This window comes from Tiliqua scincoides, chromosome 5 (assembly GCF_035046505.1).
Source record: "Tiliqua scincoides isolate rTilSci1 chromosome 5, rTilSci1.hap2, whole genome shotgun sequence".
Taxonomy (NCBI): Eukaryota; Metazoa; Chordata; class Lepidosauria; order Squamata; family Scincidae; genus Tiliqua; species Tiliqua scincoides.
In genome coordinates this window covers 52,363,099-52,651,456 of record NC_089825.1, presented here as the reverse complement: position 1 = coordinate 52,651,456, position 288,358 = coordinate 52,363,099, and the positions used below count along the sequence as shown (strand labels likewise).

The 288,358-nt window shown below is 43.2% G+C and overlaps 1 protein-coding gene across 1 annotated transcript; it reads left to right on the top strand.

Annotated features, from left to right (window-relative positions):
• Window positions 1-61,440: 61,440 nt before the first annotated feature.
• MYRIP (myosin VIIA and Rab interacting protein) lies at window positions 61,441-274,401 on the top strand. Its single transcript, XM_066628618.1, is given in 16 exon segments — window positions 61,441-61,550; window positions 141,054-141,275; window positions 205,498-205,655; window positions 210,145-210,228; window positions 213,984-214,081; window positions 215,226-215,306; window positions 216,263-216,412; window positions 236,070-236,247; window positions 237,489-238,147; window positions 245,005-245,238; window positions 265,094-265,288; window positions 268,520-268,681; window positions 270,668-270,772; window positions 271,930-271,990; window positions 273,094-273,212; window positions 274,053-274,401. Coding segments are annotated over 16 exon segments (2,649 nt in total). The 3' UTR covers window positions 274,086-274,401.
• Window positions 274,402-288,358: the final 13,957 nt, after the last annotated feature.

Sequence of the window (288,358 nt, the reverse complement as noted above, 5' to 3'; positions counted from 1 at the left end):
GCAGGTGTGTACAAAAGTCTTCTGTGAGGATGTAATCCATCATCCTTGTCAATAAGGGCTCAAAGAGAGATGGCAGGGCAGCCACGTGTATCTTATTCTCATTGTCTTCTCTGTTCACATATCACGATGAGGGTGAGTGGGATCCATTTTGGACAGGGAATGAGCTGAAGGAGGGGACTTAAACCCACACTTCAGCCAGCTGTCCTTGGTTGCCTCCAGTAGTTTTCACCAGAGTCTGCCTCACTTCCAGTATTGGAGCTGGAATTTGTAAACTGTCACATGGGAGACGTCTCCTACCCACCCGTCTCCCCTTCTCTCTGCAGTTTGCTGAATACATTCACTTGGTGGAACTGGCAGGCCGCAGAGAAAAGGGGAAATGTTCCACCAAGGCTGCAATTCTGTCCACACTTACATGGCAGTAAGCCCCATTAACTATAATGGGACTTACTTCTGAGTAGACATGCCTAGGCTCCAAGTGAATTTATTTAGCAGGCAGGTTACAGAGAGCAAGAGAGATGAGGAAAGCAACCCTGTTCCACTAAATGAATAAGAGGGTCATAAGAGGGGGTTGGACTTGGGGGGCGGCATGTTTGGGAAGGGAAGGGGTCATCTGCTCCTGGTGCTGCAGGTGCATCTCTCCCCCCCCCCACGTATTGTCAGGTGTAAAGAGGGTGCCAGGTCTGGAGCATCAGTAGACAGCATGCAGGGTAAGGGCAGAAGGTGGCTGTGCTCCAGGGGTGGAAATGAACAGAGGTGCCTCTAGCACTGCATTGTGGCATCCACCAAGCCACTTGCCACTTGGGAGACAGGTGTTTGAGTTCTGTACTGAACAAGAATCAGCCTGCCAAGGCCAAGGTCCAAGCTGTGGTGCTTTTCCCAGCTCCCACGCACCCGCTCAGGCCTGCTGGGGAAGAGAGACTGAAAGAGTCAGAAAGGGACCCGAGCTGAGAGAAAGGGGGGGAGATGAACCTGAGGGAATGCAGAGTAGTTCTGGGGGGGGGGGCAAAGAAAACAATTATCTTTATGAGGTGGGGGTGCTGGTCCTGTGTGCACTTAACCTGGGAGGGCTCCTGATGGGGCTGAATGGCATTACTCACAGGTGCAGTGTGGTGCCTGGAGGCTGCAGTGCCTTGGCTCTGTGGCACGCCATGTGGAACACAAACACATGCATGCCTTTGAATGCGCTGGCACCCCAACCTTCCCCTGTGGCTTCTTCCTTGTCTCCCTTCTCATCTCCCTGGTGCTAATATTCCCCTGTCAATGTGCCTTTTCTCCCCTTTGCAGTTTTGGCATCTCTGTGTTTGGCACCTCTCTTTAAACAGTGCCCAAGGAAAACCGGCACAGAATTTCAAACCAGATGGGACACCAGGACAACATTGTTAAACTGGGACAATCCTGGTCAAACCAGGATGTATGGTAACCCTACCTATGTCAGTAATTGGTAAGAATACTTAGGCCTGGTCTACACAGGCAGCAGAATCAGGCGGTCGAATGCTGAAAGGATTCTTTCAGGGTAAGAATGGAAAATACCACTTTAGACTGCAGGTGGAAGTTCACATTGTTTCGAATGCTTCCTTATATTAAAAAAAAATCTCCCTGCAAACAGAAACTGCCTGGACTACTACCATTACCCTTTATGTGCCAATTTTCTATTGGAGCAGAATTGTTTATTTTGGGGAGCATTAGTGGTATCCGCCCCACTTGCAGTCTGTAGAACAGTTGGTTCTACCACCTCACTTTGTTGTATGCAGAGACCTAACCTGGATTTTTCCTTGCATACTGGCTACTGTTTCCCTGAGTGCCTGGTATTGGCAGTGGTTGTTATTGTTACTCACATTTCTATCCCACCCTTCTTCCAAGGTGCTTTTGTTAGCAGTGCTCTTGCCTGTTTCTTTTTGGCCCTCCTCCATTCTTCACTTGATACCTCCAGCTTGCGGATAATGCATTTTCACTTGAGCCACAATCTTGCAAAACCTCTCAAGAGGCTGGCTCTTGACATCCAGTTGCTTCGCCACTGAAAAGATAAAAGACAGAAGGTACGATGTTTGCATCTCTCACCTCCACTTTGGCAGCTGATTGGAACAAGTTTGTCTTTGCTGCAAATTCTACTAACGCACACGCTTGTAGGAGAGAAGTGTGACATGGCTCCCTCACTCAAGGCTAGGCAACCTAAGTGTGACAGCTTGTTCGACAGGGGATGAATATTGATCATAAGGCAGTGTATCCTAGAAGCAAAACAACAGCATGTGCAAATTCATCACTGGGAAGCTTGCCAGAATGTCATTAGAAATGTTGGTTTAAGAAATTAGAGATGATATGCTGAGATGACGGTTGCAAAAACGAGCCAAAGTGTGGAAAACAAGCACTGTGTTATAAGACTTGAAGAGCCCCCAGCCTAGGTATCTGATTAACATTACACAGGAGAGTTATTGATTATTAAATGTGAAGGATTAATGGCCCAATCCTGTGCTATCCCTGTGCTGGGGAAACATGCGCTCCACCAGCACACTGTTGCAAAACCACTGAAAAGTGCCTTGCAATGGCGTTTCTAGTAGGCTCACCAGCAGGATGCTGGAGTCTTTCTGCTACACTGGCACTCCCAAGCATGCCCACCAGAGTAGGTAAGTTTGGTGCAGGAGAGGGCCAGGGCCTAGGAGAGGGGGGTGAAGGGGGTAATTTGTACTTGGGCCCAGGGTCAAAAGGGGGGCCCAGGAGCCAAAGGGGGGGCCCCAGAAATTTCCTGAGATTTTACATTTTCTTATCTACTCAGACTTGTTGCTCGCATGGATGTTGGGGACACTACCATGACTGGGGATGCTGGGGAGACTACTGATGTCATATGGGTTAGTAGACTGAGGCTCCAAAGACATTTCCAGCTGCCTCTAGCCTTCCCCCACCCTGTTTCACCCCTCCCTGCCCCTATTCTGCTCCCCCATCACCACCCTCCCCCCTCTATTTCACCCTTCCTCCTTTGCAAAGGGGCCCAAAAGAAACTTTGTACCACCTGATAAAATTTCTCTCAGAGGCCCTGGAGAGGGTGGAAGGAGGGTGGGGAGGCAGTGTAATGGGCAGGGGGGGGAAATGATAGGGTGGGGTGGATAGATCAGGCCCAGAGCGGGATTGGTGGCTCAGGTGGTGCAGCAGTATCCTATACCTCTCCCCGGGCCTGATCCATCGACATGGATTAACTTGAGCTGGCATGGGTTAACCCACTGCAGCTGCTTGGGACAAGGGAGTAGGAGAAGCAGAGGTGGCATAGCACCAGGTAAGGGGGCAGCATTTGGCATGCCATCTCAGGTACCAAGAGGTTGGTTCTCCATGGTGATGTATGGATGGCAAAGACCTGGCAGCTGAAAGTATAGCTAAGCAAACTCCTTGAAAAGAGACAAATGAAGAGCTGACTTTCCACATGGTTTGCAGTCGCAAAATGTGAGTGCTTGCTGGCTCTGTGTTTTCAGCACTGATTCAAAACTCTGATATTAGCCTTCAAGGTCCTGGGCCAATATAACTGAGAGAATGTCTCTTTTCATATACCCTTGGATCTGCTAGAAAGACTATTCCATGTTCTCCCTTTTGCCCAAATGAAATTTTCTAGGTCACTTTGAGAAAAAAAAAATTCCATCATAGGTCATTCTGGCTCCTTGTTTAATGAATTTTCATAGGTGTGTTTTTATGTGTCTACTTCAGGCATTCCTGGTGGGTTGATAACATTTTAATTGCAGCTGGCTAAGTGTTTAGAAAGCACTCTTAGATTTGCTTCTGCTTTTGTTTTGCTGCTGGATTTTATCTTGGATGTTTTATAATTGTGGCTGTTATTATCATAGTTTTTTATTTAATTTTTAGGTGTATATGCTGCTTGCTAATTAGGCAACAAAATACCATTTAAGTGGTTGTTCTCTTATAGTTACAAGGGGGAGACAACTGTCCCTATTTACCCAGCACAGCATCTTTTCCAGTGGTTTGTGTCTGCCTTGTGACATTAAGGTTGTGAGACCTTGTGGGGTAGGAATCACTTTTTTCAGTACTTTTGCTATGTAAACTGCATTCTGAATCTTTTTGCTGAAAAATCGTCGATAAATATTCGTAATGATAACAGAGCTTGTAGCCTACAAAGGTGAAAACAACAGTATATAAGTAACTATCATCCCTCAGAGGGCTACTCCTATCTCACCACAAATTCCCTTTTGGGAGGGCAAATTCCCTTGGGGACCTCAACTTATACCAGAGGGAAAATGGTCTGCTGCTGTCACATACATTTACTCTGCAAGGCATTCTTGGCTGGGCAGGGGTGCCTTTCCCCAAGTTCTTTTGCCTGTCTGCTCTGCCCCCCAATTATTTCACGAGGGCTGAATGGTAGACAAAGTTCAGATGGATCCTTGGTGGTCACAGTCCTTTGCTTCAGGTGCTGAACCCAGGACACAATCTGGGGGCCTGCTGTCTCTGGTGTGGGATTCTGAGGTACTGTCAGCTGGGGTGAACACCTCTTCCCAAGGGGTATTGAACCCCAGGGCAGCTCTGCTTGCTTCCAGGAAACGGTTCCCCTTTTTCCTCCTATCTTCCCCTTTCTCCTTTTTCAGCTTTTCCAGGGGTCTTTCTCCCTTCTCTTCTGCCCTCAGCCAAGGATCCTCCTCTTCTCCTCACCTCACTCCATTTACCCTCCTTATCCCCTTTCCTTGTTTTCCTCCTGCCCTATTCCCTGCTTCATCACTGCTTCCTCCTGACACCCCCCCCACCTTTGCTCCTTCCCTGTTTGGTTGCCTTTGCCTTGTTTAAATCACTCCCACACTTCCGTAGGCCCAATCCCCATTAATTTTCTGCCAGCTGTGGGGCTGACAGTGTCTCATGCTTTCCCAGAGCTCAGTACCATCACCGTTCAGCTCAGGAAAAGAGCACTGCTTGCTCCGGTCAGGCCAAGCCACTCCTTTCTCGCTGCGGTGGAATGCAGCAGGTCACAAGCGGCCAGCTTGAAAACCCTCAAGCAGTGTATGAAGGCAATAGCCATTCCTCATTATTTGTCCCAAGCATTTGTCGATCAGGGGTATCACAACATCTGAGCACAGCAGTGCCATTTAGTTACCAGGGCTAATAGCCATGAATAGATCAACCTCTCAGCTGTAGCCTTTTAAATAAGTCTGCATTTTAATGGAGATCTTTAATACCACAGGGCCCAGTCCTATCCCACTTTCCAGCATCGGTGCAGCCACACTGCAGTCCCGTGATAAAGGAATAAACATTCCCTTACATTGAGGAGGCCTCTGTGTCTGCCTCCCCACCACAGGATGCAGTGCACGCCCATTGGCACAGCTGCACCAGTAATGGAAAATTGGATAGGATTGGGCCCCCAGCCCCCAGTGGCATATCCAGGTGGTTCAGATGATGCTCCAATGAACAGGATTCTTGTTTCCATAGGGCAGTGATTTTCAACCTTTTCTCATCTCACCACACACTGACAACACACTGAAATTGTCAAGGCACCCCATCAGTTTTTTGACAATTGAGAAGGCACTGCACTGCTGGCAGGGGGCTCACAGCCCCCAATGGCCCTACTAAGAAATGACCCTCCCCCAAACTCCCATGGCACACCTGTGGACCATTTGTGGCACACCAATGTGTTGTGTGTCCCACAGTAGCTGAAAATCACTGCCATAGGGTTGCATGTATATAAAGAACTATTGTGAACACCATGGGAGACTTGAAACGTTGAATTATTGATTGTTCAAGTTTACTTTTGAATGAAAAAAGAGTGTTGTGAATTTCAAATTTAACTGAAACATTGGACTTGCTTGGGGAACCACAGAAGTGATCATATTTTCATTTCTGTCACATGGGGCTTTCTCATTTTTATTCTGTCACATGGGGCTCATAAAGACATCAAAGGTGGTGCATAATTGTTCACTCAGCAGTTGCAATATAATTGTTACATTTTCCTTGGCGACCTTTTCCTTTGTAAAATGAATGCTTCCCAAATATGTTGAAGGCAGTTTTTTCCTTTCAACTTGCATTCAATTCTTAAAAATGACCAGTAGCAGATATTTATACAAAAATTATCCAATATTTGTCGCTTGATGTTTCTATTACAACTGAATAGAACTGTTACAACTGTTTCTCCTGTTTAAAAAGCCCTATAATTCTGCATACTAAAAGCATTACAAAAGCCTGTGATTAGAACCACTTAAAACAAGGTTGTATGATTGTATATAATTTATTAATCTCCCAAGCGACTGTCCCGCCACAGAGTACCAGAGATGGCGGAGAATGGACTTCTCACAGCTGCAGCTGACACTTCGCTGATGGCTACAGACAGTCTGTTCTCCACCCTCTCTGCTGGTCTGTGTGTGTGTGTGTGGGGGGGGGGGTGTCATTCGCTTAGCGAGATGCCTGAAATGATCAAAGGTGATCTTTTTTTTCTGTGATCTTGCCAACCATTTCGCAGGGTCTCACAGACCACCTGTGGTCTCCAGAATCAGGTTCCCAGGTTGGGAACCAGCAGCCTACTTGGACCTACACTTGTTAATTCACTGGAGCAAGTCTGAGTGAAGCCATGTTGACAGATCTTACCTGGTGTTGGTGCTGCCAACACTGCCCCCCCTCCTGGGCCTGGTCTGCCCACCCTGCCCTATCTCTGCCCTTCCCCTGCCCATCCACTGCCTGATGAGGTCCGTACCTGTTCCCATGCGTATTGAGGCTTCTACTGACGCCAGTGGAACAGCACAGGCCTTTATCCTGGTGCCCCTATCTTCTGCACTGTCACAATGTGCTTTACAGCACATTTGCACCAGCGCAGCAATCGCTGCACCGGTGCAAGAAAAGAATAATAATAATACAGGTATTTATATACCGCCTTTCTTGGTCTTTTTTCAAGACTTTATTCAAGGCGGTTTACATAGGCTGTAAACCTACAGGGTTTACATCCCTGTAGGGATTTTTACAATTGAAAGAAGGTTCTATCTTTCTTAGTCAAGACTATCAGAGGGTGACAGATATTGTGAAGGTGGCTCCTCAGGTGATTTCTCAATTCAGTTGGTTGTTTTGGTTTCGTGTTACAGTTTTGGATGGTTTTATCGTTTTGCTAATTGTGATATTTTTGATGATTTTATTATTGCATAATTGTATTTTTAACTGATGTCATCCACCTTAGGAGTTTCTTCAGGGGCAGAAAATTTCTTCCCACCCTAGTTTTGACTGGGACTCTGCAAAGGGGAGGGGCTTGCAGCATCCTCACTATGTGATTTCTTGGGCTTCTGGTGGGACACCATTATTATAAGCCACTCTTCTCTGCTGTCATGGTGAATGGTGGGCAGTGGCAGGGCAGCATATCAACATGGACATCACAGTGATGTGCTGATGCCACAGAAATGACATGCCACTGATACGTCAACATCATACCAACAACATGCCACTGTCAGGATGGTGCTGATCCATGGATAATGGGCTGAGTTGGGCTCCACGGATAATGGGCTGAGCTGGATAATGGACATGGATTGTTACTGGGAAGGGCTGCACCAGCATTGCTTCGCCAGGCAGGCTTGGCCTTTGGTCCTTGTTGAGCAGTGTCTCCATTACTGTGGCACCTAAATAGGATTGGGCTGTGTAGTGGAATATTCCTTGATAAACTGAGATGTGTACTCTAAAATGAAAACTTCCTTGCCATCAACAACCTATTTTATTTTTAAATAAATGCAAAACCTTTGGCTCACCAGTTCTGATTTTGGCTGTCCTTGTCTTAATTTGCTGCCTGTAGTTATTTTTCAGTGCAGTTGAATAACTGCCCCCCACTACATTTTTGGAGTCTGCTTTTATCCTCCCCCAGTTTTTAACAATTTTTTTACATTAATATGAGCTTGTTTAGTCATCCTTAAAACCATTCCTGATTCCTTCTAGGATATATTTTTCAAGGTGATATTATTACATATGGAGTGAAATGGTGCTCTCAGTGCATCTCAATTAAAAGAGACAGAATCACTTTTTTCCATGAACCTTCATAATGAGAGACTCAGTGGATAAAAATACATGGAATAATCCATCATGAAATTTTCCTGCACAAGCCATATTGAAATGAATGAGAGCTAATTAAAATCACAGTGGTATTTCAGTGGGGTTTGCTCTAAGGAACTACTGTTGGTTTGTCATCCTAGATTAGGATCTGGAAAAGTCATTATATAGCCTTGGCCAACTCACATGTTTTCAGTTTCAACCACTGTTGTGTAAATGGGGAAAACATTTGGCCCACAATATGTGGTGGTTGTGAGAGAACAGCAATAGAAACTGTAAACATATTTGCAGATTTGAATTGTCGTATAATGATAAATGGAAGAAATGTTGCTTTCACTTAAGATCCAGTTAGCTCATTACTTCAGCCTGGAAGAAGCTGGCTCTTCGAGACTAGGGATGATTCACTTTGTTTCATGATTTTGTTCTTTCCTGTTCTATATCAAATTGTTATATCTCTTGGCTCTGCCTTTCTAATAGTTGTTTTTAATAACAGTGGGTTCTGTTCTTGTTTTTAAACATATGCTACTATAGTGCAAAGGTAGAATCTATCAAAGGCAAAACTGTCCTCGGTTCTGCCTCAGTATTTTGATGGAAAGGGTATCTTAAGACGTCTGGGGACCTTATTTCTGTGTTTATCCAAGTTTTCTGGGATGATTGTGGGTAGAGTTAAAACCAGGAGATTTCTGTTCCAAAACCAGCCTCTGCATGAGCACACAGTTGTGAGCCTTGCCGCAGCCATTCACGGGGTCCCTTCTACAGAAACAGTATGTTACCCATCCCCTAAAGTGTATAATGCTGACAGAAAGAAATCAGTTCATTCTAGTTCTGGTGTCAGGCATAGCTCACATGGTGATCGCTGCATGAGTAAAAGCCAAAATACCATTTTCTTTTTCTTTAACCAAACTACGTAGTTCATGATGTTCAAAAGTTGTGTCATTTGCTACAGGCTCATGAGAAAGCCTGTAAACTCTTTGAAACTCAAAGAAAGTTTGAGATTTGGAGTTATTTTTTTACTGTTATAGTACTGCAGTTCTTTTGATGTCCAGATTTTGGGTGCATACAGAAATATGTGTTTAAAATAATTTTTTCTGTACCAAGGAGTGCTAAATTCTGTGACCATAATTGTGGAAACGTATAAATTTAGCTCATCCTAATTTCAGTGCTTGAACTACAAGGCCAGAGTCCTAAGCTTTTCTACTGCCCCTTTAGCTGCTGTTTTTATAAGGGTTAAAATGGAAGGGGGAATCAGTAGGTGTGGCTTGTGTATTTCATTTATGAGCCCACTGCCTCCCCTCCCCCCCCATAATTCCAGCACTGCTGAACTACAATACTTGCTTCAGAAATTGGAAAGTTTTGCAGTGGCTGATACAGGAGAGGAAAAAGCAAGCTGTGGGTGGTTATCTAGGGCGGAAATGTAGCTGTGCAGGGTGACCAATTCACTTGACACTAAGGCCTCCTTCATATTGTGAATGGTAGGTATTTTCAATATAAGGCAAGACTGTTTTGAAACTATAGTGCAACAGTCGTCGTCCCCTTATCAGCAAATCCTGTATTCATGGTTTCAGTTATCTTCGGATCTAAAATATCCAGGAAAAAATCCAGAAAGTTCTTCTTTCTTCCCCCCAGCCCACCAGTGCTGCCCTTTGAAACCCACCACATGTGACTGCACTTTACTAGCCAGCAGCTTCTCCATAAAGGCCATGCTGAGGTGGAGCACAGGAAGCCTGCCACACTTCCCCTTCTGCTTCTCACATCATCTCACCTGATGGTTCTCTCCAGTTTGGAGAAGCTTTGGTTCATCATTCATGCAGCAGGCAGCCACTGGGTCTGGAGTCTTCAAATACTGTACTGTATATAGCGTTCGCTGCAATCCGTGGTTTCAGCATCTGTGGTAGGTCTTGGAAAGTATCCCCTGCAGGTATGGAAGGGGGGCCTACTACTGTTAGAGCCAAATTCTGTGTGGCTGCTTTTGCTTAACTGTTATTTTGTAGAGGTTTTTACACTTTTATTTTGTAGAGGTTTTTAATACAGCTGTTCTGTCTTATTTTCAGCAGCCACTCTTTATACAATAAGTTTCTTTATTCCTAGGAGATTGCAAACAAACAATTAAGCCTGGATTTCTGATTAGGTCTCTTCCCATCATGTGACTGACCGAGGTAAAGCCTTGTACAATGGCTGTATATTGAGATGAGCATGATTAAAGTAACATATCAACTTTGCCATTTTCTTATGAATTACTGTAGCATGTGATTCAGAAATCCCTTTAAAGAATGTGTTCTTGGCACCCTTGGGTAAACATTGCTTTGTTATGCATATGAGTGACAATTTTTAACAGAAAAGGTTTTGTATTTTTCTGGGGAGAAGTTATTTTTTATTCTATTAAGAGGCCAGTAGAGGGAGGAAGAAGTTCCCAGATATATAACTTCATGTAGCCTTAATGGCAAGGTTTTCCCAGGGTCTGACAATGGAGAATGCTAATACTTTTCATTAACTTTTCTTTCATAATGATAAAGATTCATAGCTTTTCCTTATTAAATACATTTGATATTACATGTAAGAAAACTGTTTGGATTCCATTTCTGTTTTCAAATCCCTATGCAAACATCAAATTCTGCTCCCTGCCCCCCATTAGCTTTCACTTGAGGAGGTGTTTGTAATTTTAATTGATTAGTTTTAAGTACTTAATTGAACTAATACCAATAAGCAGAGCAGAATAAGTCTGTGATGGTCCAATGCAACCTTGCAGCAAAATGGGTGGGTGGGGATAACTTCCAACATCAAAACATCAGTAGAACACTGCCACCAGGAGGGACAAGTTGCACTCTGAAGAGACCAGACCTAACATGCCACTGCGGCACTGGAACTCATTTTCCAATGGCATAGTGGCCTTTCCACCATTGCAAAATGTGACACACTGTTGTATGCAACAAGGTCACTGCTGGAAATGGTGAGTGGCAGCAATCATGCAATAGCAACCTGCCAAGATGCCCCGGCACTAGTAAGTTGGCGTTGCAGCAAGGGGTGGGGAGGGGGCAGGATGAGGCAGGGACCATGGTGGGGATGGGGGTGTGTCAGACAGGAATGGGGTGGTTATTGGTGGCAGTGGCTCTGCTGATATCCAACCCTTTGCCCAACCTTGATTCATCTTCTCAGGCCTGCTCAGAGTTGCACCAGCCAAAGAACTCACACAGGCCTGAGTGGACCTACTGGAAGGCTTACTCTGAGCTAAGGGAACTAATGTGTCATTACCTTCAAGAGGTACTAATGAACTAATGTGTCAATACCTCTGAAGGCCGCCCCCCCCCCCGATATAGCACATGTAACCATGTCAGAACCAAGCCCAGAATAGCTCAGTGTTCTGCCTTAAGTAATGTTTGATATGGGTCTCATCTGGTTTTCTGATTGGAGAGGCCAACACAACCTGAGCCTCCCAACCTGAGCTCTGATCTGGTCAGGTGGACTTGAGAGCCCAATGGACCAGCACATGACAGTCTCAGTAGGTAGGCTGGCTACGGCCTATTAATTTTTAGCACCCAGGCAGACACTGAACAATATAAAATAGCTAGCTAGACCACATGGCCACTTTGAATGGTAGAGAGTTCAACATTTGAGCTGAGCTCCGTTCATGTTGAGCCTACCTATGGGTTTTCTTAAGGGAAACAAGAAAAAGGGAACAAAAAGGACGTTCATCACAATACTATGTATAAATTATAATATATGAAACTGATAGAACAATAACATGGATAATTTATGGACTCATGAACATAGGTACACGTTTTTTAAAATTACAAAATCCAATTGTGCTTACAGAAGATTCTCCAGCCACAAATTGGTTTATAATGTTAATTTGTTCTCTTTTCTGAAATGACACTTGGGAGCAGGTTTGTCATGGTATGTCCCCAAGGATGGTTGCCTGTCTCATTCCGGTAATGACCACATTTAGCTTGTGCAGTCTATACCCAATACATTGGCCTAGCCTGATTTGTGCTATAATTGTAAACTTTTTAATGCTACAGTTGGTGTCCCATAAAATAGGCATTAACTTTTAACATGTTGCTGTAAACATTAACAATGGTCATTTGGGCAAATTTTCCACAACTACTCTTATCCTGGCCATTGTCCTTGCCCATCTTTATCACCAGTGGTACTAGGACTGTGTGTTTTGTAATCATGCGAAATCAGATGTTCATGCAAAATTGGTCTCTCCATCATGAACCTGTCTTCCCACTTGTCAATTTTGCAGTATCACATACCTGCCCATCTTGCATAAGAACATAAGAAGAGCCCTGCTGGATCAGGCTAAAGGCCCATCTAGTCCAGCTTCCTGTATCTCACTGTGGCCCACCAAATGCCCCAGGGAGCACACAAGGCAACAGACACAATCTGCGTCCTAGTGCCCTCATCTGCATCTGGCAATCAGAGGCAGCCTGCCTCTAAAACCAAGAGCTTGCACATACCTATCCTATGAAGACTTTTACAATCCTATGACTTTTACCATCGTTTGCAATCCCATGACTAAGACTTTTACAATCCTATGTAATCCAATTGACTTTTAAAATCCTATGAAGACTTTTACAAGGACACCTCCGCTAGATATTTTGCCACCCCTCAAACCAATCAAAATACTGCTGTAGTCTTGGTGTAGCCAGGTTTGTGAGTGATGGAGTGTGAGCCAAGAAGTATCTCCTTCAAACATTATATCAGATATACTTGGGGGGGGGGCCTCTTTTAGCCCTTGCCCAAACAAAAAGTGTACTTTACTAAACTGATGCAGGAGTTCAAGTATCTCATAGTAAGTCCTTAGAACAACAACCTGACTGGGTAAGGGTTGCCTTTAATTTTCCTGCACACCACCTGAAATTAAGAAAAAAAAATCCTTTTATTAAGTATTTCTTTTTACCTGTACAGAGACAAAGCAACAGCAGAAGCGGGTCAATAGCAGTACATTGTTACAAGTACAAATATGAAACTAAATATAAAATGCACTGGTCAGTTTTTCAATTTAGCGCAATCAAGTTATAATAATATAACACCATCAGGGTGCCAGAGTTGGGGGAGGGGGACCATGAAATGCTACAAGGCATTTGCCCTCTTTAAGTTGGGAATAAGCAAGATGGAGCTGTAGTTTTATCATGTTTCCCCTCACTTATTTTGAGCCAATTTGACCCTATTGCAGACTAGGTAACCTTTCAAACTACATGTTTCAGGAAGTGTGTGGTTAGCACTTCCTTGTTTGCTTTTTTCTTTGGATCCCCCATGGTGGGAGGTTGTGGAGGGAGACCTTAATTCTGCACCCTGTTATAGTCTCATTCTAGATTCCCCCCCCCCCCTCCAATGGCTTCTATTTTGTCAAGGGAAAATTGCTTCAACTGCTGCCAATAAAAGATTTTTTATAAACATAATTTAATATGTGGCTCGAGTCTTTAGGCCGCAGATTAGAACACAGTAGCATCTAGTTCCAATGGCAGCCATGGATGGGGTGCAGTAGGATTCAGGTTGGGATTGTGAAGGGGCATTGGGTGAAAGCCTGTCCGTCACAGTTCCTAGCCATAGGTCCTCTTAATGTGGCTATTTACTGTAAGAAAGCAAGTATGGAACCGCTAAGAACATTGTCGTTTGAGTAAGGAAAGGGGAAGAACTCATTCCTTCATAGGCCAGGCAAGTGCTCTACTGAGCAACTAAGGGCCCAATCCTAACCAATTTTCCAGTGCTGGTGCAGCTGTGCTAATGTGGCATGTGGCAGTCACAGAGGCTTCCTCAAGGTGTTGAAGCATTTGTTCCCTTACCACGGGACTCCGTTGTGATTGCCCTGGTGCTAGAAAATTGAATAGGATTGGGCTTGTGCAGCACAATCCTATCTTCTGCTGGAACAGGTAGGCCAGGAGGCTCGTGCTGTATCCAGACCGAGATAAGGCACCAAAGAGGCTCAGCCAGAGGTTAGGGGAAACTCTTCCCCTTACCCCTGGATAAGCCACTGCAGCATCTGTCGGTCTCCTCAGGCTTGCGCCACCTCCAGAGGAGAGTGGAGCGGCTTGTAGCCACTCAGCAATGCTCAGGAACGGGGTTTGGGATTCAGCATATGAGCCAGATCCCAGCCCTGCCTCCTTCTCCCTGCATGCATGCCTGCCCTAGAACACCACCCTCCTGCCTCCTCCCCGCCTTTCCCAGACCCCTGCATTGGCCAAGCTTGGCTGATGCAACTTACCCAGGGGAAGCTGCCACAGAGGCTGGATGCAGCCTCCATGCTCCAGTGCACCTCCATGCACTGGTGCAGCTTCCTTCTGAGGAGGCACAAACGTGCTTTATGGCACATCTGCGACCCTCCTAGGCTGGTGAAAGGGACTGGCGCCAGCCTAATGTGAGGATTGTGACCTAAATCACCAGTGTTTATATACCATTAATATAGAAAGATCCTAATGCAAGTATTAACACACAAGACAATTCTGCAAATCTAGGACAATCCTTGGAGAATATGGGTCCCATGGCAAGATTATTCTTGCATCTGTTGACAAATGCAATTCTTCACTAATATAATGCTATTATAGGTAGGTTTCTATTTATTAGAACAAAGTGGGTTGAAGTGATTATACAAATGTGAAATGGGAATTAGAGCGGTTTGTGGCATAAGCTCTCTCAGGGACAGGCAAAATGTCTTTGCAAGTGTTTGCATAGTGCCAAACACAATGGAGCATTGACTCTAATTAAAGCCTCTGGGACTTGCTGCAGTAGACATTTCAAACAATATTGCCAGCAAACCTAAAGGCATCACATTGTTGTTGTTTTTTAAATGGTATGGCTTGTCATCTGAGCATTGCTAAAAGATAAGCAAGGGAGAGGATTCTTGCTATGGAAGAATTCTGCTGTACATGGTTTCTGTTGAAACCACAGCTGCTGCATATGAATGTTTTTTGCTTACCACAGAAGACAGAAAAAGATTTACTATTTGAGTTGTCTTCTGATGAAGTCTAATACTATTGAAAAATAATCCATCAGCCCAATCCTATGCTTGGGCTGTGCTGGCAAAACACATGTTTCACCAGCACATGCTGTCACAAAAGCACTGTAAAGTGCTTTGTTAACAGCATTCATGGCTGGCACACTGATTGGAAGGCCAGAGCCTTCCTGCATGCACCTGTGGACTGAAGAATGCCCACTGGTACAGGTAAGTCCAGCACAGGGGTGGATGGAGGGTGGTGGGATCAGTGGTGTCAGCACATGCCGTATCCTAACCCCCTTCCTGGGCCTGATACGCCTGCATAGATCAACTTGGACTAGCACCACTGATACAAAGGGCACAGGTCTGAATTGAGCCGTGGCTGCTGCTGGGGGTTACTCAGGGGCAAGGGGACAAATGTAAGGAGTAAGTAAGGAGCCCAATTTGGATTGGGGCTGCAGAACGGGGAAAGGGAGCATAACCCTTTGCTCTTGCTCAGCTTAAGTAGGCTCCCCCAAGCTGTTGTTAGCAACAGAGAGGAAAACTTATGGGCACAATTTAGATCAGGGTCATGGGTCAGGGGAAAGGATTAGAATCCTCCTTGCCCCATAGATAATCCAACTCGCATCCCTATGGTAACTTTTTGAGAAACACGTACGGTGTTATTGTTATACTCCCACATCACACCATGTTTGTCCCTGATACCGTGTTCTACTGTGTTAATACCAGTTTCTCCCATGAATAGACAATTAGTGTGTGGGAACTATAATAAGCCAAACCAATTCTTCCTGCTTTTAGTGGACTTTAAAGACATTTCCCTCCCCCCCCCCTATTTCTTATTTTCTTTGTCATGGCATTTAGTTACAATATAATATGTTTCTAAGCAAAGAAGTCTGTGTTTCCGTTCCCTCCCCCTCTTGCAGCTGATGTAAATGTCTCTATTGAAAAAGGATTGCATTTGAAGTATTGCATATGGTAGCTCTCTGTGGTATTGGATCTGTGAGAGTTCCTTCACACATTCAAGTTGCTTGTTGGCATAATGTTGCAATCATTAAGGGTTGAATATATTTGTGTGAACTAGCTCTGTGTCACATTTGCTTTTGAGTTTGCAAGTATCCACTTAATGGAATCTAATGTCTTTATTTTGTTGCACTCACTCTTTCCTTTTCTTAGGGCAACTCTTACTTGGAGTCCATCCCATTCATGATTTTCTTCTCTCATCATGGCTTCCACCATCTCATTCTCCAGCCGTTCTTCTGTACTTATAAATCTAAAATAGCCAAGCTTCTAAAGATCGGTCTTCACCAAAATTGACATCACAATATGCCCTTGGCACGTACAAATACTAAGATAGTTGACATCTCTCATTATTTGCATGTCTACTCAGAAGTACTGTTATAGTTAACAGGGCTTACTCCCAGTTAAATTGGATAATATTATGGCTTTAGAACCCAATCCTGATCTGTGTGCCGGCTTACTGCCAGTTTGAATTGTTGCAAACGTGCTGTAAACATGCATGGGGTGAAGTGGGGAGGAGGCTTTCTGGGGAGAGGGGAGGTGGTAGGAGAACAGAGAGGAGGCATTCTGAGAAGGAGTGGGGTATGAGGAGGATGAGACAAGTGGAGCTGATCCTAAGCTCCATGTTGGGCCGTGTGACCTGACACAGAACTCTTTGATTCTGCAGCAGCTCCAGATTCCATCACTATCTCTTTTAAATTTTTGGTAATGCACCATTCTTATTTTGCCATTACCTTCTATCTATATATGCTGCAGTCTATAATGATTCATTCTAAATAGTTCTGAAATTATTTTGATAGTTCATCTGTTTACTTTTAACTTTTTGTTCAGTGTGAATTTGTCATATTGCTCATCACAGATAGCTGCTTTCTAATGGACAATACCAGGTTTAATTAATGTTTGTAAAATTATTGAAAGAAATTAAATGAAATGAGAATGAATTGTACAGTCTTCTGAAAATATCACAGTAAAAATGTGCTTGAACCATGAAATTAAAAGTTATTTTTAACTGACCTGTTTCTGTTGCAAGCAACAAAGAATATTTCCTCAGGCAATTATTTTTAAAAGCTTCTGATTTTATTTGTTGCTTGCTGATTAAAATACATGACCGATACACATACAAATACAGTGAATTTTCATCTAGCTGATATACATGTTTTATACAGTGCAGTTGCGCTGGGTTTTAAACACATTTTACACTTTCTAAATATATTATTTGTTCTTAGATAGCAGTATTTTTAAACAGCCTATTACTCTCTAAGGTAGCCTTCATCCTTTTGGGAGAAAGTCATTGGCTAGAGGGGAGGGTAGAGAAAGAGGAACTGAGGAATCTGGTAGTGGTGACAGCACCTCTTCTAATCTCTTGTCCCTCTTGGCAAATGCAGGAGCAGGCCCCCTTCCTCCAATCTTCTCACTTGGAAGCTAAGCAGGGTCAGGCCTGGTTGTACTTGAATGGGAGACCGCCTGTGAATACCAGGTGCTGTAGGCTTATACCATAGTCTTTCGAGACTGAAGGTTGCCAACCATTTGCAAGTGTGGGAAGGAAGGATCTGCTGCTGCTGAAGATTCCTCACCTGCATTTGCCAGTGAGAAAGGTGAGAGATACCACTGTCTGCTGCTACTGTTGCTGGCTGCTATCAACAGGTGGGGGGGGGGAATTAGTGCAGGCTGTGCCCCAGGGTCTTCAGGAGCTGATGTCAACCTGACTCCATAGAAATGGATTGCTCCTTCAACTTGCTTACTATTAATTTATATAGATTTTCCTTGATCAAATGTTAAACACACACTTCTATGATCCGCTATACAATGGGGTTTGCACCCTCTGCTTCAGGTTTACTGATTTCACATAACGGGATCCCAGACTAAGTACATTAAACCTTGAATAGAAGGTCTTGTCCTTGACTTAACTTGTTCTTGGTTTAAAAACATAATTCTTTCAGTTCAAGCTTTTGGAACCAGCCAGAAATGCAATTCCTTGTGACTAAGCTCTTGTATTTTTTTTCTTCAGACAAATTAGGAAGATGTTTTGGGAATATTGTTCTAATAGAGGCAAATATTGATTTGTGTGTTTTGTCTGCGTTGCAGGTTTTGTCAGTCTTACTTGAAAAATGCTGCAGCTGAAGACAACTAAATAAAAACTACATTTTATTTGTAATGGTGAAAATGCATTAAAAAAAGCCTGTATAGGTAAGATGTTAGCTATGTACAGATGTATTTGCTATGAACACATACACACCCCTTTAGTCAAGTCCACAAACACTTAATTGCTTTCTAATACAAAGTATTACATCCAAAGAATTTTGCTATTCTCTACCTGTTTATCTGGGAGTACGTCCCAGCGAACTCAGTGGGACTTAGAATTGGCTATTAGTCATGACTTAGCACCATAAAAGCATTTGGTGTGGGGGTAGCCACTGGTTAAGTGCCCATATCCATCAGAATGGGCACTTGGCCAAGCTGATCCCCAAGTACTGGTGGCACTGTGCCATCAGGAACAGGCAGCCAGGGGCACTATGGGGGGCTAGTGCAGGGCTTTGCCCCAGGGACCCAGGAACCTGGTGGTAGCACCACTGGCACAGCTAGCCCCTCTGGCACCCAAGGCCATGACTCTCAACGTCACCCCTGGAAATGTCTGACTCAGAAGTAATTGCTGGGATGTGATTATGTCACCACCAATTATTTCTGGGTTACTGTATGCTCTGAGTGGTTGCACACTGCTCTGAGTAGCTGAAGGGTTTCTCTGCCTTTCCCCCCTTTTTTCCTGCTCAAAGTGCCTGCGGGGGGGGGGGGGGAAGCGGCGCAGGAGAGGTACTGTGGTGGCAAGGAGGCTTCCTTGCCGCCACAGCACCTTCTCCTATACCCCCTTTTGTGACCCCTCACAGGCCCATGGCCGGCTTTTCTTGGTTTAACACCCCCACCAAGCAAAGTACTCAGGACCCGCCTTAGCTATGCCACTGGTTGGCACTAAACTGGCTGGCCAGTTTGGGAAACAAGATGCTAGACTACATCAACCCTTGGTCTGATCAGGCTTGTCTTATGCGCCAAGACTGACCTGTTGGAATGAACAACATAATATGAGGATTTTCAAAAACTTTTCTGCAAAAAACAAAACCAGCCCTATGCAATAAAATTATGTATCAAGTACATGCTGTGAATTATACTGATATATGAAATTACCAACATTGCTACAATTTCATTATCAAAAGATGGCACATTTTACAGGAACTTCTGGCAATTTTTCCTAAAAGACTGACCACCAGGCCCAATTTCTCAATGATGTTTATCCACATGAATACTAATAATACTGCCAGGAAACATTCTGAGTAAGCCTGAGTTTGTGGCAGGAGAAGTAGGAAATTAAGCCCTGGAAATTGTGTTTGTGTTCCATTCTAGAACAAATGCAGGTGGTGCCTTGCAAGTCAGAATATGTATCTTTTAGGCAGATCTGAAATCTTACAGTTTTCTTTTTAACCACAGCCCTGGGTAAATTATGCATTCCCTATCAACCTCAGCAGTCCCAGCTGGGGATAAGCCCATAGCCAGGGAGACAGGCCAGGGACAGACTGCACTTGCTCCCAGTGTGGAAGGGATTGTCACTACCGAATTGGCCTTTTCAGCCACACTAGACACTGTTCCAGAACCACCATTCAGAGCATGATACCATAGTCTTTCGAGACTGAAGGTTGCCAGCATTATAAGAAATACACCAAGGGTGCAACGAGGCGCTGACTGGGGCAGGGGGGTTGGGTGGATCGAATTTGGCAAGGGAGCAGGTTCAGCAGCAGCAGCAGCTGCCAAATCATAGTCCACCCTCCTGGAGCAGATCCCGGGATGGGGGTCCATGTGGACCTGTGCCAGCAAATTTGCTAGCAAAGGTCTGAGTAGACCCCTCTGCACTGCAGAAGCTTACACCTAGGTAAGGGAATGTATGTTCCCTTACCCAGAGGAGACTTCCACATATGCCCCCCTGGCAGAATGCAGCAGTAGCCATTTTGCCATTGCTTTTAAGGTAGGAGAAAATAGGATCAGTCTCATTAATTTCAATGGCATTTAGTCATGTTTCATTGTCTTTGGTCATAAGGAAAAAAGTGGTGGAATGCCTCAAGGACCTCTTTTGGAAGTGGTGATCCTTAGTCAGGGGTGGGTAGTGGGATGGCTAGGTATGGGATTGCAGCCGTATTTGGTTTGAAATCCATTGTTTTAGGCAAAATGTTAGGTTTATCCTTGGTCCTGTTCAGCAGGACTCTTCTTGTGTTCTTAGGAGACCTTCCAAAAAACACTGCTGAAGAATCTTATCTTGTAAATCAAGTGATTTACCATCCTATTTCACATAATGATCAGAACTTACTATTTATAGAAAAACTGAATTGTGGAACTTTGACTTCAAGTTTCTGGTGCATAGCGTAAGTCTGTAAATAGTGCATATATTTTTAGGAGAGCACATTAAATATTTTAAGCCTTTTAAATATTTATAGGTATGGCTGTTGTACCACCATGTGCCTAGTGATACAGCAAATTAATTTTGACCTTCCCTGTATACATCATAGCAATACAACTTGGTACCAATATTTATTACACACTTATTTTATAAATAGCTCACATAACTGTAGTGCTTGCATATTAAAAGCAAAGGCCAACTGGAAGAACAAGTTGACATAGCCATTCACATACTACCAGTGAACTATATTGCTGCAGTTTACCTTTCAAACAGTTTCCCAAATGGAACTGTTGACAAACTGTGAACTTATACTGACAAACTGAGAAAGAATCATGGGGAGAACTAACAAGTTGCTGAGGTATCTAGGAGGCAAAACAATTTTTTAAAGAAAGGTACAGTTAGGCTAAAGAAAATAAGAATGAAGGGAAATACTGTGGCAATTATCACATATTTGAAAGGATGCAAGAAAAGGGACAACAACTTTCTGAGCCAATGAAACAAGAAGCAGTGGGTTTAAAATTCTAGGAAGGTAAAATTCCTAGACAGGGCCTTCTCAGTAGTGGCACCAACGTTATGAAACTCCCTTCCCCTTGACTTGAGAATGGCTCCCTCTCTTGAGACTTTTCGGCGAGGCCTGAAGACCTTGCTGTTTAACCAAGCCTTCTGACTTCATGGCCTTTTTAACATCTTTTATACATCTTTTAGTTGCTTTTTTACAGGCCTGATTCCTCTAAGAACTGCTGTTTTATGCTCTTTTTTATTCTGACTTTTATCTGACTACTGTTTTTATGGGTTCTGCTAATGTGTTTTTAATATGTTTTTATCTGTTTGTGAAACTGTTTTATATGTTGTTAGCCGCCCTGAGTCCCTTTGGGGAGAAGGGTAGGATAGAAATAAAGTTTTATTAATTATTATTATTATTATTATTAATTAGATTAAATATTTGGATAAGCTACTTGACTACACCTGAAACTCAGAGCAGGTAATAGAATCTCCTTCTAGTGATTAGAGTCTTCTGCATAATGAGCCTTCCAATTTTCACATCCAAAAATGTTAATAAATGATCTGGTTTTTTGAAATACTTCTAATACTAAGAAGTCCCCTACTACCCGGGTAAAGAGGCACTTTTTCAAGTGGTGCTCTTATATTTAGCAGGGGGAAACTGTGTCTCTTCACTCCAGTACGATATCTCTGGTGGCTGAGATAATAATAATAATAATAATAATAATAATAATTCAGATATTCTTCTGAGATAATAGCATGCATTTGTCATGACAGGAAATATATGGTGACAAGGTGGGAGGGAACTAGCTTGATAGATGAAAGATGAAAAAAGGAAAACAAAGACAAAGGGGCAAAAGGACATTTAGGGCAAGATCAGTATTATAAAGCAATGTTCTTCAATCTTGGCATTGTGACCCTAATGGGGTCACAAAGTCTTAGTTGTGGGGTTGCAGCTACTTACAGGAATGAAATTGGTTGAAGACCACTGGACTAGAGCACCACCAGGTAAGGGGAGAAGCATCAGGTTCGTCTGATCTCGGAAGCTAAGCAGGGTCAGGCCTGGTTAGTACTTGGATGGGAGACTGCCTGAGAATACCAGGTGCTGTAGGCTTATACCATAGTCTTTTGAGACTGAAGGTTGCCAACCAACCAACCACCCCTTCAGGTACCAGAAGACTGCATCCCAGTCCTGCTCAGTTCTTAGCAATTGTGCTAAAATAGCTTTCCCTAGCTCCAGGCTTCATGGTAACTTTTTCTGCTCACACTCGCTCACGCTCTCTCTCTCTCTAATAAGAATATTTGGCTAAGGGGAACAGTGCTGGTAGGGCATAATGGGGGCGGGGACTGGAAAGAAAGGGCCTTGGGAAGGGGTGGGTCACTTGTCATACTTTATTTTGTATGTATTTATTTGGGTTGTGGCATGAAAAAGGTTGAAGACCACTGTTATAAAGCAACACACTTCAGAAAAAGAGGAGAAATGTAATTTTCATATTTTTGAGTAAATATGCATAGGATTAGGCTTTGCTGAAGCTTACAACAACCCTAGAATGTAATTCATTGAATCACAGAATGCAAACCAAGGTACAGATCTCAAAATACACTCAGAGGAGGTCAATCAAGGAAGTAAGCCAAACTGCACATTAGAACTAAAGGCAGACTATTGTTTATTTAGCCAAAGAAGCAGCCATGTAGAAACATTTACAATTTTTAAAGGAAGGGGACAGATATGAATGCAAGCTCTTTTCCACGTAAACACTATATGCCTCCTTTCTCACATACACCCAACCTCTCTGCATCAATAGTTCAATAGCGGTGTCAGGCATCAGTCAGGCTCAGCACTACCCATCAGAGGGCACATGCAGGTGGATACACCAGTCAACCTCTATAGATTCCGCTCCTCCACTGGTGAACCGGAAAGGTGAGAGAAGTCACCACTCATTGCTGCTGCAACTGATAAAGGTGTGTGTATGTGTGCATACATGTAGCTTTGTCCCATCTGCTCCACCTCAAGCAGAACACTGCCTGTTTGTCCTACCTTCTGCCATGTCATCTAGACCAGGGGTGTCCAAAGTTTTTGGTAGGAGGGCCACATCAGCTCTCTGACACTGTGTTGGGGGCCAGGGGAAAAAAAAGAATTAATTTACATTTAAAATTTGAATAAATTTGGATAAGTTTACATAAATGAATATATTAAAGATGAACTTATACGAATGAATGAAGGTCTTGCAATAGCTCAAGGCCTATAAAAGGCCTTGCACAAAGCAAGGCTGGCCTTTCCTTTGCTGCCTCTGCTGCATCACAGATGTGAAAGAGCAAGCAGTGGAGGGAGCCCTCATCCCACAGCTCACGCGAGAGGTCAAACAGTTGCCCTCACGCTGAGAGCAGTTGCATGGGGCCAGTGTGGGCTCCAACAAATCACCGGAGGGCCAGAGGCTAATTGGAGACTGGGAGCTCCCTGAGGGCCGCATTGAGAGGCCTCGAGGGCCGCAAGTGGCCCCAGGGCCGGGGTTTGGGCACCCCTGATCTAGACCAACAACAGCTATTTTCAGTGCATTTTTTGTAAATAAAAAGGTGCAGGAACTCACAACTTGTTAATCTTTTATTTATTTATTTATTTATTTATTTTTAAACCATTTTTTATTGGAGAAATAAAATATTTTTTATGTGCTTCCCCCCTAAAGATGAACTTACTTCTGAGCAGACATGCATAGGATTGGGCTGTCAATCTCTACATCCCCTTCCCCCCTAGCTATTTTTTCTACACATGGGGAAAAATACTGTACAGGTGCACTTGTAGCGTGTAGTATGTAGTGTGGCACTACTTCGAGGAGAGGAAGCAGTGAATGGATTCTGAAAAATGGCTTACATGAGTTCCATGTAGTAAAATTACTCTAAGCAACTGTGGGAGTAAGAACAAAAAAGGAATTCTTACACGAGAGGGGTCCTTAGGTGCACGCAGAAACAGCTACATTTGCAAACAAGCGATTAAATATGGTTTAATTCAGGTATCAGAATACTCTGTGTCTTGGGAAGGCGCTTGGCATGCAATTGTATGTTCTCTGCTGCCCTGAGCAGCTGCTGTGCATTGCTGGAGAGGAGCTGCATACACTGGCTGGCGGAGGGCATGCTTGTGGGGGAAGGATGAGCAGGATCTCTGGCAAGGCTGGACAGCACATTGTACACACGTAGAATCCCTTTTTCACCTGCCCTTAGCATGTGAAAACGGGTGCAGATATATATCTCTGCCAGGATTAAGAGCCCAATTCTAGGTATGTCTACTCTGAAGTAAGTCTAGTCAATGGAGCTTACTCCCAGGAAAGTGCCTAGGATTGCAGCCTAAGAGCCCAATCCTATGCATGTCTACTCAGAAGTCCACTTTAGTGAATGGGGCTTACTGTGGATAGGATGGCAGCCTCAGGGCCCAATCCTGTGCCTGTCTACTCAGAAGTCAGTCCCACTAGAGGCAGTGGGGCTTCCTCCCAGGAAAGTGTGGAGAGGACTGCAGCCTCAGAGCTCTTTCTCTGCCTGTCTACTCAGGCTGCAAGGCTATGACACTTTCCTGGGAATAAGCCCCATTGAACACAGTGGAACTTACTTCTGAGTAGACATGCTTGGGCTCTCAGGCTGCAAGGCTATGCACCCTTTCCCAGGAGCAAGCCCCATTGAGCACAATGAGACCTATTTCTGAGTAGACACGCCTAGGCTCGTGCTGCAGATTGGCACGGGGGCTGCACCAGCCAGCTTCCTTCCCCTCCTCCTCCGCCAAGCCAGTACCTGGGCGTTCCGTGGGTGCCGCAGCCCGTCTCCCTGGCTGGCTGGCTGGCTGTCTGTCCTCCTCCTCGGTGTCGGCGCGTGTCCCCCATGCCCTCCACCAGCTTGGAAGCTGCGCTGGGAAGCAGAGCGCGGGGGGAGGGGAGGCAGGCTGGGCTCAGGCAAGAGCTTGGAGATGGGGCAGGAGGGGGTTGTTGTGCGGTCAGGCAGGGGCCAGGCACCTGCTCACCCTGCACCCCCCAGCACCCACCCAGCAAATGCCTCTATTTTGCTCCCCCCTTTCTGGAATGCCTCCAAAGGGGAGGGGCCCCTGCAAAAAGGTGCCTGAACTCCGTTCCCCCGCGTTCCATTAGAAAAAAAGCCCTGGCTATTTTACTGTTGAGTCAAGGCTCCACCTTGGCAGATTCTGTCAATCAGACATATGGTGCATTTATACCAGCACTTCCTTCTTCTCTTTCTGCCAACATAATTCCTACCAGACATGCACTGAAGAGTGTACTAGTAAATTAGCTCCCATTTAAAATAGAAACTTTGAAACCTCATTATCATTATACACGCATGAAATCAGTACAACACAGACCCTTGCAAATCCTTCAATTTTTGTCACAATCAAAAGAAGAAATTGAAAGTATGTTCTAGCTGTGCAGAAAAATGGTTACAAGACTGTAGTTCAAAGTAACCTTTTAAAATTGATAAGACTGAATACTTACTCAAGAGTAAGCCCTACTGAACATAATAGGACTTACTTTTTAGTAGATATGCGTAAGATTGCACTGAAAAATCTGTTTCACAGTAAATACATGTTCAAGCTTTTTAATGACAGAATACAAACAAACATGCTTCTGCAGCTCTGTAATTTAGCCCAATTTTAGTTACGGGGACTTGAACTAGTTTAAGCTGTAATAGTTTAGCATGAGTGGTTTTTATGTTGAACTAAAGTTTTCTTGGTTGTCTTGTCACTTTTGACAGGCAGCATGACCAACCAATTAGCAAGACTTTTGTAGAACATAAGAACATAAACATAAGAACAGCCCCACTGGATCAGGCCATAGGCCCATCTAGTCCAGCTTCCTGTATCTCACAGCGGCCCACCAAATGCCCCAGGGAGCATACCAGATAACAAGAGACCTCATCCTGGTGCTCTCCCCTACATCTGGCATTCTGACTTAACCCATTCCTAAAATCAGGAGGTTGCGCATACACATCATGGCTTGTACCCCATAATGGATTTTTCCTCCAGAAACTCGTCCAATCCCCTTTTAAAGGCGTCTAGGCTAGACGCCAGCACCACATCCTGTGGCAAGGAGTTCCACAGACCGACCACACGCTGAGTAAAGAAATATTTTCTTTTGTCTGTCCTAACCCGCCCAACACTCAATTTTAGTGGATGTCCCCTGGTTCTGGTATTATGTGAGAGTGTAAAGAGCATCTCCCTATCCACTCTGTCCATCCCCTGCATAATTTTGTATGTCTCAATCATGTCCCCCCTCAAGCGTCTCTTTTCTAGGCTGAAGAGGCCCAAACGCCGTAGCCTTTCCTCATAAGGAAGGTGCCCCAGCCCCGTAATCATCTTAGTCGCTCTCTTTTGCACCTTTTCCATTTCCACTATGTCTTTTTTGAGATGCGGCGACCAGAACTGGACACAATACTCCAGGTGTGGCCTTACCATCGATTTGTACAACGGCATTATAATACTAACCGTTTTGTTCTCAATACCCTTCCTAATGATCCCAAGCATAGAATTGGCCTTCTTCACTGCCACCACACATTGGGTCGACACTTTCATCGACCTGTCCACCACCACCCCAAGATCTCTCTCCTGATCTGTCACAGACAGCTCAGAACCCATCAGCCTATATCTAAAGTTTTGATTTTTTGCCCCAATGTGCATGACTTTACACTTACTGACATTGAAGCGCATCTGCCATTTTGCTGCCCATTCTGCCAGTCTGGAGAGATCCTTCTGGAGCTCCTCACAATCACTTCTGGTCTTTACCACTCGGAAAAGTTTGGTGTCGTCTGCAAACTTAGCCACTTCACTGCTCAACCCTGTCTCCAGGTCATTTATGAAGAGGTTGAAAAGCACCGGTCCCAGGACAGATCCTTGGGGCACACTGCTTTTTACCTCTCTCCATTGTGAAAATTGCCCATTGACACCCACTCTCTGCTTCCTGGCCTCCAACCAGTTCTCAATCCACGAGAGGACCTGTCCTCTAATTCCCTGACTGTGGAGTTTTTTCAGTAGCCTTTGGTGAGGGACCGTGTCAAACGTCTTCTGAAAGTCCAGATATATAATGTCCACAGGTTCTCCCGCATCCACATGTCTGTTGACCTTTTCAAAGAATTCTATAAGGTTTGTGAGGCAAGACTTACCCTTACAGAAGCCATGCTGACTCTCCCTCAGCAAGGCCTGTTCGTCTATGTGTTTTGAGATCCTCTTTGATGAGGCATTCCACCATCTTACCCGGTATGGATGTTAGGCTGACCGGCCTATAGTTTCCTGGGTCCCCCCTCTTTCCCTTTTTAAAAATAGGCGTGACATTTGCTATCCTCCAATCTTCTGGTACCGTGGCCGTTTTGAGGGATAAGTTGCATACCTTAGTCAAGAGATCTGCAACTTCATTCTTCAATTCCTTAATAACCCTTGGGTGTATGCCATCAGGGCCCGGTGACTTATTGATCTTTAATTTATCAATGAGGTCTGAAACATCTTCTCTTTTAACCTCTATCTGACTTAACTCCTCGGTTAGGAGGGGCCGTTTGGGCAGCGGTATCTGCCTGAGGTCTTCTGCCGTGAAGACAGATGCAAAGAACTCATTTAATTTCTCTGCCATCTCTAAGTCTCCTTTTATCTCCCATTTCCCTCCCTCACCATCCAGAGGGCCAACCGCTTCTCTGGCGGGTTTCCTGCTTCTAACATATTTGAAGAAGCTTTTATTATTCCCCTTGATGTTGCTGGCCATGCGTTCCTCATAGTCTCGCTTGGCCTCCCCTATCACCTTCTTACATTTCTTTTGCCACAGTTTATGTTCCTTTTTATTCTCTTCATTAGGGCAAGACTTCCATTTACGGAAGGAAGCTTCCTTGCCCTTCACAGCCTCTCTAACTTGGCTGGTTAGCCATGCGGGCACTCTCCTGGATTTAGTGGAACCCTTCTTTCTTTGCGGTATGCACCTCTGCTGGGCCTCTATTACTGTTGTTTTAAGCAGCCTCCATGCACTCTGGAGAGATTGGACTCTTTTTACCCTCCCTTTCAACCTCCTTCTAACCAGCCTCCTCATTTGAGGGAAGTCCGCCCGTTGGAAGTCAAGGGTTTTTGTTAGAGATTTGCCTGGTATTCTTCCCCCAACGTGCACGTCAAAACGGATCGCAGCATGATCACTGTTCCCCAATGGCTCAGTAACGTTTACATCTCTAACCAGGTCCTGCGTACCGCACAAAATTAAATCCAGAGTCACCTGTCCTCTGGTGGGCTCCGTGACTAGCTGATCTAAGCCACAGTCATTTAGCATGTCAAGAAATTCGGTTTCCTTATCGTGACCAGAACACAAATTGACCCAGTCAATATGAGGATAATTGAAGTCCCCCATGATTACAACCCTGTCCTTCCTTGTCACCTCCCTGATCTGTTTCCTCATTTCAAGGTCCCCATCAGATTTCTGGTCTGGAGGACGATAGCACGCCCCCAGTATTACATTGCTGCACAAGCCTGGTAATTTAACCCACAGAGATTCTACGGTGGAGTCGGACCCACCTTCAATCTCTACTTTGCTGGATTCTATCCCTTCCTTAACATAAAGGGCCACCCCACCTCCAACACGCCCCTGCCTGTCCCTCCTGTAGAGTTTATAGCCCAGGATTGCGGTATCCCACTGATTCTCCGCATTCCACCAGGTTTCCGTTATGCCCACTATGTCAATATTTTCCCTTGTCACCAGACATTCCAGTTCTCCCACCTTTGCTCGTAGACTTCGGGCATTCGCATAAAAGCATTTATACACGGAATGCCCCAGGATGGGCTGCTTATTCGCTCCTTTGTCCCCGCATCCTCTCATTGTGCCAAACCGTCTATCACATCCCATCACCCTACCTTTCCCAATTTCTTCTCCTACCCTGCCTTTGTCTTGTTGTTCTCTAACCTCCCCATCTTCATCCCATAGGGATGAGGAGTCCCGAACCAGATGCCCCTCGGCTCCTGTCGGCCTTCCCCCAGGGATCAGTTTAAAAGCTGCTCTGCCACCTTTTTAATGTTATGCGCCAGCAGTCTGGTTCCATTCTGGTTCAAATGGAGCCCGTCCCTCTTGTACAGGCCCCGCTTATCCCAAAACGTTCCCCAGTGCCTAACGAATCTAAACCCCTCCTTCCTACACCACCGTCTCATCCACGCATTGAGACCCCTGATCTCCGCCTGCCTAGCTGGCCCTGCGCGTGGAACAGGTAGCACTTCAGAGAACGCTACCTTTGAGGTCCTGGCTTTCAGCTTCCTGCCTAAAAGCCTAAATTTGGCCTCCAGGACCTCCCAGCTACACTTGCCCACATCGTTGGTGCCGACATGCACCACAGCCGCTACCTCTCCCCCAGCACTGTCTACCAGCCTGTCTAGACGAGAAGTGATGTCCGCAACCTTCGCACCAGGCAGGCAAGTCACCATGCGGTCCTCACATCCGTCGCAAACCCCCCTCTCTATGTTTCTAATAATCGAATCCCCCACTACAAGAAGAACATTTCATTATAATCTCAGATTCTCTTTCCATCGCCTGCTTTTCAACTGTTGGTGGTTTTAAATAGGGAATCCCTTTTTTCTTATATATTATCGTCTGCTTAATAACTTCAAAAAAGAGCAGAATATGCTGAATAAAATGTTGGTCATAGGCTGCAACATTTTTAGAAAATCTGGGTACTGTGTTCTTCCTCCCCCCCCCCCCCATCTTCTGGTCAGAAAAAGCATTGAGCTTACTGTTCTGGTTCTGTTACTGTCTTCCTGCTGGCAAACACTCAACCTTCTCATAAATCACTCTGTCTTTGTCCTGCATTTATTCTCCCTGCCTGCTAGTAATGCATAGTAAATGTAGTAAAGGAGAAAAGGGGTTTGAAACATTGAGGCATAGGAGTTTATGCCTTTAATTTATATCCCAGCTGCTCTTCAAATACTGTACAAGAGGAAGACAAAGTCAGAGGAGTCCCAGAGTACTTCCCAGCAAGAGGCATTTTTAATGCTAAGGTATTGCTTTTCTGTAGTTAGCAAACAGTGGGATTACAACAGCAACACTTAATTACCCAGCAATGCTCTTCCTAATGGCCAAGATTCAACCAAGATGTTTGCTCAGAAGTAAACTACAGTCAATAAAGTCATTTCAAAGACTAACTTTGCAGGTTCATCCAGTTTTGTTGCTTCAGCAGGAATGGGGTTTATTTATTTAGGAGGTTTTTTAAATCCCACCTCTTGGTCTCCAAGCAGCTCACATCAATTACAAAACACACTACAATAAAAAAACAAATTATTTTTCTTCAGCAGGCAGTTGGTGTCCCATGGCCACTGGTGGGACACTTTTGTTTATAGAACGGACCAGAGGTATTTTTTCCTCTGTTACATGATGTGGAAATGGCTAAAGCACTGTGAGCAGAAGGGAATATTAAACTAACATTATAGAAAAACAAAAACAGCACTATCTCCATCAGTAGACCATCTCAGATAGTTTCTCAACAATAGAAAGGGGAACCCCACTTTGGCTGGAATTGCCAACATGGCAATGTTGGAGTTTCCAACATAATCCAGCATGCTTCTGCATTCTCTCTCTGTGAGACACGGCAAGAAGTGGAGCTTCCCAGAAACCACATGCAAACCAGAGAAGCAGCTTTTTGCCCTATCCTTCATGTTATGGGGAGGGGGATGAGCAACAGTGCAGAGACAGCAGCTACTTATGCAAGGTGCAGCCACTGCCTCCTTGCCTGCACTCTCCCTCTTGTTAGCCTCATGACAAAATCCCCACCCAAAGAGAGCACACTGGCAAGCAAGAGAAGGCTGCTCCTCACAAGAGTGTCCACTGAAACGTCTTTCTCATTTGCTTTCTATCTCAGGGTGGCATCAGACAGAATTAAGCACATGACGGTTGCAAATAATACCTTCCTCTGCTTCCAATCACACACCAGTTCTTTTCCTTTCAAAGGTATTGACCTACTTCAGGCATAGCCCAATGGCTCTCCTGCACTTAAAAAAAAATAAATCCTGGGCATGCAAAGTGTGTCCCAATCCAGAGGCCTCTCCTGATTTCTTCCCCCTCTTACTGGGGATACATGAGCTGTGGTTGGCTCTTCTAGCAGCCATAGCATGACTTTAACCATGGCTGTTTCTGCAGCAGTGAGAGCAAGGACTCCCTACCTAATTTCCAACCATCTTCATCAACAGTGCTTCATCTGTGGCAGCCACTGCCTCCTCCTTGGCTGGGCAAGCTGGTCATCACCACTCCTGGGGTTTGAAAAGGAGAAGGACTGACAACAAAGGAAGGGAGGAGAAGGTTTGAATAGGTGTGAATGAACAGGCCAAGTGGCAGTCAGACCCTGAAGATCATAAGGAACAGCAGGGGGTATAGTTTTGGGAGGTGACCCAGTCATCTTGTGGGATCCACTGGGTCAGTAGGTTGGCCATGACCTACGTGCTTCCCCCCCCCTTTGCTAGGTGCAACAGAGGGACTGGCCAGAGTGAGTAGTAAGCTTACAGGAACAAGGCCTCTCTCACCTTTCCCTCTCTCTCAGTGGCCCAGTAGGGAGGACTGCACTTGCCCGTCTGCCCACAGAGCATAGGCGAGCAAGCCAAAGCATGAGGTGGCTGCTTCTTGCAGGAGCAGCTGCCTCTCCCCCACCCCCCACCTTGTTCTCCCTTTGGCTAGCTACTGCAGTGGCAAGCCCCGAAGGCAGGCAAGCTGGCAGAGGAGGTGGGTGACCCTCTCTAGTTAGGGTGACAAAGCTCCATCTCCCCACCCTCTCAGCCAGAGAGAGCCCAGCCCACCACTCCTGTCCAGGTGCCTACCCTCTTCCCCTTTCCAGGAGGGGAGCATGATGGGGAGGAGAGGGCAGGGCAGACTGCAGCCATGAGAAGGGCAGCAGGCCTGCCACAGGCACTTTGTGGAGGTCTTGACCCTCCCTGGACCAGGCAGCTCCTTCCTCCTGCAGGGCACCAGCTGCCTCTTCCCCCAACTGAGCCCTTCTGCACTTGCCTGACAGCTGCTGCAACGTGCGCGCGCGCCACGGCCTTGCTCTGTGTTGGCGCGCGCTGCTCCTCCCATCCCTGCCTTGAAAGATAACGTTGCTGAATAAATGCATGCAGCTTGCCGGGGAGAGCGCGCGCCCTGCCTCCCTCCCTCCCGAGGTCCCTGGTGCCCCCCCCTTCCCAAGCCTCCTCCCTCCGGAGCCGCCACTTGCCTCTGATTGGGCGGCTGGAATCCCGGCCAGGTGTCAGCAGGAGGCAGCCCGGAGAGGGGGAACGAGTGCGGGAGGGATGGCAGGGGCAGCCTCTGGCAGTGCCACCGTCGCCACCACCAGCACCACTCTCCGCTTGTGAGTGCCTGGGAAGGAAGGAAGGAAGGAAGGGCGCGGGACTGGCAGCGAGAAGGAAGGTGGAAGGCTGCTGCAGAGGACGGACTGGCTCTCCTGCCCGCCTGGGCTGCTCTTGGGACAGTTGCTCCCACCGCCGGGAGACTTTCCTGCCTAGTCGGCCCGCCTGCTCTGCGGTGCGGGGGTGCAGGAGAGAGACAGCGGTGCAGGCAGCTGCCGAGGTGGGCTGGTTTCTCTTGGCCCCCCGTGAGTTTGAGCACCTGCAGTTCGCCCTGGCTCAGCATCTGGCTGTGCATGCAGAGAGAGGTACGTGGGGGGAGGGAGAGGAGAGATGCCTTTCTTGGAAGGACCTGTTGACCCTCCTTTCTCTCCAGGAGCCTGCCAGGGAGAGGGCTTTGGGGTGGGGTGGGCAGAGGACATTTGGCCGTGAAGTTGCACGCCAGCTTCCATTTTGGTGCATCTCCTGGATGAGTGTGAGTGTGAACACTGACAACTGTCCACCTCTTTGCTGCCAGTCTTCTTGATGCAGTGCCTGCTGCAGGGAAAGGAAAGTGTGCCTGTATCAGGCTGGGGGTTTAGATGCCATTGCTCACTTGGCCACTGCTGAAATGTGCATTTCAGGGTCCACTTGGCGGCTCCTCCTGTGCTAGCTGTCGGAGCTGGGTCTTGGGTAGTGCATCTCGCTAGCTTTTAGATGTGGCCGTTTCTGGGTACTTGGAGGGGTGAAATGTATATAATAAAACCCACACATCATCTTCCCCTAAGTCTTATACACTCTCCCCCCCCCTTATGGTGTTTTCCTTGTCTTTTCATTTGCTGCCTTTGCAGGTAAATCTTAGGCTGGATGCCGAATTGCACCTGGATTAGGATCAAGTGAGGAGATGCTTTTATCTGGAGAGAGAGAGAGAGAGATTGCAGGCAGAAAAAGATGGTGTAAAAAAGGATAGTGAGAGGTTAAAGATGTAGAAAGGGAAAGGGCTGGGATTGCTTTGAAGGCGTGCAGTGTGATCATATGCATGTTTACTTAGGAGTAAGAAATGAACAGGGATTACGGTCTGGTAGGGTGTGCCTAGGGTTGCAGCCTTCAACTGATCTCTCTTTTAGCCTAAAAATCAAGGTGATGGCAACTTATTCTAGAATAATTTTGGTCTCTAGTTATTGCATTCTCTCCCCCCTCCCTTCTTGCAGTTCCCCATGGTGTTGGATCAGTAGAAGCTTTCCATGTGTGTTCATGTCCCTTCCTGCTTGCCAAAGATCAAATACTCCTGAGGGTCTATAAAGTTGGTTTTATGCCTGAATTCAATGTCATTAAAAAGAAGGAAGGACAGACACAAAAACTATGATTCAATCACACTAGTGTTTTACTTTATTTGTGTGTGTGGGGGGGGGGACCCTTCCCAATGTTAGCTTCTTGAAGTAATTGTTTATCTAGTTCCTATTCCAAAAGTCAACATATTTAATTTTTTCTACATGGAAGTGCTAATCAAATTTATTTGGAATAGTGGCTAGATGTTTGAATAGTAGATTCAAAATGGTAGATTTACTAGAGTGGGAGACTTATTAAAAGATCATTGTTTGAACACAAGTGTTTACTATTTTTTTATTAGAAAGGAATACAATATTTTGCTTTGTGCCAACTGTCTGTGGATACTGATAACTGTATTACAGAATGAATGTGAAAGAGTGACACTGCATTCTTCCTGCTACTAGCCCATTATACAGCAGCATCCTTCAAAAGCACTTGGGGGAGCATGTGTTTCTATAGCATTAACTTAAGGACAGCCCATTGTAATTATGGAAGAAAATACCATCTGGTTGATAATGTGTTTTAGGCAAATTAATTAAAGCAAATAGTGTCATTATACTGAGGTGTATTTTTAAATTAATGTAACCAAATTGGAACACAAAGTGAAGCAAAACACTTTAAAGTGCAGCTATGCTCTTAAGCATATCCTAAGGAATGTAGCCATGCCTAGGGAATTATTCTGATGAATATTTTGTAATGCAGCTGGAGGTGGGGTAGAGCTCATGTTCTCCTTTTCAACTGGCAATTGTACTTGTAATGAGGAGGAGTTTTTCATTTCAGTAGACATGGGTGAAAAGCTGTGAAACCCACCAAAACTGAGCATTTTTCAGAATTTCCAAATTAAATAAGTGTTAATTAACAGACTGAACTCCTGCTCTGAAATAGCAGAAGCATAAAAGTCCTTACAGCCCAATCCTAAACTGTGCTGGCACGCAAGCCAAATGGCTTGCGCTGCATCCAGTGCAACTTAGGAGCAGGCCAGAGGTCTCCTTGGGAGCAGGTCAGATTTTTTTCCCCTTATCCTGAGTAAAGCCCAAGCTTCTGCTATGGGGCTTCTTGGATCTGCCCCAGCTATTTAGCTGGCACAAATCTGGGAAGCGTGGTATAACGAGGCCTGACTGGGATGGGGGTTAGGATTTGGCATGTGCTGCCTCTCCTGATCCTACTCTCTCCTGGGCCTGATCCTCCTCCCATTCTACCCTCTTGCCCCAAACGCACCCTCCAAACCACCCTCCCATCACCCTCTCCCAGCCCCTGTACTGCCCAGCACAAACCTTCCCATGCTAGCTAGTGCTGGGTTGGTATCCAGTGCTGCTGGGCCGACACGGGTGCTTGTGCTGACCCAGCTGGCTCTTGTGTAGCTGCAAACGAGCCTTACAGCACGTTTGCAATGCTCTGAGCTGGGACGGGGATGGCCATGCCAGCTCAAGTGAAAGTTAGGACTGCAGTGTTAATTTGTCTGGATCCTGGCCCACATCTGCCATACTTTCCTGCACTATTGCCCCTTTGAAAATACCCTCCTATGCATTGGAAGGACAATGGCTTTTCATACTCTGTGAGACCTCTACACTTTAGTAACTGTCAGCAGGTTTGCTACTTATTCCATGTGTATTCCACTCCCTTTACATCTTAATGTGCCTGGCCTGTTTGTTAGGGCCTGGGACTGCAGCAAAACAAAGTTACTGACTTCAGAGTTGTATGCCCAAAATATTCAGATTTTTCAGTACGTTCTTGCTAAGTGTTCACAAACATAAACATTAAGCCATTTCTGCCCAATGTTGCATATATGCAACAGAAACCAAATGTGTACACCTGTGGGCCAGGAAAAAATCGGCTAAGGACATCTCTTAAACCTGACTGCCCAATCTGTGTATGTTAACTTGAAAGTAAATTCCACTATATTAAATAGGGCCAACTCCAAGAAAAGTTTATATATATTGTAACTAAAGTAGACTACAACATTAATAGCCTGATCGAACCGTGGGCCAGTGCTGGTCTCATGCTCACTGCCTGGGAGATGGCCATTGTGAAAGTGATATAAGGCACTTCACAACAGCCAAAACGACAGAGGTACTGATGTGGAGGCCAGTGTGGATGGGCGCTGTGTCAACTTGCCTGTCTTCAGAGCCCTGGGAATCATCACTGGTAATTTCCCTACCCAGAAGCAGGGAAGCATTCCAGGAGTGGGGGAGGTGGGGAGGGGTTGAAACTGAGCAGGGGAGGGTGGGGATGAGGGCAGTTCAAGCCTGGGAGGGGGGCAAGGATGGCAGCAGAGGCTGCTGCTGTATCCTATCCTCCCTCTTGTGCCTGAAAGTCCTGCATGGGTTGACTCAGATCTGTGCCAGTGACTGAGCTGGTTCAGATCTGAGTAGACCCATAGTGGCCGGTGCTCAACACTGGATAAGGGAACTGGCTCAGTGGCATAGCTAAGGGGGTGCAGGGGGCTGCACGGGGCATCAAGTTTTGGGGAGACAACAAGCTGAACCTGACACTAGTCAAAGTGTGAAAATTGTGAAAACCTTGGTATGTACAAATAATCCCATCATGTTACATATCATTGGAAAGGTAATTTAATGCAGAATGCAATGAAACAGAATATTTCTGACCAATTAACCATATTACTATTGACTAATAACATTTGTATAGTGTTTATGTAGGGGAAAATAATGTAACGCATCTTGGATATTTCCCATCTTGGACATTTCCCAATGGGGAGGGGCAAGGTAGGATATAAATATTTTAAATTAATATGTATGTGAATTTGAATTTATGTGGTGTGTTCAGTTATAGTCACAAAATCCAATTTGAAAACCTGCAATGAGTTAATTTTTGTAGCTTTAATTGCACCTTTTATAAAACGATATGAAAGAATAGACAGGATATTATACAGGATATTAAGATTTATGGGTAATTTGAATTTTAAAGGTTGTGGGGTTTTTTTACATTTCCAACTGTATCATTTGGAAATCCATTTAACAAGTGTAGGTTGCAGTATTTGAAACTCTTCAATATGTCTGAGTGTTTTGTAAAAGTCAATAGTTAATGAATTATACCAGCCTCAAAACACACACACAAACAAGGAGTGCTTATCACAGTCTTAACTGTCAGAATCTCAACTTTGGTTCCAGGTGACTTCTTTTCTGTCTGCCTGAAAAAGGCATAGGGTGCAGTGCTGATGTCACAGAAACTTTTTGTCGTTACTCCAGGGTGGAGCTATTTTGTTTTGGCATGTGGTATTTTGCCAAATGGTTCAGAGATGTTTGGTTTCATTATCATTTTGTTTAATGTGTACAGGACTACAGGATTCTCACTTTAGAAAATGTATGTAACTTTGTGCAGTAACACTCTGAGGCTTAGCCAGGGCCAACCCAGTCATGAGGCAAGGTCAGGTGAGCCTCCTGCTCTAGTTAAAAATGGGGCAGCAAAGAAAAGTCATGGAAACAAAAGGTAAGATTGAATAGTATGTGGGCTGAGGAGCCTGCCCCCAGTGCCACTGACAAAGTTGAGGCAGTGGAGCTGGAGGAAGTGGGTACTCGGTACCATTCCACTGTTGTGGAGATTGCTGGTGGTGTTCTGCCACTTCCTTCTATCTCATGACCAGATTTTTTTGGGGGGAGGGGGCAGGTCAGGAGATTCAGCCATCCTGCCATCTCCACCTTCTCCCCCCTCTTCTGTGTTCAATTGCAGTTGCAAAATCCAATTTTAAAACCTGCAGTGAGAATCTGACCGTGATGTCAGTATCTCCTTAGGGCTCAATCCTATCCAACTTTCCAGCACTGATGCAGCCATGCCAATTGGGCATGCTCTGCATCCTGTTGAGGGGTGGCAGTCCTGGAGGCCTCTTCAACATAAGGGAATGTTTGTTCCTTTAACTTGGGGCTGCATACAACACCTGAACCAGGGGATATCCGTTAAAATTGAGTGTTGGGAGAGTTAGGACAGACAAAGGAAATACTTCTTTACACAGCGTGTAAAATAGTCTGTGGAACTCCTTGCCACAGGAAGTGATAATGGCATCTTGCCTGGATGCCTTTAAGAGGTGATTGGAAAAATTTCTGGAGGAAAAGTTCATCACGGGTTACAAGTCATGATAGGTATGTGCAAGTTCCTGATTTTAGAAATAGGCTACCTCAGAATGCTAGATGCAGGGTTGGGCACCAGGATGCAGGTTGTGTCTTGTTGTCTTGTGTGCTCCCTGAAGCACATGGTGGGCCACTGTGAGATACTAGAAGCTAGACTTGATGGGCCTTTGGCCTCATCCAGCAGGGCTCTTCTTATATTCTTATGTTCATTGGTGCTGAAAAGCTGGATAGGATTGGGCTCTTACTGTGTATGCACTAAGAGCACTGTTTTGTGCACTGTTTTCTGTCAGGGTGCTGAGGTATGGGGGAGTGGCGATATTTGGGGGTACCACCATTTTGGGCAGCAAATCAGTTGGGACCACCATTGCCTTCAGCATTTGCTCTACTTCATCTGCTTGTGAGACTGATTTAACTTTTGTGCAATCTGCTGTTTTCCCATTATATGGCATGGGGAAATTATGATGATAAAAAACTTGTTCTAAAAATGCCAGTTCTCATGACAGTGAATATTTGATCAAGATGTATCAAATTATCACTTTTAAGAAGAAATTCATCTACCATTTAATGAGTTCTCTTTTGGCATAGATTATCTATAGGTTCTATAGCCCAAGGATGAATCTATAGAATCTATTAGGACCCTTTTAATAACTGAAAATTTAAGACTCGGGGAGTTTGTCACTGTAGCCCTGATACCTGAACACCACAAGTACATGTATGACTTGACAGCTTTGAGTGCCCTGAGGTTTAAAGGTGCTTTTTCTCTAATATAGCTTATTACCAAGCTAAGAGGTCAATTTAGCATGGCTGTGGGAGAACATTAATCATAGAACTGTACAAATAAATTGGCCATCTTCTAATGATGAAGTGTCTACCAAGCTAGTGGGAGAAGTTTAGCACTGAATTAAACTTTCTAGCTTGTGATAACATCTGTTAGCAAAGGATTTTTTTAGCTTAGAAATATTTCAGAAGGGACCCTCCCCCATGTCTAGGGACCCAGCTTAGGGACCCACCTAGGGACCCAGCTAGGAACTCTAACCTGGGTTTAGTGACGACTTTGTTTTGGCAGTTCAGTTTAAATTTCTTATTGACAACGGACCAAAATAGAATCCAATTTATAATGGCAAAATGTACTTCCTAAAACAGATGTTTTAATCATTTGTCATAATATAAACAATGTAACAGGATAGTTTCTTTACCTCTCTCAACTGTTCAAATGTTGCTTTCAGAGGCTATTCTCTTTCTGGCCTTTTGATCAAAATGGGTGGGGAAGGATAGTGAATGGATGGTCCTGCTTTGGCTGCAGGGGCTGGACTTGATGAACTTCTGAACTCTTTCACCTCTAGGATTATGTGACATTTTGTTTATTTAAAATATCTATAACCTTTCTTTCTTGCCTGTTGGCAAATCAAGGTAGCTTGCAATAACTAAAATGTACAACAAAAACAAAACAATTTAAAAGGCAGCATGAATGAAGAACATTATTCAGCCTCCATGACCCACAGTCAATTACCATCCCCCCCAGTAGAACAAAAAAGTCAGCACTTAAGAAGATAAGAACAGCCCCACTGGATCAGGCCATAGGCCCATCTAGTCCAGCTTCCTGTATCTCACAGTGGCCCACCAAATGCCCCAGGGAGCACACCAGATAACAAGAGACCTGCATCCTGGTGCCCTCCCTTGCATCTGGCATTCTGACATAGCCCATTTCTAAAATCAGGAGGTTGCACATACACATCATGGCTTGTAACCCATCATGGATTTTTCCTCCAGAAATTTGTCCAATCCCCTTTTAAAGGCATCTAGGCTAGATGCCATCGCCACATCCTGTGGCAATTAGTTCCACAGACCAACCACAGGCCGAGTAAAGAAATATTTTCTTTTGTCTGTCCTAACTCTCCCAGCAGTCAATTTTAGTGGATGTCCCCTGGTTCTGGTGTTATGTGAGAGGGTAAAGAGCATCTCTCTATCCACTCTGTCCATCCCATGCATAATTTTGTATGTCTCAGTCATGTCCCCCCTCAGGCGCCTCTTTTCTAGACTGAAGAGGCCCATAGGCTTTCCTCATAAGGAAGGTGCCCCAGCCCAGTAATCATCTTAGTTGCCCTCTTTTGCACCTTTTCCATTTCCACTATGTCCTTTTTGAGATGTGGTGACCAGAACTGGACGCAGTACTCCAGGTGTGGCCTTACCATTGATTTGTACAACGGTATTATAATATTAGCTGTTTTGTTCTCACTTGTACTTGGTTTGATGAAGGATGAGGTAGGGGCTAGTAGGCCTATGTCAGGAGAGCATAAGTTCAGTACTGCCACCATGAAGGCTCTGTTTCTACTGGATGCCCAACATGTCTTTATCATACAAGAAAGTTATTTATGATATTTAATATTTGTTTTATTATAGGCAACTGTGGTGTTGACCCTTTCTTCCTCTGCATATCTGTCCCTTCTGTTTTTGTTTGTTCTCTCTCTCTTTTATAAAATTGGGCATAGGACTTGGCTGGGACTGCTGACTGTCTCTTTTGCTCCTGGTATTGTGCCTGTGGGTTAGAAAAGAAGCCTGGAGACTGCTATGGTTTGTTCTAGCTTCTTTCTACTATCCTGGAACTTGGCTATGGTTTGTCCTAGCTTCTTTCTGCTATCCTGGAACTTGGCTACCTATGGCTGCTTCTAGGCAAACTTCCTGTTCTTGCTAGAAAGATGCAATTGCTCTTAGTGCAAGGGGGAAGTGTTTTTTGTCTGCTGCCAGGAACTGGGTAGGAGATAGGAGAGTTTTCCTTTGCTCCACATGGGTATGGGCTCTTGGGGACCAGGCTGATCTCTGACACTAACCTTGCATGCACAAAAAGGAGTGATTCTCAAACTGTGGGTCAGGACCCACTAGATGGGTCGGGAGCCATTTTCAGATGGGTCCCCATTCATTTCAATATTTTATTTTTAATATACTTGTTGCTACTTGTTCCTACTTGTTGTTACTTGTTCATTTTTAATATACTTGTTGCTACTTGTTCCGTCGGCTTCTTGTTGGACCAGACTCTCTTTGTGAGTCTGGAAAACGTGGTAGCTGCTTTACCGATGCGTTTGTTTAGCTCGGTATCAAGAGAAAGAGTGTCAGAGATCGTTGAGCCAAGGTACACAAAGTCATGGACAACCTCCAGTTGAGCCTTGTGTAGAGGTGCCTAATTGGATGTATGCCAGCTCTAGTTGGAAGGACACTTTTAAGCTAATGCATTCTAAGATGAAAGGGCTTAATCTAAACAATAGATCATTGACTCCTAATGAAGGTGCTCCTAAAGTATTTGTAACCTATTTGGGACAGAGAAGGAGAAAAGCAAGAGAATTTCATTACAGCTTTCCTTTGTCCTCATTTCCCATGTACAGTTAAGGGGCAAAAGTTGGTTGTTCATACTAACAAATGACTGTGTGTTTATGGCTTGGCAGTAATCTACTTTTTTGCCTTGTATCATTAAAATACTTGTGACATGACAGAAAACAGCATGAACAAAAGAAGAGGTATTCAAATGCATGTTTGGCTGTATAAAAATATGCAGGAGACTTGCACTTTAGATAAGATTATGTAGTTAAAGAGATGAAGTAGCTGGTAGACAATTTGTTTGGATAAAATGGTCTACCTAGTAAATAGGAAAATTGTAGAAATGGAGATTTGACGATATTGGAAAGGGAAAAAGTAGGTTATGAGGACAATGGAGATTGAGATGGCTGGAATGATAACCTTTAAAAGTGGTTTAGAAATTGGAAGAGTGACAAGAAAAGTGCAATTACAGTGATATGAAAATCTATCTGAAGCTGGGCTGTGATAAAAGATCAGGGAAGAGTAAAATCAGTATCGCTGTGGCAAAACTGGGAATGGAATTTAAAGAGCTGAGGCAGAAAGAAGAGTTTTTCCTATATAATGACTTCTACTTATGGGAGTGCTCCTGCACATTACTACTTTGAGTAAAATTCCTGCATACCTTCCTTTGAGTCAGATATGATTAAGTTGTGTGACAATTGTCTAGCTTCTTCTATGTTTTAACATACTAGTTTCAGGAGTACTCCTGTGAGCAAAAGAAGTGGCATGTGGGATCAACTTAGAAGATGAAACAGAACTACAGGTTAGGCGCTGGACATAAGAAGCACAATGATGTGCAGAAGGAGCAATTAACTTTTGTCATCCCTTTTTCAGTTTGACAGAAACATACACCCTATAGAATACCACTTTAAACTACCCAGAAAAAAATCTGTTTGGATAGTGTAAATATGCTGCAATTACAATTGGAGTGCTTGTTCATTTTTTTTAAAGAAATAGTTCTCTTATTTCCACAGCAAAATCAATATGTTAACATTAAGTAATTTAACTAGTTACAAATATGATCATATACACTTGGACTAGTGAAATAATAAGATTAAGAATAGGATTATTGGAGGGTATTACCGAGCATGCCCAGTTTAATCTTCTGCTCTTATCAGTTTATAGTCTCACCAGACTGTGCCACAAATTGAGAATCAGAAGGAAGAAGAAGCATAACGCCACATTCCAAACGCTGGAATAACACTCATAAAAGTGTATAAATGCTTTTATGCGAATGCCCGAAGTCTACGAGCAAAGGTGGGAGAACTGGAATGTCTGGTGACAAGGGAAAATATTGACATAGTGGGCATAACGGAAACCTGGTGGAATGCGGAGAATCAGTGGGATACAGTAATCCCGGGCTATAAACTCTACAGGAGGGACAGACAGGGGCGTGTTAGAGGTGGGGTGGCCCTTTATGTTAAGGAAGGGATAGAATCCAGCAAAGTAGAGATTGAAAGTGGGTCCGACTCCACCGTAGAATCTCTGTGGGTTAAATTACCAGGCTTGTGCAGCGATGTAATACTGGGGGCGTGCTATGGTCCTCCAGACCAGAAATCTGATGGGGACCTTGAAATGAGGAAACAGATCAGGGAGGTGACAAGGAGGGACAGGGTTGTAATCATGGGGGACTTCAATTATCCTCATATTGACTGGGTCAATTTGTGTTCTGGTCACGATAAGGAAACCGGATTTCTTGACGTGCTAAATGACTGTGGCTTAGAACAGCTAGTCACGGAGCCCACCAGAGGACAGGTGACTCTGGATTTAATATTGTGCGGTACGCAGGACCTGGATAGAGATGTAAAAGTTACTGAGCCATTGGGGAACAGTGATCATGCTGCGATCCGTTTTGACGTGCACGTTGGGGGAAAAATACCAGGCAAATCTCTAACAAAAACCCTTGACTTCCGACGAGCGGACTTCCCTCAAATGAGGAGGCTGGTTAGAAGGAGGTTGAAAGGGAGGGTAAAAAGAGTCCAATCTCTCCAGAGTGCATGGAGGCTGCTTAAAACAACAGTAATAGAGGCCTAGCAGAGGTGTATACCGCAAAGAAAGAAGGGTTCCACTAAATCCAGGAGGGTGCCCGCATGGCTAACCAGCCAAGTTAGAGAGGCTGTGAAGGGCAAGGAAGCTTCCTTCCATAAATGGAAGTCTTGCCCTAATGAGGAGAATAAAAAGGAACATAAACTGTGGCAAAAGAAATGTAAGAAGGTGATAGGGGAGGCCAAGCGAGACTATGAGGAACGCATGGGCAGCAACATTAAGGGGAATAATAAAAGCTTCTTCAAATATGTTAGAAGCAGGAAACCCGCCAGAGAAGCAGTTGGCCCTCTGGATGGTGAGGGAGGGAAAGGGGAGATAAAAGGAGACTTAGAGATGGCAGAGAAATTAAATGAGTTCTTTGCATCTGTCTTCACGGCAGAAGACCTCGGGCAGATACCGCTGCCCGAACGGCCCCTCCTAACCGAGGAGTTAAGTCAGATAGAGGTTAAAAGAGAAGATGTTTCAGACCTCATTGATAAATTAAAGATCAATAAGTCACCGGGCCCTGATGGCATACACCCAAGGGTTATTAAGGAATTGAAGAATGAAGTTGCAGATCTCTTGACTAAGGTATGCAGCTTGTCCCTCAAAACGGCCACGGTGCCAGAAGATTGGAGGATAGCAAATGTCACGCCTATTTTTAAAAAGGGAAAGAGGGGGGACCCGGGAAACTATAGGCCGGTCAGCCTAACATCCATACCGGGTAGGATGGTGGAATACCTCATCAAAGATAGGATCTCAAAACACATAGACGAACAGGCCTTGCTGAGGGAGAGTCAGCATGGCTTCTGTAAGGGTAAGTCTTGCCTCACGAACCTTATAGAATTCTTTGAAAAGGTCAACAGGCATGTGGATGCGGGAGAACCTGTGGACATTATATATCTGGACTTTCAGAAGGCGTTTGACACGGTCCCTCACCAAAGGCTACTGAAAAAACTCCACAATCAGGGAATTAGAGGACAGGTCCTCTCGTGGATTGAGAACTGGTTGGAGGCCAGGAAGCAGAGAGTGGGTGTCAATGGGCAATTTTCACAATGGAGAGAGGTGAAAAGCGGTGTGCCCCAAGGATCTGTCCTGGGACCGGTGCTTTTCAACCTCTTCATAAATGACCTGGAGACAGGGTTGAGCAGTGAAGTGGCTAAGTTTGCAGACGACACCAAACTTTTCCGAGTGGTAAAGACCAGAAGTGATTGTGAGGAGCTCCAGAAGGATCTCTCCAGACTGGCAGAATGGGCAGCAAAATGGCAAATGCGCTTCAATGTCGGTAAGTGTAAAGTCATGCACATTGGGGCAAAAAATCAAAACTTTAGATATAGGCTGATGGGTTCTGAGCTGTCTGTGACAGATCAGGAGAGAGATCTTGGGGTGGTGGTGGACAGGTCGATGAAAGTGTCGACCCAATGTGCGGCGGCAGTGAAGAAGGCCAATTCTATGCTTGGGATCATTAGGAAGGGTATTGAGAACAAAACGGCTAGTATTATAATGCCGTTGTACAAATCTATGGTAAGGCCACACCTGGAGTATTGTGTCCAGTTCTGGTCGCCGCATCTCAAAAAAGACAGAGTGGAACTGGAGAAGGTGCAAAAGAGAGCGACTAAGATGATTACGGGGCTGGGGCACCTTCCTTACGAGGAAAGGCTACGGCGTTTGGGCCTCTTCAGCCTAGAAAAGAGACGCCTGAGGGGGAACATGATTGAGACATACAAAATTATGCAGGGAATGGACAGAGTGGATGTGGAGATGCTCTTTACACTCTCACATAATACCAGAACCAGGGGTCATCCACTAAAATTGAGTGTTGGGCGGGTTAGGACAGACAAAAGAAAATATTTCTTTACTCAGCGTGTGGTCGGTCTGTGGAACTCCTTGCCACAGAATGTGGTGCTGGCGTCTAGCCTAGACGCCTTTAAAAGGGGATTGGACGAGTTTCTGGAGGAAAAATCCATTATGGGGTACAAGCCATGATGTGTATGCGCAACCTCCTGATTTTAGAAATGGGTTATGTCAGAATGTCAGATGCAAGGGAGGGCACCAGGATGAGGTCTCTTGTTATCTGGTGTGCTCCCTGGGGCATTTGGTGGGCCGCTGTGAGATACAGGAAGCTGGACTAGATGGGCCTATGGCCTGATCCAGTGGGGCTGTTCTTATGTTCTTATGTTCTCTGCTGTATCCAGTGGGGGGGGGGGAAGCTGCTGGGGGTCTCTGAGGTAAGGTTACATTTGTCTCCTTCCCCTGGGGTAAGCTCCAGCAGCCGCAGTTCCACTGGATCAAATGTTTCACTTTGGGCTGAAAAGCCTGACAGGGAGCACCCCTAGTCTGTGCTGGCAGCCAATGCAGACTGGAGGAGACCCATTGTGGGGCCTGTGCGCTTACCTGGAAACTCCAACAACTGCTGTGGCACACACAGGATGCAGTAGTAGCCATTTTGGTACTGTTGCTCCTCTGGCTGCTGAGCAATTTAGGATTGGGCTGTAAGGTTGCTAAAAACTAGCCGCCCTGGGTCCCTTTAGGGAGAAGGGCGGGATATAAATAAAATTTATTATTATTTATTATTATTATTATTATTGACTAGGAAATCGAAAATTGCTGTGCCACTCCTGCATGAAAGCTATGTGGCAGAAGTGGTCTTAGGGATAAGCAATGTGCCCTTCTGAGGGCCCTGGGTCTTTTGCAGCTTCTCAGTGATGTTGAGCCCCTGCTCAACCTTTTAGTTGCCCTTATCATATTTGCTATATTTAATCTTTATTTTAAGATTTAGGTGTATTCAGTTATGCATACTTGAATCAAAGTCCTATTCTATTCAATAGGACTTACTTATTGGGCTAAGGACCATTAACATCATGAACATTACTTCTGAGTAGAGCTGCATATGATCAGGCTGCAATTCTGCAATCAATTGCCCTCACATGAGTCCTGTTATCACTAGTGGGGCATACAGATGGCTTACTCTGCATAGAGATTCTACCTTGTTAATGGACAGTAAATGCATCTGGGTAAAGATAGAATATAAATTAAGGTTTCCATAATTAAACTTCGGAATTCATTTCAACTAATAATGACAGAATGTGATGTGCCATTTTTATGACTTTATCTCTGGCCTATGACACCTGAAAGGTTAGATGAATAATTGAGATAACATGCTAATCTCCCAAATCTATTTATCCATCTCATTGAAAATACAATTTCATTGTGTGCTTTCCTGCTTATGCAGACACCTTGAAACCATTTTTGAGAGCTTTGCTGATAGTTAATTTCAGTGATCTCTCTTCCTTCAGACTTACTTAATAGCTGATTCATAATTGTCTTAATTTTTAGAGGATATAGTTTTTAAATGCTTCCTTTCTTTAAGAAATTGATTCTACTAAGTGTGTCTATTCACTGATGTGCTTATCCTCTTCACTTATGTGCCTACCCTTCACTCTCTTATGTTACAATCACCTTCAAAGGTGATATATTGATTAAATGTCTGAGACAAAGAATTGTGACTCCATAGCACTGTAGCTGCTTGAAAATAGAAGGAAAGTGATATGCTGATGATTACCAGGATAATTCTAGAAGTCAAGGTTTGTAAAGGTTGTCCTATGCTAGCAACTTTTGCTTTTAAATTATCCTGTCATTCTAGCAAGTTGGATCTGGAGGAATTGTTAGTGGGGGGACTGACTAGTAACTATTTTATTCTGAAGAAAATTTTATATGTGCTTTAATTTTAAAAAAGAAAAGAGGCTAAACTTGATCATCTTCATAATATCTCAAAATGTTGAAAAAAATGGTGGGGCAGCATATGTTCTTAATAAAGAAAATGAACAACTTGTGAAAGCCAGCAAAGAAACCTTGTCATATGAATAATGAACAAGGTACTATTTGTTGCTTTCTCCCCCAGGTAGTTCTTTTTTATATTAAATATTTTATTTATTACAGATACAGGTGAGGAAAATGGGTTCGACTTTGGGCAGGTACTACACAGGTTACACATAAGGATATGGCCCTAGATTACAACATGCATTATTTGAAAAGAAAAGAAAAGAAAAGCAATCAAACGACTAAAAAAAAACACAATAACCCTCAATACAAAAGCTATCATATTTGCCATTATAAAAATTTAAATTTATCTAAACACTCAATATTGTTCTATCCAATCATAAAAAGGCTTCCAATATTTTCTTACTCTACCTAAATCTTTCTTTCTTTCTTTCTTTCTTTCTTTCTTTCTTTCTTTCTTTCTTTCTTTCTTTCAAAACTTCCATTTCTGCTATTTCATAAATTGTCTATTAAATTTTCTCTAGCTGGCATGTTTGTAGATTTCCAATTTTGCACAAACAGTATTCTTGCCGCTGTAACAATATGTACAATAAGGTATTTTCTATATTGGTCTTTAATTTCTGATGTCACATTTAGGAGGAATATTTCTGGTTTGAATGGTAATACACAATTCAATATTTCTTGCAAGAATTTATGTATCATTTTCCAGTATTTCTTTGCTTTTTCACATGTCCACCACCTATGATAAAAGGTACCTTCAACCTCTTTACATTTCCAACACTTAATTGATGACCCAGAATACATTTTTGCTAATTTCTCTGGAGTTAAATACCATCTATAAAACATTTTATATAAATTCTATTTAAAAGACGCTGCTTTAGTTATCTTAATATTTATATTCCAAATTTGTTTCCAGTCATCCATCGATATATTATATCCAAAATTTTTTGCCCAGCACACCATTGCATCTTTAACTATTTCATCCTCCATTCTTATCTCCAAGACAAAATTATACATTTTAAAAATATATTTCCCCTCATCAATCAAAAATATTTTATCAAAACTTATTTTTTCTTCATAAAAACCTATTTTTTGGTCTTCTCATAATCTTGTTCTTATTTGCATTTCATTCCACCAGTCCAATTTTATTCCTTTCTCTTCTAACTCAAACTTACTTAAGATCTCTCCTTTAATATTCAACAGATGGTTATATTATTTATTTTGGTCTTTTTTTAATGCAGTTCGGATTAGTTGCTATTTCAAGCGGTTTTATCCATCTGGGTAATTTAGAGTATATCTTGTATTTTATCTGTTCCCATATCCAAATTAAAGATCTTCTTAACATGTGTTGTCTAAAATATCCATGCTGTTTGACTTTATCATAAAACAGGAATGCGTGCCAGCCTATTTGTAAATCATGTGCTTCTAAAATTAAAATTTTGGAATTTGGTATGAGTCCCCAATCTTTTATCCAGTTTAGGCTGCTGCTTGATAATATAATTCCCAGTCTGGTAATCCAAATCCTCTTTTTTATCCTCTTGAAGTAATTTCCGTCTTATTCTCGGTTTTTTACCTTGCCAGACGAATTTTGTAGTAATTTTATTCATTTCTTCAAAAAAAGTTCTCTTCAAAATAATTGAGATAGTCTGGAATAAAAACATTAATTTTGGTAATATTTTCATTTTCAATAGAGCTATTCTTCCCATTAGGGATAACTGCAGTTTATTATATTTCTCCAAATCTTTTTTATTCCTTTCATTAATTTAATATAGTTGTCTTCTATTAACGTACTTGTCTTTTTGGTAATTATAATTCCTAGATATTTTACTTTATTTGTTATTTGTAGTCCAAATTTTTTTAATCGTTCTATATCATTGTCTTTTATATTTTTAAGTATCATTTTGGTCTTCTGGTAATTTATTTTTAAACCTGCCACTTCCCCATACTCTTTTAAGTCCTCTATCAAAAATTCTATGGAGTTAAGTGGATCTTCCAAAATAAATACCAAATCATCTGCAAACGCTTGTAATTTGTATTCTTCACTTTTAATTTTAAGTGGTTTCATCTTGTTATCTTCTCTTATTACATTATTCAACATATCTAGTGTCAAAATAAACACAGTGGTGAAAGTGGACAACCTTGTCTTACTCCTTGTTGAGTGTTGATCTCTCTCGTCAGTTCTCCATTTACTCTTATCTTTGCTTTTTGATCTGAATATATTCCCTGTATCATCTTAATAAATTTTGGACTAAAATGTAATTCTTGAAGACAGTTAATCATAAAGTCCCAATGTAAATTGTCAAAGGCTTTCTGGGCATCTGAAAACACTAGGGCTAGTTTCTTATCTGGATGCGCTTCAAAAAATTCCAATATGTATGTTATAGTTCTCACATTGTTTTTCAATTGTCTTTTTGGTAAAAAACAAAAAAAACCCAGTTTGATCTTCTTTAAATATTTGATTTAATATTTTTTTAATCTTGTAGCTAAAATCAAAGCAGAAATTTTATAATCTGTATTTAAATGCAAAATAGGTCTATAGTTTTTAATTTCTCTTTCATCCGTGTCTGATTTATGTATCAAAGTAATTGTTCCTTCCTTCCATGAGATTGATGATATGTGGGAGACTGGAGAAATACCAATCACTTTTTTGAAGCAACAATACTTCTTCAAATTTCTTATAATATTCGGCTGGTAATCCATCAGGGCCTGGCATTTTTTGGAGTTTTTGCCTTTTGATCACTTCTGTTATTTCATTTATAGTAATTGTATTTTCCAATAGATTCTTTTGATCAGCTGAAATTTTAATGCTATTATTTTACTTCAGATATTCTGTTTGTTTCTAGTGCTCTATATTTTTTCTCCCATATAGTACCTGATAAAATTGTTCAATAATTGTTTTCTTTACTTCTAATTCTGTTTTCTCTTTTCCAGTCAAATCTTTCAGTGTCTTAATATAGTTTTTTTGTCTTTCTTTTTCAGTTTATAAGCTAACCATCTTCCTGGTTTGTTTGCAATTTCAAAAAAATTTTGTTTTGCCATTTTCAATTTCTTCTCCATCTCCTGCGTTTGCATTATTTTAATTTCATGTTGTATCTTCTTAATCTTTTGTTGAATTCTTTGATTTGTCAGTTCTTTCTGTAATTCCATTTCACCTTTCTCTAATCTTTGTATAAGATCTTTAATTTTCTTCTCTTGTCCAATTCTTTGTTTTGCTGCATTTCTTATTGCTAATCCTCAGAAAAATGCTTTACTCGTATCCCATACAATTTGTGTTTTAATTCCTGGATGAAAATTGATCTTATAAAAAAATTCCATTTCTGTTTTTGCTTGATTCAAAAATTTCTTTAAATTGTTTTTAATATTTTTCAAAAACAAATATAAACAAACACAACACAAAAAAACAAAACAAAAACATCACTTACACAAAAGAGGGAGGGTCATATATCATCATATATCACTAAAACTAATAAATCATTACATATCTTAATCAATTTTCTCTTCTAAATTTACCTCTTAATATCATTTTTCATTCATCATTCATCTATCATATCATATCAAATTATATATATATATAATGCAATCATCTAAATGCCCTATCATATATTTCTAAAACTTCATTTTCAACCAAGCATAAAAAAGTTTCCATTGCTCAATTTGTGTCAGTTTTTGTTGGTGATCCAAAATTTCTGAAAGTCTGTCCATTTCACCACATAGATTATTTTCTCTTTCTCTTCTTCCTCACTCTCTATGGAACATGTCTCAAAATTTTAACTTTATTGCCATCTGCTATCCATTCTTTTTCCTGTGAGGCCTTCAGTAATTTATCTCTGTGAAAGGTTCTAATGAATTTCATATAAGTTTCTCTTGGTAATTTGTGTTTTCTCAGATAAAAAGTGCTCACTCTTCTCACTGGATCCAGTTCTTTAGCTATCTCCTCCATCGATGTATCAATCCCTTCTAATATTAATCTGGCAATCTGTCGTGACAAATCTTCTCCTTTCTTTTCTGGTATATTTTGTATCCTCACTACTCGAGCTGCACTATAAATTTGAATTTCCATTAACGTTGTCTCTGCGTTATGCTGATTTTCTTCTGTCTCCAATATTTTACCTTGATCTTTTCTTATAAATTCATCTAATTGTTTAGTTAAAGCATCCACGCTGGCTTGGATCTGTACAGATTGGTTTATTTGTTGCTGTACCATTGCCAACAGTTTTTCCATATTATCTTGCATAGCCTGTTTCCAGACTTTCCCTTTTGATTCCTTTTGTATTAATTTTCCAAGTCCCATCTCCAACGCTGGCAAGCTTCAGGCTTTCGCTGTTTTAGCCGCCATCTTTGTTAATGTTCTTTAAGACCACTAGATGTCCTCAGTGTATTATCTTCCTTGCTCCACTTATAAACACAAATCCAGTTCTTGCAATGTCTTTTTAAATCCACTAGATATCACTGGTACACTGTTCTTGTTTTATTTTTGTTATCTACTGTGTTTATACTTGTAGCCTTGGCAACAGCATTCCTCAGTCCGCAAGAATGTCAAAACATCAAGCCGCACTCCCAAATGATAGTAGCAAACCAAGGCAATAAATGCTCCAATGCACAAACTTTATCCAAGGACAGTTAATTTATAATCCACTGAAATTAAAAGTTGTAAAGTTGTAATTATATTTTCAGATAACCATAACAAGCTTGGTAAATCTCTTCTACGATTTCTCCTCACACTGATAAGCAGCTGGGGGGGGGGGGAATCTCCCCCTCCTCCTCTTCTCACAGCAAGAAAAAACCAAATCAGGCAATCAAATTACTCATTCCATGCTAGGCATACACAAATGGAGTAACGCTTGTTTCAACGTCTTTCCCTGCAGGGGCCTTCAGCTTGATTCAAATGAATTCTTCACCATTGCTGCCAAGACGGTGAAATCTCCTGGGAAAGCCTTCTGGACGGGCTTTATCTCTCAGGAATCGTGCTGTCACATGGAGGAGTTTGTCTCTCCTGACAAACAATCTTTGAATCTCCTCGGATCCGCAATTTTTGGGGAAAAACAGAGTGCCTTTCAAGAGCCCGAGAAAGGCACGTCTGGTCAGTGCTGGCTGGCCCCTCCCCTCCTTGATTCAAAAATTTCTGATCGTTCAAATGAGTCGTATTCAACTTCCAACTATTTCTCTTTAATCTTTTATTTATTATTAATAAAATTGGATTATGATCTCCAAACGTTTTAGGTAAAATTTCAGTCTGAAACATTCCATCTAAACTGGATATTGAGGCCCAGCACATATCAATTCTAGACCAAGAATTATGATAATATGTGAACTGTTTTTCCTCCGGGTATTGTGTTCTCTATGTGTCAATCAACTGTAATTCTTCTGCCATTTCCAAAAAAGGTCTGGGTAGGGTTCCTCTTTTTACAGATCTTTTGTTAAATTTTCTGTCCCATTTAGCTTGAAAAACTGCATTAAAATCTCCAAATAAAAAAAGATCCCTGTCTTCTCCCATGATTAATCTTCTGTAAAACTTATCTTGATGTGTGTTTGGTGCATAAATATTGACAATTAATGCTTTCTTTGTTTCAACTTGAATATCTACAATCAGAATTCTCCCATCTTCTGATTGCCACTTCAATTCAGGTTCCAATTTGGGGTTAACATATGTAGCTACCCCCCTTTTCTTTTGGGGTGGGTCTGAGGCAAAAAATAATGTTCCCATTTTTCTATTATTGAGAAATCTAACATTTTTTCTAATATGTGTTTCTTGAATACAGATTACATCTGCTTTGGTTTGGTATAATTGATGGAATAGTCTTCAGCACTTCTGAGGAGAATTCAGTCCATTAATATTTACACAAAAAAATTTCACTTGTTGTTCAGCAATTTTCACTTAGAAATTTTTTTGCTTTTCTTGATATTTTCCTTGTTCTCTGTCTTGTTTGTATTTTCCTTCTTCCTCCTGCTGCTCCTTCTGCTTCTTCTTGACTGTCTTCTATATCTTGATCCATCTTTCTTTTTTTCTTTTCTCCATTCTGTTCTTTTTGAATTTGATCCAAAGATTCTTCTTCTTCTTCTTGAGAGGATGTATTCTCTTTCTCTGAGAGTTCCCTGTTTTGTTCTCCTAGGCTTTCTCCATATTTTGATAAAAATTATTGAACTTTCATCATTGAATTTATATTAAATCTTTTCTCTTTATAAACAAACAGAAGGCCTTCCAGAATTTGCCAACGATATTTCACACTATTTCTTCTTAGTATTGCAGCAAAATTTCTATAAGGTGTTCTTTTTTGGCAAACTTTCCAGGGAACGTTTCTCAAAACTCTCACTTGCTCTCCCTCCACTACTCTTTGTTTTTCCTCCAATCTTTTAAATATATTACCCTTGAAGTTCTTTTTGTAAACATAATCACTATCTCTCTTGGCTTATTATTCAATCTTGCATATCTAGAATTAGATACTGCATACAGAGTCATCTCTTTAATCTGATCCTCCTCCAGTTCCAACTCCATTGTCAACCATTCTTCTATTTGACTTCTGGTGTCTTCTGAAGATTTTTCTTTAAGGTTCTGTATTCTGATAATAAGAACATAAGAACAGCCCCACTGGATCAGGCCATAGGCCCATCTAGTCCAGCTTCCTGTATCTCACAGCGGCCCACCAAATGCCCCAGGGAGCACACCAGATAACAAGAGACCTCATCCTGGTGCTCTCCCCTACATCTGGCATTCTGACTTAACCCATTCCTAAAATCAGGAGGTTGCGCATACACATCATGGCTTGTACCCCATAATGGATTTTTCCTCCAGAAACTCATCCAATCCCCTTTTAAAGGCGTCTAGGCTAGACGCCAGCACCACATCCTGTGGCAAGGAATTCCACAGACCGACCACGCGCTGAGTAAAGAAATATTTTCTTTTGTCTGTCCTAACCCGCCCAACACTCAATTTTAGTGGATGTCCCCTGGTTCTGGTATTATGTGAGAGTGTAAAGAGCATCTCCCTATCCACTCTGTCCATCCCCTGCATAATTTTGTATGTCTCAATCATGTCCCCCCTCAAGCATCTCTTTTCTAGGCTGAAGAGGCCCAAACGCCGTAGCCTTTCCTCATAAGGAAGGAGCCCCAGCCCCGTAATCATCTTAGTCGCTCTCTTTTGCACCTTTTCCATTTCCACTATGTCTTTTTTGAGATGCGGCGACCAGAACTGGACACAATACTCCAGGTGTGGCCTTACCATAGATTTGTACAACGGCATTATAATACTAACCGTTTTGTTCTCAATACCCTTCCTAATGATCCCAAGCATAGAATTGGCCTTCTTCACTGCCACCGCACATTGGGTCGACACTTTCATCGACCTGTCCACCACCACCCCAAGATCTCTCTCCTGATCTGTCACAGACAGTTCAGAACCCATCAGCCTATATCTAAAGTTTTGATTTTTTGCCCCAATGTGCATGACTTTACACTTACTGACATTGAAGCGCATCTGCCATTTTGCTGCCCATTCTGCCAGTCTGGAGAGATCCTTCTGGAGCTCCTCACAATCACTTCTGGTCTTTACCACTCGGAAAAGTTTGGTGTCATCTGCAAACTTAGCCACTTCACTGCTCAACCCTGTCTCCAGGTCATTTATGAAGAGGTTGAAAAGCACCGGTCCCAGGACAGATCCTTGGGGCACACCGCTTTTCACCTCTCTCCATTGTGAAAATTGCCCATTGACACCCACTCTCTGCTTCCTGGCCTCCAACCAGTTCTCAATCCACGAGAGGACCTGTCCTCTAATTCCCTGACTGTGGAGTTTTTTCAGTAGCCTTTGGTGAGGGACCGTGTCAAACGCCTTCTGAAAGTCCAGATATATAATGTCCACGGGTTCTCCCGCATCCACATGCCTGTTGACCTTTTCAAAGAATTCTATAAGGTTGGTGAGGCAAGACTTACCCTTACAGAAGCCATGCTGACTCTCCCTCAGCAAGGCCTGTTCGTCTATGTGTTTTGAGATCCTATCTTTGATGAGGCATTCCACCATCTTACCCGGTATAGATGTTAGGCTGACTGGCCTATAGTTTCCCGGGTCCCCCCTCTTTCCCTTTTTAAAAATAGGCGTGACATTTGCTATCCTCCAATCTTCTGGCACCGTGGCCGTTTTGAGGGACAAGTTGCATACCTTAGTCAAGAGATCTGCAACTTCATTCTTCAATTCCTTAATAACCCTTGGGTGTATGCCATCAGGGCCCGGTGACTTATTGATCTTTAATTTATCAATGAGGTCTGAAACATCTTCTCTTTTAACCTCTATCTGACTTAACTCCTCGGTCAGGAGGGGCCGTTCGGGCAGCGGTATCTGCCTGAGGTCTTCTGCCGTGAAGACAGATGCAAAGAACTCATTTAATTTCTCTGCCATCTCTAAGTCTCCTTTTATCTCCCCTTTCCCTCCCTCACCATCCAGAGGGCCAACCGCTTCTCTGGCAGGTTTCCTGCTTCTAACATATTTGAAGAAGCTTTTATTATTCCCCTTAATGTTGCTGGCCATGCGTTCCTCATAGTCTCGCTTGGCCTCCCCTATCACCTTCTTACATTTCTTTTGCCACAGTTTATGTTCCTTTTTATTCTCTTCATTAGGGCAAGACTTCCATTTACGGAAGGAAGCTTCCTTGCCCTTCACAGCCTCTCTAACTTGGCTGGTTAGCCATGCGGGCACTCTCCTGGATTTAGTGGAACCCTTCTTTCTTTGCGGTATACACCTCTGCTGGGCCTCTATTACTGTTGTTTTAAGCAGCCTCCATGCACTCTGGAGAGACTGGACTCTTTTTACCCTCTCTTTCAACCTCCTTCTAACCAGCCTCCTCATTTGAGGGAAGTCCGCCCGTCGGAAGTCAAGGGTTTTTGTTAGAGATTTGCCTGGTATTCTTCCCCCAACGTGCACATCAAAACGGATCGCAGCATGATCACTGTTCCCCAATGGCTCAGTAACATTTACATGTCTAACCAGGTCCTGCGTACCGCACAAAATTAAATCCAGAGTCACCTGTCCTCTAGTGGGCTCCGTGACTAGCTGATCTAAGCCACAGTCATAATAATAAATGCTGCTTTTTCCATCTCCTGTCTCATTACAGAAGTCTCTAGTTCTTTGTTTTCCTTTTGCATTTGATCCATTCTCTTTTCCATCTCCTCCATACTTTTATGCCCCCCCCCCAGGTAGTTCTTGGTAGGAGTGCTGCCTTGTGTTCATTTCATGTGACCATTTCAGCAGGCAGTTAGTGTGCTGGTTTAGTTAGATACGGCATATTTTTCTGGCTGGACTATCACATGATCTGCTTGGTTTTTTTGTTCCTGATGTGGACTGCATGTCTTGATAGAAAAGCCATCTTTCTGTTATAGAAAGCAGTGTCTTATCATATTTTTCTGAACTTTACATGCCATATTTTACTGTTGCAATTATGGAAATCTATTAGCCCAAGAATATTATTCTTCAAGAATCAGAGTTTGGAGGAATAATACCATCATGTTATATATCAATCAATGCGTAATTTCATGCAAAATGCAATGAAACAACCCTCGTTGAAATATCTGTGTTCTAACAAAAGGTACAGCCAAAAAACCAGTGGGGGTGGGGTGATGGTACATCACCATGCCCACCACTTGGGGTGTTGCCCTTCCCCCTGCATGGGGTGACGCGCAGGCCTCCTGCACTAGGTGAAGCGAATCCTAGTGATGCCACTGGTGGAGAGGCATGCTTCTCCACCTTACTCTTCTCCAGTGTACTCTTGCCCATAACATAGTACAGTATATGTGCCACTGGTTCAAGGATGCATTTCAATCCTTCATGAACATGAGGGCCAATGACCTAGTATTGACCAAAGAGCTTATTTGGTTTGAGAGTGGAGGAGGAATAGAGGGCAGTGATGACCTCTGCCTCAATCTTATAGATAACCTTTTGTAGTTCAGGTGCCAAAAGACTATTTTGGCTAAACATGGCAGTTATTTGTGTTTGCAAAATTGTTTCACGTTGTTGAAAGAAATCTCCTAGTCAACCATCTGCTTCTAATTACTGCAATCTTTGGAAAGTTTCTTGTAGCTGTCACTATGTGGTTTTTTTGTGGCATAATTAATATTTGAAGTGTTTTTGGCCCTGTGATCAAAAACTACAGCAGTTCTGACCACTGCTGCTTTCTGGAAAACTGGACTTCACTTTTTTGTATTGATAGGACGCTGGCAGATTGTGGTCTTGTGAATTTTGTCTGATGCAAGACCTTCAAGACTTTCTGGTTGGAACCACTTGTTGATGCAGAGTGAACAAAGTGGAGGGTAAATAGCTGTTAACTGTTGTTAATAGCTACCAGGATACAGTGTGGATTTAGTGACTGGCTCAGATACCACTTCCAAAATACATGACATCACATGTGTGCTGGGGGCAGGGCCAACCCTTCCATAAGGCTGACTTCTGCTTGAGGTGATCACCTCTGACTGACAGGAGGCACCCACCTTTGCTCATCCACTTACCATAATCACAGCTGTTGCTCCTGTTCCTTCCACTCCTTGCTCTGGGAAAGGAAAAGGGACAGAGCAGAAGAAAAACTGGGCAGAAAAGGAAGCTGGCACATCACCAGGTAAGGATGACAACTTTTGACATGCCACCTCTCTTTCCAGGAGGTTTTGGGCTAGCCCTGGCTGGGGCTTTCTAGCTGGTCAACAGCCATGCATTTGCAAAAGTAGCAGTAAAAAATCAAACTGTACGCTTTCTAACACAGTGAAGGTATCCTCTGCAACCCTGCCACCACACTCATCTTTTAATTATCACAGTTCATCAGGAATGGCCAAGAAGCAGCTACATGGGCATTATTCTACCCAAGAGATGACTTGCTTCTCTTGAGAGGTGTACTGTGTCGGCCTGTCTTCAGGTGTAATTTGTGAATGTCTGGGGAGTATTTCCTGGGCTCTGCCTCTGCTGCAGGCTCCCAGGAGAGAGGGATCAATTGGAGCTATAGGGGCAAAATAGGCAGATTCAAGCTGGCTAGTGGTGTAGTAACAGCTATTAATGGGATAGAAAAGGGAAGACAAAACAGGGAAGAATGCAAGTCCCCTTCCTGGCCTTTAGAAGGTGTTCATGTGTGAGTTGCAGTATCACAAAGTGAAGATGTGCTTTTTATACCATTCACAAATCTTCATGATGAGCAATCTAGCTGCCCAATTGTGGTGAGCTGCCCTCACCATGGTTGTGTTCCTTTTTATATGTCACATGCATGTTCCTTGCAAAAAGAAAGTTGTAGGATCAAACCACATGTTAAAAGGAACTTCTAGTCTGACCCAAAGAGCTGAGCTGTATGTTCTGCAAAATTGTGTGGGAGCATCTTTTTTGGTTTGTACTGTGCTAAATAATATGTGAGGGAATCTCATCTGGCATCTTCTGCAGAAGTAATGGGTGAGCTGCCTTTGCCCATGCACCCCCCAATAACCACCTGAGACAGTGACATGGGTGAAAATGGGTGACTCTTATTAGTAAGTAGTTACAGGAAGGAGGACCTGCAGCAGGAGTGGAATTGACATCCTCAGTTTTAGTGCAGGCAGCAGATTCAGCAGAACAGCAACTGACTGCCCAATTCTCAAGGCTGGGTGTTCCCATTCTGACTCCAGGCTGCCTCCTGTGAAGGCAGCACCTATTCATCACCATCAACCCATAAGGCAGTGGTTCTCGAACTTTTCCAGCTCGTGCCTCCCCTGATCCTTGTAACCATTGGCCACGGCTCCCCATTAAAACACCTCACCTCAGTTACCCCCAAAATGGGGATGAAGGTGTTATACACTAGAAACAAGGCTGCCAGCACTCTGAGGCTGCAATCCTAACCACACTTACCTGAGAGTAAGCCCCATTGAACAAAATAGGACTTACTTGTGAGTAGACCTGGTTAGGATTGTGCCCTGAGTTTGTTAGCAGTACACCTGGAGAGTTTTGGAAAGGGAGGGGGGAAGTGATGAATCTGCTGGGGGAGGGGAAGACTTTGTTTTGGGTGTATCTGCTAATTGCAAACTGATGCAAACTGAGACCCAGAGACTGTTTGGCTGGAATCCTAACCCCACTTTCCTGGGAGTAAGTCCCATTGAACACAATAGGACTTACTTCTGAGTAGACCCAGCTAGGATTGTGCCTTTTGTCTTACAATAGCAGCCAACAGAGTATTCCCCCCCCCCTTCAAAAGGAGGCAGGAGGAAAAAAGGGAATGGCTAAAAAGGGATTTTTATTTTTAATCCATTTTTGGAGACAAAGCCATCAAGAGTGGCTTTTTTTCTTTTTTTGAAGGGGGGAAAGAGAGAGGTGAAGATCCTGGGTTAAGCTGACACACACCCCAAGCCTAGGCAGGTCTACTCAGAAGTAAGCCCCATTTGAGTTAATGGGGCTCACTCCCAGGAAAGTGTGGAAAGGATTGCAGCCACATACAGCAAGATTACAACTCACCCCAAAGTAGATGTGGGCTGCTCACACACATACACCCAGCATGGAGATGTCACCCCTGTTCCCCCAGGCAAGACGGAGGGATGCAGGCTGGGGCATTTGGCCCCCCCCAACTAGGAGCAGAGGAAAGCACTGCACTGCCTGTACTTACTCTTCCCTCCCAGTTTGAAGCCTGCCAGGAGCGCCCCTGTGCTGATGAGATGCAGTACCTCCGCACTCTTCTCTCCTCCAGCCTTGACCAATCCCAGGATGCCCAGGGCGAGGGACACACTGGGAAATGTAGTCCTTGGGGTGAGGTTGCACAAGGAGAGAACTCCATGATGAGATGCGGCACCTCTGCCTGCCCAGCCAGCCTTCTCTCCCACTTCCCCCCACCATGTTTCACACTGCCCCACCCACCTCGTTCTTAGCCTTGGAAAAGCAGCAAGTCAGGAGGCAGCAAGTGCAGCTGAGCTGAGCAGAGCAGCTGCCGGCCACCTCTCTCCCCGGATGCTTGGCAATGCCCCTGGAGGCTAGCCATGCCTCACTAGGGAGGTGGGAGGCACAGATTGAATACCTCAGCCATAAGGGGCAGAGGCAGCTGGACCACAGAAGTCCACTCTGGTGCAGGAAAACTTTGAAGCGGTTTCTATGAGCCAGGCCAGAGAGTTCCCCTCCCAGCCTCTTGAGCCAGTGTGCCACTGTGGGGCAGTACTGGGATAGCCCCCTGCCTTGGCTGACCTCAGAGTGCATAACAAATACCCAGCTCTCCTGACCTCTGTGGAGATCTGCTCATTCCATATTTCTTTATTCCTGTCCTGTTTGATATTTGGAGGCAGTCACTTGGCAAGATTGAAAAATAATGTCTTCAGTATGCAGGTGATATCCAGGTCTGTATCTCATTTTCATCTGACCTATACCCAGCCATATCTGTCCTTGACCTCTCTCTAGTCTGAAAATTGTTAAAATTGGCTGAAGCTGAATAATGTTGACAGAACTGAAATGATAGCTGGCAGGACCATTGACAAGAGTTGAATGGATATTTCCATCACTAGTGCTTTTAGCAACTAGGGATATGGCTGACTTGCTCTTCTTGTCTTGTGTCTATGCTTTTTTGTTTTGCTTTTATTACTGTGACCTATCCATATATCTATTTTCTGTATTGCCAATCTTATAACAAATGACCTGCAGGATCATAAATCTAATAAACAAAGATCTAATTCAGCTCATGGTGTCTTCTTCTATTAGTTAACCACATAAATTAGTGGATATTATCTTTGGGAAAATAAAAAACGGGAGCTAGGATTTTGAAGATGTAATAAATGTGTGTGTTGAAGGCCAGGATTCAATTGTTAGCTGACTTGGGTGACTCAGGGAGAAAGGCGGAATACAAATCAAATAAATAAATAAAATTGTTCAATCTCATTTTTTTCTACACTAAGCTATGACTTGCATGTATGCATAGAAATCAATTTTGGTTTCATGAGTGATGGATTCTTTATATATAAGATATATAGTAAGACTCAGAGAATCAAATGCTAAGGCAGTTCTACCTGTAACAATTGCTTCAGTGGACTATTTAGATTGAACAGTCTTGAGATGGTGGCTTATGTTGTTCTTATAGTAATTTGTATTTGACCTTTGAAATCTGACTTTAAGAAAACTTTTTAAAAGCTGTTTTGAAAGTATGCTATTTCTAAGTGACAATATAAAAGTGAGAAGCCATAGCTTGGTGGTACAGCACATGGTTTCCATGCACAGCAACCATGGTTTGTTCTTTAACATCTCCAGAGGTGGGAGAGACCTCAGAAGAGCTGCACAAATGGGAGTCAGCTGTTCTAAGCTAGATGAACCAAGAGTTTGACCCATGTAAGGCAACTTCTTATGTTCAAATGCAGCAAAATCAAAGACTGAAAATGTGGTTAATGTCTTTTTGAACTACTCTTTGAATCCAAAGTGTAGGCCCAATAAATCTGTGCCTGGGCAATACTATTTCAAATGATAGGTGGATGAGTGTCACGTGACTTGAATGCTCTTTTGCATGTATAAAATGCTTCCACATAGAAAACTGACAGAAAACTTGGCATGATGTGATCATTGTTATGTGCAGGGATTCTTTGTAGGGATTCTTTGTATGTTTGAGGAGCATCCCAACATGTGACCCAAACAAAGTGAGTCTTATAAAGTCACTGAAGTTCTGCAGGATTTATTTTAGTTTTTACGTTCTGCATTTTGTTTCTTTTTGTGGTTTTAGGTACAGCATTCAGGATAGAACTAAATATGGGGAGGAAGCTGGACCTGTCTGGCCTGACTGATGATGAAGCTGAGCATGTTCTTCAGGTGGTCCAACGAGATTTCACACTCCGCAGAAAAGAAGAAGATAGACTAAGGTAAGACTTGTATGTCTGAGTGGAATATATAAGGATCTAGATGTAACTATTAATTCAGAATTATGCCTATAGAGATACATACCATTCCCTATGGTCTGAATACAGTGTGTCTGGACAGTGATTGGACTAAGAATCTGAGCAAACTGTTTTGTAGTTTGTACATGCTTGGTAGTTGTGTTGTTGTTGCCATAAATAGCATCTATGCATTAAAACACCCCTCTTCCGTGTCAGTCTTGATTCATATTGCGATCTATTTACAGTAAAAAAAAAAAAAGGCAAGCGTGGAAGTGGTAGCTGTATGCCTCGTGTATGTAATTTGATAAACTATGCTCCCCTTCCCTGTGCATGCTCATGCTGCCTTCTCTTTCAGTTGCATGCATACTTTTTATGTAATAGCCCAAGCTGTGACTTTCTTGAATGTCAAGATTCATCAGATATTTCTATGGGTCAGAATATTGCTACTGTTATCAGAACTATTTTTTACAACACCTGCATGGTTTGGTTTATTAGCTTATTTGCAGGTATAGGATGCATGCGCCTTGACTTTTCTCAGAGGATGTCCTCCAGGCACTTCAGGCTGCTTAACAAGGCATGTTTTTGGATGAATTTGAAATCATGCACTCTCACTAACTCCCTAATATTTTAAAGTGCAAATATTAACAATTTGCAAGCATACATCATATAGGTACTTTCTCAGAGCTGGGATTAGCTGCAGTTTTTCATCAAGTTTGCGCTATGGAAAAAACTGTGTTGGTTTGTTGCATAATATTTGGTGCAACCTTTAGGCTACACCCACGTTACAAGGCAGTTAAAAGCCCGGAGTGCACTGAATCAGCAGAAACCACAAATTCTAGTTTTGTATTTTATCCAAGAAGATACTAAAGAAAATAAATGCAACATCATAAAGCAAGATTGTAGCAGCTGTAAAGTTATCTAATACTATACAGTCTGTCTGTCTGTCTGTCTTTTTAAAGGACTGATTATAGGATTCTACGTATTAGTTAGGCTTATCCATTGACTTTTAGTCTGATCTTTTTCTAGCTTTCAAGATAAACAGTTACAGCCCAATCCTAACCACTTTTCTAGAACAATGCAGTTGCAAAGCAGCCCCGAGGTAAGGGAACAGATGTTCTCTACTTTGATGAGGCCTCTGTGACTGACCCCCCCCCCCCCAATTCAGTGTGCACCCTGTTGGCACGGCTGCATTGGCACTGAAAAGTTGGTTAGGATTGGGCTGTAATTTCTTTTTCCAGTTAATACAGTATAGACCTACTCTCAGAAGAAATTACTACCTCTTCAGGGTTTTCAGAAAATGATGTCTTACTTACAGAAAAAATATAAAACAATGTTTGTTCTTTATATAGACCATATGAAATAATAATGTAAAAGCTATAGGAACATTTTAAGTAAACTGTATTGAGTGCTGGACAGTTTTTCTCACTTTATGTGATCCCTGTTTTTGGTTAAAAATACAGATTTGCAGGTGCAATGCTGTCTCAAGAAATAGTAGATGCCTGGATCCAAACTGGATTTGGACTTCATTGAGGCAAGGATCAAAGCTCCTCTCTCCAATTCTGTAGCTTTGATCCAAATGAGGTGCCTATGCCTGCTCTTAAGCAGAAGTGTAGCTAATGGGGGTTGAGGGAGAGGACTGCCCCGGTTCCACTTTGGAACGTCACATGGGGGTGTCTGGGGAGGGCTGGTGGATGCCACCTCTTTCTGTTTTCTGAAGAAGCCACTCAGCCCAACTGCAAGTGGCCACTTCTTCGCACACCCTCTTCTGGCCCCTTCTGGCACCCCCTTGCATGTACCAACATGGGTCAGAAATTTGCTAGTCTTGAGTCCAATAGCATCATGGAGTTAAAACATTGCATTCTTTTAATGCAATACTCATTATTATTATTATTATTATTATTATTATTATTATTATTATTATTTTGCCTCTCTTTAAAGCACATTGTAATGAAAAATCTATTTTCTACTGAAATACATGCTTGAAATCCATTGCCATCCTGGACTGCAAGCTGACATAGTGCAAGAAACCCAAATTGTACTTTTGTTACAAGGCACTGCTTTTGGGGTTGGTATTTTAATAGGTGTATATAGAGGCACCTTCTGGGGACAATGCTGTGTAACAGCTTCCTTGAGCTGATAAAAGTGGATAAAATCTAAATAAAACAAAGGTTTTTAGTGAAGGGCTTGCCCACCCATGATGCGAATGAGCCTGTTCACATCAGGTGATAGACTGAGGCCTGAGCAAAGGGGTGCCAAATGAATGCCTGTCACCTTCCCCCCACTCCAAACAGATGACAACCATCTCCACCCATTCTGCTGCCATGGATGGAGCCAACCTCCTTGCCAGCCCCTTCCTCTATGCAACTCCAATCCAAGGCATGCTTTGGCTGGATTTTATGTTCCCTTCCATTCTTTCTGCCTTATTAATGCTCCCAGATAGCAGTCCATTTCCTGTGAGCATAGCTGCCCAAATGGTATCTAAAAAAGTAAGGGAGGATTCCTGAGAGAAATAGATTCATAAGACTCATGGCATAAGATGATTCCACGTGAAAGCATCAAGTTGCTTTGCAACTCAGGTCACACAACAGCAGTGGGAAAGATCAGCAGGTCCTTGCCACACCCTATCTGGAGGTATGGGGCCCTGTCCCATGATCAGGTAGGCACACCCTCTGATGTTGTCTCTGCAACTGTGGACAAACAATTTTTTAATGTCTGAAGTATAGTTTTTGTAAGATGCACCCCTTTGTAGCTCTTGTACCAGATTGTGTCTTTTGCATCCATATGCCACCTTGAGTGTGCAGTAAGTGGCAAATGCTCTATATTTAGTCTTGGTTTAGTTGTTAGGAGCTACTTCTGCATGGTTGGGTTATCACTGCAATGGTGTGTATAAATAGCAGTCGGAGTAGGCAAGCTAACAGTTACTTCTCAAACCATCATAGCCCTCCCTTGTAGCTAGGAACACTGGTGCACATAGTAACCATGTTTGATCCACATGAATTTTTTGGGGATTGTGTAGGTAGATTGTGGTACTGGACTATACAAATGGGTTCCCACACTGCAGTGATAACATGAAGTTAGCTCTCACCTATCCAGTCAATAAGACTGCAGAATAGATCTGAGATCTCTTGTATCATTGTTACTACAGCCTTAAATATAGTGCAGACATTGTATGCTATTGAAGCGATCAAATTGTTTCAAAGCCTTCAGAATTCTTTCTGCACCTGTATTGAGTAGAGACCGTTCTTTTTTGTTTTCCTTGAGGGCAGTAAATTCCAAGTACAAGCTATTCTTATGAAACATTTAAAATTTTCTCATGAATTACTTTCTATGTAGGAGGTGGCTTAAAAATAACATGACATTCTTGTACCATTTTATTATCATAGATGTAAACTCTGGACAACATTCTCATCCTTCCATTAGATATAAAAAAGCAAATGAATGCACTGAGGAACACTAACCCAAGAAAAATAGCATAGGAGGCAGTTGCTTCAGAATAAGCCCCACTGTATTCTGTGGGGCTTTCTCCTAAGCCCCTATGGACTCCAGCATAGTGTCTTATTTCCAATAGCTTTTTGCTGATGTCTCCCAGGTGTCTTTTATTTTTTTTTAAAGATTATGAGCCTATTAGGGATATATCTTTTTATTTATTTTGCTATGTAATTCACTTTGTGAATTTTTTTGGCTGAAAGGCAGTAAATAAATATTTTAGGAAAAGGAGGACTAAAAAACTAAAAGCATTGAGCTAGGCATTTAGGTAATCAGCTCCATTAAATTCCACAATGAGCTTCTGCAGCAAATCGTAGATCTCAGTATAGCTCCTAGCATGCCATTGATGCTACTAATCAGAAGATAAAAAGGAGTAGGGATGTAAACAGATTTATTTCCTTTAGACTTCAGAAGTCGGTTCTCAGACTCAACTGTAGTTCCTTTTTCAAAAACCTTCACTGCCTTGTAACTGTCACTTTTAAAAAATATTCTGCAAGAGTTTCAAAATCACCTCTGTGCATATTGGAGATTGGCAATGAGCAATCATAGTAGTGTATGCACACAGTGATGATGTATTTCATACAATTGGTGGCTTAGAAGTGTATGAAAACAAAACTTATCATTGAAACTGGTTTTCTGATCATTACACGTAAAAGGATAAGTGCTAATGGTTGAATTCTACAATAGGTCAATGGCTAATGGTTGTTCAGTTGTGTACCCAGGGGGGCAAATGCGCCAGGCTGTGGGGGGCATGATCATGACCCTCTCCACTGGTTTTGTCAGTGCAAACTGAACCAATCTGAGGGCTGCACTCTTCTCATCTCCTTTCTTTAAGGGGAGGAGGACAGCCCTCAGATCAGTAGGGAACTGCACCTAGAGTGGCTGCACTCCTGCAGAAGAGCACAGTCCTCCGAATAGCCCAGAAGTGGCACACATTACCTCCAATTTTGGAGGAGGTGTGCACCACTTCTAGCTCTGATGGAGCCTTTTGCACCACTGCTAAGCAGAGTGAAAGGCTCCATCAGAGCTTTTTTGCACCACTGGAAGTGGTGCCCAGGAGGTGAGCGGCACTTGCCTCCTGGTTGCTGCTTCGACTGACTGACTGAAAAAGCTCTGATGGAGCCTTTTGTGCCACTTGACAGAGGTGCAGAAGGGTCCACCTGGGCTGCTTCCTTCTCCCCCCCCCCTTTTTTCCAAAGGGAGAAAGGAGGAGGCAGTGGCATGGCAGTAATTGTGGTGGTGATGACACCGCAATTACTTCTTGGTTGGGGTGTGGCCCCAGCAGGAAAACCACCAGGACCGCCACAGTGGGTATTCCAACTATCTTGTAAGATCAGTGCAGGGTGCTTTGGTGAATTGTCAATCGTTTTAGAATATACTTATCAAAATTGTGCTAGTTGCATATCAAAAATGCAATATTTGAGGTTGGAATTCATGACATTCCATTGAAGACACAAATACACCCACATTCCTCCATCTAATAGTAGGTTATATGCAACTTATAGTAACAAGGTGGAAGTGTTTCTTTAAGTACTTCTCTGCTAGAAAAGGGGTGGGAGTAGTCTTATGGTTCTGTGTTTACCAAGTGACTCATCTGTGCAGGCCCATGCATAATAGTCTTCATAGACAGAGATAGCCTCAACAGTTCTCAAAGAGGGAAGAAAATACAGGGCTGCACAGTCATAGGTTCACTTGCTCATCTAAAACAATGAGTTGGGTACTTGACAACTTCACATTGCAAGGCAGGAAGACCTGGCTGGTGATTATGCATTAGTATAATCGCAATTTTCAGCATAATTTGGTGCCTAATTGTATGCCTAGTAATTAAGTGATCCATGCGACTTTGTAAAGTGATGCAAGGAAATAACCCTGACTTTGTTTAATGGCCCTCTGGCCCCAGTTTTCTTATTAAGTAAATTTCCCCACCCATTTTGAAGTATCATGGGTTAGGTAGAGGAGGGTTGCAGGAAAATTTACTGGGTTTCAGTAGCAGTTGCATACCTCCCATAGACTTCCCTGGGGTAAATGCCCCACGTGCCAGCCACTAGGACCCTGTGGAAGCCTCTCTGAGGCTCTCAGCAGGGGCGGAAACTGTGCTTCCGGTTATAGCGTTGGGGAACTTCAGGGTGGTTTCCCCGACATGGGAGAAGGTCATGCGAGGCTCCATGAGCTTATGGTAAGTAGGGGGGGTGGATTTCTGCGTGGGGGGTGGCAATAGCCCATGGGGGGTGCCAGTGGCATCACTAGGATTCATGTCACCTGGTGTGGGAGGCCTGCGCATCATCCCATGCAGTGGGTGGGGCAACGCCCCAGGTGGTGGGCGTGGTGATGTACCATTGCCCCACCCCCACTGGTTTTTTGGCTGTACCTTTTGTTAGAACACAGATATTTCAATGTGGTTTGTTTCATTGCATTTTGCATGAAATTACACATTGATTGATATATAACATGATGGTATTATTCCTCCAAACTCTGATTTTAGTGATTTTGAAAACTTGTAGTCTCTCTCTCTCACACACACAACCCATGTCAACTTACTAACACCTTATTGCAGCAGTTCTCAAACTTTTAGCACTGGGACCCACTTTTTAGAATGACAATCTGTCCAAGACCCATTGGAAGTGATGTCATGGCCAGAAGTGACATCATCAAGCAAATTAAAATAATTATAAATAATTTAATTAAAATAAAAGAAATAATTAAATAAGGAGAGCCAGTCCTGTTCCAGCAAGTCAATCTACTCTGAAGTAAGTCCTACTGTGGTCAATGGGGCTTACTCTCAGGAAAGTGTGGGTAGGATTGCAGCCTGTGAACCCAATCCTATGCATGTCTACTCAGAAGGAAGTCCCATAGTGGTCAATGGAGCTTACTGTGTAGCCTGCCTGCAATAACCCCCCCTCCCCAAAAGAATCAGTGAGATTTCCAGCCTTCACAGTGCCCAGTTTAAAGTTCTTCTATTTCAGGCACATCAAGATAAAAACCACCTGGCTTTACAAGTTCAAAATAGAAAACTTTCCTCTGACCAGTTGAAGCCTCTTTTTTGTCCTTTTTAGTGTGTGTGTGTGGGGGGGGGGGGGAGATGCTACCGCCTTCTGGAGCATTTGTTGCACTTCGGGACCATTCTGGTGTCCTCACATTCCCCTTTGCCTGGCCTGACCAGCAGTAAAGGCACATCTGCCTACTCGTGAGTAAATGCAACCGTGAGGCTGCTTTGCTTTCCATAGGGCTCAATAGACTGCAGCTGGGAGGGAGGCAGGGATCTCCTTATTCTTTTTGTGTTTTTGGGGGCTGCATTCATTGGATCCGGACCATTCTGGTGTTGTTGGATTCCTCTTATCCTGCCCTTTCCGATGCATTAAGGCATTCCATAGGGCTCCATGCATTTTTTCTTTCCGGTTTCTTGGCCATAACTTTTGAAGGAAAGGAACTATTTCAGTTCTGTTTTTTGCATTGCACTCCACTGGACATTCCACATCCAACGGTGTATAACATGATGGGCTAGCTCCTAATGATGTGATTTTAGCGCGTCCTCCCCCCAGGGCACGTCACATCCCCGGCGTGTCACCCGGTGCAGCCCGCACTCCCCTAGCGACCCCAATGGGGGGGTGCCATTGCGGAGCTTTGCCCCAGGCATGGGGCTGCATAGGTCCGTGGCTGCTCATTAGTTCTACTTAGGCTCACTGTTTGTATGTGTCTTAAAAAGTAAGACCCACTAAGTTCAATGGGATTTAGGGTCCGATCCTAACCCCTCTTAGTGCCACTGCTGAGCTCTGGCACTGGGTATAACAAACATGCCATAAGGTATGTCCACAGCATCTGCGGAGGAGGGGCTGCCAGCGCCAGGCTCTGTATCCTAATCTCCCTCCTGATCTGGGCAGCTCAACATAGGCCTCCTCGGGTCTGTGCACGCTCAAAAATGGGCACAGATCCAACATGAACCATTGGCACTACGGCTTCATTACCTAAAGGGTAATGAGACTTCTGTCGCTAGCCCGGCACCCATTGGATCCAGCCACAGCCATTTCAGCACTGCTGGGGCCCTGGTTGCCACTGGGCTTTGGATTGGGCTATTACCAGTGAATATGATCAGAACTGGAGCCTTATTCTTGTATATTATTCAAGATTAAACAATAACTTAAATTACTCCTAGTGTCTTCTGGCCCTTTAAATTCCAAGAATGATTAGCATAAGCTTTTGCTAACTATAATCCAGTTCATAATTTAACAGTGGGCTTTGGGCCTAGTTCTCACTGAGGTTGGTAAACCTGTGCTAAGCTGTGCTACTCTAGGCAGCAGGTTAAGACTTGCGTGACTCATTTTCCTCCGTACCCCACTTCCTGTTTTTAATAAAAGTAGTACATCAGGCAAAAGCTCGAGTTCAGCCATTCTCTCTCTTTTTTGTTTTTTACTCTCCTTAGGAGCAATTCTCAGTTTCTAGCCCCACCCCCAGTCAAACAAGGATACAACTAAGCGAGCAATCCAAACCTGTGCTGGACCAGGCAAGCCAGGAGGCTTGTGCTGCATCCAACGCAGGTTTGTTGGCAGCAGCGGCTCAGCCAGAGGCAAGGGAAAACTCTTCCCCTTACCCCTTGGTAAGGGCTGCTGGTCCCAATGGGTCTCCTTGGACCTGCACCACCTTTGGAGATGGCGCAAGTCTGAGGAGAGCGGAGCGGCTTGAAGTGGCTTATAAATATGGCACTAGTTCCAATATCACCACCCCTATTTTTCTAATAAGTGTAAATATAAACTGATTTTAGAAGCATGCATCAGCACATACCCAGAGCATCTGGTTGTGGAAAAATTGCGCAGTGTTTGCACAATTGGTTCAAAGTTTGTTCTAAGATCTCTTGAGTTAACCCGATATTAGTTTGTAGGTCATTGCCTTATCTACTAAACAAATTAAGAATCATTGTTTAGCTCGCAGGATGTAGCATAGTTTGAGAATGAATTGCGGGAATGTAAAATCAATATTTAATTATGGATATCTTATGTATTCAGAGCCTGGTCTTACTTGCCTTGCAGCCAGGAACATTATTCACCTTCCTTAGTGGTTAAAGTAAATGGGACTATGTATAAACAGTTTCCGTGACTGAAGCTCTGAAGATGTTTTTGAAGAAAATTCAATTGAAAGGAAAATTGCTGTGGTACTTCCCAGGGATGTGCTGGAGCCACAGCACCAAGTCTCAAGTCAAGTCCTGAGTCTCCACTCTCCTTGACTCAAGTTACCCACAAGTCATAACAGCAGCCATCATGACTTGTCCAGAGCCGTCTATTGAGTCATTTTGACTCAACTCTGAGTCTTTTTGAAAAGTCAAGTTCTGGAAGTGGCAGAGGGGATGGGGAACAAGCAAGTACACACAAAAAACAGAGTTGAAGAATGCACAAAAGCAAGCCTTTACTCAAGTCTATTTGAGTTTTCATTTTTAGGGTAAAACCCCTGAGTCCCAAGTTAGTGTCTAATGTTTTTGACACGTGACTTGAGTTCATATGAGTCACAAAGAATGTATTTTTTAGCAATTCAAGTCTGAGTCATCCGAGTCTCAGCCCATCTCTGGTACTTCCAGATACTTTAGAACAGGGGTGCCCAAACCCAGGCCCTAGGGCCTCTTGCGGCCCTCAAGGACTCCCAATCCGGCCCTCAGGTAGCGCCCAATCTCCAATGAACCTCTGGTCCTCTGGAGACTTGCTGGAGCCTGTGCTGGCCTGATGCAACTGCTCTCAGCATGACAGCCAACTGTTTGACCTCTTGCGTGAGTTGTGGGATGAGGAATCCCTCCACTTGCTGTTGCTTGCTGTTTCACATCTGTGATGTGGCAGCAAAGGAAAGGCTGGCCTTGCTTTATGCAAGGCCTTTTATAGGCCTTGAACTATTGCAAGACCTTCATTCATTCATATAAGTTCTATCTCTAATATATACATTTATGTAAATTTATTCAAATTTGAAATGTAAATTAATTCTTTTTTCACCCGGCCCCCAACACAGTGTCAGAGAGATGATGTGGCCCTCCTGCCAAAAAGTCTGGACACCCCTGCTTTAGAATATACATTTATTTGGGAATAAATTCCATAGATTGAGTATAGCATGGATTACTTTTTTGGTACTGTTACATAGCAGAAGTATTGTCGACATTACTTTCATACCAGGGTGACCAGATAAAGGGAATTTTTGGAATTTTGGCTGGTGCAGCTCAGCATGGAAGTGTTTAAAAATTGCACCTTCCAAAATTCCTGCTTCTATTCAACAGTTAAAGGAATAGGCACTCTGTCCTCCCTTCTATCTTGTCACCTTGTCTCATATACTGTGCATGTGTCTACTACTATTCTTGCAGACATTTGTAATGTTGGATCCAGATCTGCCTGGCCCAGAACAAAAAGGAACTGGGAAATTTTATAACTAGACAGGCCAAAAAGTGTTGTATGGAGGATTTTAGGAGTAGGATTTTTGGAAATTGAAGATTTAAAAGACATTGTTATGGGTTATAAACCCTTCCTTTAAGAGCTAGGGTTGTTTTTTTTAAATAAAAGCTTGTTTGATCTAACAATGGGCAAAGTTGGGCACCAGATGAAATGTTAAGATTCTGGATCAAACCCAGACAGCAGGGTAATATGGCAAGCCTGCTCTTAGATGATTCTAGTCAGGAATGGTCAAACCGTATTAGCAGCACTTAAATATTTGCTAAGAGATAGACTGTATGAGATTCTTATCAAGCTAGAAAGACTTGGCAACACAACATCATATTAAATTTTGATTCTGGTGACAGATGAGAGTTATCACGTTCTTCGTTTCTATAGCAATGAAGAGCTATGCTGGGTTTAAAAAAATCCATCAAGGAAAATTATGGAAATTCTCACTAATTCTTTTTGCAGGGCTTTTATTAACAGTGTAATCTCCAAGCAGATGGAGCTGCAGAATAGCTAGACCTTTTTGGTTGGGTTTCTTTTGTAGTTGTTTAATAACATGGATGAATAAAGAGGCTTCAACCTTAGATTCTGGAACTCCAAATCCTACACAGCTCCCTTTTTCTTGGCTCAGCCTATTTGCTATCCATTTTTCTAACTTAGATGTTTTCTTCTTTACCAGTCATAGCATATGTCTGACATAATGCAGAGTCCAAAAAGTATTAGAAGGCCAGTTACTAGGAAAGAAGGAAGTACCTAGAAGTTTCATGCTGAGTTCTTATTCTAAACTGAGTTCACCAAGGTGATTTAAAAAGACTGCAATAGCATAGCATTGCTTATTTTCTGAAACACTCAAGTTTCCAGTTAAATGGTTTGATGGCTCTGTCTTTGAAGTTAGCTTAAGGGCTGTCCTTCAAAGAAATGTTTTTCTGACTTGGTATCTGTGTCAGGATGATGGAGAGGGGACACAAAGCAAACTGAAAACCCTGAGGTTGCACTGAAGGAACTACATGACATAACTGATAAAACTAATCTGCCTGCCCATTTAGTGTGTTGCTTCAGGGCCTTACCTATGTGTGAAAGCTACTGTATTCTCCACACCAAGCTAATGGTTTAATGAAATCATGATGTAAGAGTGACAACCAGCCTTTCACATTGTCAGGGGATTCAACAGAATAGTTGAATGAGTTGCTGTTATTAAAATTAAACCAGGGAGGTTGAGGAGAAGCTTGAGTAAGCTAAGTGCTTGGTTCTACTCTCCACCCAGTCCCTTATTTTATTGATGATAAAAGATAAATGCTGGCAAAAGTGCCTTCTATTGTGCTGGTTAAGTTTGTGTGTGCGTAACAACACAATCCTATGCTTGTTTACTCAGAAGTATATTCCATTGTATTTAGTGGGGCTTACTCCCAAGAAAGTGCATATAGAATTGCAGCTTGTGTGATTTTTCAGTCTGTGCTGATACAGATTGAAAGGGTTCATCACTACCCTCCTCTGAAATGGAGAAGTTAGAAACGATCCTGCACCTTTGCCAGTGGCGTACATGGGGGGTGGAAATGCCCCAGCTGCTGCACCTGGGGGAGTGCCGCTGCCAGCCTCCCCGCCCCACCTGTTTATCTTTTTTTTTAAAAAACCGGCAGCTCCGATGGCTTCTTTAGCTTTTAAAAAAACCTGATGAAGGAGGAGGTGGCGCACTGTTGTACCCAGAGTAGCTGCATGTTGCAGCTACTCCAGTCATGGTTCTGGACTGCCCCGTCCTCCTTTACAAAGGAGTAGAGGAGGGGACAGAGGTGGCCTAGAGCAGAAGCACGATGGGAATTGTGACTCCTGGCACGCTACCAGTCTATGCCATTCCCTCCTCTCCTCCTATAAAGGGGAGGAGCCTCCTATAAAGGAGGTGCAGACCAACTCGCAGCCACTCCAGCTGCAGTTCTGGGCTGTTCCCCCTCCTCTCTTCTATAAAAGAGGAGAAGAGGGGTGTGATATCCATAGCGGGAGGAAGCCCCTTCCCTGGGGTTGCCACCAAACCCGAGGGGCTTACCCGGTTGATGAACAGAGGTCGGCGGCGGATTAAGCAACGGGAGGCAGGTATAGTTGCTCGACACAGGCGGTTTAATTGCATCAGCCGTTTTACATTCATGTGAACTGTTACGTCACAGCCCACCGTACACTATGCTGACATGTACCGTCATCGTCTGATAGGTTCCGGACCTGACCCTTCCCATTCCTTGGTGGCCTCAGCCCAAGCTTTTCACCCAATGCCTCTGGGCCAGGGGCCAGGGTTCTTGAGGGCTGCAATCCAGCTGATTGGGGTCAGGCTAGCTGGCCTTAGGGGGGACCCGATACCTCTGTGCTTCTCCCCCAGGCAGCTGGCCCCCATGAGGTATAGTTGGCAGCGAGCCCCTGTCCTGATAACTCCGTCTCTCCAGGGGTCGCCCTCTGGGTCCAGGTTGGTCCAGGGTCAGGGAGATCTCCGCCCCAGCCTCCTCTCTCCAGGGTGAGGCTCAGTCCTCTCCCTCTAGAGGCCTCTCTCTTTCCCCTTAGGCAGGGATGTTTTACCACTTCAGGTTTCCCTCTGGCCTTCCCTCCCTCTGGAGAGGAGCCTCCTCTCTCCTCCCTCTCCAGGCTTCTTATGAGGCCAAACCCCAGTTGGTCCAGCCCCACCCCTTCTGACCATGTGCCTGCTTGTTGTTCCCAGCTGGTCCTTGCCCCTACTCCCAGGTAGGTGTTCTGCCAGGGACCCCAGTCCTGATGGCACTTGGGTCTTACCCCTGAGGAGGCCTCTACCCTAGAGGAGATCCCTGCTCCTGGGGATCTTTTGGCAACCTGGGCTGGGCCCAGGTGACAAGGGGGAAGCCCAGAACAGTGCAGAATTGCAGCCAGTGTGGCCGCAACACGTAGGCAGTCTGGGTGCGATTCTGGACTGCATCTTTCATCTTCGGAGGAGACAAAAGACACAACCCAGAGTGGCATCACACTGGGAGTGGAAGCCACTCTCGGCACAATGTTACACCTGTCTGCGCTGCGTCCTTCCACTCCTTGGAGGAGAGGAAAGGGGGCTGCCTAGAGTGGCATGGAATCACGCTGGAAGAGGCTTCAACTCCTGGCGCTATTCTGAAAGTAATTGCGGTGACTTGCTCAATTACTAATTACTAATCACTGCAATTACTTCTGGGTCTGTGGCCTAGGGGGGGTGGGCAGCAAACTGAGAATCATCCCCGGGTGAAGAAAAGCCCAGGACTACCTCATACATTTGCAGTAAGTTTTGGTGTGAAAGATCCAGAATACAAGCAGCAGTTGCTCAAGTACAGTACTAGTTTATGCAAGCAAGATTAGAAGTGATTGCCTAGGTGTTTTCTGAGATCACAGCACAGCTATGCATGAGCAAGGAACAGCAGGGTATTTCACCCAGACTTTGTGGATGATTAACCTGGGTTTTTCTCTGGAACTGACTCTGCTATTGTTTACATAATCATTTTATCCTGGCATGAAAAGTAAGTCAAGAATCCCTAATCTTGCCAAAGAAGGCTTGTTTTCCCTCAGAAATAAGTACTTTATATAAGATGTCTGTAACTGAGAGACAAATTCTCTGATAGAGCCTGCATGTATGAGGAAAGGCTTCTGGGGTGAAACTGAGAGAGCTACTAATGGTAAACAGACAAATAGCCACTGTGCGTTATGGTTGGCCTTGCTTTCCTTTCTGCTAGGTTTTAGAAGCCCATATTTTTTAGCCTTCATTTGTGTGCCAGTCATCCACATTTTTTTTATAATATTTGCTCTAAATCTCCTCCAGATTTGTCCATATCTCAAAGTCTTGGACCAAGACTGGGCATACATTGCAAATTGCAATTCTCTGCTATAAGTCTAACTATAAAGCAACAAGCAAAGACTTATTGCAATTTATAGTATAAACTCTAAATAAACCCTCCAAATCAGTGTTTCTCAAACTGTGGGTCAGGACACACTAGGTAGGCCATAAGCCAATTTCAGGTGGGTCCCCATTCATTTCAATATTTTATTTTTAATATGTTAGACTTGATGCTATCATGGATGTGACTGAATTTGGGGAAATGTTACAGACCTGTACTTTTAACAAGCTACTATGTATATTCTTTTGACAATGATAGTAAATGGAACTTATTTCTGGGTAAGTGTGGATAGGATCGCAACCTAGGATTGTTAAAAATTTTCCTGCTTGATGATGTCACTTCCTGTCATGACATCACTTCTGGTGGGTCCTGTCAGATTCTCATTCTATAAAGTGAGTCCCAGTGCTAAATGTGTGAGAACCACTGCTTCAAATATTTGCAGTAGTTCTAGTTTGCAAGGTATATGTGTAGTGATTGGGGACCCTCAAATGAAAAAAGTATGTGTGTTTGCTACCTTTTGTTTTTACCAATCAAACCAATACTGTCTGGTTGCACCTTAAAGACTAACCAATTTCTTTCAGCACAGTTGAGTTAACTAGTCCACTTCAGATGCATTTTATTTCCAGATTCACTTTTGTGCCTCCATTGCAGAATGCACAACCATTTGAGGGCACTGGGGGTACACATGGGAGATAGAGGGGGGAGTGTCAGTGTCATTCAGGGGGATAGACTACTGAGTTTCAGTCAGAGTGGGTTGATTTAAATCAGCAATTTAAATGAATCAAGAAAAAACTTGTAAGTCATTGATTTAAATCAAACTGTTTATCACTCAGACACTCCCTAAATAAACGTGCATACTAATTGGTTGCTAGAAACATAAAAACACATTGATTTAGTGTTGCTTCCTTCTGTCAGCTAAACCTTGCATCTTTTGGTTATATATTTTACATTTGCCACGTTTTCCTTTTCACTTGGTTAAAGAAATTTATTGGAATATCCCCAGATAAGAGAGACCTTATGACCTGCATTCACTAGTGGATTTGTGGTGTTTTTTTTTTGTAGACCCGTGCTTCTGGAGAAGAAACTTAAAAAGTGCTTCTTCTCAGTTATATGTTTTAATGTGTCCTTATATCTTATAACTAGAGATGGAAGAGAACTTTTAAAGCAATTATAATTACCATGTAAAATTTTGAACACCACATAACACTGCACTTTCTGCACTTCTAGCTTTAGAAAACACTGAAATCTGTGAGAAACTAAAAGTGTATTATGTAGGTGATATAGTGTCAGCAGATGCATCCACAATCATTACCCATGTACCCTTCCATTAAATAATAAATAAAAGCAAAAAATTGTTTTATTTTTTCAGACTTTTTTTTTTTCAAAAAGAAGTGTGGAAAGCTGTTATGCGTTTTTATTTTGCTATCACCATTTTTCCCCACTTCTACATATAACATCCTACCCTGTGTCACCCCACCAAAAAGAAGTTACTGTGCAGATCAGTGTTCTCCATGATATGGAAACGAAAAAGCCATTTTTTGATTGGTAGGTTGAGTTGCACATATTTATAATTAGAAAATTTACTCTGAGCCAGTTGCTGAGGTTGGAGCCATACTTAGCATTAGGGAGGAATAAAAGGTTTAATCAGAAGGATCAGTGGAGTCCTGGCATTACTTGCTTGGGAGCCTGAGGCAAAGCCATGCACTTGAGCCATCATGATGCCCCCTATTGCACAGTACCACTGCCACAGGTACAAATTCAGGCCAGGTAGGTCCACAGATTGGTGTGGGCCCTTGGCCAGTGTCCAATTCAGCTGACCACCCCCCCCCCCACCTGGTGAGGATGCAGGATCACTGAGAGCTGGCATTGGGACCGAGGCAAGATGCCTGATTGGGCCTCCTTTCCTAAATTTTCTTTCAAACTTACCTTACTTGATTAAAAAACAAGTTTTTAATCAACAGTTTTAACTTGGCATGCGCAAGGTTGAACTACAGTAAATAAAAACATTTATCAGAATGGGATGATTTTCTTGAGTAGTGCTATTGCATTTCTTCTACCTCAGCAAAGTCCTCATTTGCTTTTTCTTCTAATAATGCAGAGGTATCCAAGGACTGGCTTTCACTGGCTCTCTCATTACTATGTAATAATTTTTGAAACAATCCCCAGTTGAAATAAACATACCTGGTCTTTGATTTTTCTTCCCTTCCCCCCCTTTTTTCTTCTCTATGACTTATATTTGTAGGCCATACTGTCAATTTCATCTTCAAACAATGCCAGCACACATGCAGACTTAATCCACATGCTAAACTAGGAGACTGATGTAAGGTTAACAGCAATAGATGGAAAGTATATTAACTAGAAGAGAAGATGTTAAAAACTTTAGCATAGAGCCCATAATGTACAGTATGTTACCCTTTCAGATAGAATCTCAAAAGATGGTCTCAGATATGCTAGCTAGCTACAAGCTATCATCTGTAGTCCCTTCAGCAGCTGTCCAGGATGAAGCTGTAGAACAGGCAAACAGGCCCAGGAATAGGGTGGTGCAGGCTGTTGGGAGCCTTGCCAAAAAGTGGGATCAAAAGCTGAATCTCAGGTTCTTTCCTTCAAGATGGAAAGACTATTTCAGCTCTTTTAAGATCTTGGTTCAGCTCTCTTGCCAAGATCTGCCACTCTACTACCCCTCAGTCTGGATCTTTTCTAAACTTTGCAAGGCCTTCTTGCTGGACTTGAGAAACTGAGGCTGCAATCCTATTCACACTTTCCTGGGAGTGAGCCCCATGGAACAGATTGTGACTTCCTTCCAAGTATTCATGCACAGCATTGCACTGTTAGTCTTCAGTCTGGCCGGGGGTTCATTGACAGTTACTGGTTATTTCATGAACTCTTGAACTCTTTCCAAACACCCTGACTAATGCATTCTGGGGGGGAACTGTAGTTTGTTAAGGTAGCTGAGACTTGTTAGAGCTACCCTTAACAGTCTCCAGAATGCATTTCGGTAATAGAAGTGCATTGGAAGAAGAATAAAACTGTAGTGGAAATGCGACCCTGAATAAATTTGTTTTGTCCTGTACAATGATGTCAAATCCTCTGTTTTGTCTCTTGCCTTAAAGAACAGTTTGGGGGTTGAGTCTTGAATTTGCTTCTTCATCACAGCTTGGAACAAAGTTTACTATTTCCTGCTCCGTCTGTTTGTAGGAGCCAAAGAAAACTAAAGAAACAGGATGGGTGGAGACCAGGGCAGCTGCAGGGCAAAGAAAGCAGTGCTAGACATGGTCTGTTTTGAATAAGTGAAAGAGGGCTAAATAAGAAAACAACACAAATCTGAACAACCATTGAAAAGAATGAAACTGGCTGGGCTGATGGTTGAAAGAAAGGATTATGAAAGCCAAAGGCTAATAAAGGATGCTGGTAATGTAAGGATCCAATTTCAGTTAAAAGGAGGTGCTATGGTAAGGCTGCCTGCATGGATCATGTTGAGTGGTATGGTAGGACTGGTTTATTGTCATTCTGCCATGTTCCGCTTTTCACAGCTGTGGGGAGCCCTGCAGAAGGTTGTGCCGGGCTCCCTGCACGGGGGGGGGGGGGCTGCAGGAGGCCTGGGTAAGTGTACCCAAGCCCCTGCAGTCCCCTGAAACTGAAAATGAAAGCTGCCTCCTCCCTGCCTCCAGGCTGCCTCCACCCCTTAAGGGGGCAGAGGCCAGGGCCCATAGGCTGGGGCGTTGTGACGCCCCAGTCTGAAAAGTTCTGCTCTACATGAAGAATATACACTGTAAACAAGCTTTAATAGAGGTGGGTGGGATTGGGGTAACAGAAAATTTTAAAATAGGAATAAGCAGCATTCTTCAAACTATTATGGAATCTAAGTTAATGTAATTTAGTGATTGGAAAGTTCAGGTACATGACATCTTTTAAAAATGTTGATGTATCTACATTTCAAGTTTTAAATGATACATGACAGATGGAATCAATACATCTACATTTATGCTTGTTTCATTTGTTTTTGGGGAAAAAAGTAAAATTGAAAAGAAATCTTTTATAAATAATTGGTGTCTTTTGGAAAATTATTAATTGCTTTTTCTGGCTCTGAAATTGCACTTATCTACCACTTCCAATGGATGTGCAATACAGTTTATTCTGAACTGTTACTTAAACCCTTAAAGCTCGCAAGTTAGTGTTGTATTTTCATGTAACTTTCAATGGTAATGTTATTAACTGTACATTTCCCCCCAGAAAGTCAGTACTTCGCTAGTCTCTGGAAAATTGCAGTAAAGTATTTTAACTAAATTTTTAAAAAGTATTTGACAGGAGACAAGCTGTCAGTTAGTTTCCTTTAAAAAAAAAAACCTGATTGAGATTGAGTTTTTTTTTAATATGATAAAAAAGGAAGCTGTTGGTACTGGCATAAGTCTTGTATTACAAAGAAAATTGAGAGTAAATAGACTGTGCATTTGATGCTTTACATTTATTGAGGTGTTGAGCCTTTTAAACATTTATAAAAAATATTGTCTTGCAAGTCCTGAATTCTTCTGTTAATGGCAGAGTCTGGAGCAAATGGATAGGAATTTTTGTATAGCTGTCAGGCCTTTGGCATCCCAGGCCCTGAATTGTTGTAAGCCAGGATGTGGCAGGAGGGGCCTTGATGTCCAGGCCTGGTATGAAATGTAAATTAAAGGAACAGCAGCTGCACTTTCTATGTTGCTGATTAGCAATCAGCTGCACCTATTACAGGTGGGAGTCACGTGACTTGGGAGAGATGTGTGCAGAGTCACAAAGGCTATGTCACACCACTGGACAGCCAATCAGACTGGGTCACAAGACTGTCTTGTGACTATGAGGTTGCCCTACTCTGATTGGCTGGCCCCACTATATATGGGGCAAGCACAAGCACCAAAGTGTGGGTTGTTGTGGTGGCGTTTCTGTGTGCTGTGCTGCTGGTTTGTGTACTGATTTGGACTGCTTTCTCTTGACTGTGACCTGCTGTATCCCTGACTTCTGGACCATTTGACTGACTACTCTTCTGCCTGCTCCTTTTACCAATACATGCTTCTGCAACTAACAAGCCTGGGTTTGCTTCTTTGGCTCTGTTTGGGATTGCCTGCATCTTGTGCTGCCTTCCTATGCTCCCGTGCCACTTTGCTATCGGGAAAGCAAGGGCTATCCTCCCTTGCTGACCTGACAATAGCTATGCCATCTTTTACAAAAAAGAAGTTAAGCTCTTCAGTCCTAATATGAAACAATCTGCTACATAAGCATTATACACTTATTTCATGGTCAGTAACTGACCTTAAAAAACCTCAGCATGCCAATATGTTCTCTTAAATCTCATTTTGTAATAGGGCAATAATGTAAATGAGAAGTGTTGCTGGTTGGTTTGTTCATTGTAGGTCTGCAGGCCAGAAACCATCAGAGGACCCAGCAAGGCAATCCTTAACCATTAAGAAATGAGAGTGAGAGCACAATCCTATGCATGTCTACTCAGAAGTAAGTCCTATTGAGTTCAATGAGATTTACTCTGTGTTTAGGATTGCAGCCTAGGTTTGTGCCTCCAACTCTATTAATTAACTCTATGAAATTCAGAAGCACCCTTCTCTCTTATTCCTGTTCTAACAGGTAGCTTTGCATTATAGCAGTGCCTAATCATACGTATTTGATGAATATTTTAAAAACACACCAAATGGAATTCTACAAAAAAATTCTATTTTTTCTTTCAAGTAATGATGTTCTTGCCTTGTTTTCAGTGGATTTTATAACATTTTTTAAAAAAAACTTGCACATGTTCTGTCTGTCAGAAGAATTTCCTCTTTCCTGACTTGCAATTGTGCACAAAAAAGGCACTTCAGTTTGGTTTCTCTTTGTTCCAAGCAGTGTAACCAAAAGGCTTTATAGTTTTATATAACCATAAAAGGCTTCATACGCAGAATATGTATATAATTAATTATTGTGTGTGTGTGTGTGTGTGTGTGTGTGTGTGTGTGTGTGTGTGTGTGTGTGTGTGTGTGTGTGTGTTAGACCAGTGTGTAGGGAGACTTGCAGACCTCTGGGCCAAATCAGGCTTCCTTTCTCATCTGGCATCTTGTGGCTTTCCGTGATCCCTACTTCTACAGGGTTGAACAGTACCCTTTTCCATGAGCCATTTCAGTCAATGGTAGAAACAATGGGAATGGAAGCTTGCTTGCTTGCTTGCTTGCTTGCTTTCTTTCTTTCTTTCTTTCTTTCTTTCTTTCTTTCTTTCTTTCTTTCTTTCTTTCTTTCTTTCTTTCTTTAAGAGAAGTCTGCTGATCAAGCTGGACCTGGTATAGGAATGTGAGAAGGGATCCAAACAAGTAGGCAGACACAGGAAGCCAGGCTAGCCTGAGCTGCTTCCTCACTTCTGGGATACATTTCTGCATGAAAAAGCAAAAGAAGTAAGAAAGTTATATTGCTTGTGGAAATCAGACCCCAAGCTTGGGTTTTTTCCTGTTCCAAGTAGATCTCTATTACTGCACTTTTTGTTTTTATCTCTGTTACCTTTGATGGGTTTCATATAGAGTTGAAACTATTTAGAACAACTGTTCTGTTGACAAAGTGATCCCAGCAGCACAATCTATTTGTTGGAATGTGCTGATTCTGCTGAACTGAAAAAATGCTAATAATAAAAATAACATCTGTCATTGGGTGCTAGGACTTGGAGTCCATTAACAGCTGTGCAGGAATCTTACATGCATCCATTTTTTAAATGATTTTTTTCTTTAGTGACAGCACGGTGCTTTATGACTGTGTGACATCCTACCATATATAATTCATAAGACCCTGATTGGTTGTTGTTAAAAATAATTGTCTTTGGATAACATAGTGGAACTTTTTTTTCATTTATTAGGTGAAGACTCTGAGGACTGTGGAGCAATGATTCTTGCTGTAGACATGAGTATAGACATGAGTACTGCTGTTGATGCTATGGTCCCTCCATTGCTTAAGTTGTGGACATTTTCGTTGGCAACAATTTAGTCCTCAAACAAGAGAGAGATTCCTGTACACTGTCAAATAAAATATGTCTTCTGTAATTTGGAGGTACATCTGAGACAGCAGCCAAACTCCAGCCAAAAATGAACAGATTAATTTGTAACAAGTTTGGGAGGGCAACGGTTTTCTAAGTACATGATTTCTATACACAGAAATCACCTGTGCCATTTTTTCCTTTGTTCCTGCATTCCACTAGTAATTTGGGGCTCTAATTATGGCCCATGCTGAGAACACATCATGCAGATACTGTTTGTAGTGGTCTTTTTTATTGAGATCATAATTTGCAAAGTGACACATATGTTTGGTTACTTTACTTCTGCCTCATAAGATGTAGGTATAGTATAGTGGCTAAGAGACTGACAGCCCAATCCTGAGCTTCCGTGGCACGCCGCTTCAGCAGCACCGAAAACAGCTGCCGCCGCAACCTCTGTGCCTTGGGCTACTGCAGGCAGCACCTTGGGGGAAGGAGACTTTTGTCCCCTTCTCCTGGGTAAGGGAAGTAGCCCCACAATGGTAAAAAGCCCCACATGAACGCTCCCCCCCCGGCATGCCTCCTCCCTGCCCGCTCCCCACCTCCCCCTTGCCTGGAATGCCTCCTCCCCGCCTCTTCCCCTGTCGTCACTTACCTTGCAGCTGTTCAGCGGTCTGTGTGACAGCCGAGCAGCAGAGGCTGGGTGCCTGCTCGGTGGTAAGCCTCACAAATGTGCCTTATGGCATGTTTGTGACCGTACGTGCCAGCGGTAAGCCGGTGTGTCGAGCGCAGGATTAGGCTCTAGGCCCAAATCCTAACCCACTTTCCAGCACTGGCATAGCTGTGCCAATGGGACGTGTGCTGCATCCTGCAGTTAGGGGCAGTCACGGAGGCCTCCTCAAAGTAAGGGCATGTTTGTTTCCTTACCTCAGAGCTGCATTGCCCTTATGTCAATACTGGAAAGTGGGTTAGGATTGCACCCTAATTCTGTTCATCTTTCCAGTGCCAATGCAGCCCCATTGCTGTCTTGAGGTAAGGGAACACTGATGCACAGCTACATCAGTCTTTGAAAGTGGAATAGCATTGGTCCTGGAGTTGCAAATTATGGCATTCAACTTCAGATCTTGCCTCTATCATAAGCACACTAGGCGACATTGGGCAAAGTTCTCCCTTTCAGCATCATTTCCTCAGCTGAAACACAGGGACAGTACTTCCCTTCTAGCAGTGTTGTAAGGATTACATCAAGATAATTAAGGTGAAGCACTTAGAACACTTCAGAAAATGCTGTACAAATCCTTATTATTATTATCTTATAAAAATAGTCTAAGCTTATACAGGCATGCCCCCGTATTCACAGGAGTTCCGTTCCAGAACCCCCTGCAGATAGATGACTCAATGAATATGGGGAGACATTCCCACCCTCTGTAGGTGAGGGGAGCTCTGCTCCCCTTGCCTTCAGAGGGTCTTCTGAATCCAGGAGGAGCCATGCATGTCTGCCCATGACCTCTGCCAGGCTCAGAATGACAGTAAAGGTAAAAAAAAAAGTTACTTGCGGTTTTACCGTAAAACCGGAAGTGACTTTTTATTGCCTTATAAGGCATTCTGAGGCCCAGGGAAGCCTGGAGCTTCCCTGCGCCTTAGAATATCTTATAAGGCAATAAAAACGTCACTTCCGGTTTTATGATAAATTGCAAGTAACTTCTTTTAACTTTTACAGGCATTTTGAAACTGGCAGAGGCCAGGGGCGGACGTGCATGGCTCCTCCTGGATTCAGAAGTCCTCCAGAAGTGAGGGGCGAAGAGCTTCCCTTGCCTCCAGAGAGGGTGTGCGTGGGGGTGACTCCCCTCTGTGGGGGGGGGTCACCACAGACCTGATCTGTGATTAAGTGAAACTGCAGATATGGGATCCGTGGATATGTAGCTGCCCTGTATCTTCAAGCTGGCCAAACCAACTTTGAAAGTACCAGGAGGTATTTTCCTCTCTACTTTTTGACAGGTTTTTTTGTTCCTTCTATCTAATTAGCTAGAGACTGCAATTATGTTGCATTCCTCTGACATTATCTCTTAATTAAACTTGCTTGAGTTTATTAATGAGTCTTATTTAATATCAAAAATTGGGAAGGTGTGCAAGGGTTGTTTTTCTTTTATCAGTAATAAAAAGGTCCTTCAATACTTAATTCAATCTCCTTTAATTAAAGTATTGATTTAGTTGCAGGAATTCTTTAAGGTGGTTTTTAACCTTTAGATGACATTGGGCTGGATTTTTAATGAGTTTTTTGAGAGAGAACTTCATGATGGTTTAACAATTCATCAGACAGTAAATAGTGCTGTTCTTTAGCTGGATTTAAAGTTTTGATAATCCTACAGCCCAATTCTGTATAAGCGCTATGTCAGCAGAACACGTGTCTGCCAATGCACACTCTTGCAAAAGCACTGTAAAGTGCTTTGTGACAGCATTCGTACCTGGAGCACCAGTGGGACAGCCAGAGTGTTCCTGTGAGCACCAGTGGCCATCAGGATGCCCACTGGACCAGATAAGTCCAGGGCAGGGGTGGGGAGGGGATGGAATGGAGAGGAGATGGGGCAGGCTGGGCAAATCGGGCCTGGGATCATTGGTGCTGGGGCATACTGTCTCCTAGCCCCTTTCCCAGGCCTGATCCACCTGCATGGATCAACATTGACTTGTGCCAGGGATATTGCTGGCACAGGTCTGAGTTGACCCGTAAAGACTGCTGTGATTACCCCGCAGCCAAAATTCCCATGTGGGATATAGCAGTAGCTGCACTGCCACACAGGGATTTAGATAGGATTGTGTTGCTAGTCCTGCAATCTTGAGCTTGTGCATAACTGCAGATGCGTGGCTCGCCACAGGCTGAAGTTTCTGGGAGTCTCCTAGTCAAGGTTTTTCTTAAACGCACTGTGTTCAACAGAGCTTATGTGAGACAGTTATTAGTTTTTGAGACTGGACTTTAATGAAAAGTGGGAGTCTAACTTGGCAACAGTAATCTTTGTATGTTCAGTATATTACTATAGAAGTTAAATATCCTAACATTTTGTTTCAGTTAAATCTGTGTAGGCAATTTGAGATTAACCTTAACATTTTGTGGATCTCCCACTTGGCCTTAGATTTTGTCATTCCTGTATTTGGAAAGCTTTGCATCATGACCATTCCCCATCAAACCAGATTTTTATATCAGATCTGCATCTTCCAGCCCCATTCGAGCACAATAGTAAATATTTGACCTTCAGCCTTGCTGAGGTTGGTGGAGAGAATGCAATCTTCTTGTCAAATTGATAGATTTACTACTGTGGATAGGGTCACTGCATTTTTTAATTTTATTTTAAAAAGCAGAGTGGATTTGCAATCCAACGGTGAAGAGTGGGAGCACAAAATTCTTCAAAAAACTTAAAGGTATTCTTGCTTGTCATCACAACTTCTCTTTTAAAAGCACGACAAGTTCTGCTAGATACATTCCAAGACCCATCTAGTCTAGCATCTTGTTTCTCATAATGGCCCATCTAATACCTGTGGTAAGCCCACAAACAGGACATGAAGGCATACTCCTCTCCCGGTGTCACTCCCAGTGTCACTGAACATAAGAACGTAAGAACATAAGAACAGCCCCACTGGATCAGGCCATAGGCCCATCTAGTCCAGCTTCCTGTATCTCACAGCGGTCCACCAAATGCCCCAAGGAGCACACCGGATAACAAGAGACCTCATCCTGGTGCCCTCCCCTACATCTGGCATTCTGACATAACCCATTTCTAAAATCAGGAGGTTGCGCATACACATCATGGCTTGTACCCCATAATGGATTTTTCCTCCAGAAACTTGTCCAATCCCCTTTTAAAGGTGTCTAGGCTAGACGCCAGCACCACATCCTGTGGCAAGGAGTTCCACAGACCGACCACACGCTGAGTAAAGAAATATTTTCTTTTGTCTGTCTTAACCCGCCCAACACTCAATTTTAGTGGATGTCCCCTGGTTCTGGTATTATGTGAGAGTGTAAAGAGCATCTCCCTATCCACTCTGTCCATCCCCTGCATTATTTTGTATGTCTCAATCATGTCCCCCCTCAGGCGTCTCTTTTCTAAGCTGAAGAGGCCCAAACGCCGTAGCCTTTCCTCATAAGGAAGGTGCCCCAGCCCCGTAATCATCTTAGTCGCTCTCTTTTGCACCTTTTCCATTTCCACTATGTCTTTTTTGAGATGCGGCGACCAGAACTGGACACAATACTCCAGGTGTGGCCTTACCATAGATTTGTACAACGGCATTATAATATTAGCCGTTTTGTTCTCAATACCCTTCCTAATGATCCCAAGCATAGAATTGGCCTTCTTCACTGCCGCCGCACATTGGGTCGACACTTTCATCGACCTGTCCACCACCACCCCAAGATCTCTCTCCTGATCTGTCACAGACAGCTCAGAACCCATCAGCCTATATCTAAAGTTTTGATTTTTTGCCCCAATGTGCATGACTTTACACTTACTGACATTGAAGCGCATCTGCCATTTTGCTGCCCATTCTGCCAGTCTGGAGAGATCCTTCTGGAACTCCTCACAATCACTTCTGGTCTTTACCACTCGGAAAAGTTTGGTGTCGTCTGCAAACTTAGCCACTTCACTGCTCAACCCTGTCTCCAGGTCATTTATGAAGAGGTTGAAAAGCACCAGTCCCAGGACAGATCCTTGGGGCACACCGTTTTTCACCTCTCTCCATTGTGAAAATTGCCCATTGACACCCACTCTCTGCTTCCTGGCCTCCAACCAGTTCTCAATCCATGAGAGGAGCTGTCCTCTAATTCCCTGACTGTGGAGTTTTTTCAGTAGCCTTTGGTGAGGGACCGTGTCGAACGCCTTCTGAAAGTCTAGATATATAATGTCCACGGGTTCTCCCGCATCCACATGCCTGTTGACCTTTTCAAAGAATTCTATAAGGTTCATGAGGCAAGACTTACCCTTACAGAAGCCATGCTGACTCTCCCTCAGCAAGGCCTGTTCGTCTATGTGTTTTGAGATCCTATCTTTGATTAGGCATTCCACCATCTTACCATATCTTTGAACTGAACTTCCAAAGAATCTGAGAACAGACTCCTCTCTATATGGTTTCCGATGGAGCTTAGAAACATTTTTATACCACTTGGCTTTTGAGGCGGGAGGAAGACCCTTTTTTCATTTAACACCTATAGGTCCTGGTTGCTTTTCTTTTAACTGTTCCAATATTGTTTTGGTTGGCAACCTTCAGTCGCTGAAGACTATGGTATAAGCCTCAGCACCCGGTATTCCCAGGTGGTCTCCCATCCAAGTACTAACCAGGCCTGATGCTGCTTAGCTTCCAAGATCAGACCAACAGCTTCTCTGGAAAGGACAGAGAGAGTTTCAATTGGTTTTTATTTAATGTTTTTTTTTCTATTGTATGTTTTATTATGTTTTATTGTACACTGCTTTGAGCACTGGAAAAATGATATAAAATCTTTAAACTAAATATGTAAAAATAATAATAATAATAATATGTAGTAATAATAATGTAGTGCTTTGCAAGCCGAGGTGAGGCCCCCTGAAAAACTTAGTGCTTTGCACCCCTCTAGCTATGCTACTTGTGGGAAGCCTCATTGAATGACTGGTGCAAATGGGACTACTTCTGAGTAGAGCTGCAAAGGATTGGGTCGTTCTGGTAAACTGTGTAGCTGCTGTACTTGACCCTCCTCCCTCTTAAAGTGTTCCACTTTAATATTGCTGCTGCTGGTGTCTTTAGCCAACCCCTCTGAGCTAGACATAATCATAAAGATCCACCTTTCTTTTTAAAAAGAGTCTACTGTTACTACTCTGTTTGGGCTATTACCAGTTGCTATTCATTACTGATGTAATTAACTGTGCTTATTGTTCCTCTATCATTCAAATGATTTCAAAGATCTAACCTTTAAAACCCCTGTTTAAAGACAAAGTGGTACCTTTCAAGGGCTATCAGCCATCATCAGCTTGCATTCACTACTGTTGTTTACCCCCTTTTTCAAGGATATGTCTGAGTGGGAAAGGGAAGACTGTTAGGGAGTTCCCTCTGGTATATCGGTACTCTGATTTTTCTTTGAAAACTTGGTTTAAAAAAATTTAAATTTTCTTCAGCTACAGAAAGCTGCAGTAAAATTGAACTAATAATTATAATGTGACATGAGAGCGCTCTCCATCGCTAGTAATGTATGGTTTGGCAGCATCCCTGTCTTCTCTTCTAATAGCTCTTTCTGGACTACTTCCCTTCAAGGAGTCATTTAGATCACCAGTATAAATTTTTACCTAGACTATAAAATTTCTTTTCCACATGATTTTATGTATTTATTCAATAAATGTTTGTCCCACACTTCAATTTTTCTAGCTAATAATCATAAGGAGAAAAGCACCAGTAATAAAAGGTAAAAACAGCAGATAAACTATAATAATCATCTTGGTAGTCCTATTTATTAGAACTATCTGTGGGTTAGCCTCTTATCAAATCCCCCCTTCCCACAGATACAACTGTGCCACCAGAACACATGCTGCGTCCGGGGGGGGGGGGGGAAGAGTTCCAGAGGTCTCCTTCAGATAACACTTGTTCTCTTGCTGGGGTAAGCTGTCGCTTCTCTACTGGATCTGACTGGACCTGTAGCAGCAGTTTAGCTGGTGTTAGTTGGAAGGCTAATAGAAGCTAATAAGATATTGGTGGTGCCTCTGCTGACCCCTTCCCAGCCTTGATCCACCCTCTCCCTGCCTTCTGCCCTCCCCTTTCCACCTACTTCCTGCCTCCTTCCCACCCTCTGCACTGACATGCCAGAGCTTATTGGAAGGCTGCTGGCACATGGCCTTGACCGCTTGCCAAAATGGTGTGTTGCCATTTATGACAGCCATAAAGCATGCTGCGCTGCAGGAACATGAGTTCTGAAAGTTCAGCATGCCCATAAGATTGGACCATAAATTGAGTAGCCACCTTTCTCTCTCGCATCCACACAGACCCAAGGAGGGCTACAAATCCAATACAGTGGTACCTCGCATAACGAATGTCTCGCGCACCGAAAAACTCGCAGAACGAAAGCGTTTTGCGAAGTTTGGTAACTCGCACAACGAATTTTTATGACCCGTGCTTCGCAAGACAAATTTTTTTGTTTGTTTGTTTTGGTTTGTTTTAAGGGGGGGGGATCTTCATGTCAGTTTATGATCCCCTTCACCCTAGTAAGGGGAGGATCTTCATGCCAGTTTATGATCCCGTTCACCCTAGTAAGGGGAGGATCTTCATGCCAGTTTATGTAAGTAAGTCCCATTGTGCTTGCTCCCAGAAAAGTGTGCACAGGATTACAGCCTTCAAGCTCCCCACTCAGCATCCCCCCCCCGTTTTTGAAATCCTCAGTACAGTATGTATGCCTTTAAAGAGCACTTAATAAAAACTTTTTAAACCAAATTTGACTTTGTTCTGATTTTTCTTGCCCATAGGAACGCATTAATTAAATTTCAATGCATTCCTATGGGAAAACGCGCTTCGCAAACGAAAAACTCGCATAACGAAAGGACTCGCGGAACGAATTAATTTCGTTAGGCGAGGCACCACTGTAGCAGTAAAATTCATGGTTCACATTTTATTGTCTTAACTTCTGTCAACAAAATGCGTTTAGTGTTTTTTTTTACCTTGCTTTAACTTCTTGGAATGGGAATTATAATTTGTAATCTGACTTGAAGAAGCCTGCAGAAGTGGTGAATGTGCCTCTTAAGACACACCAAAACGGCTTTCACTTAACAAATAACAAAAGTGTCCCTCGCTTTCTTCCAGTACTTGTATTTCTGAGTTTATTTTATTTTGTTTCTTTGCTCAGAAAACTCTTTGTCAGCAGTTAATCCAGTTTTATTTTCCCAAATGTTGTAGAAATACCTCCTTCAGGCCTCACAGTCCTTTATAGTTTAAGAGAACAACTTGTTCTAGACAGGGGAGTGCTGAGCAAATCTAGTAGGAAGAGGCTTGCTGATATTATTCCAATAAAAAAAGCAAATCTACTGGGAATTGCAGGTTTGAAACTTGAAAAAATGGGCTGTGGGGGAAAATCTTAGTGAGACCAGTGGAATTGAAAGCATTCATATTGCAGTGAAACAAGAGAAAATGCCGACTCTACTGAACATTCCTAAGGCAATGCTGACTAGAGATTAGTTGCATTGCCATCTTTCTGCAGTTACCGAAACCCAAATGACCCAGTTCTTTCGTTGAGATCAGTTTTTTGGATTAAAAAAATAGAAAAATACTCTAATGCTGGAAAGAAAATCATTCCAACAAATGAAATAGCCATTATTGGTCTTTTTTTGTCACCTGTTGTGGGTGAATTCAGCTCCTGGATATTTTAGGTCTGTCATCTTTAACTTAATGGGAGAGACTTTCACTCTAGGGAGCTGATAGCTGCCTTAGCCCACTGATCCTTACACCATTACTCTGACTTGCTGTCATCACATTATTTTTTCCCCTTACAGCCAGCATGCTAGAACACATTTTTTTAAAAGGTTTTTGAAGTAGAATGTAACTGCTATGCTTGTAGTCCAGTGAAGTTGCTTGTATGCATGCTGGAGATCTAGACATGCAGAGGGGGTTTGTGATGGTGTTTTTGAATTTCTACTGAACTTTCCTACACTGCTAAAGAAGCAAGTTGCTTTTCACTTAGAATTTAAGCTAAAAAATGGGGCTAAGATTCAATCTCTTTAGCACATAGTAGAAACATTGATGCCTCCAACTCATTAACATTTTCCAGTATTTTAACTTGAAAGTCGACTATATTCCCTTTACAGTAATTTTATGAATGATCAGTCAACCTTACTTTTCAGCCAGATTACAGCAATGTAGTACACCTTAATATGGAGCCATTAGTCAACAGAGTGAACTTCTTTTTCAGAAACATGGTTTTTCTGTTCTCTCTTTCTTCCCATAGGAAGGCATAACCTTCCTATATAGAACTGTATGATAAATGCAAGGCAGTAATCATCTTCATGTTCAACTTAGATTGCCTAATGTTCTGGTATTACAACTCCTTGTTAAGCATTTTTGGGTCAAATGGAACTGCCCATAGCCCAGGCAAAGCCCACCACAGACACCCACCTATAAGTCGACCCCACAGATAAGCCGAGGGCAGGTTTTGAGCCATCAATCATGGAATTTTCTATGACCCTCGGATAAGTCGGAGGTTAAACTTAGAGGAGTGTCTGACTATAGTTTTGTCTGATTTTAACCCAGGCCAGATCCTGAAAAATAACTTACCACTAATTGTTACCTAAGAACTATAGCCTCTACTTTATTAAAAACATAGTAAAAGATCACAAGATACATTTTTATTCTTTTTAAATTCTGGTCTTCACCACCTTTTTGTAAACACTCTCAGAGTAAGTGCACTGTAAACAACATACCAGTAAATCAGTGGTTCCTAACCTGGTATTCATGTACTCCCAGGGACACTCAACAGGACCTTTAGGGGTACTTGAAAAAGAATGGAATAATGGCAGAAATAGGCAGGTCCTGCTCCAGAATTCATGTATGAACCAGTGATTGAAAACCAGCACAGTAAAAAAACTAAAACATAATATGGAAAGTGATCACCCAGAATTTCTCAGCACGCTTCTGGTGCAAAACAGTGCAAAGGCAGAGTCTTCTGTTCTTCAAACAGATGAAAAGAGAAAATATGTGATGAATACATGAAGTCTGGGTTTTCATAGAGAGGAGATGAGGGCTTCTCTTACTAATTACAAACACTTTGCTAATATGAAGGGTACAATTTATGGAAATGGGCTGCCAAGGGATATGCAAGTGAAAAAGGTTGGGCACCACTGCAGGAGAACCATGAATCAAATCCACCTTTAAGGTATCTGGTGTGTTAAGCCAGAAGCTCCACATACAACATACAACCCATACCACATAACTGAGAGTGTGCAGTTCAGTTCACAGCAGAGAGATGCAGCTGCATATATTTGCAACCCTTTTTACTCAGAAGTAGACCCACTGCTTTCCATGGGTGTTATTCTTAAGTAATGCTGCATTGAATTGTAGCCTGGGAATTGTTGCTTCAAATGGAAAGGGGATCCCATCCTGGTGTTGAAAAAAAAGACCTCTGCCAAATACAAAGCCTTTGCAAAGGAGAATCAGGTTGCAGCAGCAAAAAAAGGTTAACTTTGGCTGGAACATCCCAGGAAAGTAACTATAGCAACTAACCAGATGCCTGCCTAGTTTAGCTGAGCTGAGAAACAAAAGTGTTCAGAGTTCAAAGGCTCTGCCCTCTGATTGACCCAGAGATAAGGCGAAGTGATAATTGGAGCTTGACTACTTGGCAAAAATTTCATGTACTATACATGAGTATCTATGTACTGCCGCCTTTTTACATGTGCCGCCGCCTAAAGAGGTACGTGGGGCGGCGGCAAGAAATAGGGCCTTCTCAGTAGTGGCACCAATGTTATGGAACTCCCTTCCCCTTGACTTGAGAATGGCTCCCTCCCTCGAGACCTTTCGGCGAGGCCTGAAGACCTTGTTGTTTACACAAGCCTTCTGACTCTATGGCCTTTTTAACATCTTTTATACATCTTTTAGTTTTTTTTACAGGCGTGATTCCTCCTTGAACTGCTGTTTTATGCTCTTTTTATTCTGACTTTTATCTGATTACTGTTTTTATGGTTTCTCTTAATGTGTTTTTAATATGTTTTTATCTGTTAAATTATGTTTTAATCTGTTTTTTTTAATGTGTTGTAAGCCGCCCTGGGTCCCTTTGGGGAGAAGGGTGGGATAAAAATAAAGTTGTTTTTTATCATCATCATCATCATCATCATCATCATCATCTATGGTATTTCTGAAAGAGACAGGCCTCTATTAATTCTATTCATGACTGTTTTCTACTCAAAAATTACCATGACAAATGTTACCAGATTTTGCCAAGTTACTGGTAAATCATTTGACACTTTAATATGTGAATATAATTGACCAGAGCAAACACAGTGTTGGTTTTTTATGCCATGGACATCTCACAAAAAAGTCAACATATGATGACCCCTATTCCTCCAGGAAACTGTATTTGGTATTCAGGATTGCAGCTCCAATTAGTTATGGAAAATCCCACTAAAATCAATCAAGCGTCCTTCTGATGAAGGCTTTATTACTGTCATATCTAGTAGCACCAGAGGTCAGTAAAAATTATGTATATTTCTGTGATAGTTTTCAGCTCTTCATTTTCTTTATTTTTCAACCAAAATGCTAACAAAATCAATAAGTGAGCCAGGATGGTGTAGAACAGTGTTTCTCAGCCAGTAGTATGGGTACCACCAGTGGTACTTGAGGTGGTATCTGGTGGTACTTGTGGAACCTCTGGACACTTGCTGCACAGCAGCAAGACCAAGAACATGACACAACAAACAATGGTAGGAGGTTTGGCTCTGCAGGCAGAATTCCAAAGCATGCTTTTCTGTGCTTGAAAAAGTTCTCCCATCCACCCTCAGCCTCTTACTCATGTTTGTCGCATTACATCTGGCTTCCTAACCCAGAAGTAACTGGTGATGATGTCATCGCCAGTTACTTCTGGTGGTACTTCAAATAGGTGGACTATGTGAAGTGGTACAGAGGAGGACAAGCCTTGAGAAACACTGGTGTAGCAGTTCAGAAGTTGGACTTAGACCTGGAAGATCCAGGTTCAAATTCCTGCTCAGCCATGAAGCTTCCTGGGTGCCCTTGGGCTAGTCGCTATCTCTCTACTTCACAGGTTGGTTATGAGGACAGAAGGAGGAGAGAGACAATGTACACCATTGTGAGCTCCTTGTAGGAAGGTATAAAATACTTGGAGGCGGCGGAATAAAAATGTGTAAATTTTTTTAAAATGTAGATAAAGTAGTATTTCTTGAGCATTTCTTGGTTTAAAAAGTAGCTAAAGCAGAGTATATTAAATTATAGGAAAACAACAATTAACATAAACACTACAATAGAATCTGTAGCCTTATATAAACCCCATAGCATCCATACTGTTATTTTATGTTTCATTATCAAAGTTTTTGTCTTAATATTGATTTAAACAACAAGAAGGGGTTCATTGTTTACCAATGTCTTTCAATATTGGAGGAACAAATTACATTGAATTACTGTCTGTGTTGGCTATAGTAATTCTGTGCAAAATAAAGATTTTGACTGTGTTCTAAACTGGAATGTTTTTAATTTCCTACCCAAATGTGAACATGTTGTTGGGAAAACTGTTAATATGCTGAAGACTGTATGTTTGATCCATAGCAAAATCTACAAAATGAATACAGACATGTTTTAGCTGCTGCATGGACAATTCACCTAAGTTTTGAGAAAACAGTAGTTGTATTAAATGGCTGTCCACACAGATGTTGCCAACATTGATTTATTTACAAGGTTTAGTCACCTTCCTGGCAGATCTCCAAACTCAGGCATACTGCAGGGTTTCTTGTAGTTCATTGGGGTTGTATCCAAAGAAAGTGGACCTGACTGAGCAGCATTTAAATCAGTGGAGACCAGTTTGTCCTGACTAATTCCATTGATTTCAGTGGTGCTTAATCAGGATTCATTTTCTTTGGATGCAATCATTGGTCTTCAAGTCGTGGGCTGGATGGGTCTTATCACACCAGTGTCAACACCAATATTTTCTTCTTAGGAGAGACAAATTGAGAGCAAAACAGATCAGATGGAAAGCAAGTCAGGATTTCTTTATTTTTAATAGTAGAGTACATAATATTTTGCCATGAGTGGCTCTTCTAACGTTGCCTGACCAACTGTACCATCAAATTATCTCCTTTTTTATGACTTTTAAAAATATTGAAGCCATCCCTTCTTTAGTTTTGGTTACCTTAAGAAGAGAAGGAAGTAGATGTATATGGCACATGCCTTCCCGCCGGTGCAGCCTACTCGCAGGATGCCACAAATGTGCTTTATGGCATGTTTGCAATGCCTTAGGCTGGTGCAGCAACTGCTGTGCAGGTGCTAGGACAGAATAGGATTGCACTATAAGTGCTTGTCCGTCATGTCCTTCAGTTTTTAACCACTGTGTGACACTATAAGCTGCCTTGGATGTTTTGGTGGAAAAGTTGGTATATAAATAAGCTAATACTAGTAACTTTATTATTTATCACAGCAGTCAGAAAAACAGTCCTTTTCCTCAAATTACTATATTTAAAATCCTGTATTAATGGAAGCTGCTTCTGTATAAGGGCGAAGTGTTGCTCTGGTCAACTAATTTCTCAAGTGATACAGCTTCTTGAAATACCTGTTAAGTAAAAATGTTATGTAACAATTCTAAATTGCTTCTGGCTGATGAGAAGTTATGAATTCTCTTTCATAAACAGAAGGTAGTGAGTCATCATCCTCATTAAATAAACCCTAAATTCATATTTTCAGAAAAAGTATTATAGGTTCCCTCCCCCAGAGTATGTTGTACACTAAAGTGTTGCCTGACAAGCCTTTTATTTACATGCGCAAGGTGCCTGTAGCGTTGTCGGATGGGGGCGGTGTGGTAAATATGAAAAGTAAGGCCTTCCTCTTGGCCTGTGGATCTGAGGTCTCTTGCCATCAGTCCTGTTCTTGGATCACATTACCAGCCTGGATTGTTTTCTCTCGGCAGCACCCAGCACCACATCCACAAAGACTTTGCAGTAGTGTAGCCAGACTGGGGGGGGGGGGTACAGTAAATATAGCAGGTGCTGCAACTCCCCGTGTAAGAGGCTCCTCCCACTCGACTTTGGAGCCATTCAGGGCAGTGATGGCAACGTACAGTGTTGGCTCGTGCCTGTGTGTTGCTGTTCCCACTCCAAATGGCTCCAATGGCAACTGGGAAGAGCCACATACATGGGGAGTTGCAGCACCTGCTATATTTACTGTACCCCCCCCCCAAGTCTGGCTACACTACTGCAAAGTCTTTGTGGATGTGGTCCTGGGTGCTGCCGAGAGAACACAATCCAGGCTGGTAATGTGATCCAAGAACAGGACTGATGGCAAGAGACCTCAGATCCACAGGCCAAGAGGAAGGCCTTACTTTTCATTGTACTGACAATCGTCCACCCTATCAGACTGGCTTAGAGAGGGCCTTGTCTGCTTCTCAGAAAACTCCATGGGTGACTGCACCTTGCTTGTACAGCACATTTGACTCTGTGAAGAAAAGCCCACCTCCTAGGAGCTTCCTCACTGGGAGCAAACAAGTTGCTGGGAACACAAAAGAAGGATCCTCAACCCTAGCTGTCCTCATCAACTCCATGACCAATGAAATGAAGGAGCCTTACTAACAAGGAGCCATACTAACTTAGCAACAGGCTTCTTGAGCTAGATACCGCATCCTCAGCCAGGTGCAATGGACCAGAAGGACAAGGGCTGAGCCACCAAAGGTCATCAAGTCACAAGAGCAAATTTCTTAATGAGTTCACCCCACAAACAATCTCACATAAAGCCTGTGGTGGTGCTCAGATGTGAGAAAAACATGTCTTGATTATAACACAAACAGAATTCAACTACCTACAAGGCAACTTTTAGAAGTTTTCTTGTCATTGAAAAAATATGGGTGTTTTTAACTTTATGCATCTAGAAATGCTGAAATCCATCTTTTATACTATTTTATTATTTAAATCTAGTCATATGTTTTCAGTTTTGCTCATTTGGTCTGTAGGCTGTATTCTTCCCTTTCATATTTTAAAACTGCTTAACCTTCCTTTAGTCGTGCCTCAGCATCCATAGGGATTTCATTCCCAGAAATCCCACGGATGCTAAACCCAAAGATACTCAAATCAGCAGATCTTGGCACTTTAGAACTTCTGGACTCAACCACAGCTGTGCTCTGGTCACATCCAGAGGGCCTCCCGAGCCCTTAGAACTAGTTGATTTTGTTGAAAAGGTTTTGTTGATTCTAGCTCTTCAGCTGCTGCCATTAGGATCAGCTTCAAAATATGTTGAATCTTAGTCAGAAGTAGAAGTAGAACTTACTAGTAGGGGGTGGGCAGTGCTGCTCAAACTGTGAGGAACAGAGAGGGCTGCAACAGAGATAAGGAAGGCCAAAGCTAAGCAAACTCTGAACTTGTGTTGAATCTTGTATCAAACTGTTGTCTGAACAGCTGAAACAAGGGGAAGGGTCATGACCCCCACAGGTAGCGGTGTGTTTATTTGGTGTTACTTTTAGGAAAAACTTGTTTTAAAAAAGTTGGAAAAGGCAAAAAGCAGATTTATGTGCTTCTATCCCAAGTTACCATTAAAAAAAATTTACTTGCTGTTAAAGTGTTCAAAGAGAGTATATATGCACTAGGAAGGTGACAGATGATACAGTGAAAGCTGTTGCAGCCCACAGGCACTCCAGAGTTCCCAGTAGGGTGTTGGAGGAAGCGGGAGGGGGGAATGGAAAACAGTGCAGAAAAAATGCAAACAGCTGCTTCAATATGGGGGGATGTGCAAAACAGCGCAAAAAATGAAAACCCCAAACACATGTCGAATCGTACAAATGTAGAACATCTGTGCAGAACATCTATGCAGGGTACAGAACAGAGGCATAGTCTAATATTTACAGGTTGAGAGATCCATAGCATGCATCAATGGGCAATTTTATCTGGCCAGCCCGGTTTTTTGGGCAGAAGGTCTGGTCTAGAGGATAGAAGTACCATTAAGCCCAAAGACAACATCTGAAGGTCACCAGTTCAAGAACACTGAAAGCTTCTGTGTGTGGCAAGAATTCGAAGCTGACGAGCTGAGCTCTTGAGTGGGAGACAAGAAGCTAGCTGGCTGCAGCTGTTTCTCAGTGTGGGAGGCGACATGGCCAGAATGAAGACCAGTCAGAAAAAGATCCTGGAAAGTAGTGTATTCTTGACTGACAGAACTTCTTTGTGTATTGTAAAACCCCCTTTGGGGGTTTAGAGATAGCCTGCCCATGTTAACCACCTTGAATAAAGCTAAAGTAGCTATCCAAGGGCCACAAAGGTGATTTATTATTATTATTATTGTTTTATTTTATTTTATTATTATTATATTTTATTTTATTTTATTATTGGGGGCACAAAGTGATAGGAGCAATCTTTCATCTCGCAACAACAGCAGCTTGTGCGCTTGCTTGCAACCCCCAGCACCTCACATTCTTACAGTTGGATAATGGAGGCAGTGAGAATAAATGATGCCAACCTGGATCTTTTCAGTTTTCAGAGGTCCTGAGGAGGCCTCAGCAACTGAAAAGAAAACAGGACCATGAGGCAGTGCTGAGTGGGTAAAATAGGAGTTTCATTTTATTAGTAAAAATAGTTTTATTTTGGTTTTTGATGTGAAAACTATGATTTTATTTTGCATTTACCAAAAAAATACACTTCTGCCCATAGGTTATAACCCCAAGTACCTCTGTGGTACAGGCTGGGTATCCCTTATCCAAAGTGCTTGGGACCAGAAGTATTTTGGATATCAGAATTAACTGTATTTTGGAATACTTGCATATACATAAAGATCTTGGGGATGGGTCCAAGTCTAAACACAAAATTTATTATGTCCTTATAAACATAGCTCAAAGGTAATTTTACTACAAGAATCCCATAGAAGAGTGAACAAAAGAATGGGAAAAGCAGTACTGGGGTACAATTTCAAAAACAACATAGTATTTTGGTTCAAATTCAAGGCAAACCTTTTAACCACGTAGTAATTCAAGTCCCCAACCGCTGATGCTGAAGAGGATGAAGTTAACAGATTTTATGAAGACTTACAACACCTTCTAGAACTAACACCCAAAAAAGATTTCTCCCTTATCATAGGGCAGTGGTTTTCAAACTTTTGGGGAGAGTTTGAACCGCAGTAAGTCTTGGTGGGGGCGGGGGGAAGGCAGTGCCTAAGGAGGGCTGCAGGGACTGGGATGTACTCACCAGTCCCTGCAGCAGCCATCTCTTTTTGTGGAAGGTTTTGCAGAAGTGGAGCGCGATCACTCCACTTTCACTTCTGACAAGCTGGGGAGCTCTGCAGACGCTCATGCAGAGCTCCCCGCACCCCAGGACAGCTGCAGGAACAGGTGAGTGCATGCCAGTGCCTGCAGCCCCATTAGCTGCCTCCTTGCTGCCCAGCCCCTTATGGGGGCAGAGGCCAGGGCTTTCAGGCTGGGGCGTCACGACACCCCAGTTTGAAAACCACTGCCATTGAGGATTGGAATGCTAGGATACTCCAACCTTCAAAGTGCAGGCACTTAATCTGGAAGTTAACCTGCCAAGATCCCTTTGGGTAAAACCACCCTGGATCCAATCTAGGGATTGCCACATGGCACCCCCAGGGTTCTTACTGGCAACCCCTGGAAAGGGAGTCAAGGAAACTGAATTGTTCCCCTGACTTCAAGCCAAACAACCTCAAATGTAGGCATCACGATTTAAGCCTGAGGGTTTACCAACCTGCATCTCATGCCTGACAGCCTCTTGAGATCAGTTCTGATTTTCCTTCAGACTCTTGTTTGACTAAGGTGGACACTGGATCCCTATTCCTACTCTGTCCTATGCTGTACTGCCAGTTGTGGCCTAACAGGCTTAAGACCTCCCTCCCCGCAAACTGTCTAGGATTGGTGAAAAATACTCCACTCCCAGGCCAATCAAGAGAGAATCAAAAAATTTCTACCTGACCCCATACAGCAGCCAACTAATCTTGGACTACATCAATGGGCGGGTAGGTATGGTTCGCATGCTTGCCTGAACTGGAATTTTGTGGGGAAGTTGTTGAATAGCAGTGCTCTACAGACCTGGGGAAGGGAGCAGCATTTTCATGGTGACTTGTCTGTTTCTAAGATCATTTGAGAGAGACCATATCATTTCCTTGGGTCTGTGTCACAAGGGAATGAAAAGAGATGTTTTCACTGGCTACCACATAACTATACAGTTCTCTTGAGACTTACCAAAATAGCAGCCTCTGTCTTCCAGAAGCACTGGAAGGTCATCTTCTTTTTCTCTTAGTTTCAGTGGTTGCTCTTTCAGCTGACACACTGCTAAGGTGAATTTAGTTGGAATTTGCTGGGGTTCTTTTGATCTTCCATGGGTTGGGTTGTTAGAATTAATTATAGCTTTAGTTTCTAAAATGCTGGAATCTGTCTTGAGCCCTCTGCATGTACATGAATGGTGTTCTGCTATATTTTTAGTGCAAACTGTACCACCGCAACTTATGCCTATACCTAACTGCAAAGTAATGGAAAGCAAATACAGCTGGGAACATTTACATGCTATTAAGTTGATGTGCGATCAATTACACTCTAGTGGTTATAATTCCAATGGATTTTTGTTTTATGACACCGATTGAGCATGCCTTAAGGATATTAATGTTTTTGTGTATTGTCCTGTACATTCTAAAAATACCAGCATAAGGTAAAAAACCATCCTAATTTAGTATCCCAGGTATATGAAGAACTTCTTTAGCTATATTTAAGAACCCCATAGTTGTCATTACTGTTTGTATTTGATAAATATGAGCAGCACAGAGATGTTTTACTGTTTAGTAAGGGAACTGCAAGTTTTCTTATGACATGGATATCATCATTGCTTTATGCCATATTCATATGTTCCCTATCTGTGGAGTGGAAACTCATGTGGGGCGGGTGGCATGAGAATGCAGGCAAGCCCTCACTTCCATGCTCAATAGCCTCACTGTTGCAAATAAACACTGTCCACAGGGAGAATGAAAGTTGGAGTTGCGGAGTGCATAAGCCACATTGTTTGGCCTCATTAGTGTGCTCCCAGCATTATATAAACATGATTGCATTCTTCGTTTGGTGCATTACCATTAAATACTGCAGACCGGGTCAGGGGACCAGGTCCAGGAAGGAAGTATGGGTTTGATGGATGCTTCTGCCTCTGAACCCACCCCCTTCCTCCCCTGGACTCAATCCGTCCTCTCCCCCATCCCCTTCCCCATTCTCATTCTTCTCACTCCCACTGGCCTGCCTGTGTCAGAGGGCCTTCCCCGACCTGGTGCCATGCATGGGGTTGCTCCAGGCTCTCTGCTAGTGTTCTGGCAGCACATGGCTTTGACAGTTGCCTGAGAGGTTTTTACAACTGCCATTAGGCAGTGTCCAGTGGTGGAGCAGTAGTTCTACCAGTGGATTAGCCAAACAGGATTGAGCTGTTCCACTGCAATCTTATTCAGTTACCTGGGAATAAGCACCATCCACTTCAATAAGACTTACTTCATAGTAAGAAGCATAGTATTGGCTTCTTAATTTCTTGCTCATTTTAAACGAAGCAACCCAACTGTGAATTTGTATGTAATCCATGGCGTTGGGGAAGTTTGATACACACACACACACACACACACACACACACACACACACACACACACACACAGGTGAGACCTTGGTATCCACAGGGATTTGTTTCCTGGACCTCCCCCTCCCCCCACAGCTACCAAACCTAAAGATAATGAGATTTGTGGGGATCCCTTAGAGGACATCCTGATGTGACTGGAAATGAGTTCTAAGGTGAGGGGAGGTAGTGTGTGGCTGTGATGTCCATCCCCTGGGTGGAGCCAGGGGGTGGAGCCTCAGTTATGACTTTGTGGGAAGAGGAAGCCCGGATGGAGCATCGAGAGACACAAGATGATGTAAAGAGTGGTCTGCAAGCTCTGTTTAGTTTGGTTAAGACTTTTACGTTCATTGGACTGTTACAGTCACCTTCCCTGTAAATAAGTCAATAAAGTTCAGCATCGAAGATTAAGTCGTGCCTGGAGTCTTTGTTACCTCACAAAGTTAGCATGAGCTATGCTGGAGTCGGTCCTATTTGGCCCCTCCTAGGGTGGTGGCGATGGAGCTCTGGAGCTGGCCAAGACGCCCTGGGCTGCGGTGCCCAAGTTGTTCTCCTGCTGTAGTGGAGGTATATAGAGCCCAGGTGTTGCTCTGCTGCCTGGGGGTCAGTTGGGACGTCCTCACGGTGTCCCACGTTGGAAGGGGTGGAGTGGTTGGTTCTCCGTTCCCCTTGTTTGTCCCTTGTTGGGGAAGGTCAGGGACCTGCCCCTTCTCCCCCCTTGAAGTGGGGTTGTTGCCTCGGGGTGTACCCTTTGGGGCTGCTTTTCCCTTGAGCAGCCAAGATCCTTATGTGCTCTGTGCCACTCTGCCCTGGCCCTGCCCCTTCCAGGTATCTCCCGGGTACAAGATCTCGGGCCAACCCAGCATCTGATCACCCGCCCCAGCTGCGTTGCTCAGGTGCATCGTGACTGGGCAGTTGCTTCCCCAGCTGGCTCCCTGTGGGTGACCGTGCCGCTACTGCCCATTGCCCCAGGGCTCCAGGCGGCTGCCTGCTTCCTCCGCCATGCCAGGCTGCTCGCTTCCTGCCTTCACCTGTCCTTGGGGGCTCAGCGTCTGCCCTGCTGCCTGCTGCTCCTTCCAGGGTAAGTCCGGTGCTGCCCACCACAGGGTAAGTCCCCGGGTGACAGTGGCCTACATACCCCTCAGAATGATTCCCAGAGGCTTCTAAGATGCACTTCTGATTTTTCCTAAAACCAGAATAGCATCTCAGAAGCCTCTGGGAGTGTTCACGTCCAAGAGGTTCGGTGAGGCCCTCCAACTGCAGTTTCAGAAGTCAACCTGGCTGCACTAAGTCAAATCTGCAGGTTCTGACGGTGCAGATGCGGAGGGCCCACAGTGTGTGAATATATTTGTTTTGCTGGTCTGACCTCATTATCCCCAGTATATGTTCTTCTACAACAGTGTTTCTCAAACTGTGGGTTGCAAGCCAATTTCAGGTGGGTCCCCATTCATTTCAATGTTTTATTTTTAATATATTAGATGTGATGCTCCCATATTAGGTGACTGCATTTGGGGAAATGTTACAGACCTGTACTTTCAACAAGCTACTATGTATATTCTTTTAACAATGATAGTCAATGGAACTGACTCCTGAGTACGTGCAGGTAGGATTGTAGCCTAGGATTGTTAAAAATGTTCCTGCTTGATGATGTCACTTCTGGTCATGACATCACTTCTGGTGAGTCCTGACAGTTTCTCATTCTAAAAAGCGGGTCCATATTTCTCATTCTAAAAAGCGGGTCTCCCGGTGCTAAATGTGTGAGAACCACTGTTCTAAGGTACATAGACGGATGTACTTTAATGTTTCTCTCCTAATGTACCTAGAAATAACAGGTTTAAAAATAATTTTAGCTGTTCTCCTTTTCTTCTTTCATATACAATCCGTTTTCAGCTGAAAATCTGTGTGAGAAAAGTGAAGAAAATCTGTGTTTCTATTTATTGTGTGTCCAGCCATAGAAAAACATGTTGAGACCTGTCTTCAATTCTACCTTTCCATACTTTCTCCTTGGATTTGCTAAGTAGTAAAGAAATGCCATAGTTTATATCCTGACTCTCCTATCATCTGTCTACACAAAAATGGAACTGGCAGTAGCACAGTACTACTACCTTACCTCTGTGTCCATTTTGACAAGTACTGCCATTTCAGGGAATGTGTACCCTGCTAAGTGGCAAAAAGGCACTTTTCCAAGTGGTTCTCCTTTATATTTAGCAGGAGAGTAACTGAATCTTATCACTTCAGCACAGTGTCTTTTCTTAGTGGCTGCTTGCTTGTAGTGTTTTGCATCTTCTTAGATTATGAGCCCTTTTGGAATAGGGAACCATTTAGTTATTTGATTTTCTCTGTAAACTGCTTTGCAAACTTTTTCAAACTGTACATATAGTTAGAGGTCTATATTTTTCCTTTTTATTTTTTTGCAGATTTCATTTTTTGACAAAATGCAAAGCCCAAAAAGCGCTATTATGTGTTTTTATTTTGTTATAACCAAAAAAATCACACCTCTCCATATAGTAGTATATAAATTCTTGATAGAATAATAGAATGTAGAAGTTAGAGTTGGACAAGATACCTATTTTCCTGCATTTTATGAAACTACTACATCATTTAATGAAGTGAAGGACTGGATACAGACAGGGGCACCCCATCTATTAGGTGAGGTGATGAGGGCTGTATTGGTGACAGTTTGTGGGGGGTGGGGAGGTCATTGGATTTGGGGTGCCATTAATACTGATTCTGCCACTGTCATGGCTTCCTCCAGCCTGCTGTGAATGCAACCCATGCTGATTTGCTTTCTGCTTGCTAATACCAAACAGAAAGTGGATTACCCCCTTCCTTACCTTGCTTCAGGCGTGGTTTCTTCAAACACAGAAGTGTAGGACTTCTGGTTTGATTTACAGGCACTGCGCAAGTGAAGGAGCTCCTAACCCTAACCCTTTAAATCAAACCAGTAGTCTTGAACTTCTTGCATGGTTTTTTCCATTTGTAGGAGCGTGATAAGTGGATACTTATTTTTGGTAATTGGCAGAGGTGGTGGTCCTGAGGCTGCATTGGGTGGCATTCTGGGTTGTGCCACCGCAGTAGACAGAATTAATGTCATTAGTTACTTAATAGAAAATGATAACACTGTTCCTGAACCAATTGTTCTTGTACATACAGATCTGGGTTTTTCACAAGCAGCAGATTTCTTACTCCTACCATAGATGCATCACATTGGACATGAAATGGCCTCCATATTTGAAAAAGAATGGCTTGTTGGCAGCTTTTGGATTAAGCTCCCTCACAAGCTTTTAATCCTCACAAGGATTAAGCTCAACCAAAAACTATTACATGCCACAAGCAAAGTCAATTTCACAATTAAACATGGCCGTACTAAGATCTTTTGGATACTATCCAAATGGAGGGTATCCACATGATATTCATCACTGTCAATAGGTCCACCTACTCGGCCACCTTTTTCCTGGAAACTCAAATGAGATGTGTGGAGGCAGGTAGCACATATAATGCACCCATTTACAAGAAGAGGTTTCCTTGTTTTCTGCGAGAGGTGACTTCCTGAAGGCTAACCCATTCTGGGGAAACAATCGTGGAAATTGTTTCTGAGTGGCATGTCCTGCAGACTGATTCTGATTTTTTTGTGGGCCTGCGAGGCTTCTCATGCTACATGTTGTGCATTAATATAGATACCATAGACATCTAGTCCTCAGGTTGCATCCTGATTCCATTCTGAAGATTCATCCAGAGGTCAGAACAGCTGAATCTTGCCTGCTTAGTACTATTGCACCTGTATAAAAGCAGCAGAACATGGACTGCACCTGTGTGAAAGCGCCAACGTGGCGGTCCATAAGTTGGATGTCCTTAACTCTGATCTCTGCATTAGTACCCAGTGTACTAATACAGTTGTAGCATGTCACTTCATAAGGGTGAGACGGTAATGAGATATTTCTCTTTCAAATTTATGAAGGTAGTGACCAGGAAAAGATTTGTCTCCCACTTCTTTATTTTAATGGAAAACCTCTTTTATGTTTGTGCACGTGCCCCAAATTTCAAGTGACAAACTCACAGCGTTTGGTATCTGTAAACATTTGGGAAGATGGCTACAGCATCATATGCATAATGACATTGTTGAACAATAACATCTGTGATGGTTGGATGTGAAAATGGTGTCACTTTGAGTTTGTTAAAATCTAGAACATTCTGACTGAACATTCATTGTTTTCACTGTTTGATCTGTGCAAGATGGAATTGATTATTCTAATTAATGCAGGAGGTTTATTTTCTAAGTTGCTCACATCTCTTAATGTTTGTAGAACAATTTCCTGGCTGGATCAATTGATTTTTCTAGCAAGATCAATGAATCATAAATGAGATTCTTCAAATACATTTGTATTCTCTGAAATAAAATGCAAGTTTTATAGAACTGCCATTGGTAACAATATTGGGAGTAGGCTGGAAGAGCATATTGAAGCTATGATTATTTATGCACTGTGCTGGATTCCATAAAGCTCTTTTATCATTTTCTGCATTGGATCCAGGAGTCTGTTTATGGCTGTAGATATTTTTCATTATTTCTTTTGAACAAGTGTTTCAGGCTCCTAGTTTCCTGCATGTTGAAGATCAGAAGAATGACTGCTGTATGTTTTGATCTCAGTCCAAACTCTTGCAATTATTAAACAAAATAAAGTGACATGTGATGGTTCTTTATACAGAGAAATAAGTTATGCAGTTTTGACAGGGGGTGAGAGAGAGAGAGAGAGAGAGAGAGAGAGAGAGAGAGAGAGAGAGAGAGAGTTAAAATGAAGCATCTCATCCCCAATTCATAGAGCTTTCTTCCACCAAACAGAGGAGATTGAAAAGAGGTGCTTGGACTGTCCCTTCTCCCCAAAGTGGGACAGCAAGAGTTGCTTCATGACCTTGAGCAAGGCAGTAGGTGCAAATGCAGAGTAGCACATGCAGCCTGCTGCTATGTTTGTGGATCATTACTGCTCCTGTTACTGCTCTACTTTTTCTTTTCAGTATGGAGCGAATAGCCCTCCAGCTGTTAATGCAGGTGGAGGGAAACTTGTCCGGTTCCCCAACTGCATGACGTGGTGAGCAGCTATTGGTTGGGGGAGGGGGCAAGCTGGGGCGTGTAGTTTAAAGGCTGGCACCCAAGCTTTCCCAGCCTCTTTGTTCCTAGGCAGCAGTGGATCCAGCCACCTTGGACTCAGGACCAGTGCAACTTCTGAGGAGGCCTCTCCTGTGCTGGATCCCTGTGCTAGTGATGTTCAGTCACCAACTCGCTTAACGGTATTGTGGCCCTTCTCCTTGAGAAGGACGATGTTCTGTTAACAGCCCGCTTAATGGGTACGCTGACCCCACTGCTTTAGGAGTGTTGTTACCAACCCACTTAACGGGTGTGCGACCCCTGCTCCAGTGGGAGAAAGATGATGATTTGTGAACAACCTGCTAGCAGGTACGCTGCCCCTGTTCCTTTGAGAGAGGGGTGATGTTGTTGTCAACCCGCTTAATGGGTGAGCGACCCCTTCTCCAGTGGGGGAGGGGGGAGGTTCTGTCGGCAACCTGCTTAGAGGGTGTGCTGCCCCTACTCCTTTGAAAGAGGGCTGATGTTACCAACCTGCTTCTGAGCGCACCCTATGGATCACGGATGTACACTGGACCCAGGCTGGCGTGAGGCTGAGGTGGTTGAAGACAGACCAGGCTGGTCATGGACAGTGGGTCCAACTGAATGGGGCAGGGAACTCCCCACTTTGCCAGGTGGCAGGGCTGCGTGAGTGTGTGGTTCAAAGAGGCGTGTCCGGATGGGCTGCTCTTTGTGCACAAGTGGAAGGAGCACCGTTGTGCTGGGAATGGGGCCGACGTAGCACAGGAGGCGCACAAAGTGAGCGGACCCCAAGATGTCAATGATGGTCCCCCAATGGGGCAGAGGAGGCTGGAGCCCCTCACCAGGTTCCAGTTCCTGGCTGTGGTGAGGAAGTGTTTGGATGGCCTTGGCCAGGACTCAGCCAAGTTTGACCTTCATTCATGTAGGATAGGGGCAGCAACGGCTTCTACTGGCATGGGTTGTGATAGCGGGGAGATAAAAAGAATAGGTAGGTGGAGATCTTGGGCATTTAAGAGCTACATGCGCCCCAAGGCAGGCGGGTCGTCTTAGTTATCACCTGATTATTTGTGTTTACTTACATTTTTTGTTTCTTCTTCTTTAATTGTTAGGTTTGGGCCTCTCCCTGCCAGCGAGGGCACTGATTTGTGGCCACTCCATTGTCTTCTGGGCTCACAAGCAAGCTCTCAAGAGTGAATTCAGATCCCAGCTGGGCCTGGGAGCACAGCTTTCAGTGCAGTGGGCCGCCAGAAGAGGGATGAAGTGGGTGCAGTTACTGCCCATGGTATATGAGTGTGTACAGGGAGCTGCTCCTCTCCAGGTGCTTCTCATACACCTTGGTGGTAATGACCTTTGCCTGAGGACTGGGCTGTCCTTGAGGCAGCAGGTGGCAGAAGACCTTGCCAGAAGCTGGATGCTTGGCCTGATCATCATATGGTCGGATCTGCTTCTGCGCCAGGTTTGGAGGTGTACTACAAGCCCAGCTGGAGTTGATAGAGCCAGAAGGAAGGTGAATGCACACAGGGGGAGGGAAGTGTCGGCAGCTGGCGGCCTGGTGCTTCGCCACCCAGATATAGTGGGCTCTCTGCCTCACCTTTTCAGGGGAGATGGCATGCATCTCTCAGAGGTCGGGAACCATATCTTCTTGTCAGACTTGCAGCGGGTCCTGCAGGGACTGTTAGATGGGGCAGAGGGATGCTAAGCACCAGGTTAGCCCCCCCGTGTGGCAGGGTAGTGCGGGAATTGGAGGAGAAATATGGAACCGGTGCTGGACCCCATTTCCACGGGTTGGTGATGAAGAACCTGGGGGAGACTTGGGTGAGCTCAGGTTCTGAGTCACGGTGGTTCGCCCAAAGAAGGGCTCAGGCAGGAACTGTCTCCTCCTAGTTAGGTGCCCGCACTAAAGGGGAGTAGAGTATAGTCAGGACCCGTTGCGTTGTACCAATCGCTGCACAACCTTGTAATGGAATAAATCATGGCCCTGTTTCAACCAAGTCTTTTGTGTCACGCATGTTTGTGGGGGGATACCTGGGCAATAGCCCTCCAGCTGTTAATGCAGGTGGAGGGAAACTTGTCCGGTTCCCCGCCTGCATGACGTGGTGAGCAGCTATTGGTCGGGGGAGGGGGCAAGCTGGGGTGTGTAGTTTAAAGGTTGGCACCCATGCTTTCTCAGCCTCTTTGTTCCTAGGCAGCAGTGGAACCCACTCACCCTTTAAACACAGTCAAAAGTCTAGCTGGTCACCTTTTGGGGCCGGGTAGGAATTTTTTGGCTTTTCCCCTGATTGGCCATGGGGTGAAGCTTTTTTCGCCTACCCCTGACTGTCCCCTTGGGGTTCTTGTGGGTCTTGCAGCCAGGTTGGCCGTGTTTGGCAGGGTAGTGCGGGAATGGGAGGAGAAATAGGGAACCAGTGTCTACCTTCAGGCAAGCAACAGGTCGGGTTAAGGCCACTGCTGAGCTCCAAGGCTACCCAGATCGGGGGCAGCCTGGCTTGACCTCGGAATGGAATTGGGATGCTCACCTTCATGGTTCCCCGGCTCAGGGTGGGCAGTACAATTCAGCTGGGTGGACCCTGTTTCCAGGGGTTGGTGACAAAGAGCCTGGGGGAGCCTTGGGCAAGCTCAGGTTCTGAGTCAAGGTGGTTCGCCCAAAGGAGGGCTCAGGCAGGAACTTTCTCCTCCTAGTTAGGTGCCCGCACTAAAGGGAGGGTGGAGTATAGTCAGGACCCATTGCATTGCACCAATCGCTGTGCAACCTTGTAATGGAATAAATCATGGCCCTGTTTCAACCAAGTCTTTTGTGTCACGCATGTTTGTGGGGGGGTACCTGGGCAATTACTGCTGGGAAAAGAAAAAGGGGTGTTTGGATCGTGGTAGTGTGGGGAAGCGAGTGGTGAGTGGCTAAGAGCCCAATCCTGTGGTTGGGTAGCAGTGGTTCTGCTGTCACAGTGTCGATGCTGGATGTCGAAAAAGTAAAGGACTTTTTGACACCCAGAAAATAAGCAGTGCTGGCAGGAAGACCTGCATAATCCCACTGATGATGTATCCCTGCAGATGCCATCCTGCTGATTCCACATCCCAACAGCCGCTGGGGCACGTGCAAGTGTTGCACGGGAGATGGGGAGAGCACATTCCGGAGGCAGGGAGGAGATGTTTCAAGGTGGGGGGAAAGCAGGAGGGGCCTGAGACAGTGGAGCAGGCCTTTGCCACATTCTAACCCTCGTCCTGGGACTGAAAGACCTATATGGGGCTACTTGGTTCTTAATGTTCCCTTACCCCAAGTGCTAGATAACAGCATGGGCTCAGTGACCCTGCTGCGCCAGTGTTGGATAGGATTAGACTGCCCATCAATCTAGCAGAAGGCACACAGCCTTTACTGCCTCTGCATATTTAAACCATGATGTTAAATATGGAAATATCCCATTGGCCTGCAGACTCTTGGGCATGCAGCAGGAGCAATTCCTGTAGCTTAGATAAGTCTGGAAGGATTCTATAGATGATCAGATGAGTTGAAAGTGGAGGAGAAAATATGAGGAACAGAAGGAGAGAACTACCTTTCCTACTCCCTGCCCTCATTACATGCTTGTACCAGATAAATGGTGGAATCTTGTGCATTGGCTGAGGTTGTGAGATTGCTGGGTGGAAGAGCTGAGAACAGCTTGCTTCATACAGTAGTTGAGGTTATGTAACAATGCAAGACAATAATGTTAGGACTTTGAATAATAGTTGTATCTGTTTCTAACATCCATGTACGTTGCAAAACCTGGCAATGGAAATGTCAGATAATGTTTAAATAATAAGATTCTTCTTAGATGTAACTTACATCTCCAATTTCATTTGGGTTTCATAGATCCCTTTTAGAAGGCGCTTATCTGCTCTACCTGATATAAAATGTTGCTGGTATCTGAATGGAAGATGGGCAATTCTGTGTCTCACAGATTGTTTGCTAACATTATTGCTAAAAGGCTGTATAAAATCTGAGCCCTGGAGCCTCCTTGTTGGATTTAAGTGGCATCGGAGACATAGGTACCATTTAAAGATTCATTGGAAAGTCAGAAAGAAAGATTTAATGGCTTACTTGTGGCAAAGGAGTATAGGAGGTATTTTCTGAACACCATTACAACACTGTATTTGCGGTACTTAGCAGTCTGAAAAGGCCCCTGTCATTTCTTTGGTTTTGTACTATCACAAGATATCCCCCCCCCCCCACTGAGCTGCTAAAGGCTAAAATATTATAGTGTGTGTGTGTTATACATTGTTTCTTTATCGAAGGTCAGTGTAGGGCACATCCACAGAAACACAAATATATTTTTCAGTTATACCTAATTAAAATTACTGAAATTGCAATACTACTACTTCTTTTGGGGTGGAAAAAAGATCAAATATCTTTTATGCAAAATGTGCAGGGGAAAAAATGAAGCTCCCACTTTGGAGCTGCTGAAACAAGATATCACTGTTGTTTGTGGATTAAGGTGCTGAGTAGGGACTGCATGGTCTAGGATTCATCTAGAGGTGTTTAAAATCCAACATCTGAAACATCCTTGCCCAAAAGCTTGAGCTTGTATTCAACTCAATACAACTACAAAAAGCCATCCACCACAGTCCTCCTCCCCTTCTCTGTGCTACAAGGTTCATACAACTTAACTTGGAGAAGGAAAAGCAGGAGGCAGATGCCGTAAGCAGTAGTAACCCACCATGGCACCCACGGAGATGTCTTTTCCCTGCCATGACTGAGGCTAGTATTTGCAAATCCCCAGCAGCCCAGGCTGCAAAAAGATGCTTTGCTTGAGCCTGGATCTCCCTATACCACCTCCAGCAATGTCATGGATGCCTTGCCCATTCCCCAAGCTACGTTTTGGGATGCCTTCAGGCAGTGGGAAGGGAAGATGGCAATGGTAGAGAGGGCATGGAGGACCTGTAGCCACTCCCTTTACTGCAAGCATTGCCTTTCCCTTGACCCAAGAAAAAATTTTGGGTGAGGCATCAGCAGATGCAATAGGAGTCAGACCCTTTCAGGCACTTTGTAAGTGATCCAGTGGGTTGCTTGCAAGCACTTGATGTTTCTTGTGTGTTCCCTTGGAATTTGCACAAATCATCAAGCGGAACTGAGGGATGTTTTTTAAAAGGTGGCTTTTAAACCAATAATCTAGATATGTTACCCTCAATTATCAGGGAATCTAGGGTAAGCTTCTGAGTATATCCCCCAGTGTTTGAAACTTAAAACTGCATTTTCAGATAGATCCTGAAAGTCTGAACTCTCTCTGGGGTCAAGCTATTTTTATCCCAAGCAGTAGATTAATAATGTAATTCTTCTAGAGCAGGGGTGTCCAAACATTTTGGCAGGTGGGCCACATCGTCTCTCTGACACTGTGTCAGGGACTGGGGAAAAAGAATTAATTTACAATTTAAAATTTGAATACATTTACATAAATGAATATATTAGAGATGGAACTTATATGAATGAATGAAGGTCTATAAAAGGCCTTGCACAAAGCAAAGCCAGCCTTTCCTTTGCTGCCACTGCTGCATCACAGACGTGAAACAGCAAGTAGTGGAGGGAGCCCTTGTCCTACAGCTCAGGTGAGAAGTTGAACAGTCGTCCTTTGCTGACAGCAGTTGAGTTGGGCCAGCACAGGCTCCAACAAGTCTCTGGAGGGCCAGAAGCTCATTGTAGACTGGGGGCTCCCTGAGGGCCTGATTGAGAGCCCCCGAAGGCTGCAAGTGGTCCCTGGGTCGGTTTTTGGCACTCTTGTTCTAGAGATACTGTCCTGAGTCTCTTTCTTTCTTCCTAGTCCAAAATTGAAAGTAAAATGTTATTTGTAGCAGGGCACTAAAATTATACAAAGCCCTTAAAATAGCGTATATTTTAAAAAAGGATCCGTACTCTTCAAAGAGGTATGTGACAGCTAGGTTTAATTTTCTCTTCATCATTCTAATGTTAGATAAGTTATCCTGAAACGTGATAGGCAAGTAAATGAAACTGTATTCTACTCGTGAATGTTGATGAACACTATGCAGGGAATTTGACTTTTATTAATAGAAGGCATTCTGATTTTCAAAAAATGAGCATGACAAAAGATGAATAATTTCATGAAGCAAAAGGATTATTGTTCAAGCGAGGGGATAGAGGAACATGAAAATGTGGAGATGTTGGCAACTTCAGAAAGCAAGTAGAAGCCTGGGGGGGGGGGATTCTGGAAGAGATTAACCCATGGTTATTGGAGGTGTCATATGCTCTGATATTTGCAGGATCCAGCAAGAGTAAAGGGGCAACAGATAGCACGTGAGCAGTTAGGCAGGGGAAAACCATCAGAGGTCCAACAAGTGGGTCAGAAGTTACAAGTGGGTTGTGATCCAACAGGTGATATATCACTACAGTGTTGTGCTGCCATTTTGTTTTGAGACTCAGGTCTGCACAATTCAAACACCAGAACCAGGCCCCTGAATCACCCACTACCCACACCCACTACTCTTTCACCTGCCCTCCCCTTCTGTGGTACTCCCTTTGCTCAGCCTTGTCTTTCTTTCCCTTAGTCTTTCAAAATCAAGTGTATACTATTGGGATACCACTCTCTGCCCCCACCTTTATTTTCAACTGGTCTGAAAAGAAAGGCCTTTTGACATAGCCAACCAGCATTAGGCATTCCTGGCACTGCTCTGGAAGGAGAAAGAGGAACTGTGACAATGTGACGGCTCATTCACCCACCCTTTTCACATGCTGGTTCTTGAATATGGGTCCCATGTTGCAGGTTAGGTTTTGAAGCATGTCTCAACTCTTAACAACATCACGCTTATAAATGACCAGCAGGTGAAAAGCAACAGTAGTATCTGGGGTTTGTATAGTAGGAAATAGGATGTGACTGGATCTCTCTCTGATTACTTAACTAGGAAAGTATTGCCCTTCCCTAATTTGCAAATTATGCCTGTTGGCTTGAAGGACATTTCCTCCTCTTCTCCCTTGATCTGCTAACTGGTGACACAGTGCGTGGGGAGCTAGTGCCCTAATTGAGCCCAATTAGACACTGGACCATAAGTCGACCCCACAGATAAGTCAAGGGCAGGTTTTGAGCCAACAATCATGGAATTTTCTATCACCCTCGGATACGTTGGGGGTTAAACTTAGGGGTGTGTCTGACTATAGTTTTGTCTGATTTTACCCAAGGCCAGATCCTGAAAAATAACCTACCACTACTAAGAACTGTAGTTTCTATTAAACATAGTAAAAGATCATAAGATACATTTTTATTCTTTTTAAATTCTGGTCTTCATCACATTTTTGTAAGCACTATCAGAGTAAGTGCACTGTAAACAACATACCAGTAAAACAGTGGTTCCCAACCTGGTATTCATGTACTCCCAGGGACACTCAACAGGACCTTTAGGGGTACTTGAAAAAGAACGGAATAATGATAGAAAAAGGCAGGTCATGCTCCAGAATGCCTTGCAAGACAGGAATGCCTTGCAAGGACCAGCAAGGCAGGAAGGGAGGTAGCTAGTTGGCTGTGAAAGCTGCACCAGCAGCTAGTTTTTGGTCATCAAATCATGTATGAACCAGTGATTGAAAACCAGCACAGTAAAAAAGCTGAAACATAATATGGAAAGTGATCAGTCACCCAGAACTTCTCAGCACACTTCTGGTGCAAAACAGTGCAAAGGTAGAGTCTTCTGTTCTTCAAACAGATAAAAAGAGAAAATACGTGATGCATACATGAAGTCTGGGCTTTCATATAGAGGAGATAAGGGCTTGTATTATTAATTACAAACATTTTGCTAATACGAAGGGTATAATTTATGGAAATGGGCTGCCAAAGGATATGCAAGTGAAAAAGGTTGGGAACCACTGCAGGAGAACCATGAATCAAATCCACCTTTAAGGTGTCTGGTGTGTTAAGCCAGAAGCTCTATGTACAACATACCCATAACACATAACTGGGAGTGTGCAATTCAGTTCACAGCAGAGAGATGCAGCTGCATATATTTGCAGCCATTTTTACTCAGAAGTAGACTCTCTGCTTTCCATGGGTGTTATTCTTAAGTAATGATGCACTGAATTGTAACCTGGGAAGGAGGGTCCCATCCTGGTGTTTCAAAAAACAGACCTGCTTTGCAAGCATTTGCTAAGCAGAACCAGGCTGCAGCAGAAGGAAGGAGAATAAAAGGTTAACAAATTGCTTCTAAGGAGCTGAGCCTGCCTGCTGCTTGAGAAACTTGAGAAAGGAAACTTTTCAGAGTTGAAAGGCTTTGCCCTCTGATTGACCCGGAGATAAGGCAAAGTGATAATTTGAGCTTGATTACTTGGCAAAAAATTCACGTACTATAGGCAAGTATCTACAGTAATTAATTGAATATTTCCAAAAATTTCCAGATAGAACAGTATCACTTAATCTATATAATATGAACAGAACTGGATATACAGGTGTCTCTCCTTATCCGCAGATCTGGCATTTGCTGTTTCAGGTATCCATGATTTTCCATGGCCCTCCTGCCACCTGCACACCCATTTCCTTCAGTTTTCTTCTTTAATAATCGGGCATGTTCCTTGCTTCTATAGATACTATAAGAGTAATGTGATGAGCAGGCAGGGAGCCTGCACAGTAGGAGGAAACAATCAGAACATTAACAGGAGACAGAACCATTCCTGCTTCCTGTTAATGTTCTGATTGTGGGCCCAATCCTATCCAACTTTCCAGTACTGGTGCAACTGCAATGCAACCCCAGGGCAAGGGAACAAATGTTTCCATACCTTGAGGAGGCCTTTGTGACTGCCTTCCCACCACAGGATGCAGCGCATGCCCCATTGGCATGGCTGTACTGGCACTGGAAAATTGAATAGGATTGGGCCCTGTTCCCCCCTAGCATGCAGGCTGCCTGCCTGCTTGTCTTGTTGCTCTTGTAGCATGTGTAAAAGCAAGAAACATGCCTGATTGCTAAAAAAGAAAAAGGAAGGTAATGTGTGTGGGGAGAGGAGAGCATTGTACTCATAGGGTTCCCTTTTATCTGCAGTTTTCATACCTGTGCAGGGCTTGGAACACATCCAAGGGATGCCTGTACTCTGAAAGTAAAATTTACAGTTAAATGGATTCAAAAATATAAACTTGAAATGAACCAATATTTGTCTACCTATTGACAATTCATTAGCATGCAGTGTCAATTTGACATTGGGTTAATTAGGGTTATAGCCAAACACTTCAAAGTAGCAGACTTCTGGGCAGAAAATTGTTTTGTGAAGCACTAGTCTTTAATGTTGAAAAGGAAAGCTGGTATTATTTTCTAATAAATGTCATCTCTAAAATAAACAAAACATTTTCTTTCACAATTTGTGTGCCATACATGTACCAGGGTAGCAGATGATACTTGATTCAGAAAACAATTTCTGCAGGATAGGCAACTACAAAAATTGTTGTAGTGTTTTAATGAAAGAGGGGACTTGATTATGCTTTTTTGTTGTTGTTATTTAGACATATATTCTTATTCATTGTGCAAAACAACAGAGAAGAATATATCATCCTGATTTCCGTGCCATAGATATGCAGGGTTGAATGGGATAGTTGTGCTGATCTAAAGCTGGATCCTCCATGCAGTGAACATACATTCGTACTTCACATTAAACTCCAGCAGATTAAGCTATTCTAGAACATGTATAGAGAGCAGTAGCTAACAAGATACCTGTATAGCAGGGGTGCCCAAACCCCAGCCCTGGGGCCACATGCGGCCCTCGAGGCCTCTCAATGCGGCCCTCAGGGAGCCTCTAGTCTCCAATGAGCTTCTGGCCCTCCGGAGATTTGTTGGAGCCTGCACTGGCCCGACGCAACTGCTCTCAGTGTGCGGGCGACTGTTTGACCTCTCATGTGAGCTGTGGGATGAGGGCTCCCTCCACTGCTTGCTGTTTCACATCTGTTTCACATCTGCAGTAGTGGCAGCAAAGGAAAGACCAGCCTTGCTTTGTGCAAGGCCTTTTATAGGCCTTGAGCTATTGCAAGACCTTCATTCATTCATATAACTTCATCTTTAATATATTCATTTATGTAAACTTATGTAAATTTATTCAAATTTTAAATGTAAATTAATTCTCCCCCCGACACAGTGTCAGAGAGATTATGTGGCCCTCCTGCCAAAAACTTTGGACACCCCTGCTCTATAAGATCAAGCCATCCAGATTACTTGGATAAGTGAACCCAAATTTTGCAGTCCACCTGACCCAAGGGAAAAAGTACTTCCATTTGACAGTCATGAAGTAAAAGTCATTCTCTAAATCTCTCTAGCATAGCACAGTAATATCTAATAGTTACCTTTTAAATTTCAATGAGGAAAAAAATCAGATGGACAGCATATAGACATTAGTCACGTAACTGTTATCATTCTACCTTTCTACTATAAATAGCCCTTCTGATATAGCTAATAGAGGTTGCAGCCAACCTCACTGAATGAAGAGCTATCAGATAATGACCAACCATTTGGTATCCTTAAACAAAAAAACAAAAAGAAAACATAGAAGACAGTTTTAAGAAACGGGGGTAATCTTACTATTCCATCACCTTTGGTGGAACACAGCCCATGGAGTCCAACCATGGTGGCATGGAAATGCTGGGAGGCATTTACTGGCCACTGACATCATCAAATGGTGCCATCTCCCAACCAAGGCTAATTACAGCTGATTGTGATTAGTTGGAGGATAGGCGGAGCACAAGGCAACCCTACAAGTAGACAGTAGAGAAGGTGAAGGGTGTGGTGAGAAGGAAGATGAAGGAGGGGGAGAGAAGCTGTCTGTGGAAGAGTGGGGAGGTTAGGAACCAGAGGCAAGTCATGAAGGGAAAAGCAGGCAAAACTGCGTGGGAAAATTGAGGACAGGAGGGAACTGCACTGGGCAGAAGGACCAAGGAAGGACCAAGGCTTTTGTCAAAGCCTGACCCTGGAGGGGATTGTAGCTAGTTACCTTTAGAGGCATTGCAGGATGCTAAGTAGCAGCAATGACCTGTTGCACCCTAGGACTGGGACAGGGCATGGTCTCAGTGGCATCTGCAACCCTGTCTAACTCTTGGCATGGGGAAAATTATCTGGTGGCAGACAGCTTGGGCATTCTACTATTCTCATAGGCCCCTCCCTTGGCAATGAGGCTTGTGCTGTATCCAGTGCAGGATTGTGGCCAGCAGTGGCTTAGCCAAATGCAAGGGGAAACTTTTCCCCTTACCCCTGGGTAAGGTCTGCTGGCCACAATGGGTCTCCTCAGACTTGCGCCACCTCCTGAGGTGGTACAAGTCTAAGGAGAGTGGAGCGGCTTGAAGCTGCTCCATTCTCCCCAGGGACTGGGGTTGGAATATGGCATAACTTCCGGATCCCAGCCCCACCTCCGGCTCCTTGCGTGCCCACCCCCGGGGCCGCCCATTGCCCTCCCTCCCCCTGCCTGGGAACGCCTCCCTCCCTCCTCCTCTCCACCTCCCCCCCGCGGCTACCTTTTCCACTTTTGTCAGCGCAGGCAGGCCGACACAAGCAGCAGAGGGAAAGCCGGCACGGAGGCTTCTGTTAGCCTCCGCATGCCGCCGCTTCTCGGAGCGCCGGCCTGGCTTCTCCTCGAGGAAGCCTTCCCTTTTATGGCACATTTGCGACCGTCCCAGGCCGGTCCAAGGGACTTGGGCTGGCCGAACTGCAGGTTTGGATTGCGCACTTAGTATATTATCATTGATATCATCAAGACAATTGAGTATAATTGTGAGAAGATTATTTGCTTATCAATTTGAACTTGTCATTGTGAACTGCCCTGAAAATCATTATGGTGATTATGGTTCACCAATCATTATGGTTGAAAGGTGATTTAAAAATATAATAATAATTAATTGTGTTGCGGGTCCAGAAATTTCACGAGTTATGTAACTGTGCTATATCACAGCTAAACCTACGTGGCTGAATGATGATGACCTCAATATATCAATACAGGAGGTCTCTGTATGTGTTCACTATGACCTAAAATGTTGATAATGATAACATTTGAAATCAGAATTCAGTCTCTGCAATGAGAGAAGGTGTCACAGGGCTAGGCACCCTGTGGGAGGCTTGGGAGCTTCCCAAGGGCACCCCCAGGGAGGAGAGAGTCACTCCGAGCCAAAACTGGGAAAGCTGCACACCCACCAGCTAGGAGGTGGGGCTGCTGGCTGCAGCTGGCAGCTGCGGGATGCATCCTTCCGGCACAGTTGATAGCCAGGAGGTGCTACCTCCTGCAGTGCACGCTGGCTTGGGGGTGTGACTGCCAGGCACGCTGGTCGGTTAGGGGGATCAGCCTCCCAGCGCGGCTAGTGGCTGTTAGACATGAACTCCCAGAATATCCATCAGAGGTGCAAGAGGCCCCACCCCCAAGGTGCTCAGTGTGGGCGGGACTTGGAGGTAGCACAGCCCAGCCAGTCGGGGAACTGGCTTGAGATCCCGTGGGACATGATCCTTATGGCACATTTGCTGCCTTCCTGGGTCAGCACAAGGGACTTGCGCCGGCCCAAGTGCAATTCTGGATTGCGCCCTTAGTGTATTTATACCTTGAGAACTCTTAGCATGATCACTAAACATATTAGGTAATTTAATTTCCCATTTGGACCAATTCCCCAAATGGCATTTAGAGAACAACATAGAGTGATAATCATATAAAGCCGGATTACATGGCTTATTTTTCCACTGAATCACAACATTGTTTACAACATTTTCATTCAAAAGTCAGTGCTGGGCATGTTATGAAACAACAACAAAAATGAACTGCAGATAAGGATTAACAAGCACATGATCAGAATTTAATGAAATAGAAACACAGCTTTCCTGCTTGGGCAGCGTCCAGACAAATTAGGTCACACAACAAATACCAAAAAGTTAAATTATTCATCATGCAACCAAAGCCAGAAGATATGCACCGCCAGATATGCTCACCTAAGAAACTCACCACATGGGAAGTGGACATTTGTTTGCAGGATGATCTGTGTAGGAAAGGGAGCAAAGCTTCACATATGTACCGGACAATAACATCACTTGAAATGGTGAGTGGTGCAGATCATGACATATATTTAAATGTCTCTGCCCTATCCATTGCCAGCCCAGCCATGAGGCAACCTAATGTGGCTTGTATCACTGTATGTGGAGCCTTCCTCCAGCCCGCCTCAGATGTGAGCCACATTTATCCATTTCCCGCTTGCTCTTCATGATGCTATCATCTGCTTCCTTATTGTGCTTGTCTTATAGTTTTCAGAAATCTGGTAATGCAGACTTCTGGCTTTACTTGTAGGGCCCATGTGAATGAAGGAGCTTCTTCATATGTGTTGTTCTTTTATATAAAACTGGAAATCCCACACTTTTGGATTTCTGAAAACTGTCCAATGGAGCATGGTAAGGAACTTTTTTTCTGGGTATGAGGCAGCAGTTGTAGACCTGAGGCAGTGGTGGGTGGCATCCCTGGCAATGCCACCCCAGTTCCATCTTTTCTCTACATTCCAGGCTGTTCACAACATATATTTAAAAACAACACTATAGCACTGTTTTAGAACAGCACTTTACACAGCAGATTAAAATACTGAATGCAGGACTCAATTAGAAAATGTCTTTAAACAGTCAAATGGAAGACTTCATAGAATGGCAATGATAGATCTGACTAGGACAGTGATTCCCATGTTCTGATATAGATGGCCATGAAGTGAATCAGAGTATGATCTTCCTGATTGTTTTGGTGTACAGAACAGAAGTGGTAGTAGTGGATAATACTGAGAGATGAAACAGTAATTCGGTAGAGTGATATTACTGATTTTTGAATACAATACAGATAGACAGGTGCGGGTCTAAATATAAGCTCAAGTAAATAAAGATATGATTGCTAAGATGCTGTATGAAATGGCACTTGTGTAGCCTGTGCTACTGAAGTCCTGCTGTAATTTATATAGGTTGAAAACCCATTGGATTTTTTTAACTGCTAAAACAATTCAAAGTATTGATTCATTCTGATGTAGCTGTTTCTTTGAAAGTTAAATTCCTTGAGGATGCTGTGCATAGCATCTCTTAAAAATCTGCAAAGTGCTTTTAGAGAAACTGGGATTACAAGACTGAACTGTGATTGTGAGTACCTTCAGTTTGGTTTCCAGCTATGGTCCTTTTTAAAATGTGGCTGGTTCTTCAGAAAATGGTTAGCTAACAAGTTGAGTTATTTTGACCGGAAAAACACACAGGCTTCAGGCCAGCCCATCCATGGAACTGACTTCAGGTAGCCTATTGATCAGAGCCTGTCTCCAGTGCTGCTTCTCCTTTTCAGAAGAGAAAGTGTGAAGGAGAGGTGAGTGGTGGGCTAGAGCAGAATTAAAAGGAACAGTGAAGGTGGAAGCTAGTGCACCAACTGCATGAATGTGGTAATATTGGAACACTGCCTTCAGCACTAGAGGTACTTGCTGGTGACTTCTATTGTCATTTCCCAATCTTTCACCTATATTATAAACTGCATGAAATGACTAAACTGAAGAAGCTGCATATCCAAGAAGGTATAAAAATAAGAAAATTGACTGGAGTGCAGTTCTTCCATTGGCATCCTTCAGTCTCGGGAGACTATGTTATCGCGCTCTGAAAAGTGGTTCTGGAACAGTGTCTAGTGTGGCTGAAAAGGCCAATTCAGGAGTGACAATCCCTTCCACACTGGGAGCAAATGTAGTCTGTCCCTGGTGTGTCTCCCTGGCTACAGGCCTTCCTTCTTTGCCTCTTTGTCTCAGTCTGTTGGGCAAGTGTCTCTTCAAACTGGGAGAGGCAATGCTGCACAGCCTGCCTCCAAGCAGAACGCTCAGAGGCCAGGGTTTCCCACCTGTTGAGGTTCATTCCTAAGGCCTTCAGATCCCTCTTGCAGATGTCCTTGTATCGCAGCTGTGGTCTACCTGTAGGGCACTTTCCCTGCACGAGTTCTCCATAGAGGAGATCCTTTGGGATCCGGCCATCATCCATTCTCACGACATGACCGAGCCAACGCAGGTGTCTCTGCCCCCCCCCCAACTTCCATCTGTTGGTTCTGTGTGCAAGGGGTTTTGCACTGGTCTTGCTGTGATGTCTGTATAGAGATCTTCCCTCCCCCACACCTTTCCCCTGTTTTTGCACTGGTCTGTATAGAGATCTGCTCCCCCCCCCCCCCCACTTGTATTGGAATCCAGGAAGATCTGGTGAGAAGGTAGATTTGGTGTCAGCAGTGGCCCCTTTAAGGGTAAGGCCTGGGCATCCAGCAGAGTGTACTGCACAGCTGCAGCCACTTGAAGGCAATAGGGCCCTCAGGGATATAAGAGCACCTGAGGTAGGAAGGGCTCCACTTATTTATGTGAGTCAGCCTTTTCCTACATGAAGATCATTAAGTCCAAGTACCGGTCCACCATGACTGATGAAGATTTGGAAGTGTGCTTGAGGCTGGCTGTCAGCAGCTACTGTCCGGACTATGCATCCTTGGCTATTCACTTCAGTGCAAGTCATCAAAGTAAACTCAAGTAATTACAAAAAATGTTTATAGTTAATTATGTTGTGTTGTGCAATATTGGCTCATGCAATGAGCCAATGCAATGGGCCAATGAGCCAATGCAATGTACCTTGGTTATGCAAGGTACACCAACATACATTGTACACATAAATGTTATATGTTATGATGGCGCAAACATTGTAAAAAAACTCTGGTAGATCTCTGGGCCTTGCTGGGTTTCAAAGTAGCTCTCGAGCCAAAAAAGTGTGAGCACCTCTGCTGTAGATAGCCTTAGAGACATTTGATTGGTGAGCTTAAAGTTACAGGTTCCAAATAAGGCAAAATTATACCATTAAACATATGGAATACATAGTTTTCAAGAACCAGTAGAGTGCACTGTAACCTTATTTTATTCAGAATGGGCCTTTTTGGCAAGTCTTTAGACCTATTTCTTGGCATACATCTCCTTTAGGATGGCCTTGTCTGAGCCACCTGCCTTATCTCTTCTCCTGTTCTCAGCAAAACACTGTGGGGCTCTTTGCCAACCTTTGTTAAACAAGGTCCTTTGATCTATCCTTTAACAGTTTTACTCTTATGTACTTTGAGTACATTTAAGGGATCTATAGTGGTATACCTTTCATATATTTTAACATAAAACAAGCTAAACTCTCACTGTATATAGGATTTCTCTTAAGAAATCCTTATCTTATTTTAAACCTTTAAACACATTACATGTTCTCCATTTCAACTGCAGCTCAAACAGGCTTTCTCAAGAATGTTTTTGCTTATGTCATTAAATGTATTCTTTTCTAAACTTGTCTCTGCAAGTGTCTGTGTCTTGCTAGCTAAAAACCCTATTTCAGTCTGCCAACTAATAAACTTTCCCTGTAACACTAAGGCTTCATCTTACAATGTTGCATATATGTGTGTTTTCCCATTTTGGCTGGCCATATATTGCTGCCAAGAATGAGTTTTATCTTTGAGTTACAACTCTCTTTGCCAAATTCCAAAAATGTATCAATGCAAGACTTTGAGGCCTCAAGGTCTCAGCTAGCAAAACAGCTTACTAAACAGCTTATCAGTGAGACTAGCTATGATTTTAACTGGACATAGTTTTCACTATTCTTATGTGTTTCTATGTTTAATCAAACCTTTAATAAAATCAAGCACTTAAAACTTATAATAGCTACCATATCCTCTATATATGTTGGTTACACTTTAAGGACAAAGACTAATTTAAAGCTTTGGAAGAATAACTGACAGACAGACATGGTGATATCTTTGGCACTTCTGTGAGACTTCTGTGGAAATAGCTTCTGAAATAATTCTTCCAATGTTTTATTGTCTAACTAAGACTGTCCTTTGCTCTGAAAAGCATGAAAGAATAATAATTTAAAACTGTAAACTGTCTTTGCTAAGATGGGTATTCTTCTGCCAAATAATGCCCATCTGCTTGTTGTTATCTGTTTTGCCATTCAAACAGGGAGCCTCAAAGGCAGGAGTTTCCCAGTATCCTCCTATCTGCTCCCGCCTCCTCCCTACTTTCAAAGGGAATAAGCCTTGTCTAAAATATGGGTTGTTCTAAAATTTTATGTCTTCCTAGTAGCAACCTTGACATTTAGCCAATTCAGCAGAGCTTGCCAGTTTTCAATTTTCAAGCCTTTTCCCTAAATGAAAACGGGGTGGCTTTTAATCTATTAAGCTTTTTAAGCATTTGCCCTAATGGCATATTACCCTGGTCATTCTGTATTACCCTCTATCACAGTGGCAGCAGCAAAGGAAAGGCCAGCCTTGCTTTGTACAAAGCCTTTTATAGGCCTTGAGCAATTACAAGATCTTCATTCATTCATATATGTTCATCCTTAATATATTCATTTATGTAAACCAGGGGTGTTCAAAGTTTTTGGCAGGAGGGCCACATAATCTCTCTGACACTGTTTCGGGGGCCGGGGAAAAAAGAATTAATTTGCATTTAAAATTTGAATAAATTTACATAAGTTTACGTAAATGAATATATTAAGGATGAACATATATGAATGAATGAAGATCTTGCAATAGCTCAAGGCCTATAAAAGACCTTGTATAAAGCAAGGCTGGCCTTTCCTTTGCTGACTCTGCTGCATCAGAGACGTGAAACAGCAAGCAGTGGAGGGAGCCCTCATCCCACAGCTCACGCGAGAGGTCAAACAGTTGCCCTCACGCTAATAGCAGGTGCGTCGGGTTGGTGCGGACTCCAACAAATCTCCAGAGGGCCGGAGGCTCATTGGAGACTGGAAACTCCCTGAGGGCCGCATTGAGAGTTCTTGAGGGCTGCAAGTGGTCCCAGGGCCTGGGTTTGGGCACCCCTGATCTACAGTGGAGCACATTTCCGTATATGGCTCAGAAGTAAGTCAAAATGATATTCACGTTTCTTTCATTAGAAAGAAATTCTAATGAAAGAATTAATTTTGAAAATACCGTATTATGCAGAGCTTTAAAATTGCAGCTATTTCTGCATTTGTAGCTCCCACTGGTTCTAGTGACAGTTGTGGGTGTTCAGTACTTTCTGAAAAACCAGGAAGGAAAGTAATTTGGCTTTTAAAATGAACATAATGAAACGTCTAATTTTGAAGAGGATATAGTAAGTTCCATCACTGCCACGAGAAGGACACCCTGCTCCCTTTGTACAGATAGTATGATTTCAGTGGTGGTGGGAATGGGAATTTATCCTTCCTTGTTCTAAATTATTCCCCTTCTCCCAAAGTACCAATATTAATGCTGCAGGGGAAAGAAATGCAGGCGCTGGGATTCTCTCTCCCCCCCCCTTCCTGGGACTAATAAAATATCTGGGAATTCAATGTAGTACAGTGGAGCTTTTCTCCTAGTATTCATGTGGGGACTGATTTGGTTTGGGACTACGGGGGCAAAGGGTTAATGTCCCAATTTGTATTGGTCCTCCCAAATGTACTATTTAATGCATTAGAAAAATCAAACATACAGACCCTATTCATGCTATAGACATATCATCAAGTTTGGCCCATAATGTACAAAGTTATTTTGTTAGGATCTTGATAATCTTTACACCAATCCAGTAAGGAAGACTCACATTATCATTGCCATGTAGCAGATGGAGGCTGATGGTCCGTTCCCATGGGCCATCTACACTGCCAGAATGAACTTTCCAGCAGTGTAAACAGTTTTATGGCTAGCACAAACATGACAGCACCAGGTGTTTGGCTAAGGCCACTGGGTGAGAAAGTGTGAAGTGTGAGGAAAGCCTTGCACCCTATACTTTCTGGTTCATAGATCAAGGACCCAATCCTATCCATAGATCAAGGTTCATCTATGAACCCAATCTGGTTCATAGATCAAGGACCCAATCCTATCCAGCTTTCCAATGCCAATGCACCCATGCCAATGGGGCATGCACCACATCCTGAGGTAGGGGGGCAGTCTGCATCCTGAGGTGGAGGATGCTCATAAAGGCCTCCTAAAGGTAAGGGGACATTTGTTTCTTTACCTACAGGCTGCATTGCAGCTGCATTAGCACTGGAAAGTTGCTAATAGATAGGATTGGGCCCCAGGTGTCTTAGCCACTATGCTACATCAGCTGTAAAATATTTCATCTTAGTTCAGAGCTTTTACAGATTTTGTTAATTAAAGCATTCTTGCGTTCCTTCCTGAAAACCTTTATTTTATGCAGTCTGTATCAAGTTGGTAAGAATAATCCCATTTGTATGCTCTAGTAAAGAGGTACTTTTATCCTTTGCTTTGATGGTAATCAAATGAGGTACCCAGTGGGGTGTACGGTTCAAACTAGAATATGATATGCTTAACTGCTAATTTCATGGTTAGTGTAGCACTAATAATGAAATCTAGTTGTGGGATAATTGGTAAAATTATAAAATACTGGACACTTTTGTGAAAGTTTTGAAGAAATTCTAAAACACCCTGTGAGAGTGAGTTCTTGCCTCACAGAGCAGACTCCAATTCTGAGAGGGAAAATCCATGCATGTAACACCTGACTATGTGCATGATTCTGATCCAGCCAGGGATACACATTCAAATGACGACTTTTACACACACCTGCCTCCTAGGTGGGTCAGAACAGTAATGCTTCGCCACTGAAGTGAATACAGTGGGCCCGTGGTATCTGTGGGGGATCTGTTCCAGGATCTCCCATGGATACAGAATTTTCACAGATAGTGAAATGCATGGGGGATCAATATGGCAAATTGGAAGCGCCTTTCAGAAGCCTACGGCAGGCCTTCTGAGGTGCAGAAAGTCCACCTCTCTGTGCTTCAGAAGACCTCCCAGATGTGACTGGAAGAGACTTCCGGTCATGTCTCAGAGGCCTCCAGTCATGGACATAGCGTCTGCGGATAGTCAAATTTGTGGATGCTGACAGTAGATAAGGAAGGCCCACTGTATAGTAGAAGAGGATAGACTGCTGCTGAAAAAAAATTGTTTGTGTCAGTGTGTGTGGAGCGGTGTAGTTTAGATAGTGTTTTGCTAATACAGTAACTGATTTAAGCCTTTGATCACCAAAACCAATACCACAGTTTTGAAGGTGTAGAGGTGTCTTAATGGTAATTTTCCATGCATTCTTAGTAAGCCTCTCCAAATGTTTTTTGCCAGTAAGGAGGAGGAGACTCAGGAAACTATTGTGGCTGGACTATAGAGAGTTACTGATGGGTCATTTTTCCACCGCGTGCAGAGCAACTCCACAATACTATGGAGACTTAACAGTTCACTCCTATCTGGAGCTTATGCTGATGGATCTCATGATCTGTCTGCAAAAGCCCTGGACTGATGGCGGAAAGCCACTCTGCTATTCTGTGGGCCTGGCCACCAGAGCAAATGGCTGGCACATAGGGAACAGTAGCCTCCTGTCCCCTTTCATCACTGGTAAGTTGGCAATGAGGGCAGTTTGAAGGAGGATTGTGGGCAGATTGAGGTAGTGAGCAGGTCAGTTTGGGAGCATGGTAGGAGGATCTCAGTGGCAGCTGCACATGTCAAGATCCTATGGCTGTGCCTCAGTCCACTTCGAAGGGCAGGCTGAAAGGAATGCAATGCCGCCAAAGTGGTCCTGATCCAATAAATGCAGGTCCCACTTGAAATGGAAGTCACCCTTCAAGCTGACAAAGAAAATGTATTAAGCCCTATGTAAAGCGAAACTGAGCCGCACGTGCACATTTACACACAGGTAGGTAAACTATAAAGCAGGTAGGCACCTATCAAAGGCCAGGTGAATGGGAGCCCACCAGAATGGTCCCAATCTTATGAAAGTGGAGCTCAACAAATGCTCCAGAAGGCGGTCCCCATCATAGTAAAAAGTATAAAAACAGAGGGTTGAGCAGCTGGTAAGGTGAAACCTTCTGTTTTTTTGTTTTAGTCTTGTGAAGCTAGGTGGGTCCGAATAGTAGGTTGGGTAGGTCCTGATGCTAAAATGTTTGGGAATAACTGATGTAACCTGTAGCTACTTAACAGACCAAACTATGTATAGGCCAGCTTTTTAGCAACTGATTCTGTGAGATTGTAAGATGCCACAAAGCCTCTGATCAGAAAAGTGAAGAAAGAAGTTGCTAGACCTTGTGTAGATGCAAAGGTTTTTCTTCTTTTCAGGAACCTGTTTTACAGATAATCTCCCTAAATACTGAGCCATATGGAATCAGTAAGACTTGGCATCTGCCCAACCAATTTGCTGGTGTATTGCTCTCAGGCTGTCAGAGTAGCTCTGGAGATCTCAGTGCCTTTCTGTTTGGAAGAAGGATGCCAAAATCCAAAGCTATATTTGACAATGGTTGCTCTTACATTGCTTTTGCCTCCTGTCTTTCTTTGGGGTCTCCAAAGGTGCTTTAACCATTCCTCATATCATAAAGTTTGCATTTTGTCTATATATTGAATAATCAATAATGATATGCTCTAGTAAAGTCTACCTCATCATTTGAAATGCTAAATCACTGCTGCAGTGTGATACTTTGTTTTATACTATCAAATGATGTATAATTCTTTTGTGCAGCACACCCACTGTAACTTATTATTATGCTACTCCAAATTGTTGGACAGTGCCACCCAACCTGAATTGTTTTGTTCCGTTGAAATAATTTGTTAATGTTGAAAGGCTTCTGCAGTAATCTATCTGTGCGCAGAGGTTGCCTGTTATCTCCTTCAAACACTTTATGGCATGGCTGGATTTAAACAACAATAATCAATAACTTATTCACTAGTTAAATTAAACAAAAGAATGCTATTCACACCATGTTTAGCAACTGAATTACCCCTGTGTGCTTGCGCAGTACCGTTGACATAACTTATTAGACTTTTCAAGTGTTCTGTGACAAAATGAAAGGCAAGTAATTGTGGGGCTAAAGGTTGTGCTAAATGTTATGGATTGGAAGCTAGTTAACAACCGAAAACCAAAAATAGGCAGATGGGGTATATTTTTCTTGTAGTAAAATGTTTCAAAAAGATTATTATTTATGGACATATGCATTTTACATGGTGTCAGGGTCAAGAGCAGGACTGCCAGTGACCACATGCTGATCTAGAGCAGTTATGGTTAGCAAGCTTGCTCCCTTCCCGCTCCCTTCTCTCCCTTGTTTAGATACGTGTCCGAACAGCTGAATAGGGACACATCATGATAGATTGAATCTGCTGCCACCAGCCCAGGAGACCAGGCTAGTTGTAATGGCTCCCTGAGCAGAACATCTCTCCTAGAACAATATTGAACAAGTGGGGTTGCCTTCCAGCAGGGCTGTTGTGCTGTTGCAAGTTATCCAACACACAGGTGCTAGTGAGGACTAGATATACCATTTGGTTTACTGTCTGTCATGGAACTGCAGAAGTCTGACCGGAAGGAGTAGGTCAGCAACATCCTTGTACTTCTACCTTGACTCCCATTTATCCTGTCTTCCTTCTTGAACCCCTTCCAGCACTTCCTTGTGCCTTCTATCTTCAGGCCCTTTCCTTCTCCATCTCTACCGCTGCTCTTTGTGGGCCTCTCTTATTCATCCTTCATAATATTCCTGCTTCTAACTCTCTTGTGTCCTCTTGTGTCTTACTCATCTTGTCTGTCTTCCTCCCCACTCTTGGTTCTCCTTTCTCTTCCTGGTACCTGTGGCATCTCTCGTTCCTTGACCCCCCCTTTCTGTTTCTGATTTGCTTTCCCCCTTCTCTCCACTCTCTCTGTCTTCCTCACCTCCCCTTTCTGCTAACCCTGTCTTCCCCGCCCGCCTCCGCACCCCTTCATTAGAATTGCTGTCAGCCAGCAAGCCATCAGCATTTTGTCTTCTGGTTACTCAGTGATGACACCATCACCAAGTGTGTGTTTGTGATGTTGCAGTCTTAGCCAACTCTTGGAAGTTGTGGTCAGATCAAGTGGCTACAGCCATTCAAATGTATCTTTTCCCTTTTCCCAGTATGGCAACTGCTTTAATTAACTATAATCCAGAGATCATTTCGTGGCCTGATGCCAGTTTCTAAACTGAGAACTTGAGGTGGCCCTCTTTATCTGCAGGTTCGGTACCTGCAGATTTTTAATATCTGCAAATTCCGAACCCGTGGGGTGGGTCACCTGTAGCCCCCTGGAGTTCCAGTTAGGCCTGGTGACCTTTCTGAGGGCCAGGGAGGCCCTGCATGGCCTGCCCAACCCTCAGAAGCCCATCTGAGGCCTTCATAAGGCCTAAAAGCAAAACTTCCAGTTTTTAGACAAAACTGGAAGTTGTGGTTTTCAGCCCTTTAAAGGCCACAGAAGGTCCTCCAGACTGGAGTGCAGCTCTGGTTGGGTTTGGAAGCTTTGGAGTGTCCAAATTCGCTTACTCCAACATCCACAGATTTCTGTATCTGTAGGGGTTCTGGAACAGAACTTTGCAACAGAAATATATTACACTTTGTAATGTGATTCCAAGGAGCACTGGGTAAAACCTTATGATATTGATAAAATGTGTTATATGAGAACTTGATAGAGGTGCATTTTGAAAAGAAGGAACAGTGCCAACTGCAATTCTAAGCTTTCGGAGTGGGTCTGTAAGAGTGTCTTCTGAGATATATTATTCTCAATATGATTCTGGAAGTCACCAATAATTATAAGTATGGAATTACAGTATGCACTGTCTACTACTTGGTTAATCTAAGAATCAATGAATTCAAGGGGAAGGTTGCTTCCATACTGGAGATTATATGTGTTGTAATCAGTGACTGGAATTTGACAGATAGAAAGAAGGAGATTCTGTTAAATCTCAGGAAGGAAGTTGCCTCCGCTTGAGCTGTCTTGTGAAACATCAGTTTCCTGTCAGTTTGCAATTTGTCTGAGGCAACTTGTCAAGTGACAAACTGGTAGTGTGTACTCTTGACTGACAGTGTACCAATGGAAGAATGTCAACACTCAAGACATTATGAAATATTTCATGCTGTGCAATTGATGATAAAATTCAGTTATTTTCAAACCATTTTAAATAGGTGAGATTTTAGTTTAGGGAGTAGTGACATCAGTGGTGGGGAGGATGTAATATAAATCTTCCAAGCATTCGAACATGTTGCAACAATGGGTAATGTGGTAGATAGGTTGGAGCATAGCTGTAGTCCCAAGGAAACGGAGGGAAGTTTCTTCATCTGATTAGGATATTAGTGGAGGACTTTTCCCTCCTCCAGTATGTTTTATATTTTTAAGTCATTTTTTAAATGTACAGTGCAACCTACACACACAGATGACAAAAAATTTTGAAGCCACAGTCATAATATATGTATAGAGCTTCAAAGAAATAATTCAAAATTGTTCATGTACTGCTTATTGCAGTTCAATTTTAAAAATACATTTCCCAAACATAAAAAGGACTATAGTAAACTATCTACAGAAAGTGAATCTTAAGTCCCATTGAAATGACCTCAGTCCCAGTAATTTTAATGGGACGTACAGCCCAATCCTGAACACCTCGGCACCCAGGGCTGCAGTGGTGCCAAATGGCAACTGCGGCTATCATGGGGTCTCGTTGGCATAAGGGAGTGTTTGCTTCCTTACACCAGCCAGCACCACTACGGTGCCAGTGGGTCTCCTCAGCTCTTTGCTCACATTTGAGCGAACTCTGCATCAAGGAGACCTGTGTCGAGTAGCCTGACTTGGGAGGGGATTCAGGATTTGGTGGCAGAGTCTGCCGCCATCTGCACCTCCCTTGCGGGACTGATCCTCCCCTTCCTGTGCCCTCCCTCCACCCTGTTCCACACACTCCCTGCCTCCCCCTCCATTCAGAAAATACCACCAGCTGGTGCTGAAAAGGCAGGGAGTTGTTGTTGTTGTTATTAACAGTATTTATATACCACTTTTCAACAAAAGTCCACAAAGAAACAAAAGTTTACAGAGAAAAATCAAATAACTGATGGCTCTCTGTCCCAAAAAGGCTCACAATCTAAAAGATGCAAAACACCGGCAGACGGCCACTAGAAAATACACTGCTGGGCTGAGGAGGGCCAGTTACTCTCCCCCTACTAAATAAAAGAGGCACCACTTGAAAAAGTGCCTCTTACCCAATTAGCAAGGGTTTTCAACAGATATTCCCATAGTAGGACAATTTGAATGGATTTCAATTCAAGTTGCAGAAACTGAATTTTTGTTATACAGTATGTGAAAGTTGGGGAGGAGGAGCAGAACACAAAAGACTTGGAAAGCTATACTAACTTGGCAGTTTTACAATCACTTCAGACTTTAAAGAATTCAGCATGCAACTAGAGTGGTACTATAAGATGATAAATTTGCAAAGCATACAAAATTAAGAACATAACTGTGTTGCCACTACGAAGAAGTTCCTACCTCTTGTTCCCACCCATGTGGTGTTGGAAATGGATGGCACATGTACAAGAACACCCTCTGATGATCTCAGGGGTGGAAGTGTTTCCAGTATGTATGGAAAAACATGGACCCTCAGGTACCTCAATCCCAAGCTCTAAAATACACAAGTCAACTGTGGCATTTGATTAAAACAGGTTTTAGATGGTCAGTTCTTTACATGCAGGGACTCCAAATTGGTGTAGCCTGCCTTGAGACTTTGGGACCAGGTCAGTAATATATGTTAATAAATCATTATTCTTTGTTGTATCTTCTAGGCGTATTGTGGTTGACAACATTTGCTAAGATGTGAAATTTCTGAAGACACGCTGGTATAATTTTATGACAAATGTTTGTCTTTTTATCGTATGTTAGCAATTTTATTTGTAACTGCGTATGCTGTCCCACTGCCAGAGGGTCTTACAAAGCAAAGAAAACCAAATACCAATTTAGACAGTAAATCACAATGAAATGTTGGAGCCCAAGGAAAAATGCATTGAGCTGCTTTGCTTCTGAAATTGTACATCTAATGGGGCATTTTAATTGGAGTCTACCTCGTATAAGGAATAGCCTAAAGCTGTGATAAATATATTTTGCCTTACATTTTAAATGCCGGTTTATTAAACAAATACATATTTTACCAATAAATTCCAATATTTATGTCATTTCCCTTCACTAACATTGGTACTATAGTATTTTGCTTAGTTCTTTTACAACAATCCTATTGCTACAATCCTGAGATCCTTTGAAGAGTATTTACCTCAGCCTTACCTCAGCATCAGAGTAGGTCCCTGGTAAACTGCATTAAATTTTATTACTCCAATTTTACTGCTCAGACTAAATTCGCTCTAAGAGCCCAATCCTATTGTCCCGTCCCACCCCCACCAATGCAGTGGCTCCAAAATGGCTACCCCTGCATCCTGCAGGGGTGGGGGGTAGTTCAGTAGTCTCCTCTTAGTAAGGGACAATTCCAATTTAACTCCCTCCTCGCAATAGTGAAAAACCACTTACCAGTGAAGATGGTTTGCAGAATTTCGTGTCACTGGGATTAGAACTGTAGTGGAGACAAAATCCTAATACCGCCTATTCTCCTGTTGTGATTTGTCCCTTTTCACCTCTGGCTCATTATTTAACTTTATCTTAGATATAACAGTTTTCTATATGCAAGAATTATTTTTTTTATACAAAAGCTTTCAAATATGCAGCCCCCTGTCTGTGGTCCGAAGTGGTACCAGGAACAATTTTAGCACCTCTTCTGTTGTTGTGTGAAGTAGGCTTCATTCTGAATTAATCTCAACTGAAAGTACTTTACAGGTTGAGTCTTGTTATTCGTGAGGGTTCCGTTCCCAGAACTCCCGTGGATGGCAAAAATCGCATTAAAGCAAATCCATTTTAAAACCTATGTTCTTTTACTAGGCTATTTAAATACAGCCTTGCTGACCTTTGTGATGTAAGACAGAGTCATTAAGCAGACAATCTATCAATCAGTCTCTCTCAGGTGCTTAGAAAGACTTCACTTCGGCCAGTGACTCCTCCTTTTACCCAGAGCAAAGTGATTATCTTTCTTTCATGTGCTCAGGAGAAGGGAGGGTTCTAAGTGCCTGGAGAGAGAATGATTGATGGATTGTCAACCAGTTGCCCTCTCTGGCATTAACAAGGCTATTGTTAAATGACTGTTTTCCTTTAATTTAAGGAGCCCTTCTCATCAAGTTGAGAGAGAAAAATCCATGGTTTTTTCCATGGGTGAAAAATCCATGGATAATTAGGTTATATCTGTAATCACTTGCATGACTGTCTCTATACAACAGTAAGAAAAGTAGTTTTTTTTTACACTGTGATTTTAAAGGAATGCATCTTTCCCCTTCTCCAGGGATCAGCACATTTCTCCTCATTTGCAGTGGCCATTCATGTTGAGTCAAATCTGTGTATAAAAAATCAGTGTATCACAAGGTTGGACCTGTATATTAACTTTTTTTCAATGTTGTCTTTGATTTTGAAGGAGGCCTTCGTTCAGCAATATGAAAAAGAAAAGCAAACTGATCAGTTCAGTAAACAAGAAAGGAAACATCTAAGGTGGAATAAAACCATAGAATCAGTATTTTTAGGGAGTAACTTTTTATTTTTGTACTCTTTTAAAACTGAATAATAATTATCACAATACATAATTTAAAATGTTTATCCAATTTACATAACTTATCAATTTTTTAATAGGTTTGTTTTTCTTTGAACTTGAACAAATTTCCCCTGTGTTCTGCTGATTAAATAATAAATCTAGGGATTTTTAGAAGCAGATAAAATAAATATTTTATCATTTCAAATGCCGAAGACGTAAATTCGTGCAATTACAGTCTTAAATTGTTTTATGCTTTATTTCTACAACTCCACACCTACAAAAACTAGGAATATAGGCTGTTCAGTGTTTCTTTTATTTGTACCTCATTTTTGAAAACAAAACCTGCATGTAGTGTTGATCCATTAGAATACATTCAGTCATTTTGGGGATTTTTATCCTGCCTTTCAACCTCCAAAGTGGTCTCCAATGCAGTTTATGTCAATTAAAGCAGTGGTTCTCAAACTTTGGAGGCCCTAGAGGCTGCTTCCTGATTTATAAATGCCAAAGGGTATGGCTATAATGGTGATTGAGCAGCAGTGCTCCTCCCCCAAGTAGCAGCTTGTTTTACCTTTGATGCGCTTAGCCTAATCTGCCCTGTTAATTTCATGACTCAACTAAAATTGGGTCCCAGACCCACAGTTCAGGAACAGCTGAATTAAATTATATGAATTTAATGAAAAAGCCACATAAAAATAATCATAAATTCATTGTCATCATAAAAGCTTGACAACTGAAAGAGATGGGGAAGAGGATGTGCTTTGTTTGCTGCTTTTCTTCTCCTCACATGGCAGTTGGTGTTTCTGTGACAATGTGAGGTGGAGGGGCACAGTCCACCAGTTGTAACTGCCGGTAGTAATCATGGTTCTTCTCCTTGAGGACTTAGTTTTCCCCCCTCCTTTCCCTCACAGGGCGTTTGGTGTTTCTGTGGTCGAATTTGTATATGAACAATGTCAACTGCATGCCCAAAACCATGAATAATCAAGTCTGTGGCCTGGTTGCGTCTGGAAGGTCATCTGTGAGACCTCCCACTGTGGGTTCAGAATCTGCAGTGGGTCAAATCTGTGAATACTGAACCTGTGGATAATGAGGTCCCACTGTATTATAACCATTATTACAATAACTTTAATAATCATATTTAGGGTCTAGTCCACTCCAGTGTTCTAGCACCAGTGCAGTAGCAGTGCAGCCCTGAGGTACAGGAAGGATCATTTCTTTATGTTAAGGATGCAGCACGTAGCCCATTGGCAAGGCTGCATCAGCACTGGAAAGTTGGATTGGATTGGGCCCAGACAGCCTTAAAAAAAAATTTCTAAACAGTTAGGCTTCCCTGGGTGTTTCACAGAAATGTTCCCAAGGCTTCATTTTGTGCAAATGAAAAAGAGAGGCAGATGTTTCAAGACTGTTGGGTTGCATACAACGTCAAACAGATTCTGTATTTCTTACACAAACTTTATTCACTCTGGGCACATGGTTAAATTGATCCTTTGTAGGGAGATTTCTTATTTCTGATCACTTCTCTCTTCCATAATTCTTTGCATGAGATTGGGCTTTTGTGTAATCTGTGATTGTAACTTGGGGATCCTAGTTAATTGCTGAGAGTATGCTTTCTGAACATTGTGTAAAGCAAACTGAAGCCTACAGAATTGTTTGTGGGAAAAGAAGAATAAAGAAATACTTGAGACCATTATCCACTCCATTCTTTATTGTCCCTGTACATCGAGACCCGTCAAAGATATCTGGATCCTATATTAAGAACAAGAGGAGGATTTACTGATGTAGCAAGAATACGTGACCTCCTAACGCTTTGGTGGAAATAACCAATACTGTGGCAACTTTCCTGTATCAGCTCACTAAGCAGCGCAATCAAGAAGTCAATTTGCTTCCTGGTTGACCAAATGTATACAATTGCAGATTTGTTTGTTTTACGTGCCAATAAAGAAATATGTTTTCATTGCCAGAAGACATGTATTAACAATTCCCTTTAGTACACCTGCCATAAATCATTAAGTTCCATAGATAGTATTAAGAAACCAAATATCTATTTATTATGTTGGCTGCTTGGGCGAAGGCATCAAACAACAATGAGCTTTTAAATGCTACTCATGTAGCTTCCTTTTATTTCCACTTAATGTGGAAAAGTTTCCTTTAAATAATTGCATGTTTGGGGGTGCTTTTGTATATCTTTAGATAATGGCTAGTATCCAGAATGAGAATATTTGTTCTAGAGCAGAATTTCTCAAACATTTTTTGCTCATGGCCCCATTCTGAGCTTCATTTACCTCTGTGGCCCCCGAATAGCTGCTGTTACTTGGAATAAAGGTACTTGACCATCTGCATTGTTTATTCAAATAAGAAGCACTGTTAGTTATTTCTAAGTAACAAAGATAATTCTTAAAAACCTAAAATATATAGTAGCGCATAAGGTCTGCTAACAAAAACCATTCTGACAAATGGCATTTTATTCAGTGTGATCTTTGTGACAAATTCATCATATTCTTGTGTTACATTTGGGTGTCCCCCTCAGAAACTTCCTATGGCCCCCTAATGTTTCATTTTTCCATATGGCCCCTCAAAGTATGGTGTGTCCCCAGAGGAGCCATGGGCCAGTGTGGAGAACCACTGCTCTAGAGTAAGCATCTCTTCCTCTGAAATAAAGAACTCAGGATGCTAACCAAAATTGTAATGTAGTGTTCTAATATTTTTCATTTATGAGTTTCATTCAGGAGGACTGAGAAGATTAAAAAAAATCTTAAGATATTAGATGGAGACAGTCTTGAATTTCTGTAGGATTCTCCAAGCACATGGGATGAATTTTTATTGTTTTGTGAATCTTTTTGTTGGTTCCCAAATATTGCATGCATTCTTTGCTTCAGGCAGAAAATTGTGGAATTGTCTGTCTTGATTAAAAAACTAGCAACAATAATAACATGCTGCCAATCACTGCTTTCAAGGTGGTTTTGGCAGATTATTAAAAAAAAACAAACTAATAAAATGTTTTGTTTTCTTTCTGCCAGGCTGTATCAATTAAAGAGACTGTTTGACTTTGAAATCAACCACTACATTGGCATATTGTTTGGCATTTGAATAAATGTAGTTCATCTTCATATATATTTACATTAGAAGCTTATAAGGGATTTGGCTGGTTAGTGTAGGAGTACAATAGCTGAAATTCATTATTATACTATAGGTCCATGGACCTTCCTGTGCTCTCTTTAGTTCCTTGGTGGTGCTGGTCAATATAGTGTTTATGGTGGTGGACTGGCAGCCTCATCCTCATCCTGCCACGGGGCTTCTGTGGCACCAAAATGGCAGCTGCATCATCCAATGCTGCTGCTGCCTCCTCGAGAGTAGGGGACTTTTATCCTCATCTGCCATATAAGGAAAGTAGCCCTGCAATGAGGCTACTTGATTCTGCGCCCAATATTGAGCGGGCGCAAAATAACAGTTCCCTGTCAAGCAGAGTGGCTTGACGTGAGGCTCTGGATCAGGTAAAGCCAAGCTCCACCAGTCCCACTCCCTCCCTTGCTACGCCTTCCCCCAGAACGCCTTCACCCTGCCTCCCCCATGCCACCACCCACCTCTTCACCGTCAGGTGGTCTGAGCAGATGGCATCCTGCCAGCATCCTGCCAGTGCTGGCTCAGCGTGGGCTAGCTACAGCGCTGGGCTGGTGCTAAGCCCAGCAAATGTGCCTTATGGCATGTTTGCAACAGTGCGCATTGGTGGAAAGCTGGCGTGCAGAGCTAAGGATTGGGCTCTCAGACTTGGAAGATCCTGGTTCAAATCCACGCTCAGCCATGGCTTCCTCGGTGACCTTGGGCCACTCACAGCTTGACAGAGTTCACAGGGTTGTTGTGAGGACAAAAGGAAGGGAAGGCATTATGTATATCACCCTGGAGGAGGAACTGAAGCACCTTAAATACTCCTGTGAATCAAGTTGTTGGGCTATTAGCTATCAAAATAATATAAATGCACTAAACTTTGTAGTCCAATTGCTACTGTAAACAGAAACAGTGTTAACTTTCTCAGAGCTTTATGTGCTTGTTTCAGGAGACCAGGCAACCCCCTGGATTATATTATAGCAAGGAAGGAAGTGAGGTACATTGCCAGAGAGTTTGCTAAGCATAAACAGGAATAATACAGTTTATTAAACTAAAATAAATATATAGGAAAATACAAAACAAGAATTTCTGTGGACATAATGGTGAAGCCACCAAAAGGGGCACTTAAGAACAATAGCATTAAAAAGAAGCACGGGTAATGTGGCTTTTTACAAAGTGGCACTTTAAACTTTAAAGCTTCTTTAGAGGGAACAATTAAACTGTTCAAATCTTAATGAGTCTCTGCGCCCAGTATCCGGAGTACAGCACTGTAGACTACATTTTTCTTAAGATATTCGGGAAGAAAGTATAGTTTCACATTTCACAAATTTGTATTTCTAAAGCCCAAATCCTAACCAGTTTTTCATCACTGGCATAGTGGTGCCAATGGGACATGTGCTGCATCCTGCAGTTGGGAGGCACTCACAGAGGCCTCCTAAATGTAAGGGAATGTTTGTTTCCTCACCTTGGAGCTGCATTGCCCTTATGTCGGTGCTGGAAAGTGGGTTAGGATTGAGTCCTAAAACATTTCTTTCCCTGTGCTTGCTTTCTCTCCTCCCCCGCTTCTGCCTCTTATATCTCTCTCCCAACTGCTTTCCCTTCTACCTTTAAGTCTCCCTGCCGCCCATATCTATGCCCCCTTTCACTGAAGAGGCCTGCTGGCATCCTTTTTTCCTTTCTATCCTCCATGGTGCTTGGTGATGATGTAATTGCTAGGCAAGCCAGGATGAAGTGGCAGCTGATTTTGGCTAATTTTGGATAAGAATTGGCTAATTATTATTAATAATTATTAATTTTTTATTAATATTAGCCATTATTAATTATTATTATTTAGCCATTATTATTATATAATATTAGCAATTATTAATAATTTGGCTAATTTTGGATAATAAAAGTGTATTCACAGCTGTGTGTGAACTGATTTTGTTCCAGGTTAAGAGAAGTTCATGTCGAGTAAGTCTCTCAATGGCTGTTAGCTGTGAGAGCTAATGTGTGAATTTCTTTTAAACCCAAGATGTCTTCTGAAATTTATTTTAAAACATACTGCTACTTAACCATTTTACATGTTTAGCTGAGTAGGGTAAAGTTCTACTAGTTCCTTCTTGACAACCAGTTATCACATTTTTAAAACCTGATGGTACAGTAACTGTTCCATGGAACAAGCAAAATCTTCTCTTTGAAGGAACCCTTGTACAACACCTATAACAGCGCCTCTATAGAAGCACAGCATGAATCATTCATATGGTGGAATTACTTCACCCAGAAATGGAAGTAATAATCTCTAAACTGAGATTAGAGAAGATACTGGTTCAAGCATGTGTGCTGTGTTTTGTTTTGGTGCCAGCTGAATTTATTTTCTTCCTTAGCAAATGCATTGGTGATTATGCATTTTCTAAAAGGGTGTGTGAATTTAGCATGCCAGCATTTATGATATCCATCAATCATATAATTGTCTGAGCAATGATTAGCAGGCAGCACTTACAACTTTACCTTCACTACATTTGCTGTTTGATATTTAATAGGAAATACAGATTGCTTGGTAACAACTTCCAGAGTTATCACACTTATTTTGCCCCTAAAACAGCCATTTTCTGCCACTGTGCTGTGGCACACTGGTGTGCCGCGAATGGTCCCCAGATGTGCTGCGGGAGTTTGGTGGAGGGTAATTTGTTAATAGGACCATTGGGGATATGAGCCCCCCACAAACGGCAAGGTGTGCCTTGTCAATTGTCAAAAAACTGAAGGTGTGCCTTGACAATTTTAGTACCTTGTCAGTGTGCCATGAGATGAAACAGGTTGAAAATCACTGTCCTAAAACAAACAAGCCTTGTTGAACTTAACAAATTGATTTTAGCTCAGTTTTCTTGGACTAGAGGTTTCGTTGTTTTCTCTGACTCCTGTTTCAGAAGTATTGGTGAACACAGTTCAGTGTTGCTGGTATGAGTGTTGCCAGTTTGTATCCACTGCACTGGAAGCTTTGAAAATACAGGCTTTGGGCTCTGTACCAACTAGATATGAGAATGGCAGACATGACTTTTTAAGTGTGGACCTACCTCAATAAAGCAGGACACTGGTGAGAAACACTTCCATATGCCTCCCTGGCACTTCTCCAACCCTGACTCATTACTGGTATTAGAGCCCACCAGAAGGAAAAACATCAGTACAATGGGGGAGGAACATAATGGGGAAATTAAACTGGGGTGGTTAGCTTCCCTCAGCTGTATACCCTTTTCCTCTTAGAATAGTCCACCCACCTATTCTGGATTATGCATTATGGGGGCAGACCTTCATTAAAATACAGGCTTATCTCCATCATGTCCGGTTTGTCTTTCAACCACACTGCACAAACATGCAGCCACACAAGTGCCTAGATATTCTTATTAAAGTTTCCCCAATCTTGAGCATAAAATCCAGTACAGTATTAGGGATGAGCAAAAGTGAGGAGGGAGTAGAAATTTTGCAGAAAATTGACACCCAAAATAAAGTTTTCCATGTAATTTTTGTGACTGTGCCAAGATTGCTCATGAACTTGGTGAGTTCCTGGATAGTATTACCTTCACTGAAAAGTCCTTTTCTCTTATTTTGTCATGTGTTGCAGTCTAGACCCACAGAGACCTGCAGGACGCCCCCCCCCCCCAGGATGCAGCATGAGATTTTTGGCACACCTGCATCTGCTGGTATGGGGGGAGTGCAGAATTGGGCTGTAAATGAACACAAAGAAAGCACAAAGAACTAAAAGGCAGGAATCAAAGGCATAGATAGGTTGTCAATCACTCATTCCATAGCAAGGGATAATATATCATTATTCTTGCCAGTCGAGGATGGAAATCAGTGTTTTAATTTTTAAACAAGCTATTTTGGAGGTTGCTCAAGAGAACGGAGAACTGAGCACCACCATGTTCTGGGCAGCATTATTTTGATCCTGTCTTCCTTTTTTTTTTCTCTTTTCTTCTGGGGGCTCCAGTGAAATGAAGCAGAAGCTGGATGAAGAGGGCAACAAATGCAGCATTCTTTCCAAGCAGGAAAGGTTTAACGAGCGCTGCTGCATACGCTGCTGCTCCCCTTTTACTTTCCTCATCAATACCAAGCGGCAGTGCCAAGATTGCAAGTACAACATCTGCAAGAACTGCAGCTCCTATCAGAAGAAGGAGAAAGCGTGGCTCTGCAACGTGTGCCAGCAAGCTAGGTGAGTACATGCTGTGTTACTATTAGGTCCAAATCCTACCCAGCTTTCCAGCACTGTGAAATGGGGCATGTGCTGTATCCTGCAGTGGAAGACAGTCATAGAGGCCTCCTCAAGGTAAGAGAATGATTGTTCCCTCACCTTGGAGCTGCATTGCCCTTACCACAGTGCTGGAAAGTTGGTCAGGATTGCGCTCTTAACGACAAAGCCAATACTGTTTTTTCTGGCCTTTTTCTTCACTGCATGCCATGAACACTGATGATGGAAACAAGAAACATTGCAACACATACAGTACTCCAAGAAAACAGCATTGTGCTATGTGGATTGTAGTTCGCTGCTGCTTTCAAGTGTCAAGCAATTATCCAGTGGATCTTGCACTGTACTAATAACATATGATTATTGTTTCACCATTCTCAAGCTGCTTTGATACATCAGTGTCATAGGGCTTTAGGGAGACACAAAACTCTGCACCCCATGGGGAAAGTCAGCAGCTATGGAAAAAAAAAGATCAATAAATCATGGGGGGACTAGGAAGAGAAAACCAACTGCCAGGATCTTTGCTGCTGGTTGTTTGGATGCATGCACTCATATTGCCTTGAAGTTCATGCATATACATGCACACATAGAGATCTATCTGAGAATTACAAAATACAATATACCATATGCGCAAAGAAATAAAAGGCGAGATGGACGAGTTGGACGAGATGCAATTATTTGTTTCTACAATTTCCCAGTGGCAATCCAAAGCATGCTTTCTTTAGCCACAGTCTTACAAATGTGTAAGGATAGAAACCTTTTATTCTGTTTATAGTCAAACCCCCATCATCATCTCTCTCTGGCCTGATCCACCCCTGAGCCCTTTTTCATGACTACCTTGAGTGTTGCTTCTAGTGTGGTGAGTGATCACAGTCGTGTGCTTGTCATTTTATCACAGTGCGCATAGAACTCTCTGCACATTGACAAAATGCAGAATTCTGCATATACCTTTTTGTTCACCCTAAACAGCCACAGGGGACTGATACTGTTTAGGACCCTGATACATGGGGATGGCAAGGTTAACTCCTCTCGCAATGCTTCCTTGCCACTACTGTCCATCCCAAAACAACTTTTTCCTTCTATTATAATTTTCTTGTAAAAATAGCTACTGGGGGGAGGGATGGGTGTTTTTGGCAAGAAAACACCCAATCACCCCTCCCCCTATACCAGGGCTTTCCAGACCCTATCCTGTTGGCCAGATCCGGCACCGTCCCTCCCCCCCTGCATAAACTGCGCTTACTATTCAATAGGGGAACTGTCCTTCCCCACTGCCATTCTCCTCCAAACTGAGCTTCAACCCACCAATTCTGGGTTCTGTCAGCCCACCGCTTCTGGGTTCTGTCGCCCCAGCAGCTACTGTGCCCAGATTTGTGGGCAGGCATGGCAGGCATGAGCTCAGTTTGGGGAGATTGGCTGCAGGGAAGGACGGCTCCCCAGTGGAATGCGAAGTCTAAGGATGTCTTTCCCGTTGCACAACGGTCTTCAGTTTGGAGACTGCTGCCCCATACCATGGTCCTGATAAAGAATGGGTCCCTTGCTGCTGTTTTGGTTGAAAGAGGAAGCATTTCTGATTGGAAGCATACCTCATTAGCATACGTTTGTGTGCACATCTACTTTGACCCTGAGTTTCACTTCTTAATGGAGGTGGTAAGCAGTGACTTGTTTAATTGCTTAAATATTTTACAAAAGTTGTATGATTCAGCAGTAATTTCTTACCCAGCATGCGTGAGTCTCTCCTACACTCATAGTTTTTAGCAAACAAGGAAGATGATCTTGTTTGAGTGTGCTTTTAAGGTCTCACTGGGTGAGGCTGTATACTTTTTTTTGGCTTTCTGGTTTTCTTGTTTTTGTTCTGTACAAGGAATTTTTGGTTTGTTTTATTGATTGATTGATTGATCTGTTGCATTATATGATGCATACATATTACTTTATATACATGTGAACTGCTCTGAGGGCTTACAATGGAAGACGGATAAACATTATTTTGATTGACTGCTGAATATTAGACTGTGAGGGTGAGCATAACTGTTCTTCCATGCCTTACACCTGGTTATAGTGTTTTATTTGTGACAGGGATGTTGCAGCTTGCTTTTTTGACTGAGTTGCTCGTGAATCTGTCCCAAACTTGAAGAACAGTTTGTGAATGAATTTCAAAATGAAATAGTGTGATGTCTAAGCCTGTTTGAGCATTACATTGATTGAGACTTTTGTTTCTCCCAAACTTAGAAGATAGTATCTCTAATCCATAAATATGGAGGTAACAATTAGAGATTGTTGTGAAATCTACTACACATTGTTGGAATGTCACAGCTAAATTTTGGTTTTGAAGACGGTTTCTAATGCCAAGGTCTGGTGGACTGTGGTAGAAATTTATCCTTTACCTTTGTCCATTGTGGATAAAATGGTTAGTTATTTCAACTTTAGAAAGCGGTTATTGATGGCTTGAATATTTTAAAAAATCACATGCTACCAGAAACAATTTTTTTTTAATCATGTGCAACCAGAGACAAGTGCTTGAACTTGAACTTATTTGTTAGGTTTTTTGCTTTGACTATTGGCAATGTGTGAGCATGTGTTGCCCTAAAAACAGCAGGCATTCAAGAACCAATCCATATGACATGGTTTAATTTCTAACAAGGGTTTAATTTCTAAATGAGATATGCTGGGGCTCTACTTTGTTTGGAAATGAGACTCATGCCCTCTTTCATGGAAACCATTCTCTCTGCCTATGAGTGTGCAGAAGACAGTTGCTGTCAGTGTGGAGGTCATGGCACTCTGCACATGTTTAAAAGTACTTGTTTCTTTATAAATTGTATATGGTGTAGGGAAGGGAGGGAGGTTGAAAACTGCAGCTCTGCCAACTTAAAAAATAGCTACCAGCAGTTTTTGTGTGGTCTACATCTTATAATTGAAATCCACTGTGTATGGCAACAACCATCTGTCAGAATCTGAACAGGTCCTGAGCCATAAGTATCTGCCTCAGGCAAAATCCATCATTCAGTGCACCTCTCAATTTTTCACACATCTTTCAAATTTGTTGTCATATGCAGACCAAAACTTTTCTGCAGTTCAGTTAAGATCTTTCACACAGGGTGCACTCTTTCAGTTTGATACAAACCATTCCTTTATTGTTTATTAAAAGCAACATAAGCTAGAAGCACAACATTTTAACATCATGACTATATTCAATAGTTGTTTCCTTAGTGATTAAGCCATTTCTGCCCAACGTTGCATGTACACAACAGGGATCAAATATGTACACATGTGGGCTGGGCAGAAATGGGTTAATCCATTGCATGTGAAAGCTTTGCTGCTCCTTACATTACATAAACCAGAAAGAACCAAGTGCTTTATATTCACAATTCCTCAGGTGCAGTGTGAATCTATAGATGGTGTAAATACATTGCATAACACTGAAAAATGGTGCACATTTGTGTGTATCTATTCAGAAGTAAGCCTGGGACTTACCCCATGTCATATAAGTGCAAGCCATTTTTCGATTTCACCTACTTTTGATGCATCTTGGTATTCTTTGATTTGCTTCATCTTATGTGTAGTTTATTCTAAAATTGGCTTGAACTGACATGTGCGTTTTCCCTCCAAAATCTGCAAATATTCACAGTGGTTTTTGTATTCAGACCCAAACTTGTCAGGCCAAATTAAATGGATGAATCTGACAAGTTGACAAGAACTCTGACGCTTCTCTAGCCAAAGGTCCTTTAAATGCAAAAACATTTACCGTATTTTTCGCTCCATAAGACGCACCTGACCATAAGACGCACCTAGTTTTTAGAGGAGAAAAACAAGGAAAAAAAATATTCTGAACCAAATAGTGTAATAAAATATTTAATAAACTATAACAGAACAACATTTGAACCATGTAAAGTGAACAGCAGTCAACAGTGGCATTAAGAACCATTATCACTATCATTAACAAATGGAGAGACTTAAAGGTTTGAGCACTCTAGTTTTCTGGAAACACCAAGAACTCATCATCGCTAGAGTCAGAATTTATGAAGCTCACAAAAGCAGGTGCACACAAATAGGGGACCACATTATCTTTCTGCTACAATGATGTTCTGCCAAATTCCAATCCACTGGGCCTCGTGCCCGCTTAAGGCTGATCAGTCCCCCTTGTGCAACTCACCAGTGCAGCAAGCAAAAATGAGTCCAGTTCCAGTCCACAGATGCCAAGTAAATCAGTCCCATCATTCAGAGTTACCAAATCAGAGTCCAGAGCCAATAAGCCAAATTACAGTCCAAGGTCAGGTTCCAGGTAGGTCAGTTAAATCCATCAGGGTATCCAAGTCCAGTCACAATCCACAGTCAGATTCCAAATTCAATAAACCCAGTCAGTCTCCTCTCCTACCTCCAACCTGCACTCCTTCAAAACCCACAAACCCTTTCTGCCTCTGGTACTCCTTATATCCCTGAGGGCCCTATTGCCTTCCAGTGGCTTTAGCTGTGCAGCACACTCTGCTGGATGCCCAGGCCTTACCCTTAAAGGGGCCACTGCTGACACCACATCTACCTCCTCACCAGATCTTCCTGGATTCCAATACAAGGGGGGGGGGGGAGCAGATCTCTATACAGACCAGTGCAAAAACAGGGGAAAGGTGTGGGGAAGGGAAGATCTTTGTATAGGCATCACAGCAAGACCATTGCAAAACCCCTTGCACACAGAACCAACAGATGGAAGTGGGGGGGGGATGCAGATCTCCATACATACCAGTGCAAAAGCAGGGGAAAGGTGTGGGGAAGGGAAGATCTTTGTATAGGCATCACAGCAAGACCAGTGCAAAACCCCTTGCACACAGAACCAACAGATGGAAGTGGGGGGGGGGTGCAGATCTCCATACATACCAGTGCAGAAGCAGGGGAAAAGTGTGGGGGAGGTAAGATCTCTGTATAGGCATCACAGCAAGACCATTGCAAAACCCCTTGCACACAGAACCAACAGATGGAAGTGGGGGGGGGGTGCAGATCTCCATACATACCAGTGCAGAAGCAGGGGAAAAGTGTGGGGGAGGTAAGATCTCTGTATAGGCATCACAGCAAGACCATTGCAAAACCCCTTGCACACAGAACCAACAGATGGAAGTGGGGGGGGGGGTGCAGATCTCCATACATACCAGTGCAAAAGCAGGGGAAAGGTAAGTCAGCCCCAGTAGAGCCAATGGGGCTCACTCCCAGGGATGAGTGGACGAGAAAAGCCTGCCAGTGCCTCCTCTCCCAGGGAGGAGCCCGTCTCAGTCCCTGGGCTCCCTGGACTCACTCCCTAGGCTCGCTCCCTGGGCTCACAAGCCTGCCAGGGGCTCACTCCTAGGGATGCGTGGACAGGAGAGAAGCCGGCGATTGACTCATTTCGCCTGGAGATGGACTGGTAGCTCGAGGGTCGACGTAATGAGCACCCCTGCTCTAGGGGCTTGCTCAGCAAGACTGCCATCCCCCCCCCTTTCCTGGGAGTGAGTCCCAGTGACTCTGAGACTTACTTCTGAGTAGACACATGGGCTTTCGCAGCGAGCCTGCCATCCCACCCACCCACTCCCGCTTTCCTGGGAGTGAGCCCCAGTGAGTCTGAGACTTACTTCTGAGTAGACACCTGGGCTTGCCAAGCGAGCCTGCCACCCCACCCCCGCTTTCCTGGGAGTGAGCCCCAGTGACTCTGAGACTTACTTCTGAGTAGACTCGTGGGCTTGCTTAGCAAGACTGCCACCCCACCCACGCTTTCCTGGGAAGCAGAGCAGGCAGGGGGCGGGGCCAGGGGCGGAGTTGTTTTTTTTTTGCAGTATTCGCTCCATAAGACGCACACACTTTTCCCCCCCTTTTTGGGGGGGAAAAAGTGCGTCTTATAGAGCGAAAAATACGGTATCCTGAGTTCTGAATGAAAATGTTTACACTGTGATGTTTAATTCCTTTGTGCTTTATTGCTTTGCTGAGTAGCTACATATTAGAGGTGCTGAAAGAATTCTACTAGGGGAATTCAAATGACTGTACAGTACTTGTCTCTTCAAATGTTTATGAGCAGAATCAAGACAAGCTCAAATGTACCAAGAAAATTTTGAATCTTTGTGACCAAACCGACCCCTTACCAATGTTCTTTGAACCTTTGAAAGTGGTTGGTGTGTGTGCAGATGTTCTGGGGGGTATGTTCAAGCCTTTCCAAGAGATCAAAATGATTAGCTTGGCATATGCATAAAAAGTTCCACCCAATTCAGACTGCACACAGTATTTGTAGCTAGGAAGTCGCACCATTTTGTGCAATGATATTAGAGACTCCTGTATAATTCTTCGATATATGTATACTCACATATACTTCTTCACATCATAGTCTTGTTCTTTAAGCAAATTATAATTTCATATTTTTCATCTACTACTCCTCAAATGTAATTCACTCAGAACAGTGTTATCACAACAGTGATCTATTGGACCAGTCTTTTTCAACCACACACTGATGTGCTGTGAATGGTCTGCAGGTGTGCCGCGGAAGCTCGAGGGAGGTTCATTCATTAGTAGGGCCATTGGGAGATGTGAGCCCCCCACCAACAGCATGGTGTGCCTTGTCAATTGTCAAAAGATTGATGGTGTGCCTTGACAATTTTAGTACCTTGTCAGTGTGCCGGGAGATGACATAGGTTGAAAATCACTGTATTAGACTAACTTACTAAGAACAGATCAGGCTGTGTCCAGAACATTGTCTTAAAACTGAACTTTATTTCTTGTTTAGTTTTTTTCTCCAGATCCAGGTGAAAGGTACCAGATTTATAGAAGCATTTTGACAATATTGTATTCTTATGGAATGATCTAGTCCCGGGGTTGTCAATAGGTGGATCGCAATCTACCGGTAGATCGCGAAGCAAAATGAGTAGATCGCGGAGTAGATCTGGGAGGAAACGCCGGGAGTAAGGCCCATAGTACTCAATGGGGCTTACTCCCAGGTAAGTGTGGCTAGGATTGCAGCCTCACAGCCTAATCCTAGGCATGTCTACTCAGGAGTAAGTCCTGTTATACTCAGTGGGGCTCAAGGTACACCAACATACATTGTACACATAAATGTTATATGTTATGATGGCGCGAACATTGTAAAAAAAACTCTGGTAGATCTCCGGGCCTTGCTGGGTTTCAAAGTAGCTCTCGAGCCAAAAAAGTGTGAGCACCCCTGATCTAGTCCAACCCCCACCCACTATGACCCGCAGACAGGAATTTCCTATCAGAATCATTCCGATGGGGCTGATGCTTCTATGAAGCTGACTGAGTTTCCTCCAGCAGCAGATTGGTGGCATGTGCCACCTCTGTCCACCCACTCTGTCTGATCCTCGCTGCCCCCACTTCCTGGACTGGAAAAGGGGGGTCTAGAACAGAAGAGGAAATGACCTGTTGGAGACACTCTAGCTGTCTCTATCACTCCTCTGCCCCACACTACCTCTTCTGGTTCATAACCCGCTACTATGAACGGTCAGAACTGGTTCATAACCTGCCACCTTAATCAGCCTCTTACAGCATACTTCATGGTAGGCTGACTGGCTGGCTCTTCTTGCTTCATTTCTCTTCATTCTGCTTCATTCTTCAGCTTCAAAGCAAGCCGGCTTTGCTTGCTTCATTCTTTTTCTCAAACAGAAGTAAAATAATGTCATATGAATAGTTCAGTGGGATATTTAGTAAGTATTTTATCTAATAGAATATGGAATTGGTAGACTTTTACTTAAGTAAAATTTGAAACAAATTTTGATAAATAGACCAAGCATTCATTCTCAGGTTCTCCTATTGATGCCAGATGGGTTCAAGCAGTAGAATTGATTGAAATGAGTTTCATGTGATTGAAAAGGTTCAGCAAATTACACCATCTGGAAAATAGACCATATTTACTGTACATGCAGGAATTTATAATTGAGCCAGCAACCTTTCATCCACACCATTATGGCCCAATCCTAACTAAATGTTGCGCTTGCAGAAGATGCGTTCCACTAGCACGCGCTGTAGCAAAAGTGTCATAAAGCCCTTTGTGACAGTGCTAGTAGCTGGTGTGTGGCAGGAAGGCTGGAGCCTTTCCCACGTGCCAGCAGCTGTTGGGATGCCCACTGGACCAGGTAAGTCCAGCACAGAGAGAGGGGTGGAGTTGGGAGGAGATTGCGCGGAGGGTGTGTGAATCGAGCCTATGAGGGAAGCTGGATTGGTAGTATTGGTGCACGCTGTACCTTAACCCCTGTACTGGGCCTGGTAGATCAACTCAGACTTGCACCAGTGATATTGAGTTGAACCATAGCTGTTACTGGAGCTTACCCTGGGGCAAGGGGCAAATGATCCCTTACCCTGAGAAAGTCAAAACTCCACCAGCCAAGACTCCCTTGTGGAATGCAGTGGAGGCTACGCTGGTGCCACTGCATTGCCACATGGGAATTTAGGTAGAATTAAGCTATAGACATATATCATATGTCTATAGAATTGTCTATAGAATTGTCATCTAACTCTCAGAATGTAGTTGCATAAACTCATTCAGTGTTTATTGATCAGGTCAACAAGAAATTGTCTCAATGAATTCCATTTTAAGAGGAAAAATCTATAAGTACTTCATAAAAGTACTGTTGCTTTGGACATAGGAGATCAGTTCTAATAGTTATGGCTCCATTGGAGTCCCATGATTTTTAATTCAGTTAGAGAGATTTGCAATGGACTAGTACTTCATGACCACCGCAAGAATTTAGTTTATACACATTACCTGTACTACAAATTCTGAAACCTTATTCCCAAGTGGATATAAGGGCCATTACAGATGATTGAGAAAGCTGATCACTTTGCCCACATTAAAAAGGGGAGAAGTGAAACCCTGTTGATGAAGTATATCATCTCCAAACACTGCACTAAGAATTGCTCAAATTGGTCACTGGTTGGTTGGCAACCTTCAGTCTCAAAAGACTATGGTATAAGCCTACAGCACCCAGTATTCCCAGGCGGTCTCCCATCCAAGTACTAACCAGGCCTGACCCTGCTTAGTTTCTGAGATCAGACGAGATTGGGCATGTGCAGGATAACAGTTCCTGCCAAATTGGTTACTGGCTTACAGCTTATCCATCAGAGGCCTACCTGGCGAGGCTAGCCTCTGAACCATCACAGTACCAGTCATCACAGCCCTGCTAACTGGGCTAAGAGGCACTTTTTAAGGGTGGTACTCTTATATTTAGCAGGTGAGTCTCCAGCAACCTAACATTGTCCCTGCCTAAAGACAAAAACCTTCTATAAAGATAAAACCATGCATTTAAAAAAAAAGCAAAACAGAATGTTCAGTAACTATCAGGGCATTATTACAGTGGACCCTTGGTTATCATTGATTAGAAGTCAAATAGGATAACTCCTACCTTACATGTCCCAAACTGTAGCAATAGAGGATAAAATTAAAAAGTAACATTTGAGGAATGTTTAGTACTTAAGGTGAAACTTTGAGCCAGAAAATCCAGAGTGATTTACAACATTTCACCCCCCCTCTTTTCAATCCTCGTCCAGCATGGCTGATTAGATTTGACCAGGAGGGGATGGTGGATTGGACAGGGGTGGTGGTAAATTCATCTTTGTGAGAGGTGGTGATACTGTTGGCATAAAAACAAATGCCCCCTCCTGAATAAAATCCTCCCTGGATTCCACGGTACTAGATAGTTACCTGCCAGTTTCAAACCTCCGATTTCTGGACAAAGTGATGGCATCTTAGCTCCATAGGGTCCTGGATGAAGCAGATTACCTGAATCTCTTTAATCTGGCTTCAGAACAGAGATGACCTTGATCATATTGGTGGATGACCTATATTGGGACTACACGAGGTGTGTGTCCCTGCTGGTCGTACTGGTTCTCTCAACTGCTTTTGACACGATCAATCATGGTGTCGTTCTCAGTCAGTTAGCCAAGTTGAGGGTTGGGGGCACTATTCTGCCATGGTTCCGCTCCTTCTTGGCAAATGGGTACCAGATGGTGATAGTGGGGGGGGGGCACATATTCCGACCCACTGACCCTTGAAGTGTGGGGTGAAACAGGATTCAGTTTTGTCTCCCATGTTTTATAATATCTACATGAAATCACTGAAAGAGGTCACCTGGGGATTTGGAGTGGGGTGTCATCCTGACACTCAGCTGTATTTCTACTTTCCACCATATACCTGGATTGCAGTTGAGGTCCTGGAGCACTGTCTGGAGGCAGTTGGGATCTGGATAATGGTTAACAAACTGAGATTAAATCTGAACAGAAAAGAAATTCTCCTGGTTTGGAAACCCACAATGCAGCTGCTGGATTATTGTCCTGCTTTGAATGGGCTTGCATTCCTTCTGAAAGAGCAGGTCAGCAGGGAGGTTCTCCTAGACTCACAGCTGCTCCTGAATGTTCAGGTGTCAGCTGTGGCCAGGGGAATTCTCTCCCCATTGGCTTAAGAACTGCTTCACCTTGAGAAGCCTTCTGTCAAGGTCTAAAAATATTTCTCTTTCAGCAAGCCTTCTTGTTCAGGCTTTAGTGCCTGATGCCTGCTGGTTTTATTTGTGCTTTTATTATTCATTAATTACTGTATTTGATGTGCTCATATTCTTCATGATGTCTGTGACTGTGGTTGTTTTTTAGTATCAACATAAATATAATCTTAACTTTGTATTTTATAGTTGATTTTAGATGTATTTTTAATAGTTGGTTGTAACCCACTTTGGATGCTCTTTGGGAGAAAAGCTGGATAAAAATTGCATGCACACATAAATAAATTTTGCATACCTTGCCGTCCCAAACCACCCTGAATATGGATTCGCAGTAGTATTGCAAAACTATGATTCTTTTTGTTGTAGTGCTTGCACATGTGACCCCACCAGAGAGATTAGCATATGTATTTAATACTTTCAACTGAACATCATGCTTCACCCATTTGGTTATGTGAATTGGTGCAAAGAAAGTTTATTTTGAGATTTCTAAACTGCCTTTCTCTAGGTAATGAAACCTTACACTCAAGGTGGTTAACTGATATTTTCTTAGTTCAAAGCACCATTCGTTGTTTTCCAGCTGAGAGCTGAGCCACACTTTTGATCTAGATCAAAGTCAGATATTCAAATCATTCTTTAAAAAAAAAAAAAGAGTGTGAAAGAGTATTTATTACTACCATATCCTACAAGCCATCTCTCCCATGCTTGAGGCACTGTCCTTAGTATGCCTCTTGATTGAAAGGAGAAGAAGCCCAAAGTGGTGACTCATGCAAATATGGAATGAACTGCCTTCTCTGGGGGCAGGGAATTCTGGAGACCAGAATTTGAAATGTTCCAGCCACAGAAATGCAGAGTATTCAGTAGAACTGCCTGCCTTCCAGGGAGATGAAGGGAATGTTAAGGGACGTTAAACTTTTTCCCTGCTGTAGTTATGATCTGGAGGAGGGAGTGGGTCCCAGTACCTTTCATTGACCACTGGCCGACTCAAGAGTTTAGCATCATCTTTTACTGTCTGTGGCTGCCTATACTGAAGCTTATGACTGTTTTGAGCATAGAATCATCTGAAATAGAGAAAAAGCTAAAGGTGCTTTCTATTAAGAAGTAAAACTAAAAATTGACGGAACATTAAACATTTCTGACTTTTCTCAAGACCATCTTCAACCAAAACATTTGCCTACACAGAATTCTGCTTGATTTAATTGCGTACTTTTAAATGATGGATGCAGGGTTGCTAATTGATTTGACATGTGTTAATTTAAATTTGTAGGCAGTGGTTCATCTTTCCATTTTCCTCATGCTGAATTTGTGCATCCACTCATATCCACTCATATCTTATAGTTCATAAATGACTTAATACATTCCAATAATTTCTGACATTAACCCTAGGAATGAAGGAAATTTGGATAATGGAAATAATAACTGGGGTGAGATTGGGGGGGGGGATGCTTAACTTTTTCTCTCTCTACTTATGCCTCATCCAGGTCCAGGTCATTTTTTTTCCCCTATGCTCTGTGACCCAATAAGCCCAGAGCAGGAGGAATTGGACTGAATGGGCAAGGGAGATGATAATTACAGATGGTATTTGCATTTGTAGATGATGATGATGATGATGATGACGACAACAACAACAACAACAACAACAACAACAACACAGGCCTACAAAATTGAGGGTCAGAAAAGTTTTTCCCAAACTTTATGGTGGTTTGATATGAATTTGGGGTGCCGATTCCAAGAATGCATCTGTTTTGCCCTATCACGTCTAGTTTTGGAGATATGGAAAACAGGGTGTTGAGAAATAGCCCACTAAATCTGTTCCAGTGGACTGGCCAGAGAGGCCAGGCCTCTTCTCTCTTGGGGATAGAGGAGTACCACTGCTTGCTGGCTGTGGAATACCATAAAGAGTAAAGTGAATTCAGAAACATTTTTTCAATGACTCTGGGTACTCAGGGTCATGCTCAGTGTGACCCTAATCATGTAAGTAGCATGATTGTGTAAGTGTGCAGGAGTGGATTGCATGAAATTACTCCAAACTGCAGAAAGAACATTTTAAAAAAGCTTCAATTGAAAACCAATGGCATGACGGGAGACAGAGTTGAGTGTTATCAGCATCCTGACATGGCTAGGGTCCCTGCATTTTCCTTATCAAGCATTATCACTTTAAGCTCTCACATTTCCACTGGAATCAAGTTAGGAATTTAGTTTGTCTTTTTTTGAAAGTTTAACCACAAAAATAACAAAACCACTTGCTTTTCTTTAAAACTCTCCTTGCATTTCAATAAATAACGTAGCTCACATGGGCTTTTGTAACTTGGTTTAAAAAACAACAATGAATCTGTGTGTTTTACATGTAGCATGAACCTCTGTGTAAGTAAAAGAAATTAATGGAAAGTAATTCCTTTAACTTCTTCCCTGAAGAAAAATTGGTTATATGAGACAGTTGATTCTGCTTTTCTCATACCATGGCTATTTTCTAATAGTTGCAGATGCAATAAATTGATCCCTCAGCACTTAAAAGTATAAATGAATACTCACAATTGCATCCAATTATACATTTGAATAGAAGAATAGAATTGAATAGACAATTCAATAGAATACACAGATACACAATTGAATAGAAAGTTCATGCACTTTCTAATATATTTGATGCTGTGTCCTGAAAAAGAAAAGCAGTGGGTGAGGTTGAGATTGGCTCTTGGGGTCTTGGTTCTGCAACTGAAGTAGCCAGATTACCATAGTTTATACTGAAAACAAGTTAGTAGAACAAATGAACAAAGTACTTAGGCTGACTGGGTAGGCATAGGCAATGGTGCAACTTCTACATTAAACACTTAGGAAGAGGTTCTGGTAATGGAGAAGGAAAGATGAGACAATAGGCAGAAAGAGGGACATGAGACTTCCATCCAAACCAGGACAGGAAGATTTGTACTATCTTAACGAGCCACACATTAATGCACAAGAATATCAAAAGTGGGAATCAGTGGTGGATCACATAATGTGGTATGCACCATGCTACCTCTTTACCTGATTTTCTGTAGCAGATTGTGCACAACACAACTGGTTTGGATTTGGTGATGCTTGAAATGTGTAGCTTATCTTTGCATATGTGGGTTTTTTTTCTTTTAAAATGGCAGCTATCCAAATGGTGCCTTCAGGGGGGTGATTTTCATTAGGGTTCTAGTATGAAGGGAAAGTGTGTAGTGTGAAAGAAAAGGGTCTGTTCTACCCTTCTTGCATGTCATGGACCGAATCATCCTCCTTGTGGCTATCTTAACCCATTTTTGCCTGGCCCAAAGGTGTACACATTTGGTCCCTGTTGCATATATGCAATGTTGGGTAGAAGTGGCTTAAAACACACACACAATCAAGGGGAAATTATTTAATGTAATGTGTAGTTTGGCTCTATCAGATTCATGATCATATGAGAGCAGACATAACAGAAGACAGATGCTCTGGGATACAGAATACACTCTTGCTGAATGCAGAATGCCATCATTAACAGTACCTGCCTGGTGTTTGCACAGCAAATAAAGTCTTTCTGTGCAGTGAAATGCTGCCTAATGATCTTTGCAATAGTGCCAAATATACCTGGATATTTTTCGTTCATCTTTTTTCCTATGTTCAGTGTAAATAATGCCATTTACAGAAAGAGACGAAAGCAAGCTGTCTGAAAAGAAAGCAGTGGCAAAAGTACCAGCAAATGTGTAAAAAATTTCAGAATGAAAAGAATTGGTAAGAACATAAGAACAGCCCCACAGGATCAGGCCATAGGCCCATCTAGTGCAGCTTCCTGTATCTCACAGCGGCCCACCAAATGCCCCAGGGAGCACACCAGATAACAAGAAAACTGCATCCTGGTACCCTCCCTTGCATCTCCTCCTTGCCACTCGTCCTTTAGCTTCCTGGATATGAAAAGTAAGAGAGGTGTGAAGTGACAAGGATGTGTAGAGGAGAGAAGAGTGGTGGCCTAGAGTGTCTGACAGCCCAGTCCTATGTTTCCCAGTGCCCAGGGCTACAGCGACACCAAAATGGCCACTGCCACATCCCAAGGGGCTGGGAAGCACTGCCGGGCTACTCGGAGTAAGGGGGTTTTGTTCCCTTCTCCCATGTAGCAACCAGGCAGCCCTGATGGGTCTCCTTGGATCTGCAGCTGACCCGTGTCAGGACTCCTGGGCCCAGAAAGACCCGCTTCCTCCTCCTGCCAAGGTAGTATATAAAAGAGAGTTGTGGGGGAAGTTGTTTGTGGGGAAGTTCTTTCAACCACCAATTTTTCCATTCACCCCCATCTATTTTTCATTTGGGCTCATTCTGGCCATGGAGCCTGCCAAGGAAAAAAATATCTACTGGTATGATAGGATACTTGCAGGGTAAATTGGTGGGTGGGAGAAGGTGCAATTCTTGTTGAAGGTTATTGTTGAAGGTATTGATCTATAACCATTGGATGGCTTGGAATTAGGCTGTCTAAAACTCCCATACAAACCCACCCATTCACTAAAATCTGGATTGGAGGCTTTGTTTTGGGTACCCCCATCATCAGAATGAATTTGAGTGGGGTGGGGTAATGACTGGAGATAGAACCTTCTCAGTGATGGTGCTACATTTGTAAAATATTATTCCAAAGGATATTTAGCTGGTGTAAGTGTTCTTATGTTTTCCATACCTGATGAAAATGTGTTTCTTTTTCTCTGAACTTCTAATGGGTAATCTTATTATGCTGCTTCTGGTTTTATCTTGATGGTTTTTACTGCTGCTTTTATATTATTTTAATCGCTGTCCTTATTAATATTTTATTGCTGCTTTTATTGTTCTTTTATTGTTGCTTTATTATGACTGTTTATTGTTTTATTGATGTTTAGTATTTTTAAAAGGTTTTTTTCTGCTGCATTTTTATTTATCTTTTAATTGTTTTACTATTTTCTGTCATCTGCCTCGGAAGCCTTGAATTGAAAATCACCTTAGAATTTTCTCTAACCAAATACAAATGTTTTATCATTTTTGTAGTTCTCATCTGAACACTCATGTTTTAGTTTTCTTTCTCAAACCCTTACAATGTCATGTGGGAAAAGGAAAGGGTCAAAATATTTTATGAAATCTACACTTATTCTATCAGCTGCTCTCTCCGTTCAGTGGGATGGTCACTTTATAATAAAAGAAAGCTAGTTGACCTCACAGAATTATCTTTGTGAAGCCATTTTGATTTGATAATTGATGCATTAGCTGCTTTTTGTCTGTTAGCTATTAGCTACTTTTTTCTCTGCTGAAATTCCCTCTTCTATACAATTGTTATGTTCCAGGAGCCCTAAAGTTGAAAGGTTGGTCACCCCTGTTCTAATGGTACCCCATAATCTGCCACCTCATCCTACTAAATGGTAGGGCCAGTCTTGCCGTGAGGCGGTGGCAGGTGATGCCATGAGTTTTGCTGACTATTTGCATCAGCTCATAATGAGGCTAGTTAATGGGCCATCCTGTCCTTCTCTGTAGTAAGTTTACATTCAAACACCCAGCCACATTCCCATCTCCCTACAAATATAATTCCATGCACTTCTTTTTAAATTCTATATATGCAATTTCCTTTCAAACATGTTTAGCATTCACAGTGTCTTGGCCATGGGGAATTCAGGTGTTTTGATATCCCAAACAGCCAGGCTCTTATTGTAAAGAGTGTAGGAATAAAGGAACCTTCTGCTCTAGAGTAGGTTGAATTCTAAGCACGTCTACTAGATTTCCTGTGACTTGACGGGCGAATATTTACACATTTTACCGCATTCATTGCAGCAAACAATAAAATATTTAGGATGTTTTCTTCTGTGATGTTCAGGACAGCCACTTGGCATGAACATGGCATACAGAAGCATCCAGGATCCTAATGTACCAATTGAATGTACTAGGCAAAAGAAGAAAGGAAGCATTTCTTATTGCATAAAAGTTGAAAGGAATAAGGAACTTACGTTTTTAAGAATCATATTAGTGGTACTTGAAAAGTACTTTAAAATGTTTAAGTGTTATGCCAGTTGTCAACAGGAGCAGAAGGTTAAAACCTCAAATTACCTCCTACAGTTAAGTGCCTTACTTAGAAGTACAGTAGAAGTTTTGTGATCTGGTACACATGGGGAATGGGGCTTCCTAGCCAACTATGCCAGTTAGCAAAGCTTTCACAAAACCCCCAACAGGGTTCCCACCTGTTCCCTCACATACCCGACAGGGCTGTCTTTGCAGTGCCTAAGCTAGGGGAGGGCAAGCTGCTTAACCAGTACTTTGTTAAGCAGCATACTTGTTTAACTAGCATCTTTTTCCACCTGAGGTGGCAGACAAAGATTCTGGTTAACCAAGTTAACCAGCCCTGGATTGCAGTGAGCATGTGGTTGCTAATCCCACGTGAGTTGAAAGTCATAGATATGACTCTCAGACTGTCCCACAAAATAGCTGCACATTTGGTTTGGGCCTTAGATATCCAAGAAACAGCCATGAAATGACTGAGCTATCCCTTCTTATCTGAACAGCGTCTGCACATGCAGGACTTTAAAATTATTTGAAAAACACTTTAACAAATGTTGTATCTGCAGGCTGTACATTGTACATTGAAATCTTACACAATGTTCTTTGCAACCTGCATGCACATTTCTGATTCTGACACAATTTTATTTCATGTTGTTGACTTGATTCATAACAAAAGCACATGCATGGTTTGGAAAGAGAAGAGCAACATTACATTGGCAAGTGCATAGACTACGCTGGAAAATGCCCCAAAGAAAAAGCTCAAAAGCAAAATTGCATTATGCTGTCTATTAGGCTTTGATCACATATGCCCAATGCAATCCATTTTCATCTAATTTTACATGATGCATTGTGCTAATTGTGAGTGGAAATGCACATTTGAATGAGAGTAATACAATCTGACTGGCATCTGCACTTGGATATGGATTCTGATACACATTCTGCCTCTGTTCTCTTTTGCCCCTCCTCTAACTTGCTGAAGAATTTGTGTACCCAGCAATTGATTATTTTTCCCCAGTAGTGGAAAGTAAATCTAATAGAGTTTGCATCAGAAAGGTTCAAAATAATTGTCTGCCTGAGTAGAATGCTAATATTCACATCAGAAATTGAACCTACAGGGTTAATATGAGATCCTTACATGAAGGAGTCTATAGCTCAGTTGAGCACATGTTTTGCATGAAGAAGGTCCCAAGTTCACCAAGTAGGAGTGTGTAAAAACTCTTGAATGCAACACTGGAGAGTCATTGCCAGTCAGTGTACACAATTCTGCCCCCTAGAAGGACCTATGGTCTATTGTTGGTTTAAGGCAGCTTCATAATGAACAATTAACATTGGCTCCTTCTTTTAGTTCTATTTCAATAGGGTGCCTTCTGAAAGCTCATCAACAGTTGCTGTTGTCCATAGTCCTCCAGTGTCCCTGCACTTCCTTTCCTCACCTTCAGCATCTTCCCCACATAAGAACAGCCCCACTGGATCAGGCCACAGGCCCATCTAGTCCAGCTTCCTGTATCTCACAGCGGCCCACCAAATGCCCCAGGGAGCACACCAGATAACAAGAGACCTCATCCTGGTGCCCTCCCTTGCATCCGGCATTCTGACATAGCCCATTTCTAAAATCAGGAGGTTGCGCATACACATCATGGCTTGTACCCCGTAATGGATTTTTCCTCCAGAAACTTGTCCAATCCCCTTTTAAAGGCGTCCAGGCCAGTCGCCATCACCACATCCTGTGGCAAAGAGTTCCACAGACCAACCACACGCTGAGTAAAGAAATATTTTCTTTTGTCTGTTCTAACTCTCCCAACACTCAATTTTAGTGGATGTCCCCTGGTTCTGGTGTTATGTGAGAGTGTAAAGAGCATCTCCCCGTCCACTCTGTCCATCCTCTGCATAATTTTGTATGTGTCAATCATGTCCCCCCCTCAGGCGTCTCTTTTCTAGGCTGAAGAGGCCCAAACGCCATAGCCTTTCCTCATAAGGAAGGTGCCCCAGCCCCATAATCATCTTAGTCGCTCTCTTTTGCACCTTTTCCATTTCCACTATGTCTTTTTGAGATGCGGCGACCAGAACTGGACACAATACTCCAGCTATTGGCCACTCTTCTACAAAGGTGATCTCTTTGAATCACCCATTTTTACTGTGTAACTATTTGTTCTCCTACCACTACTATTAAATAGTAGAGTATATATGACTCTGAGTGCAAGGGTCAGGATGATTAGAACCAAAGAGACAGAATACAGGCAGTTATTTTGGGAGAAGAAAAATACCCTTCTGCAATTTTGCCTCTTGTGTTATACATCAGTTTCATTCTTGGATCTCAGGCTCACTGGGGCATTTATTTAGTAAGTAAAATGGCGAGTGGAATTGTCTGCACTATTTCAATTGTTTTTTTTCTGTTGTTTTGTTTGTTTGTTTACTGGGTGCATGTAATTGAAATTTGCACAAGTACATATAAGATGTGGGCCGATTGTATGTTACTGCTCAAGGCATGAGCTGAAGTGGCTGTTGTAGTCTTAACATCTACATTTCATTATGGCAGGTATTTCAGCTGTGGATCCTTAGTGCTGCATTTCCTTTTAATCTTATATTGATTCAGTAAATCGAGATTGTTTGTTGATGGTCCTCAGTCAGGAGAGAGAGAGGTGATTACAGCAGTGATTTTTCCTATACTTCTTTTTTCTCTTCAATTCTGCCACTGTTTCTCTGATTAGCACTTGAGGACTTCATCATTCTGCAGAGAATTATTCCACATAAGACTATATGTTTTGACTTGCCTTCTGTGGTTCTGTTTTAACAATAATTCTTTGCAAGTTCATGGGTACATAGGAAACAATCCAACCTAGTGATTTGCTCAATAGAAGAACAGGTATAAGGCAGAGATTCCTGAACAATTCAGAGATAGTTGTTAATAGAAAACCTCTATGTAATGAGTTTTGTTCACACAAGAATCCTCAAATCTTGCTGCTGATATCAGTTGCAAAGGATAAAAATTGAGTGGGGACAGGAGAGAAGAAAAAGTCATTTCTTTGGCTCTGCTGAACAGCAATATTTGCTTAACTAAAGGCTAAACTAGACAATAATACACAGATTGCATGAATGGGACCTCCAGGTGTTTTTTTAAATGTAAATATCAGTTGTGTGGGGACTCCAATCTGGACTGAGATCATGGCAGGTTGAAGGGAGCTTTAACTCTTAGCCCCCACAAGAACCTCAATCTGGATTAGGACTGCTATCAACTCTATTTACCGGGAGGGAAATCATCATCATCCTTGTTCGTATACTGCTTTTCAACAAAAAGATAAAGTAGTGCAGGCCTGGCATGCACCTGATTAGTGCTAGAATGGTTGGGTAGGGGGGTTGACAAGCATTCTGAGATGCTGAATCCCATTTTCAGCAGCTCGGTGCCTGGGCAGTTTCATGCCTCTAACCCACTTGACTAATAAAATAGTCTGAGATTAGCTAGTTCTGCTTGCCTTTGGTCTAGATTAAATCTGCTCGCCTTTAGTGTGATGTCTAGGAAGGATGGTTATGACTGGAGGTATAGTGCAGGACAGGAGGTAGGATTAAGGATCTGGTGTGCACCTGAGGTAAGCAAGAGTTTGAAGGAAAAGCAGAATTGATTTCAAGAGGCTGCTTGGAGATTCAGGCTGGTGACCCTTCGAGCTTGAGTCATGGTCTAACTAAAGGCTAACTGGCTTGGGATAGACTGAGCAAGTTGGTTGCCTTGACCTCCTTTCCAGGGTTGGAATTGAAAAGCTGGGGTTGTCAAGAGGTAACATCAGTTTGAGACAGGGTAGTGCTCCTCTAAGGGTAGGTGCCCATACTAAAATGGGAGAGGGGTTTGTGTAGCTAGGACTTGCTGCAAAATGGATGTTATTGTTGTTCAAATTCAATAAATGTGGCTGATTTTGCCTCATGTCATTTGTCGGGGGGGGGGGGTTTGCTGAAGCAGTGCACAGTGCTGGGATAAACAGGGCTAGTTGTTGTATCTGCTAAATATAAGAGACCAACCACCTTAAAATATGTCTCTTTGCCCAGTTAGAAAGGACATTGGTGTCAGTGGCTCCAGAGATGTTAACTGAACAGTTCTAAGACTATAGATGCTACCAGCAATGGCCCTCAGGAAGCTGACCCCTTTGCTTTCTACGAAGGGAGACTATTGACATGCTCACAGAAGTGACTGTTTTGTCATCTTGGGAGACTCAGATATGCTTTTCACTTCTTGTAATGGAGTATGGCAGTGGTTCCCAAACTGAGGGTCCGGACCCACTGGTGGGTCATGACCTGGTTTTTGGTGGGTCACTAAAGGGTGATGGAAAGATTCAGGGCCCAATCCTAACCAACTTTCCAGCACTGACTTAGCCGCAGTGCAGCCCCCAAGGTAAGGCAACAAACATGCTCTTAAGTTTAAGGAGGCCCCTTTGGCTACCTCCCCACTGCAGGATGCAGTGCACACCACATTGGCACAGCTATGTCAGTGCTGGAAATTTGGTTAGGATTGCGCCCTAAATAACTAATTGCCTCAAACCCTGATGCTATTTAAAAAAAATCGATATTTTAGCTGCTAATTACCCTTCAAAGAGCTGAACTCCTGCAGTTTGCAAGATAGCTGCCCTATAAGGAGCTGAGCTCCTTCAGTTTGCAAGCATTGGTAAATACAGGGAGATAAATGTGTGAGGGTTTTTTCTGGATGTTATTACTAATAAATAAATTTTACAGATATTCTTTCTAGATTTCTTTTTTAAAAAGTCTGGTAAACATGGTGAGTACTGATAGAGTGTCATTTTAAAAAGTGGGTCCTGGTGCTAAAAATTTTGGGAACCACTGTAGTCTGATTTTGCACAGAGTCTGATTTTGCTTCTTTCTCAAATTGGATTATTTATTATGAAATACTCCCTTTGAGGTAATCTTTGTGCATTGGACATTTCACCTGATCAATAAAGAATTCTTTTTAAGCTACTGAAACTCCTGTGCAAAAAAACTCTGTGCAAAAGAAGCATTCACTTTATGTGTGGGGGTACGGGCAGAGGTCTGGTCTAGAGGGTAGAACCTCCGTTAGCCCGAAGATAACATCAGAAGGTTGCCAGTTCGAAGACACCAGCAGCTCCCTGAATGTCTGAGAATGGAGAGAACTTGAAGCAGCTGACAAGCCAAGCTGAGTGATTCCACCTGCTCTTGGTGTGAGCAAGAAGTGTCTTGGCTGCCCTCCATGTGAGAGATGGAGCTGCTTGTCAGCCTGCATGTGAGAACTGGAGGCCAGAAGTGAGACCAAACCAGGAAGATCCATCTGAAATGTTGTTGGTTCTTGAAGGAGAGAACCTCTAAGATTGTAAAAATCTCCTTGAGGAATTTAGAAATGCCTGCCTATGTAAACCTCCTTGAATAAAGTCAGAGGAGTAATCCGATGACCAGAAAGGCGGTATATAAATACCTAGTTATTATTATTATTATTCTTAGGTTAAGGACACCATTACAATGTAAGCGCCATTATTACTGCTTGTTCCTTGCATACATGTAAAACTGCTTGGGAAAGATTTCAGTACATCTTTCTCCCATTGATAGCATTATCCTGTTATAGGAAGGAAAAATTTCAGATTAGTTTGGGCTATAGTGCCCAAATGTAATATAGGGGTGGTAATTTCAGCAGGTACGGCTTGTCATCTCACAGAAGACAAGCGGCACCTGTTGAATTTCCCTCCTCTACACAGTTGATAAAGGTCCAGGAGCCCTAAAGTTGAAAGGAAGGTTGGCTGCTCCTTATGTAATAGAATCCAGTGGTTCTCGTGCATTTGGGTCTGGGACCCACTTTTTAGAATGAGAATCTGTCAGGACCCACTGGAAGTCATGTAATGACTGGAAGTGACATCCTCAAGCAGGAAAAATTTTTAACAATCCTAGGGTGCAATCTTACATTTACCCAGGAGTAAATCCCATTTACTGTCATTGTTGAAAAAATATACAGAGTAGCTTGTTAAAAGTACAGGTCTGTAACATTTCCTCAAATGCAGTCACATGCCATAGTAGCATCAAGTCTAATATATTAAAAATAAAATATTGAAATGAATGGGGACCCACCTGAAATCAGCTTGTGACCCACCTAGTGGGTCCCGACCAATAGTTTGAGAAACACTTTAATAGAAGAACAACAGGGTAGTGTTTCCTGCACCTCGTGGCCAGTGGTTCAGAACTTCTGCATTGAATTTTTCTAGGAATCTTAGAAGCCTGCTGGGATAGGTAATATTAGAAATCTATAGCCCCTGGAATTGATTGTAGAGGGTTTTGACTGCCAATGGTTTATGTATTTACAATTATTAGAAAGATTTAAAATTGATAAAAAATTATATGGTTTTGAAGAGGGAGAGACAATATTGGAGAGAAACAATTAAGATCAGATGAGCAGGTAATATCTAAAATATATAAATTGCTTTTGAAGTTTGAAACAGAAGATGAACAGGTTAAAGAATGCATGATCAAGTGGGCAAAAAATGTGGGCCATGAACTTTCAATGGACAGATGGGAGAAATTATGGATAAAACAGACAGAATTTACTTTGAATGTTAATATTAAGGTAAATATATATAAGATGATCTATCGTTGGTATGTGACACCAAGTAAATTAGCCAAAATGTATGAAACTATGTCCAATAGTTATTGGAAATGTAAGAAACAAGAGGGAACATTTTACCACATGTGGTGGACGTGTTCAAAAGTTAAAAAATATTGGTCACAAATTCATGCACAGATACAGTTGATCTTAAAAACAAATATACAATTGAAGCCAGAAGTATTTTTATTAGGTATGACAGATGAATATGTGGAAAGAAAAAATGAAGTTTTATTTTTGTATATGATAAGCGCTGCCAGAATACTTTATGCTCAAAATTGGAAGACTATGAATATACCTTCGGTGGAGGAATGGTGGATAAGACTTATGGATTATGCGGAGATGGATAAATTAACAATTTTGCTTAGGGAGAATTCAACAGAAAACTTTTTGAAGAATTGGAGTCCAGTTATTGATTTTTTGAATCAGAGAGATGATGGGGATTTGAGGTATTTTGGATTTGAAGATTGATTTTGAAGTATTAGTGGTATAGACTAGCATTTGTTAATGTTTGGACTGTATGTATTTGGATTATAAGTATGGGAATGTTTTGGCTTCGCTCATGCTGCTTTATTAGAATTTTGTTTATGTATGTATTTGTTTTTCTATTTTATGTTTATTATAGTTAAATAAATAAATGATCAAAAAAAAGAAGAAAGAAATCTATAGCCCCAAAATTGACTTTGTTAATGCAACACTCACCTATTGATTCTCTGTCCTTACTGCCCCCTTTACTACTGTCAAAGAACAGTTTAGCACTCCACAGACTACTGTGGAGTATGCTACTTTTGGGCACTCTGCCCCTCAAATTCCTTTCCTTCTGGAACCTTCTCCTAGTTGGCTTCCCAGTCCATAGCTTGCCCCACACAAGCCTTTCTTCCAGTAGGCCTCTTTCCAGACTGAAGCTTTTGTTACTGTTGTTATCACTGAGACTTTGAGTTGTTTGTGGATATTCTGCAACCAGCTAAACAAAGTTGTGTTAGAAGCTTAGCTGTCAGGAATACCATAAATTTCAGTTCTCAAACTTTTAGCACTGGGATCCATGTTTTAAAATGAGAATCCGTCAGGACCCACCAGAAGTGATGTCATGACTGGAAGTGACATCATCAAGCAGGAAAATGGTTTACAATTCTAGACTGCAATTCTACCTACACTTACCCAGGAGTAAGTCCCATTTACTATCATTGTTAAAACAATATATACAATAGCCTGTTAAAGCACAGATCAGTAACATTTCCCCAAATGCCGTCATATACCATGGTAGCATCATGTCTAATATACTAAAAATAAAATATTTAAATGAATTGGGACCCACCTCAAATTGGTTCGCAGCTCACCTCGTGGGTTCTGACCCACAGTTTGAGAAAAACTGCCATAAAATACTTGGACAAGCCTTTTAAGATTCCCAGAGTGAGGAACAGGATGGCAGCTGGATTTACACAATTTCTCTGTTTTCATTGCAGAACTCTTGATAAGCTCTTGCAGAATCCTACAATTCTGCAGAATACTGTTTAAAAACCAATGAACCTTAGAATTTAATGTGGCTAAATATATTCACTTTAGAAGATGTTTCCATGTAGATATTCTCTCCAAATGAACATTTGCTTTATTTAAAGAAAGGGTGTGAATGAAATGTAGAGGTTTCCAAGGCAATATGAATAATAGGCTTTAACTCATGTTTTTAAATTTTCTTTTGATAGACTTTTAAAATAATGCTTAAACATTTCCTGGCAGTATTGAAATTCCAAACAATGCCATACTGTATTCATATCTTGGATGATCCCAAATGTGAAAACATAAAGCCTACAATTGTTAAGTAGCTCAGCCAATGAAAATACCAAAAGCATGCAACAAAAATTAAAAGTATTGTGGGTTTTAAGGCAGTATTTATTTAAATATTATTAACAATAGAAATGGCAGCTTTCCTTGGTATTGGGTGACATTATTAAAATGTCTGTTTTGGCAGAGTTATGTACCAAAGTTAAGGTACTAAGGCAGTGCTTCCCAAACATTTTAGCATCACAGTGTATTGGAACCCACTTGGTTTTACTAGATGAGAGAGAGAGAAAGAGAGAGATCTGGAGTAAATAACTGTTGGCATCCTTCAACATAGTTCGGAAGACTATGGTATCGCGCTCTGAATGGTGGTTCTGGAACAGAGTGTCCTCTCCAGTGCGCAAAGCCTGGGTAAAGTAGATCTGGAGGATAGACTGTTACCCATGCAGCAAATCCCCCCTCTCCACAGTTGCTGAAGTGGTCCAATGGAAAGGCAGAGGCCAATACTGTTGGTTCCAGCGGCATCGCAGGAATTGCCAGAACATGACTGTGTTCAGCCATGAACTGCCTCAGGGACTCCGGCTCCGGATTTTGCCTCGAGGTTGACTCCTGAAGTCTTTTCCATAACTGGATGTAGCCACAAGGCAGTGGAGGTTTTGGGATCAGACTTTTCCTTCTTTCAGATGAGCTGCCTTCCCAGGCTAACGAGTCCCATCCACCTGGTGGCTGTTTAGTTGCCTCTTATGACAAGTACAGCCAAACTGAGGGCCTATTCTTATCCCCAGCCCCCAGGGGAAACAATATTATTGTTTAACATTAATATTGTTATAATTATTAAAAATTATATTAAAATAATATTGTGATAATATTGATAACTAACAATATCACTTTTATAATTCTCTCCACTCATCCTGTCTAAATTATATTTCTTGTGTTCACAAACACTATCTGGGTACATACAATTTATACAGCATCCATTGAACCCAGTGAGAATCATTAGACCAAAATAACACTGGGAAAGAACAAAAGTTTTAATAACAGCAAGAGGACTATGGAAAAACCTAACTTGGGAGATGGGCAGTACAAGAGAGATCATGCAAGCACATTTCATCCATCAGTGCTATGGACCAAGCATTGATGCAATGCTATCACTGCTTTGGATTCAGAGGCTAAAGTCTCAGATACTTAGGAAAACTCAATCAAGAAACAGGAGTAAAGCAGATTTTGTGATTTCTGGTACATCAGTCTCACTCTTCAGAATCATGGACTACTCATGGCCTCACTCACAGGCACTTAAATAACTACAAAAAGACTGAAGAGTCAGTAAGCACCATAGTTGTAAGGATCAACTGAGTAAAAAAGACCTTGATTCAAATCTCAACTCAGTCATAACTGGCGAGCTTTGGCAAGCAACTACCCCAAACTTTGTAAATGAGATATTATAAATAAATGAATTTGTAATGCAAGTATAACAGTAGTGACCTGTTTTACTGAGAATGTATTAATAAGAATATTTATATACTGCCTCATGTGAAGTTTTCTTGAGCACTCAGCAAGGTTGTACACAAATACTTTTAACAATCTGAAATATCATTTAACAAAAAATTGGAAAGGGATTTAGGTGGCGTGCTTACTTTTTCCCCAAAACCTGTAAACCAGTGATTTTCAACGTTTTACCACCCACATTTTTAGAATGAGAATCTGTCAGGACCCACCAGAAGTGATACCATGACCGGAAGTGACACCATCAATAGGAAGATTTTTAACAAACCTAGGCTGCAGTCCTTCCCACACTTATCTAGAGTACGTCCCATTTACTACCATTGTTAAAAGAATATCCATAATAACCAGATCTGTAGCATTTCCCCAAATGCAGTCACATACCATGGTAGCATCAAGACTAATATATTAAAAAGAAAATATTGAAATGGATGGGGACCCAGCTGAAATTGGCTTGCGACCCACCTAGTGGGTCCCAACCCACAGTATGAGAAACACTGCTGTAAACACTCTGCCAACCAATGGAGTAAATAATACAGCTTAGCAAAGCCCCGGAAAAAGCCAGCCATTGGTTGAACTCTATTAAGACTGAAGAATCTTGGAGTGCAGGATTGCTTTCTGGAAAACTGATGCAACCTAATGTTACTTATAAACAGTGTTCTGTTACTTACCCCCATCCAATGCCATTGCAATGAGTACCAGGAGGTACCTGGTACCAGTGAGTACCATTGTGATGAAGTCCTGCAGGCCTAACACAGCAGAGCAGAGGCTTAGGAAAAGCTTCACCAGCCACTCAAAAGTTTACCAGCCACTCAAACCTCGGGGGGGGGGGGGACCACCTTCTAGAATGTTTGTTGAATCCAATCTGATGAAAGCAGGAGCCAGAAAACACTCAAGAAGTCTCCCCTACAAGTTTCAAAGGAAAATGTATTCCCCTTGAAGTCTCCCCTTCAAGTTTTCAAGGAGCCACAGTAAGTTTATTGAGGGGGAGGAGGGAATGCAGCAACGTGATCCCCAGGGTCTCACTGCTACTAGGGGTGCAAGGGGCTTTCTTTTACTTACCAGAAGGAGCAGCAGCCTCCCGGAGGTGTGGGGAGCCCCACAAAGGCCTCCACAGAGCTCCCCAAGCAGTGGAGAATCTAAAAATAATTATCGTGACCCATTTCCGATTTTGCAGTCACAAACTAGAAGTGGCTCATGATTGTTATTTTTAGTTTCTCCACTGCTTGGGAAGTCCTGCGGAGGCTTCCCGGGAGGCTGCTGCTCCTTCTGGTAAGTAAAAGAAAGCCCCTTACACCCCTGGCAGCAGCGCGATCCTGGGGATTGCGTCACTGCATTCCCCCATTCCCTCCCCTTAAAGGGGCAAAGGCAAAAGTCCTCAGGCTGGGGTGTTGGAATGCCCAGTTTGTGAACCTCTGCAATAGTCATTTTAAAAAGTGGATCCCTGTGCTAACAAATTGGGAACCACTGGTCTGTATACAGTAGTGACCAATGTAGAATACAATTACTTTGTAGATAAATACTATAAATGTGAAAATGCTATCAAGTGAATGTTGCAACATTTGTATCTCACAAACACCGCTGCTTACATCTCTGCTTTGTACTGGGCAATGTATTGAATGTTGAGACTTGATGAATAACCACCCAAATTAATGTGCTAAGACACAGCTGGAGGGGCTGCACCTTGCATTGGGCCACATACAGAAGCTGTTGAGTGATTGCTTCAGCAGATGTCCAAATCAAAACCTGACTCACCAAAAGCTTCCAAATGGAGATTGGGGGGCAGAGTGGTAAGTATGCATTGAGTGTTGAGCTTGACTTCCTGCTGGAGCAATCATAACCTGCTTCAGCTGTTTGCATTGAAGGTTCAGTTGGCCACCATCTTGGCCTGATTGTTGTATGAATTGAACCTGAGTTACTGGGAATGCTAATTCCTAGGAAACAACTTTCTTGGGGACAGCAATTCTTTCTTGGGGATAGCTGAGAATGAAAGCATTGAAACATTCAGTGGGAATGAAAACGTCAACTAGATCATTCTGGTTGATGATTCGTCCAGGATGATCCCCCATCTTAAATGTTTCAATGTGTACAAAGCTCGCAGCATACCTTCTTCCCTAATCAGCTAACTTTTCAACAGAAGATCCTTCATATCCATTCTGATATGCATTCTCCAGTCCAGTCACACAGAGCAGACTCCCTTTGTTGATCTTATGTATTGATCATATGCCAGTGATTTCTGTGTTTGTTTTCCACCGCAATTGCATTTAAGGCAGCTCACAGGAAAATACAATAACATAACATGCTTACAAAATAGAAATAACCTAGGACAATACAAGCAGCAGTTTGAACATTTTACAAGAGGCCAGATTACATAATCCTCACTGGAACAAAACACTCTTCTTCATCTACTGAAATAAGGGCAGTGAGAGGGCCAAAGTCACATGCCTGGGCAAGGTGTCCCACTGTCTGGGTGCCACAGCTGAGAAGGCCTTCTTTCTCATGCCCCCCTCCCCCGTATTTTAGACAGCAGAGGAAGAAAGAGGAAGGCTTCCATAGGGGCCAGTAGAAGTTGGATATATTCACACACAACGATCCTTGTGCCCAGTATCCTTTCAGGAGTACTGCCATACAAAGCCAGTCTGCTTCTAAGCTCTGACTTCTTGGAAGCATTCAGAGAAACATGGAGAAAAATTTATGCCTGCAGTGGGACTTTTGCTTTTGCTGAATAGCAGTCCAGCTGTGTCATGCCCCAAATTACTCTTCAACATCCCAGAATTTATTTTAAATAGTGATGTAGGCTGAGGGATGGTGGGAAGAGGGAAAATGAGAAATCAAGCCCATGTGGTGTCTAGCATGAACTGGCATGGCATTGCTCTTTTAAAATAATTTTAAAATGTGTGCATCTTGTGTAAATAAAGAATTAAAATGCTGTTCAAGTATTCAACCATGCAATTAAATTAGGACAGTGTGCCAAGAGGTGCAGCAGAGGCAAACAGGGTTTGTGACAATCCTGGATAGAAGCAAAAGAGGCAGTGAACTGAACTGTGTCAAGTGTCAAATTGTGCCCCGTTGCAGTCTGTGCCTCATATAGATAAGATATTCATGACCCCAATATTTAGATGAGCCATAAGCTACTCAGGTAACGAAAAGTGCAACGCTTACTATGAGGAATGTGCACCATGTTGTTCCCATGGGTTCAGGTCAATACATGGCATTGACAGTTAATTTACACCCAAAATTCAAGAGATAAAGGTTCTAAACAAACTAATTTTCTTTTTCCAGATATAAAAACAGCTTTCATGTTATATAGAAAAAGACTTACAACACACAACACACAGTCCATTTTGAGGTGCTTATTTTCATCATGCAAGGAGCATTGTCTAATTAGCATGACTGATCATGAAGAGCTCCAGAAGAATCTCTCCGGAGTAGGTTAATGGCACCTCCGCTCCGGCCCAGCAGACTCCCAAGTCAGCACAAACGTGCTTTACAGCACTGTCACTTTTGGATTGCACTGAAAGTCACCCAACAGTAGAGGGAGCTACATATATATCATAGTTTACTCCAGACTGGCACTTAGACTTGTGCTACACTTGCCAGAAGATTTATCACACCTGATGCTAAGTACCATCACAGTTTCTAGAGCCTCACCTATGAGAGCTTTTTTCTATTATTACTGTGAATCGTTAGGAAATGCTAGACTTTTGTGCATATTTATTAGTGCCTTTTTTTTTCCTGGCACAATGGTGACATAATCTTTTACAGCTGACAGTGGTTCTGGTCTATTATGGAGATGCTGAATTCTGCATTATGTAGAAATGCTTACTTCAGGTTTATATTTCTGCCTATTAATTCTCATGGACGATGGGGTCCATTATTGCCCAGTAATGGATTAATGAGATACTCAAATGTATAAAATACTGAGGGGGTTTTCCCATAGCTGGGAGGGTTTTGTTTGCTTGTTTTTGTTTTACTGCTAGCATTTGGCAGGAACAGATGTACTTAAACACTGTGCTGCTCATTTTCCCCAACTACTTTTATGTATCAGTACTTTGTAATCCTGTGTGAATAATGATAGAGCTTAAAATCAAGTTAAAGTGCTGACAAAATATTAAGCACACTATACTTTATACACCATCTTCTTTTAGATCTAAATTAACATGCTTGCATCTTTTTCATATTTTCTCTTTTGTAGAAATTATATTACTAATTTTCTTAAAATGTATTCTTTTAAAATTTGGCTCTTTTAGTATTTAAAAACACAGTTCCTTGTTCCTTGTCTCCCTTACTGTTTGTTGTGCCTTGTATATTAAGTCATTTTGGCTATTATGAAACTACCAGGTACATTTCTGTTTATCACTTACTGGTAGAAGAAAGATGATGTCTGAGGAATGTACACAATACCAACTGGTCTTATGGTATCTATAAAGCATAAAGCACAGGGTGATACAAGAAGATGACAACCAGGAATAGAAATTGTTACTATCATTAGGCAAACTTATAATTTGCTACTGAAGCGTTGTTTTCAAAGTCGGGTACAGTTTAGAAAACTAAAACTTCATTCAAAATCTGGAGTGCATGGAAGCTGCTAAAAGCAGCAATAATAGAAGCTCAGCTGGAGTTTATACCACAAAGGAGGAACAGCTCCACTAATTTCAGGATGGCTAATGAGCTGAGTCAGAGAGGTTATAAACAGCAAGGAGGCTTCCTTCTGTAAGTGGAAGTCTTGCCCTAATGAGGAAAATAAAAAGGAACACAAACTCTGGCAACAGAAATATGAAATGGCAATAGAAGAGGCAAAGAAAGATTTTGAGGCCTGTATGGTCAGCAACATTAAGAGAAATAATAAAAGCATTTTCGAATATGTTCGAAGCAGGAAACAGGTGTTTTTTCAATAGCGCATGCTGGTGGAGATTTGGGCCATCAGACATATAAAATTGTGCATGGGACAGATAGAGTGGCTAGAGAGAAGTTCTCATAATACCTAGGGACATCCACTGAAATTGACTGACAGGTGAGTTAGAACAGACAAAAGAAAATATTTATTTATCCAGTGCATAATTAATTTGTGGAACTCCTTGCCATGGTGAAGGCACCTGCCTTGATACCTTGGAAGGGGGATTGTACAGATTTATGGAGAATCACAGGTTACAAGCTGTGATAACTATATGAAACATCTGGATTTTAGAGGTAACCTATCTCTGAATGCCAGTTGCAAGAAAGTGGCAATAGGATATGGATTTGTTGTTGTGTTCTTTCAGAGGCATCTGGTGGGCCACTGTGAGATACAGGAAGCTGAACTAGATGGGCTGTTGGCCTGATCCTGGAAAGCTCTTCTTATGCTATTAAATATAAACAGTAACAGCAAAACTTTCAAACAAAAATATCAACACAGAAGCAAGTTTTATGTAGTGGAAGCCACTATATCAGTGGTTCTTGAACTTTTCCGGCCTGCGGCTCCCCTGATCCTTATGGCCATTGGCCACAGCTCCCCATTACATCACCTCAGTCACTCGCGTCACTAGGGGGTGCGCACTAGGGGGCCGCACTGAGTGACGCGCCCAGGGGGGTGACGCGCCCTGGGGGGTGACGTGCTAACTTCATGGCTTTAGGAGCTATCGCATCATGCCATATATCGCTGGATGTGGAATGGCCAGCGGAGTGCAGTGCAAAAAACAGAATTGAAATCGCCCCTTTTGTTTAAAAGTTATGGCCAAAAACCCGGAAGGAAAAATGCATGGAGCCCTTTGGAAAGTGAAAGTGAGCCATACCGCGCATTTACTCGTGAATAGACGTACTTGCCATAGTCCGTCAGAAAGAGCAGGCTGAGAGGTCTCCAACGATACCAGAATGGTCCGTATCCAATGAATGCAGCCTCCCAAAAACACAAAAGGGAGGAGGTCCCTCCCTCCCTTCCAGCTGTAGTCTATTGAGCCCTATGGAAAGCAAGCAGCCTCACATCGCATTTACTTGTGAGTAGGCAGACGTGCCTTGGCTACTGGTCAGGTCAGGCAAAGGGGAATGTGAGGACACCAGAATGGTCCCCGTCCAATGGAGCTGGAGATGCTCCAGAAAGCAGCCCCCCCCCCCCACTAAAAAGGACAAAAAAGAGGCTTCAGTTGTTTAGGGGAAAGTTTTCCATTTTGCACTTGTGAAGCCAGGAGGGTCTTTATCTTGATATGCCTGAAATAGAAGTTTAAACTGGGCACTGGGAGGGCTGGAAATCTCATGGATTCTTTTTTTTGGAGGGGGGTGTGTTATTGCAGGCAGGCTAAAGAGTAAGCTCCATTGACTACTATGGGACTTACTTCAGAGTAGACATGCATAGGATTGGGCTCACAGGCTGCAATCCTACCCACACTTTCCTGAGAGTAAGCCCTATTGACCACTATGGGACTTATTTCAGAGTAGATATGCATAGGTTTGGGCTCACAGGCTGCAATCCTACCTACACTTTCCTGAGAGTAAGCCCTACTGACCACAATAGGACTTACTTCAGAGTAGATTCACTTGGTGGAACAGGACTGGCTCCCCCTTATTTAATTATTTTATTTTAATTTAATTATTTATAATTATTTATTTTAATTTGTTTGATGATGTCTCTTCTGGCCATGACATCATTCCAATGGGTCCTGGGCAGATTGTCATTCTAAAAAGTTGGTCCCCGTGCTAAAAGTTTGAGAACTGCTGCAATAAGGTGTTAGTAAGTTGACACAGGGGTGTGTGTGTGTGAGAGAGAGAGAATCTACAAGTTTTCAAAATCACTAAAATCAGAATTTGGAGGAATAATACCACCATGTTATATGTCAACATATATTACGCATATTATACATCAACATATATTACACATATTATATATGCGTAATTTCTTGCAGAATGCAATGAAACAAACCACATTGAAATATCTGTGTTCTAACAAAAGATACAGCCAAAAAACCAGTGGGGGCAGGGCAATGATACATCACCATGCCCACCACCTGGAGCGTTGCCCCGCCCACTACATGGGGTGATGCACAGGCCTCCCACACCAGGTGACACAAATCCTAGTGATGCCACTGCCTCAGTTACCCCCAAAATGGGGATGCAGGTGTTATAATTATACACTAGAAACAAAAAAACAGCTGCCAGCACTCTGAGGCTGCAATCCTAACCACACTTACCTGAGAGTAAGCCCCATTGAACAAAATAGAACTTACTTCTGAGTAGACCTGGTTAGGATTATGCTCTGAGATTGTTAGCAGCACACCTGGAGTGTTTTGGAAAGGGAGAGGGGAGAAGTGATGAATTTGCAGGGGGAGGGGAAGACTTTGTACATCACCACGCCCACCTGGGGTGTTGCCCCGCCCACTGCATGGGGTGATGCGCAGGCCTCCTGCACCCTCCTGCGCAGGGTGACGCGAATCCTAGTGACGCCACTGTTGATAAGGCACTAAATGACATTTGTAGCCTCTTCATTTAACTCCAGAGGGGTTCTATATGTGAGGTTAAAATCAAGGGCAACTAGCACCAAAACAAGAAATATAAATTAGGGATATCAGACCCTTAGATCTTACCCTTTGACCCATCTTAGCAAGCACTAGCAAAAGCAACATTTCAATGGGAGTGTAATGTCAAGTTACATCAAAACCTATTATCATAGGTTTACATTGCTTCAGTGCGACAGCATAATCACCTTAAAAAGCTGCAACTATGGAGCTTGGAATTGATAAATCACTTTGACGTGATTAAAATAAGGACAAGATTGTTCTCTGCTGAAAATTTTCGTACACTTTTAATGTGCATTTTGCCACACTCCCTTTACTGCTAATTGCAAACTGACGTGAAACTGAGACCCAAAGATTGTTTGGCTGCAATCCTAACCTCACTTTCCTGGGAGTAAGTCCCATTGAATACAATAGGACTTACTTCTAAGTAGATCTAGCTAGGGTTGTGCCTTTTGTCTTATAATAGCAGCCAACATGGGAAGACCCCCCCCCCCCAGGAGGCAGGAGGAAAAGGGGGGATGACTGGAAAGGAATGGGTATTTTATTTTTAATCAATTTTTGAAGACAAAGCCGTCAAGAGTGGCTTTTTTATCTTTTCTGAAGGGGGAGGAAAAAGAGAAAGGTGAAGATCCTTGCTGACACAGATCCCAAGCATATGTAGGTCTACTCAAAAGTAAGTCCCAATTGAGTGCAGGCCTCAAGCAGGTGTAGGCTTCCTCATGAGGAAGCTGCTTAAACCATTCACTAATGAGGCTATACTATATCTCCAAAACTAGATGTGATAGGGCAAAACGGATGCCATTCTTGGAATCGGCACCCCAAATATACCCAGGAATTAGTGTAACGTTTAAGGAAGTAAAATGTGTGTTGGCCTGTGTTATCTAAGGAAAAGAGAGCCTACTCCGGCCTCCACCCTTCCTTCTCAAATGCAAAAGCAAACATTAACCTTTCTCTGCCTCCCCTCTGAAACTTCCCTGCTGCTCGCCTGGTCTGAATGATGGTCCCATGAGGTTTTCAGGCTGCAAAAACAGTAAACAAGCACACCCAGACACAGGCAGACTTGAGTCTGCATGCATGGGAACCGAGTGCCAAGTCAGGGCCCTTTTCCAAGTCTTCCAAGGTGTGACTCAAGTGTAAACGACTCAAGTTCCCATCCCTGCCCCTCCTATTAATGGGACTTACTGTTTAACAGCACTTTTCACCTCAGGAAAATCTTTAATACGTAATATTGTATGTATTGGAAAAATCCTGTTACTGAAATGCTGCTCCTGTGCTCTAGTAGTATATTTGCACTTTAACACATCTGCACTTCCAACTTTTGGAAACTGCTTTCATGTCATAGAAGCCAGGGCTGGATTAAGCTAGTGTGGGACATGTAGCATATAAAGGGGCCCTAAATTTAGGAAATACACAAACACTCTCTTTGCTCAATAACTGACTGTAGTCCTCTGTATATTCAAACAACTGGCTACTGCTCCCTGGAATTTAATAAAGGAGTAAGGTTTAGACTAATGGTAAGGGATGAAGAAGAAAGCAAGGCTTGACGGGCATGCAGTACACCACAAAATGCTTATTCTGGGCAGGCATGAATAGAATTTCAGTGGATTTACCACCGCCTTAAGAGTAAAGCACAGAAAGACCAAAGAAGGTGTATCTCATCATTTGCTTGCACATGATTTGGACATTTTGAGGGTGCAGAAGCACCCCCCACTAGTGACACTACTGGGTACGGGGCCCTTGAAAATGTCAGACCCATAGCATTTGCTATTTTTGTTACTGTTAATCTGACCCTGGGGCCAGGAACCTTGATGTTACCACACACCACACTTCCACAAGAGAGTTGAAAAAACACAGATAGCTGATGGCTCTAATATGGGGGTGCTGCTAGTCCCACCCACAGTGTCATACACCTCCCATTACAGCCTCCCTCAGTTTCAACCACTTTATAGTCTTCCTGCTTGCTTCATTCCCAGCTCCACAGCTAACTCTGTCATTCATAATAACTGAATGGACTCTTCATATTCAGATGATACCAGATATTGGGACAAAGCAATGGCTCTGAAGGCCTACAGTAATAAAAAAATGCAGGATAGAAATTATTTTGATAGATGAATACAAGACAGTCAGTGTGAGCTGAGGGAAAGCATAACCCCTCTACTTTTATACCTCACACCTAATGATAGTGTTTCTATGATGGCAAGCAAGACAGGGGCTTTGCAGCTTGCTTTTATATTGATTGACTCTCTTGTGGAGGTACTGTATTGTATTGTATTTCTACCCCACCTTTCTCCCTGAAGGGACCCAAGGCAGCTCACAACAATTTCTAAAAATACAAAGAACATAAAATCACAGTTAAAAGCCTGAATCATACATTAAAACCCTTCACAGTTAAGAGAACATCTTAAAACAGCAATAAAACATTAATACAATAAAACATAAAAGCAGCAGCAATCTTATAAAACTCCAAGCCTGTAAAAGCCAGATGCTAAAAAGATGTTTAAAAGTCCGAGAACTCAGAAGGCTTGTCTTAAAAGAAATGTCTTTTGGATCTGTCCCAAACTCAAGGAACACTTTGTTGGTGAATTTCCCAAACAAAAAAAGTGTGAGGTCTCAAATCTGTCTGTCACATTGATTGGTACTCTGGTTCTCTGAAGCCTAGAACATATTCTCTGTAATCTCAAACACCTCCCCACCAGAGAAGTGGGACTTGGAGAAAGGAAGGTGTGCAAACAGCCACCGGGTAGATGGGACTGGTCAGCCTGGGAAGGCAGCTCATCTGAGAGAAGGAAAATTCTGATCCCAAACCTCTACTGCCTTGTGGCTACATCCAATTATGGAAAAGGTTTCAGGAGTCAACCTCGAGGCAAAATCTGGAGCCGGAGTCCCTGAGGCAGTTCATGGCTAAACACAGTCACGTTCTGGCAACTCCTGCGACACCGCTGGAACCAACCGTATTGGCTTCTGCCTTTCCATTGGACCATTTCAGTGACGTGGAGAAGGGGGATTTGCTGCATGGATAACAGTCTATCCTCCATATCTACTTTACCCAGGCTTTGCACACTGGAGAGGACACTCTGTTCCAGAACCACCATTCAGAGCGCGATACCATAGTCTTCCGAGACTGAAGGATGCCAACAAGGTATGCAATTTAAAAGACACAACATGCAACTGCTGTCTAGTCAGTAGCCATCCAAACCGATGACCCAATCTACCTCTGTTACTATCCTTCCTCCACTACAAAGGCTACTGGAATCAGTGTGGTATACTAGCATTGTCTGTGGGGGCAGGCAGAGCACAGACCCTGTAAAACACATTTATGCACCTCCCGTAGTGCATGTGCATGTTGATTCAGTTCCAAGTCTCTTGATTAATATTTTGAGGGCAAAGTAATAATCAGTAAAAATAAATGCACATTGATATTCTTACTGTGTGGTTTTGCCCTTTAAGATGGTGGTTCAGCACAATGTGTACACTGAATAAACTGCCCCATTACCTGAAAAAGTGCATTTTTTTTTTTTTTTTTTTTGAAAAATGGAGAAAAGGAACCAGAGAACAGATAGGCTAAGAAAGGAGAAATTAGCAGTCTGCTATGTCAACAGACCAAGGGTAAGAAGAAAGGACACTTGCAAAGAAGTGACAGAGAGAACAGCTCTTGGAGATAGATCCCAGGAATGCTGAGAATACAAGAAAGCCAGAAAGAGAGGATTTTGGAAAGGAGTGTAATGAGATTCACACAAGAACCAGTGGAGGAGATGGCAGGTGCTAGAGTTTGAAAGGGGAGATCACAAATGCAGTCTTAACTTTCTAGTATATGTTCTCATTGTTCCAATTTTGTTTGGAATTTATATGCTTTAATGAAGCTAATGCTTTAAAAAGTAATATTCCAGATTTTTATCCATATGCTGTTTTGATATGTACTGTTGTTATCTCTGACTGCAGGGATTTAAAAGTGCTTGCACTTGTAAAACTTTAATATTTACTGAAGTCGATGACAGTCAGTTTAGCTAAGTCAGCTGATACATTTTCACTTCATTTACTATCAGTACCAAAATGATTTCCTTTTGATATCCTGAAAAATAATGTTGCTCCTATCGGATCTGAAGTGATTCCAAAAAGTTTAACTGAGCTTTGCGGTTATAACATCATGGAGAGTTTATTAAACAAAACAAAACTGCCCAAGATGCAGTTTCCCCAAGATGTACATCAGCACTATTTATGCTTCTGAGTAAAGTTCTGAAAGAAAATTGTGTTGAGAAGAAAATGTTTTCCATAATATTAAAAAGAAAAGCATGAAAGCGGCTTGCCCGTTGAAGATTGTTTTAGCTCTTATTTTGGAACAGAATTGGCATACTGAAGATTAGAAACTTAGGGCCCAATCCTATGCACACTTACCTGGGAGTAAGCCACATTGAACTTGGTTACAGCTGGCAGCTTAGCACTGGATGCACTGGATTGCACTGATTGCTACCTAATATGTTCAAAGTCATTTTTGCTGGCACAATAATTTTCACTACCTCATTAATGCAAAAGAAATGTTAATCTCGAGTCAATATGGATCTTGGCAACTTCTCTATATTGTTATGTCTACTCTTACCTTTTATAGATGAGATATAAAAAATATTCCAGTTAAAGGATGAAAAAGGGTTTGTTTTTTATATGGTCCCCTGGAAAATGTAAAAGAGGGAGTGGTCTGGATGCTGATGCTTCAGAACTGCTGTCCTTTTGAGAAAGTTAGAGAGTGCAGTTAGAGGCTTACTGCCCAATCCTAAGGGGCAGCCCAATCCTGAGCTGCCCGGGGAGCCCCCGCTTGGCGGCACCACAAGGGCTGCCGCTAAATCCAGCACCTCCCGCGCTACCATGGGAGGCACCTCGGGAGTGGGGGCCATTCGTCCCCTTCCCCCGGGTAAGGGAGGCAGCCCCACAATGGGGCTACTCCCTTTAGCGGCGCAGCTAAAGTAAAGGCGCTCGTGAAAGGCACACAACCTTCACGAGCACCTAGGATCCTGCGGAGCGGAGCTCCATGGATCCTCCTCCTGCTGGCCCCCGGGCATGCCTCTGGCACGCCCCCTCCCCACATCATGCCGACCTCCCCGCCCCCTCCCCGCATCAAGCTTGCCTCCTCGCCCCCCAGAACGCCCCATTCCCCGCCCCATTCCCCGTTATGCAGCCCGGTGTTCGCAGGCACCGCCGAGCTGCGCAACACAGACGCCCACCGGGTGGTGGCTCAGCACCAGCTGGAGCTGAGTCACCTCCGGTGGGAGCCCGGCGGTGAGCCCCACAAACGTGCCTTATGGCACGTTTGCAACTGTGGTCTGTGCCACAGAGGCGCAGCGCAGACCACAGGATTGGGCTCTCAGTCCCCTGGCAGTGCAAAGGGAAGAACATATCTTACCCCCGTTTAACCTTTAGATAGGGAGTGTTTGTGCACATGCTAGGGGGATGAAGGGCTCAGCACAAGTGCCCCCCAGAAATGGGCATCAGTATCAGACTCTCTGTCTGTCTGTCTGTCTGTCTGTCTCTCTCTCTCTCTCTCTCGCATGACCAAGAAGCTGAACCCACTTAAGTAACTACAGCCAACTAATCCAGGAGAAGTCAAGTGACCTGGAAAGTCAAATGATTCTTTGCTGAACTTTTCTAGATTGGTTCCTCAGTCTGAACTTTCCATCTGATGGAGAAGCTGAATACTGCATAGGATCTCATTAGCACTGGAAAGACTCTGCCTCACCTTTCCTTGGGATTTCACCCCAGCCTGGTCTTTTTCGCTTTCTCAACTCTGCTCTGTACAGATCTATCCACCGAAGTTGAGTTGTGACTTTCAGCTTGCCTTTGCCCATTTGCCTTTAATCCTTCAAGCACCATCTGCCTTTTCTGGAACTCCTGACTATTGGACAGATGTCCTGTGCTGGCTACCTCAGATCACTCTGGGTCCTGACAATAGGAAATGAATGGTTGCCTAGTCACTTCTGTAGGGCAAAGTAAGGAGCTGCACTGTAGCATGATAAATGAATCTACAGTAAAGGAGAGTAAGTTTCCTGAGGGGAACTGTTTCCACCTCCTAGACCTAGACCTTTTGTGGACAGCTCTCAGTTCAATCACATTTTCCTTGCTGATGTTTGCTGACTCTCTCTTTACAGTACACAGTAGTGTGCACTTGGGGACACAGAATGAGGACAAAATCTGCTTTCTGCCTCAGACACTGGATGGCCCAGTCTTCAGTTAAAAGGGCACCATGGTAGGGTAAAAGGTGAACCTGTGCACCGAGCCCAGAAAAATCAACTGTACCTTCTACCAGAGACATAGCAGTCCCTCTTTTCATTCACACACCTCCCCACCATGACGATGGGCATTTGCTGGTATAGTGTAACTGAGAAGCCCTTAACCACATGCCATGTTATAAATGGCCGTAAGCAAGTCTTCATCTGGGAATTCTGCTGGCAGCATTTCCCTCTCTTTGCTTGGATTCGTTACTGCATTTGAGCTGCCAGTCACCCTGGGTTCCACCGAGACTTGAATATTTACAATCCTGTTTGTAAACTGTCAGGATTAAAGCTAAAAGCTTCAAGATGGCCCCACAACCTACTCTTTGTTTGCCCTGTGAAGATTTTTTAAATCACATTAGCCGAAAGCAATTAAAAAAAAAAACTACGTGGCCTGGGCAGTGAGAGCACGAGCAATAATCTCTACAGCATCTGTGTGTTCTGGAAAAGAAAAAACCCAAGTGGGGAAAACTAACAGGTGTGGGCCCACAGCTCTTAATTTTTGTGTAAAAGCACCAGTCATGAAAAAAAATATCAGCCACACTGCCTGTGTTTTGGCTGAAGGAGCCTTGCTTTTGCACAAAGGGAACTGTGACGAAAGCATTGCATGAGTAATGTACAGTGTTGTACTTGTGAACTGCTGGAGGTAGAGTCAGGATATCTTGTTTGCCCTGCCACTGTCTGAGCAATTCAGTCTATCTGAATTAATCAGAATGAGCACTGAGTGCTTCATGCAGATTATCGCTATTATACAGTATAGAGCGTTTCCACTGACTTTATTTAGTCAGCTATTTAGATGCCTTTCCTTTATAGCTAAGCAAAACAGTCTACGAAATCACTGAATGTGGACTGTTTTCAAGTCCTAACAGGTTGCATCTCTAATAGACTTGTACAGTTATGAAACTTACAGCTCTGTTCTACCAAAAATCCCCATGTGACGATGCAGCTGAGCTGTGCAGCTGCTGCATCCTACAGGGCAGTATTCAACCTTGGGGCCTTGACCCCAATGGGGTTGTGTAGCCACAGTTGTGAGGTTGTGACAACTTACGGGAATGAAATAGATTGAAGCCCACTGGACTAGAGCACCACCAGGTAAAGGGGGAGGCATTGGGTGTACCCCTTCAGGTAACAGGAGATTGTATCCCAGTCCTGCTCAGGTTCTTAGTAATTGTGCTAAAATAGCTTTCCCAAGTGCCAAGCTTCATGGTAAGTGTTTCTGCTCTGATAAGAATATTTGGTTACAGTGAACAGTGCTGGGAGGGTGTAAGGGGGACAGAGATTGGGCAGCCACGGAGACAGGGAGTAGATAGATAGGGTCCCAGGAGGAGGGTGAGATCGATGGTGGGCCTCAGTCTCGTACTTTGTTTTTGGTGTCATGGCATGAAAAAGGTTGAAGACTATTGCTACAGGGTCTAGCAACTGAAGGTCTGGCTGCTGGAGGTCTCCTTGGGATAAGAGATATTTGTCCCCTTGCCCTGAGGCAAGTCTCAGATGCCACAACAGGTCACACTGATCTGTGCAGGTGAATCAGGCCTGGGAAGGGGCTTTAACTACAGTGTGCATCAGCACCACTGATCCTGCCCTCTCCCAGGCCAAATCCACTCACCCCTGTCGTCACACTGTTCAACCTCCTCTCCACTCTCTCCCTGCCCCTGCACTGGACTTACCTACTCCGGCGGGCCTCCCAACAACCAGCGGGAAGGCTCCAGCCTTCCTGCCAATGTGCCTGGGCCTTGTGCTTTTGCAAAGCGCTTTATAGCACTTTATGATAGTGCACACAGGCAGAATATGCATTCTGCTAACGAAGGCACTCAATAGGATTGGAACATAGTATATTTTTACATATACAGTCGTGCGTTGCTTAGCAACAGGAATGCACACTGGCACCCCTGTCGCCAAGTGAGGCTTGACATTATGTGAAGCCTCCAAAGGCGAGGGGAACCGCCCTCTCTTTGCCACTGAAGGCTTTTCTTCAGAGGCAGCACACATCTGTGCACTGTCTCTGCGAGGTTCAGAATGCCTGTTTCAGGTGAAAAGATGTGACTTCCGGTTTCCCGGGAAACCGGAAGTCACGTGTTTTTGGTCAAGACAGCCAGTCTGAACCTTGTAGAAGCAGTGTGCAGATGTGTGCTCACTCTGCAAAACTCAGGAATGCCTCCAGAGGCAAGGGGAGTGCGGCTCCCCTTGGCTTCAGAGGCTGGGGGGTGAACAAAGACCAGTGGCGGCCATCGCATATGTGGGCTGTCGCTGGTTGGAATGTTGCTAAGTGACGCTCAGCTGTATAAAATTTAGGCATGGTAATTTATTCTATCAAATTGAAAACTATTCCTAAAGTGGAGCACAGGCTACCACATAAGTGGTGTTCCAACCAGATCAGGCACTGGCTGAGCACCATCCATTAGAGGCTCATATGGCTGCATCAGCCCCTAAGTACCTGTGGCAGTGATAGTGCCCCATGCGTGCCCTAGAGAACCCAGTGAAGGGGTTTGCCCTATGACCCTGTGCAACCTGGTGCTGGCACTGCATGCTAGAAAGATGCTCCTTAGTGCCATATGATAAAGGAAAAAATAATCCTACTATTTGTACCAATCTGAAAGGTGGGTTGGCTAGACAAGTGACCAGAATGAAATGCCCAAACCCCCCTGCACTGGGGTGCCAGCAACATTTCCCTAACAGGGAATGGCAGCTTTGGGAGGATTCAGTTGTGATCCTGGCTCCTGTGCTGCCTGGGGCCAGGACCCCAAAACCCCCAGGCCTAATAATGTCCCTTCCAGTTTTCTCCTACAACTGGAAGTGACTTTTTAAGCCATCTGAAGCTTTTGGAAGACCTAAAAAGGTCACTAACGGTTTTTGGCAAAAAACAGAAGTGATGTTTTTAGGCCTTCCGGTGGCCTAAGAAATAATGCCTCTAAGGAAGCCTTAAAGGGGGGATGTAGGTGGTGGGGGAGTGATTGTGGTGGCACCCCTCTGACAGGTGGTGCCCCAGAGCCTTTGCCCCCTGACCGCTCCCAGTACATCAGTGGAAGGATTCCAATAAGCGAATTGGCATTGAGGCAAAACCCTCATCTTACACCACCATCCAATTCAGATTGGTTCAATTCTGCAACTACTTTGTGAAGGACTAAAACCTTGCTGACTGAGGCACAGAAATATGTGGAGCAGGACCAGACCAGACATGAAGTAGGCTGATGTGACTTGCATCAGTAGTGGATGACGGGGGACAATGGGATGGCAGATTCATGATGCCCTTCACTCTGGGTCTACTGCTATCTCCTTTTAGCAGTACACACATGAGAATCACATTGATCTGTCGCTCGATTTTCGTAAACCAGGAAGTGCAGAATTTCTGATTTTAAGGAGTACTTCACAGCCAAGATGCGCCTTCATGCTTGCAGTCTTTTTAAATACAGCTGGAAGTCCCACACTTCTTGGCTTGTGGCAAGTGTGCAATGGAGCATGTTAAGGGTCTTTTTAAAGCATGGGCAGCATCCCTATCACATGGTACATGTTGTGGAATGTGTAGTTCAAATCCTTATGCTGTCTCCCACTTCCAGAGCTGCCTTCCTCAAACTCAATTTTTTGAGGGCCGTGAGGCCAGTGCTACCTGGAAGCCATAAGGCATTCTGGGCCATGTTGCACCCTAGAATGCCTTGTGGCTTCCAGGTAGTGCTGGCACATGACCCAGTTTATTGGCCCTGCCTAAGGCCACCAAATGAATTCATGGCAGAGGTGATATTTGAACCAGGATCCTAATCTTCTGGTCTTAGAACCCTACAGGAAGAACAGCTGAGACAAGGCCATAAAGCCACTTGTGCTGTCAGACCAAATGTTTAATGAAGCAAATGTTATGCCATGCTATGAGTGTTAATAAGCCATTATGTTTAGTAATGTTTGAAACAAAGAAAACATTTTTGGTCTCTGAGGTTGCAGCCAGTAGACAGGTTGTAAATTAAGGAATGTTTCTTAAGAACTGTCAAGAACAAGACAAGGTACAAGCTTCAAAGCACTAAGAAGCTGGAATTTCCAGCTGTCAAATTTAATTGGTAAAATGATAAATGAAGCTAGGCTGAACAGATTAGTTTCATTTAGAAATATACTTCCAAGCTTGAATGTCAGACCAACTGAACAGAGAATCAAAAAGGGATTTTTGAATTCAGGCTTCATTAAACCAGAAAAGAAAAATAACATTTTGGATTCTAAGACATGTCAGACAGACTTTCCTGTTATTCTATTAGTTCCTTTTTTAACCAAAATACAGTCATGAATGCATATATTAAAGACTGGGAAGGGCTGTTGAGACCAGAGGTTCATGATAAAGGGATTACAATACTTGTTTACTTAAAGTTATTGCTTAGAAGTGTAAATTAATGTTAGTAGCATCAGAAGTGAATTTTAGCTGTTAAAAATAGTTTGATTAAAGCACAGAATAAGTGGAAGCCAGTCCACAAAAGTGATTCAGAATGCAACCTTGAAAAGGCAAATGCCTGGCTAAAGTTAATTAGGAGTCTGACAAGGAGACTCTAGAGAAGTTACAGTTTACAGATAAGACCCTTATCTAGGCAAGGGCATTCCTAACTCTGTATGTCCCGCCTGTTACTTTTAATTGGAACTCAGAGAGATTTACAACATACAGGAAAGACAGATAAGAAGTAGTCAGGAAGGAAGATTTCTCTTGGCAACATAAATCAGGGTATGAGACTAAGAAAATACCCAGTTAGGAACATTTTAATGAAAAAGTCTTAGTAATGCAACTTCTTATCTTGTTTGACAAATGGAGGCAGCTGGACAGGAACAAAATAATATGAAAAAGCCCCTAATTGGCAAAACATTCCAGAGAATCTCTGTCAGAGCCTCTAAGCTGACAGAGAAAGCTGGATTTAATTGAAATAAAGAGAAATGTTTCTTAAAATCCTTTTGTACAATAAGAGTTAGTTTGTTTTAAATATACCACTATGCATCACAATAACAAAGTCATATAAAGGGAATTAATAAAGGAAAAACCAAAAGGCTAGTTTAAGTCTGTTAAGGTCAGAAATAAGCACAGGACAAACCAAAGCCAATAAATGAGTAAACAGTGCCACCTAGTTGTTTTTGAAATATGTATGTATTTGCTTTTTTGGAACTTGTAACTTAAAACTGACCAATCCTGAGAAAGCCTCCATCTCTGATGTCATAACCCCAGCCAATGATAGTGTGAGATTCTCAGACAAAAGAGCCAGAATTGAATATAAGCAAGTGGCACACACTGGGACACTGCTTTTCTCTGGAGGCACTGAGAGTTCCCACATAGCTCTCATTGCTCTCTCCTTTTGGACAGGAGTCCCTGAGAAGCCTTTTGCTGGCAACAAATAAAGCTTGCAAATGATCTCCACTCTTGCCTACTGAGTTTGCTTTTGAACTTTGCTGCTGACCTTGCAACACAGCAGCTTAAGAAAAGCAGTTTTTTGTGGGAGAAAGTATAGGCAAGAAAATATTTCAGTACTCCCTCCTGCTCACACATGCCACACTTTAAATACCTCGCCCTCTTTGTAGTAAATCAGCATGACCTATATTCTCACATAGGTCATGCTGCTGTACCATCTAGTTTGCCCCACATTTTCAAGAACAAAGGCAAAGGCTGCATTCCAAATTACTGCTGTGACAGATACTTCATAATTACAAGGATCTGTTAGTCTTACAAGGTGGTCCATAGAACCAAGGAATTGAAATGCAAGTGGCAAACAGAAAAGGGGGATTTGTTTTCCCCATCTTTCAATTATTCACATAACTTCATATGAGCGTCCAAGATCTATCTGTATGTTTGCCTAGACTTCTAACCTCTCCTTGACTAGGCAAATTGGGATTAAAAACTTCACCTGTATAATTTATTAAGAATAATTCGTTTTCTCCAGCTTTTCAGCTCTAAACTGGCCTCTACCTTTTGTTAAGCTGCTGGGCAGTTTACAAACATTAAAATTTCTACCATCTGATCCTTGGTTGAATCTGCCTTGCTCACACAGCACTACTGGAGAAAGATGTGCGTTTAAATGCAGCACTTTTCCAATTAGTGGCTCATGGGGGAGAAATAAATAAATAAGCAAAAATAACAGTTCCCAGGTGGTTTTGCAGCCTTTCAAATCATATTTTGCTTGCAAATTGCATAAAACATTGAAGGCATTAGCTGTACTTCCTGGGAGGAGAAATAAATTTACAGCATGGTTTAGATTCACATTTACATATAAAATGCATACTCTAAAATTATTTCACAATATATGGACTACATACAGTGGGCTCCTTTTTTACTTTAGATGCTTGGGCAGATATGGTAAGGAGAACTGCTTGCTGCTTTGGGCTACCAAGCAAGAACAGCAAAGGCTTCTGATGATAATACAGAACAATTCTGAGCTATAGCCTGCTCAGCTGAGCCTCAATAACACTCTTGTCACTCAGGGTTTGCTGGAGGTTAAATGCATCTTCTCATAGTGCTTGCTACCATGGGAATCGTGCCCTAGCACTGAAGGTATATTAAGAGGTTGCTCAATTCTCTTATCAGTAGGAGATCGCTCAGGGTCAGGGCTCAGGCTTGCATTGGTTGAGCTGGTCGTTTATTAGATGCATCCATCCCCACCCTTTATGCAGTATTCTGCCTTGAACAGTTTGCACATCTCCAAACACCCATAGCCTCTCCGAGTGGGAGGATGGAATATGACGTACATGTTTTCTATAAGCAGACTTCGCATCTCTATTTTTTGCAAAATCTAGACTTTCCAGGGTGAAGGATTAATCATTAAGAGAGAAAAGTTGCATCTGAGCAGATACAGCATAAAAAATTTAAAAAGGGGAAAACAGTTTTGCTCTGTTCAAAGGAATTTTAATTGCTCTTTGTTATTAATAGTGGCGAGAGCCTTCTTTCTCTCTGTAGCAGGGATTTTCCAGCTGTTTGTTGGCAACGTGGTCCTGAAGTAAGGAGCAGACCTTCAATCAGTTTGTCATTTTTTTGCTGTTCTTAGCCAATTTTTCTCATCAGGATTACGACGTTATTTTTGTGTCATTTATCCTCTGTTATTATTTTTTTCAAATGGAGATGACCTTGTATCAGCTTTGCAAACATTTTGTTTACTTCAGCAACTGCACATTCTAACATTGCTATTTTTTTTTTGAGAATTCCTGGACAGAACTGAAGCTTGCAGAAAAGAAAACCTTCTCTTAGGTAATTTTAGGTAACTAATCCAAAGTGGTTGTATGCTTCTTCTGTTGCTTTATTCCGTGCCTACCATGTGTCATAGAAAAAAAGCATTTCTAGCCATTTGGGTTCATTTACATGCAGACTGGGTTTATTTTCATGTTTTCAAGATTAACGTAAAACTTCTGTAACAATTCCCTGGATGACTGTATCAGCATCAGAAATCTGAAGCCAGAACACAAAAGTGTGATTGCTTAACTGTAGTTGCTTTTGAATGGATCTGTTTCCAGAGACATTTGAAATGACAGAATTAAAAAAACAAAATCCAATAGAAACATCACATACAGTGTCACATGAATTGTGTTATATGTATTAAATATTGTATTAAATATTCCACTGTATATTGTTGCATTTCAGAAGTCCCACACATACTGTATAATGTTGATAATATTGCTAAGCTTAATTCACCTTACCAGGAGAATTAACAGTATGCAATGTTGTTAGCATGTATTTTTTGTGTGCTTTACCAAATCCATACTGTTTTTCAGTGTCGTTCATTAGACACTAGTGTAACAAAGAACTCCCTTAGATACCCCAGCTTCCTATAACTTGGAAACTGGCCCCATCATTGCCTTGAGAACAAGCTGGATTAGTCACATTTCAAGGAACAGCAAATGTGTGTCCCCAGGCAGCTGTCTCACACCCATTGTTTCCTCCATCATGATACACATCTTGCCTGTGGAACATTTGTGACCTGATAGTTACTCCTTTCCTGACCCATTTGACTTTTATAAATTACCTAGAAGAGTCCTTTACAAAAGCAATTTCCTAATTGGTCCCAAATGGAAGTCTGAACCCCTACTGAACCATTAAGAAAAAGCTGCTTTTCCTATGGATATGCACTTGGGGGAAAACATTGGATTAGTATGGACAAAAATGTTTGAGCTGCCCCTCCCATGTGATTAGGAACACAAACAAGTGGTATGTCCTGGTCACTGTCATGTTCTGTAGTACATAGATGATTACATTCTTAATGCTAACCCTCATTTTTAGAAGAAGGGGAAAGGCATACTGAGGGGGAGTATGCATCACCCTACCCCTGTGCATCACCCTACCCCTAATCACATGTGGTGGAAGGAACCAACTCAGAGAGCAGTCACGAACCTACCATAAGATCTGATGGGACAAAAGCCTCAGGCGCAAGGCACTAGGACCCCGTGGGAGCCTCTCTGAGGCTCCCGACGGGGGCAGAAACTGTGCTTCCGGTTTTCTGGAAGCACAGTTTAAAGTGTCGGGGAACCTCACAGAGGTTTCTCCAACGCAGTTGGAGGTTGCACGAGGCTCCATGAGCCTCAGGTGAGGGGGGGCAGATTTCTGTGCAGGAGGGGGGCGGCAGTAGCCTTGGGGGGGGCGCCATTGCGGACCTTTGCCCCGGGCACAGGGCTGGGAGGTCTGCTGCTGTCAGAGATTATTGTCCAAACTGGCCCTGTACACTTATTTCAATGTGTAAGTGTGCCTAATCTTAGTGAAGTAACTTTACAGCTGCCTTATCAAACTCAAACACTGCAGAACCAGATTAGAGAGAGAATTACTTTTAGCTTTGGGGTTTTTTTCGATATTACCTGTATTCATTGGCCTCATTTATTCCTCAGTATCCACCCAATAAACAACTTTTTAGTTTGTTCTATATGGGTGTAGTTGGCAACTCAGTAGCAACCCTACTTGTCAATGCTTAGACACTTGAGTAACATAATTGACCCGAAGAAGAGGTCAGGGGTGAGGTTGGGAAGACCCTTCACTAAGAAAGTGGTTTGCATAGACCTGTGTGTAGCATTTTATCTTCCTGTGTGATCCCTGCTTTGAAGGTGAAATAATCCATAGGGATCTGGTGTCAGTGGTAAATCCCAGAGGAACTGTTTTAGCCAGGACTTGCAGAGCTCTGTGTAAATGGTGGTAGTCAACAGATACCTGAATAAATATCTCACAGCTGGTTTTAGGAGTGTTAAAATGACCCCCCCCATCCCATTTGCAGGTGGTGAAACTGGAAGGCTTTTTGGTGCCTTTTGTGGAGTGACTTAAGAGTGGCAGCAACAGCACTCTTCCTAGAACCTAGTAAATTTTCTCAAATTAATTTTAACCCAGAAATTCTCCCTTCAGAATGATCCTGTGTGATTCAGCAAATGCATTCTGAGATAAAATAGCAGGCAATAGGAGGTATACTACTACTGTGAATCTGACAATATCAGTGAAAAAAGCAAGCCCTGGTTAAAAAAAGAAAGAGAGGCTGGTTTTGTCCACCCTTTCACTGCCTGACCTTACTGCTCTCCCCAAATTGATTTTTGCCTCAGCTCACATCTATATTTCATTTATGGTTCCCAAATTGCATCACTAATAATAGCATTTTGGGAAACTTCGTATTTTAATTTACAGCATGAATTCATTAAAATAATGTTTACTGTTTACTAATAGTTAGCTGTTACCTGTTCATAAGGTGAAAGCAATGTATTCTTTTTTTAACTATTTACTTATTCAGTGTTTCCTGATAACACCTTTTTCCTGTATTGGGACATGTGATGTGCTTGTACACACTTGTATGTGGCGCTGGGTGCCTGCAAGGAGAGCACAACCTAGGCCAGTGCCATAATTTTTGATTGATGGTAAGAGGACTTGGATCCCACAGACCTCAGGAAGGCTACATTTGGTTCATCAGAGCCATCTCCCCACCTCCCCACCCCACATCAGAGCAATCACCCCAGCCGGCTGGTTTGGGAGAAGCCTCATCTCATTTTCACTTATTGGAAAATTCCATGAATGGCTGCACCTTGCTTACTCATCACATTTGAAACTGTGCACAAAAGCCCATATCCTGGGAGCTTCTTGACTTGGAATAGACAGAGTTGTTAGCAACACACAAAATAAAGTCTCCAACCTATCCCTTGCCAACTCCAAGGCTAAATTCAATCAAAGAGTCTATGTTAATTGAAAAACCAGCCTCCTGAGCTAGCTAGAGTTCATTGCCACACCCTCAGTAGGGTACAAACCAATAGAAGCATCATTTAGGGCTGAAGATGCGCAATTAAGAGCCACCACATAACATAAGTAGGCTCCTTGATGAGCTCACCCCACAAAATATTCCATATCTCCCTATGGGAATTTAAGTACAAAGAGCTAGATCCCAAGATCCCATGTGTCTTCATTCTTCCTTCCACACTCTGCCTTACTGTTGGTCATTCATGGGCCTGCTACTACTATACTGCGTGAAGCATCTCCATTTGCTCCGCTACCTGAGAGCCACTGTGCCAAGCTGATATTCAGGACTGGTAATTGACCACTGTCTTTCCTTTCTAGCGTTTTCCTCACTTTCCTTTGGGCAACTAAAAAACTTGCTGCTCAATCACCTGCTAAGCAGGCACCCTTGAGCTCAAAGCCATTGCATCAGCTCGTCTTTGTGGACCTCCTCACAACATGCTCCCTTCTCCTGAGAAAGCATCTTCAGCTTATTTACTTTACTTCCCTCCTTGCTATTAGCTACAAGTACAGCCTAGACTTTGGGTTTGCTTTCAAACCCTTTTCATCTTTTCACCCTGCTTTCATCATCAGATTTCTTGGTCTTGGTGACTTACCACCATACCTCCAGCAATGTACCACATCTGAGTCAGCAGAAATGAAAGGTAACCTTGGTCCTTGACAAAGCCTAGCTGTTGACTCATAAAGCCCCTTTATTTTCCTGTTTTGTGTGCAATCAAACTGACAACCTATGTAGTGTTTCCTATCTTTTGCTAAATCTATTGCATTTTTTTTCTCTCATTTTGATTCGCCCCTTCTGGCTATTATTATTATCTCCACAATAAAAGTTTGTTGCTGCACTTTATTTTTCCTTATGCCTCCCTCTTTCTTGTATGCCAAGCCATTGAGCTGTGCCATTGACCTCTGCACATTGTCCCTGCACATTAAACCAATTTCCCCCATGTCACATGTTATTTGTGTTCAAATAACCTTGGAAAAATGAAATCGCCTTTAAAATGTTGACCTAAGCAATTGAAATCTCATGGTGTATTTTCCTAGTGCTACAACATGGTTTCTGATCTGGGAACATTTACAGCTAGCTGGCTGCATTTTCCAAAGTTCCTCTGCTGTTGTGACAGCTTGAAGGATTTAAAAATGAAACCTGAAATTCTCATGAATTTTAGAAGTGGAAATTTAAACAGCGTTACCCTGTGACTGATTGCTAGGATCTTTGCCAATTAAAGATATTTATACTTGGGTATATAATATCAAAATGTTGTGCTCACTAGGAAAAGCTGAATTCCACAGCCTGCAAGATATATTTGCACATATGTTTGCTTTGCGTAATTAATTTTATATATCAGGAAAAGGAAAAGAGCTTTGCAGAGCACTGCATGTGGGAAATCCTGTTCTGTCTTCTGTCTGTGACTATATACTGCCAACACATTTTTAAGCCTATCTTTTAGTTTTAAAGACTACAAAGAGGTTTTTTAAACAAAAGAAAATGATCTCTGACAGCAGGGTGCTAAATTCTGCAGCAATTTCTGTACTTTCACAGGACTGTTACTAGGTGTGGTCTAAGACATACATAACATGTGCCAAAAGGGAGAAATCTGCACGTTCAGGGACAAGATGCAGTGGCTCATGGCACAATGGAATAGCATGAGAGGAGTAAAGGGGGCAAGGTAAAGTGCGCAAAAATAGATAGCTTTTATTGTGGGGATAAGAACACGATAAATGGAAATGGGAATCGGAAATGAAATTAAATGCATCATACACAACTGTCACTCACAAAACTAGTCCTGAATGTCAGCAGTTTCTGAGTAGAAAGCGAGAGACTTTTCAAAGAGAAGACAGTATATAATGGGGCAAGTAGAGGAGAGAAGAAAGGAGAAGGGCACAACGTAAGGAGATCAGGAGGGGCATAGAAGCTAGAGAAACAGGGAATAAAAGATAAAATTCCTGGAGTCCCACACACGCAGCACATTCACACCAAAGGAGGAAATGACAGAAACACTGAGAGTGCAATCCTAACTTGTACTGGAAACAGGCAGGCCAGCCACTGCAGTCCCAGTAGGGCTACTCGGATCCACACCACCTCTGGAGGTGGCTCAAATCCAAGCAGCCTGGGACTGCCCTGGGCCGCCGAGGAACAGGGTCAGGATCTGGCATAAACGCCGGATCCTGGCCTGGCTTCTGCTCCCCCCCCCCCCGTCTGCCTGGGAATGCCTGCCACCCACCCCAAAATGCCTCCCTCCCACCGCATCCCCACCCTTCCCACACACACCCCCACACCCCTGCATTGGTCAAGCTTGGCCAACACAACTCACCCTCTCCCTGGGGCCTGCAGTGGTGCAGGGAGGTGGGTGCACAGACATGCACCGGCCTATCTCCCAGAAGAGTGGTGCAAAAGTGTTTCATAGCACTTTTGCTACACTCCTAGGCCAGTGCAAGGGACTTGCATCAGCTCAAGTTCATGGTAGGATTGTGCCATGAGTGTGTTATCAATTTGACTGCATGTAGGTCACAGAAAATGGAGCAAGTTTTGTGGACCAGAGCTGCCAAAGGCCAAGGTAACATGGCTATATCATGCAAAGCTTGTGGGACCAGGATGCCAAAACACAGAAATCACCTGGTTCAAAGGTGGGGAGTGTTATATTGTGGGTCCATGCAAATAAAGGAAGGCATAGAGATAACAGCTCAATGCATTTATTCCATCTTCAAAACAGAACCTGGCAATGAAACACAAGGCAAAGACCCCTGGCTTTTATACTCTTTTGTTCTACCCAGATTCCCCATGATTGGTGCTGTTGAAACACTAATTAGAGGGCCAATCGGATGGTAGGATTTCGATCCACCACCTGATTGGCCAGCCATAAGACTGGGCCAATTGGTTATGCAGGATTTCGATCCTGCATAACTTGCATACATAACAGGGAGAAAGGCAGAAAAGGGCTTGAAAAGCAAACCTAGGAGGGCTGAGTGTAGCCTTAGTTGGTTCCAGGGAGAAAAGGAAGGCAAGGAAGCAAAGACTGCTTTCCTGGAGAAAAACTGAGTTGGACCGTGCAGCACCCATGAACAGCAATGTAGAGGTGGAACCTTCAAATCCGTGGGGATCTGTTCCCAGACGCTCTGTGGATATCAAAAATTGCGGTCAATCAAATCAGCTATTTTCTTCCCACCTGGGCTCAGAATATGACTGGAACTTGAACACATATTGTGTTGTGTCTGAAGCCTTTCTGAACCTTGGAGAGGTTGCACACCACCATGTGCGGCTGCTCCCATGCTCAGAATGCCACCCGGAACCTTTAGAACGTGACTTCCAGTTTTCTGCTAAAAACGGAAGTCATGTTAAATGGCTTCAGGCAGCATTTTGAGCCTTGGAGAGGCTGCATGTGGTGGCGCACAGCCTCTACAAAAGCTCAGAAAATCTTCCAGACACAGCCAGAACAAGATTCTGGTCATGTCTGGGAGGTCTGCGGGAGGGGGAATCAGTGGGTCCACATCCGTAGTAAGGCAGTGGATGCTGGATCTGCAGATAAAGGGGCCCCACCGGTATGGTTGTCTCAAAGGAAAGGTACAGGAGAGAAGGAAGGAAAATGTGGGAAAGATGCTGCTTCTGGGTGCCAACTGGTGCAGTGGATCTTGGATAGCAGAAGGGATGGGGTACTTGATGTAGAACCAGTGGCTTATGGTAACTGAGGCTTCCTTGCCCTCATCCAAATGCCACAAGAGTGGTCTCGGTTATGCTTATCTGGCATGTTCACATGCAGACAAATGTGCTCAAAATTGGGTCAAGCAACACTGGAGTCACAGAATCTATACAACTCTCTAACTGTCTACAAAATCCTTTATCATATTATCTATTATACATTTTGTTGGGGGTGCTAAGAAGTTCTGAGATCCTGCTCTGCCCCTTTCTCCTTTTCCTCCCTCTGTGAATGGAAGGAACATATCACTCATGCAAAGGGCCTTTCTTTGTGTGAGCATATATACACAGGCAGCCCTCCTTACCTGCAGATTTGAGACCTGCAGATTTGACTTTCTGTGGGTTCTGAACCTGCAGGGTGGGTCCAACCTGTTTCCCCTGGAAGCAACAGGTGCACAGCTCCTGCTGCCTCCAGAGGGTGTTCTGAGGCCTGTGTGCTGCCTCCACAGTTGCCTCCAGAATGCCGAAAATAGCAACTTCCAGTTTTCAGCTGAAAACTGGAAGTCACAATTTTGGCTTTTTGAGGTTTTACAAGGCCTTCTGAGAGCCAGGGAGGCATCTCACTTCTGAGAAGGCATGTATAGAATTGGCTGTCAATCAAAACAACCTTTCTTGAGGGGTTTATAAACCTACCATGTGCATGTTATGCATCTGTAACTTTCAAAGTGGTATCTAAAAATACTTGAAAAACCAGATATAACTAGTTTGTTGCATCTTGTGCACAGATCCTTCTAAAAATAACACCTTATATTCTTACCCCATCATACACAGCTTGGCCGTGATAGTGTTGTGGAAATCAACAAGATAATTTAACACTTAATTTTAGTACACTCTTGCTAGAAAGTATACTGTGAAACTCTCTAAGGGAATTTCTAATTGCTTCTGTATTACACTTTATTCCAGTGGTTCTCAAACTTTTAGCAGCAGGACCCACCTTTTAGAATGAGAATCTGTCAGGATCCATCAGAAGTTATTCCCAGAAGTGACGTCATCAAGCAGGAAAATTTTTAACAATCCTAGGCTGCAATTCTACCCACACTTACCCTGGAATAAATCCCATTTAATCATTGTTAGAAGCATATACACAATAGCCTGTTAAAAGTATAGATCTGTAACTTTTTCCCAAATGCAGTCACATATCATGGTAGAATCAAGTCTACTATATTAAAAAATAAAATATTGAAACTGGAACCCACCTGAAATTGACTCGCGACCCACCTAGTGGGTCTTGACCCACAGCTTGAAAAACACTGCTCTACTCCATAATTCCAATAGCTAGAATATATAATAAGTTGCTCATTTTCTAAATAATTCAGGGTATTCAAAAATTGAATAACAGCAGAATCTATGCATGTCTACTCAGAAGTAAACTCCATTAGAGTCAATGGGGCTTACTCCCAGGAAAGTGTGGATAGGATTGGGCTGTCAGTCAATTACATGGATAGATTTGTTTCTGAATTCTACCAGATTTCTTCTTAATAATAGGTGGGGAATTTTTTCATATTGGGAAAGATGCAATTTACATAGATAAATGAACTTGGCACATAATTACCCTGGATGAAACTGTACCTGACTGGACAGCACCATGGTTTCACTACCATGAGCTAAGATCATTGTGTACATGATTTTAGGTAAGTTATTTTTGATGGCAGGACTTTACTACCTGGGGAAAGTGCAGGAAATTGTCAGGTGAAGGTGTTCCCTTTTAAATATATAAATGAAAATGAGATCAGGATTCAAACAAAATTTTTTTTAAAACTGCCTTGTTTAATGATCTTTAAATGGTATTACCAGAAGGGTTCTAGTTTAAAAAAAAAAAAAAAAAGCCCTCATGAAGAAAGTCCATGCAAGAATGGCCCACAGAAAACATGCCCTTACCCATACCCTATTCCTAACCCTTTGAATCCTCCCACCCTAAGCCATGTAGGCTTTTCCCAAGTGGACGTTTTTCTGGTTACCTAGAAGAACTTGACTCAACATATTTACCTTCATAACAAATTCATCTCTGTATTATGACTTACATGAAACTTGTGCTCCATGGTAGTATTTTACCTATGTGAGTAAAATAGCATATTGCGTATTGTAAGCTATAAAGTACTTTCTAAGTAGAGAAGTCACGGAGCAATCTACCAAGCGCTCAAAGTACTGGTTGAATATTTGCAAGCAGAATCAAAGCGACCATGAAAGTACCTGCAAAAGTGTGGATTTTGCAAACCCATCAGTTTGTCTAATGGGTGAACCACTGCCATATGTCCCTGTGCCACAGAACCCACTGCGGTACATTTCTGGGTTTGGATCTTGCAACCAATTTCAACCAACCAACACATTTCTTCCCTGAGTGCTGGGCCTTGCCAGTCAGATCCTCACATCTTCACAGTCATCTCACATAGCCTCTGTTTAATTGAACCTCATGATGAGAAGGAATTTCCTATTGCAGAATAATTTATTATACTAACATTCCACTTAGTTCCTAAGCAGAAACTGTCATGTAATCTGTGTACCAAAATATTAACTTGGAGAGATCAGCTCTGAGACAAAAAAGATGTGCTAGTGGTAGCCACTGTCTACGTATAAAGTCAGGTGTAGTGACTTTACAATCAAAAGGCAGGGAATTGCCTGATTGGATCAAGGGCCCACATTGCTCACAGGATTCACCTGGTCAGGCTGACCTGTAAACCTTCACTACCAGTGGCAGTAATAGGGCCCAGTGACATCATTAGGGTTTGCATCACCTGGTGCAGGAGACCAGCACATGCAGAGATTTAATTAACTGTGTCAAGTTGATATATACATTTTTTTTCCAGGAAGTCAATCCAGTGAGTGAGGTTTCTTCCATGCCCCATTCAGATTTACCTGCTACATTTTCAGTACTTCTTATGTGTGAAGGTGTGTGCAATGTATTCTGTTCCCTGTTGACAGATCCTTTAGACTGTGATGCATACAGACTAAGAAGCCTTAAATAGGTTAAGATTCACCATTTTCTGAGGTGTATTTGTCTGGGAATTGCTGGTGGACTCTTCCTTATGAGATTTGCAATGTGTAACATATGTAGAGGAATTACTGAGATATGATGGCTAATGGAACTTTTGTATAGTACAAACACTGTCAGTGTTTGTAACAGTGCTGTTTTGTTTTAAGATAACCACCAGGGATGTGGACAATTCAAGCAAAAGGGTGTTACCACTCCATCTGGGGCTCTGTCATCCTAAGTGGAAGTTAAAAAAAAAAAAAGAACCTGGCTCTTGAAAATTGAAATCAAGATTACAGGTTTGAAATTATTTTGAAACTCCATTGAAATAAATGTGGCTTTATTTATTTTAGACATTTAGTTTTATACATAAACATTACCTGGAATGCATAATGTGTCCTTCTGTTTTTGTTGTTAAATCACTGGGGGTGAGGGGAACTAAGGCAGTTGGACCATATGCCTTTTCTCCAGCTGCATGATTGCCTCTTAACCTTGTTCTATTTTAATTGGAAAAACTGCATCCATTGAAGCTAATGGAAGAATTTTTATCCCATTTAAAATTTCACCCAGGAGTGCAAAATGGATTGGAACCATGGAGGTGCAATGTCCTAAAGCCCTCTTATCCCCCCACTGTGACTTTGCTTCCTTGGTTTCATCCCCTGTTCTGCTACCCAGCTTGCTATTTCCAAAAGGTCACACAGGGTCACATCACATGTTCTGGGCAGTGTCTAAGCTTTGACCCTCTTACACCACCTTTTCATCATAAAATGATGTTCAAGGTGGCTTACATTAAAACAGAAATTAATACAGTAGAATCAAATTTTTTAAAAATGGAACAAACAATAAATGCAGCAGCAATAAAAAATATAATAAAAAACAGATCACATTATTAAAAACAGGTAAAAAAGTATACTATCTGCAAGTTAAAAGCTAGCCACAATAATAATAATAATAATAATAATAATAATAATAACTTATTCCCATTCAAGTGTGTTTAGGATTGCAATATAAACATAATGTGCGGATTATGATGCTATCACAATAACTTCTAACCAAGACTAAAATTTAAGCTAAAGGAGTGTGGTTTGTTTTTAGTACATTGCTGACAAAGGTTCAAGACCTGGCAGATGCCTACTTGTACATGGAATCCCCAGGCATACAGTATGGTAGAAGTAGGGGTAGTGTGCTAGAGCATCGGAAGCAAAGGTGATAGGATGCAATGGCCTGCCTCATCTATCCTGAACATATTTTGCGGTGCTTTGACCTCAGAGAATAAAGGCAAGCAGAACAGATGTGAGAGACTGCTCTTTCCTGGCATGCACAGACAGCCAGATGTCTTTCCACTCTCCTTCCTAAACTCCTGTGGTATGTGCCAGGAGCAAACACAAAGCAATTGGTAGAATATGCCCAAATTAATGTGCTTGAATTGCATAATCAGTAAGCTATTAACATACTATGCAAATGAAGTTGCCCAGATTTACGGAACTGGGACATAGCAACCTTACATTTGTATAAGTTCTTTTAAATGTGGGAGCTGGTGGAGTGCAGTGGACTGAGTTGCGAATCAGAACTTTCCCCGATTCAAATATCACCTTCACATGAGCTCACTGAGCGCACCCTTATGAAAGCCACTCCCTCCAGACCTCAGTTCCTCAGCTGCAGTATGGAGTAATAATATTGTAGTCTTACAATAAGGTAATACTTGTGAAGCACTTTGCACACCCAAAAAAAACAAAAAAACACCCCTATATGCAAATGCTAAGTGTTATTATTAAATTTGATTAAATATAGGTCAGAGAACTGATAGAGGAATTAGAAACTGGAGATGAGGGGACACAAAATGGAATCAATTAATTAATTGCTCAGTTTTCTGACCATCTGTTTCAGAGAGGTAACGGACTTGTTGATTAGCTTTGATTATAAGTTATAAGCAAACTTTTATGGAAAGGAATCTATTAGTTGAGTTTCCGCTGAGTTTTGTTTTATTCAGGCACAAGACCGCTCAACTCTCATTACTTGTTTTGCCTTCATTAAGTACAAAATATTTTTCCCCAAACCTCATCTTTTCATCTACCTCCTTCCCCTTGCTTCTATATTTGATTTGTATATTTGACTGGTCTCTCAGTCAGCCTTGTCCTCCAACTCTCTTCTTCAGCCTCACCAGTTTTGATTGATATCCATTCTATTCTTTGTATAATCTCTTTCATCAGAATTGGTTTAGTCAAGGTGCCTCTTCTTAATCCTCATTCTTCCAGCTCTGTGTACTACTGTCGATTCTACAATCTTCACAATCATTTTCTTGGGCTCCTAAGAAATTGTTGTCTCCTAATTCTCCTATTTCCCCCTTCTGTCTTCTTCCAAACCATGTGTTCCTTGTCCATCCACTCTAAGACTGGGTCCTTATTCTATTTTTTTTACCTTTGCCCTCTCCCTTTGTGTATTAATCCTGTGTTCTCATAGTTTCTGCTACCACGTTTCTCTTGGCTTCACTCATTAAGCATTTATATTCCCAGTCAGTTTCAAGTCATATCTGAATACTTGACTGGCTCATCACATGACACATACTCCTGTGACACTCAAATACACTATATTATTTGCATGGGGGTTTTTTTAAACCCCTTAGCAATAGGATTTGACGTCATAATTTCTTTACATAACACAAGCTATGGCCTTGGGATTTAGGGCTATGAACAATTAACATGGTTGTCTTTATAGCACAGAAATATATATTTTTTAAATGTTATAACCTTTTCTTTCTTCTTACAATGAGCGTGACTAATGTTCTTTAAATGGGAATTTGTACTTTGTGAAGAGCGTTAGCATACGCTGCAGTGTAGGTAAGTGAAGGAAAATGTGTCTTTGTTAGGGACCTAGAGATGGAGGTTCTCCATTTTCTGCATTTGCAAAATGCAGGTCAACATAAAAGGATTCTGAAATAAGTAGATAGTGTCCTTATTTCACTTCTGAATAGGCCCATTATTGCAATATCTTTGACAGGGATAGCTGCTCTCCCCTTCCAAATCCTTTCTACACAGCAGGAATCAAGAGGGACATTGTGACTTATCTGAATGTTAAGAGGCTGAAAAGCTTTACAAGATTCATTGTAATCTGTTAGGGGATGCATGCAGAAAAGAGACACAGATTTAGAGTTTGCTGTAAAAATGAACACATAGAGAGAGGAACTGCCAGCTTGTTAGGTTTCGGATAAATTTTCAAGCAAAATTAATTTAAAAATAATATTTGATCCCAGTTCCAAAACCAAAAGCCTTTCTCATAAGCAAAGAAGCATGAAAATATGTATCTTCAGTGCATTTGGCCTGCGGTATTGTACTTTAATAAATAGCACTGCTCCTCTTCAGATTATCTCTGATGTTACAAATAAACAAGCTGACATCAAAAGAACCCAAAATACCATGTTGTCTTAGAGAGTAAAGGCCCTTCTCTGTTACATAGGAAAAGACATGGTTGCCACTTTATTTCAAGTTGGCTTGTTAGTGGTTAGATCTTATAGGCTACTAGACCCTGACCCTATTGCTGGTTAGCCCTGCTTTGGGTGTCAGAAAAATGCTATAAAGCACTTTTCAATACCCAGAGAGTAAGTGGCGCCAGCAGGCAGTCCTGAGCCGTTCTGTGGCTGAGCCGCAGTGGCCACTAGGGCAGGTAAGTGTTGCTCTGAGCGGCGGGGAGGTGGGAGGACAGTGTTCCAGAAGCAGGGAGGGAATGCTTTGGGACAGGGGAGTATGGGGAAGGGCTGGTTCAGGCCTGGAAGGAGAGCAGGGATGGCAGAACAGACCTCAGCTGTATCCTAAATCCCTTCCCAAGTCTGAAAGCCCTACATGAGGCTGCTCGGTTCTGCACCAGCTAAATAGCTTCCCATTGGGATGCTACACAGGGTAAGGGAACAAATATTCCCTTGCCCCTAGGTGACTTCCAACCTGCTCAAATAAAATGCTGGGTACATCGTGGGCCCGGTGGCCCTGCTATGCCAGCATTGGATAGGATTGGGCTGTCCATCTCCTACAATTAGATTTCATACTGTAAGATTTTAGAAGTAGGCAACTTCAGAATGCCAGATGCAGGGGAGGGCATTAGGATGCAGGTTGTGTCTTGTTTTGTGTGCTCCCTGAAGCATTTGGTGGGCCACTGTGAGATACAGGAAGCTGGACTAGATGGGCCTTTGGCCTGATCCAGCAGGGCTCTTCTCATGTTCTTATCTTCTCATAGGGGATGCTGATGGATTAATAGGGGAGTGGTATGGTAAGATGGGCAGTGATGATAAGAGCTATGGCCACATCAACCTTTTCCACATGACTTGCTGCTGTGTTTTTTTAATTAATAAGTAAACATACATGAACATATATAATATTAGGGGTCAGTTCCACAAACATTACGCAGATATATTCAGAAATGGTTTCCAAATCTCATCAAATCTATCAAGAGATAAATGATTTCTGAAAGAAATAAGTTCAAATATAGAAAGAGTCCTTAAATCTTCAATCCAGTATAAATACGCGGGTGGGGATTTGTCTTTCCAAGCTTTGAGAATATGATGTTTTGCAACCATTAACGCACAAAGGTTCCACCTATGTTGACCTTCTGACAGCCTCCAAACAGATGGCAAGTAATTCAATAATATATTTATATCAATGAATTCTAATGTTTGGTCTGTTACCCTCTTAATACTGCTTGCAACCTGTAGCCAAAAGGGTTGGATCACACAGTACACAATCAGAACATGTGAGTAAATGTAACTTCATTCCCACCGCACCAACTTGCTGCTGTGTTTAAACTTTACCAAAGTGGGAATGGAACTGTTTGGTACCCTGCCTTTCTGGAATACAGTGATGCCTCGCAAGACAAATGCCTCGCGTAATGAAAAACTTGCAAGATGAAAGCGTTTTGTGATTTTTTTGGTGACTCACAAGACAAATTTTTCTATGGCCGTGCTTCACAAGACAAATTTTTTTGCTTTTTTTTTGTTTGTTTTAAATTGCGCTTTGCAAGACTAAAATTTCGCAATACGAAACGACTCGTGGAACGAATTAATTTCGTCTTGCGAGGCACCACTGTATATCCAAAGTAGCTCACCATCAGTTAAGAAAATACTATCATCTTGTGATACAAATGCTTAAAAATATCATGCTACCCCAATAATACTAAGGGAGCAGTATCAAAACAGATGGAGTAAAAAAAACAACAATCTAAAAATGCCCCTCTAAAAGCAGACAAGGAAGACACACACCTGCTCCCTTGTCAGACTATTCTAGTTCTTGGGTGGCACAGCTGAGACTCTCGCTCCCCCCCTTGCTGCATCTTCAGGGGGTGTGTGCATGCATGCCTACATACCCTAGCAGGGAGGTGGATAGTGGAATTTGGAGGAGAGCAACAGATTAGCTTGTGTTGCCTTTGTTGATTGTATACAGGTCCAAACATTTTATACACTGATTTTTTTAAATCCACGGATTAGACTCAACACTGATGGCCACTGCAGATAAGGACCCTGCCGATCCCTGGGGAAGAGGAAAATACCTATCTCCCTTCTAAAAACCACTTTCTAGGGAATCAGGGCCCACTCCTAAAGTCGCTCAGCGCCTGCACTGAGGCCTAGCACTGGTGCTGGCTGCCGTAAACATGCCATAAAGCAGGTTTATGGCACCCGGTTAAGGAGTGCTGGTGCTGAGCCAGTCGGGCTCTGGGCCCAGCACCAGCAAGAAGAGAACATGCCCGCTACTGGGGGTAAGTGCAACTGCCGAGTGGCCTGTGGTGGGTAGGGAGAGAGTGGGGTGGGGAAGGAACTGGGGCAGAAGGGAGGAATTGGTGGAGCTGTACTCCTCCGTATCCTGAACTCTATGTCGGGCCTTCTGGCCTGACATGGAGTCTCTCAAGTCTGCACTGGAAAAATAGCTAGTGAAAACTTGAGAAGTCCCATTGTGGGGCTTGGAGCTTTCCCCAAGTCCCCTTCCCCCAAGGAGACCTCTGGCTGCTTCCCGGCACCCGCTGGATACAGCAGTAACTGCTTTGGTACTGCTGCACCAGTGGGTGACAGGAAGCTCAGGACTGGGCTGTCAGTCAGGGAGTCAGACTATTAGAACTGCTACTTTCAGCTCACTCAGAGGCAAAATGCCATGTGCCCCTTGACCACAGCCCACTGAAGAATAGAAGGCGGGAGTGATGAATCACTTCCGCATTCCACTCTCCAGTGAGCCAAGGCGAAGGGAGGGGCCACTCCTCCTAGAGCGAGCTGAAAACAGCAGCCCCAATTGACTGCCTCACTGACTTGCATTTTGTTTTAACTGCTTTTTTTAAAAACAGTTTTTGTTATCTGTGGGGAGTCCCAGAAGCAAACCCCAGCAGATACTGAGACACAACTGTTTGCTCATTTCTTCAAATCATATGTCTGAGTTGCACTGTTATGGAAAGGTTTGTTTGCTTCATTTGTTTTCCACAGACCTTTGAAAAACAGGGTAAAGAAGCAGTATCTATTCTAAACAATTGTACGGTAACCATAAATGAATGTTTGTACATTCTTAAAACTTGTATAATGCTTTCTATAATAGCTTCTCAAAACATGTTCAGTTTGTAATTTATGTGAATGATAGGAAAACAAACAGCATAGAAATACTGCTTGACCAAAACAGTTGATATCACTTACAGCAGCATTTCTCAACGTTTGTCTCCCACTGTACTACTTTGCATGGTCCACGTATTGGAAGTACCACTGTAAGTAACTGGCGATGATGTCATTACCAGTTACTTCCAGATTGGAAAGCCAGAAGCAACGCGACAAACATAGAAAGAAGCTCAGGAGGATTTTTCTGAGCATATAGAAAGTGCACGCTGGAGATTTGCCTGTCAAGCCAAGCATACTACTGCTGCTTGTTGCGTTGCATTGCTGGTCTCGCTAGGGGGCATTAGGGATCCTGTGAGTACTACCAGAGACCACCTGAAGTACCACTGATGGTACAAGTACCACTGGTTGAGAAACACTGACTTAGGGCCCAATCCTATCCAACGTTGCAGCATTGATGCAGTCATGCCAACAGGGGGTGTACCACATCCTGCTGTGGGATGGCAGTCATGGAGGCCTCCTCAATGTAAGGGAACATTTGTTCCAGCCTTGGGGTTGCATTGCGGCTGCATCGGTGCGGGAAAGTTGGATAGGATTAGGTTCTTAGAGCTCCCCAGGTTTCCTAAAGATATTTTGAAATATTAATGGTTTTGAAAGAAATTCCAGCTACGCTAATATACTTCAATTATTCTAAACTTTCTGAACACTTTTCCCCCTTTTTTCAGACTATTAAGAGCCCAGTCCCTGGAATGGTATTACAATAATGTGAAAAGTCGCTTCAAGCGTTTTGGAAGTGCTAAAGTCCTGAAGAATTTGTACAGGAAACATCAACTGGAGACTGGAGCTTGTTCTGACATACTAGGTATAGTTGACATTCTTATCTGTCTTTAGATATGCCATCATTTCATAGCAAAACTATATGTTATGAAAAGTTTGCTGTTTGTGTTTCTGTGTTTTATTTATTGTACATAGTGGTTGTTTTGTGTGTGTGTGTGTGTGTGTGTGTGTGAGAGAGAGAGAGAGAGAGAGAGATGGTTTGGGATCATGGAATGGGAGATCTCATTATGATCTCAATCTAGATCTTCCTCACATTGTATCTTTTACCCCCTCCCCCCCCCGGAATGATCCCATACACACCAATGGGATTATCCTTCCTGGGGGGAAATATCAACCTATTGTGGGGAGTCTAAGCTGAACTGAAAGACTGAAGTTCCCCTTTACCCTTGCTGAAATCCTGATCTGAATTGGGGCAATGGGAATGGGTGTGTGGTAGTTGATGTTTAGCCAAAAGAAACCAAACACAGAGGCCAAACGATATGTTTAATGTAACATGTAGCTTTAAACCTTAGAGAGTGACAGTCAGTGAGGTCAATGAGTTAGATCAGGGGTCTCTAAATCCCGGCCCAGGGGCCATTTACGGCCCACGGAGAGCCTCTATCCAACCCACGACCAGCCTCTGATCCCTTGAGAGCCTCTGGCCCAGTTGACCAAACACAACCAGAGTTGTGCTTGTGGGGTGGGGGAATGGGGGTCCATTTAAGTGTATGCTGTATTTTTTGGGCTGTGTTGGCGCTTGGAGAAATCCAGAACATTTGAGCCCATTCATTCACTCATCTAAGTTCCAATGTATTTATTTAAATTTTATATTTAATTTTTTTCTGCCAGCCCGCAACACTGTGCCAGGTATTTGATGCGGCCCTTTGGCCAAAAAGGTTAGAGACCCTTGAGTTAGATGAACCAATGGTACTGACCAAGTCATATATTCACCTGTATTCTACCATGGAACCAGTTTTTCAAAAGATCCCCAGGCATTTGTTGTTTCTGTCCACTGTTTATTCTGGGTGGGATGGTGGAGGATGGACATGGCAGGAAGAAACATCTCTGACCTCTTGGCCCTCATATACTGCTGAAGGATAGGAAAGACAGAACTGTCTGGCAGCTATGAAGGACTGGATATTGGCTAATAAACAGAAGCTTAATCCAGGCAAGACGGCAATGCTGTTAGTTGGCAAGAGAGCTGATTTGGGAGTGGGTTTACAGTCTGTTCTGGTTGGGGGTGGACTCCACTGGAAGCTTCATAGGCTATGTGGTTATTGAACCCACCCTTGAACCTGGAGATGAAGGCAGTGGCTGCAGCCCAAAGTGTTATTGTCCAGTTTCAATTGGTGCACCAGCTATGACCCTGCCTGAAGAAAGTCAATCTGGCTACAGAGATCCATGCCTTTGTCACACCTCATCTGAACTATTATAGTGCACTCTACTTGGGGTGGCCTTAGAAGACTGTATGGAAACTTCAACAGCTATAGAATGTAGCAGCCAGGGTACTTTTTGGTGCATATTGCAGTTTTCAACCTTTTTCATCTTGTGACTCACTGATAAGGCACTAAAATTGTCAAGGCGCACCATCTGTTTTCTGACAATTGACAAGGCACACCATGTTGCTGGGGAGGGGGGCTCACATCTCCCAATGGCCCTACTGATAAATAACACTTTCCCCCAAGCTCTCATGGCACACCTGTGGACCATTCGCAGCACACTAGTTGATAATTGCTGGCTGAAAATGACACCTGCACTCTGTGATTTGCCCTGGCTTCTTCAGGGTGCTGGTTATGATCCATACAGTCTTATATGCCTTCGGATCTGGATACCTGAAGGACCTTCTCCTTCTACATAAACCTGCCCACCATTGAATTTGTCATCTGGAACTCTGCTCTGCATCAGACTGCTTAGGGAGGCATGGTTGGTGAGAATATATAACAGGAGCTTTTCAGTAGCAGCTTCCCAGTTGTAGCTTCCCTTGCCCAAAGGGCACAGCTAAGCCCTACATTATCCACCTCTAACTGAGTGTTGAACACTCTTTTTGTTGTTTGGTCTTTTCTTCATTTGTTTTTGACTCGCTGTCTTCTGCATTTGTTTTAAGTTTAATTTAATTATGTTATGAAAGCAACTACCTTGATGACCCCTTAAATTGGGTGGAGCGGCAGGCTATAAATATTTTAAATAAATACAGCCAGAGACTGGAGGGGGCTGGGCACTTCACTTCCTGTCTGATTAGTGTACCCCCCTTTCCTTCTCCTTAGGTATGATGGAGAAATTGCTAGTAGTAGTAGTTCTGTAACTCTGTTTAGAAGTTTGGTCACTGTGGACAGTTGGGATAGTCGCCAAAATGACGGTGTAAGCGTAAGCATGCCAGCAAGCCAAAGATGGGCAAGTCCAGCCTGCCTTGATTTGAATCAAGTCACAAGTTTCCGCCCCTTTAACTCTACTTGAAAACCAGTCCTAATGGTTTTCTTAAACCAGACTTTCCAAGTTGCCCAGAGAGTTTTGGGAATTCTAAAAGACTCAAGTTCTGAGTCTGAAACAGTAAGCCAAGGCTCTGCAGGGGAAAAAATGGAGCTGTTGCCGGTGTGTGTGTGTGTGTGTGTCAGAGTTCTCTTTCTACACTGATGTCCCGTCCCATCCTATCAGTAAACAAAAGCCATGCTGTTCTCAAATGAAAGCAGCAGTGCAGAATGTGCTGATTGGTTCCTTCTGTACAATCCCCACCCACAATGAAACTCACCCTCCTTCACATCACAGTCATGGGTGGACCTACAGGGAGGGAGAGAGGATGCATCCCAGCTCAGCAAGGCAGGGAGAGGACAGGGGCAGCATGAGAGAGTGAGGGGACAGAAGCATCCATCTGTGAGGCTTGTTCTTTCCCCCTCCCTCCCCCAGAGACACAAAATCAGGACATTTCCTCTGTCCAACAAAGAGTCAGAGGGGCAAGAAGAAGCACCTCCCTCCCCCATGTACTGGACACATGTAGCACCCAGCTAGTTACTTCTGCAACCCGATACTCTTAAAACCAAACAAAAAAAATTAACCATTTCCCTCCACCCCCAGCCCCTGTCTCTGCCTCCTCGCGTACTGGTTGCTGCTGCTTGTGCAGATCTGAATACCTAGCTTCCGAATCACCGTACAAGGTCTTTTGGGTAACATGGAAGCGGCGCAACATCAGAGTACACAAGCAGCACCCCCAAGCTGTGTTTGGGCTACTCTAGTAGTCCAAATCCATTGCACTTTCTGATTCAGTCACCCCAGACTTGAGTGTGTGTCTGAGTCATTGACATATGTGACTCAAGTCTGCATGAGTCCGTGAAAAACACATTTTTGTGAATTTGACTCAAGTTCCCATCCCTGCAGCAAGCTATGCCCTCACACCAATGAGGGCCACACTCATTTCTAGCCTCACTCCTTGGATACATTTGTCTCTAGAAGCAAACACTGAGAGATCTTCCTCAGAATTCAGAACACTGTTCATCCTGCATTACAAATTATGGGGAGGATCTCTCCCCAGATATGGCTTTTTTCCTCAGCAGACAAGAGTGGAAGTCAGAGCTACTTCACACATCAGTACCAGGGGTAGGGCTTGGTGGAAAATTTCCATTTGCACGGTAACCTTTTACACAGAATTTCTGAATAAAGCTTAAGACTACATCCATGGAAGAAAACTGGCTTCTTCACCGTACAGATAAGGAACCACCTCAGATTTGTGAGAGCTAGTGTTGGTTTCAAATAAATAACTCCTCTCTTTATTGTTGCTATTAATCTTGCATTTTTCTTGTCTTGCTGTGCCTGAAAGATCGCCCCCTTGTTCCATTTGATACAGGAGCAGATTTAAATGTTGTTTTTACATAAAATGAGACCATTTAAAATTCCATGGTCTATTTCAAGTCCAAAATGTCACATTCAAAGTGAGCCCTCTATACTAGTATTCAGTCTGCAATCTCTGCTTATTGTTGACTTCATGCTTTCCCTCTTTTACTTCAGCAGGCATTATCTGAATCCAGGGATTATCCCAGCATGAGAAATGCCTCCTCTGAAATAAATATCTTAGATGAAAACTAGAGGTTCTAACAGTGAAATGTCTTCGTGGTAGGGATATTTCACTGCTGCCTCTTGCTCAAATTGCTGAGGACTTTGGAAGAATGGCCACATTTTAAGAGAACCTTTATCCTGATGTTACACAGGTATACATCACTTAACAATGGGGATACGTTCTCCAAAACCCGTCATTAAGTGCATTTGTCATTGTCCAAATGGCAGCCAGGTAGTGCTCCAGAATGCCTTGTGGCAGCCGGGTAACATCACAGAATGCCTCGCAACAGCCAGTACACAACAAGAAAGTCTGGTGGCGCCACAGGGCGCCTACCACAACCCTCCAAAAATTGGGCCGCAACTTACCAAAAATCAGGTCACAGCCCTCAGTTTGTGAACCACAACTCCACTGTCGTATACACGGTCAGTTGTTGACCAACACATTGTTCTGTGGCGCATACCAGTATATGACATTGGAAAGTGGTAATAACAATGATGTCCTTTTTGAACAGAAATTGGAAGCTTCTGTGAGGGAACCATAGAAAATGAAGGAAGCATTTGTGGTAGTGACTCTACATTTTACAGACAGACTGAAGGTAATTCTGTTCAAATTCTGTGTGTGTATGCATGTGTATGTATTTTACTATAATGTTGTTACAGATCAAATTGTTGGATGAAACAATTGAATGGTTGTGACTCTGGACGACTTGTGTGCCTAAAGGTTTCACAGCTCAGGCTTGTAAACAGCCAGTTTCTTACTCCTCTGTGACATATTGTTTCCAGATGAGCAGGTAGGAAAGTGCTAGTAAACTGTGTAAGAATGGGTTCTTTCATTCTCAGACAACTGACTTGGGTCCCAATCCTATCCAGGTCATGCCAACAGAGCATGTACTGCATTCTGCAGTTGGGGGGGGCAGTCAGGGAGGACTCATCAAGGTAAGAGAACATTTGTTCCTTTTCCTCAGGGCTGCATTGCAGCTGCATCAGAGCTGGAACATTGGATAGTATTAGGCCCTTACTCTGCAAGTGTAGGCAGCCTAGTGAACATTTTTGTGGGTTTGTACCTATTGTGGAATTTTGTTTGCAAACCTGCTATGGAATCTCAGTCACCTTTCAGGCAAATGCTTCAGGGAGCTACTGGAAGGCCTCAGAGGCTCATATGTCCCTGCAGCCTATTTTGCATCTCTTCGAATGTTTTTTCGCTCATGTATCACGTCAATTAACCGTATAAAAGTATCTAACCTGCTTGTGGCAAATGTTCCTTCTGAAATAGCCAGCTAATGTCTGAAAGGTTCTCTGTGTATACAGTACATATGTTTAGTATAGATGGTGCTTTTTGTCCAATATAAGCAATTTCCAATATGTTGAAAATAGGGGGTTGTAACTGGTGGCCCAATTCTCTAATTTCACAATCCATTTTTGGTGCTTCAAAGATCAGTCCTAATGCTTGCCACATGAGTATAACACCAGGGTATGGGCTTACATAGTGCCATATTGCACTGTTGTCTATGTGAAGAGGATGAGTTCTGGATTTTCCCAGATGAAGACTGAGGCTATTCTGTCCTGCTTGCCATAGCTAGAATGTCACAGTATGTATGACATCTCACATCATTGCAACAGTTGGTATCATTTCTGATTTAATACAACCAAATGAAATTTCATAAATTTTCAGTGTATTTATTTATTTATTTTTTAAAAAATTGTATCCTGCCTTTCCTATGCCAAAGCAAATACCCAAGGCAGCTTACAAAGCTCCATGATAAATGTACAATGTATCACAACAATAAGTAAAAAAAAAAAAATCAAAGCATTAAAACATTAATTTTAACATTGAACATAAGAGCATTAACAAAATAAAACAAAGCAAAACCAATACACAGTGTTGAGCCATGGGGGGAAACGATAGTGATATGCTGGTGCAGAATGGCCTTCAGTTGGAAGTCAGTGACAAATGACTGAAGGGCCGACCAAAGCAGCACTAGCTTGACATGCTACCCAGTGACATGAAAATCACCTAACTACACCCGAACCCAGCTCGCAACCAAGAGAAATGGCGACTCCAATCCAAAATAGCAGACCTCACTACCACACAGGACAAATGCTAAAGAAGAAGAAGAGCCATTGGGGGAAAACAAATTGTTCCAGGGTAGCAGTCAAGTCAGTCACCCATCAACCAAATGCCAGACGAAACACGTATGTTCTGAGACCTCACCGAAAAGCCATGAAAAGTACAATAATGAGCTCTCCAAACAGTTGAACCTGTATAGCAGTGGTTCTTATACATTTAGCACCGGGACCCACTTTTTAAAATGTGAATCTGTCAGGACCCACTGGAAATGATGTCATGATTGGAAGTGACATCATCAAGCAGGAAAACTTTTAACAATCCTGTGCTACAACTCTGCCCACGCTTACCCAGGAGTAAGCCCCATTTACTATCATTGTTAAAAGAACATACATTGTAGCTTGTTAAAAGTACAGGTCTGTAACATTTCCCCAAATGCAGTCACAAAACATGGTATGCATCGAGTCTAATATATTAAGAATAAAATATTGAAATGAATGGGGACCCACCTTAAATTGGTTCACGACCCACCTAGTGGGTCCCGACCCACAGTTTGAGAAACACTGCTATATAGTCTGATAAATATAAATATTTAAACATAAGAATTCTAATTTCAGTAGTATCCATTTAAATTATAAAAATATTGTTGCTGCTCTGCGTCAACAATCCAGAAATAGGTTTTGTACTGTGGCCTGGAACTTCAAGTTCAAACCCTTGAAGGAATGCAGTTGCCAAAGAGTAAGGCAAGTTTGTGTTACAGATTGATAGTTCAAAGGGGGTGATAGCAGGGGTCTGACTGAAGACCTCCAGTCATCATACAGCCCACCTGGCCAACTAGGGGAGTCCTAATAGCAGCAGCAGCTGCATCTATGAGAAGTGGGTGGGCCCTCATAAGATCCACCTCATAAGTGGGTGGATCAGGCCATAGGCCCATCTAGTCCAGCTTCCTGTATCTCACAGCGGCCCACCAAATGCCCCAGGGAGCACACCAGATAAAACCAGGTGGCTCAGCAAGCAGCCACCTGGCACTGTCCAAATCAACGAGTTGTTTCAACAAAAGTCAGAGGCCTTAAATACCTCCATTCCAGGAAGACTAACTTTCCAAGGTTCAGTCTCCCTGCCTGGAGAGTAGAGGCCTTAAAGGGGCATCCTTCTACCCTGGAGTCTTACACTTCTCCTATTTGGCCTGTCTCTGGCACGCAGGTACCAGAGAGTACAAAATTCCTGGCATGAGAAGGGCTTGTTCTTTAGGGGAAGGGGTTCAAGATTCTGTTTTTTGGAGAGAGTTCCTGTTTGAGGGTTTCTCTAGGCTCTGGCCTGTTGTTGGGGGCCTGAGTCTAGGGTTGGTCATACTTCCTATGGATCAAACTCAGTCACTATTCAGAGTGTGGTCAGTGCATTGTGCTTTGCAATGATAACACTGAAACAAGTGGGGAAAGTCCTTTAGGGTGCAATCCAAATGCGCCCTTGGGCCAACGCATGTCTGTTGTGCCAGCCCAAGATTGTTGCAAACATGCCATAAGTCACATTTGCACCAACTTGTGAGTCAGGGAAACCAGTGCAAGGTTGTGTACCAGCCTCCCTGCACTGATGCAGGCCCTGGGCCTGGTAAGTTCGTTCCAGCCTTTACAGGCTGGCACAAGAATCTGGGGGGCGGAGACATGGGGAAGGTGGGGAGGAGGCATTTTAGGGTGGGGGGGCAGGCAGCAGGCTGGAGGTGGGACCAGGATGCTGGATCCTAGTCCTGTTCCCAGGCAGTCCCGCGCAACTCTGGGCTACTCAGATTTGCACCATCTCTTCAGATGGCGCATATCTGAATAGACCCATTGGGTCCGCTGCGGCTCTACCCAGGGTAAGGGGAATTATTTCTCCTTGCCTCGGGCTGAGCCAGAGCCTGCCCAAAACTTGCAGTGGATACAGCGCAGGCCTACTGGCGTGCCTGTTCCAGCACAAGTTAGGATTGCTCTGCCTGTCAAATTGACTGTTGCCCTTGAGACGTCTTACAAATTGTGTGTAAAGTTTGTATTTGTTTTTCCATCCGGATCAATGACTTAGCATGCTTTAGGCATGTGGAACACTTCACCTACAAACAAATTCTACTATACTATATAACTGTCTGTGATACTATGGGGCCAATTATAGCAAAACTGAGATTTATTGGAAGGGCAATGGGGAATGGATGGATTATTTTTTTTCTAGAAAGGGTAGTTTGTTCCCTTCTGCCTCAGTGAACTGATTCCTCTCTTTGAGAAAGACTACCCGCGTTTTGTGACATTTTTTACCTAGGACACAGCATGATGGACACTCTTGCTGTAGCCTTACGTGTGGCAGAAGAAGCAGTAGAAGAAGCAATTTCTAAGGCAGAGATGTTCACTGACAACTTGGTAAAAACATTTTCATTAGATTTGTTACTTTGGTAAAAAGCCTTTTTAAGCTTAACTTTTCTTAATTAGCCCTGCTCAGATCTTCATTATCCTAGGTTATTTTGTTTGTTCTGCAATGCTGTGTATTTCCTTTGAGCTGTTACAGCCGTGTACCTATAGGAAACATGTGTGTCCAACTTTCCTCCAAACCATAGGCTTGCCTTTATCCAGGAGATGATGTGAACACTGCACACACACTGGTGCTTCCCCATTCCTTCATGATGGAACTGGTTGGACAAATCCAATCATCCTTTTGCCAGAACAGGCAGTTCGGGTCTGCAACTCCTTTCAGGGGCTATTGAAACTGCTTTTCTTAGCCTCACAGCGATTCATGGAAGGAACAAAGAAATGGGCCGCACTATTTATGGATTTCAGATATGACTAGGGCTAATTGGCCTGGGTTTCTTTACCTCTTTTACAGTGCACACTTTACCCTCTTTACAGTGTAGCACAGGTCTGAATTGGGCCAAAGTGTTCAGGTAAATTTAGAGCTATTTTATTCATTGTTTTTTCCTTCTAAGATTGACTATTGAGACATTCTGCGCATTCTGTTAACTAAAGAAAGTTAATCATGCCTAACTCATTGATTTTGGTTGTACTTAGGGTCAAATTAGATGTTACACTATGTGTGTAATGTGGCCTTGTGGGTTTTATTTTTTAAACAGTAACTGAGGAGTGCAAAATGGAGTAGAACTATGATAGGAGACTGGGGGGGCTTTAGGACTTTGGTCTAATTGTGGTTCTACTCCTAATTATGCTCCCTCACTAATTTAAATATAAAACATATTTTCATTGGCTTTCAGTGGAAGATATTTTTCTGTTTAAAAATTTAAAATAGTGCGAGGTGAAGGAGCACAGTGGAAATCACAACCACACATGGGCTAAGTTTTAACTCCCCAATACACAACACACATCCCCACTTTGGTTCCATTCCATTTAATTTCATCTCCTGGCTGCTATTTTAAACACACGCACACACACACACAGAGCCATGCTCCACATTTATGCCTGGGTTGGCCCTTAATCATAACAAACTTTATTTGGATACAGTATGTAAATTTCTATGTAAATTTGTGAATGCTCATCTGTGTGTGTCTTTGTTCAGGACAAACAGAATGAAGCTTGTTACCTACGAGATCATAAGGAGGAGCTAATAGAAGAGCTTGCTACCACCATCGTCCAGAAGGTAAGACTGAGGAGCTTCACTACCATTAGGTGAACTCTGATAGTAGCAACTCTTTTACTTTCTTCTTGCTTATACTGGAGACAACCAACTTCTTTAGAATTTGGGGGAGCACTCTGCTCTCCCAACAATGGTCTGGGATTCAGAACAGACATTTTGTCCTATGTCGTAACCTCTTCATGAGTCATTTGGTTCTACGTATGAAGTAATTGCTACATTGCAGGAAAGGTTTGCAGCTTTAGAATGTGATCAGCCTGGACAGGCTTTACATACAACCCACAAAGAGTTTTGTGCCCCCAGTTGCATCCAGAGGTGTTTTGAGATGCGGGGAGGTTGTGGGGAGCTGTGTTCAGTTTGTATCTCAGAAGACCTTTTGGAGGTCTCTGAAATGCACTTCCAATTTTTGGAAAAACCAGAATTGCATCTTAGAGGCCTTAGGCAGCCCCTCTGAGATGTGAAGATGCTTCGTTTTTTTCTGGAAAAAATGGAAGTGCATCTCAGAGGCCTCAGGCAGGCCTTCTGAGATGCAAGGAGCCTGCATCTTAGAAAGCCTCCCTGATGTGACAGGAATGTGTCTCCTCTCACACCTCGGAGGTCAGGGCTGTCCTACTTCGCAGATTTGGAACCCATGGTTAGTCAGATCTGCAGGTTCCAAATTTACAGATAAAGAGGACCAACCTGTATTATGTGTTTTCAGTGCAAACAAAAGTACTACTAATTATGGGTGGTTTTTTGGCATTTTTAGTCATAATTTACTCAGGCTTTACAGTGAATTTAAATCATAGTCAAAATGCACTATGCAGACTGTCAATATACAAGATGCAGCAGCTGGAACACAAACTACAGGTTATTTTAAAGGTTCTGTTTCACATTTTGTTGTCAATTGTAAATCAATTTGGTATGGCTGTAGTAATGCTTTATGGTGAACCTCCTTTTGTTTTTGTTTCAAATTGCTACAGATCATAAGAAAGCAGAAAAGCAAAACTGAGCAAGAAGAGATTGGTTTTGAATGGCCACAGTCCAGAAGCAGTGACCCAACATCTGTGGCTGCCTCAGATCAGAGCATGTTGACTTTCCCGGGGAGTCGCAGAGGTTCTTACACATTATGGGTGAGCTACCAGCTTTGGCCAATACAATGAATTCAGCTGCATTGACACTGATGTATAGAAACACAGAAGATGTGTGGCAGTGGGAATGTTAAATAATGTAAATGAAGGGAAGTGAGATGAAGCTCAGGAGTTATTTTGTCGGCAGGAGGTGAGTTGTGTCTTGATTTTGTACATAGACTGAGAATCAAACTGTTGGAAACAATAGAATTGGATAGGAGCACTTAGTGGAAAGGGAGAGCAAATGGCCTGTGCAGTCATATCTGAGAATATAGATTTTAACTGGCAAGACACAATTTGGTTTTAACAAAAGCAAGGCATAGCACAAACTGTTTCCTTGAGAGCTGACATGTTATTGTTGAGTTATTTCTCTCCCTTTTTTCTGAGCAACGCTCAGTTTAAAATGCTGACTTCTAAAACAAAGTCTTTGCTCTCTTTCCTTAGGTAAATGTAACACAGTTGTGGAGCGCCACTTATATATCATGTTATATTTAAGACTATTCCCACATCCCTTGGGTTATTTTCTCAGCAGACTTTATAGCCTGCTAGACAAGCTGCAGAAAAATCTGACAAACAGTGGTAAAGTGTGAGAAGTTGCAGAAATAAGGAAAAAGCAAGCAAGCACATTTCATTATTTTGATTGGGATATTTTATGTTTATGAAGATAATTACTTGACATGGAATTACTATTTTCAGGCAACTTGTGTACAGTTAAGACTGTGATCCTATTCACACTTACTAGGGAGCAAGTCTCATTGAACTTAGTGCAGCTTACTTCTGAGTATGTATGTGTGGGATTGCACGTAAGGAAACTTAACAGTGTCATTCTATGCCAGTTTGCCCAAAAGTAAATCCAGTTGAATTTAATGAGATTTACTCTCAGGTGAATAGGATTGCAACCAAAGGGCTCAATTCTATGGTTGCACTATGTGGCCAGAACTCATGTTCCAGCAGTGCAGGGCACTTTCTGATGATGTCAGGTGCTGTTGTTCACTGCCAGGCTGCTGCTGCAAATGTGAAAGGCAGTGTGCATGCTACTGCAGCTCCAGGAGGCTCAGCAGAAGCCAGTAGGTTGATGGCAGGGGTGGGGAGGGGGAAATTTTGGGGCTTCTGGGGCAGGGAGCAGAGAGAGCAGGTGAGAGTAGGCCAGATGGAGAGGATATTGGCCACAAACACACACACAGCCAGATTGTATCGCCTTTTCTTTCCTCACACATACACCAGCTATATAGCTGGCATGGATCTGAGGAGATCCACAGACTACCAGGAAGCCTAAGAGGCAAGTAAAAAATATTGCCTCTGGCAGGCCTCCTGATAGATGCAGCACATGTTCCACTAGCACAGCTGCATCATTGCCAGTGGTGGGGGATAGCATCGGGCAGTAAGACTTGTTTCACTAGTATATAAATTGTTCTGATGGGACCTGTAAACTGCAACATAGCAATCTCGCATAACATGATGGTATGTTGTCATTTTAATGACATAGCACTGACGTCGTTGGCAAAGCATTGTTTAGGGTAGGCTCCAGTCCCAATGAACTCAAGGGTTGGGGGGGGGTCAAAGTAAAGATCTAAAGTACATTTGCTTGGAAGGATATTTTACTTACAAATATGGGACTAACTTCCATGTAAATGGCTCTAATCCATGGAGCCCAGATTTGTATGCATTTGGCTTTGTATGTGAATGGCTTCTCCCTTCTCCCTGTGGCATTGTCATTTGCTACACTGTAGAATAATGGACAGAATAAGGATGAACAGGGATTTTATGGAAAACATATTTTTATTTATGATAACTTAAGCATTAAAAGTCATTTTGTTTGTTTTATCACATATGTGAACATGACTGAATCCATGCTTCTACTATGTCTTGTATACAGAGCCTCTATATTTCGCCTAATTGGGCACTGATCTAAACAGAAAGCTCTGCTTACATTGCTTCTGGGCTGGCTTGAAAGAAACAGACTATGAAGAGGAAACGCTCTTTCATCAGAATTCATATTATAGATGTCCCATGCGGAAAACAGAAATTTACCAATTGGATTAACTGGAGATTACAGAAATGGAAATGTTCTGTTCCTGTGATATGCTATTTAAAGAATACTTGAAAAACCTGAAAGTAATGTATCGGGCAGACCTCCCACAAAAATGTGTAGAAATTGGGCAGCACAACTATTGGGTTGAAGCCAAAGTTCGCTTCCTCTGGAGTCTTTCTCTGGCAGAATTTCTTCTCCAGAGGAAAGGAAGCTTTGGCTGTAACCCTGAGGCATTCAATCTGTGCATCCTGCCTCCCTAGTGAGGCGTGGCTAGCCTCCAGAGGCGTCACCAGGCATCTGGGGAGAGGGGCTGGGCTGGGCTGTTCTGCTCTGCTGCACATGCTGCCTCCTGACTTGCTGCTTTTCTGCAGCTGTGAACGAGGTGGGTGGGGCAGTGTGAGGCTGGGAGGGCATGGTGGGGGGAGGTGGGAGAGAAGTCTGGCTGGGCAGGCAGAGGTGCCTCATCTCATCATGGAGCTCTCTCCATGTGCAACCTCAGCCCAAGGACTACATTTCCCAGTGTGCACCTCGCCCTGGGCAACCTGGAATTGATCAAGGCTGGAGGAGAGAAGAGTGTGGAGGTGCTGCATCTCATCAGCACAGGGCGCGCTCCTGGCAGGCTTCAAAGTGGGAGGGAAGAGTAAGTCCTCCGCTTGGGGAGCCCAGCCTACTCTTAGTGTCCAAATGCCCCAGCCTGCATCCCTCCATCTTGCCTGGGGGAAAAGGGGTGGCATCTGCATGCTGGGTGTATGTGTGTGAGCAGCCCCCATCTACTTTGAGGTGAGTTGTAATCTTGCTGGGTGTGGCTGCAATCCTTTCCACACTTTCCTGGGAGTAAGCCCCATTAACTCAAATGGGGCTTACTTCTGAGTAGACCTACATAGGCTTGGGGTCTGTGTCAGCTTAACCCAGGATCTTCACCTTTCTCTTTTTCCTCCCCCTTCAAAAAAGAAAAAAAGCCACTCTTGATGGCTTTGTCTCCAAAAATTGATTAAAAATAAAAATCCCCATTCCTTTTTAGCCATTCCCCTTTTTCCTCCTGCCTCCTTTTGGGGAGGGTACTCTGTTGGCTGCTATTGTAAGACAAAAGGCACAATCCTAGCTAGGTCTGCTCAGAAGTAAGTCCTATTGTGTTCAATGAGACTTACTCCCAGGAAACTCCCAGGGTTGGGCTTCTAGCCAAACAGTTTCTGGGTCTCAGTTTGCATCAGTTTGCAATTAGCAGATACACACAAAACAAAGTCTTCCCCTCCCTCAGCAAATTCATCACTCCCCCCCCCCTTTCCAAAACCCTCCAGGTGTGCTGCTAACAAACTCAGGGCACAATCCTAACCAGGTCTACTCAGAAGTAAGTCCTATTTTGTTCAATGGGGCTTATTCTCAGGTCAGTGTGGTTAGGATTGCAGCCTCAGAGTGCTGGCAGCCTTGTTTCTAGTGTATAATTATAACACCTGCATCCCCATTTTGTGGGTAACTGAGGTTACTGAGGTGAGGTGTTGTAATGAGGAGCCGTGGCCAATGGCTACAAGGATCAGGGGAGGCGCGAGCTGGAAAAGTTCGAGAACCACTGCTGTAACCTGTTGTCACTATCTTTCTGTTTACTCCATGTTGCATTTTAGTGTGTGATTCCATATACATTGATTAGGATCCATAGATTTGTGCAATTAGTTTCATGTGCCCAATGGGTCTTCAGTTCCTTGGATCCTAACTCCTATTGAGTCAACTGGAGCATAACTGAAAACAACATTGCAACCAAAATGTTACAGGGAGCCGAATGAGACAGCAACCTGCCTTTTGCATAACATATATTTTTAAAAGTAATGTACTTCCTTTATTTAATATAGAAGATAAACATGTTAGGTTCCATGAAGACAAACACCATTACTTTCAGTTTAATAAGCAGTATTGTGCAAGTGTGGGATTAAATTAGACACTACAATTAATGAAATGTTGGAAGGATGTAGACTGACAGGAACATAGCAGAGAAAATCAATGATCAGTGAAAAAATGTTTGATCTTGACAGGCCAAAACAGGGAGAGAGAGAGAGAGAGATAACCAGGCAGGTTGTTAACTTCTCATGTTCAAGCTTGAACCTTTATTTATTTGCCTTATTTCTGTGAAACAATCTTAACACATTGTCAGGCATCTTGAAACTTTAAAGGCTTAATTGAAAATCTGTGATACCAGGAGATTGTTTCATTGAGGTATATAGCAAGCTATTTTTAGTTCTGTGCATTTGTGTGGCTGTGCACATAAAGGCATATAAAAATTGAACCCTTTAGGCTTTTCCTGTCAAAGAGGTGTTTGAGTGGGATATGCTGTGATTAGCTGTGATGGGTGCTATTCTGAGTGCAACACATCAGGAAGAGACAAGCATGGAAGCTGAAGAGCTTTGTAAAATAAATTCTGAGAACAGTAAGAGAGGAAATAAAAGCAAACATAGTATTGTTAACAGGGGAAGTGCTGGTTTGAAGGATGTTCAGAGCTAGCTTGTAATATCTGAGTTGGGTTGATGCACTAGGTATGGTTTTTGCTCACTTTATGGCTCAAATACTTAATTAGTTGCTGTAGTGTAACCCCACTGAACTGATAGTGACAACTTCTTTCAGTTAACATGGGCTGCTTTGATTACTCTGGTGATTTTATTTTATTTTAAAATATTCTGTCCCACCTTTGTAACTAGTGGTAATGAAAGGTGGCTTACATTCAATATAACAAAGTCATAAAAGAAAGCAGTGAAATTAAAAGGCAGTAAAAACATATCAGAATCCACAACTGAAAAATACAGCAATGGGCTCAATTCTATCCTGCACTGGAACAGGCAAGCCAGGAGGCTTGTGCTGTATTCAGCGCAGGATAGTGGCCATAAGCAGTTCAGCCAGAGGCAAGGAGAAACTTTTCCCCTTATCTCCGGGTTAGGGCTGCTGGCACCTATGGGTCTCCTCGGACTTGCGTCACCTCTTGAGGTGGTGCAAGTCAAAGGAGAGTGGAGCAAAGCCGCTCCGTTTTCCCCGGGAATAGGGGTTGGGATCCAGCATAACTACCAGTTCACAGCCCCGCCTCCCACTTGTCCAGTTTGGACAATAAAGTGATCTCAATAGGCAGCTGCAGCAGCACACCCTTTTAGATTCACTGGTTCATGCATTTTTCCGTTTCTTAATTGGCCCATTTACTGCTGTACAACAATTTATGTAACACAGTTCCTCAGTGTTTTGCAAACCATAACTAATTGCCATTAAAAGGCAGTTTAGCAGCCTTCAGTTGAGAGGGATTATATACATAATGCAATGCACTTTTGTATCAGGAAGTAGTTTGTAACTCTCTGCCAAAATGTTAGAGTGCCAAATAGGTACTTTCAGTGTGGAAAGCATCCTAGTAAGCTTCAGTTCACAATCTAGTTAAGCTGAACTATTCGGCTTAAATTACCGCAGATGATCACCTATAAGTCGACCCCACAGATAAGTCGAGGGCAGGTCTTGAGCCAACAATCATGGAATTTTCTATGACCCTCGGATAAGTCGGGGGTTAAACTTAGAGGGGTGCCTGACTATAGTTTTGTCTGATTTTAACCAAGGCCAGATCCTGAAAAATAACCTACCACTAATTGTTACCTAAGAACTGTAGTCTCTAATTTATTAAAAACATAGTAAAAGATCATAAGATACATTTTTATTCTTTTTAAATTTTGGTCTTCACCACCTTTTTGTAAACACTATCAGAGGCACTGTAAACGACATACCAGTAAATCAGTGGTTCCTAACCTGGTATTCATGTACTCCCAGGGACACTCAACAGGACCTTTAGGGGCACTTGAAAAAAGAATGGAATAATGGTAGAAAAAGGCAGGTCATGCTCCAGAATACCTTGCAAGGACCAGCAAGGCAGGAAGGGAGGTAGCTAGTTGGCTTTGAAAGCCCCACCAACAGCTAGTTTTTGGTCATCAATTCATGTATGAACCAGTGATTGAAAACCAGCACGGTAAAAAAGCTGAAACATAATATCAAAAGTGATCAATCACCCAGAATTTCTCAGCACACTTCTGGTGCAAAACAGTGCAAAGGCAGAGTCTTCTGTTCCTCAAACAGATAAAAAGAGAATACACTGTGATGAATACATGAAGTCTGGGTTTTCATAGAGAGGAGATGAGGGCTTGTATTATTACAAACATTTTGCTAATACGAAGGGTACAATTTATTATTGCCAAGGGATATGCAAGTGAAAAAGGTTGGGAACCACTGCAGGAGAACCATGAATCAAATCCACCTTTAAGGTATCTGGTGTGTTAAGCCTGAAGCTCCACATACAACATACAACCCATAACACATAACTGAGAGTATACAATTCAATTCACAGCAGAGAGATGCAGCTGCATATATTTGCAACCCTTTTTACTCAGAAGTAGACCCACTGCTTTCCATGGGTGTTATTCTTAAGTAATGCTGCATTGAATTGTAGCCTGGGAATTGTTGCTTCAAATGGAAAGGGGATCCCATCCTGGTGTTGAAAAAAAAGTCTTCTGTCAAATGCAAAGCCTTTGCAAAAGGGAATCAGGTTGCAGCAGCAAAAGGGAACGGAGGGGAATAAAAGGTTAACTTTGGCTGGAATGTCCCAGGAAAGTAATTATTGCAACTAACCAGCTGCCTGCCTAAGCTTAGCAGAGAAATGAAACTGTTCAGAGTTGAAAGACTGCCCTCTGATTGACCCGGAGATAAGGCGAAGTGAGAATTGGAGCTTGATTACTTGGCAAAAATTTCACGTACTATACCTGAGTGTCTACGGTAATTCAGGTCAATAGTGAAAGAGATTTAAATATCAGCTTAACTCTTTTGCAGTGTAGACACAGGCAACTCAATCCTGTGCTGGAATAGGTAGGCCAACTGGCCTATGCCATATCCAGCTTAGGTTAGGAGGTTGCTGCCACACAAATCAAAGTCAGGAGATATATTTCCCCTTACCCCGTGTCATGTGGCTACCACCCCTGCTGACGCAGAACCAAGCAGCCCTGTGTAACAACGGGCTGGCTGGGAAGGGGGTTAGGATCTGGCCTAAGTTGTTCTGGCTGATCCCAACCCCCTCCCGGTTCTGATCCACTCTCCCCTCACCCAAAAGCACCCCCAATCTGCCCTCCCATCACCTTCTTCAACCCCCTGCACTAGGTGCCCTTGACCAGCACAAATATACCTTGTCCTGGCACTGCAGACACCGGATGCTGAGAACCAGCACTCAACCACGCACTGGCTCAGCCAGCTCTCAAGGAGGCATGGATGTGCTTGATGGCACATTCACGACATTCCTGAGTTGGTGCAAGGGAGTTGTGCTGGCCCATCTATGATTTAGGATTGCGCTCTCAGTCCCCGGGATAGTTAACATTAAAATTTCTGGACGATTGATATTTTAAAAATTACCGTAGATACTCGCCTATAGTATGTGAAATTTTTGCCAAGTAATTCCGCTCCAGTTATCACTTCGCCTTATCTCTGGGTCAATCAGAGGGCAGAGCCTTTCAACTCTGAACAGTTTCTTTCTTTCTTTCTCAAGCAGCAGCTCTCATAGAAGAGATGCAGAGATTGTTTCTGCAGCAACTTCACTGGGAAATTCCAGCCAAAGTTAACCTTTTATTCTCCTTCCTTCATTCCCTTTTGCAAATGCTGCTTGCAGCCTGGTTCTGCTTTGCAAATGCTTGCAAAACAGGTCTGTTTTTTCAAACACCAGGCTGGGACCCTCCTTCCCAGGCTACAATTCAGTGCACCATTACTTAAGAATAACACCCATGGAAAGCAGAGAGTCTACTTCTGAGTAAAAAGGGCTGCAAATATATGCAGCTGCATCTCTTTGCTGTGAATTGAATTGCACACTCCCAGTTATGTGTTATAAGTTGTATGTTATATGTAGAGCTTCTGGCTTTACACGGCAGACACTTTAAAGGTGGTTTTGATTCCTGGTACTCCTGTAGTGTTTCCCAACTTTTTTCACTTGCATATCCCTTGGCAGCCTATTTCCATAAATTGTACCCTTCATATTAGCAAATTGGTGCTAATAACTATTGGTGGAGCTTTCACAGCCAACTAGCTACCTCCCTTCCTGCCTTGCTGGTCTTGAAAGGAATTCTGGAGCACAATCTGCCTTTTTCTGCCATTATTCCATTCTTTTTCAAGTACCCCTAAAGGTCCTATTGAGTGTCCCTGGGAGTACATGAATACCAGGTTGGGAACCACTGTTTTACATAAGAACAGCCCCACTGGATCAGGCCATAGGACCATCTAGTCCAGCTTCCTGTATCTCACAGCAGCCCACCAAATACCCCAGGGAGCACACCAGATAACAAGAGATCTGCATCCTGGTGCCCTCCCTTGCATTGGCATTCTGACATAGTCCATTTCTAAAATCAGGAGGTTGCACGTACACATCATGGCTTGTAACCCGTGATGGATTTTTCCTCCAGAAATTTGTCCAATCCCCTTTTAAAGGCATCCAGGCCATATGCTGTCACCACATCCTGCAGCAAGGAGTTCCACAGACCAACCACATGCTGAGTAAAGAAATATTTTCTTTTGTCTGTCCTAATAATAATAATAATTAATAACTTTATTTTTTTCCTAACTATTCCTAACTATTTTATCCTAACTCTCCCAACACTCAATTTTAGTGGATGTCCCCTGGTTCTGGTGTTATGTGAGAGTGTAAAGAGCATCTCTCTATCCACTTTATCCTTCCCGTGCATAATTTTGTATGTCTCAATCATGTCCCCCCTCAGGCATCTCTTTTCTAGGCTGAAGAGGCCCAAACGCCATAGCCTTTCCTCATAAGGAAGGTGCCCCAGACCAGTAATCATTTTAGTTGCTCTCTTTTGCACCTTTTCCATTTCCACTATATCCTTTTTGAGATGTGGCGACCAGAACCGGACACAATACTCCAGGTGTGGGCTTACCATCGATTTGTACAACGGCATTATAATATTAGCCGTTTTGTTCTCAATACCTTTTCTAATGATCCCAAGCATAGAATTGGCCTTCTTTACTGCTGCCGCACACTGGGTCGACACTTTCATCTAGCTGTCCACCACCATCCCAAGATCTCTCTCCTGATCTGTCACAGACAGCTCAGAACCCATCATGTGAACCCATATGTGAAGTTTTGATTTTTTGCCCCAATGTGCATAACTTTACACTTACTTACATTGAAACACATCTGCCATTTTGCTGCCCATTCTGCCAGTTTGGAGAGATCCTACTGGAGCTCCTCACAATCACTTCTGGTCTTCACTACTCGGAAAAGTTTGGTGTCATCTGCAAACTTTGCCACCTCACTACTTAACCCTGTCTCCAGGTCATTTATGAAGAGGTTGAAAAGCACCAGTCCCAGGACAGATCCTTGGAGCACACCGTTTCTCACTCTCTCCATTGTGAAAATTACCCATTGACACCCACTCTCTGTTTCCTGGTCTTCAACCAGGTCTCAATCCTTGAGAGGACCTGCCCTCTAATTCCCTGACTGTGGAGTTTTTTCAGTAGCCTTTGGTGAGGGACCATGTCGAACGCCTTCTGAAAGTCCAGATATATAATGTCCACGGGTTCTCCTGCATCCACATGCCTGTTTACCTTTTCAAAAAATTCTAAAAGGTTGGCGAGGCAAGACTTTTACTGGTATGTTGTTTACAGGGCTCGAATAGTGTTTACAAAAAGGTGGTGAAGACCAGAATTTATAAAGAATAAGAGTGTATCTTATGATCTTTTACTATGTTTTTATTAAATTAGAGACTACAGTTCTTAGGTAACAATTAGTGGTAAGATATTTTTCAGGATCTGGCCTTGGGTAAAATCAGACAAAACTATAGTCAGACACCCCCCTAAGTTCAACCCCCGACTTATCCGAGGGTCATAGAAAATTCCATGGTTGATGGCTCAAAATCTACGCTCGACTTATCTGTGGGACCAGCTTATAGGCGAGGGTCTGCAGTAAGCAAATACGCATTTTCTGGTTTGAAGTCGTATTGCCCTCTCCATACGTGGGAGAGAATCTTGTGCAAAAGAACAGATCTGTCTGCATTTTAAAGACAGTACAGTACTTAGTAGATCAATGCTCCAAAAGAAGCTTGTCAATAAACAGTAGGTCACATTCAGAGTAAATGCAAGCTCCCTTCATGAATGGAAGGGGCATTCCACTTGCGCAAAGGAACTTGTATTCACATGGTGTACACCTGTTATAGCAGTGTTGCTCTGGAGGCAAACCACACATTTATTTTATATTGGTAACAGCCTATTCGACATTTTTACCTGGATAATTTTTCAGTTTGCAATAAGGACACGTTGAGTTTGTTACAAGAAATTTATTAGCATTTGCTGCCCAATACTTCTGCTCTAACACAGCACAATAGTTTATCTAGTGTAATAGGTTTGTTTTCAGTTAGTAATAGGTCTATTTGCATTATTTCAAATAAATAAAAAAATTCAGTTAGAACAAACAAAAGAAAATATTTCTTTCCCAGCGTGTAATTACATTGTGGAACTCCTTGCCACAGGATGTGGTAATGGTTTCTGGCCTAGATGCCTTTAAAAGGGAATTGGACAGATTTCTAGAGGAAATGACCATCACAGGTTACAAGCCCTGAAGGGTACTAATCTCCTGGTTTTAGAAGTAGGCTATAGGGGCAAGGGAGTGGCACCAGGATGCAGGTCTCTTGTTGTCTTGTGTGCTCCCTGAGGCATCTGGTGGACCACTGTGAGATACAGGAAGCTGGACTAGATGGGCCTTTGGCCAGATCCAGCAGGGCTTTTCCTGTGTTCTTACATTAATGGGCATTTTAATGCCACAGCCTATGGAGCTGAAACAGATATTTGAAACAAAACTTGAATTCAGTAAACTCCAAAATCAGATAATTCAGTTTTATATGCTCATTTAAAAAGCACAGTTATTTTAAGCCCTGCTTGTCTTTAATGGAACCAGAGTGAAACCAGAGTGTGAATGAAATTGATGTAAGATTTTAAAATGTAACTTATGTAATGGAATAAATATACCTTGCAATCTCAAATTTTCAAACTTCTATAGTTTCCCAAATACCAAACATCAATATCAAAAGTTTTCTAGATACAGGAATAAAATGAGAATCACAACTCAAGCCTAACTGGTGCTGGCACAGCTGGGCCACATGATCTGCTCTGTATCCAGCACAGGGGAGGTTAGGAGGGGGCTGGAGGTCTACTCGGGGTAAGGGGATTTTTTTTCCCCCTTATGCCAGGTGAAGCCCCAGCCTGCTCAATGGGGCTTCTACACCAGCTATATCACTGGAGCAAATCCAGGAAGTCTCATGTAAGGCCGGCAGGCCTAGGTAAGGGATTAGAATAGGTAGGGGGTTAACAGAGGCTTCTTCTGCTGATCCTGCCCCCTCCCTGGATTGCCCCACTCTCTGTTCCACCCTCCCCCACCCCATTACACCCCTTCCTTGCTTCTTTGCTGCCCTCCTGCTGCCTTCCCCCTGTGCCACTCAGCGCTTTTCTTACTTCCGTGAGTGGCTGCTCCATCAGAACTGGCGGAATGGTGCAGGTGTTCTCACAGGTGCTGCTGGCTCTTGAGTAGTCGCAAAGTTGTTTTACAGCACATTTGCGACACTTTCGGCCCGCACAGTGGCCACTGTGCTGGTGAAGGATGTGAATAGGATGTGTTGGATGTGTCAGTGTATTCCAGGACTGATAGTTAAACGGAGGCCTGGGAGACTTGTCTTCAAATCTCTTTTCTTACGTGGCTCATTATATCATTAAAGGTCTCTTCACAAGTAAAGCTTTTGAACATTTTCCTTGTCAGAAAATAACAAAACAAAACATGAAGTTTATAATGCTTGAATGGTGTGCTAAATGTTTGGGCTGCTCACACATGGATCAGGAAGCAACTGCAGGTATCAGTAGCCTGAATCATGTACTCGATGCACACTTGCCGTAATTAAAACAATACTTTTTACAGCAGGATGATTAATATATGTGCAGTGGGGATCTTTCTTCCTCATAAAAGCAGTCAAAACTCCAGAGGTGACATTGGATCATAAGACAGTGCTCTGATTATTCTATATTAGATATGCAGATTAGAATAACATACACCTTTTCAGATGTAGATCTAACATCACTGTGTCATGCATGCACTTTTTCTGTTTTACATAGCCCACATTTCATCTAGTAATGATATCCATTTAGAGGATCTTTTTACCTCTTTAGTGAGCTAGAAATACATTGCCTGATTATACAGTTGGAATTTCAGATTGAATCAGAACTGCTGTTGCAAGAAACATTTATTGGTTTTAAAGACTGTATTACAAGTGCCTGAAAATGTCCTTCAGCTGCTCAGCATTCCTTTCCAGTACCAGCATTTCTGCAGTTATTTGTGCCTTCACCTAGGACAGTCCTCCTCAGTGTAGGAGAAGGAAAGGCAACTATTCAGACCCCAGCATCTCAGAAGAGGGTTGGTGATGATACTTACGTTCCTCAAATAGCTCTCTGATTGGTAAATACTATTTCCCAAGACCCAGAAATGCCAAATCGGTAGAGTCTTGAAGGTGAGGAATTCTTTTCCCTAGACCATTTTGGGAAGCAACCACTAAGGGAGGAGGGGGTGGATCTTGGCAGAAAAAGTGCACACAGGATCCTGTCCCCCCTTTTCCAGCCTTCCACATCTCCTTCCTCTCTTTGGATATTCACCAGTTTATAAACTGGCATGGGTCCAAGGAGGGACCATACATGGCCAGAAGGCCCATCGAGGGGTAAGTAAAAAGGTTTTGTACAAGTACCTGAAAAGTTTTCTACTTATCTCTCATTGGTCTTCTGGCCATTGTCCCCTCCCCTCCACCACAGCATGCAGTGCTTGTTCTGTTGGTGCGACAGACGAGGGGATAGGATTGGCCTTTATTACACATTTTAAGAACTCCTGGATTATACATAGCATACATAAGCTTACGCTGCCACCTGCTGAGATAGCTTCTTACTGCAGCAAAATATTAAAATATATATAATTTAGGAGGAATGTTTGCAGGATTATTTATGGGGAGGAAATATTTTAGTGTTCTCTTCAAATTTTATTCTTACTGCACATTGATAAAATGTATACCTGGGTCTGTAATCCTTTTGGTGTAGAATCTGCTTATATTTTAAGACACAAGGATAAACCTAACAGGGCGCAATCCTAACCCCTTATGCCAGTACTTTCCAGCACTGGCATAGCAGTGCCAATGGGATGTGTGCTGCATCCTGCAGTTGGGTGGCACTCAGGGAGGCCTCCTCAAAGTAAGGGAATGTTTGTTCCCTTACCTCAGAGCTGCATTGCCCTTATGTCAGTGCTGGAAAGCACTGCCTGCCTCCCCCTCCCCCCTTTGCAATCCTCCATTACCCACAACCCCCCTTTCTCCCCCTGCAGTCCTCCATCCCCCACAATCTCCCTTTCTGCCCCTCCACTCCTGCATCATCCCCTGGGGGCTGGGGATAAGAACAGGCCCTCAATTTGGCTGTACTTGTCATAAGAGGCGACTAAACAGCCACCGGGTAGATGGGACTTGTCAGCCTGGGAAGGCCTTCAGATCCCTCTTGCAGATGTCCTTGTATCGCAGCTGTGGTCTACCTGTAGGGGGCTTTCCCTGCATGAGTTCTCCATAGAGGAGATCCTTTGGGATCCGGCCATCATCCATTCTCACAACATGACCGAGCCAACGCAGGCGTCTCTGTTTCAGCAGTGCATACATGCTAGGGATTCCAGCACATTCCAGGACTGTGGAACTTTGTCCTGCCAGGTGATGCCGAGGATGCGTCGGAGGCGACACATGTGGAAAGCGTTCAGTTTCCTCTCCTGTTGTGAGCAAAGAGTCCATGACTCGCTGCAGTACAGAAGTGTACTCAGGACACAAGCTCTATAGACCTGGATCTTGGTATGTTCTGTCAGCTTCTTGTTGGACCAGACTCTCTTTGTGAGTCTGGAAAATGTGGTAGCTGCTTTACTGATGTGTTTGTTTAGCTTGGTATCGAGAGAATGAGTGTCGGAGATCGTTGAGCCAAGGTACACAAAGTCATGGACAACCTCCAGTTCATGCACAGAGATTGTAATGCAGGGAGGTGAGTCCACATCCTGAACCATAACCTGTGTTTTCTTAAGGTTGATCATCAGTCCAAAATCTTGGCAGGCCTTGCTAAAATGAATCATGAGCTGCTGGAGATCTTTGGCAGAGTGGGTAGTGACAGCTGCATTGCCGGCAAAGAGGAAGTCACGCAGACATTTCAGCTAGACTTTGGACTTTGCTCTTCAGATCTTCAGTTACACCCATCCAAATAGTCTAGTTATTATAAATTCTCAAGCTTTAATCTGTTTGTGAATTTGTGGAACACAGTCTGCATTTTCAAGGGCATTCACATTGAAACTCCATGACAAGTCCAGTTGACTCAAGTTGCAACCTGACAGGAAAGGCTGTGGGAGGAGGTGTGGTAGAGATAACATTAACTGGCATTTCCAAAATGTAGCAAGCAGTTGAGCAGAAACAGCTCCAGTTGGCCTGTGCATTATACTGGGTCACCCAGAAGCATTGCTCTCATGATTGCATCGCCTTCAGCAATTCATTGTGTCAGAGCTAATAGAAATGTATCTCTAGTATCCTCCAACTATCATTAACCTTGGTTTCTTTCCAGTTCACCCATTGTCACTATCAACTACTGTATTTTGTCCCAATCAATCTACTATTCATGTAGGTTCATAGCCACAACAGAAATCTTATGAAGTCATGGTTTCTAGTAATAACTCATTCCTCAGTTTTCAGCATTAATTTAAAAAGCAAGCATCTCGCCCATTTCTTTCCCTACAAACCAAACATGCAAAACTCTATTCAATTATTCAATAAGGACTCACTTGCTTCTAGTATCTGGGCCAACAATTACAAAACTGATTTGGCTGATGAGCACTTAGCATGATTTGTACAGTATTATTAACATGTTAAAAATGTTGACATAACATTTAACATGCAAGACATTTATGTATTTTTTCTTGTTTCACATTGGCTTACACTAGCCTTCAATAGTGTAACTTTAAAAGTCTGCATTCATCATGAACTTGAGGTATTAAAATAGATCTCTTCATGTATTTCTTCTGCAAACTTAACTGCCAAGTAAGCATGTAATGGATTGCAGTTTTCAAACCTGATCCAGTGCTGCTTATTCTGAAATAAGTCTCACTGAGTCCAGTGAAACTTGCTTCCAGGTGACTGTGCATTGATTTTCACCTTAATAGACTTAATTACCCCTGCTAATACCCCTGCTATTTGGGTAAGAGGCACTTCTTTAAGTGGGTGCTCCTTTTTTTAGCAGGGGGAGAGTAACTGGCCCACCTCACCCCAGCACTGTCTGTTCTAGTGGCTGTCTGCTGGTATTCATTTGCATCTTTTTAGATTGTGAGCCCTTTGGGGACAGGGAGCCATTTAGTTATTTGATTTTTCTCTGTAAACCGCTTTGTGAACTTTTAGTTGAAAAACAGTATATAAATACTGTTAATGATAATAATAATAATGGTTTAAGCATTTTTACTTTCTGCCAAAACTACCCTACTTAATAAACTTGGGAGTAACTGCATTTTGTTCTTGCAAAGAAGTTTGTGCTGAAATAAAATGCAGTGTAGGCTGTTCATTTCAGAGTCTCCACATTTGCATGGACTTATCTTCTATGAGACTCATAGCTTCCCCCCAAATTGTCCTAGAGATGGCAGTCCTAACACTACTTGGATTCAAATTAGCTATCAACCAATTTCAGACAAGCTTCTTTTGAGTAAATGATTTTTAAAATGTGGCCTAAGTGGGGGAAGAATAGTAGTTTTGTCATTATGATGAATTATGTTAAAGGGATATCACTTATTCATGACATAGGGTGAACTATAATAAGTGATTCCAGTAAAGATTATTCTGAAGTAAAGGGTTCATTTCTTTACATATATACAAAAGCATTTATACGCTCACAAATGGAGAAAGAACTAGGTAATCTTCTCCCTAGAAATACCAGTTTGAAATTATGATGGTCTGGTTGCCTGAAGCTTCTATTCTTTTTGATTTATTGAAAACTATGCCAGGCATTGGATAAAATCAAGAGGATAACATTTGTCCTTAATGAGTTAATCATCCCCTGCATGAGAGCTTCAGGTACTCTTCTGAGCAATATCAAAGAAATTCCTACTTTTAAGGGTTAAGCATCTCACATTAAATGAACTTTTAAGCTTTTGACTCAAAAATAATCAAATTTCTGGAATATTAATAGCAAAAGACCCTCAGAAGTCAAATGTTGTAGCTAAATACCTGCCTTTTTAGAAGATGTGAATCTTGAAGGAGCCAAGCCCTAAAATACCTCTCAAGCAAATTCCGCCTTTCTTTCCTTCCCATACTGGGCATGCTTGATTACTGTCCTTTATGTCTATGGCTTTCCCGGTTACTAGTACTTGCATTAGCGATTCCGACTTTTAACAATCTCAGTTACTCTCTGGGTTACTGGAATCACACAGTCTGATTACCTAGTCTGTAACCCCAAATTACAAATTAGGGGTTACCCCAAATTACAGATTTGGGGTAACCCCAAATTACCTCAGTTTGGCTGTACTTTTGTACCAAAATTACAAATTTGGGGTAACCCCAAATTACCTCAGTTTGGCTGTACTTGTCGTAAGAGGCGACTAAACAGCCACCGGGTAGATGGGACTTGTCAGCCTGGGAAGGCAGCTCATCTGAGAGAAGGAAAACTCTGATCCCAAACCTCCACTGCCTTGTGGCTACATCCAGTTATGGTCAACCTCGAGGCAAAATCCGGAGCCGGAGTCCCTGAGGCAGATCATGGCTGAACACAGTCATGTTCTGGCAACTCCTGCGACACCGCTGGAACCAACCGTATTGGCCTCTGCCTTTCCATTGGACCATTTCAGCGACGTGGAGAGGGGGGATTTGCTGCATGGGTAACAGCCTATCCTCCATACCTACTTTACCCAGGCTTCACGCACTGGAGAAGACTCTCTGTTCCAGAACCACCATTCAGAGCGCGATACCATAGTCTTCCGAGACTGAAGGATGCCAACAACAACCCCAAATTAAAGCAGATGTCAGCATTAAGAAATAGTCTAACAAGAATTTTTTTGAAGAGATGATCAGCACCATCCCATTGAAATCTCTTCCGGAACACAGAGCGAGTGGAGTAATGGGGGAGGGGGGTTGGCAGGAAAATGTTGGGCTTCTTCTAACAATGTCCTTGGACTCAAATGCTGATATAAGTGTTTTGGGTATGGTTATTGAGTGGGCACAGAATCGAGCTGGCCCATGTCAGGCTTTCTGGGCAGGGAATGAGCCCAGGATATGGCAGCAAAAGTTGCTACCGTCTCCACCCCTCTCAGGCCTGATTCTCCCCTCCCCTCATGGCGGTACAGTACCACCAGTACTGAGGACTTGGGATCAGCACAGCATGCTGGGCTCCCTAATGGGTGTTCACCCTTGACTACTGTGTAACTGGCCGACCAGGTACTGGCTGGCCCCGGATACTATTCTTGGACTAAACAGGATATCCCATAAAAGGAAGGTTCTGTGGCCACCACAGCTCCCTTTCCTGTGACCAGGAGAAGAAGAAGAAATGAAGTTGTGGCATCTATAGTAGTCCTGCTGGATCAGACCAAAAGCTGATCTCGTCCAGCATCCTACTTCCTACAGTGGCCAATCTGCCTGTGGAACGTGCACAAGCTGGAGATGAAGGAGGCATGCCTTTCCTGCTGTTGCTCCCCTGGCAGTGGCATATAGCCATCCTGACTAGAAGTCTGGCTTTTACTAAGAAACAGCTCCAGAATAATCTGGACATTCCTTCTAAACTTGGCATCTTAGCTTGTCTTTCATAATCGATGCTAAGTCAGGGTATTCTTAGAATGCTGATATCGCTGCAATTGTGTTATGTCTTCCTGAATAAGTTTTATTGTATTTGTGGTTTCTTTAGCTGCCTCTGTATAATTCAAAGGTCTAGCCAATCCCATCCACAAATTGTGGTGAGAAAAATTGACTATAAGTGACCCTGAAAGCTTTTCTCAATAAAAGCACATTTTCTGGGTTTTGGGGGGTCTTTTTAATCTTTTTCATCCCTAGTGAACTGAAATGAAGCTGCTCAGACAAGAATCACATATGCGTCTCTCTCTTTTTAAGAGAAGAATTTCCCTTTAGAATGAAATGTTGCAATCCCTACTTATGCTGCTTTTAACTACCAGTGGTCAGATATAAAGGAATGCACAATGAGAAGTTCCAGAGAGGGGAACTGCATTCAGCATTAGAATAATTAATTAGCGTTTGGTGTGATAGAAATCATCCAAATGAAGTTCAAATGGAAGCACAGAAAATGTGACAATCATGTCAATATACACTGAGGAACAAAGCTGTTTAGAGTAGGAGGAACAATCTTTTTGCAGATTTTATAGTGCAAACTAGTGCATTTTTTTTATATTGCCATCAAAGTGTTGTTTATGTTATCCAAGTGAATGTGAATAAACATTAAGGCTAAACACAACTAGTGTGTCATGCAGAAAGGCATAGTGTTGCATTTAGAGCAGTGTTTATCAACCAGTAGTACTTGTACCACTGGTGGTACTTGAGGTAATGTCCAGTGGCACTCGTGGGACTCCCAGACCCCTGGCAGCAAGACCAGCAACACAATGTGACAAGCAGTGGTAGGAGGCTCAGCTCGATGGACAAAGCTCCAGTGTGTGTGCTCTTCTCACTCCCAAAAAAGCCCTCCCATCCATCCTGAGCCTCTTACCAATGTTTGTTGTGTTGAATCTGGCATCCCATTCTGGAAATACCTGGTGATGACATCACTGCCAGTTACTTCCAGTGGTACTTCCAATAAGTGGATGATGCAGAGTGGTACAGCTGGGGTCTAACATCGAGAAATGCTGATTTAGTGTATTATGAGAAAAAGGAGGAAGACACCAATAAGGGGAAGTTCACTTCTAGCATTGCCATTCTTTGTTTTACTCTACCCCCATCAATATGCCTGAAGCCTTACTTGTTCCTTGCACTTTGTTAATAATTACTTTATGCATTAATACAGCTGAGCTAAGATACACTGAGTAATCTGGATAATTAATATCCTGCAGTGTGGGAAACATCCTTGATTAGCCTTCTGGAGATGAAAGGGAAGAAGCAAGGAGACACTGCATACTGGCGTGCAAAATGAACAACTTCCTTTGGTTTTAGGAAACACTGGAATGCAGAGCACCATTAAAACAACTGGGCAGGATTGTGTCTCAAGTTGGGAAGACAGAAGGTGGCCCATCCCTGGAATTGGTTTGTTTCTGTTATCTCATAGATTTGTATTGCTGTTAGCTCCCTATATAGGAAACAGTGACTAATCTTAATAACTACTTTCCATTTGCTCCCTCGTAGTACTTTAGAACATCTATTCCTGTCTTTTGCAAGGGAATCAACAATAATGGAGAACTGATTTCACATATTGAACTTGGACTAGTTAAATTTCATCCTCTACTCCTTTAACAAACTTCCCTTTTCTCTATGTCAAAATGTTCCTTTACAGGTAATCAGCATTTCATATTTCATAGTTAGTTTCTTTCTGCCATTTATGTTTTTCTTTCTCTAATGTTTTATTTCACAGAGGTCGCAATCTGCCTTCTCCCTGAGCAACGAAGATGCATCAGGTAGAGACCCAGATCTTGTGACTTCTGCGTCTGAAGTACTCTGGAGGCAGCCGAAAGGCTCAGCTAGGAAACAAAAAGAGCACAGACTATCTACATTGCCCAGCTGGAAGAGTGTGGACCAATTAAATGAACCAAGTAAAGAAGGTTAACTGATGCATGATGATACTTTGTTCTGTATGAAAATAGCTGTGAACATTACTAACATTCCAGTCCTAAGCCTCCCAGCACCCAGGGCTCCAGCAGCTCCAAAATGGCAACCACCCCATCCTGTGGGTGCCAGGATACCACCAGAGGTCTCCTAGGGGGAAGGGAGCTTTTGCTGCCTTACACCAGGTAGGCAGCAGCCGGTGGCAATCTGTCTCCTCACCTCTGCTCCTGCGTTTGACCAGATGCAGAGCTAAGGAAACGCATGTTAGGTCACCTAGCTTGGGAGATGGGTTAGGATGAGGTGCAGAGGCTGACACCGTCTCCACCCCTCTCCAGGCCCAATCCTCCCCTCCTTCCGCCCACTCCCACTTCCCCCTACCCCAAAAATACTTACCACTGGCCAGTGTTGGAAGAGCAATGGCTGGCTGTCCATGCAGCACTGAGGCCCAGTGCCAGCTGGCTCTGGCTAAGTGCCAGTGGCCCATCATCTCTGGGGGCTGTGGATATGCCTTTCAGCATGTTTGCAACACCCAATGCTGGCACTGGAGCTCAGCACTTGTGCTAGGGCTGGTTAGAATTCGACTCTTACTGTGGTTGTTGGAAACATTGCTTTGTCTTAGGCTAGGGGAAAGCCTAAGAGACTGAAAAAATTAATGATAAATGATAAAATAAAAAAATGATAAATAACCCACATGAATTAGTACTGTGGGAATTGAAACTATGGGTCTCCTCGGACTTGCGCCAACTCCTGAGGTGGCACAAGTCAGAGGAGAGCAGAGTGGCTTGAACCCACTCTGCACTGCTCAGGAATGGGGGTTGGGATCCGGCATAACTGCCAGGTCACAGCCCTGCCTCCCACTCCCCACCTGCCCACCCCTGGGACTGCCCTTGGCCCACCCTCCCCCCACCCTGGAATGCCTCCTCCCCACCCACCCCAGAGCCTTGTGTCGGCCGAGCTTGGCCAATGCAAGGCTCCCTCCCCATGTTTGGCACGGAGGCTGGATTCAGCTTCCGCGGGCCTGCGTGCATCCGTGCACCAGCTCAGCCAACTCTTGAGGAGGAGTAAACGTGCCTTACGGCACATTTGTTACCCTCCTGGGCCTACAGTACTGTTCTCAAATATTGTACAGTCACAACTGTGCTTTAGATAAGTAGTAATGTTTTAATGATACTTTATCATGCAATGACGTTTTATCATGGAATTTCATATTTCCCTTGTGTTTCTTCAGCTCTTCCTCCTCCAGTTTTACAAAGCACAGATGGAAACTGGGTGGCCTTGCAAAACGTCACTTTGCCTCGCCCTCGAATGCTTGCCAAACCAAAGAGCCAAGTATTCAGAGCTTTGGAGAGTGAATCTAGTATTGTATCTGCTTATGATGAGATGGGCTCCGATAGCGAAGATGACTATGACTGGAACGTGGCTTTGAACAAGCTACGGCGAAAGCCCAAGCAGCCCCCAAAGGAGTCCTATTATGGTGATTCCCAGTGCAATACTGAGTGGGCTTATGGCAATGAACCCTGCCAACCTGTGGCTTCCCCTTCACCTGGTTTAACAACCAAAACTGAGGCCACGTATTCTGATTCTGAGACATCATCAGTCGGTTCTTCAAGAGACACCAGCGGATTGAGCCATCTTCCTTGGATACAAAAGAGAACTTGTAATGATTTGCCCAGAGAGGAAAAAGCACAATTACATGGTGAACTAGATGTGAATTTTAATCCACCAGCCACCAGTTTGGACTATTCAGATAGCAGTGAAAGCGAGGAAACCTACTATGACTCGGAGAAGAGATCAAGGAGGTGGAAAAAAAGCAAGTCTCTCTCTGATGATTTATGCAAAGGCCAAATGTGCACAAAAACACACAAGAGGAATTTGAGCACAAGTCAGGTAATTAAAGCTCAATGAATATTTTAACATTTTTACCCTGCCCTTTCTTCAAGGGGCTCAGGGTATTCTGCACAGTTTGCCAACCCATTTTGACCTCAGCCTTGTGCAGTAGTTTTGACTGAAAAATAGTTGTTGGTCCTAAGTTATCCAGTGGGCTTTGAACCATGGTTTTCCAAGTCCTAATCTGACCCTCCAGCCACCAAACCACACTGGCATTGTAATGAAATAAAATATCTGACCTCTTTGTGCAATATAAAGAGACAACAGTGCAGTGATTCGCCTGCCTCCACTAGGTGGTGCTTGAGCTTAATTCAACTAGAAAAAGTGGAATTTGAAATGCAACTCGTATTCAGGCTTCAGCTCTTTTCAGACATAATGCTGAACGCTTTCTGAGCTTCTCTGACTGTATTTGTACACACTATTGTTAGTGCCGGAAGGAGCCATTGTGAAACAACCTGCAGTGTCTGTATCACATTCAAACCGGCCCAAGAGGGGCAAAGCATAATTCTGGTGTTTTGTATGAAAATGACTTGGGAAGTTACACATTTTGGGAGTGGGTGAAGTATCTCTCTTATTGGATTTACAACATAGTCCTATCCTTACCTCCTCAGGCATAAGTCCCATTGAGTGGAATGGGATTTACTTCCAGATAAGTATGTGTGGAATGGCAGCCTTAAACCCATTCCAGACTTGGGAGGGTAAAATAAGATGACTTTAGTTTTGAACTTTGCAAGACCTGTATAGATAGAAAATCCACAAAGCCTGGGTCAGTATGTTGTAAGTGGATGCCAAAATTGGATGAGTTGATTGTGAGCCTCAGAATGTTTCCCTTCTCTTGCACTTTCAAGTTCTTGTGAAAGTACAATCCTGTAGTCAGGCTGACCTTCCTTTGCAATCCTGCAAGGTTGTCGTTGTATTTAAGCACAGCCCACCAGATGTTGGTGTCTGGATTTGGCCTGCTGAATTACCATTAAAAGTAATAAGAATAAGGCTGTGATCATATGTACACTTTCCTGAGAAGATAATGGAACTTACTTCTGAGTAGACAAGCATAGGACTGTGCTCTAAGAATATTTATATACTGATTTTTAAAAAAAAAAAAAGTTCACAAAAGAGTTTATAAAGAAAATAAAATACCTAAAAGGCTCCCTGTCTCAAAATTATCCCTGTCTTATTCAAGGCGGTTTACATGAGCAGGCTGTTCTAAATCCCCGTAGGGATTTTTACAATCAAAGAAAGGTTCTATCTTTCAAGAACCACAACATTTCAGATGGATCTTTTTGATCTGGTATCACATTCTGGCCTCCGGTTTCCTCCCACGCAAGCTGACAAGCATCTCCTTCATCTCTCACATGGAGGGCAGCCAAGATGCTTCTTCGCTCACACCAAAGAGCAGGTGGAATAACTCGGCTCAGCTTGTCAGCTGCTTCAAGGTCTCACCATTCACGGTGCCGGTGGCCTCGAACTGGCGACCTGCGGATGTAAAAAATGCAGAAGCAGCAACAGCCACTAGAAAAGACACTGCGCTGGAATAAAGGGGGACAGTTACTCTCCCTATGCTAAATATAAGTACCACTTGAAAAAGTGCTCAGTTAGAAAGGTACTTCTTTGCCTTGGCACCTCCCAGACGGTTTATTCCACCATTCCTTCTTCCATGCTCAATTCTGTAGCCTCCCTCTAATATTTTCAGATCCTTTAGTTCACTGCTAGGGCTCCTTCTGTGTGTCCTTCCATTAAGAGCCCCTGCCTTGTCCTCTCCAGAAACTTTCATTTCATAGGAAGGGATTTTTGCAGCTCTTTCCATGTCCACCTTGTGCAGAGAAGCAGTCCAATCCCAACAATACAAGTTTCAGCAGTGCAGCCTGAATTATGGCATCACAAAACACAATGTTCTATAGTGTGCTGCTGGGCTCCTGCTGGAAATGGAAAGTTATGCTGGCTGCACAGTAGTTGCCTTACCAGATCTCCAATGCGAATAAGTCAGCAGTCGTGGCCAGACGTGACTATTGGGGGGGGGGTGAAACCGGGGCATGTCATGGGAGGGAGAGATGGATCCAGAGGTCTGGCACATGCCAGATCCTATTCCCTCTTTTGAAAACCTCCCTGTCCCTTTTCCCTCCTCAGATATATGCCACCAAAATAGGTGGCATATGTCTGATGAGACCCATAGGTGGCCTTAGCAGAGGTAAGGAAAAACGTTTCTTGCCTCCAGTTTGAACATAAGAACAGCCCCACTAGGACCATCTAGTGGGACCATAGGACCATCTAGTCCAGCTTCCTGTATCTCACAGCAGCCCACCAAATGCCCCAGGGAGCACACCAGATAAGAAGAGACCTGCATCCTGGTACCCTCCTTTGCATCTGGCATTCTGACAAAGCCCATTTCTAAAATCAGGAGGTTGTACATACACATCATGGCTTGTAACCCGTAATGGATTTTTCCTCCAGAAACTTGTCCAATCCCCTTTTAAAGGCGTCTAGGCTAGACGCCAGCACCATATCCTGCGGCAAGGAATTCCACAGACTGACCACATGCTGAGTAAAGAAATATTTTCTTTTGTCTGTCCTAACCCTCCCAACACTCAATTTGAGTGGATGTCCCCTGGTTCTGGTATTATGTGAGAGTGTAAAGAGCATCTCTCTATCCACTTTATCCTTCCCATGCATAATTTTGTATGTCTCAATCATGTCCCCCCTCAGACGTCTCTTTTCTAGGCTGAAGAGGCCCAAACACCATAGCCTTTCCTCATAAGGAAGGTGCCCCAGCCCAGTAATAATCTTAGTTGCTCTCTTTTGCACCTTTTCCATTTCCACTATATCCTTTTTGAGATGTGGCGACCAGAACCGGACACAATACTCCAGGTGTGGGCTTACCATCGATTTGTACAACGGCATTATAATATTAGCCGTTTTGTTCTCAATACCTTTTCTAATGATCCCAAGCATAGAATTGGCCTTCTTTACTGCCGCCGCACACTGGGTCGACACTTTCATCTAGCTGTCCACCACCATCCCAAGATCTCTCTCCTGATCTGTCACAGACAGCTCAGAACCCATCATGTGAACCCATATGTGAAGTTTTGATTTTTTGCCCCAATGTGCATAACTTTACACTTACTTACATTGAAACACATCTGCCATTTTGCTGCCCATTCTGCCAGTTTGGAGAGATCCTACTGGAGCTCCTCACAATCACTTCTGGTCTTCACTACTTGGAAAAGTTTGGTGTCATCTGCAAACTTTGCCACCTCGCTACTCAACCCTGTCTCCAGGTCATTTATGAAGAGGTTGAAAAGCACCAGTCCCAGGACAGATCCTTGGGGCACACTGCTTTTCACCTCTTTCCATTGTGAAAATTGCCCATTGACACCCACTCTCTGTTTCCTGGTCTTCAACCAGGTCTCAATCCTTGAGAGGACCTGCCCTCTAATCCCCTGACTGTAGAGTTTTTTCAGTAGCCTTTGGTGAGGGACCATGTCGAACGCCTTCTGAAAGTCCAGATATATAATGTCCACGGGTTCTCCTGTATCCACATGCCTGTTGACCTTTTCAAAGAATTCTAAAAGGTTTGTGAGGCAAGACTTACCCTTACAGTAGCCATGCTGATTCTCCCTCATCAAGGCCTCTTCGCCTATGTGTTTTGAGATTCTATCTTTGATGAGGCATTCCACCACCTTACCCACTATAGATGTTAGACTGACTGCCCTATGGTTTCCTGGGTCCCCCCTCTTTCCCTTTTTAAAGATTGGTATGACATTTGCTATCCTCCAATCCTCTGGCACCGTGGCCATTTTGAGGGACAAGTTGCATATTTTAATCAAGAGATCAGCAACTTCATTCTTTAATTCCTTAATAACTCTTGGGTGGATGCCATTCGGGACTGGTGACTTATTGATCTTTAATTTATCAATTAGGTCTGAAACATCTTCTCTTTCAACCTCTATCTGACTTAATTCCTTGGTCAGGAGGGACCGTTCGGGCAGCGGTATTTGCCCAATGTCTTCTGCTGTGAAGACAGATGAAAATAACTCATTTAATTTTTCTGCCATCTCTAAGTCTCCTTTTATCTCCCCTTTCCCTCCGTCACCATCCAGTGGGCTAACCGCTTCTCTGGCGGGTTTCCTGCTTCTAACATATTTGAAGAAGCTTTTATTATTCCCCTTAATGTTGCTGGCCATGCGTTCCTCATAGTCTCGCTTGGCCTTCCGTATCACCTTCTTACATTTCTTTTGCCACAGTTTATGTTCCTTTTTATTCTCTTCATTAGGGCAAGACTTCCATTTACAGAAGGAAGCTTCCTTGCCCTTTACAGCCTCTCTAACTTTTAGGTTTGCTTTTAGGTCACGTTGCGCTACCCCACCACAGCATACAGCTTGCTTCCTTGCCCTTTACAGCCTCTCTAACTTTTAGGTTTGCTTTTATATCACGTTGCGCTACCCTACCACAGCATACAGCTTTTGCTTTTTTGGCATGACTGCATCGGTTCTTGTGGTGGGGTATAGGATTGGGGGCCTTTCTATCTTCACACTAGGTTCACACATTACTTGTGCTTCTCCAATTCCAGAGGATCTACTCTCCCCTTCCCGTGCACTCATGTAATAGTCTTGCTGCCTGTGATAACATTTTTAAAGAGGTTCATACTGCAAGAGATGCACTTTCTAGGCACTGGAGAGATGGCGTGTGTTGCCTTCAGAGATGGAAAAAAACAAAGCTCAAGAGGGTAAGAATGGGGTTTTCTGAAATACAGGGCATTCAAAATGGTGCAGATAGAGACTTCTGACACCCCTTGCAGGGGTGTCAAGGGCACTATCTAATAAATATCTACTGCACTAACAGAACTGCTGTCCATATAGCAGTAGCTGTCCTTTCTGGGGGAAGGATCACAATTTCTCCACAGTGCAAGTAAGTGGTTAGAGAACTGTTCACCCAGCAGATTAAGCAACTTTTCCATAGCTGTCCATACCTTTTGTGAGCTTGTAGGCTGCAACAATATCTTGGATGACAACTGATCCCCAAAAAGAATGAGATACACTGTTCAAGCCCCAGCTCTTTGCTTCCCATATCTATCCAAGGTGCTCTTAATTGGCATCTCTTTGAAATGTTAGTGCTGGGACGTAGGTATTTAGGCAGGCCACACTGAACCCTTTTTTGGATTTGCAATTTGAGGAAAACTGATTGAATGGCAACTGGAAAAAGCAGAATAGTTTTTTTTTAAGTGCAATTAGGGGGAGTATTGTTTTTCCCATAGTTTGTCTCCTGAGCCTTGGAGGAATCTAACTGAATTCTGCATGGTATAAATATCATTAAGCAAATTGCAGGAGAGTGCACAATATCTACACAGATAATCACTGCAGTGTTCTTATTCTGTTATGCAAACCTCAATATGTAAGATATCACATAGAGCTTCAAAGCAGAGGTGCAGGCCAAACAGGGAGTTCAGAGCTGTCTAGATAGCGGATTTAATTTTATTTATTTTAAAACATTTATGCCCGGCTTTTTCTAACCCACAGGAAAGCTCAAGGTGGCTTACAACATTAAAATGCTACAATGAACAGCCCAATCTTAAATTGTGCTGGAACAGGCAGGCCAAGTGGCCTCCGCTGTATCCAGCACAAGATAGTTGCTGGCTGGAAGAAAACTTGGGGTAAAGAGATATTTTCCCCCTTGCCCAATGTCACACACCTGCCTGCCCTATGGGGATAGTTGGATCTGCAAACAACAGTTTTAGTGATCCGAGCAGCCTTTGTAAGGCTGCAGGACCCTGGAGCGGGAGTTAGGATTCGTCCTGCACTGTTGTGGCTGATCTCGGGCCTGATCCACCACTCAATCTGCCTCCTATTCTGTCCTCCCCCTGCCTCTTGCCACCCTCTGCCCCCACTGTGCCAGCCTGACAGGGCCAGTGCAAATGAATCCCCTCCAGACGGATCCAGCGCCAGCAGGCTGGTGCAGGTTCTCCCATTGGCGTAGCTGGCTTGAGGGTAGTCACAAATGTGCTTTATGGCACGTTCATGACACTCTTGGGTCAGTACAGGGGGCCTGCACTGGCCCAGCAACGCTTCAGGATTGCGCTCTTAATAATACAGGGCACCCCTCGGTATCCGCAGGGGTTCCATTCCTGGAATTCCCATGGATACAGAAATCTGCAGATTATTGAATTTGTGGATTTTGGGCCAGAGCTGTGCTCCAGTTGCATCCAGAGGACCTTCTGTGGCCTCTGGTAGCCTCTGGTTACCTCCAATTTTCATCCAAAAACTGGAAGTAGCATTTTCTGGCCTTCTGCAGGCCTCCAGAGAGTACAGGTTTGGAACCCATGGATGATCAAATCTGTGGGTTTTGAATCCACAGGTAATGCAGGCTGCCTGTACAATAATAAAACAAATCAAATCCAAAACCCAAATGAAAAAGCATAGAAAGAGCACAACAGAAACTGTTTGAGCCTGCAGAATCTTACAAACAAGAACAACAAAAATTTAAAAGAAATCTGTCAAATGAACAAGGAATTTAAAAAATTCTTAACACCGCCTCCCACTGCCCTTGAAATGCCAGTATAGAAGGGGCAGTCTTTATCACTAATGGGAATGAATTCCACAGGCCGAGTGCTACAACAGAGCCACCACCACCAATGTTTCCAGTGTTGATGACTCCAGATAGCCCTCAAAGTATTTGTGCTGAACACATGCTGTTAAGAAATGAAAATCTATTTCTCTGTATGCATTTATGTGGCTGTCATCAAAGCACTGTGTTTATAGAATTCCTGTGGTGTAAAGAATATTGTGAACACCTTTTGGAAATACAACTTTGATTTCCTTTTCTTTGAGGTATATTTGCTTTGTTCTTTTTTATTGTTATTCTTTAAGGCATCTGATGATTTATCAGAAACTGACATAAGCAGTGAAGACCAACAGCACCAAACAAAGGCAGACTCTATGGAAGAGAAACTTAAATCAAGATTATTTGAACTGGCAGCAAAAATGAGTGATAACAAGGAAACCTCTTCAGAGGAACTTGCTTCAGAGTCTAGAACAGAATTGGAAAACCTGAAATCATCTTCAGAAGATAGTGGCAAATGCATTCAGGAGGAGCTAAAGAGGGTATGTAGCTCCAGGTGCCTGAACGGTTGGCAAATAACATGTCTGACCACTATATCCCACATTGTGAATTGGTTTGACCCAGTTTTTGCACAGGTTTACCTGTGCAAGAAATAGAACTGGGGGAATAAAGTGCAATCCTGTTCATTGTTCTGGATCGATCAGTACATAATTAATCTTCAGAGCTGCTTGCCACAGGATGTTGTGATGGCATCTGGCCTAGATGCCATTAAAAGGAGATTGCACCGATTTAGGGAGTCAATCACAGGTTACAAGCCATGATGGCTATATGCAACCTCCAGGTTTTAGAAGTAGCCTCTCTGTGAATGTCAAATGCAAGAGAGTGGCATCAGGATATGAGTATCATGTTATCTCATCTAGATAGCATCTAGGCCAGATGCCATCACAACATCCTGTGGCAAGGAGTTCTTATGCTCCCAGAGGTATCTGGTGCTCCAGTGGCGGACCTTCCATTAAATAAACGGAGCAAATGTCCCGGGCATGGGGCATGCGCCTCTAGGATAGCACAGAAGCCTCCCTGAGGCTCCCGACACAGTTTAAAGCATCAGGGAAGCTTCAGGAGGCTTCCCCAACATGTCCTGGAGTCCTGCGAGGCTCTATGTGCTCCAGGTAAGTGGGAGGCAAATTTGCACATGGGGGCAGCGGCATTCCACGGGGAGTGTAGTCGCAGATCTTTGCCCAGGGGTGTGGGGCTGGGGAGGTCCACTACTGTGGTGGGCCACTGTAAGGTACAGAAAGCTGAGTAGATGCACCCTTGGCCTGATCCAGCAAGACTCGTCTTAGGTTTGATACTATCAGCCATGATATCTTGAATCTCCGTAGAGGATTGAGGCATGGAGGTGCCACATTGAGATACCTTCAGAAATTGCTGGGGAAACAGAAGGTAGTAGATTGTAGTCTCAGTCTCAGATTGTAGTGCTGGGAGACTGCCGCTCAACTCCTTGATCCTATGAGGCACCACAGGGCTCCATCTTGTCTCCTCTGCTTTTCAATAGGTTGGGAAACAATTGGATAAATCCATAGATTCGGACTAAGGAATTATTTGTATGATAATGGCACTTAGCTCTCAGTCTCCCAGTTTCATTCAGTCTTTGAGTTGCAGTAGAAACCCTGAACCAGTGCTTGATGGCATTAAGAGACTGATGGCCCAGCCCTATCCCCCCATCCCCTGCTGGAACTAGCATTCCAACAGTGGAGTGCACTTTCTGGACATTGCAAACGGCCTTCTGAGGGTGTGCGGAGCGCGTTTTTCCTAAAACCTGGCAGCAAGGGTGGAGCAGCACTGTTTTCCTTTTCATTTCCAGCAGTGCTAGTCTACCCATAATGTGAGGCACAATGGTTGTTTCAAGAATGTTCCAGGGTTCCAATTACAAGGAAAAACTCTTTCCATGTACAGTGTTTGCCTTCACAAACAGACTCTGATCTTGAGGAGAGTGCAGAGATGTTACTAAGCATATCATATTTGGGGTGTAGCTAGAGCTCTTATTCTCACAGATTGAGAATAAGAGCTCATGGAGAGGGAACGCCTAAATAGGACCAAGTATTACATGAGTCAAAAGCTTCAGTTTGAAAACTTTCTAACTGTAAATGAAGATATCTTAGAAGTGTCTGTTTCATGTCATTAGATAGGAGCAATAATTATGTGTTACAGTGGTTCTCACACATTAGCACTGGGACCCACTTTTTAGAATGAGAATCTTTCAAGACCCACCAGAAGTGGTGTCATGACTGGAAGTGTCATCATCAAGCAGGAAAATTTTTAGGAATCCTAGGCTACAATTCTACCCACATTTACTCAGGAGTAAGTCCCATTTACTAGCATTGTTAAAAGAATATATATAGCAGCTTGTTAAAACTACAAGTCTGTAACATTTCCTCAAATGCAGTCACATACCACGGTAGCATCAAGTCTAATGTATTGAAAATAAAACATTGAAATGAATGGGGACCCACCTGAAATTGCCTCACGACCCAGCAGGTCCCGACCCACAGTTTGAGAAACAGTGATGTGTTAGGTGTAAGTCTGCAAGCTTTGGTTGGATAATTGGTTTGATTAAGCAATTAAACATTTAATTACCAATTAAAAGTTAGCCCCTAATTAATCTCCAGAGTTGATAATAAGCAAGAACTCTGGTGTTGGAGGCATGTAAAATATCTGTCATCATGCAGGTCACAAAGATGTATCTGCTTCCTCCTCCTTATACCAGAGTTTATGACAAGGGAGACTTAAATACTGTTTTTCCTTCTGGCTTGTATGCGAAACTAGCAGATAATTTGCCTTTCAGGATAGAACTCTTATGGCTTTTAAAAATGTTAATAAGAGCTGTTGGCAACTGAAGTACTTAGTATTCAGGAAAAATTAGTGTCTTTTATGTCACATTTTTTATAATACCGATTGATCTTGAACATGTTTATTCTATGAACACCATTTTTTTACATTCAGTTATAACTGAAACTGTTTCACATTTCAACATCTGGTGAAGGAAGTATTCAGGATGGTCCTTCCTTCTGCAGCAATCAAGTTGGAAAGACTCACACAATTAGCTTCTGTCCCAGGGGCATAGGGTTGCACAAAGATAGCAACTCCCATTCTGCTCTCTGTGTGTAAGAAGAGGGAGCTATTCTGTATTGCGGAGTGTATGACTGTAGCCTTTAATTGTAGGTATACACAACATTGTCTTTTCTAATTTATCGACATGCAGGAACATCTTTATTATACCTGTCTTCCTTTCATTCCATAATTCTTTCTCAGTGACTTGTTTCCTCATCTAACTACTCTCTCTCTTCTCTGCCTTTCAACTATCTGCTGTCTGACTAGGAAAAACAAAAGGCTTTTGATCTCCATCTTAAACTCCAGTTTTTAACTTCAGCACTTCAGCAGGTGAGACTGGTCCATTTTGTCTGTGATTCTCTCTTTTCTTCTTACTCCAGTGAGCATAATCTCATGCCATCAATTTTTTATTTTTCATTTACCACACTCTCAGGTGTTCTTTAGAATTTGGCCATCATGGAATCCTTTAATAATGCACTTTTCTTCAAAAGAAACACATAAATCCAGTGCTTCCCAAACCTTTTAGCTCCGGGACTCACTTTTATAAATGACAATCTATCATGACCCACTAGACAAAAATAGAGATCTAGAAAGAAATAATATTCTATTAATATTAATAAATTATTCATCAATAATAATTGGAATTATTTGCTCCCAAGGTTGCTAGAGGCCTTACATACAGTGTATGTGTAGACATTTAGACTCTAGAAACAGAGTTCAAATACTGTTCCCCCAAATCTTTACAGTCATTCCAGGGTACCCAGAATGCTGATCTAGAAAGCGAGATGTGTAGTTGAGGGACTTCCAGGCTGAAACTGGGTTCACATGTTATCTAAGGCACACCAATTACTAGAGAAAATAGGAAAATATGACATTTTAATTTGTGGGTATGAAGATTACCTCATACACAGATTAGCATCCCAGCTAACCATTTTCTTCTGCAAACTGGCAAGGCTGCTTGCAAAGTTGTTGTTTTTTGAAGTTTCAAAATTTTTTGTAACCCTCCCAATCAGCTTGCTACCCACTGGTGAGTTCTGACCCACAGTTTGGGAAACACTTCCTTTGGGCGCAATCCTAACCAATTTTTCAACGCTGGCATAGCTGTGCCAATGGGACGTGTGCTGCATTTCTGCAGTTGGGGGGCAGTCACGGAGGCCTCCTCAAGGTAAGGCAATGTTTGTTCCCTTGCCTCGGACTTGCATTGCCCTCAGCTCAGTGCTGGAAAGTTGGTTAGGCTTCCATAATCTGAAATAATCTGTTTCATTAGTTTAAAACTAATGTAGCCAAAAGAAGAGGGAACCAATAGATTTACTTTTGCACTGTGTAGTATTGGTCTTCAAACTCTTCTTTCTCCCTAGTAACAAAATGTGAACCAGACTCTTCTCTCCCCCCTCCCCCAACTGTATTCACATTAGTTTTTCAGTACTGGACATCAAAAGCCATCTTTCAATGCCTAAGGGAGAAGGGAGTTAAACCCATGGTGGCTATGCAAAACATGCTGTTCTGTAACTACCAAGTCAGGTGCGGCTTAACTCAGGTAGAGTCTCTGTCCCCCCTGACTCATCTCAAAAACAAGTCATAACGGGGGGCATTGTCTGAGTTGCCCGGAGCATTTTCGCTACTAGTAAAGACTTGAGTCTTGAGTCATTCCCTTTAAAAAGCCAGCCATGGAAGAAAATGGGGCTGCTGCCAGGGTGTGTGTGTGTGTGAATTTTCTTTAAGCACTCCCCTGCTGTCCCATCCCATATGTAAACAAGGCAGGAGGGGGAGTGACAAACTGAGAGAGTGGGGACAGAAGTGGCAAGAAGGAGGAGGGTCACATGCAGCAGCTGCGAGGCTTACCAGGACGACTCAATCCTTGGCAGCTTTAGTCAGAAGTAGCCCAATTTGCACTGGTCATTCAATGAGGCTGCCTTCTCCTAAGTAACAGCAGTTACTTCTCCCAGGCATCTCCCAATAGTGTAGCTAGAAGGGGTGCAAAGCACTACGTTTTTCAGGAAGTCTCACCTTGGCTTGCAAAGCACTACATGTTGCATGAAGCCTTACCACCAGTGTGCAAGTGGCCCCCTCCCCTTCAGAGTGGGGGCAGCAGGTGAGGCAGAACTACCCCATCATTGTTCATGGAAAAGCACTGCAGCTGCCCTGCCTGCTTAAACCTGAGGAGGCTCTCCCTACACTTGAGGAGGCTTTCATTACACCAGAGGAGAGCATATAATACATATTTTGCATCATCTTCCTTGTTTACCAGTTTGCTTTCAGACCTAGTTCAAACTGCTGATCTTGGCCTTTAAAACCCTTAATTATTTGGTTCCAAGGTATCTGTAGGATTGCATTCTCTCATAAGTAGTCTTCCTAACCCCTGAGATCACCCTCAAAAGCCCTGTTCTCTGGTTCACCATTGACAGAGATCTGGTTGGGGGGAAAGAGATGTGCACTCCATTGGCATGGCTGCATTGGCAGGGGGTGGATTTTCTTAGAATTGGGCTGTAAATCAGTGTTGAGATGCTGCTAAGTTATTTGCCATGAAAGGAGGCTGCCCTTTGCATCTCTGCAAGAGATTGCTGAGCTTGCCTCCTGCCAATTGGTGATAGTGGTGAACTCCTCAGAGAGCAAATAACCATTGTTGCTGTTATGTGTAGGATGGGGCTGTAGCTCAGCTGCATGAACTACTCCTGCATGAACACATAAGGAAGCTGCTTGAACCATTCACTAATGAGGCTATACTATATCTCCAAAACTAGATGTGATAGGGCAAAGCGGATGCCATTTTTAGAATTAGCACCCCAAATTCATATCATACCACCATAAAGTTTGGGAAAAACTTTTCTGACCCTCAATTTTGTAGGCCTGTGTAATTAATCCTAAACTACCTTCAACTTGAAAGAAAATTGGAATAAAGCATTACTGTAAATAAGTAAAATTGCAGCATTATATTTGGGGGGGGGGAAGGTAACATAATTCCTGCCAGGTTCATATTTACATCATCTGTAAACATCAGAAACTTGCTAGCATGACCAGAGTTACTCTCAGGCTAAAAAAGAGAGTATGAATTGAAAGTGCGATGGAGAGGTCAGGGCATAGTCTGAGAAACAGAGCAATGTTTTCCAATATTTTTGCAAAGACTGCAGTGAGTTATGTAGCTTTGAGGCCATTGAATCAATGCACAACCTGCTACTAACCCTTTGATGGGAACAACAGATATTGACTGATGAATAGCTGCTCACCGCTGTGAGCGTGATGAAGCACCTTATAGATGGAGCTTGTAATGTGTGCACAGTGATTAAAGACATGGTCAATACTGCCAGGGGCCATTAGAGATGGAAAAAGATGTTTATATATCTATTTTGTGTGTGCCTAATGTTGATTTGACATTTCCTCAGAGATAGCTTAAACCACTGCATAAAATCTCTCTCGAATTCAGGGTCCCACAATCCTACTATTGCTAAGCCATGTTCAACATCATAAAAGTTGAGGCATGAGCCAAATTTGAGTGGTTTTCAGTCCCGTTGAATTAAATGGTACAAATGTGTAGCATATATTTAACTCATTCTTTGGAACTGATGGGGCTTGAAATTGACATCACTAGTGGCAAATGAAGCCAGTGCTTCACACACACACACACACACACACACACACAGAGAGAGAGAGAGAGAGAGAATGTCCTTAGTACTGAGGCTACCATGCTAGGATGCTCCCTAGATTTCCATGTGGTGGTTACATTGCAGAGCATTATGGTAGGACAGGGAGCACCTTGCATGTACTTCCAAATGTTAACCCAGATGCCAGGGCCTGCCCAACCAGGGGACTGACTGAGGCAGTCCCCTCAGACAGACAATTGGTAGATTGAGCCCACCTCCATCCACCCTCTTGTTTCCAGGTAAGGTATGGGGGGCTCAGCACTTGGCACACCATTACTTTAGTTGTTCAACAAGATACACATCTGGAGGCACACTCTAATGTAAACCACTGCGGCAGTGCATTATGGGTTACCACATAACACAGTTCAGAGAGGGGCTGCCAAAGAGAGGGGTGACCAAAACCATGAGGATCACACAGAATATAGACATATTTTGACAAAATGCTACTAGAACTGAATTGGAATTTGGAAGCACCAATCCAGTAGTGGCATCAGTAAACATTTTTGAATACTTACAAGTCCTCTTCTCCCACCCAAAATACTGGAAGGGATGGAGATTGGAGTGGGACATGAATGTGTTTATGAAATTTCCCCCACCCCACTTTCAACTCAGCTCTGGTTTCTCTAGCCTTGCCATTAGGTTTCAGTGTGATATGTTTACGGTATCAGGCATGCAAAAACACCAGTGTGCGGCCACAGCCACTTCAGTCCTACTGCACTGTCATCTTACTGTAGATACTCACTTATAAATCGATCCCACAGATAAGTCAAGGGCAGGTTTTGATCCAAAAATCATGGAATTTTCTATGACCCTCAGATAAGTCAGGGGTTAAACTTAGGGGAGTTTCTGACTATAATTTTGTCTGATTTTACCCAAGGCCAGATCCTGAAAAATAACCTACCAGTAAGTGTTACCTAAGAACTGTATAGTCTCTAATTTATTAAAAATGCAGGTCCAACCTTGTTATACACGGATTTTTTATACACATATTTGATTCAACATGAATGGCCACTGCAAATGAGAAGGAATGTGCTGATCCCTGGAGAAGGGGAAAAATGCACCCCTTTAAAATGCTTTTCTTACTGTTGTAGAGATTTTTTTGTCAACATGAAGAGAAGGGCCCTTTAAATGAAAGGAAAACAGTCCTTTACAATAGTTAGAGAGAGGGCAGCCAGCTGATAATCCTTCAATCATTCTCTCTCCAAGTGAACTCCTCTCTTCCCCCTGAACATGTGAAAGAAAGATAATCCTTTCTAAGGGCCTGGAGAGAGACTGATTGTTGGATTGTCATCTTAATGACTGTCTTAACATCACAAAGGTCAACAAGGCTGTTTTTAAATCACCAACTGTCAGGCCTTTGGCATCTCCCAGGCCTTGAATTGTTATCAGCCAGGATATGGTAGGAGGGGCCTTGATGTCCAGGCCCGGTGTGGAATGTAAACATTGGAACTGTAGCACTGTTATTGCAATCAGTTGCACCTACTTGAGGTGGGAGCCGTGTGACTCTGGGATGTGTATGCAGAGTCACGTAGGCAATGGAGGAGTGGTGCAGTGCACCACTGGACAGCCAATCAGAGAGGGTCACAAGACAGTCACAAGATGATGAGGTTGCCCTACTCTAATACCACCAGCAAAACTGCCATTTGTTAGTGTGTCTTTTTTCTTTCTTTCTTATCTTGACTTCTGAGATAGAATTTGAGTTCAGCAATGAAATACCTGCCATTTTGAACTTTCAGTTGGAAGGTAATTATAGCATGCAGTTGGCCCAGGTTTGGTACCCATGGATTTGACTCAATACATGTGCTAAACCTGGGTCTGGAGGACTTCCTTAATGTAACTGGAAGCATCTTCCAGTTGTGACCAGGAAGTGTTCTGCGGTGTGGGAAGGCCTTCAGAAGGAACTTCTGATTTTTACTGAAAACCAGAAATGCCTTCTGAACATGTCGAAGAGGCTTTCTGAGGCCTGGAGAGGCCATGAACAGCCTCACCACACCACAGAACCCTTTCCAGATGGAACCCTTTCCATGACTGGGAGGTCCTGTGAGACCCTTCCAGGGATTTAATTATCCATGGAAATCAGTATCCACAGGGAGTCCTGGAATGGATCCCCCACAGATACTGAGACCCCACTGCATGGGAATATATGTGCAGCTATAACATTACTGGGTCTTCTTTTAAAACATGTTATGTTATGCATGACAAGTGCACATAACACTATTGCATGTGCAGGGACCGAGTGCAGTGGTAGTGCTCAAGGAAGGATACTGGAAAGGAAGTAGACTAGTTGGAAAGAGAAAGGAGCTGTCTGGCACCTGTCCTGGGGACCAGTTGAAAAAGCAATTGTTGAGTAGAAGCAGAGGGAATGGGGGAGCTTGAAGCAGCACCAGTGGGCTGCTGAGTAATTCAAAAGCAGTGAACATGAGGGGTTTCTGTCCTAGTTTATTATAACCAGCATTCCTTTAGAGAAGCAATGTGTTGATTGTACTGTGGGCTCATCAAGGACCTTTTTTCTTGGTCTTGATGCCCACCCCTGGTTTGAGATGGGTACCTCTGTTGATCTGCACCCTGCAGAGGGTATGGGCAGAGGGTTCCTTAACTGTGCAGAATATCTATGCCTGAATTCCCATACATCTTCCTAATTAAGTTTATGATGAGGTTGGTAGGGGAAGTGAAGGTGAAAGGCACCTCTTTTGTGTCAACTTTATTTACTATAAAGTCAGGAAGCTCCTAGGATGTTGACACGATTTTTCACCAAAATAATTTTTGGTCATGGAATTTTTCAAAATGTGAAAGAAAGGCATAATGTGAAAGAAAGGTGGGGGGGGGGCGGTGTTTTGAAAAACCAAAGTTTGTCCTTTTCTCTCAGGCCAGTGGAATCTGAGGCTTCCCTGCCATCAGCTCAATTCAAAATGCCATGAGGCCAACCTGGGTCATGTTCGTCAGCTATGCACCTAGCATCATATACATATGTATACAGAACTACATTTCAAGTAACAATACACTTATATTGGAGTTGGCTGTTGGTGTCCCTGTGCTAAATCCAGAGCCTTGAAGAGTGTATCCTATACGCTAGTCAGTTATTTGAGAGGCAGAGGGATGCTGATAGGGCACTTTGGGAGGGTGAGGTGCTTAGGTTTTGTCTTTCCGTTCCCAGAGCAGCCCTCCAGCAAAACTAGTTGCCAACCAGTAGGCTTCGTACTTTGCCTAAAGAGTTGATAGGAAGTTCCAGCCAGTATTTTGGAGTCAGGTTATATTTCAGTGATTTTCAACCAGTGTGCCATGGCACCCTGCTGTGCTGTGTATGGTCTGCAGGTCTTCTGTGGGAATTTCCGGGAGGGCCATTTATTATGAGTATAATTGGGGGATGTTAGCCCCCACCAGCAGCATGGTGTGCCTTGTCAATTATCAAAAAGCTGATGGTGTACTTTGACCATTTTAGCACCTTGTCAGTGTGCCCTGTGATAAAAAGTTCCGTCTGCTGTCCAGAAGGGGCAGGATGCTGTCTAAAAAGGGGTCAAACTATGGTACAGTGACCCTGACCTTTCTATCTGTTCTCTCTGTGATCCTTGTGGCATGTGGCCCTAACCCTTTATCCTTCCCTTCTCCTCTGAGCACCTCCTCTTTGTCCTCTGACCTGTTAAGATGTGCACACCAGGGCTCTGATGCCCAGGCTATCTTGAGCACAAGGCATGCAGGGCGAGGCAGCTCTAGGTCCTTGCTATCTCTAAATAATAGCTGACCCTCTGATCCTAAACAGGTGCTGTAAATATACACTCAATGGAACTGTAAGTAAATAACTTCTTTTTTTGCAATTTTAACAAGCCATTGCCTCTTTATCTTTTTATTGATTAGTAGTCAGCCAGTGAGGGAGATTCCCTAGGGTGATACCCAAAAGGGGAGGTCTGCTACTTAAGCTACTCTGCTTCCCCCCATCTGCAAAGAGGGAACTATTTTTATTTCCTCCAACAGAAAATCACTGTTGTATTTAGTTGTGTCCTGTTGTAGTTACAGACTGCCTAAATGTCACTTAGTTGTTTGGCTGAGAAATAGAGCAGATGTGACAGCTGTCTTGTAGAATCCCTTGTGGGCGAGTTAATGATGAGCTTCCCTTCAGCAGGAAGAATGAGATAGAGTAAATGGCAGTTAAAAATGGTATTGGATTGGTAGCCCAGGTCCGCCAGCTAACGCGACCTTTCTCTGCACACAGTTAGGAATATTAGGAAGTGAGTTTGTTTGGAAGATTTATCTATAGAGTGGATAGAGTGATGTTCTTTTCCCTCTTACCCAACACCAGAAGCAGGGGACATCCACTAAAATTGAGTGGTGGGAGAGTTAGGACAGACAAAAGAAAATACAGATGGGCCCTTTTAATTATCATCATCACAACCTTTATTGGCATATAACAAATAAACAAAGTAAAACAACACAAAAATTATTACAATTACTAAAAGGGTAAACATAATGAGGCAGGGAGGAAAAGGAGGGAAATAATCCAAAAATAATGGAGGAAAAAGAAAAAGTAAAAGACAATTTTTAGGAAGGGGGGAAAATTTTAATAATTTGGGATAAAAAACTAGCAACTGCTATTTTTTACTTGATTATCACTAAGCAGAACAAAAAGGGGATCAATAAATGGACCGGCAGAATGACATAAAAAGGGCAGTGTACAGCTAAATACAGCTTTCGGAGTGTACAGTGTGCTGGGCAGTAGATCAGAATATGCTCAAGTGTGTCCAGTTCAAGATGACAAAAGGCGCATAATCTGAGATTCCGAGAAATATGGGAAAATCTGCCAAGGTGATACGAAGAAGGGAAAATGTTGAAACGCGCAAGCTTAAAAGCCCTTCGAAGGGAGGGATTTATTAGGGTAACAAAATATTTAGATGACTGACCTGGTGAGGGACAGTGACCGAAAAAAAGAGGAGAACATACTGGATTAAGATCAGTGGAAAGAGAGGCATTCAGCTTCCCAGAGCCTAGTTCGAATAAGCTTGTAAGCACTGTTGACATCAAGATCCGCTAAAGATTCCAAAGAAAGATCTAGGGAATTCAATTTAGAGTCAATTTTTAGAAACCAGCTGGACAAAAAAGGGTCTCTTAGCAGGTCATTAAGAAAGGAATCTGATGGAAATGACAGATGGAAGCGGAGCCAGAATTTAAATGTTAAAGCCCATGCAGTAGTTGAAGGAAGGTGAACTCCTAACTCAAGAGTCAGCGTTGCTAACCTGATGGAGTTTGGAACTCCGAGAATCCTCCTAAAAAAAAACAGCTGCAACTCGGTCCAGGGTACTATTGGCTGCCATAACCCATTTGGAAACTCCATATAATAGTTGGGACACAATCTTAGTTCTGAAGATCTGCAGAGCGGCTGGCACAAACTGGTTACCAGTACTATAATGAAACCGAGTGATCGCCTTAAGTTGGTGATGTGAGGTGGCAATAGCTGACTTCCTATGGGGTGCCCAAGATAATCGATAATGGAAAAGTAAACCAAGATATTTAAACGTGGGGACTTGCTCGTAGATAGAATGGCCAATTCTCCAGGTCGACGGGGACCAAGATTTTGAAAATACTAAGATTTTGGTTTCACTAGCATTAATGGTCAGATCATTTGATGTACAATAATCCTGAAAAATGGTAAGGGATTGATGAAGTTCAGATTTCGTTAGTGAGAGAAGAACTGCATCATCCGCATACAGTAAAAGAGGTATGGGATTGAGGGATTGAGGTGATTGAGGGAAGGGGGAGAGACTCTTTGGTTAGAAAAATAAGGGAGGTGGCCCTTTTAATCCACGGGTTCAGAACCCATAGATTTGACTCAGTGTGGGCTCTGAATCCATGCTGGAGGACCTCACCTGACCTCCCAGGTATGAGTAGAAGTGCCTTGTGGTCACGACCAGGAGGCTGGCTGAGACCCAGGAAGGCTGCACTTGAGGCCTCTTCAGCCCTCAGAATGCTTCCAAGAGGTGTCAAAAAGGCACTTCCAGTTTTTGCAAAATCCGGAAGTGCCTTTCTGACACCTTCGAGGGCTTTCTAAGGCCTGGAGAGGTTGTGCACAGCCTCTCCAGACCCCACAACACCTCCAGATGCAGCTGGATGGCGCTTCCAGTCACATCTTGAAGTCCCATGGTCCATCAGTCTTGGTATCTGTGGAAATCCTTCTCACAGGATGTGGTTATGACACCTAGCCTAGATGCCTTTAAAGTGGGATTGGACAGATTTATGGAGGAAAAGTCCACCACAAATTATAAGCCATGATGGGTATACATAACCTCCTGAATTTAGAAGTAGGCTACCTCTGAATGCCTGATGCAAGGGAGTGGCAACAGGATATAGGTATCTTTTTCGTCTTCATTAGGTTGTGCTTCATGAGGTTCCTGGTGGGAAATGGGTGTGGCACCCAGTGTTGGTGACTTGCACTGGATGCTATCTGCTCTGATAGCAGCTAGCACACTAGAATTTTGCTCTTCTTCCCTCTCCCTTCATGTCATGGCACCCACCCTCCCACTACCACCAGATTCGGCTCCAGCCTCCTTGGCACAACTGCATTGGCTGGGGGGGGGGAAGGATAGGATTAGACTGTAAGTCATCTGGATAACCTTAACAAATTTCTTTCAGTTCAAGCTGATGCATATCTACACAGAAGTAAGTCTTATTGATTTCAATGAGACTTGCTCCCAAGCTAGTATGTTTAGGACTGCAGCCTTTCTTTAGAAACAAATAAGGCACTTTATGCACAAATAATGCACCCAAGCATATTTCGACAGTTGTCCTAACACTTGTAGTATATCATCAATGGTGTTAGTGTCTAACAGGAAACATTACAAGATAGATTGTTGTAATAATTATGCTTAACATTTTAAAAGTGGTTTCTGAGTGTTAAAAGCACTTCACATACAGGTGGTGCCTTTGTATCCACAGGGGACACATTCCAGGACCCCCCCCCCCCGATACCAAAAACTGGATAATCAAATCTGTGGTTTTCAGCCCACCTGGGCTCCATGTTCGGAGCCCTTCTCAGCCTTGGAGAGGTCACGCATGGCCTCTCCGAGGCTGGGAAAGCTGCCAAGAGCCATTTTAACACAATTTTCAATTTTGGGCGAAAACTGGAAGTCATGTTAAAAAGGCTCCAGACGGCATTTTGAGCCTCGAAGCACGCAGCCACTCTGAGAAAAACTCCCAGATATGACTGGAATAAGGTTCCGGTCATGTCTGGGAGGTCTGCAGAGGGGGGGTAATCTGGGGGTTCAGCATCCACTAATAAAGAGGCCCCACCTGTATATTATCCTGATGTTGTCCTCACAACAACCCTGTAAGGTAAGTATTGTTATCCCTCTTTTGCAGATGGGAGAGATTGACAAGAAGTGGTTTTTTCACTAGGTGGTGTTAGGGTTCATGGCAGAGGTGATTTGGGATTTGATTCAGTTCTCTTTGCTTCAATAGAGAGAGGTGTGGTAAGACAATAGTACTGCCACATAACCAATTACCACTGATCTTTTTGCTGCTGCTGCTATTATTATTATTATTATTATTATTATTATTATTATTATTATTATTATTAACAACAATATTTGTCTAAAATGTTCACAGTGTAGTTTACACAGGTCATAAATATAGAAATGGTTCCTGTCCCTAAAGCATGTACAGTCTAAAAAGAAGCAGAAATAACAACTGGTTTGTAGTTGAAGTAACAGTAAAAGACACATGCTGAGGGGAATAGGAAAGTTGCTCTCTCTCTCTTCATAGAAGAGGAGTACCACATTTAAAAGTACCTCTTTACCCAGGAAGCCGGGTTTATGTTATATCACTGCGTCTGATGCCTGCCTATGGAATATCAGTGGTAGTGCTAATGTCTTACCTAAGACAGACAGACTTACAGCTCCATTGGCATGAACTTCTAGAAGTGTTTACACACCCAGTGAAACAAAACCATGGATTGCTATTCCATTGTCACTAGTGATATTTGATCATTCATGTGAGGTCAAAAGGTTTTACATCAATTTACCACTTTTTTCTAAAGGATTGCAGCAAGCCATCAAGATCCAGGACTTAATAAATTGTTCCCCAAGTGCTAACTGGCTTATGAAAAAGGAAAACACAGCTGAAGGCACATCTTTGAAGTTTGAAACCTTTGTCGATATGGAAATGCTTTGAAGAAAATGGAGTCTTTCAGTGTGCTTTTTGGCCTTTTAATCAACAGAATAATAGGGCATGAAAATGGAGCTGGTGAGGACAAAACAAAGAAAGTGTACATGCCAAGCCCTCTACAACAACATTATATTATTGATCACTTTCAATCTAATTGGCCCCTTCAAAAGTTAATGCAAAACATGAAAAAAAAACCATGAGTGGGTCTGCAGCTTCTTTATAATTCAAATGCTACATTTCCCACTCTCTAGAGAGAGGACTCATCTGACTGGTTTAATGATCACTGCTGTGCTTGCTTGCCTGACAGTTTGAAGACCCAGGTGTCTCTCCTGCTGTCTCTAATTTTCTGTAATCACAATGTTTCTACATTTTACTCATAATTCAGCAGTGTAACCTGTTGCAGGATCAATGCATGAAGGCACTCAAAGAGCATTTATTCAGTAACTAACTCATACAAGAACTGGTAGGTATATGCACCTGTTTTATGCTGAGTCAGTTCACTGGCCCATCTTCCTCAGTACTGTGTATTCTCCAAGGTCTCCTCTCTGCCTGAGATTCTTTTAATTGAAGATTCTAGGTATTGCACCTGAGATCTTCTTCATGGAAAGCATGTGCTTTACTACTGAATTATGCCCCTTTCCCAAATATCTAATCTGCAGCCTCTGGCTTCTTCTTCAGACAGAAGAGCTCAGGACTGAATCTGCAACCTGAGAGGCACAGAACAAATAAGAGAGCATAGCCCAAAACCTCTGAGCCAAACAAGTCTGTTAGGGCCTAATTATACATGCATTTAATAGGTGCACCAATAAAACACCCAACTGGAGAGATAGTATTGGCAACCTTCAGTCTCGAAAGACTATGGTATCGCGCTCTGAAAGGTGGTTCTGGCACAGCGTCTAGTGTGGCTGAAAAGGCCAATCCGGGAGTGACAATCCCTTCCACACCGGGAGCAAGTGCAGTCTGTCCCTGGTCTGTCTCCCTGGCTATGGGCCATCCTTCTTTGCCTCTTAGCCTCAGACTGTTGGCAAAGTGTCTCTTCAAACTGGGAAAGGCCATGCTGCACAGCCTGCCTCCAAGCGGGCCGCTCAGAGGACAGGGTTTCCCACTTGTTGAGGTCCATCCCTAAGGCCTTCAGATCCCTCTTGCAGATGTCCTTGTATCGCAGCTGTGGTCTACCTGTAGGGCGCTTTCCTTGCACTAGTTCTCCATAGAGGAGATCCTTTGGGATCCGGCCATCATCCATTCTCACGACATGACCAAGCCAACGCAGGCGTCTCTGTTTCAGCAGTGAATACATGCTAGGGATTCCAACACGTTCCAGGACTGTGTTGTTTGGAACTTTGTCCTGCCAGGTGATGCCGAGGATGCGTCGGAGGCAGCGCATGTGGAAAGCGCTCAGTTTCCTCTCCTGTTGTGAGCGAAGAGTCCATGACTCGCTGCAGTACAGAAGTGTACTCAGGACGCAAGCTCTGTAGACCTGGATCTTGGTATGTTCCGTCAGCTTCTTGTTGGACCAGACTCTCTTTGTGAGTCTGGAAAACGTGGTAGCTGCTTTACCGATGCGCTTGTTTAGCTCGGTATCGAGAGAGAGAGTGTCGGAGATCGTTGAGCCAAGGTACACAAAGTCATGGACAACCTCCAGTTCATGCTCAGAGATTGTAATGCAGGGAGGTGAGTCCACATCCTGAACCATGACCTGTGTTTTCTTCAGGCTGATTGTCAGTCCAAAATCTTGGCAGGCCTTGCTAAAACGATCCATGAGCTGCTGGAGTTCTTTGGCAGAGTGGGTAGTGACAGCTGCATCGTCAGCAAAGAGGAAGTCACGCAGACATTTCAGCTGGACTTTGGATTTTGCTCTCAGCCTGGAGAGGTTGAAGAGCTTTCCGTCTGATCTGGTCCGGAGATAGATGCCTTCTGTTGCAGTTCCAAAGGCCTGCTTCAGCAGGACAGCGAAGAAAATCTCAAACAAGGTTGGTGCAAGAACACAGCCCTGCTTCACTCCGCTTCGGATGTCAAAAGGGTCTGATGTGGAGCCATCGAAGACAACAGTGCCCTTCATGTCCTTGTGGAAAGATCTGATGATGCTGAGGAGCCTGGGTGGACATCCAATCTTGGGGAGAATCTTGAAGAGGCCGTCTCTGCTGACCAGGTCGAAAGCCTTTGTGAGATCTATGAAGGCTATAAAGAGTGGCTGTCGTTGTTCCCTGCATTTCTCCTGCAGTTGTCTAAGGGAGAATACCATATCAGTGGTGGACCTGTTGGCTCGGAATCCACACTGCGATTCTGGATAGACGCTCTCTGCAAGTACCTGGAGCCTCTTTAGTACAACTCGGGCAAACAGCTTTCCTACAACGCTAAGGAGAGAGATGCCGCGGTAGTTGTTGCAGTCACCCCTGTCACCTTTGTTCTTGTACAGCGTGATGATGTTTGCATCCCTCATGTCTTGAGGTACTCTACCTTCTCTCCAGCAGAGACAGAGAATTTCATGCAGCTCAGTGACGATGATCTCTTTGCAGCATTTTAGGACTTCAGCAGGGATGCTGTCTTTTCCAGGTGCCTTGCCAAAGGCAAGGGAGTCCAGGGCCACGTGAAGTTCTTCTAGGGTTGGTTCACTGTCAAGCTCTTCCAGCACAGGCAGGCACTCAATGTTGTTCAGTGCTTCTTCGGTGACTACATTTTCTCTGGAATATAGCTCAGAGTAGTGCTGCACCCAGCGTTCCATCTGCTGCGCCCGATCCTGGATGACCTCGCCTGTGGCAGACTTCAGAGGGGCAATTTTCCTCTGTGTTGGACCTAGGGCCTGCTTGATACCATCATACATCCCCTTGATGTTGCCCATGTCAGCTGCTATCTGTATCTCGGAACAGAGCTGGAGCCAGTAGTCGTTAGCACATCTCCTGGCAGTCTGTTGGACTTTGCTGCGAGCACCTCGGAGGACCTGCAGGTTGCGCTCACTGGGACAGGCCTTGTATGCTGCTTGAGCTCTCCTCTTTTCCTCAATGACTGGTGTCAACTCCTCAGAGTGGGCTTCAAACCAGTCTGCCGCCTTGTTGGTCTTCTTGCCGAATATGGACAAGGCGGTGTTGTAAACGGTATTCTTGAAATGTTCCCATCTGTTGGATGCGTTTGCGTCGGCCGGGCCTGGAAGAGATTCCTCAAGCGCTTGTGCAAATTCCTCCACTTTTCTCTGATCCCGGGTCTTGCTGGTATCAATGCGAGGTCTTCCTTCCTTTTTCGTGTGATACAGTCGCTTTGTTTGCAGTTTCACTCTGCTGCACACCAGGGAGTGGTCAGTGTCGCAGGCAGCACCATGATAACTGCGTGTGATCTTGATGCTGGGAAGGCTGGAGCGTCTGGTGAGGATCAGGTCGAGCTGGTGCCAGTGCTTTGATCTTGGATGTCTCCAAGAGACTCTATGTTGGGGCTTTGTGTTGAAGAACGTGTTGCTGACACAGAGACCGTGATGACAGCAAAACTCTAGCAGGCGTTGGCCATTTTCGTTCATCCTCCCAGTGCCAAACTGACCTAAGCAAGTGGGCCATGAACTGTTATCAGCACCAACTCTAGCATTGAAATCGCCGAGGATGAACAATGGCTCTTTTACAGGGATTTTCTTGACAGTGGTGGCCAGGTCATCATAGAATTTGTCTTTGGCTTCTGCTGGAGACGACAGAGTCGGTGCATAAGCACTGATGAGAGTGACAGGTCCTGCTGATGACTGGAGCTGCAGGGACAAAATTCTTTTTGACAACTGGAGAGAAGGGTGAACTTTAAATTGCAAGGGAGGACAGTGAATCTGGGCAAACCATGACAGGAGGTAGTAATTTACCCAGTGCAGTTTCTCCCGCCTTTGAAAACTTCCTTTAAGTGAAAAAAAACCAGTGGAACATTTGGTTTTGTTTGTTTCATTTAAAAATAATGCAGCAGGAAGGCCATTAAAGCAAGGAGTTGAGGAATCCCCTGTCCTGGGTGCAGTTGCATTCCCCAGTGTATCAAGTGTGCAAGCTGGGAGTACTTTTGGACCTGCTTCTGGAACCTCAGATGGCAACCACCGCAGGAATGCATTTTCCAACTGAAGTTGTTTCTTGAAATGCATACCCTGGCTTCTGTGAATAGGCATGCCTTAGTAATCTAGCTCCATGCTGGGCTAGTATAACACTGTCTATACAGGGCTTCCTTTAAAACTTCAATATGTTTATTTTTAATGAAGACTGGAAGAACATAACACCTCTGCCAAGACACCTGCATTAGCTTCCAATGTGTTTCCAAGCATCAAACCTTGAAAGACCTATGCAATTTGGTTTCAGTTTATCTCCAAGAAAATGTTCTTTAATATGAGACACCCCTACCACATATACTGTGACATCTATGGGTTACATGCATTGAAGGATATGGTATCATGGTGGTTAATTTCATCCTTAGATATGAACATTTGAAATTGGTTCTTCTCAATTGGCCCATCAGTGCACTTAGTGGATATCTAAGTGGATATCCGCAGCTTGGGGGTCCTCCTGGACTCGCAGCTGCTCCTGGATTCCCAGGTGGCGGCTGTGGCTAGGGGGGCCTTTGCTCAGCTTTGGCTGGTGCGCCAGCTGCGGCCGTACTTGGATCGTGCAGACCTGGCCACGGTGATCCATGCCACGGTGACATCAAGGTTAGATTATTGTAACATGCTTTATGTGGGGCTGCCCCTGAAGACGGTTTGGAAACTGCAATTAGTGCAGAATGCGGCAGCCCATGTGGTTACTGGAGGTAGGCAGTTTGACTCTGTCAACCTGCTTCTTCAGGGACTACATTGGGCCAGCATAAGAGGGTCACAAATGTGCTGTAAAGCACGTTTGCGCCTCCTCACGGGGAAGCCAGGCCAGCACTCCCAGAAGCACCAGCCTTCGGAGGCTGGCATAAGCCTCCCCGCAGCCGCTTGTGTCAGCGCACTCGCACTGGCACAAGCCGCAAAGGTAGACGTGGGGGGGGAGGAGGAGGGAAAGAGGTGTTTCTGGGTGGGGGGAAGGCGGGCAATGGGCGGCCCCGAGGGTGGGTGCGTGGGGAGCTGGAGGCAGGGCTGGAATCCGGCAGTTATGCCGGATCCCAACCCCCGTCCCCGCAGAGAATGGAGTGCCTTCAAGCCACTCTGCTCTCCTCGGACTTGCGCTACCTCCAGAGGTGGTGCAGGTTCGAGGAGACCCATTGGGTCCAGCAGCCCTTACCCAGGGGTAAGGGGAAGAGTTTCCCTTGCCTCTGGCTGAGCCGCTGCTGCCCACAAACCTGCCTTGGATGCAGCGCAAGCCTTCTGGCTTGCCTGCTCCAGTGCAGGTTTGGATTGCTCCCTTAGTTGACAAAGTGCACTGTAGGGAGTGGTGCAGGGAGAAGAGGCTAAAGGGAAGTATTCAAAAAAAAGATGAGAAGATTTTTATATACAGTGAAGTTGGACTGCAAGCAAAGCAGCTGCACAGTGTTTGCTTCTTCCTTCTAATGTGAAACTCTTTCATTTTCAATGCAGAAATATTCTGCTGTGTCTCTCTGCAACATATCTACTGAGGTCCTAAAAGTTATCAATGCAACAGAGGAGCTCATAGCAGAACCAACAGGACCTTGTGATTTTCCAGCAGATGCCCATGAAAGAGGGAAAGGGGAATTTCCACTGGGTCCAGATCCTATCAGACTTGATGAAGAGTTCACGACGCTGGAAGAAAATGTAAGAGCAACAGCAGATAACATAATCATATATTATATAATTAATATGGTATAGAAAACTGTGCCTTAGCAAAAGGTTAAAGTGGGCAGTTTAAGAGAAGTACTGGTGTTGAATGTCAGCTATGTATATTGAGAAATACAGAATGCTGTTTGGACTCTTTAAACAAAGCCAGAATTTGGACAAGCTGCTGGGACATTTACTATTTCACAGATAAATGAGGTATCAGATTAGCAACCCAATCTTCCATGGCAGGCAGGCCGGTCTAACACGCGCTGCCATGGAGTTTGCAATAAAGCACTTCACAGTGGCCTGGCAGAAAGAGGCGCTGGCCAGAAGGCCAGCAGAAGATGGAATGGGACAGGGAGAGGGTGCCAATGGTTCTGGGGATTGGTGCCAGGAGGGGTCTGGGATAGTGTCAGTGGCTCCCACCAGAATTTATCCCCCCCTTCCCAGCCCCAACCCACTGACACAAGGCCACTTAGATTTGCGCCAGTGATTTTGCGCCATAGCAGCTGCTAGGGCTTTCCCCAGGGCAAAGGGACAAATGCCTGCTTATTCCAAGGATACCTCTAGTAGCCTCATCTCCTACGCTGGATGCAGTGGAGATTGCACCAGCTCCACTGAATCACAGCGTTGGACTTTTGTTTGGATTGGGCTGCCCAGCACAGAACAACACACAGATTTGCGAAGGAAACAACAGGAGCATTTTTGTGTGTGCACACACAAAAATGTTCCACACTTTAAAAAATATTAAAAACAAAAAAAAGCAACTTTGCAGTTCTCACTCATCTCCATGAATATTCCAAAGACTATTCAAGCATCCCAGTTGCTGATTTGGAATATTCATCTTTTATTCATCATTTTGTGCCTTAAGCTCTTCTGGGAATAAGTAATGCAAAGTCACTGTCAGGTTTTTGGCATCCCAGGCTTGAGATTGTTATTAGCCAGGATGTGGCAGGAGGTCCTGATATCTGGGCCTGGTGTGAAGCAATCAGCAAGGCAGCACTGCTGATGCAATCAGCTGCACCTGTTGCAGGTGGGAGTCACGTGACTCTGGAAAGATGTGTGCAGAGTCACATAGGCAATGGAGGAGTGGTGCAATGCACCACTGGACAGCCAATCAGAGTGGGTCGCAAGACTGTCTTGTGACAATGAGGTTGCCCTACTCTGATTGGCTGGCGCCGGTATATATGGGAAAGGCACAGACACCAAGATGTGGGTTGTTGTGGTGGAGTTTCTGCGTGCTGTGCTGCTAGTTTGTGTACTGATTTTGGACTGCCTTCTTGTGACTGCGACCTGCTGTATCCCTGACTTCTGAACTGTTTGACTGACTACTCTTCTGCCTGCTCCTTTTACCAATACATGCTTCTGCAACAAACAAGCCTGTGTCTGCTTCTTTGGCTCTGTTTGGGATTGCCTGCTTCTTTTGCTATCTCCCTACGCTCCTAAGCCATTCTGCTATCGGGAGAGCTGACCTGACAGTCACTTCCTGGAAGCAATTTATTTTTCTTTTTAGAGGCTATATCCTTGAAGCTCAGACTTGTCCGTATTGCATATGCTCACAAGATCACAGACACTGACTCACCAGACTTGTTATATAAAGTGAGAGCCAGTGTGGTGAGATGGTTAGAGTTCTGAGCTTGGACAGGCAGGCCCAGGTTTAAGTCCTTGTTAAGCTATGAAGCTTTGAGTCACCCTCAAGTGGACCAATCACTATTCCTGAGTCTAACCTACCTTACACAGTTGTTCTGAGGGTTAAAAAGAGAAAGAGGAGCCATGTACACAAAAGTGCAAGGTGTTTCTGAATTCTTAATAGTGGCATCCCTTATGTAAATATTTGTGCTTACACATATGTTTTGATCTTGCAGGATCTATGCTCATGGACTATGGTAGAGGTTGGCCAGCTTGGGCACTGGCCAAGGACCCATAAACCCCCATCCAGCCAACTGCTGAAGTCCCCCAGTACCCACCTTTAAGTGGGACAGCACTGGAACATCATGCTCGATTGAGTATGTTGCTCCACCACTGTTTTCTTCTACCTCAGCTGAGAATGGGGAAAAGGTGAAAAAAAGGAAATGGCAGCACTCTTCTTTTCCCCCACCAAATTTTCTGTGCCACATTTTTTGACATTATATGGCTACAGTCTCATTCTTTCTCTCAGCTTTGACTTTAAACAAAAACATGCTCCCTTCTCTCACTAGTGCTCTCACCCACACCTGATCTCCCCTTTATCAAATAAAGTACCAGCTGTTGAGCTGGTACTGTGTGAGAAGGACCCCAAATTTATCTGGGGTATGATTTTTTTAGACTTGAATTCCAAGAACCACAGTGCTATCAAACTCAAAATGGTGCCATTTTCCTCACTGGGTCTTCCACATGCAGTTAGCCACTAAGCTGAAGTATAGGGCACAGAAATACAAAGTAGGGAAATACAAGTATTGAAACATTAAGGGCCCAATCATAGCCAACTTTCTGGCACTGATGCAGCCACACGCAGCTCCGAGATAAGGGAACAAAATGTTCCCTTACCTTGAGAAGTCCTCCATGTCTACCCCCCCCCTCACTGCATGATGCAGCATCTACCAGTTGTTTGGCTGAGTGGGGGGGGGGGGAGGTTACAAAGAGTGCCACTCTGTGGGGGGTGGCCATGCTGCTTCCCCTCACTCTCAGCCTATTGCTGTCCCCTTGCTGTGCTCTGGTGCTCCAGTCGCATCCAGAAGGTGGTCTGTGGCCCAGGGAGACCTCGCCAGGCCTCAGAAGGCCTTCTAAGGCCTCCGGAAGGCCTTAGAACATAATGGTTTTCATCAGAAAACCAAGACACCAGTTTTCTAGGCCCGGTTTTCCCCAGGTCTTAGAACCACCCTCCAGGAGGCAACCGGAGTACAGCAAGGGGAGCGGAGGCAGTTATAGGCTGCAAGTGAGGAGTGGCAGGACCCCAGTGGCCATCCCAGGCCTCAGAACACCCTACGGATACAACTGAAGCACATCTCCGGTCACATATGGAGGGGTACAAGTAAGGTCAGGGAGGTCACCCTGGAAGATACCCCTGGGGCAATGTTCCTTCCAGCTGCACCACTGGCACACACCCCTTTAGTACAGCTGTATCTGCACCAGAAAGTTGGATAGAATTGGGCCCCAAGTGTTTTAGTGGGAACCTGAGATCCTAACCCTGCAATAGATACCACAGGTGAAAACTGATCAGGCTCCGTATTGGTGTTTTGGACTCCTTAGGTGTACCTGACAGCTGGCGGTGTGTATGGCTTGGAGAGTCAGCTAAATGAACTTGAGGATGCAGCACGTAGAATTAACAGCATCACTGCAGAATCTGAACTGGCTGATCTGGAGGACCAGGTGGCCACAGCAGCAGCACAGGTTCATCATGCAGAACTTCAGGTGAGGCATACTTTCCACTTAGAACCTTCTGCAAGACAATTTTCTATTCCTTTCTTGTGTTTAACTCTGTGGGTTGTATCCTAATAAAGCATGACACAACCCCACTGAAATGAATGGGACTTAACGATGCAATCTTTTGCATGCCTACTCATAAATAAGCCTCTTTGAATTAAATTGGACCTAGGTGCAATCCTATAGGTACCTTCCTGCAAGTAAGCCCCATGGAAGACAGTGAGACTTGCATTTGAATAGACATGCATGGGCATGTATTGTTGGTCCCAGGTAGCTGAATTTAGAACTGCAGCTTAACAGCAAAAGCGTGTGTAGGTACTCAGGTCCTGTTGTGTTCAATGAGACTTACTTCTGGGGGAGCGTGCATAGGATTGCACCCTGAATTAGTCACTTGCAGTCAAGTGATCAGTTTTGTGGTGCAGGGGCTTGGCATGACACTCTCCATAGTATCATGGAGAGTATCACCTTATTAAGAACATACAGCAAAATCAACCTGAACGTTTTCATTAGAAGATTTTCTTCTTCTGCCACTTATTTCTACTCTGAAACTTCTTATACTGGATATAAAGATGTAGCTTGTTTAATCTCAAACTCTTGGTGTGGATTGCATTAGTTTAAAACAATGTATGAACATTTAAATACAGCTTTATAAACCCTGACAGAAAGTATATTTCAGCTCCATCCTAGGCATGTCTACTCAAAAGTAGGTCCCATTCAGTTTAATGGAAGTTACTCCCTAGTAAGTGTGTATCGGATTGCAACCTTCAAGTGCTAGCCTTAGGATGCTTACTCAAAAGTAAGTTCCACTGTATTTAGTAGAATGTACTTCCAGGTAAGATTGTGGCCTTAATGTATTATCTATAGGTAGCCCTTGGGAATATGACCCACATTTTGAGAACTCCTGGAGTAAGACAGTGGTTCATGTAGCTCAGGACTGCCTATGCTTACTGGTAGAGGCTTTCTGGGGTTTCAGATAAGGGTATTTCTCAGCCCTATAATAATAATAATAATAATAATAATAATAATAATAATAAATACAGGTATTTATATACCGCCTTTCTTGGTCTTTATTCAAGACTTTATTCAAGGCGGTTTACATAGGCAGGCTATTTAAATCCGCGTAGGGATTTTTACAATTGAAAGAAGGTTCTATCTTTCAAGAACCACAACATTCAGATGTTTCTTTCTGATCTGGTTTCACATTCTGGCCTCCATCCTCCCACGCTCAGAGCAGATGGAATAACTTGGCTCAGCTTGTCAGCTGCTTCAAGGTCGCACGGTGCTGGTGGCCTCAAACTGTCGACCTTGTGGATGTTATCTTCAGGCAAATGGAGGCTCTGCCCTCTAGACCAGACCTCCTGCCCAGATAGATCCCCTATCTGGACATTCCAGGGATTGAACCTAGTTGTTTATAGTTAGATGACCCCTTTCCAGGCTGTTTGCGACCACTCTGAGGGGCATTATCCACACTTTGAGAACTCCTTGTTTAGACATTTTCAAATGTCCCTAGGTTAATTTCCCAGTTTGCCTCTTGGTGATCCTGATACTTCTTCTAAGCTCAGATCTGTTGAAAAAAGTTGTAGATGCTTCTTTATGAGTGCTTGTTCGAATGACATCAGTACTCCTGCTGTAGGAGAAGTCCTGGTGCTCTGTTTTCTTGCCCTTGCTCTTGACTGCACCCATTGTCACTTGTCCCACTGAGTTCAATGCTGCTAAGTCAGAATTCACTTTCTTAGGCTACAATTCCCTGATGTGTATTAATGCAAACATATTTCACAGAAATGTAAAGCGTGACCAGGAATTTGACATTTGTGGTTAGGTGGTGTTTATTTTTATATATTAGATTTGAATAACAGATGTGAATGTGGTTAAAGAAGTTCAGTCAACTCACTACAGTAACTTTTTCATTCTCATCCTTCCCCATCTTCTTTCCTTCTCTCACTTTTTTAAAATAAACTTTTGGTTTGTTTTAAGATATCAGATATTGAGAGCAGAATTTCAGCACTTACAGTAGCAGGCTTGAATGTGGCTCCATGTGTTCACCTGACGAGAAAACGTGACCAAAAGGAGACCACCCAGGTGAGAAAACTTAGGACCTGATCCTAAGTGAGGGCAGTGCTGGTGGCCAGCGCACTGCCCTGGCAACTGCACTTGTGTGAGTGCCATAAGGCACATAGCCATCTGTGGTAAGCTCGTAGCACAGGCGCAGAGGCCAGCAGCAGTTGGTGCTGACCTCAGCACTGGGAAGACATGCTGCAGGCACTGTGGCTGGCCAGCAGTGAGGCTTTTCAGGGCAGGAGGGAAGGTGGGAGTAGGGTGGAACTGGGCAGAGAGAAGGCAGACCAAGGGGAGGATTGGAACCAGGAGGGGGGCGGGGGGTGGCTGCAGCTCCAGGGAGACCCATTGCTACCCACAGAGCTCAACCACGGGTTAAGGGAACAATTGTTCCTTTAGGGAGCTTACAGCCCCATAGGATACAGTGGTGGCCATTTTGGCACTGCTGTATTCCTGAGCGCCGCCAGGGCATAGGATTGGGCTGTATCCATGCAAGAGTCCATGCAAGAATCCAAGCAAAATCTGTATGCAGAAGCAGGCTGGCACATGCACACCTGGTGTCCATCTGAATGTGTGTTCGCGCCATGATTTAATTTAATTTATTTATTTAAATACTTTTAGGCTGCCTTTTAATCCCACTAGAAGCAGTTTACAATCATTTTAAAAAACAATTTTTAGAACAATATAAAACAACAATCAAGACAGCCCAAATTAGAGGCAAGTAAAGGAAAAAAAAAAACACTTGCAATGAAACCAAAAAGTAGTCAAACCCAGAGAACGAAAGGTTAAGGGAAACACGCAACTCTTAACTGCCTGCTTGAAGGTGGACAGCATAGTGGCCTGCAGGGCCTCCTGCTAAAGGTAATTCTGAAGTTGATGGGCTGGAACAAAAAGTCCTATTCTGCATCCCCAACAAGTGCAACTTGCTTAGTGGCAGGATGCGAAGCAGAGCCTTCAACAATGAACAAGTTGTGCAGTCAGGTTGACCTTTACCATGACCCCATTAAGCTGACCAGATGCATCTGTTAATGCAAATGGAGAAGGGCATTCCCACTCAGTGCCATTAGTTGCACTTAGCCAGTTGCATGTGCCAAGAGTTGGACTGGGAACATCAGTGACAAAAATCATGTATTAACATTTCTTAACAAAAGTATTGTTTGCTAATAAATGTCCTCCCTTAGATGCACACAATAGACACATCAAGACAGCAGAGACGAAAGCTTCCTGCTCCACCAGTTGCAGGTAATGAAAAACAAAATGTCTGTTTTTAATCTGAATGTATTCTCAAACTATGATGGTAATTAAGGACAGCACAAATGAGAGTAAGAGTTTATCAGAGATGTCAGATTTATGACATGTTGCCAGGATAATCTGAAACAGAAAGCAGACAAAAATCAGCAGGAATAACTTTTTACTTTAACACACTTTTCACCGATCATCTGAAAGAGAAAATGTTTCAGAGTTTTGTTTCCTCGTTTTCCCCATATTTTCTATTTTTCTGTTTCTATTCAGTAGGTATTAGATGGCAGGAATAGGAAGGGGGAAAGTCTGACATTTTCCAAATCTTTCCTGGACCTTCACATCTTTAGAACAGATAGAAACTGAGATTATCTGTCTTCTCACTATGTTAGTTAGAGTGCAGTTTCTTCTAGAATAGTTTTTGTGCCACAACCCGAATGAATGAACGAGACTGGGGATCACTGCCAGTCCCACCCTCTGCTCCGTTTCCCCCTACCTCTTGTGGCTTCACATCAACCCTGTGAGGTAGCATCCTGAGCAGGACCAACCTTAGAAGTTGTGGGGCAAGCTCCTAAGAGCTCGATTTTATAAGGCAGTACCATTATTAGAGTGGATCCAAGCTCTCTTTTGCATAGGCTTTGATAGTTTCCATGACCCCTCAAATGAGGCTTCATGGTCCCATTGGAGTCACAACCCACAGACTGAAGAACATTGTTCTAGAATATTATATAATTTGCACTAGTTGGTTTTAGCTAGGTATAAGCTTTAACTTATTTGACTTACACTGTTGCTGCCTAAATAGTATCCTCTGTTTGGCATACAGGTCAGAGATGTCAATGGACTTGAAAGTTATCCCAGGGCCAAAACTTATTACCCAATAGGAAAAACTAGAAAGTTCCCCAGAATTCACATGGGTGCACTTTCTGACACAAGACCACTTACATTAAAACTGAAGTGGGATAGTCCGATGAACAGATGATATGATGCATGAGCCAGTGAACATTCCACTCTGCCTTTGTTCCCTGTAAAAGCAATACTGTTTGCTTCTTTCATCATTGTTTGATTCAAGCTGCCATTGTGAAGACTGCTGCCAAATCTTTTTTCAGGTGAAAATATGGATGCTTCTCCAGTTTCTCCTGTGAAGACATTTAACAAGAATTTCATGCTCCAAGGGTCTCTGACACAAAGAACTAGAGAGAGAAAAAGCACTGCCAAGGATTTGATGGTAAGAAATTGGCAGAAACTTACCACTCCAGAACCAGAGCTGGCCCAAGACTTCCCAGCACTAAGGTAGCAAATGCCATTCCTCCCCCTTCACCAAATGCTGTTCCTATACCAGCCAGCACTGGTCCCCCACTTCCTCTAGCCACCACTCTTCCTCTTGCTCTCCATTTCCCTTTAAAATCTAGGGAGTGGGAGGAGCAGCAGCAGCAATGGAGATGGGACCTCCACTAACCTACTGCCTGAGACAACAACCTCATTCAGCCTTATGGATGGTCCAGCCCAAAACCTAAGAGGAAAAGGGAATCCATTATAAATTGAATCAACAGTAAGAGATGCAAATAGCCTAAAATAAATCTGAAACTGAAATTTCAAAAATATTCAAATTTCAGCTTCCTTGATGCAAATTTTAGATTCCAAAATTTAGCTGTCAGTAAAATGCACTGAATCAAGCAACAATTTTCAAGAGTTTAATTATGGGTGTGACAAAGTTCAAATCAGTGGGGCAACTTGGGTTTTTCTTTCGCTCTGGATGCTTTGTGGCGCATCATTCAAATGGCAAGAATAATTTAAAAAATTTTGAGGCTCCAAAACCACACTGAATTTTGGAAGTTTATAGGATTTAAATCTGGATGAATTTCATTTCAGTGCTGGGAAGGAGGAGGTTCTAACGGATAAAGAGCCCTATGGGTAACCCTATCATTTCGTGCACTAAGCTAGTAAATAATCAGGCTTTATAAGACTAACTGGACACAGGGGTGCTTTGGACAAGTTTTGCAACCTTTTAATTATTTCAGTCTCTTAAAATTAAACATGTCTTTAATTCTGTCTTTTTCTATTTTAGGAACCAACTTTAGGTTCTGCAGTAATGTACTGAATTACAAAGTTCTACTGCCAATAACACACTGCCAGTAAGGCTGCACAGTCGAGTGCCTTTATATAACAGCCATTGTATACATCCAATAAAAAACAGACCCTCAAGAACCCACAATGCCTCAGTAATAGGGCTTTGTTTGGATACCTCACTGGGAAAGCTGTTCACTTCTTCAGCATTGTGGTCTGCCGTTGGAAACTCTGCCTTAAAGTTCTCGTGAGACTCCAGGAAGGACGTTGAGTTTCATACAAGCAAGGCTTCATGTTTTAAGATGCACTTTTTCCCACATTGTCAATTGTATATGTTGTCTTTCAAATACAATGTTTTTTGTATTCTTCATTCATTAACTGTTGGTCACTATCTCATCTGAAGGTCAAGTTAAAACTCAGATCATCCAGTTTGTGATCCATATGGTCTGGGACCTTGCTGTTCACACAGTCGTAGTTATATATGTCTTGTTGAGCAATAAGAAGCATTCCGGGAGTATCTGTAAATTCTGAAGCAAATCATGACAAAGAGTGACTAGAGAGGAGAATCACTGAATGACTCTAACCTGATTGGGAAGCAGTTTTTCAGAAATCAACATTTCTGATTTTGTGCCTGCATTCCACTCTGCTAGGAATTGTATGAGTGCATAGAATCATATATCTGGGAGGTTATATTGGCTGATTAAGTAGACTTTTAACTAGATAAATCTCAAACCCCATCTTCCATCCTTAACAAATGGTAAATCTAGATAGATGCCCAAATGTATTCCCAGATGAAATCAACCCTAGTTTTTCCATTGGTGGAGGTAGCCTGGGACATCATAGCATAGACATTTAGCCTAGTAGGCAACATTCAGACTACTGCACAGATTTACTCCACCTCCGAATCAATCTGCAAATAACAAACACTACAAAGGTGAGCTAGTCATAGAGGTAATTCTTCTTGTTTATCTGAATGTCTTTCCAGAAGTGCATAATTGCAGTTTAAAAACCAGATTTGGATAGTTCCTTTTTCTGAAAATATAATGCAGGTTTTTCTACTCTGACAAAAATGTCTGGAACAGACTTTCAGGCTGCAATCCTATGCACACTTACCTGGGAGTAAGTCCCATTGAAATCATTGGGGCATACTTCCTAGGAGACATGCATATTCATAGCCCTTGACAGTAGTCCTAATAATTTGAAGGAATGGGTGCTGTGTTTCAGTGCTTTCAGTTCCACAGTCTCTAGACAAGTGAAGTCATTGACTGTACTGGTCAGTGGCTGGTCCATGTGGGCTGGCAAAGACTAGTACTGGATCAGAATCACTTGATGATTTCTCAATTGACTCAATTAAGGCAGCAGTAGAGCACCTTGGGAGAATGCTTGAACAGCAGAGAGTTTTGTTTCATTGCAGTAAACCTTGGAGACATCAGTACTCAGTCCCTGTAACTGACTGGGAGTTCTAATTAAGTTCAGATTTTGACAAATGCAATCGAAGAAATATCTCTTTTTATGAATCTGCCTTGTATACCTTGGAAGTCCAGTAACTGGGGCATTTAGGTGCAAATTGAGTTCAAGGTTCCAATTTGTGGTGTGTATATGACTGGACCCTAGTGTTTCAACATTATTCTTATACAGCTCGCACCCCCAAATTCTATGCTGACAATTACTTACACTTTAGAATTCCCATTTACCCATACGTGCATATAAAAGGCTAGAAAAGGCACACTTTGCTACTCTTTAACTGAAAGAATGAATAGATGGTTAAAAAGACCCAAATGAGTTTGAGCAAGTACCTGCAGTGTTCATGTCATTGATTTCTGTTAGGTTTACGTACTTTTAAAACCTTATCTTAAAATTGCTATTGACATTTGCTTCCCCCCTTTTTAATTTAATTTTTTTTACCGCAGCCAAATGATGCCTTCACATACATGCATGAAATCCTTCTCATCTTTTATAGGACTAGACGAGTCTGTCGGCAGAATTTTGCCTGCAGTGTATTAAAAAATCAATACACCTAGTGAAAGCTTCCAAACAAATTGAGGGATCTAATACGTCTGTGAAGTCACTCAGTTTCCATTCACACTGCTCCTTCTGGACGTGTCCAAAATGCATTCCCAGAATCTTGTTTCTGCAGGTCTACCTGCTAATGAAATGTCAATTCTGATGGCTGGTCTACATATTTGTCCAATGATACTATTAGCTAATACTGTGTATGTAATATTGAATCAGACATGACTAATTTTAATAGATAACTCTTTGGCTTTTGTTCTGTTGGTGTGATATAAAACAAAACTGAGTTTGGAATAGATTGTTTTCCATAAGAGGCATGAAAAGCAACTACAGCTATGTTCAAATGTTAAAATATTCAATCTTTGACAAAAATGTGTACTGTGTAGGCATTGCAAAAAAAAAAAAAAACAACCAGAAAAAAGAAAAAAAAATCTTTCACTGCTGAATGGCATTTCAATTTTTACAAAAGTTTACTTGTGCCAAATGTGCAAAGATTTAATTTACTGTTTTAAAGAAAACCATAATGTATATGTTAGAGCACACAAAAAATTATTTTGTCTTCAAGTGATTTCAATCCTTAGTGTTAATATTTATATTTAGATTAATTTTTTATAAATGAAAAAAATATTTTAATGGTTAAAACCAATGAAGACAATAGAATGGTCTGTTTGATTCAGTCTGAGTGGAACTTAACGCTTGCCTTGTTGTTTGTTATCTGCATACGTGACAGGAATTATTGTCAAGAGAAATGATATAAGAGTAAAACAAATGATTTATGGAAAAAAAATGACTTTTGAGGGCCCTGATTGATAAAGAAAACATAGAATGTCCTCAGACTGTTTGGATTCATGTACACTTTACTAAGGAGATAAAAGATCATTCCAGTGTGGGATACTTTTCAACAGTAAAAAAATAACCCTCTGCACAACCATCCATGAATGGGTACATATTCCCAAACCTCTTCTGGACAGTCCCATTTGTCACGCAGAATGGAACTGCAGTCCAGTATGGTGAATACTAGAAGAAACTTTTCTAATGTTTCCCCAAGCATATTGGAAGAGATGGATAGAGTTGAAAAGGAAGTGTGTTCCCCCCACACTTGCTCTTTGGCTCCATTCCCCTCTTTCTTTTTCAATCCATGAAGTGAGAGGAGGACCAGAGGAGACTAGTGGGTGGGTGATCCCCACCAGTCTGCTTCCCGAGGCAGTTGCTTCAGACAACTTCATAGAGGAACCTGCCCTGCTACCAGCAGGTCAACCCCAAGATGTCTCTACAGTAGGTTGATCCAGCTTGCCTTTATGGCCAACCCAAGATAGGTCCACACACTCCTCTCTGTTTCTTGTCTTTTCAGCTCCTCAGTGGAGCTGGGATGCAACAATCCTTGTTTTGATATGAAATCAGAGATCCCAGTTTTATATCCTGGTTTGCAAAACATAGTTAACCCAATTCTGCCCACCCCACAGGTGTGCACATTTGATCCCTGTTGCATATAGGCAGTGTTGGTCAGAAATGGCTTAAACTGCACCTCCCTAGTCGGGACAATATGCAGACCTGGGGTTTATTCCTGTGTGCTCAAGGAACAGAGGAAGGGGGAGGATGGAACATACTGGCTTCCAGCTCTCATACTAAATTCAGGACTCCACGAACTGGAGTTTGCTGGATTATCTGAACCAGCTCTTTGGTGCAAAAGCTGAAAATTCAAATGGCAGTTTTTCACCTTCCAATTAATATGGGTCATGCTCTACCAGATGTAGATGCTGTGCAGGCTTCATTGAAGTGAATGGTAGTAAGCCTTCCAGTGGATTCAGCTCCTTGCATCAGATATGTCTGTTTCTCATGCTGCAGTACTTAATTGCACCCCTGCTTCAGGGGCCCCTCACCTTGCATGCCCTATGATAACAGCCCTAAAACCAATCAAGTGATAGCATTTCACATCCATTTGATAGTGACCATTGCATGACGTTTTATTAGTGTTCTTTTTCATCCAGAATTACATACTTCAAAATTTTACAGAAAATGGTACTGCTTATAACATTTTTATACAGCTTATCTCAAGCGTGCATGTAGTTTGGCTGAACTATCATTATGGGAAACAGTTGCCCCAGTCCAGCATGAATGACCACCAAGTCCCACACATAAAAATGGGTGCTGCTTTGGGTAAAGTCCCCCACATCCAGGATCATCAATGTACTCCTAGACACACATGGTTGACTGGATCTGCACATACATCCCTTATCAGGTGGCTGGCATGGTCAACCCTGATGATGCCGAGCACCTGTTTGAAGAGAACAATGGGTAGGACTGAATTCCCCCCCCCCCAAACAGGCAATCAATATGAGCTTTGGACCTGCAAATCCTTTTGCACAACTAGCTGCTGTTCATGAGAACCTTTGCATTGAGGCCCACAGCTTTAGGAAGCAAAAATGCCTTGGCCAAAAAGTTATTGCACTTCATATAATTTGGACTCTGCATTGTTTTTTAGATGGACCTGTTCAGCTACAAATCTCAGTATATACTTTTTGCACATGAAATAAATTATAAGAATAGCCAGCAAAGGCAGGTTAAAACTGAGCAACTTGTATATGTAGAAAGAGGATGGTGCTCAAACAAGGAAAGCAAAGTTTGTTTTTAGAGAGAATAACAAGTAGGAATCACCAAATCACAAGCCATCATCATCTATTGCCAGTGCGTCTCGCTCCTGTAAAGCTTTCAATATTAGATCCAGGCTGCTGCTTCCAGACCTCAGGTTGTTCCAACCAGACTTCAGATGCCTCTTTCCAAACCGGCCAATTGGTCGAACTCCACGTCCTACATACCAAAATGGATCGATTTCAGGACCTGGAATTCAAAGCAGTTGTGAAGATGCACGTAGGATGCCTTTTATCAATGACCAACAGTTGGAATAGTCTCTTCATTGATAATGTTGTAATCAAAGGGCTTTTAAAAATGCTATATCATAAAACAAATCTAAGAAAGGTACATGCCTTCAGATGTCTTGCCAATACTGCACACCACAAAAGAGACAGCATTGCCTGCAGTCCCTGAAAGCAAAGGACAGGTAACATATTCTCCACACAGCTCCTTCTGGAAGCCCTATTTGTGACTGATGCATAGCAGTGAGGGTACACCATCCACTTAAGATCCAGGAACAACCACTGTCTCAAGCACAGTGGTTAATTCTTACAAGACCAACTGCCTAGCCTGCATGGAGCGCCCACCTACTGTGCCACTGGATGATATACCAGTTTGGACTCCAGCACAGCCCTACTGACATTGGATGCTGTTCATTTGCTTTGGCCTGGGAAGGAATTCTCCCAGCCTACAGATTATCATTAATGCAGGTGGCCTGGGTTAATTGCAGCCTTGCAAACCGATGACTTTCAGAATCGCTTTTGTTCTTACAATGTTAGGTTATTGAATTAGAATGACACCAAGTACTTTCAGGGTAGGAACCCATCTGTTTCACAAGCTCAGAACAGTACAGGTTGTATTTAACATTCTTAAGGGCTTAGCATTATAAGGTTAAACAGTTGGCTGCATCGGTGTGTTTCTGCAGGTGAACTATGTCCTTTAATGGTGCTTTCATGAAGGGGTGATAGCCCTGGGCTAGCAAGAGCCAGTTGTTTTGAGCTACATATGTTTCAACTTCCATACACACCTCCAGAACCAAACCAGTACATATGTAGGGGACTTAGAGCCCAATCCTGGGCTTGGCGCGCCAGCTCACCGCGGCATGCACTGTTGCAAACATGCCATAAGGCACGTTTGTGGGTCATACTGCCGGGTAAGCGCTGGTGGTGGCCCAGTGCTAGCCAGCGCCAGGCAGGCACTGAACCTCCGCCGCTCAGTGGTCGCGCAGACCACTGAGCAGCAGAGAGGTAAGCGGGGGCGTGGGGGGGAGGTGGGGATGAGGCATTCCGTGGAGGAGGAAGGCGGGCAGAGGGCAGGGAAGAGGCATGTCAGGGAGGTGGGAGGCAGGGAGGAGGCATGCCGGGGGGAGGGAGGGAGTGTCGCTCCACTGGATCCAAAGCCTATAGGTAGGGCTTGCCACCTTATGCGAAGGCTCTTGATTCACCGCCCACCTTTGGGTTGGTGGTGAATCTAGTAACCCCATTGCAAGGCTACTGCGCTTACCCAGGGGAAGGGGACAAAAGTTCCCTTCTCCCATGGTACTGCCGGCGGCTGCCTTGGGTGCACAGGATGCTTCAGCAACCATTTTCCCCAGGCAGCTCAGGATTAGGCTGTTACTGTATCATCTGAATACAGTTGAGAGTTGCTTCTCAAAAGGAGGGTGTCGGTTCCACCGATGATATCTACATGAACAGCACCATGCATGGGGCCTTGTCTGTTTTGTGTGAATATGATCTTAGGTTCGATCCTCAGCATCTCCCAAAAGGGTTGGGAAAAACATCTGAGGAGCTACTGCCAGTCAATGCCAAGAATACTCAGCTAGGCGGACAAATGGTCTGACTCAGTATTAAGCAATTTCCTACATTCATGAGTTGCATTACCAGATAACTCCCTGGAACTCTTGTGTTCAGCTACAAATTCACACACTGAATGAACCAATCCCTGATGTTTCCCAGAGCTCCACTGGATCCTGAACACCAGGCTGGGCCAGGAGGCCTGGCACAGAGTTCCTCAAGTCTGCGCAGGCAAAATAGCTGGCACAGACTTGAGATGCCCCATTACATAAGAACATAAGAACATAAGAACAGCCCCACTGGATCAGGCCATAGGCCCATCTAGTCCAGCTTCCTGTATCTCACATCGGCCCACCAAATGCCCCAGGGAGCACACCAGATAACAAGAGACCTCATCCTGGTGCTCTCCCCTACATCTGGCATTCTGAATTAACCCATTCCTAAAATCAGGAGGTTGCGCATACACATCATGGCTTGTACCCCATAATGGATTTTTCCTCCAGAAACTCATCCAATCCCCTTTTAAAGGCGTCTAGGCTAGACGCCAGCACCACATCCTGTGGCAAGGAATTCCACAGACCGACCACGCGCTGAGTAAAGAAATATTTTCTTTTGTCTGTCCTAACCCGCCCAACACTCAATTTTAGTGGATGTCCCCTGGTTCTGGTATTATGTGAGAGTGTAAAGAGCATCTCCCTATCCACTCTGTCCATCCCCTGCATAATTTTGTATGTCTCAATCATGTCCCCCCTCAAGCGTCTCTTTTCTAGGCTGAAGAGGCCCAAACGCCGTAGCCTTTCCTCATAAGGAAGGTGCCCCAGCCCCGTAATCATCTTAGTCGCTCTCTTTTGCACCTTTTCCATTTCCACTATGTCTTTTTTGAGATGCGGCGACCAGAACTGGACACAATACTCCAGGTGTGGCCTTACCATCGATTTGTACAACGGCATTATAATACTAACCGTTTTGTTCTCAATACCCTTCCTAATGATCCCAAGCATAGAATTGGCCTTCTTCACTGCCGCCGCACATTGGGTCGACACTTTCATCGACCTGTCCACCACCACCCCAAGATCTCTCTCCTGATCTGTCACAGACAGCTCAGAACCCATCAGCCTATATCTAAAGTTTTGATTTTTTGCCCCAATGTGCATGACTTTACACTTACTGACATTGAAGCGCATCTGCCATTTTGCTGCCCATTCTGCCAGTCTGGAGAGATCCTTCTGGAGCTCCTCACAATCACTTCTGGTCTTTACCACTCGGAAAAGTTTGGTGTCGTCTGCAAACTTAGCCACTTCACTGCTCAACCCTGTCTCCAGGTCATTTATGAAGAGGTTGAAAAGCACCGGTCCCAGGACAGATCCTTGGGGCACACCGCTTTTCACCTCTCTCCATTGTGAAAATTGCCCATTGACACCCACTCTCTGCTTCCTGGCCTCCAACCAGTTCTCAATCCACGAGAGGACCTGTCCTCTAATTCCCTGACTGTGGAGTTTTTTCAGTAGCCTTTGGTGAGGGACCGTGTCAAACGCCTTCTGAAAGTCCAGATATATAATGTCCACGGGTTCTCCCGCATCCACATGCCTGTTGACCTTTTCAAAGAATTCTATAAGGTTGGTGAGGCAAGACTTACCCTTACAGAAGCCATGCTGACTCTCCCTCAGCAAGGCCTGTTCGTCTATGTGTTTTGAGATCCTATCTTTGATGAGGCATTCCACCATCTTACCCGGTATAGATGTTAGGCTGACCGGCCTATAGTTTCCCGGGTCCCCCCTCTTTCCCTTTTTAAAAATAGGCGTGACATTTGCTATCCTCCAATCTTCTGGCACTGTGGCCGTTTTGAGGGACAAGTTGCATACCTTAGTCAAGAGATCTGCAACTTCATTCTTCAATTCCTTAATAACCCTTGGGTGTATGCCATCAGGGCCCGGTGACTTATTGATCTTTAATTTATCAATGAGATCTGAAACATCTTCTCTTTTAACCTCTATCTGACTTAACTCCTCGGTCAGGAGGGGCCGTTCGGGCAGCGGTATCTGCCCGAGGTCTTCTGCCGTGAAGACAGATGCAAAGAACTCATTTAATTTCTCTGCCATCTCTAAGTCTCCTTTTATCTCCCCTTTCCCTCCCTCACCATCCAGAGGGCCAACCGCTTCTCTGGTGGGTTTCCTGCTTCTAACATATTTGAAGAAGCTTTTATTATTCCCCTTAATGTTGCTGGCCATGCGTTCCTCATAGTCTCGCTTGGCCTCCCAGAATTGGGGCTTTCCCCAGGGGAAGGGAACAAAAGTCCTCTTCCCTTGAGCAGACCTCCAGTGGCCTCAGCAGTGCTGCAGGATGCAGTGGTAGCAGTTTTGGCACCATTGCACCTGGGGGAGCTGCCAGCTTTAAGACTGGCCTGTGAGTCCCTGTCCCCAACAAATTGGCATGGGACAAAAATGGAGGGGGTTCAGAAAGAGATGAACGTACATCCCTGCAAGTAAATACTGATATAAGCAAAACTTTCCGTTCTGAAAAGAAATGGAAGCACCACACAAACTGTTTCATTTGGTTTGTATGTTTTGCACACTTCTAAGGCCCAAATCCTAACCCATTTTCCAGCACTGGCATAGCTGTGCCAATGGGACGTGTGCTGCATCCTGCAATTGGGGGACACTCATGGAGGCCACCTCAAAGCAAGGGAATGTTTATTTCCTTACCTAGGAGCTGCATTGCCCTTATGTCGGTGCTGGAACATGGGTTAGGATTGGGCCCTATGTTTCTTTCTCACTTAACAGAAGGCTTTCTCAGGCAGCCTATTGGAAACAGAATGTAACAAAGGAGTGATAAGAGATGGCTTTATTGGATTGAACCAGAGACCTTGTTTCAAGACCAGATGTATGCACAAAGTAAGTAAACTATTGTTTAGAGCCTCTGCTGTCAATTAAAAGTTTTTTATATATGCTAATAAATAAATCATGAAGCCTATAAAGCAGTGGTTCCCACACTTTTTAGCAGTAAACCTTGTAAAGCACCTAGCTTTACAAGCCTTAAAAAATGATCCTATCCCTAAAGGCTGCTGCCTGATTTAAGAACGCCAAGGGGTGTGGCTATAGTGGTGATCCGGCAACAGTGCTCCTTCCCCAAGTAGCAACTTGGTTAACCCTTGATACGCATGCCTAATCTGCCCTGTAAGTTTCACAATCCACCAAAAATTGGGTCATGACCCAAAGGTGAGTCCCAACCCACAGTTTAGGAACTGTTGCTATGAAGTGTTTGAAAATGTTTCATAACATGAATAAGCTTAGTGCAAAATCTTTATGCCTAACCAGCTTTTTGTTGCACTTTTGCCTATGAATATATGCAAATACAAAGCTTTGATATTTCTACTTTCTCTTTTCTGTTCAAATGGTCAGCTCTTCCTGGGAATGTTATGGAGCAGTCCTCTAAGGCTAGATATGGTTTAGGACCTCAGTATGGCTTAATCCAGGCCTGCCTTGCTCCACTCCAACCATTCCTTGTTATTGTCCTAATATTCCAGCTCAAAGCCCCAGTACCTCAACTTCCAAATCACATTTGGCCATCATGTGCAAGCTATGTAAAAGTCTCTTAGGGACCAATCCTATCCAATTTTCCTGATGCAATGATGCAGCCGCAATGCAGCTCCAAGGTAAGGAAACAGACATTCCCTTACCTTGAGGAGGCCTCCATGACTGTCCCCCTACCACAGGATGCAATGCATGCCCCATTGGCACAGCTGTATCAGTGCTGGAAAGTTGGATAGGATTGGGTCCTTATTCTCAGTAAAATTTTAGTGGCATTTAACACAGATTTAGAGGGGCCTTTTCTGTTTAGAGATGCTTGCTTTTCTTGTCACAAACATCATTTATTTAGTGCATTTATAAATAAGTCAGAAAGACTTATGGACCAACAGTTTGTAGCATAAGAGTACAACGTGAAAACCAAGAAGTCGCTACTCACTTCTGTTGCCAATCTGATGGTTAAAGGACCTTCCATGGCCTGCAGTGAGGCTGAGTGATATTAACAACAACAAGATGTAGATTGTGATCAGCTTTGAACATTTCCGCTGGGGAGGAAACTGATACGGGTGAAATCCCAATGCACGCACCCACATGATTAGTCAGCTGTAGCAACACTGGGCAAAAGCAAGGAAAAAAGATTAAAGAGAAATGCAGCAGCTTTTTTTTTTTTTTTTTTAAAGGATCATATCACTGATAAGGAGGTGCCTCTGTCATAATTTGGCAATTCCCTGACAGCTGTCTGCAGGCATTTAAAGCATCAAAAGAAATTGAACAGCTAGCATTTATCAACCAATTCACTTAATTCACACAAAAAGCAGTATGATATGAAGTCATTCAGGACTAGTCCATCTCGTATGTGGAGTCTGTGCTGAAATTTGGAGCCCTGTACCAATTGCATTTATCTCGGCTTCGCTGCTGAGGCAATTAAGTACATAAAGGACTGTATATTCCATTCTAAAAGCTTTTGATCCTCCAACAGAATTGCCCTAATCCCACTAAGGTTCTGAACATGAAAAGATACATCCACCCAGTTCAGTACATCCTCATTGAACATTATGAGGCAGTTGTGCATACTGACCACATGTGCAAAAGTTTCTTCTTAGCACATACTCATACACACTTTTCAATAATTTCAATAATTTTATGTAATTTTTTAATGGGACACATAAGGTTCCAGGAAGAGCCATTTGGTCCAGATATTTCAGTGAAACATCTCAGCAACAGAGGCATAGCTAGCTAGGTCATTTGACACCCGGGGCCCATAAATTTTTGTCACCCCATATGACTTAATTAAATTAATTGTTAATAATTAATTATATTGTTTAATTAATTAATTCACTTTTTATACCACCCTTCCTCTAAGCAGCTCAGGGTGGTGTACATGGTTCCTCCCCTTCTTTTTTCCTCACAACAACCCTGTGAGGCAGATGAGACAGAGATAGTAATAGTCATGACATGGAATGAATAATAATAAAGGCCAGAAAATAAATGCAGTGAATATTTCCCCACAAGCAATGTATGAAATTCCGCATCAAATGGTATATAACTTGATGGTATTATTCCTAAAAGCCAAGATTTCCAGAATTTTGGTCACTAGGGTGTCACCCCCCCTCCCGATGTTTCATTGGCCTGTTTTGAGTTAAGGCAGTGGTTCTCAAACTTTTAACACTGGGACCCACTTTTTAGAATGACAATCTGTCCAGGACCCTCCGGAAGTGATGTCATGGCTGGAAGTGACATCATCAAGCAAAATAAAATAATTATAAATAATTAAATTAAAGAAAAACAGGGGAAGCCAGCCCTGTTTCACCAAGTGAATTTTCTCTGTAGCCTGCCTGCACTAACACCCCCCGCACACACACATACAGATAAAGCAGTGAGATTTTCAGCCCTCCCCATTGCCCACCTTACCAGCTCAAGCCTGTTTTATTCTTGGGGGGGGGGGGTTGCTGCCTGCAATAGCACCCCCCCATAATAAATTTTAGCCACCGTAGAGAAAAAATAACAGCCAAGACTGACTCCACCTGAGACCCTTTGTCTGGAGGGAGGGTGGAGATGGGACTGGCTAAATAGATATGTAGACAGGTAAAGGATTTAATAGCTGCCTCTCCATAGCACCTTATTCAGCCACTAGAACTTGATGTTAAAACAGTAAGGCCCACTAATGGACTACCTAAAGGCCCTCATGGCTCATGATAAAAACCACATAATGGTTCAGACTGGGCTATGAATCTCTGGAGAGTGCTTTGTCTAAAGCAAATGAATTTGTAAGTCTAGTCAGAGGATGAAGCTGGAAGTCAGTTGGGATTGGGCTGTGGATCAGGATACACTTTTTTTAGCTACAGCCATTGCCTCTGCTCATGAAGGATTCAGGTTTTAAACCAATAGAATTTTTGTTAGAGATAGGAATGATCTAATGCTTCCTCTGGAGACCCCAGAGTACAATTCACACTGTCATACTGTATGCCTAGCAGCCTCTTGGTTGTTGTCCAGCAAGACAATCTTCACATGTTGGTCATTTGTACCATGTATACTTAAAACATTCCACTCCTTTGAGGTGGTGTATTTACAACATATATAAATTACAAATGACCATAAGCATCTTTAAAAAAATTTTTTTTTAAAGATATTCGTTAGCAGCTGGATCAAGCTCCCATGGATTGAGAACATGTCAACAGGATCTGGAGCATTGAGTCCTATCCTGGCCATGGTCCTGATTTAGACTGGACTTCCTGTGCACATTATTCACCAAGAAAAAAAGCTCTCACTGTTGCCAGTAAGAGTCTTTTTCCTCTCCTTTTTCCAAAGAGCACATAGTCCAATCTAGACTAAGACCAAAGTGAGCAGGAAGAGTTAAAACCCTTTTCATTTTTTTTGATCCAAGGAGAGCTGATCCAACTGTGACTTCATTTTTTTTTAAAGCATGTAGAAGTTTCCTTCAGCTGGTGCATTCCCTGCAAGCAAGAAATACAAGCTAAAATATATAATAATTGATGATAATGGGATAAGGCTTTCAAGGACCTAGCTGGACTACAAAATAAACAGCTGGCTGTCCCCCCCTCCAACAAGCTTGGGCATTTGTTCAATCACTCGTAAGCGTACTTTATGAATAATTTTTTAAGCATTCTGAGAGATTTGAAACAGGACATCAGCTTTGGGTGTCAGACCTTAACTAAAAATAAGGTGCTTTTAAGAAAAAATGTCTAATGCTGCACACTGCCCATCTGATTACCAAGACACAGTTGTTGCAAATGCCACGGGAAGCTCACTGGCAAGATAAAAATCACCTTCCTGTTGCCATTCTGTTGTAAGGATTAATGGGAAAAAAGACAAAGAAGGAAAATAAAGTGGTCTCCCCCATTCAGAGCAGGCTCACATGTTAGGGCTGCAATCCTACACACACTTACTTGAGAGTAATTGAATACAGTTGGTCTTATGGCCACTTGGGCAATAAAAGTTGCACGCACACAAATCAAATAACTAGGAAGGAAACCTGTATTTCATTATACAGGTCAAAAAAATTGCAGGACAGAGATTTGCTAAAACATTGAAGAAGTTTTAAACAAAGGTCCAACATAGTTACTTCTGCACTCCCAAACCAATTGTTCTATCTATTTCTAAGTTTTTATTCACTCTATATTAACATTGATGCTTTTCCTTTCTATGCTGTTTGTCATTCCCACCCACCCCCAACCAAAACCAGGGGCAAGAAACTGACAAGACAGAGCCCTTCACCCCTATCTCACACTTACCTGCTTCCTCAAGGGTTGCTCGAAAGGTGTCCAAAGCTCCCAAGCAACCATAGCTAGACTCTTTATAGCAACAAAATCTAAGAGGAGGGAGGGGAAGAGAGGAATGGATGAGGAGACGTCATTGTATTGATGAGCAACATTTAAGTACAGGCCAGTGTATTCTGGTGGTACCATTTCAACAGCAGATCAAGAGGCAAGCTGGGAGTGGTGGAGGTGCCTTATTAACTTTGGACACTTACAGAGCCCCCCCCCCCAGAAAGAGGTGGTGAGAAGGGGGAGAATGAATTATATTTCAGCTGCATAGAGCTGTTCAAAGCTGGAATGAAAGTCACTTTACCTGCATGCCCTACTCTCAGATAATGCTCAGTTGAGTCACCCATGGCTACTACAGGGAGCACTGTCAGAATGGCTTTGCAGTATTTAACATATTAGATTCCAGCCCAATGCAGATTTACCCGGATTCAGCCTAAATGCAAAGGATTAACTGGCTACTTCTCCTAGACTAGATTAATAATATTCTTCCTCCACCCATTTCCCATAATCTTACTTCATTTGTAACCTTGTTTATCAGTTCTGGTTTGAAACTTGAGGAAC